The 288358-nt window shown below is 43.2% G+C and overlaps 4 protein-coding genes, 2 long non-coding RNA genes and 1 other non-coding gene across 9 annotated transcripts in view; 5 read left to right on the top strand and 2 right to left on the bottom strand.

The window, feature by feature from the left end:
- Window positions 1-5856: 5856 nt before the first annotated feature.
- On the top strand, window positions 5857-30453 carry SQLE (squalene epoxidase). Its single transcript, XM_077809803.1, has 11 exons — window positions 5857-7082; window positions 8258-8504; window positions 8805-8985; window positions 13608-13704; window positions 16289-16402; window positions 17746-17917; window positions 23143-23238; window positions 23789-23931; window positions 27179-27275; window positions 27717-27804; window positions 28679-30453. Exons 1-11 carry the CDS (start codon window positions 6789-6791, stop codon window positions 28869-28871), a joined length of 1722 nt encoding a protein of 573 aa, XP_077665929.1. The 5' UTR covers window positions 5857-6788; the 3' UTR covers window positions 28872-30453.
- Window positions 30454-37243: 6790 nt separating this feature from the next.
- Window positions 37244-37455, top strand: LOC144261700 (small nucleolar RNA U3). Its single transcript, XR_013345396.1, has one exon. It is a non-coding gene; the product is annotated as a small nucleolar RNA U3 (small nucleolar RNA).
- An 11674-nt stretch (window positions 37456-49129) lies between these two features.
- Window positions 49130-83865, bottom strand: WASHC5 (WASH complex subunit 5). Of its 2 annotated transcripts, XM_077809800.1 has the most exons (29): window positions 83720-83865; window positions 80991-81293; window positions 78344-78489; window positions 77019-77103; window positions 76257-76357; window positions 75096-75285; window positions 74415-74567; window positions 72282-72395; window positions 70914-71085; window positions 69918-70045; window positions 67592-67721; window positions 66946-67058; window positions 66141-66307; window positions 65384-65459; window positions 64269-64379; window positions 64036-64176; window positions 61788-61868; window positions 60763-60864; window positions 59880-60059; window positions 59013-59137; window positions 57317-57479; window positions 56357-56459; window positions 56194-56273; window positions 53670-53773; window positions 52950-53079; window positions 52714-52810; window positions 51586-51739; window positions 51183-51270; window positions 49130-49540 (listed from the first exon to the last, which is right to left on the bottom strand). In XM_077809800.1, the coding sequence occupies exons 2-29, from the start codon at window positions 81174-81176 to the stop codon at window positions 49484-49486; spliced, it is 3477 nt and encodes a 1158-aa protein (XP_077665926.1). In that variant the 5' UTR covers window positions 81177-81293; window positions 83720-83865; the 3' UTR covers window positions 49130-49483. The 2 variants fall into 2 exon arrangements, with proteins under 2 accessions (XP_077665926.1, XP_077665928.1); XM_077809802.1 differs by lacking the exons at window positions 77019-77103; window positions 78344-78489; window positions 80991-81293; window positions 83720-83865 and adding an exon at window positions 76046-76167.
- Window positions 83684-269546, top strand: NSMCE2 (NSE2 SUMO ligase component of SMC5/6 complex). The gene is made up of 7 exons (XM_077809804.1): window positions 83684-84038; window positions 87090-87236; window positions 134464-134570; window positions 181470-181623; window positions 263522-263625; window positions 264500-264606; window positions 269186-269546. The coding sequence occupies exons 1-7, from the start codon at window positions 83684-83686 to the stop codon at window positions 269298-269300; spliced, it is 1089 nt and encodes a 362-aa protein (XP_077665930.1). The 3' UTR covers window positions 269301-269546.
- Window positions 111873-125383, top strand: LOC144260896 (uncharacterized). Of its 2 annotated transcripts, none has more exons than XR_013345071.1 (3): window positions 111873-112076; window positions 121035-121085; window positions 122610-125383. It is a non-coding gene; the product is annotated as an uncharacterized LOC144260896 (long non-coding RNA). The 2 variants fall into 2 exon arrangements; XR_013345070.1 differs by having other exon boundaries at window positions 121035-121113.
- Window positions 135220-137147, bottom strand: LOC144260810 (uncharacterized). The gene is made up of 3 exons (XR_013345051.1): window positions 137096-137147; window positions 136832-136994; window positions 135220-135297 (listed from the first exon to the last, which is right to left on the bottom strand). It is a non-coding gene; the product is annotated as an uncharacterized LOC144260810 (long non-coding RNA).
- A 14827-nt stretch (window positions 269547-284373) lies between the features above and the next one.
- Window positions 284374-288358, top strand: part of TRIB1 (tribbles pseudokinase 1) — a 7230-nt gene continuing 3245 nt past the window's right edge. Inside the window, exons 1-2 of the mRNA XM_077809799.1 lie at window positions 284374-285171; window positions 286629-286921. Coding sequence (XP_077665925.1) covers window positions 284836-285171; window positions 286629-286921 — 629 coding nt within the window. The 5' untranslated portion in view covers window positions 284374-284835. The remainder of the gene's footprint in view (window positions 285172-286628; window positions 286922-288358) is intronic.

The raw sequence follows: 288358 nt of genomic DNA, 5'->3' as shown, positions 1-288358 counted from the left end.
GTGCCCCACCTCACCTCGTTCCTGCCCCGTCTCTCTTCCCATCTTGCTCCTGCCCCATCTCTCTTCCCACCTTGCTCGTGCCCCGTGCCCCACCTCACCTCGCTCCTGCCCCATCTCTCTTCCCACCTTGCTCCTGCCCCTGTAACCAACCTCACCTCGCTCCTGCCCCGTCTCTCTTCCCACCTGGCTCCTGCCCCGTCTCTCTTCCCACCTTGCTCCTGCCCCGTGCCCCACCTCAGTTCGTTTCTGCCCCGTCTCTCTTCCCCCCTTGCTCCTGCCCCATGCCCCACCTCACCTCGCTCCTACCCCATTTCTCTTCCCACCTTGCTCCTGCCCCTGTGCCTCACCTCACCCGCCGTCTCTCTTCCCACCTTGCACCCGCCCCGTGCCCCACCTCACCTCGCTCCTGCCCCATCTCTCTTCCCACCTTGCTCCTGCCCCATGCCCCAGCTCACCTCGTTCCTGCCCCGTCTCTCTTTCCACTTTGCTCCTGTCCCGTGCCCCACCTCACCTCGTTCCTGCCCCGTCTCTCTTCCCACCTTGTTCCTGCCCCTGTGCTCCACCTCACCTCGTTCCTGCCCCGTCTCTCTTTCCACCTTGCTCCTGCCCCTGTGCCCCACCTCACCTCGTTCCTGCCGCGTCTCTCTTCCCACCTTGCTCCTGCCCCGTACCCCACCTCACCTCGCTCCTGACCCGTCTCTCTTCCCATCTTGCTCCTGCCCCATCTCTCTTGCCACCTTGCTCCTACCCCGCGCCCCACCTCACCTCGCTCCTGCCCCGTCTCTCTTCCCACCTTGCTCCTGCCCCTGTGCCCCACCTCACCCGCCGTCTCTCTTCCCACCTTGCACCCGCCCCGTGCCCCACCTCACCTCGCTCCTGCCCCGTCTCTCTTCCCACCTTGCTCCTGCCCCGTGCCCCACCTCACCTCGCTCCTGCCCCATCTCTCTTCCCACCTTGCTCCTGCCCCATTCCCCAGCTCACCTCGTTCCTGCCCCATCTCTCTTCCCACCTTGCTGCTGCCCCTGTGCCCCACCTCACCCGCCGTCTCTCTTCCCACCTTGCACCCACCCCGTGCCCCACCTCACCTCGCTCCTGCCCCTTCTCTCTTCCCACCTTGCTCCTGCCCCATTCCCCAGCTCACCTCGTTCCTGCCCCATCTCTCTTCCCACCTTGCTCCTGCCCCGTGCCCCACCTCACCTCGTTCCTGCCCCGTCTCTCTTCCCACCTTGTTCCTGCCCCTGTGCTCCACCTCACCTCGTTCCTGCCGCGTCTCTCTTCCCACCTTGCTCCTGCCCCGTGCCCCACCTCACCTCGCTCCTGCCCCATTTCTCTTCCCACCTTTCTCCTGCCCCTGTGCCCCACCTCACCCGCCGTCTCTCTTCCCACCTTGCACCCGCCCCGTGCCCCACCTCACCTCGCTCCTGCCCCGTCTCTCTTCCCACCTTGCTCCTGCCCCTTGCCCCACCTCACCTCGCTCCTGCTCCGTCTGTCTTCCCATCTTGCTCCTGCCCCATCTCTCTTGCCACCTTGCTCCTACTCCGTGCCCCACCTCACCTCGCTCCTGCCCCATCTCTCTTCCCACCTTACTCCTGCCCCTGTAACCAACCTAACCTCGCTCCTGCCCCGTCTCTCTTCCCACCTTGCTCCTGCCCCTGTGCCCCACCTCACCTCGCTCCTGCCCCATTTCTCTTTCCACCTTGCTCCTGCCCCTGTGCCCCACCTCACCCTCCGTCTCTCTTCCCACCTTGCACCCGCCCCGTGCCCCACCTCACCTCTCTCCTGCCCCGTCTCTCTTCCCACCTTGCTCCTGCCCCTGTAACCAACCTCACCTCGCTCCTACCCCGTCTCTCTTCCCACCTTGCTCCTGCCCCGTGCCCCACCTCACCTCGCTCCTGCCCCATTTCTCTTCCCACCTTGCTCCTGCCCCTGTGGCCCACCTCACCCGCCGTCTCTCTTCCCACCTTGCACCCGCCCCGTGCCCCACCTCACCTCGCTCCTGCCCCGTCTCTCTTCCCACCTTGCTCCTGCCCCATTCCCCAGCTCACCTCGTTCCTGCCCCGTCTCTCTTCCCACCTTGCTCCTGCCCCGTGCCCCACCTCACCTTGTTCCTGCCCCGTCTCTCTTCCCAACTTGTTCCTGCCCCTGTGCTCCACCTCACCTCGTTCCTGCCCAGTCTCTCTTCCCACCTTGCTCCTGCCCCACCTCACCTCGTTCCTGCCGCGTCTCTCTTCCCACCTTGCTCCTGCCCCGTGCCCCACCTCACCTCGCTCCTGCCCCATTTCTCTTCCCACCTTTCTCCTGCCCCTGTGCCCCACCTCACCCGCCGTCTCTCTTCCCACCTTGCACCCACCCCGTGCCCCACCTCACCTCGCTCCTGCCCCGTCTCTCTTCCCACCTTGCTCCTGCCCCATGCCCCACCTCACCTCGTTCCTGCCCCGTCTCTCTTCCCACCTTGCTCCTGCCCCTTGCCCCACCTCACCTCGCTCCTGCTCCGTCTCTCTTCCCATCTTGCTCCTGCCCCATCTCTCTTCCCACCTTGCTCCTACCCCGTGCCCCACCTCACCTCGCTCCTGCCCCATCTCTCTTCCCACCTTACTCCTGCCCCTGTAACCAACCTCACCTCGCTCCTGCCCCGTCTCTCTTCCCACCTTGCTCCTGCCCCTGTGCCCCACCTCACCTCGCTCCTGCCCCATTTCTCTTTCCACCTTGCTCCTGCCCCTGTGCCCCACCTCACCCTCCGTCTCTCTTCCCACCTTGCACCCGCCCTGTGCCGCACCTCACCTCGCTCCTGCCCCGTCTCTCTTCCCACCTTGCTCCTGCCCCATTCCCCAGCTCACCTCGTTCCTGCCCCATCTCTCTTCCCACCTTGCTCCTGCCCCGTGCCCCACCTCACCTCGTTCCTGCCCCGTCTCTCTTCCCACCTTGTTCCTGCCCCTGTGCTCCACCTCACCTCGTTCCTGCCGCGTCTCTCTTCCCACCTTGCTCCTGCCCCGTGCCCCACCTCACCTCGCTCCTGCCCCATTTCTCTTCCCACCTTTCTCCTGCCCCTGTGCCCCACCTCACCCGCCGTCTCTCTTCCCACCTTGCACCCGCCCCGTGCCCCACCTCACCTCGCTCCTGCCCCGTCTCTCTTCCCACCTTGCTCCTGCCCCATGCCCCACCTCACCTCGTTCCTGCCCCGTCTCTCTTCCCACCTTGCTCCTGCCCCTTGCCCCACCTCACCTCGCTCCTGCTCCGTCTCTCTTCCCATCTTGCTCCTGCCCCATCTCTCTTCCCACCTTGCTCGTACTCCGTGCCCCACCTCACCTCGCTCCTGCCCCATCTCTCTTCCCACCTTACTCCTGCCCCTGTAACCAACCTCACCTCGCTCCTGCCCCGTCTCTCTTCCCACCTTGCTCCTGCCCCTGTGCCCCACCTCACCTCGCTCCTGCCCCATTTCTCTTTCCACCTTGCTCCTGCCCCTGTGCCCCACCTCACCCTCCGTCTCTCTTCCCACCTTGCACCCGCCCCGTGCCCCACCTCACCTCTCTCCTGCCCCGTCTCTCTTCCCACCTTGCTCCTGCCCCTGTAACCAACCTCACCTCGCTCCTACCCCGTCTCTCTTCCCACCTTGCTCCTGCCCCGTGCCCCACCTCACCTCGCTCCTGCCCCATTTCTCTTCCCACCTTGCTCCTGCCCCTGTGGCCCACCTCACCCGCCGTCTCTCTTCCCACCTTGCACCCGCCCCGTGCCCCACCTCACCTCGCTCCTGCCCCGTCTCTCTTCCCACCTTGCTCCTGCCCCATTCCCCAGCTCACCTCGTTCCTGCCCCGTCTCTCTTCCCACCTTGCTCCTGCCCCGTGCCCCACCTCACCTTGTTCCTGCCCCGTCTCTCTTCCCACCTTGTTCCTGCCCCTGTGCTCCACCTCACCTCGTTCCTGCCCCGTCTCTCTTCCCACCTTGCTCCTGCCCCACCTCACCTCGTTCCTGCCGCGTCTCTCTTCCCACCTTGCTCCTGCCCCGTGCCCCACCTCACCTCGCTCCTGCCCCATTTCTCTTCCCACCTTTCTCCTGCCCCTGTGCCCCACCTCACCCGCCGTCTCTCTTCCCACCTTGCACCCGCCCCGTGCCCCACCTCACCTCGCTCCTGCCCCGTCTCTCTTCCCACCTTGCTCCTGCCCCATGCCCCACCTCACCTCGTTCCTGCCCCGTCTCTCTTCCCACCTTGCTCCTGCCCCTTGCCCTACCTCACCTCGCTCCTGCTCCGTCTCTCTTCCCATCTTGCTCCTGCCCCATCTCTCTTCCCACCTTGCTCCTACCCCGTGCCCCACCTCACCTCGCTCCTGCCCCATCTCTCTTCCCACCTTACTCCTGCCCCTGTAACCAACCTCACCTCGCTCCTGCCCCGTCTCTCTTCCCACCTTGCTCCTGCCCCTGTGCCCCACCTCACCTCGCTCCTGCCCCATTTCTCTTTCCACCTTGCTCCTGCCCCTGTGCCCCACTTCACCCTCCGTCTCTCTTCCCACCTTGCACCCGCCCTGTGCCGCACCTCACCTCTCTCCTGCCCCGTCTCTCTTCCCACCTTGCTCCTGCCCCTGTAACCAACCTCACCTCGCTCCTACCCCGTCTCTCTTCCCACCTTGCTCCTGCCCCGTGCCCCACCTCACCTCGCTCCTGCCCCATTTCTCTTCCCACCTTGCTCCTGCCCCTGTGCCCCACCTCACCCGCCGTCTCTCTTTCCACCTTGCACCCGCCCCGTGCCCCACCTCACCTTGCTCCTGCCCCGTGCCCCACCTCACCTTGTTCCTGCCCCGTCTCTTTTCCCAGCTTGTTCCTGCCCCTGTGCTCCACCTCACCTCGTTCCTGCCGCGTCTCTCTTCCCACCTTGCTCCTGCCCCGTGCCCCACCTCACCTCGCTCCTTCTCCGTCTCTCTTCCCATCTTGCTCCTGCCCCATCTCTCTTCCCACCTTGCTCCTGCCCCGTGCCCCACCTCACCTCGCTCCTGCCCCGTCTCTCTTCCCACCTTGCTCCTGCCCCTGTGCTCCACCTCACCTCACTCCTGCCCCATTTCTCTTCCCACCTTGCTCCTGCCCCTGTGCCCCACCTCACCTCGCTCCTGCCCCATTTCTCTTCCCACCTTGCTCCTGCCCCTGTGCCCCACCTCACCTCGCTCCTGCCCCGTCTCTCTTCCCACCTTGCTCCTGCCCCTGTAACCAACCTCACCTCGCTCCTATCCCGTCTCTCTCCCCATCTTGCTCCTGTCCCGTCTTTGTTCCCACTTTGCTCCTGCCCTGTGCCCCACCTCCCCTCCTTTTGCCCCGTGCCCCATCTCTCTCTCCGCTTCGGTCGGCCTGCCCAGGTGCGCCATCTCGCCCCATGGGGGAACAGATCCTGCGCCCAGAGGCAGGGTCGGGGACCGGCTGCTGGCAGGGGGTCTCGGCTGTGCAGATGGAGAGCAGGACACAGCACCGAGAGCTCGAGCCAGCGCAGATTCTCCCGGCCGCGGCGGGGCGGCCAGAGGCGGGGAGCGGCGCCCCAGCGCCCCCGCCCGCCCGCGCAGCATCCCCCCTCTCCGTGCGCATGGCAACCGCCGGGCGCAGCCCCTTCTGCTTGCTCGCAGCCCCGCCCGCTCGTTTCGTCACATCGCACTAGGGGACCGGAAGGCGTCAAGCCCCGCCCTCCGCTCGCTGCCATTGGTCGCTCCTCAATAGCGCCATCTCGGCCTAGCACCGGCGGTTGGCCCGAAGCTGCTGGGGCACCGGGCGCGCGGCGCTTGCAAGAGGATGGAGGGCGCCGCTCATTAGCATAAACCCCGCCCCTCCTGCTGGTACTGCGGCTGCTTGGCTGTTCGCCGTGAAGGCTGTAGCCTTGGCAGCGGCAGCGGTCTCCGCTGGAGAGGGCGCGCCGGGGGGCCTGGCTCCATCCCCGTCAGCCTGGGCGAGGACCGGCTCCGCCGAGGGGAGCCCGGGAGAGGGGCTTGGCCGGGCCGAGCGGGAGCCGCCACCCAGCGAGGGGGCTGGGGAGCCACAGCCCGGCCAGGGTCCATTGCCGGGCGCCCCATTGCCGGGGAGCCGCTTACCGGGATCGTTCCTGTCAGAGCCTGCGGGGCGCTTGTGGTGAGGGCGAAGAGAGGATTTCTGAAGGGCTGCGCCGGCATATTTAATTCGTCGCTGGATTTCGGGGAGGAGCCCGTGTTCAGCATGCGATTTAATCAGATTTGATAGTTAACAAGAAGGGTCCCCCCCGCTTCTTATAAATCCCCTCTTGTGGCTACCGCTACTAGCTTCATTTCAGGCCACATGGGATAATATGTCTGTCTAATTATTTGTGTGGGCGAGAGCACCTGCTGCTGGAGAAGAGAGACTGTGAACCCCAAAGAAGATATAGTAACAAAAAAAACAACAACAACAACAACAAAAAACCCCAACCCAGCAATGAATTTGACCCCCAAGAACATCAGGCGGCAGTAGCTGAGGCTAATGTTGTAGTCCGTTTTGTAGAATTTAAATCATTTGAGTTGCTGTAACTCTCTCTCTGGTTATTTGAGAGGAGATCTGTATTGAATTCATACCACTTTTTGGAGCATCCTTGTCTCTGGGATGCCATGCCCCAGTAAAGCTGCGGTTGCTGCCTTTTGCGGGGCTTTGTGAGGGAGTCTTCCTTCTCTGTAACCACGTACATATTTTTAAGAGGATATTTGTATTTTTATCATTTTTATAGCTTGTGCAAAATCCCTTTTTCAGAGAACTTCAGTCACAGTACAAGTGTTAAAGGGAACCACCGGCGACAGTTACTTGCCCTTGTCACAATGTGGACTTTTCTGGGCATTGCCTCCTTCGTCTATGTGTATAAGAAATGTGGAGACTTGATGACTTATGTCAACAAAGAGGTGCTGCTGACTATGTTGATGTTTTTCTCTCTTGGTTTGCTGCTGTCTTATCGGTATCGTTCTGGGTGGCTAAAACAACAACAGTGGGGGCAGCAGAAACAGTCCCACTTTGGGATGCTCTGTAGTGTTCTCTCAGCTTTGCCACTCATCGGTTTTTTCTGGGCCAAGTCCACCCGTGGATCGCCAGAGGCAGAGCAAACCAAATCCAGAAAGGTAAGTTCAGTTCAAACCTGGGAAATAGGATGGATTCCTTTCACTTTTTGTTTTTACGTTAGGGCTCCTTTGTCAGTTTGAGGGAAAAGCAGCTAATGAAAGGTTGGAGAGGATTTATCTTTGTGGTCCCCACCTAGGAATTTGTTAGATTTTATTTCAGTTTTGGGTGACAAACTCATAGATGGAGCCTGCTTAATCAAGACACTTGGGTTTCAAATTAAGTTTAAAGGTAAACCTTAGGAGAAATCTCCGTTTTTAAGTTGATTTACAGTTTCTGTGTTTGTGTAATTTCCAGTAAATTATTTTTCCCACATTGGAAACAAATTAAATTGTCAGTGCTGTGACATACATCAGCTTTCAGCATCTCTACATTTGAAAGAAAAACATTTATCAAGACCACTGGCAGACCTAGAAAAAAGATCTGCAGATACATATGATGAAATCCAAAGAATTCTGTAGATAATAATAACGAAATATCACATGTATAGGGCTTTACATCTTCAAAGGCTTTTAGAATATTGGGCAGAATCTCTGAGGCAGACTGCCAGCTTGTCTGCCAGTGGTATCATAGCAGGTATTTGTTTGGTTTTTTTGAGGGGAGGTTTCAGCTAAAATGGTTCAGCCATTCTCAGAACAAGTTTGTGCAGAAATGCATTTTGACCATGTTAAAAGAAATTCTTTCAACTTTTGAGAAGTTCTAGTGCCTCTGCTTTGCAGCAGGGACTTGAAATTTGGCAGGAATGTGCGTTTTGCCATCCCTGTGAAAATTCTCCCAAATCTGACCACGTTTATAATCGGCCTCAGAAAAATCTCTGTCTCCAGACCAATGCTGTCCTGTCATCCATGGCCCTAATATGGCTTAGCACCCACTGCTACAAAACCTTTATATTGAGCTTAATGGCTACTACCAGGAATATGACACTTACTACTGTTGAGTACCCTCATTGAATTCCAGTGGGACTACTCATGTCACTAGGCTCAATAGTAATGGTTTGCAGGATTAGGGGAGTTGATATTCAGACCTAGACCTAGGAAAAAACTAACTAATTTTTAAAGCGACAATCATTCACAATCATTCAATTTTTATATTATATTGTCTATTATTATTTGTAAAATAAAGAGTATAAATGCTAGATATGTTACTTGCGTTTTTGTTGGTCTTAATTTCTACATAGGGTAAAAGAGGGGTAGACTCAAACACTGTGACAGAGTCTGCTACAAATACAATATTAGCTCCGCAGTCTGATCCAGAGGTTATCATCGTGGGTTCAGGTGTACTTGGTTCTGCTTTGGCTGCAGTGCTGTCAAGGGACGGAAGAAATGTGACAGTAGTAGAGAGGGATCTGAAGGAACCTGACAGGATAGTTGGAGAATTGTTACAACCTGGAGGATATAATGCTCTTAAAGAACTGGGTCTTGAAGGTAAGTAAATCTTAAAACTCAGATATTTTGTTGCAAAGGTATTTACTTGACAAGGACAAAAACCCCGTGTACCAAAGAAAAGCATGCTTACAAAGAAAATTTAAAAATACAACATATTCTGGACATATTTGAATTAAAGCTGCTTGTTCTGATGTTTCCTGTCCACCATTTTGAAAATGTCCCCTTCTGTGTTGTTAAAGAAATAGAATATTCTCGGTGTAGAGGTCAATTTTTACAGACTAATGCATATTTCTTGTTGTTCTTTATTCTTTCACTAATATATTAGGATTTGTTTTCCAGATTCAGTGGAAGGTCTTGATGCTCACATAGTAAATGGTTACATAATTCATGATCTAGAGAGCAAGTCAGAGGTTGAAATTCCTTACCCAAACTCTGCAGATGGTCTGGTGCAGAGTGGAAGAGCATTTCATCATGGGCGCTTCATCATGGGTCTCCGAAGGGCAGCCATGGCAGAACCCAAGTAAGACAGCTGGCTTAAAATTTTAATCAACATAGTATAACAATTTTAGGTCTTGTTCCTGCATCAGGATCCAATAGCACAGTTCCCTGCACCTCTGAGATGCTCCATTTACTTCAGTGGAACTCTGCAAGGGTGCAAAGGTCTGCACTAGACAATCCTGATGCAGGAACTGAAGCATTAATAATTTTTTTTGTTTCAGTATGCACATAACATATTTTTGTAGATGTTTATAAGAGGTACATTAATTATACCATAATCAACTAAAAGAGCTCATAAGTAAGCAACTGTGCATTGGTCTTTGGGACATAATTTGGTCTTGGATTTATGGGAATACAGATTTTAAACATTGGGCGGAGACAAAATATTGGACCACATGAAGGAGTATCCCAAGTCTCAGAGGTTAATTCTTCACTTGCATCTGTTGTAGTCATTTATATCTCTGCAAAGTGGTCGTAAAACACTACCATGTATCAGTAGTGTGCTGTCTATGTATGCAGCACTTGCACTGCATGCCACAGAAGTCAGAAATGCGGTCCAAATGGTAATCTGTGGGGCGGATCTTGATTCTGATTCAGTGGGGAAACAGGCCTGTAATGCATAATGTATACTTTAATAAATTGGGTCAAAATGAGCCCTGCTGCAAATGTTAGTAACTTGAATGAAGTTGTACTGGTGTACACCAGTGCTGATCTGGGCTATCTGCGAAAAAGAGCCATGCTCTATCAGTGAATAATGCACAGAACTACCTGGGTTGATCAGAGAAGCAAGTGGTAGAGCTGACTCATTTCATGCTCAGGAATTGTAAATACATGGAGTTATTTAGGAATAGTCACTGTGCTTTAAATTCACACCCCGCCTTAATCTTCATTAACTTTCAAGTATAGACAGACCCTAAGCATGTTGATCTTCCTGGTGATATGATTCATGATGCTGGAAAAGAAGCTTGCCTTAGCAAGAATGAGGATAATCATGATCCTCTTTTCTCTACTCCTCCACCTTTTCCAATACTACATATACAAGTACAATTGTTGGAAAAGAGTGATGAACATCTCCAATAGTTTTGATATTCTAGAGTCTTGAAGGCAACCCCTTCTTCCCTAAAAACATTTGTAACAAACTTCTTTATATGATCACTGCCTTTATATAAGACGGGTGTCAAGAAACCTAATGTTAATTGAAAGTAAGGTCTTAAGGTCTTATTGCTTTACCATGCAACATACCACAGTAAGCTATATATTTTTAAAAATAAGCACACAGGTATGGTATGAATCATTGTTTTTTATTGAAAACCTGTTTGTTTCCATTAAATCTATTAGATTGGATGAATTAATTATTTTGAAATCATTTTTAAAATATCAACCCTGCAATACTGCTAAAGGTTGGTGCAAGCTGAGGTGATCTGCTGCATTTGTGATAATTATGAAAGTTTAAGATGCCTGGGCATATTTTTAATTTCAATGGGATTTGGGCACCTAACTCTTCTTAAAATCATTGAAAATTCTGTTATATCTGCTTTACACATTTTTCTAGCAGAAATTTAAAAAACATTTGTAACAAGATCATTTCTTCCTTTCTTGGTTCATTTTGAATATGTTCCACCTCTCCATGTACCAGGGAAGGGGAAGTTGAATATTTAATTATAGTTGGGAGATTTCAAACATATGTAATTTTGACTGCCATGGAGTCTTACTTTTTCTCTCAGAAGTCTTAAAAAATGTGTCATGGGGAGTGAAAGATTAGTGTCACTACAAGTGAATATATTCTTTTAACATGTACTAAACAATAAGTATTTATTTTCAGATGAATAAAAGTAAAATTATACACAGGGTAAAGAGGTGGTCCTTTATCAATATTATTACTGTTTATTTGTTTAGTTCTAACAATGTGCTTAGTGCTTCACTAGACTCAAAGATAGACACTCCCTGCCCTGAAGAGTTTAACTTAAAAGACAGAGCCTGTAATTGAATCTGTGTAGGTGGATCCTTGCACCCATGTGAAATCCCTCTGACAAGCCAGTTGTTGGCAATTCACTTGAGGAACTCCTTTTACTGTCATAGGACTTATTTTAGTAGGTTTATGAACAACGGATGAAACCAAGTCATGCAAATATGTATTAATTTTGGTAATGTACACACCTTTATTTTGAAGATAAAACTAAAAGTATATTTTCAGTGTAATATTGTTAAAGAAAATGGTTTTGAAAATCTTTTCCTAGGAAATAAAATTTATTTTAGTAATTTTATTAAAAGATGAAAGAATTAAGAAGATAAAAAAGTCTGGCTTTTTTTTTTTTTAATCTGAAACTCTAGCCCCATGAAAATGTGGTGGTTTTTTCCCCTTCTTCCCCCATACTTATAAGGAGCATACACTTATGTGTGAGATAACGGAGCAGGAAAGCCGTGTGGTAACATAGCGACCTGGTCTACACTATGAAGTTTTACTGAAAAAACTATGTCCGTTAGGAGTGTTGTATGAATTTCAATGGAATAAATGGGCCCAAAGAGTCAAAGGTGTTAACATGACTCTCATCGAACAACATGATCAGCTATAAACATAGTTTGGGGTTCAGAGTACAGAGACCTGCTTAGTACCATGGCAAACACATTTAAAAATTCATGCCAAAGATTAGAAGTTTATTGATTGAAACACTCAAAAGGCAAAATATCAAAACAAGCCAAAAAGCATTCAAATTGCAATTAAGTGATTATGTAAAATGAACATAATCAAAACCCATTAAAATCTCTCTTTAAAGAGAGGAAATATTGATTAAGTCCAGGCTGTTGCAGTTGCACTTTCTGGCTGAGTGTACTTGATCAGCAGTCTGTCGCTGTCATGCATCCACTGAGGGGGAACTGGATCACATTTGGCTTTACAAAGATTATGAAGAGCACAGTAAGTTGGGAGAGAAGAGATAGCATAATTAAAAATGGGGAATATTTGGCTTTTGTTGGTGTTCTCAGGATGCATGGTAGCTAATCAGTCATGGGCAGCCACGACAGCTATTGCTCTAGACCCAAGCTCACCTCTGCAGTCAGGACATCATCTGCATGGTCTGGTTAGGTCCCTTTCCTTCACTGGTCTTTCTCAGGCTGAGAAGAACTGGATGGGCCATCTCATCTCTTGCAGGGTGCCATGCAGTTTAGCTGGTTTCAGGATATGGAGGAATCAAGAGGAGGAAGATAGTGGGGATCAGAAAGAGACACACGAGGGAGGGGAGGACAGAGCAGGATCTCACAGGTATCAGGCTGGGGTCCTTCCTGGTGCAGCAGTGAAGATCAGGTGTTCCCACTGATGTGTCAAGGTCTGGGTGTCACGATAAAAATCCTTCTGTTGCAGCCATAGTAGTGGTGATAGTCATCCTTCCTCCCCCATCTCTTTTTGTAGGGCCCCCAAAACAGATGATGGATGGAATAGCTAATCCCCCTCATTATTTTGTCCACCAGGTAGGCCTAATTTCTGGTCCCACACACCTCTTTTTCGCCACACATGATCTTAACACAGTCCTTGGGTGGTATCAGGATCTCTTGTTTAAATTAATTCAGTCTTTCTGTCTCCTCCTTATGTCTTTTCTTAAACAATTTTGTATAATGGGTCATTGTAGCAATTCATGACCCTTTACTCATTTTTCACTAGTTAGGCTAACCACTAAAGTAGGCCTGTTAGTTCCCAATTATTCCAACAGTGAAAAAATCACACCCCCTACCTTACTTAGCTATGCCTGAAAACCCTCTAATGTAGATGCAACTATACCAACAGAACAGTGCTCCTGTTGGCTTAGCTAAAGTCATTCATGGAGGTGGTGTGGCTATGCTGTCAATAGAACTCCTTATGGCAGCTTACACCATGGGGGTTCTGCCTGCATAGCTATACAGGCCAAGGCTCTGTAGTGTAGTGTAGACCAGGGGTTCTCAACCTTTTGCTTTCTGAGCCTCCTCACCCCCCCATAAAAAACTCCACGGCCCACCTGTGTCACAATAACTGGTTTTCGGGATATAAAAAACAGGACTGGCATTAGGGGGTAGCAAGCAGGACAATTGGCTGGGGCCTCATGCCACTGGGACCCCCGCAAAGCTACATTGCTCAGGTTTCAGCTTCAGCCTCAGGTGGTGGGACTCAGGGCCTGGGCTTAAACTCCACACTGTGGGGCTTTCTGCCCTGGGCCCCAGCAAATCTAATGCTAGCCCTGCTTGGTGACCCCCCTGAAACCTGCTCGTGGCCCCCCAGGGGGCCTTGGACTCCTGATTGAGAACCACTGGTGTAGACAAGCCCACAGACCCCAGTCTTGTAAAGGCTTCCATGTGTATTTTACGTGATAAACTATGAAGTCAATGGGACTAATCACCATGTATAAAGTTGAGCCTATGTGGATGTCTTCGCAGGATCAGGGCCATAGTGTTCAGTGACACTTGGTCTTGCCCATAGATTTCAAGAAAATACGAACCGTTTAATACTGTGTCTCAAACTGGGCAGAACAATTTTATATGTTTAAATGAATGTTTTTATATGCAGTAATGAGATCATGAACAACTTGCATTCTCTATGTCATAAGTCAGTTTGAAACTTTGGCCCTAAATATTCTTTTATTTTTTTCCTGTACTTTTAAAAGTTCTGGTTTATTTCAGCTCAAAATTCATTGAAGGGACTGTGTTACAACTTCTCGAGGAAGATGACTGTGTGGTGGGTGTTCAGTATAAGGATAAAGAAACTGGAGATATTAAGGTGAGACAACAGATTTCACTGTTCTTTGTGTTTAACTATTGTATTGTATGGTCACAGATACAGCATTTAAGAAGATTTGGATATTTCAGAACATTAAAAAAAAGTGCATCAAGCATTAGAAATAAAGGGAGGTTTTGTGGCCATGTGGATAGAGGGCTTGACTGGGTCACGGTTTCAATTTCTGGCTCTGCCACTGGCCTGCTGGGTGATCTTGGGCAAGTCACTTCACTCCCTGTGCCTCTATTTCCCCATCTGTAAAGTGGGAATATATGGTGATTTGTAAAGCATTTTGATCTATCAATGAAAAGTGCTATATACAAGCTAGGTATTTTTATTTTTTTAAACAAGGAAGCAGTGACTTCCACGTATGGCAGTACAGGATAATACATTACATTAAGAAATTTGTACAGTCTCTTTATTTGGGGGGAAAAAACCCAGTTTCGGTCACCTTCTAGTGCTGAAGATTTTTTTTTCTTCAAATACAATCCATTTAACATTTCTGCAGTTTCAATTTCAGAAAATCATTGATGTATTTTCAGACTGTATTGTGTATTTTATTATGGGATTTTTGTGCTTTACAACTTTTTAAGCTTTGTTGCTCTTTTGCCATAGAGGATTTTAAATGTGGCCCACTGGACTGGGAGTCACTCCACCTCTCTAAGCCTACAGGGGGATAAGAATATTTAACTTTTAAGGACACACACACACACCCTCACCCTCACCCATGTTCTGTTAGGAGGCATGTTCCCCATTGAGAAAAGACTACAGGAGTCATCCCTAAATCTGGTGGATATCAGGAGACTACAGCTGTCTGTGTGGAAGTCCTGTCAGTCTCTGCATAGGCTCTGGCTTCCCATATAAAACCTTTCTGTTCCTTGGGAGCATGGCTTTTGTCTGCGGTTGCCCCCAGTAATTTTCAGAGCTCACAAAAAAGATAATGCAGCTCCAATCCATATCTCCTTTTTGGACTAATGTCCAGAGGTCCAGATAGTGGGTGATGTGCATCTTTCTGGCCCACCCATTTCTCTCTCTGGCCTGCCCACTCTGTACTCTCTCCAGCATGAACCTTCTCTGGATGGGGAGATGATGCTACAAAGGTAGCGGAGTCCTACTTCTCTGTGGGAAGGGGGAGACTGGAACCTAAAGGGGATCCTCCGTGCACAGATCTAGGGGGTATGAGCTGGTTCATTATTCATAATAAAAGAAGACATTCTTATCCAATAATAAAATATCCAATAGCATTAGCCTGGTTATCGGTCTACTTTATAGACCAATAAACGTTTGAAATGGATTCGTCTGAGGGTTAGCCCTCAAGGTAAATCTTATTCAAGCTGTGAAGTAGGTGACCTGAAGTCTGGTGGTGAAGGAAGCTCCATGTTCTTTCTTCCCCCACTTGTTAGTTTAACAGCTTTGTAATATGTAAAAATGGACCTTCATTGTCTTTGCCTGAATATCAGAGATTCAGGCTGGTCAGAGATTCAAAAACACATTCCTTTATACTTTATTTACAAACTCCCCCTGATGTGCCTAGCTTGAACACATTTTAATTATCATTCCAGCAGATGTCCATAAGTCTTAATACACATTGTGTACATAGAAAGAAAAGGAGTACTTGTGGCACCTTAGAGACTAACCAATTTATTTGAGCATGAGCTTTCGTGAGCCACAGCTCACTTCATCAGATGCATCTGATGAAGTGAGCTGTGGCTCACGAAAGCTCATGCTCAAATAAATTGGTTAGTCTCTAAGGTGCCACAAGTACTCCTTTTCTTTTTGCAAATACAGACTAACACGGCTGTTACTCTGAAACCTGTCATTGTGTACATACAACACCCAAGCATATTAATATCAGTGAGTTTTTAAATGATACCTCTCAGGGCATATTTTGTACAAAGATTATTACAGTAGTGTGTAGGGTCTGAATATAGGGGTGCTTAGTGTCACAGTCACTCTTCCATGATTATTTTAACCTCAAAACCAGTAAGTGATTGAAAAATATAGGGTTTGGAGTGGTTTGTTGATATTAAATAATGTGGTATCCTAAAGCAAGTAGGAGATTCTACGTAACTCATTTTGATAAATTGCCAGTGATTTGGTCAATAATTCTGGAATTAAATAAAAGTGGTGGTGGGGTATTGTCTGGAAATTACATTCTCATCTTATTTTTTGTTTGTTCCTTTACAAGAAAAATGAACTGAGGAATCTCAGCAGAAATCTTGTATTAATTTATCGGTGTGTTACTGTTGTAAAAGATGTTCCATTTTTGTTTTGCTTATTTACATATAGACTTTCAGATTCTTCAGTAAAAATAAGTTAAATGTCAAGAAGCGTTTTCCACTATAAGCTTCTCATCTTTTTAAATTGCTCATAATGTCTCAAAGTTCTTATGGGGTTGAACTCTTCCATACTTTCTCTCATTCCAAAAGTGATTTATTGTGTTTTTTCCCTTTAAAATTGAGATAAATTAATTCAGCTATTTATATCTTAATATCAGATCTAAAATAATATAGGATCAACATATGATTAAAGAGATACTTTATCATTTCTATCTTTTTGAGATAAATATCACATTTTCATGTTTCAGGAACTGCATGCGCCTCTGACTGTTGTTGCTGATGGACTTTTCTCCAAGTTTAGGAAAAATTTGGTCTCCAACAAAGTTACTGTTTCATCCCATTTTGTTGGCTGCATTTTGAAAGTAAGGACCTTGTATGTATAGTACAGGAAGACTTACGACTAAAAACTCTAATGTATGTTTTTTCTCTCCAAATTCAACCATATCTCCCAGTAGCTGTTATGAGAGTTATATGTATGAAATGAGAATTTATCCTTATGGAAGACATTTAAAAAAATCTATGCTTTATTATTTTCTGTTACTCAGCAAGTACTGACAGCAAAGTCTCTTGAATTATATTATTAAATGGCCTCCAAAGCATCCATTAGAAGAACATGCTTTTAAATATTTTAACAGGAGTTCCATTAACTTCTTTTTCATTTCGGCTTTGGGAATTATTGGACCGTGGTAAGAGTAGCGACATTAAAAATTGGATTGTGTGTTTTTACTCTTAAATTACTGGACTTGTCTACATGAAAAGTGCATGGCAACCCAAGTGTGAATCTCTAGCTCACTAGCTTGCTGTGCATTAACTGGCCATGTGGACTGTGATACTGTGCACTAAAAGTTCTGCAGTGTGCTTTGGTGCACTCTCATTTTAAATGTACTGCAGAACTTTTAGTGCACAGTAGCAGGGTCCACATGGCCAGTTAAGTGTGTGGCAAGCTAATGTGCTGTAGATTCACACCTTGGTGTTACCATGCATTAACTTTCTGTGTAGACAATCCCACTGATGTGTACCCAGACTTAACATCAATTTTTATCTGGGAACATTATAGTTGTAATGTCAAATATAATATACTAGGTACAAATTCATACCAACTCAAATTTTCAAAGTTCTCAAAACATTACCCCTATTGAAGTCAATGATAAATTTCTCATTGAGTTCAGTGAAAGAAAGATTGGGCCCATAGTCCATACTGAGGACTGGTGCCCTTACTTGGTTTGAAAAAACCCTGGTTTTTATTTAACAATATTAAAACCACTTAAAAATATTTACTACTGATTATAACCCTGATTCAGCAAGGTACATAAGAACATACTTAATTTTAAACATGCTTAAACTACTCACATGCTCAAAGTTAAATACGTACCTATGGGCATTTCGTCTCCTCATCTCTTTTGTTCATTTAAACAAAATCCTAAATTGGCCACTTTACACATAAGTAATAAAGGATTTAATGAAATCTGTAGCTTAATATACAAATTAAAATGTATTGTCATAAAATATTCAGAATGTGCAAAGAAGTCAAATTATCATCGTTTTTGGAACCTTAGCACTTTCATTGCCCAACCTGCAATCTTAATGTTAAATTAATGTGACTTGTTTTGCATTTAATACACTTTAAAGGATGTTAGGAAATGATTCAGCAAGAGAGCAACTTTTGGCCTTTTTACTAATCAGTTTTTTCCTTCTTTTTTTAAAGAATTCACCACAGTTTAAAGCCAATCATGCTGAACTTGTTTTAGCTAATCCTAGTCCAGTCCTTATCTACCAGATTTCTTCAAATGAGACTCGAGTACTTGTTGATATTCGAGGGGAAATGCCAAAAAACATCAAAGAATACATGACTGAGAAAATTTATCCACAATTACCTGGTAAGAATATAAAGATTTGTGTATGTACTCTTTAGAATTATAATGTATTATCCTCCAGGGTGTGTGTGTTGGGCGGGGGTGGGAGGGAGGGGAGGTTGGTTTGGTTTGGTTTTGGCTTTGTTTTCAATTTGTTGCTGAATTGTCCATTTGGAAAGTCAGACATCTGATAAGTCGCAATGTGTATTGTCAGGGAGCTTTCTGTGGCATCCAGAATCCTTGGATGGATGGGGAAGGTGGTGATCTTACTGTTGAGGGTCCTACTGCAGCCACTTTGTAATTTGCTCCCTGTTGGCTGAATGTCATTTGACTCTGGAAGTACCCAACTCTTTTTACTGGGACATTAGTGCATCTTTAGATGTAAGTCCTATAAGGTCAGGTCAACAACAGAAGCCTTTGCCATATAGTAATGTCTATTGGTGTGTGAGTGGATGTGTTTGGGTTTTTTTTTCCTACCCCAGTATATCTATACCAGCAAATGCCTTAGCATAGATGCAGTTATACTGGCATAAAAGTGCTTTTGCCTGTATAGTTTAATTCTCTCAGGGAACTGGTATGAACTATACTGATTTAAAGCACCCTTTTGGGGATATAAATTGCATCTACACTAGAAGGATTTGCCATTACAGCTATACAACGTTTTGTAGTGGAGAACTTTTCTAAACTTGACTGTCATATGGGCTGGATTGAGATTCTGACTCTACTCTTAGAAAGGGGTCTGTTGTGGCACAGGAAAACCATGCTGAGATCAGGGTAGGGAGTTGAGACCTGGTAGACTTAGCGTATGGAAGACCTTACTTTAACTGTGAATTCTTTGGTTTTCAGAGGTTTAATTAAGCTTTGCCTTTCCTTTCTAAAGGGGGCAGAGTGAAAGGTATGTGGTCTGGTGGGCATTACCTTAACTCTGCATTTCCTGTTTTTTCTAATGTTTTGGCTTCGTTTGGTTGAGCGTATTTCCTAGACTTCACATGTTTCTCTTTCAGCTGCCAACATCCACATTCTTGATGGGTACTAGGCATCGTTGAGCAGCTATAACACCCCTTTAACGATGTTTTTGATAGTGAATAAACCAGCGGTTCCTAAATTATGGGTTGCAACCCCAAGTGGAGTAATGCCACCAGTGGAAAGGGTCATGAATGCACCTGGATCTGATCTACAAAATGGTGTCCTCTGTGCAGTGTGGAGGATGTCATTTTATAGAACAAAATGGTGTCTTCTGCACAGCATGACCTTGCACACATTGTACTGGTGAGGTCATGCTGCAAGCCCATGTTGTTTTGTTGCTGTCTGGGGTGTGGAATAAGTAAGTCTTAAAATGGGGTCATACAGGCAAAAAAGTTGGGAATTGCTGTAATAAACCATAATACAGTGTCTACATGTAAACATAATATTCAATTATATCATGTAATGGCAGACAGCTAAAAAGTGACAAGTTTTTAAAGTGCTTATAGACCAATGCTAGAAGTCTAAATAATAAGATGGGTGAACTAGAGTGCGTCATATTAAATGAGGATATTGATATAATAGGCATCACAGAAACTTGGTGGAATGAGGATAATCAATTGGACACAGTAATACCAGGGTACAAAATATATCGGAAGGACAGAACAGGTCGTGCTGGTGGCAGAGTGGCACTATATGTGAAAGAAAGTATAGAATCAAATGAAGTTAAAAATCTTAAATGAACCAAACTGTACTATAGTATGTCTATGGATAGTAATTCTGTGCTTGAATAATAAGAATATAGCAGTAGGGATATATTACAGACCACCTGACCAGGATGGTGACGGTGACTGTGAAATGCTCAGGGAGATCAGAGAGGCTATTAAAATAAAAACTCAGTAATAATGGGGGATTTCAGCTATCCCCATACTGACTGGGTACATATCATCTCAGGAAGGGGTGCAGAGATAAAGTTTCTGACACCTTAAATGACTGCTCATTGGATCAGCTAGTCCTTGACCCCACAAGAGAAGAGGCAGTTCTTGATTTAGTCCTAAGTGGAGTACAGGATCAGGTCCAAGAGGTGAATATAGCTGGACCGCTTGGTAATAGTGACCATAATATAATTAAATTTAACATTCCTGTGGTGGGGAAAACACCACAGCAGCCCAACACTGTAGCATTTAATTTCAGAAAGGTGAGCTACACAAAAATGAGGAGGATAGTTAAACAGAAATTAAAATGCACAGCACCAAAAGTAAAATCCCTGCAAGCTTCATGGAAACTTTTAATAGACACCATAATAGAGGCTCAACTTAAATGTATACCCCAAATTAAAGAACACAGTGAAAGAACCAAAAAAGAGCCACCATGGCTAAACAACAAAGTAAAAGAAGCAGTGAGAGGCAAAAAGGCATCCTTTAAAAAGTGGAAGTTAAATCCTAATGAAGAAAATAGAAAGGAGCATAAACTCTGGCAAGTGAAGTGTAATAATATAATTAGGAAGGCCAAAAAAGAATTTGAAGAACAGCTAGCCAGAGACTCAAAAAGTAATAGCAAAAATTTTTTTAAGTACATCAGAAGCAGGAAGCTTGCTAAACAACCAGTGGCTCCACTGGACAATCGAGATTCTAAAGGAGCACTCAAAGACAATAAGGCCATTGCGGAGAAACTAAATGAATTATTTGCCTCGGTCTTCACAGCTGAGGATGTGAGGGAGGATTCCAAAACCTGAGCCATTTTTTTAGGTAACAAATCTGAGGAACTGTCCCCGATTTAGGTGTCATTAGAGGAGGTTTTGGAACAAATTGATAAACTAAACAGTAATAAGTCACCGGGACCAGATGCTATTCACCCAAGAGTTCTGAAGGAACTCAAATGTGAAATTGCAGGACTACTAACTGTCGTCTGTAAATTATCATTTAAATCAGCTTCTGTACCAAATGACTGGAGGATAGCTAATATGACACCAATTTTTAAAAAAGGTTCCAGAGGTGATCCTGGCAATTACAGGCTGGTAAGCCTGACTTCAGTACCAGGAAAACTGGTGAAAGTATAGTAAAGAACAAAATTGTCAGACACATAGATGAACAAAATTTGTTGGGGAAGAGTCAACTTGGTTTTTGTAAAGGGAAATAATGCCTCACCAATCTATTAGAATTCTTTGAGGGGGTCAACACGCATGTGAACAAGGGGGATCCAGTGAATATAATGTATTTAGATTTTCAGAAAGCCTTTGACAAAGTCCCTCACCAAAGGCTCTTAAGCAAAGTAAGAAGTCATGGGATAAGAGGGAAGGTTCTCTCATGGATTGGTAACTCGTTAAAAGATAGGAAACAAAGGGTAGGAATAAATGGTCAGTTTTCAGAATGGAGAGAGGTAAATATTGGTGTCCCCCAGAGGTCTGTACTGGGACCAGTTCTATTCAACATATTCATAAATGATCTGGAAAAAGGGGTAAACAGTGAGGTGGCAAAATTTGCAGATGGTACAAAACTACTCAAGATAGTTAAGTCCCAGGCAGACTGCGAAGAGCTACAAAATGATGTCTCAGAACTAGGTGACTGGGCAACAAAATGGCTGATGAAATTCAATGTTTATAAATGCAAAGTAATGCACATTGGAAAACATAATCCCAACTATACGTTTAAAATGATGGGGGCTAAATTAGCTGTTACCACTCAAGAAAAAGATCTTAGTGTCATTGTGGATAGTTCTCTGAAAACATCCACTCAATGTGCACTGGCAGTCAAAAAAGCTAACAATGTTGGGAATCATTAAGAAAGGGATAGATAATAAGACAGAAAATATCACATTTCCTTTATATTAATCAATGGTATGTCCATATCTTGAATACTGTGAGCAGATGTGGTCGCCCCATCTCAAAAAAGAGATATTGAACTTGAAAAAGGTTCAGAAAAGGGCAACAAAAATGATTAGGGGTATGGAATGGTATGAGGAGAGATTATTAAGACTGGGACTTTTCAGCTTGGAAAAGAGACGACTAAGGGGGGATATGATAGAGGTCTATAAAATCATGATCGGTGTGGAGAAAGTAGATAAGGAAGTGTTATTTACTCCTTCTCATAACATGAGAACTAAGGGCCACCAAATGAAATTAATAGGCAACAGGTTTAAAACAAACAAAAGGAAGTATTTTTTTACACAACGCACAGTCAACCTGTGGAACTCCTTGCCAGAGGATGTTATGAAGGCCAAGATTATAACAGGATTCAAAAAAGAACTAGATAAGTTCATGGAGGATAGATCCATCAATGGCTATTAGCCAAGATGGGCAGGGATGGTGTCCCTAGCCTCTGTTTCCTAGAAGCTGGGAATGGGCGACAGTGGATGGGTCACTTGATGATTACCTGTTCTGTATGTTCTCTCTGGGGCACCTGGCATTGACCACTGTCAGAAGACAGGATACTGGGCTAGATGGACCTTTGGTCTGACCCAGTATGGCTGTTCTTACGTTCAACGTGGAATTGAATTTATTAAGGGTGCAGATTTAAGTGTTTTTCTCAATTAAATACTTGGGGAAATCCTAAAATATACAGAAATGGACAGCATATATCTAGAGACAGATTAGGCTGCTGCTGGGGAAGGTAGAGCAGGAATGATTTTATCAGTCGCCCTGAAAGGGGTCTTTTTTTGGCTGATTTGAAAAGTATTTTGAGTGACCATTTTGAAGGAGGCAATTCATCGTGCTCTTTCGTTGCCTGTCTTAGTTTCACTGATGTTTTGCCGTGGTAACTGTTCTATGTCCTGATCCTGCATTACCAAAGTTATTGTGAGTTTTGTCACTGATTTTTAATGGGACTGTGGTAGGGTCATTTGAAAACAATAGCTAAATTTTAGTGTGCTCATTCTGATTAAAATGCCAATTATTGTTTGTTCTTTTCAATTTTCCTCCCCTCTGCAAACTAAATGCCTGATGCTGCAAACCTTATATGTGATGAACTCCAATTTACTTTCACACTTGGGTACGGATCCTATGAGGTGCCGAGCATCCTGTACTCCCAATAAAAGTCAGCTGCAGTTGAGGGCACTCAGCATATCACAGGATTGAGCCATTGTAGAGTTTGCAGCATTGAACCCTAATTTTATATTACTTATAGATACCATAACATCAAACAGTAGTTTGTTCAGTTTACATATGTAACACTGGCGATTCAGAGGGGTTTCATCTCTGAGAACTATTTATGAGTAGTTCTGTGCAAATTATTTGACTTGATTTTCATATACGTAATACAGTATAACTAAATAGAGTTTCATTACTGCAGAGCACCTAAAGGAACCATTCCTAATAGCAGTTCAAAATGATCGTTTGAGGACCATGCCAGCAAGCTTCCTACCTCCGTCACCTGTTAACAAACAAGGTAGAGTAAGAACAAAAAATATTTAAAAGTGTAGGGTTAATGACCATTAAACAGATTTAGAAATATTTTTGTTTGTTGTCAGTGCTACTTTCCCAGTCAAGTTCGTTTTATCTTTTGTGAAAATGGTACTTTAAAAAACATTCCTGAGTGTGTCTGACACCTATAAACAGCATATTGATAGTGACACTAGAATTAAGGTTGTTGGTTGGTCCATTTTAAACCCCTATTTTAAAACATGCAATTTTTTGTAAAGTCTGTTTCAGGCTGGTGGTTTTTCATGCTTATCTGTCAAAAGTGGCTTATTTTTTAAAGGAAAGTATAAAGAAATTCTTGAGCTGTGTGTTTAAAAAAAACATTTCCAAGCTTTAAGTTGTTCCCAGATGCATTTTACACTGTGATTTTAAGCTTGTGTATGGAACGGTGTACTTTTCAAGCAGCAATGCTTTCTTTCCTAAAGCTTAGCAAATTTGATAGAGAAAGAAAAGTTTTGATTTCTAAAATAGAGTACTTGGCATGTGTTCTATGCCATTATTTTTTTTCTCCCATCTAGGCGTTCTTCTTTTGGGAGATGCATATAATATGAGGCACCCTCTGACAGGTGGAGGAATGAGTGTTGTTTTGAATGATATTAAAATATGGAGAAGCTTGCTCCAGGATATTCCAGATCTTTATGAGGATTCTGCTATTCTTCAGGTGAGACATTATTTTGAAGTTAGAATAATAATTGTGCTTTTTGGGTAGGGTTGCCGACATTGTATTTCAAAAATAAGGGACTGTTTTCTTAGCACATCTACCCCACCCCTTCTCCTAATGATGATGTTGTGAATAATAATAATTAATAACTAAACACATTCTCCTGGGGTATTTCTTGCTGCTTTTTGCAGCGCTCAGCAACTCCCGATCTTGTTGTATAGAGATGAAGAAATAAAGGACGTCCCTTCTAATAAGGGACTGTTGGCAACCCTATTTCTGGGATATGCCTAGGCTTGTGTTTATGCAATTTCTTTCAGTTACTTAAATTGTCTCCTAACTTGAGGGTAAGGCAGTTTAATAGTTCTTTGCCCACCTAGTCAAAGCTGTTTTTAGATGTTACTGTGAACCATTAAACTGCTGTGGATGGTGGGAAGGGTAAAATGGGGCCCAACAGGGGCCATCCCTCCCTCCCTGTCTAGATTCAGAACCATGCAGGGCAGGCACTCCCTCCCCATCCACTCTGAGGAAATTAAGACCCCCACTCTTGCTTCTTGCTATGTGGCATTTGGGTGGGAGTGGGACAGAAATTGCAGAGAGGAACCAGCCAGAGACTCTAGCTGGTAGGAGCAGTTGCAGAAGAAGCCAAATCAAGGACCTTTTGGACACTTAAGAGAAGTTTCTAAAATTTTGACTGTACTTTTTCTTCCCTGTGGTAATTGGCTGTTTGCTCCATCCCTTCCCCTCTCTCAGTCTCTTCACCTCAGCATTGCTCTGTACCTGCACCTCTTACCCTCTTTTCCTTTGCCCTTCATCCTTCTTCCTTCAGCATCTCCTCTCCCTTCATTTTTTCCATTTTTAGCTTCTCCCCTCCTAACCAAACCCATCACAAAATAATTGTGGCACTAACTTGAAGTATGCCACCATCACATTGTTCACTCTGCTTGTGTGTTATATCCTATTTCCCCATCCTGTTCCTGTCTTGTCTATTTAGATTGCAAGCTCCTTGGGACAGGGATTGTCTGTGTTCGTACAGTGCCTCGCACAATGGGATTGGTCTTTAGGCACTGCTGTAATAAACATGATTAATAATTCGTTTTGCCAGCATCTTTTATTTGTCACTTCATGCTGTAATCTAATCAGATCTCGCGTATATGGTGGGGTAATGAGCTCTGCAGGAGTGAGATTTCTAAAGCACACTAAGGTGTTGCACATTAATTGGTCTCTGTAGACCCTACTGGTGCACTCTAAAGGTTCCCTAGTGTGCTTTAACATAGTACTGTTTCAGGCAGCACTATGGTTAACCACACCAGAAAAATCTACACAGACCCATCTGTGTGCTTTAACAATCACACTCCTGTAGAAGGCCTTCCACCACTATGTAAGGGCTATATTTTTCAAAGTGTTCATGGGTATATTTTTCAAAAGTAACAGGTACTTCAGAGCTTAAATCTCATTGATTTTCAAAGTCGCTAGTCACCAAGGTGCTTTTGAAACTTTTACCTTACATCTCTAAATACAGTACACTCTTCAGTTTCAGTTGAATGTGATATTCTTCTTCACTTGTTCCTAAACTGTTGTTATGCACAATAAATATTGTTTTCAGTTAGAATCATAGAATCATAGAATATCAGAGTTGGAAGGGACCCCTGAAGGTCATCTAGTCCAACCCCCTGCTCGAAGCAGGACCAATTCCCAGTTAAATCATCCCAGCCAGGGCTTTGTCAAGCCTGACCTTAAAAACTTCCAAGGAAGGAGATTCCACCACCTCCCTAGGCAACGCATTCCAGTGTTTCACCACCCTCTTAGTGAAAAAGTTTTTCCTAATATCCAATCTAAACCTCCCCCACTGCAACTTGAAGCCATTACTCCTCGTTCTGTCATCTGCTACCATTGAGAACAGTCTAGAGCCATCCTCTTTGGAACCCCCTTTCAGGTAGTTGAAAGCAGCTATCAAATCCCCCCTCATTCTTCTCTTCTGCAGGCTAAACAATCCCAGCTCCCTCAGCCTCTCCTCATAAGTCATGTGTTCTAGACCCCTAATCATTTTTGTTGCCCTTCGCTGGACTCTCTCCAATTTATCCACATCCTTCTTGTAGTGTGGGGCCCAAAACTGGACACAGTACTCCAGATGAGGCCTCACCAATGTCGAATAGAGGGGGACGATCACGTCCCTCGATCTGCTCGCTATGCCCCTACGTATACATCCCAAAATGCCATTGGCCTTCTTGGCAACAAGGGCACACTGCTGACTCATATCCAGCTTCTCGTCCACTGTCACCCCTAGGTCCTTTTCCGCAGAACTGCTGCCTAGCCATTCGGTCCCTAGTCTGTAGCGGTGCATTGGATTCTTCCGTCCTAAGTGCAGGACCCTGCACTTATCCTTATTGAACCTCATCAGATTTCTTTTGGCCAGAAAAATGTACACAAATTGGGTCCAGAAAGAGTACCTTTAGAGGAAAGAATCAAAAAGTGATGGTGGGCATAGTTCTGCTGTTTTGAAAGAGTCTACCATTTTAAGCTATACATTCCCTACCTATATAAAAACTAATCCAAAGCCTATTGAAGTTGATTGAACGACTCCATTGATTTCAGTGGGCTTTGGAATAGGATTATAAGAGGGAAATTATATTAAAAATAGTAGATTCATCCAAAACAGTACAAAATTTTTAGAGTGGCCAGTTAAACAATGTTTAGTTTGGCAAATCAATGTGTAAAAGAGGGAAGAGTAAATGTTTACAAATATTTGGAGGGTGTAAATACCCAGGATGGAGAGCAATTATTTAGATGGAAAAGGGGGATATAACTGGGAGGAATGGATGAATATCTGAAACAAATGTGTGTATACTATATGATATAGTCTTCCAAGGAAATAATGAAAGCCCCGTTAGTTAGAACATTCTTCCTGTTTCTTCTCTATTTTTAAGAGATACCATAAGTGTTGGCAGGGGGATGGACTTTATGATGTAACAGGTCTCTTCTATATCAAAGTTCCATGATTTTATTATCCTACTGGCTATAGCAGAATGGGGGAAGAGGAGATCTAATTGGCTTTTAAAGAGGCTGATGTCAATATTACAGTTGAGACAGATCTTTATCTTTAAATACAAAACGTGTACAAAATCTGTTGGAAGATAATGCAGCAGCACCAGTATAACTTTGAAAAGGAAGTCATTCCTATACCTATTTTAGAAGAAAAAGGGTATTTTCCTGTGCCCTGATATAAAGATTTTTTTTTTAACTTTTACAGGCAAAAAAGACATTTTACTGGTCAAGAAAAAAGTCTCATTCTTTTGTAGTGAATGTTCTTGCTCAGGCCCTTTATGAACTGTTTGCTGCCAGAGATGGTAAGTACATTTAAGAGAACTTCTGTAATTAATTGCAACTTATTAAATAAGTACACTCTCTGTGTGTTTTCATGCATGAGCATGTATTGCATTTATAATTTTCAAAATATTTTAGAAATACTTGTCAGTGTTAGACTATGCCTCCAAAACTGTGAGTAGTGCTGGTGCCTGGTGTGAGCTGACATTTTGCTGATAATGTCTCAGCAAACAGCCCAGGGACAATTGGTATAAAGAATTCTATTTAAAAAAACTGAATGTAGTACTCACAGACTAGTAGGTGTTTTGTAAGATTATTCTTTACTTAAATAGTAAGGCCCGATCCAAAGCCCCTTGAAATCAATGGAATGACTCCCACTAACTTCAGTGGACTTTTGATCACAGCTTTATTTGGTTTTAAGTGGTTTTAGTAGTAACTGAAGATAATTTTAATTCCTTTTCTAGATTCCTTGCATCAACTAAGGCAAGCGTGTTTCCATTACTTCAAACTTGGGGGAGAGTGTGTCTCGGGTCCAGTTGGATTGCTATCTGTGTAAGTTATATAAAATATCAAAACACCTACTATACTGTATCAGGAACTAGCATATACCATAGTTAATGGATTGCGATCTACTAATGCAGACCCTCGCTCACCCTGAGTCGGCAACTGATTGGGCAGAAGGGTCCACACTAGCAAACCTCTTTAGGATTTTCATATAAAATATGTCCCAAAATGCTGAACAGTTAGAAGATTCAACTAAAACAGTTTGGAGAGGGAGTAAGATACATGGGCACAAGAGTTTCAGTGAGACAAAGAGGTTTAGGATGACTGAAGACTTGATGATAGCAGGCACAATTCATTCACCAAGACCTGAGTTTATGTAAATCTACAGAAGAGGCCAGTTCCAGATGAGTGAAGGGAGCACGGATGGGAGCAGAGAGAGGAAAGTTCTTTGAAGAAGATTGGTGTGAGTCTCTGGATGTTTTTTTTTTTTTTTTTAAATGCGACAGTTTTGAACTGCACCCTGAACTGGATAAACAAACAATAGATCGTCCTTCTTTGAGCATGGAGAAGGAGGGCTGCTGTATTCCTCACTCAGTGGAGTCATGAGAGCTGGACCTATCAAGAAGGGAGTTGAAATAATCCAGATGGGAAATGATAAAGGCAGGGATGAGGACTGCAGCAGAAATGGAGCTGAGGCAATGGTGTATCAGGGTAATGATTTAGGAGGAATTACTTAGCACACAGCAGCTCCAAGTTATGCCAGATTCTTCCACTGTTGTAGACAGCAGGGCTGGGATTGTTTAGATCAAACAGATGTGAGTAGTATGCTAACAAAAATCTATTGAATTAATATGTAAGACTGAAAATTCTATAGCGCTTCAAATTTCTCTTTATTAATGTGTTTTCTCTTCTGTCCATACAGCTTATCTCCTAAACCAATGGTACTGATTGGCCACTTCTTTGCTGTTGCGCTATATGCTGTTTATTTTTGCTTTAAATCAGAGTCCTGGGTCATGAAGCCACGAGCGTTTTTCAGTAGCGGTGCTGTACTTTACCGGGCTTGCTCTGTAATATTTCCACTTATTTGCTCTGAAATGAAGTATATAGTCTATTAAATATTAGAGGAAAGCGAATGGAGGAAGAATATGTGAAACTCACCAAGCCTTTACAATCTTTTGGACATATACTGTTCAATACTGTATGATGTTCACCTCTGTTTAAAGTGCAACCCCCTGTTCAGGATTTGACTTAATTTTATTCTTGTGGGTATATATACATATGTAAATATATGTTCCTTTACCATGTAAGTTTAAAAATGACTTAACTGTTTACAAGGACCATAATTAACTATTGACATGTGGTAGAAAAGGCAGAGGATAATTTCCTCACTTTATCTATTGCATAGAATGCACCGTTAAGGTTGATGATGTTAATAAAATGAAGAGTGAACAGTTTAAGTCATTTGCTGCTGCATCCTTCAATATTTCCATGGAATGTTTGTTTTCTTTATTACTGTGAAATATTGTAAGACAATTTTCATTTATTTCATTAAAAGTCTTTGCCTCTATTTTATTTCAGTTACAATTAAATAGCAATCTACTGACACTTAAAAGGACACTGTCAAGGGGTTTCAGGTTAAAAAAATACCATATATTTAAACTTCATTACTGAGGCAAATGTCATCCTATATTAAGTAGCTAATTTAAAAAATCATTCTCTTCACCAGAATTACTTTATACGAGAGGTTACCAGGTCAAAATTTGTTTAACAACTCTGTATTTCATTCAAGCTACCTTCTTCCAGTTCCACAGTCTCACTTCATTTAAAAGACTTACTTTTCATTTTGCTTGTGCAACAGAAGTTAACAGATATTGACCATTTAACAGAAGTATAGCCACAAGTTGTACACACCAAAAAAAATTCAGTCGGGAGCTATTCCAAGTGGATATTAAAAATAGTAGTAAAGATTATTTAAAAACTCATGAAAAATACTTCGAAAGTGTCCTTTTTAATACTTGGTTTTTGTTTTTCTTCTACAAGTTATTGCATGTGACCAAAAACATTTAATGCCTTTTACTGACAATATTCCTCTCAATGTTACCTTTAATAATGTCCTTTCCTTTGCTGTGTATTTTTGTTTTGTCCCTACCTTTCTTTTGACTGTATTATGTAGCACTGGATGGCTCTTTCATTTTGGCTCACCCAAAAACCCATATATCAGCACAGCCAACAGGTTGGAAAGTAATGACATATCACTCTTTTTTTCCTCTACAATTTACAAAAAATTTGAGTATGTATCTTTAAAAAAATGTCAGATTTACATAGCTGTATATAAACATAATCAACTTTTCTGTTGGACTCTGAAAAATATTTATGGAGAGACTTTTAATACTTTATTTGATAAATATTTCAAATTACCTTTTTTCCAGTGAAAATAGAAATATGTATATTTTTCTAACCAATATCATTCTTCATACCCTATTGAAATTAAACATTGCTACATTAATAACTGATAACTTTACACAAAGGGAAAACAGTAATATTTTCAAATACGTTTATATATAAAAATTAAACAATGCCACTCTAAGGGTTTTCAAAGTTTTCAGCATTTAAAGTATTTTCATAATTTGTGGAGTCTAATTTTTGAAATATTATGGATTAGTTTAATGTATTCTTAATGTATGTTTTATATTTAAATATTCTTTGCAATCAGTCTCCTGTAAATCAGGGGTTGAAGATCCTGAGCCAAATATGCACCCCCAGCTAACTAACTTAAATAAAGTTATGATGCTTATTGTTCATTTGTAGATTTGTCACTTTCTCTGGGTAATGAATGTTGTAAGGCCCTGATTTAGCAGGGACCACTAACATGCTTAAAGTTACACACGTGTTTAAGAACCTTTCTGAGTCTGGGCCTAAGGACGGATACTGAAGGAAAATACTACTTATTAGAGTTTGTAATAGGGAAACAGGAAATCCTGTGTGTGCTTGTGTTGAAGAGTAACTTGCAAATGTAACTTAATTAAATGGATGTATAATTTGTCTACAGAACAAGATACAAAACATTTCTTAACAAACATAATGAGGTGTTAAATGAACTGGGATCTATTTAAAATAGGTAACAGTGACATAGACCCCCGTGTGTTACTAAAAATACAAGCACCACATAACATCCCATTACCACCTGAAAGTAAAAGCTGAACTTACTCCCATGGTTATATTAGATGCTCAGCAAATTCAGGCTAAACAATGTAGTTGCTATAATAAAGGTTCGTATAAATCCAAAAGGTTTGAGTTAGATCATCAAATACTAGAACTATCCTATGAGAAAAGCTGAAGAGGTCTTATCTAGATTTTAAAATGAAGAATAATTTCAGTTTTGCGTGCAGTTTTGACTTGATAAAGGGCATAACTCTGCATTTTCAACTCCCCTTTTTGAAGCTGTGTGTTGGATTTAAGCACTCACCCGTGGCCTAACTTTCCTCCCATTGACGTAAATTGAAGTTTTACTACAAGGATGAGCTCCACGCACACTCAAACAGGAAATTCCCCTTTAAGAGTGGCATCCCCCATCAAGGGGCACCAGGGACCCATACTGCCCTATCCCTCCTCCTCCTGAGCACTTTTGAAAATCCCACTTGACAGGTGAAATCCTGGCCCCGTTGAAGCCAATATGAGTTTTGCCATTGCTTTCAATAGGATCAGGATTTTTCACCCTGTAGGTTTAACCAACATCCTTTCAGAATTGCCAAAGCACCTGAGGGGTATCAGGCTGAAACTCATACCAGAGTCTTTCTCTCGGGCCTGAGGATTTTAAGTCACATCAGGATCTTCTGAGGCGAATGGCTTCAATCTTGGGTATTCAGGCTGAGTTTGTGCAGGAAAATACACAGAAGTTGGTGGACATTCTGCAGTCCTTGGCCCCAGAAATGGTAGCTCTCCCTATAAATGAAGTACTATTGGAATCCGCAAAGATCGTGGCATACCCCTGCTTCCTTACCTGCAACAGGGACAAATGTACTGCCAAATGACACTATGTTCCTGTGCAAAGTTCTGAGTGGTCCTATTCTCATCCAACCTCTAACTCCCTTGTTGTAATGACAACTAAAGAGAGATTGTTTCATGGGAGATATAAATCCATGCCTAAGGACACGCATGTAAGAGGTTGGATTTGATGGGGAGGAAAATTTATTTGATCTCATCCTTACAACTGAGCACTGCAAATCAGCAGGTGCTGTTCTCCCCATTCACAAAATCATACTTTGATATTAATCAGTCACAGACAAGTTGCCTGAATCCTCCAGAGAAGAGTTCAGGATATTCATTGCAGAAGGATGACTGGTTGCCAAGTCGTCTTTGCAATCGGAATGGGGATGCAGCTTCCAGAATTAATGTCTTTCCTCCTCTACTAAAGTCCCTGTGTGACCCTGAAATATGCTTCTTCTTCCTGTTGACAGTGCATTCTGACATGCCGCCATAATCAAAACTGCCAAAGATAGAGTTCAACACCATCACTGGCAGCTATGGTGTGCTGGTGAGATTCTGCCCCTGAACCTCCCCTTCTTACTTTGAGCCTGTATGGCTGGAGCATGGGAAGGGCAGCATGGTGCCCTGCGTAGGGGCTTTTCCATCCACAGTTCTGAGCCTGTGTAGAGCTGTTCCTTATACTTTCCACACCAACAAAGGGCCACATCATCCACATACCCAGTGCCCATATGACAACAGTAAATATATGCAAAGGCTGCTGAGGTTGGCATTAAGGCTATGGGTTACAGAAAACTTTAATATCAAACTCAGCAATGACAAATATTTGCTGTTGATATCTGTGCCCTGGATAAGTGCAGGATGAGCTCTTTGTGTGGGCAGTATGAGTTGCTTGAATTTGGGGTGTGTGGTGAGTTGCTGTGTCTACTGGAGCCAGAAGTGAAAGGGAGGTCCCTGCAGAGGAGGGAATCTGTGGTGTGTTTCTCTTATTGTGTCATTATTTCCCTTTTTGGGTTTGTGAGGGTGTTCTTTGTCCTTAAGTTTTTTTTAAGAAACCTTTTGTTTATTGCAATGGTATCATTTAATTATAGGTTCAAATGCATTTTATTACTATTAGTGCATAGGGATAATAACTCATTATTCTTTGGGTGCTTGCTTATTCCATTTCAATGTAGGGGTGTGCTTGCCCCGAGCACTGCCGGCAGAAGGTTTTCCCTCTGTGGTATCCATCGAGTCAGTCCTGCTGCCCCCTGGAGTTGCACCCTCAGATGTTGCTATAAAGGGGCAAACACTTTTCACAATGCAACATTCCATAGGTCATCTTTCAATACTTATCCTCAAAGAAAACCTGCACAACACCTCAAAAGGCGAGCCTGGGAACTAAAATTAATAACACTTTTAGACACCAAAAATCATGGACTTAACAGGAACTCTCTTTTAATGGCTTTTTGCAAGAATTTGTAACACACCAGACTGACTGGTATCCTGAAATGCCCACTTCAAGCCCTTTATGCTTAAACAATTAACCCTCAATCAACCAATTCATTACAAGTGACTGCCTCCAAGAAGCCGTACCACTCTTGGTTAAAAAACTGTCTAAATGTATATTTTGCTCAAAATCTCTCCTGCCCTCTCTGGAACTGAAGAAGAGCTCTGTGCACCTAAAAAATTAACTAATTTCATCCAGCAAAGGCTGGTACAAGAAACAATATTATCTCCTTGCTCCCTCATATTCTAGGAACAGTAGGATAAAAAAACAAACACTAAAATTATTGTTGCCCTTTTTGTTATTAAAAATGTTGACTGGGTTTATCCAGACTCTGGTCTGTTTAAAGGAAAGCCTATGGCTATGTATACTTGCTTTTAAGTCAAACCTTCTGGGGTGGTTTCCAGAAAAACTGGGAGCTCCTGCTCCTTGGAGAATGGTAAGACTGGCCCTCAGGTTCAGAAAACACCCCTCCTTGGAGAGCCTGGCTCCCCATGGCTGACTTTCTCCAGTTTGGTCTCTGGTGCCAAAGAAATGTGCTCTGAGTGTCCCAAACTGCATAGGCTGTTGTTCGAGAGAACTCTTGGGTTGGCCAGCTAGAGGACTGTTGTCTTAGGCATTGCAGAGAAGGGAGCAGGGAGAAGATTGGTGGAGTGGCCTGCCTGTGTCTTCAGTTTATGCAAATGAAAGGGGATGGCTACTTTGAGCCGCTTTGCTTTGAGAGGCAGCCTACTGAAGAGGGCCGTGGAGGGTAGAGTTGCGAGCCAGGTTCTGCTCACATGAGGCTTCTTGTAGTGCTCTCTTGCGAAGGCCAAATTGCAGCAACCAGCACTTAGAGGACAATGCACTGGAATGCCCTGTGACTGGCGGGGGTGGAGGGTGCTGGTTAAGGCTGTGCTTTATTGGATTATTTCCTCTAGGTGATAATTAGAGAAGGGTGATTGTGAAAAACTGGTCTTGCTAACTGTAATGGAGGGCTATCGTGTTTCTTTCTGACTATGAGAATAGTAGTGAGTGCTGTCCAATAACAGCTACTTTTATGGTGGGGAAGGCTATTCTTTTCTGTAGGGAAAGGGAGTCCGGTTTGAGTGGTTAGCTTTGAACTTTTGACAGGGTTTATCTGGATTCTGGTCCAGTTCAAAGGAAAGCCTATAGCTCTATATACTTGCTTTTAAGTACTATTCCTTATTTTCAGTTTTTATTAGTAAAAAAAAAACCAGGATTTTTTCCAGACATTAAAACTGGGATGAAATTAGGTTAAAAATAAAAAAAACAAACAGGAAAAATAGAAAAAAATATGTTGTAATATACACATTTTACTACAGTATAATGAAACTTTTTATATTTTGTATCTCTCAGAGCTAGTGGTTTTTTCCAGAAATCCTGGTTTGCGTATGCTCGCATAATTTTCTTCAAAGTATCCTTACTCATGTGGAACCTCTTGCTGGCTTAGAGGTAGTCCAAGTTTCAAAATATGCACTCTGCATCAATAGATACAGGGGGTACACTCAAAGCTCACCATGCCACTTTGCTAAAGTTGGGCAGTGTGTCTTGATGACTGTTCCAAAAAGCCAGCACATCCAGTTTCTCATTGTCAGGATTAGGCAAGTTCATGTAAATAGTAAATTCCCCTTTCAGATTTGAAAGTTCATCTTTAGCGGAAAATGTTGAAATACTGGCATAATGGTCTGCTTCTCCTTCAGGAAAGCGGTAAAACACCTGGATAACATCCCAAAAATAATATTCAGTACCAAATACGTCTGGGTTTAGGTTACGCGTCACGGTCGTCTCCCATTTCTTGCTGAGCATTGCTTTGACTGTTTTGAACACTTTTTTGGTTTTCTTGTGTTCTGGGGTCAGAAGTATTTCCAGAAACAGCTGGGTTTTCTCACCATATGTGTCTCCTGCAGCTAGATGATTGAGCATCCCCAGCACAGACACCCCCCCCCCCCGCCCCGCCAGCTCTTGCTGCTGGTGGGACAGAGACTTGACCGGTTCTGGCAAAGGAATGGGGTCTATTGGTTATAGCGGGGCAGGGGGGACTGGGAGTCAGGCCTGCTGGATTCTCTCCCAGCTGTCAGGCATGGGGGAACTAATGGTTAGAGCAGGTTGGGGCTGGGAGTCATTCTGAGATCAAAGCAAGAGGGGCATTTCAAAGCTTACCTTACTACACACACAGCAGTCACAAGGAAGTTCAGAGCAGGATGCCAAAAATACATTAGCAGGCACCACACAGAAATCAACACACATTACCGTAGGTCATTATTAAAATGTTTTTTCAAAGGCTCCCTGAATTGCATAGCTCACCACTGAGCTCTTCTAATAGCCCTGGTATCTGGTTGCTCAAAATGAGCAGATATCCTATCCGCATCTATGCCCCATCCCTGGGGAAACTTATCCCTCTTTGCTTCACAGATATTATGAAGCACACAGCAGGCAGTTATCACCATGGGGATATCTTTTTCGCTGAGGTCTAAACTCGTGAATAAATTGCACCAGCACCCCTTCAAGTGGCCAAAGTCATATTCAACCGTCGTTCTGCACCTGCTGAGCCGATTGTTGAAGTGCTCCTTTCTACCATCCAGATGTCCGGTGTATGTCTTCGTGAGCCACAGAAGTGAGTGGCAGGCTGTGCCTCCCAGAAGCACTATTGGCATTTCAACATCTCCAATGGTGATTTGGCCATCTGGAAAAAAAGTCCCTGCTTGCAACTTTCTGAACAGGCCTGTTTTCTTAAAGAAGCACACATCATACACCTTCCTGGACCATCCCACGCTGATATCAGTAAAACATCCACAAGTGATTGCAACACCATAGAAACATAGCCCTTTTTGTGTATGTACTCTGTGGTAAGGTGGTCTGGTGCCAAGATAGGGATATGCATACCTTCTATTGCCCCACCACTGTTTGGGTGCCCCATTACAGCAAAACTGTTTAGTACCTCCTGCATGTTGCCCAAAATCACAACCGTTTTTAGCAGAAGGCAATTAATGGCCATGCATTCTTGGATCACAGCAACCCCAACGGTAGATTTCCTGACTCCAAATTGATTCCCCACTGACGGGAAGCAGTCTGATGTTGCAAGCTTCCATGCAGTAATCGCCACTCACTTCTCCACTATGAGCACACAGTGTCATTTTGGTGTCACTGTGGTGCAGGGCTGGGACAAGCTCCATACCAGATCCAGGAAAGTGGCCTTGTGCACACAAAAGTTTTGCAGTCACTCCTTCTCATCCAAAACTTGCAAAATGATGCAATCTTCCCAGTCACTCCTTGTTTCTCGGGAGGAAAACCAGTGCTCTACCGCGTTCACCTGATGTACAACTGTTAGTGTTAGAGTTTAACAAAAATAAGTACCTGAAAACAACATTGAGTAGTTTGATAAACAGGTGTAAATCAGTAAAACCTGAACTCCTTTAAAAAATAAGCCTGCTAATTTATCAGTGCAAATTGGTAAAAAAAAACAAAACACCACCCCAAAAATGCAGAATACTCCTTTTAAGTCTGTGCTTCCGGAGTGGTTCCCAAACATTTTTCGATGTCAACGCTCCTGCTCCCTGAAGAATGGTAAGGTTGGCCCTCAGGTTCAGAAAACACCCCTCGTTGGAGAGCTTGGTTCCCCACTGCTGACCGTCTCCAGTTTGGTCTCTGGTGCCAAAGAAACATGCTCTGGGTGTCCCAAACTGCATAGGCTGTTGTTTCTAGAGAGCTCTTGGCTCGGCCAACTAGAGGATTGCTGTCTTAGGCATTGCAGAGAAGGGAGCAGGGAGAAGATTGGTGGAGTGGCCTGCCTGTGTCTTCAGTTTATGCAAATGAAAGGGGATGGCTACTTTGAGCCGCTTTGCTTTGAGAGGCAGCCTATGGAAGGGAGCCACGGAGGGCAGAATTAAGAGCCAGGATCTGCTCACGTGGGGCTTCTCATAGTGCTCTCTGTCTCGTGAAGGCCAAATTGTAGCAACCAGCAGGTAGAGGAGAATGTGCCGGAATGGTCTGTGACTGGCAGGGTGGGTGTTGGTTAAGGCTATGCTTTCAGGGGTCATTTCTCTAGTTGGTGACTGGAGAAGGGTGGCTGTAAAAGCCTGGTCTTGCTAACCACGATGAGGAGCTGTAGTGTTTCTTTCTGAGCATGACAATGGCAGATAGTGCTGTTCTGAGGCAGCTGCTTTCTGCTGTGGAAGAGTGTCTTGCCCTCCCTGAGCAGAGCAAGGGAAGGAAATAGTCTGAGTGGTGAGCTTTGAACTTGTCCTGTTGTTGGGTATGAAGAAAAGCTTGGCTGGGGCTGCTGGGAGCTGTGGCCCTGGTGGGTTTTGTGTACTGAGCTCTCAGCAGTGAAATGCTCCATGAGCTTTCAGGTGTTGTGTGACTGGACTGTATCTCTCAGAAGGCTTTAGAGAAGGGCTTTCTTTGTGTGCATGCTGTGTCTCCATTATGTCCTTGCTCCTAGTCTCTGCAGTCAGCGGGTTTACCATCAAAAGCTTGTCTTTTTACTTTTGCTTCATAGAATCATAGAATATCAGGGTTGGAAGGGACCCCTGAAGGTCATCTAGTCCAACCCCCTGCTCGAAGCAGGACCAATTCCCAGTTAAATCATCCCAGCCAGGGCTTTGTCAAGCCTGACCTTAAAAACTTCCAAGGAAGGAGATTCCACCACCTCCCTAGGCAACGCATTCCAGTGTTTCACCACCCTCTTAGTGAAAAAGTTTTTCCTAATATCCAATCTAAACCTCCCCCACTGCAACTTGAGACCATTACTCCTCGTTCTGTCATCTGCTACCATTGAGAACAGTCTAGAGCCATCCTCTTTGGAACCCCCTTTCAGGTAGTTGAAAGCAGCTATCAAATCCCCCCTCATTCTTCTCTTCTGCAGGCTAAACAATCCCAGCTCCCTCAGCCTCTCCTCATAAGTCATGTGTTCTAGACCCCTAATCATTTTTGTTGCCCTTCGCTGGACTCTCTCCATTGTTCTACTTCATCTGAATAGCTATTTCTCACTCCTTCATGAAGTCTGACCATTCTTCCCACCATGGCACCTGCCTATTGTCCTTCACGCTGGAACAAATAGATGACGCTTCCCTGCTAACGCCACCGGAGCCACTGGTGTTTGGGAAGATTTTGTCTTTTCCCGCATGGCAAAGCTGAGATCAGCAGGATAGTAGCCAGTATTCCCACCATTCTTGCTCTCTGAGAAACCTAGAACCCGTCACCTACTGTCCTCTAGGTCACACACTGCCGAGCCACTTTCATCCACGTGAATAGCGATTAGAAGTTTTGACAGGGATTATCCGGACTCTGGTCCGGTTGAATGGAAAGCCTATGGCTCTATAGCCTTGCTTTTAAGTAGTGTTCTGTATTTTCCCTTTTTATTTGTAAAAAGAAAATCTGGGAATTTTTCAGTGTTTATTTTCCAAAGTTTAAAACTGGCATGGAATCTGGTTAAATATAAAAAAAGGAAAAGATTGTGAAAAATTGGCCGTGGGGTGGGCGGGGAGGGGGGGAGAAGGATGTGATGTCAGCACAAAAGAATGAGGTTTCATTCAGTTTGAAATCAAAAGAGGAAAAGAAAAGGCCAGGAGTCGGAAGGTCCAAAGCATCAGGAGGTTCATGAAAAATCAGACTAAACACTACATCTCTATCAACTCGTCCCATTATTTATCTACGAAAGAATTGTTATTCTCTTTCAGATATTTACTTTTATCCCCAGTGGTTTTGCCAGTATTCCTGACTATTTCTGGGGCTTGCTAATTGCTACCCCAAACAGTTTTCATGAAGGTGGTTAGGGACTATTTAGAAAAGCTGGACGTGCACAAGTCCATGGGGCCGGACGAGTTGCATCCGAGAGTGCTAGAGGAATTGGCGGCTGTGATTGCAGAGCCATTGGCCATTATCTTTGAAAACTTGTGGCGAACGGGGGAAGTCCCAGATGACTGGAAAAAGGCTAATGTAGTGCCAATCTTTAAAAAAGGGAAGAAGGAGGATCCTGGGAACTACAGGCCAGTCAGCCTCACCTCAGTCCCCGGAAAAATCATGGAGCAGGTCCTCAAAGAATCAATCCTGAAGCACTTACATGAGAGGAAAGTGATCAGGAACAATCAGCATGGATTCACCAAGGGAAGGTCATGCCTGACTAATCTAATCGCCTTCTATGATGAGATTACTGGTTCTGTGGATGAAGGGAAAGCAGTGGATGTATTGTTTCTTGACTTTAGCAAAGCTTTTGACACGGTCTCCCACAGTATTCTTGACAGCAAGTTAAAGAAGTATGGGCTGGATGAAGGCACTATAAGGTGGGTAGAAAGTTGGCTAGATTGTCCGGCTCAATGGGTAGTGATCAATGGCTCCATGTCTAGTTGGCAGCCGGTGTCAAGTGGAGTGCCCCAGGGGTCGGTCATGGGACCGGTTTTGTTCAATATCTTCATAAATGATCTGGAGGATGGTGTGGATTGCACTCTCAGCAAATTTGCAGATGATACTAAACTCGGAGGAGTGGTAGATACGCTGGAGGGCAGGGATAGGATACAGAGGGACCTAGACAAATTGGAGGATTGGGCCAAAAGAAATCTGATGAGGTTCAATAAGGATAAGTGCAGGGTCCTGCACTTAGGACGGAAGAACCCAATGCACAGCTACAGACTAGGGACCGAATGGCTAGGCAGCAGTTCTGCGGAAAAGGACCTAGAGGTGACAGTGGACGAGAAGCTGGATATGAGTCAGCAGTGTGCCCTTGTTGCCAAGAAGGCCAATGGCATTTTGGGATGTATAAGTAGGGGCATAGCGAGCAGATCGAGGGATGTGATCGTTCCCCTCTATTCGAGATTGGTGAGGCCTCATCTGGAGTACTGTGTCCAGTTTTGGGTCCCACACTACAAGAAGGATGTGGATAAATTGGAGAGAGTCCAGCGAAGGGCAACAAAAATGATTAGGGGTCTGGAACACATGACTTATGAGGAGAGGCTGAGGGAACTGGGATTGTTTAGTCTGCAGAAGAGAAGAATGAGGGGGGATTTGATAGCTGCTTTCAACTACCTGAGAGGTGGTTCCAGAGAGGATGGTTCTAGACTATTCTCAGTGGTAGAAGAGGACAGGACAAGGAGTAGGTCTCAAGTTGCAGTGGGGGAGGTTTAGGTTGGATATTAGGAAAAACTTTTTCACTAGGAGGGTGGTGAAACACTGGAATGCGTTACCTAGGGAGGTGGTAGAATCTCCTTCCTTAGAAGTTTTTAAGGTCAGGCTTGACAAAGCCCTGGCTGGGATGATTTAATTGGGGATTGGTCCTGCTTTGAGCAGGGGGTTGGACTAGATGACCTCCTGAGGTCCCTTCCAACCCTGATATTCTATGATTCTAAGCTCTTCTTTGGCATTAGTGTGTAGAAAACAGAGAGCGTCATTTTTTTGGTAATGATTAAGGCTCTGTGACTTCTGCAATGGCCAGTGCGGCTAGCTCCGGGACTGCCTGAGCAGATCTGGCAGCTCTGGAGTCAGCTAAATCAGCCGCTGCTCGGACATTTGGGTGTGTGTGGGGGCGCTAAGGCTGGGGTTTGGGGCGACGTTTACGTCGAGGGGCTCCCCGGATGCGGCCGGTATGTCCCTTCTGTTCCTCGGCAGAGGGGCCAAGGGGCTCCATGCACTGCCCACACCTGCAGCCAATGGGAGCTGCGGAGCCGGAGGTCATGATGGGGATAGTGTGGGGAGCCCCCCTTTGCCTTCCCTCCCCCCTAGGAGCTGCAGGGACATGCCGGTTGGAGCCAGGGAGGAAGCCTGCGAGCCTCCCTCAACCCTTCCCCCCCAGCACCCGCTGCACCTCCAGACTGCCCTCCCCAGAGCACCCGAGGCCTCTTGGCCCAGGTTTTAGTTTGGAGTATATAGTACAAGTCATGGATGGGTTATGGGCCATGAATTTTTGTTTACTGCCAGTGACCTGTTCCTGACTTTTACTAAAAATACCTGTGACTAAAACATAGCCTTACTAATGATCTATTGTTAGTGGATCTATACTCACCATGTTCTCTATCTCATTAAGAAGTCGCTAGACAAGAGGATTCAGTCTCTTTGATGATACAGACATCAATAAGGACAAGTAACCCTACTCACTCAGATATGTAAACAGGGTCTGCATGAGCGCTCCTGCATGAAGGGCCTAGACACCATTTGACCCTTCTTTTCTCCACTGTGCAATAACAGAGCTGATTAAGCATCAATTTAGAATCTTGTTATATGTCACATCGCTGAAATCACGGATAATCAGTAACCTGCTTTGGGACAGTGTCTCTGACACAAGAAACTGTGCATTCGGAGTGAGATGCTAACAGCTGAACTCAGCAAGAGCTGTGTTAAGCGTTGGGCCCTCAAGACATCCCAGAGTGGCGGGCAGAGCAGGGCAGCGAGTGGAGTGGTGAGTTAAGGGCTCTGACAGCAGGGCAAGCCAGGTGCTACTCACCCCCAGCCAGGGTGGGAGGTGAACTCTGCAGCTGCATCTCTGTACTCTGGGTCTGCATTGGCAGAGGACAACAACTGTGAGTGGGGTGCAAGGAAGGGAGGGGCATGTTAAAGAAACTTTTGGTTGCTGGACTTAAGAACCTGAGGCAAAAGGACACTGGGGTGAGCCTTTTGTTCATGATTTTATGCTGAAGAAGCCTGCTTGTGGCGTTTTCCCAAATTCCCTCCTTCTATTAAAAGTTTATTTTCTACACTCAGGCTCTGTGCTTGTGAGAGTGGAAGAATTGCCTCTAGAGGCGCCAACGGGGTGGTGTATAATTGTCCCAGGTTAATGGGTGGGGGCTCAAGCAATTTTCTATGTTGTACTGTTGAAAAGGAAACCTTAGACATTGAACCCAGCCCTGGTTGCTTCCAGCTCCACCTGGCAGAAGGGTTACAGATAGAATAAGGAATCCCTTCCTTTTCCTACGTGTTCTTCCATGTATAGACTGGAGTGGTCCCTTAGAATATGTGTTAACTACTTATGCGAAACAATCTGTTCCAGCTGTGTGTGGCTCGAAAGCTTGTCTCTCTGACCAACATAAGTTGGACAAATAAAAGAGATCACCTCACTCACCTTGTTGCACTAATATCCTGGAACCAACATGGCTACAACTGCACTGCCTATTAACCAAACATTGATCCTGCTTAGATAAAGTAGTAATTGTTAACAAATCAAAAGACTTTAAGGACAGAGAGATACTGGGCTGCAGGCATTTGGCTTAGAGGAAGTGTAAATGAGAAGATGGTGCGATTGTGTCTTCAAAAAATATCCTCCCTGTCTCCCATACACACTGTCAGACTAGAGACCTTCAGAGGGGGTGCTCTCTGTCGTCAATACCAGAAAGTCCATGCAGGACACTTTCAAAGAGAGTAGGAATGGTTGAATATTTTTTGACCAAAACTGTTCCTGTTTCTCCCTTGCTGGAAATAATATTCTTGTTTCCTATTTTTTCCTCACTGTCACAACTTTTCCCAGTTAGAGACCAATAGTGTGAAGACGGGGCTTCTCGTCACAGTCATCCTTTTTAGCCTTTTCCAGGGGGGTGAGGGAAAAAGAGGGAAAGAAAAAAATGGGAAAGAAAGAGGGGGCCGGGGGGAACCCTGAAAATAGAAAACTATTTTTTTGGTTTTCAAAACGGAAAGAAATCATTTGACGTCAAAACAAAATGAAAATATTTGTTTCATTTGATTTAGAAAAATTTTGGGGGGAAATTTTCCATCTGATAAATTTCAAAGAGGAATTTTTCTCACAAATGTTGCACAGGAAATGGAACCAATTCTATTACTGAGTGATTGGCACGGACAGACCAAGCACTCAGTTTGCTACCGGCGAGTGCTCCTTCCCGAGGGCCTGGTATCCCTGTTTGTATTCAAAGCATCCTCCTAAATGCAAAATCAAAAAATGTTTTAAAAAATTAGCTAAAGGAGGGCAGACATAGGCTGTAGGGAGCAAGAGAAGGGCTAATTTGTGGTGCTGGGATCCTGGTTGGGCATAGGGGAGCATGTAAACAATGCTAGGGACTCCAGGAGACACAGTCGTTGCTCAGCTGAGTGAAACTCAACAGGTAGGAGTTTCCCTAAATTCTCCCAACTCCAAGGACCTGTTCCCAGCCTTATTAACTCTAGTGGTGTCTTAGGCAAGATGGCTGCCATTGGAAGTGTTGGGTATGGGAAGAGGGGAAGAAAGCCTGAAGGAGCCAGCACTGGATGTAGGGCTGGGTGCAGACTCTGGGGAAGGCACTGGATGCTGGAGGAGTCTGTGGTGCATGTCAGGAAGGCCAAAGATGAAAACAGGAAAAGGGAAGTTAGGAGGTTTTCTCCAAAAAATAGCAAAGGTGGTTTCCATGGCAGCATTGACTAAACTCCTAGAGACAGCCACTCACTACTATTTATGTCCTTTCCAGATGTTGCCATGAAAACAGAATTTCACGGTGTGCTAGCAAATGCAGATTCATATCAGGGAGGAATGAATCAGAGCAGATTAACCTGAAAGCCCTCCCCAATCCAGTGCTGTTCTGGAAATGACCCCAGAGTGACTCTTCGGAAGGTTCTGAAATGTTCCTTTTTCTCTTCAACATCATATATTTTGCCTCTCTCAACATTTGTGGGTGAAGTTGAGTCTGTGCCCTCGAACTGCCATAATCTTGTAAGAGTGCTTGAGGAGACCTCCTCCCCAATCACCCATTCCCGAGTGAGAGACTTGGATAGAAAAGTATTCACCTGATGGTGTAGCTGATACTAATCTCCTCCTCACAATAATATCCAGCTTGCCAGCTACCAGAAGCCAAGCTTCTTGCAGTGTCTTAAACATAAACCTTTGCTTAACAGTTGGAGTGCATTTTCATGAGTCTCTGTTATATTGTCTTCAACCTTAGGAGTCTGTAAGACTAGTGAGCAGGGCCAGCCTGGGGGAGAGGGGAAATAGATGTGTACAGATGATAGGAAGCATATTTTAACAATCAGCCAGATCCACTGGACAAATACCTGTCAGGGATGTTCTGGATAATACTTAGTCCTGCCTTGAGTGCAGGGGACTGGACTAGATGACCTCTCAAGGTCCCTTCCAGTTCTATGATTCCCCAGTGAGATCAGTGGAAATTCTGCTATTGACTTCACTGAACTGCGGATCAGTCTCAGACTCAGGACAAACTGACAGCCTCTGCCAATTAAAATGTCCAAGCTTACTAGGGGGAGTTTCTCCCAACTCATAGAAAAGGCTATAGCTGTCAGAGTGGTGAAGAGCAGTCAGGGTCTCAGACCCAACCATAACAATCACAACATGGAAAGGGTCAGAGGTGAGATCTGGGACGGGGAACACTGCTGAGTTGAGCTTAGGGACTCACTTTGGTCAGCTAATTAAATTACATTTATACATTTCAATGAGGAAAAACTGGACATATCTAAATTCTTCGATTTGAGCATTATAGAGATAATTAACATACCATACTGATCATTGATTTTAACCAATGAGATGATAAATGCTCTTTAAAGGAATACTGAATACAAGAAGAGAAAAATCAATTTTGCGTTTGAGTTGAACTTCTGAATCTCTCATGTTTTTTTTGTTTTTTGTTTTTTTTTGGGGTGGGAGGGTGACTTGAAATTAGGCACAAACCTAGAGATGATACTATGAATATAAATAGGAGAATTCTGAGTATGAGAGACTATAGATCTCACCTGAACAAAAATTCTGTCATGGTCTCACTCTCTTGCAATAGGAAGTGCTTATGCCACACTGTGCAGGAAATGAGAATTTTCATGAGTTAACTATGATGTCATAGATTATATCATAAAGCTGGTTCAGTATTCAGAGTGTGTAATCAGCACAAAAACTGATGGTGCATATGGCAACCATGCACTAATTTATGAAAGGTGCAAACACCAAGAAGGGAAAGAAATTTGATAGGGTGTTAAAAGGGCATTTAAGTAGGAATAATGGGATGAACCTGAACAAAAATAAATTGTAAGTTAAATATTATGAAATTCTTCCTAGCAATGTAATCTGAATGAAGAATAATCTTTCAATTGGAAATCCCTTCAATCCTATCTCATCAATCTACCTATCTCTTAGATAATCAACTCTGACTTCTATGCCTGCTACTTATAATCACTTAAAATCTATCTTTCTGTAGTTAATAAATCTGTTTTATAGCTTACCTAAAACAGTGTTTTTTGGCTGAAGTGCTTGGGAAAACTCAGCTCAGTTTACAAAGCCTACTGTGCGTTCTCTCCACATTCAGGGAGGGGCGGACTGGGTAATGAGCGTACACTGGTCAGGCTTCTAACCAGTGTTAGATGATACAGTTCTGGGGTGTAAGGCTGAGGAGCTGCGGGGAATTGGCTGGAGCTTCCCTATTGATGGTTCATGAGTGGTTGAAGAATCATTCATGTAACTCAGTTATTCTTCCTGGATTGGGCCCCACAGGCAAAGGAATATTTACCTCCCCCCAGGTTGTGAATCATTCTGGAGCACAGACAGCTGGATGCCAGCCACGGGGCTGTAGTGTGCATGCCTAGAGGTAGAACATAGATGCCTTGGGAACTTTCACTGTAAAAATTTAAACTCACTTGGCACTTCGGCACCTACAGTGTTTGGCAGTAGCTGAGTGGAGGATTGTGAATTCCAGTGGGGTTTGATTGTGGCATTTAGGCACCTAAAGGGCCTGCTCTCAGGCCCCCACCCACCCTGGGCAGGTGGAGGGTTCACAACTCCCCACAGCTGTCCAAGCTCCCAGGCCGGGCTCTACTTCCAGCCTGGCTGGGGGGCAAGGTCTCGGGGGAAAGAGGAGGGGCTGGAGGGCTGAGCCTGTGGTGAAAAGTGGAGGGGCAGGCCCATCCACTTTCAAAAAGTGGGCGGGCCATGGACCCTTGGCCCCCCCTGTTCTGGTGCCCCTGTTTAGGTGGGTATGACTGGGTCTCCAGGGTGCAACCTAAACTGTGGGACCACTGAGCCCTCTATCCCACCAGCCTGGGGTATCCCTCTCACACTCTGATGCTGTTAAGCCACAAACCTCTGGCAGGTACTGCACTTACACAGACATCACAAGAAGCGTGGCCTCGAGCAGCTGGATATTATTTTGAGGAGGACATTAATATCAGCTACACCAGAGGGTGAGTACTAATGACTGGAAAATGTAAGCAGTTTTGTTCCTACCTGCTAGGGCTATCCTGCCCCTATTAATTAATGTACAAAACATTTAAATATTACAAATACCAGCTACAGTACTCTCTTTATGGAACTGGTAGTTTAATTCTGACTACAATGACAATACTGAGGGATGGTCACTGAATTAATCCCATCTCTGGAGTGCATGCAAGTGCTTTGTATTCAATTCATAAGTCACAATGAGCTCGATTCACAAAAGGACTTAAGTGCCTAACTGCCACAATCAAACCCCACTGGAATTCACAATCCTCCACTCAACATGTGTTAGCAGAGGCCACAGAAAGGTGTCTGGGATAGCACAGTTTCCCCCTTATATTTAGGAAATTACTGCAATAGCTGAGGTAACCCTGAGTGAGAACTATTAACTTTCTTTTTATGAACAATTTTATTGAAAAAGTGCATGGAGACTATAAACTTAGAACATTTCTCAGCTTTTAATATGGCATTTAAAATAGTATTTTGTTAAACCAGTTCTAATGAATGTAAACCCTAATTCCTCAAGTTTACTGAAACAAGGACAAAAAACCTTATCATTCACAGAAGTGACACTTGTTCCAAAGACCGTATATCTATACACCCGCTGATGTGTTTCTATAACTGCATAACTGCAACTGCTTCTTTACACATTTAAAAATAATTGTTTAAAGTGGAAAATACTTTAAAAATACCTTGGGACTGATTCTGATCTCACTTGTAGCAGTTTTGCACCATTTTAACTGCACTGATTTCAATCCTATTGTATTAGGATAAACCAGGAATAAATGAAAGTAGAATGAGGCCACCTAGAAACAAACCAAATTTTTTAAACATATTATTTTCACAAGCAATGTTGATATCGAAGTCTTATGTTTTTTGTTAAAATTATTTCGGACATTATCATCAACGGCGGTCTTTCTATTACTTAACAGCTACAGTAAAAGCTCTTTTATCCAGCATTTCACCAACTGGCAAGTTCTATAAAATGGCATTTCTGATCTGCACTGAAAGTCCGGTTTATAGTGCGGTTGGTGCGGTGCTGGCAGGGGGCTGGGGAGGGGCTGTGGGTTGTGCTCTGGGAGGGGGCTTGAAGAAGGAGGTTGGGACATAGGCGCTCACCTCTGGCGGCTTCCCGCAAGCAGTTCCCTGTCCCTGCTGTTGCTGGCAGAGGCACGGCCAGGCAGTTCTGCAGGCATGCTGCCTCCTTCCCCCCTCCCCAAGTGCTCCCCTTGGGAGCTGCAGGGCGCGGTGCCTGCAGATGGAGGCAGCGTGCCTGCTTGCAGAGCCACCTGGCTGTGCCTCGGCCAGGAGCAGCAGGGACAAGGAGCTGCTAGCGGGGAGCTGCTGGAGTTGAGCGCTGCCCCCCATCTGGCACCCCGAGCCCCTCCTGGACTCAAATTCCCTCCCAGAGCCCGTGCCCCACAGCCCAGCCCTGCACCCCTACCCTGCACTTCAAACCCCTCCCTCTGAGTTAACCAGCATTTTTAATTTACCAGCACCCCTTGTTCTCCTGACATGCCCGTTAAAAAAGCTTTTTCTGTATTATCAATTAAAACAAGTAGAGGTCATCATTACAACGAAACAAATATTTGAGACTTAAAATATCTGCTGGGGAATTGTGATGTGTCATTCCATACTCTTTACGAAAATATGCTTACTATATGAATGACATAACTGAGATATACTTTATGCAAGATGGTTTATGTGATATATCTTTGGAAAGGATATGATTTACTTAATGTGATTATCCAATTTCTATGCCTGTATCATTTCTGTATCCAAAGTTAGGAATATTGACTATGTATCTGTATTTCAACTATGCTACTTTGGGTGACACCCACTGCTAACCCTTCAGGTACAAAAATGGAAAAGCCAGACAGGGCGGATGGCCCATCAGCAATGACAATGAACTGTGCAAAGCTTGGCCTTCCTGCGGACTCTCCATACTGCCACTGACTCATGGACTCTGTGATCCTACAGTCAGGTGGTCTTGTTACCTGATACTAAAACATTACCTGGTACTTCTTGTAACTTTCCAAGACAACGGGGGGGAGGGTCAAGTTTGGGAGACAAAGGATTCCCACCTTATGTAAACCCTATTTAAGGGGGGTGGGGAAGAAGACAAACAGGACTCCTCCTCTCCATGGCCTGTCTGCCCTAGAGACTGCAAAAAGGAAGGCAAGGGGGGAGTCCAGACTGAGACAGGGGTCCAGTCTGAAAAGGAATATAACTGGAATTCTAACCCCCTGAAACGTTGCAAATTGCCTGCAACAATATCTAGGGTGAGAAATACTATTTGTAACCAATTTCTTTAGTGAAACTAGCTTAGTGTGTGTGTTTGATTTCATTTGCTTAGTAATCTGCTTTGTTCTGTTTGTTACCCCTTTTACCACTCAAAATCTGCATTTTATAGTTAGTAAAATTTGTTTTATTATTGAACCCAGTTTCTGTAATTTCTAACTGGGGAGAGGGAGCGAGAGGGAAAATAAGAAGTGTATACACCTCTCTCCACCTTGAGGGAGGGGGCGAATTTCATAATCTATCTTTGGATCTGCACTCCCAGGGAGGCGGACATCTGGAGTGCTGGAGCAAGTCAGGAACCTTCACTAATAGACTGTATTTCTTTGAGGACCTGATCCTTTGCTCATTGAGGTCAAGGACAAAGCTACCACTGACTTTAGCAGTGCAAGGCCTAAATCAGGGCCTAAATCCTCTTCCAATGTGTGTTCAGCTTCAAGATGGTACTGAGTAGGGAACTCATCATACGTGAAAAAATCCAAATCCACTGCTTTCCATATTATTTTACTTGTGATACAAAAGTCAAACTTCCACAAATAGTTCTTTAGAACATATAACTAAATGATTTTGTACATAAACAATTACATACAGCATTTATAATGTGCAGTACAAAATGTGTGCTGCTTGGATGTGATAGAAATTGCATATGATATCATGATTTAAACAAGATTAGTTACATGGACTAGTGCTGACAGTTACATTTTATTCAGACCTTTGTGGTTATTCCCCTAGACACAGAAAACACATAGCTCTGAAGTGCTATTTTTTTCCTTCCTCTGCCCTCTCCAAGTTCACTTGTTTTGTAATTGCTAATTGTAAGAGGCTCATTCTTATTTCCGCATTTACAGAACTGTTCTGAATTCATCAAAAATGAAATTAGGCACATGTGCTTCAACAACCTAAAGAAACAGAGAACAGTAACTCTTAAGTATTCCATAGCAACATCCAGTCATGAACACAGCAAACAACGCTGCCCATGGATATTACATGTAGGTCCCCCACTAAGTAAATGCCCAATGTTATCAATGTGGACAAGCTGGGTTTCTACTATATATACACACTTGGAGACCCAGATTCTTTCCTACAGACATCTGCTTGGCAAAGGAGTTTGGGTACAGTTTCAGCTGTAAGCAAGCTCCAGCTTAAGTTAGAACATCCCCCGAGATGCTCTAACTTATACCAATTGTCTGTTGTCCCTATGGGACATATACAGTAGTTGAGAATTGGCAGAGCATTGGAGCACTCTGCTCTGCAACCTCATGCCCCAACATCAGGGAGATCTAGGTCAGGCTATGCCAGCCAGGCAGTGCAAAGTGGCTGGAACAACAGGAGATAATCTGGAGAGGAATATTCTATATCTTTGACTCAGGAGCACTGCTTAGCAATGCCCTTTTCCAGAAACAGCAACTTCCCCGCACTTTTCAACTTGTTACTGGTGTTACAGTTTATAGCAAATGGTATTAGACACAACTTGTAGTGAGATGCAGAACTGCATCATGCGATGAATAAATTATTGGAGTCATAGTAAACTGCGAAGTTAACTTTATAAATCCAAATTGTCATGGCTGCCTTTCATGTGAAACTTTAGTTTATTGGTATCAAGAGGCTGAGAAGGAGGCTTCATTGCCTTAGGTAAAATTTGTTATTGAAGAATTTGTTTTGCCAAATTTAGAAACCACCCAAACCCATGGCTCTCGATTTAGAACCCAAACATCACCCAATTTATCTCATAATCCTCATTTCAGAGTGCAAAATATCCCATGACCACCACTGTCTCTCTTTTTTTAATGTAACATGTCCCTCACAAACGCAATCACTAGAAGATGGGATGAGCAGAAAGTGAATTCTTGTCCTGAAGTTCACAGAAAGCTGAAATAGTAGCTAAATGACCCTTCAAAGTGGGGATGATGTGACAGAGATGGGAGCAATGGTATAAAGCAATCGGACTGACACACAGAGTTGCTAATCAATCAATTTCTAGATGGTATGGACAAAGGCTTCACAGTGACCTATTCGCAGACAGAAGATTTTTTTCACTTTTATATGTCCTTTAAGGTTCCTTATGCTGAGCACTGATGAGGACTTGATACACTTGTTTGACATGCCTAACTGGTCAGCCTTGACAAAGAGATACCCTGATCCTGGGTTAAACTGCTAGGCATGACCACCACTATTCCTAACATCAGCATAAACCAAAATTAGCTCTTTTAATAAAGGACTCTGAGGATTAAGTAAACTTTTAAAAAGGACAGATGAAAACGCACATGAAGGCTAGTCCCCAATAACAGGAAAAGCATCTATTGTATGACCACCCAATTCCAGTCTCCCATTACAACTAATGATTGGAAAATGTAAGCAGTAAAAATCTACAGCCAGGGCTTTTGACTAACAGTAGAATACTTTCAAGATAATAGGCCAGATCCCCAGCTGGTGTAAACCCATGTACTTCCTTCGGTTTTGATGCCAGTTTACACTAGTTGAGGATATGGTGTATTTTAATGCTCTCCCAACACCATGCTGAATCCAAGTTTTCTTACTTACCCTTCTTGGTAACTTTGTATAACGAACATAATCTTCTAGGAACATAAGGGCACCCACTACATCAGCAGGCATTTCTGGTATCTTCTGGCTATAATACACAAATGCGCGCACACAAACACACACACACACATGAAACTCAAGCAGCTGGACACTGTCTTTTTGACTAGCTAAGATAAGTTTTGTTAAAAAAATACCAACCTCCCACATAATATTTATTCATGTAGGTCAGTGTACTGTGGGATATCACCACACACACAAAAAAGAGACTAGGACATGACACCTAAATATATGATTAAACATATTCTAATCAAATTACAGACTTAAAAAAAAAAAAAAAGAATGTTCAAATAAACTGAAAGTCCTACACAAAAGGGGACATTAAAATAAATGTGAAAAGAGATACCTTGTGCACTGCTCCATTGTTGAGCGAATAAACTGACCAATCAGAGCCAGAAATTGTTCAGTGTATCGTGAATGAAACTGTTTCAACAGAGTGAGGAGTCCAAGCACTAAAGGGGGCCAGTCAATTGGATCTGCTGGCTTTCTGCACACCATTCCTGAAAGGAAACCACCACATTTTCCCCTTTATTTTCACAAAAACATCCTTTATATCACAGCCAAACAAGAGTTATTCTCAAGAGGCTTCATGCTATTCCTGTTTTTACTTTTCATATGTTGGTCTCCGGGTTTGGGGGCATCAGATCAACCTTGTCAAATCCAACCCCAGCCACCCCAAATCCTGAAGGGCCCTCTCCACCTTGTAATTCATATGGGGCTGAAGACATGGCTTTTCACTCTAGTTAACAGTCATACAACTCCAAGGAACTAGATCCCAAGTTAGGTAGTTTTAAACTAACCAATAGGAAGAGCCTGAAAGAGGTAAGTTTCTAATTGGGGTGTAGCTTTTTAGAGAAAAGGGGTTAGGAGGAGGGGAAATACAGGGCTTACGGCACCTAAATCTAAAGAATGAGGAGCCATATTCTTATTTTTTCCTGCACTCTTCCCCCTCATCCTGTAGGGCCCAATCCAAAACCCAATTAAGTCAACTGAAGCCTTTCCATTGACTAAAATGGGGTTTGGATCAGGCTCACAGTTCCAAAGGTGAAGATGAAATCTCAAAACTTACCTCCCCATCTATTTAAGATGTACTTCTAGTATCTAAGTTCTCTGCCACATTAGCAGAACCCTGTAGCTAATGGACAGTAATACATTTTCTGCATTACTTTACTCATGTTAGGTGAAGCAGATGGTTGTGCATATTACCTATATTGTGTTTGGCCTTGTACATTCAATTATCACTGTTAAATATTTACAAAGAGGTCCTTTGTCACATCACGACTTACATATTGCAGTTAAACAGTAAGTTATAAATGGAGTTGTACATAGAGAGGCCAGAGAGGGTCTGGTTTGTGCTATATATAAAAACAAAAAATCTAGCCCATACATTTTAAGTCAAGAGCCGAATATCTTGAATACATCTACATTTACATAGAGTCCAACTGTATTTATGTAATAACAATTTATACAATACCTAGATTTTTGTTGTACTGAAGTTTTGGCAGCTGGGCAATCAGAAATAGGAAGTTGACTGTGGGGAAATATGGTAGTCGTTTCGTAGTTATATATATCTGGGAAGAAAAAGGAACACACAGTGTTTACATGCTTATCAACAGAAGCTACATGAGGAAACCAAAATAACATAGACCTTATTTGTATCAGAACTTAATGTATGTATTGGCTAATATCACACAGTAGCATGCATCAGACCTTATTCAATGGGTTATGAATGCCAGCTGCTTCCAGATAGGCTGTGATTTCATACAAAAGTGTGTTGTCTTCTTTAGGGTAAGGCAATGACGGATTCTGATAATGGGCTTCAATGTCAGCCAAGATTGCTCTAAAATGGCAAAAAGATAGAGATCAACTTTATCTATTTCATTATAAATGCACAGTTCAGTTAAAATAATAAATAAATAAATAAATAAATAATAATAATAGGCAAGCCTGAAGTCATACTGCAATTGAGAAACAGGTCATATTAATAAAGTAAAAAGTTGCAGATATAGACTCTTGGAAATTGTTACAAGCAATAATCAAAGAAAAATAAACTGCTCTCAGTTTTTCAGATGCTCCTTTTACTAAGGGCATGTATTTTAGTGTTAGCACCAGCCAGGATCTGCACAATTAGAAGAAGTGAGAGAGCACAGAATATGGTGACATTTTTACATCACTGTTTATATCTCTTATCTAAGTTTGACTTGCATTTCAGATATATCCAAATATTGAATATATTCAAAAACTGTATCTTTTTATTGGCATTTAAATTAACAGCAAGTCGTGGCAACTATTGTTTCTGACTTTGCCAGTGGTTATCTGAATCCGAAACTGCCAAAAATTTGCCCACTTTTTTTTTTTTTTTAAATTTGGCTCAAGTCACAACAGCGATCACCACCACCTATAATGCTATCAAAGCATGCTGCTTCTTACTTATTGAGATTTTCCAGAGCGGCTGCCAAATGCTTGGAGTCGAACCTGCAGGAGTAATTTAATTCATTGGTAATTTGCCTTCTTAAAATTTGCATCTGACCAACCTGTAAAGGGAAAATAAATAAGTAAGTAAGTAAGTAAATAAATAAATAAATAATAAGGAAGTAGCGAAAACAATGTTTAATTTTTCAAAAAACAGAGAGAAAACACGTTTAACAGTAACCACTTACATTTATACAAAGCCTTATATCCAGAGAGACTTAATCCTTTACAAACTGATAAACTATTTTATATATCAAGCATCTGCCCACCAACGAAGTTGCACCCTGCATCTAGGTGAAATGTAGTGGCCTTTCTATAGACCAGAGCAGCTGCATTAGAGAGTAGTTTAAGAAAGAAATTTGAACTAGTGATTCTCAAGTGTTTTCATATTAGGGGCTATTTCTCAATATAGCAAGAGTTTCAAAGCACATCTACCCTCCTGTACTCTTCATCCTGATCCCTCCTTGACCTGTGCCACGTATACTGCTTGGATATATGACAAAAGAAAGTATTAAGGGGACAAGGTGAAAAGACCCGTGACGTGAGGGATGTAACCAGTTGATTATGTCATCTGATTTTGTATCTGTGCTATTTATTCCCTCGCCCAAATACTTAATCTCTTCTAGTTTCCTGCAGTCTTCATTGATCTTTAAGTCACTTTGCAGTTTGAGTCTCATATGTGTTTAATAATAGAGTCATGGGGTCATTGATTATGGTAAAATGTACACTAGCAAAACACCCACCAGACATATAAAAGTCAGCAAGACAGGGAAAAGAGGTGTTTGTTAGAGTTTAGCGGGTCAAACATAAAAGCTTTTGGATACCATCAAGAGATCCCTGGACAGAGCTACAACAAACTGCAAGTATAAGCACTTGAAAACTGTTGAATGCTTCACCATTGTGATGAAAGCAGCTCTGAGAGATCCTGCTTTATGCCTGAAGCTGAAGAAGTTATTTTAAGCCAGAAAGTGTTATTGCTCAAGTTGGTATTTGGCCCAGACACCAGGGCTGAGTACCCCTCCCCTTGCAGAAAATGCCATGGGATCACTAATGACCGCAAGCGGCCAAAGTATAGGTTTTGCCTTTCAGAAACACAGCACCTCTAGCAATGCAGCTATGTGATTTGGAAATACTAACAAAGAAAAGATTCACCAGCACCACTTTAGGCAGCACCTTGGGATTTCCTTAGAGAACTCCCATCCCATTACTGACTTGGCTCAGTCCTGCTTAACGTGTAATACACTACAGGATCACTGGAAGAGGCAGAACAATTACTGATTCTACTTTTCTAAAATAATTACATTAAAATATGTAACTGACAGTCTGTACCCCTATGTTCACCCCTTTTACAAGACTATGATAAATATTGCACAAAGTATGTCTTATTTGAAAACTCATAATTTGCTGATCATTATTGTCCTGGTATAATATGTGCGGCAACATCGCATGTAAAGTTATAAGATTCCTCTGTATGGTATTACCAAGACTTGTTCCAAGTCTGGAGGGAGCAGCCACAAACCAGTTCCCCAAAGACAAAGGTTAGCCAATGCATCAGCCAGGTGTCAACAAAATCAAATTGACCATTGCCTGGTTAAGTGGCCATTTTTTGGCAGGAAAGAGGATGTGGGTGAAAATCTACATCTTGACAAAAAGTCAGCTGAGGGTTCCCGTCCACACAGACTTTCTGTCTCCTGAACCTCAGCTGGAGATGATTCTCAAAGAAGAGAGAAAGCTGTAAGAAAGAGGAGCAGATGCCCCAAATGATTCCTCCCTTTCTCTCTACTCATGGCATCAACAACACTTGAAGAACAAAGGAAGCAGCACTGGACTGGGGGAGGGATTCTGACTGAAAGGAATTCAGCCAGTAAGAATACTGAAATGTGGTGAATTTTGCTTTGAATTCACTTACCTTGTTAAGTTAGGGATTAGTCATGTTTTACTTTTATTTTCATGTAACCAATTCTGATTTTTATGCCTCCTTACTTGTAATCACTTAAAATCTACCTTTTGTACTTATTAAGCTTGTTTTATTGTTTTATCTAAACCAGCATGCTTGGGATTGAAGAGTTTGAGAAACTCCATTTGGGATAAGAGGATTTGTGCATATAATTTTCTATTAATAAAATGATGGACTTTATATGAACTTGTATCAAGAAGAGAGCTAGGCAATACAAAATTATGGGGAACGTCTGGGACTGGGGAATTTGCTGGTGTTGCTCTGCTATGTAATGCATGAGTGGCTGGTTATAGCACTCAAAGTATAACTGGGAGTAACTTACATACCGGAGGCTGTGTGTGAGTAGACCAGAATTAGTAGCTCTCATAGTGAAACAGTGTAAAAAGCACCCCAGGTTGGAGAACTGAGGGGGACAGCTGTTCATCAGTCCAGATTGTACCCTGGGTAATGTCCCAATAACAAATACCACAGTTCCTGAAGTGCACTGTGCTCAGCAGTGGAAAAAAAAAGTTATAACAAATGTACCTTCATTATGGCATCAAGATATACAGCCCAGATCTTCTGAGTTTTGGCAACTGCTGCAGAATAAATTTTGCTAGAATTTGCTGCAACAAAGAAACGTCGAGTAAGTACATTCAGAAATCCTTTAACAACTAGCTTTCCAGAAGCCTGCATCTGAGGCACTTACCTACAATTCCTTTGAGAGGGCTGACCACATTCATAAGAGATCTTAATGCTTCCTGTACAGTTCTGTCTCTTTGTATATTTTTCTGAAACATACCGAGGAAATTCTAAAAACAAATGAGCAGATATTACATACACACAAAATATGCTTTATCTTAGTAGCACAATATAGGGATTATAGCAATGAGATCAACGTTTTTTTAACAGCAATTGTGTTGTTATAGGGAGAGCTGGGTAGGAAAATTCTCCCGGACACAAGGCTAAAGAATATCATGGTTAATCTTTCTACTTCACTGGTATTAGGACACCAACCTGCTGCTCCCATTAGTGAATAATTCTTGAGGAACCAACCTTTTGCTTACCTTATTTAGCTTTTAAAGAAGTTCCCATTTCACTTATGCATTAAAATGTTTCATTCATTTTTTGCCAGACCATAGTATTAATTTAAGCTGCTTTGGAGTTATTTGAATAAAGGACTTGATTTCAAGTATGGATGTCGTCAGAAAAAGATTATGTAGAATTGACACCTTACTTATTTAGTAAAAACAATATACCATTCAGCTAAGCACAAAGAATCCAATTTTTTGAAGAAAAAAAAAAAGAAAAAGAAAAAGAAAAACAGAGGCTGACCCAAGGTCAACATTAAATTATACCAGGACACGAAAACAATACCCCTCTAGTACTTACTCCCCACACGTCACCCATTTAACCTGTAAACTACTGTAACAGCACTTAAACCAAAGCAACAGCTCTGACATTTTGTCCATCTGATATCTAGGATTTTATCTTTGTGAAGAATACTTGTTTGGATTCAAATGTGTTTGACACAAAAACTCTTCTTATAAAAGGCTGGCAAGAGTGATCAAACATTACAGTATTGGTTTTTAAGTGGCGAATGCCCACTAAAACAAATTCCCGAGCACTAAGACAGAATGTTCCTTAAAAATGGAAGCTCAAACGTTACCTGCAGCTCCTTCACAATCATGAAGCAGAGCAGTCTGTCTAGACCATTCAGACCAAAAGTGCCTAAAGTGTCTTGAATCTCTGAGAAGAGGCGACTGTTAGTTACTTCCTGATGAGTTTTCATATCATACCATGTGTTCATTTGGTCAATGTAACAGGTGACTCTAAAGGAAAATTCAGAAACAAAACAACTTTTTTAGAAGTGCTAGGTGCAGTTTCTAAGAGGCCCTTGTGCCCCGGAATCTCTTGGTGCCAATTAGCACAGGGCACAGAAGTGCATAAGGGTTACATGGATCCCCTGGGTCTGGTATCTATATACTAGTTCACTAAACTATGTCATGTAAGGTTTCTAATGAAAGCCTGCATCACACTGATCCTCGATTGTTGTGAAATGTATGTATGGATGATAGATAAGGAGTTGTGTGTGTGTATAGGCACACACAGAAAATTATGTTCTTAAGGTCTGTGGCTTGGGGCTAATCACCAAAAGGTGAGAAACAGGTTTCTTTCATGTAGACGATGTTTCTCCATTGTCTGTCTACATGTAATTGAGTATCATATACTTTACAATGAATTTCTATTTACAGTCTGAGCAAAATGCTAAGCACATGATTGCAGAATTTCCAGGGGAGATCCTAAAGAGGAAAACAGAAGAAGCTGGGGTTATCAGTTTGTAAGTGCTGACACTGGATTTTTCGACTATAACTGCAGAAACAGAGATAAACTCTGCAGCTTTGCACTGAGGAGGTAAGAGGACAGAGTGCTTGTCTCATGAATGGAAGATCACAGCGAAGTCTGGTTGTCAATATGCTGGAAGGATTTAGGGTGAGCTTTTGCTCTATATGACATGACAGTGTCTTGTTAGTTAAGTTTAGTCTCTAGTATGCGTGTTATGATTTTATTTTACATGCAATCCTTTGTTTCCAATATTTCTGCTCACTAACATTTGAATCTCTGTTCTTGGTTAAATAAACATACACTTAATTTCTCTACAAACAAATCTAAGGGCTGTGTGTCAAGCAGAGCTGTGTTCTACAGTGGAACTGGTAAACTAAGCTGTACTCTTCCTTTGGAAACAGGATCTGGTAATTCTGTGAGTGTCCAGTGGAACAGCAGCTGGGCACTCCAGGGAGATGCTCAGAAGAATCAGGGGTTGTAGTGTGCCTACCGTTAACCTGTACAGAGACAGCAGGGCCTGCGGAGGCCTGGGAGGCAGTGCTCGTGTTCCCAGAGACTGATGGAGCCGGGGAACTGACCCAAAGCAGGCATAAACAAAGCTTCCTCGTGCTAAGAACAGGTGGTAGTGAGGTGACTCACAACCCTGGGTACCCCCAGGAAGTGCTACAGACCTAGGTAGCAAGTTAAGTTACTCAGACAGACATTAGACATGAACTGGCCATAGGTGCCAGACGATCTCTGGGCACTCTCTCCGATGCCAAATCCTGCCACTCTTACTGGGTCCGTGTCATCTGTTTTTTTTTTTTTGGTAACGCTTTAAAGCATTGTTCCTGGGCTAATCTTAAAAGTACAGGATAGATTTGGGAAAGTTCTTTCTTCTGAATATTTAAACAGCAGAGACCACCACCAAGGAAAATGTATACTGATTACAAGGGAGCAAATACGTCAGCATTACGAAAAGGGGATTCAAATAATGCAGTGCATGAACTATAATGCAGTTTGAGACATATGGTACTCACTTCGGGTCTGTGATCCTCAGTATTTCTCTGCAAAGCCGACCAATAAATGTTATAGATTCATCCACAGGTGTGAATTTGGGTATTGGAATATGGGTGGACTGGTATATACTTTGCCAGTCTTGAATCTGAAAAACACATTTTAGAATAATTTTTCAACTCTATCCTTGGTCCCTTTCAATTTGGCTTCAGAGAATTATTTTGCTTTTCTTGAAGAACAACAGTGAACAGGAATCTGTACAAGCGAGATCGAAGAGAAGTGGTAAGGAAGAATGGGGCTAACATGAATAAGGACAAGTAACACTAGAAGATTATATCTTCTGCTTTTATACAGAGTATGCATTTGCCCTCTTGCTAGCTATGTTCACAACTGCGGGTCTCAGCAGCTGTCCAGATTTTGTCATGATGATCAGGTAGCAGCCGTATCCAGTGCAGCCTAACTATTCTTCTAGGATATGGGGGTTAAGTAAGGGCTAGGCTCATTTGGTTTATTTTCTGTTACATTTCAATTAGTATTTCTTGGTTTTTTGGGCAGGGTGTAGGGAGGAGAGGAAGGGTTATTCTTGATTTTATTGTTTTATGACTGTATTTTAAAATCGTCTCAAACTATAAGATCTTTGGGGAAGTGACCATTATTTTGCTTCGTGTGTGTACAGTGCTTTGCATAGTGGTGTCCGGATCTCTGAACAAGCCAAAAAAAGCACAAATTTTTTCCTTTTATGTATCCAGCATATGAAGTTGATAATCAATCTCAATTTTGTCTGGATGGAGCGTGCATAATTAATTACACATTCACTCATGTGGCATGAATGTCCAAATTTAAAGACATTTATGAACTGTAACAATCTTGATCAACCAGCATCACTGTACCTTTGTTCTTAGGAAGTTATTGCACTCCTGTTCCACGTTATAGTTGATAATGCGGGACACTTCTTCTTGCCAAATCTTTAAACCATAAATGTTGACATAATCCTGGATGTACTCAAAAGATCGATGGAATCCGTCCATGGTAGCTGCCATGTCTTTCAGTTTTGGCATCAGTTCACTTGGCTGTAGAAAAGGAGATCAGTTAAAGAATCCTGAAGATGCAGTATACAAAAGGAATGGATAATGACTTGTTTTTAAGTGTTACAGTGGAAAACAACCTAACAAAAGTTCAAAATGTGGTCTATTTAGGCTTTCATACCATGCCAATCTAAAGGGCATATGGGCACCAGAAGTGAACTGTTTTAAGAAACTTATAAAGGTTAGTTGAAAATTCAATTTATTAACACAATCATAATATGAACTGAAATGTTCACAACTTCCAAGAGTCATGTCCAGATTACTAAACCTCCCTTTCCAGGAACAATTGAGTGCTTCACCACCACCTAAAGCAGCGTAGGGAACTGTTTTTCTTAGACAGACCCTTTATGTGGGCTGAGTTATATTATCAGCTGTTGCAGGAAAACAAAGAACTCTGAACTCTGGGTTGGTAGGTAAGTGAAGAAAGGAATTTAAAACAAATTTGTTGCACAAGTTATATCTACTCTTACAGATTCCCTTAATGATGTGTGATTTCAGTTAACTGTATTTCAATTTCACATTAAACTTCTTAAAGATAATATGAAATGCTTTAAGATGTTCATTACGTACAATACACAAACCTATGTGTACAAAGCTAGAAGCTATTTGAAAAGGTCCAGTACAGCAAGTTCCACTCAAGTTCACATACAGAAAGAAAGTAACAAAACCAACTCTACTTGTAGAGCACCTTGGCTCTAGGGTTAAAGGTGAGTCCTCTGTGAAGAGCCAGAGCTACTCGTTTGACTAGCTCCTTCCTTATTCCATCCTCTAACAACTGCTTTGGATCCACCTGGGTAAAAAGAAACACAAGATTCCTCATAAAGTCAGAAAAAAGGATTTACTAAACATACAAGTATTCAATCTAAGAAACAAATTACTTCTAAATGATCATGGCTTGAAGCGTGGCAGCAAGCGAGCTTATCAAACACTGGTGAACTGTGTATTATGTGCCTCCTCTAAAGGGAGAGAATAACTTCTAATACTTTGAGCTAATAGAGTTACTTCTTTAAATCAAGGGGTTTGTGCTCAACATCCTAACTTTAAACACTGTTGATGACCTTTGGGAAGGGAATGTTATACATGCGGCACAGCAGAGCACACGTAAGAAGTTTCTATTGTCTCAACGCTGCTGGCAGTAGACTTGTTCTTTATGTAGGAAGAATGGATCCCACTCAGATGAAGAAACTACTCTTTAAAAAGGCTTTATAGCAAGGGTTCTCAAACTAGGGGTCGGGTCTCCTCAGGGGGTCACAAGGTTATTACACAGGAGGTCGCGAGCTGTCAACCTCCATCCCAAACCCCGTTTTGCCTCCAGCATTTATAATGGTGTTAAATATATAAAAAAAAGTGTTCTTAATTTATAAGTGGGGGGGGGGGTCGCACTCAGAGGCTTGCTATGTGAAAGGGGTCACCAGTAAAAAAAAGTTTGAGAGCCACTGCTTTACAATAACATTAAATGTAGAATAAATGCACCAAATACTAAAGCCCTTGGCAAGTCTGTGCTCAGTTGGAGTTGTGGGCATTCAGCACCTCTAAAACTTAGGCCATTTATTTAGGTGTCCAACTTTAGGCACTCAGGTTTGAAAACTTTGGTCAAACTATTTCCTGTTTCTCTTTGTTTTTGCCTTGTAAGCTTGTTTGAGTGCTGATTTTTGAGAATGTTATGATTAAGTGCTAAATGCTTTCAAAGAGTTACATCCACTGTGACATTACCTTGATGATACCAACCAAAGTAGTTTTCATCATAAGGATACCTTCGGTGAAAATTGAAATGGCATGGGTTAGCTTGGCAACCTTTAATGAGACGAAAGGAAACTAATAATTAAAATGTAACAATAGTTCAGGTACAATCACTGCAAAATGAAATAACTAATCAAATCAATTCTTGTTAAGTGCGAACTTCCTATTTTACAGCAAAGTCATTGTCGCACCTTTTAATAGATGTGATTTACATCAAAATGGATTAGTTTTTCCTTTCATGTAAATTCAAGTGGGTCTTTTAAGAGCAAACCAAGAAACAAAGGTGTTTCTTAGAGGCTTAATAACTATCAGGGAGATTTTCAAAAGGCACGAATGACAGGTAGATGCCTTGCTCTGTCTAGGTACACAATTCAAAGTTATGTAAAATGGAAGCAATTGTTTGGGAATCAAAATGGTGACACTGCTTTAAATAAACTGTTTTTAAATGTCATTTCACAGTAGTGACTGTTGCCAGCAACAGGCCCAATCCAGCAGTCCTTATTCAGACAACACTCCTGTTGACTTAATAGAATTTAGTGATTTTGGTCAATGGTACAATTTTTACGTTTCTAGTGCACTACTATTAATAATCAGATAGAGAGTACGCATGTGCTTAGCACTGCATGATCAAGTAAGGCAGACTTTTTCCTGAAAGAGCTTAGAAGCTAGTTGAGACAACAGGGTTGTGAAGAAATCATTACTGAAGGCTTTGCGGAAGAAGAGTATTTTGAGGAGGGATGGGAAGGAAGAGGAATTACTACTTGAAAAACCAAAACCAAAACAAAACCTCCTCTATCTTAAGGTTTAAAGATGGTGACTAAACCCAGTATGCCAATCTGAATTTCAGCTTAATGTGAATGCACCAGACGTTTGTATAAGTTACATGAAAATAATGCAGATTTCAGATGTCAGGGTAGACCTTGACTGAAAGCATCAATCAGATGCAATGACTATGTGAGAGATTTATACTTTAGGCCACATGCTGTCATGTTGCACATGGAACTCCCGCTGAGGTCAGTGACAGTTTTGGTAAAAATGGCAGGAAGGACACAGTAAAAAGAACAGGAGTACTTGTGGCACCTTAGAGACTAAACAAATTTATTTGAGCGTAAGCTTTCGTGGGCTACAGCCCACTTCATCGGATGCATAGAATGGAACATATATTAAGATAGATAGATAGATATATACACACACACACAGGAGAACATGAAAAGGTGGAGTAAGAGGCTAATTAATTAAGATGAGCTATTATCAGCAGGAGAAATATTTTTTTCTCCTGCTGCTAATAGCTCATCTTAATTAATTAGCCTCTTACTCCACCTTTTCATGTTGTGTGTGTGTGTGTATATATCTGCCTACCTACCTATCTTCTTACTATATGTTCCATTCTATGCATCCGATGAAGTGGGCTGTAGCCCACAAAAGCTTATGCTCAAATAAATTTGTTAGTCTCTAAGGTGCCACAAGTACTCCTGTTCTTTTTGCGGATACAAACTAACGTGGCTGCTACTCTGAAGGACACAGTGTATATTACAGTGCTTATCTATAGTTATATTTTAAAGAAAGTGATTTTAGTGTTTGTGAAAGTTGCCAAACTGTCGACAGTGGAGAATTAAGTCCTCTATCCACAGAACAGCTTCGATCCAAATAGCAACACAAGTTTCTCTATGTCACATCGTCCACATGCCTCGATCTTGACTTCACATCTGAGGGCCAGAGGGTAGCTTAGTCCTGATGGCCCATTCAGTCCTTAACCTCTCTGTTGTGACCAGTGGTGATGGGTTTTTTCATGCTGGTGACTCCTATTAACTGAAAACTGAGAGACAAAGTGCGTGAGGTAATATCTTTTCCTAGACCAACTTCTGTTTGTGGAAGGGACAAGCTTTTGAGCTCCACAGAGCTCTTCGTCAGGTCTGCAAAAATTAACCTGAGTGTCTGAGGTGTTTTAAACCACCACAGTTTAATTTATTCCCCTCTTCTACAGAGATCCATACTTTTAACCTTTCTATTATGAGTTTTCAATAGAACAAAAATGACTAGTTAGTTGCCAGGAAATCTGGGATTCACTCATTCCAACACTAGTCAACTTAAATTCTTACTCAGTGGACAAGTCCAGCTCTAGTGGGAACAGGTGACTTCAATAGAGTTGCATTTACTTACACCAGGGCTAAGTTTAGCTGCTATAAATTGTACTTTTCAGTATTCTGAAGTTTAACTGCACCTCATATCGTGGTCCAAGCTGAGCATAATCTCGCAGTTTGTCTTTGTCGAGCCGAGTAGGTACTTCGATAATATCGTGAGTCTGAAGTTTTATAATTTTGAGAAGGGAAGTAAACATGCTTTCTGGAATGATCTGCAGAACCTTCACAGAAGAAAGTGACACAGACTCAATGGATAATTCTTAAGTATTAGCAAAAGCAATTCAGGAATGAAACAATTACAACAAATGCATACCTTTCTTACATAGGAAACCAATTCGCCAGAGTAATACTGTGATACACTGAGAAGGTCAGGGCTGTTTGCTTGATTAATACGAAGCAGTGGCAAGTCAAGAGCAGATGCAAGCTAGAAATAAAATTTATAAAACTTTAACTGCCTCATTTTGAGATTCTGTTACCAAATATACAATTTAAAAATCTCTAATTCCTCATGAGCCTCTAAAATCCAGAATTCAAGCTGTCATTCTCCTGCTAAAAAGCAATGATACACCAACATCATTTTCTCCTGCTAAAATATCTTTTAAGAAAAAACACTTTTGAAGCTGATGACCCTACATTTATTTTGTTCTTGTTTTGGTGGTTTGCAGATCACGGGCAGAATAAAGCATTTTATTTTCTTATGGTCTCGTCCTCCTGCCCCATGTATTCATTTTTCTCAATCAAGAACATTTCCCATTCTTAATACTGTGGTGAAAATGTATCCTTCTAAACTGATATCAGATCTGCCTTATGGCAGGTTAAGTGCATCGGCAACATTGCTGCCATCATACATTCAGCCTCCTCTAGTTCCTGCACAGAGAGCCACACCTGTGTTCACTAAAAACACCAATGTCTCCAGCTAATGTTACTAGATAATTGGACTGATTGTTAGGGATGCAGTGTGGCTTAGAAGGTAGAGCACTGGACTTCACCTCAGAAGACCAGGGTTCTATTCCTGGGTGTGCCACTGGCCTGTTGGGTGACAGAGGGCAAGTCATTTAATTTCTGTGGGGCAAGTCATTTCATTTTTTCCCCACCTGCAAAATGGGAATATGAGACTGACCCCATTTTGAAATCTATTGATGAAAGTACTAGGTATTATTAATATGAATAATTATTACGATGCCTGGGTGATTCCATATATAAAATTATGTCCAACCTGTATTTAAAAAAAATTTGAGTCATTTTATTAATCTATGAAAAGTAATGGTAATCGGAACTATTCACATCTAAACACGTATGGTCACATATGAGTGGTCATGTATACAGATAAACGCTAAGGTCTAATTAACAGATGAGTTAAACATGGAATCATATTGTTGGTATATCTTCAATGATAAAGTAGGAGTCATTCATTTCATTCACGCTTACCTTTAGGAAAGTAGCTCTGAGTTTAGTTACCATTGATGGGCTGGCTCTTATGCTTTCCTGCATGATAGATGTAAAGCTGAAAAAAAAGTTAAAATATCAGGTTCATCATCTCAAACTATTTCTCTCTTGTACCACAGCCTGATGCAGAAACTGCACATGGAGTCAGTGGAGTTACACCACGAATGAACTTGGCCAACAGAGATGCCTTTTGGGGCAACAGTTCAGTCAATGTAAGGTAAGTGGTGCAACAAGATAAGAGAGTGTCAGACACTCAGTAACACCCAGTGCAGCGATGCGCCACTTATACTCTTGTGACCATGATTTGTCCATTTGTTTTTCGTCAAAACAAAACAACCTGGGGAAAAATCTGTATCCCTGTTATCTGGAAACCACTTAACAGGCTAAACCTTGGTCCATTTTAATCTTCAAGGCTGTTATAATGGGTTAAGAATAGATAGCAAAATTGTAGCATCATGTAACCCTCTCCTAGAAACAAGCCCAACAAGGGCCCATAATTCTCATTCAAGGCAACGGGAGTTGACTGCTCAACACCTCATAAAATGGGCCCTAGGCATTGCTACTTAGAACAAGTTGCAAGAGTTAACAGCATTCACAAGTTTTGTGTGAAGTTAGGAACTTACATGCATACAATTTCTCTTGAATGGAGGAGGACATACTTCAAGAATGATAAATGGGATGAAATTAAATAAAAGGAACACAAGATTGAATTAAAAACAAACAAACCCTGGTAACATACCTGTCAATTAACTGCCAAGCATAAGAAAGATCACCAACTATCTGCATGGTGATCAAGACCTCTTCTTTAATGTTGATTGTTCGGATCATCTGATGGAGAAACTTGCGGGTATCAGCAAGAAACTGACAAACTTGCAGATTAGATTCCAGCTGGTGAAATTCTTGGACCTGTGTTAAAACAAAGTCTCCATTTGTCTTTTTTTTCTTTCCTCCTCAGACGATTTGACAAAAAAGATTCACTAAGTTTACAATATTTTTCTTGCTAAAACACACACAACATTGATCAAAACCCTCTCTTACTTTGGAATGTCACCAAGGAAGCAGTTTCATTTAACAAGTGCCTAAATACCTTGGAAGTACTCTGAAACACCATGCTGAAGTGTCTTTTACTTCCTGAAAAAATGGGTAAAGGTGTTTGCTCTTGTGTCCTGGCCAAATTCTAATATGGATATTTCTCTTTTGCCTCCTAAATTTCCCCATGCAGTTTCAAGTGGATTTTCACATCCTTTCCTAAACTGATATGTAGCACTACCAAGTACTGTGTAACGTTAGTTTTATTTTGTCTCAAAGGCTACTGAACTTAATGGGAAGAAAATTGATTCCTTTATAGCCCTTATCCTGCAATCAGATCTTTAAAGGTGAACTCTTATGATCATATGGAGCGGATTCAGCGTGACCTGTATTTGTATAAGGGGTTTAAGTTACAAAGCATGTTGTGATCCATCTGGTTGAAAGACCAACATAAGCTTATCAAATGTGTTTTCCAAAGATGCTACACAATATGGCTCCAAAGTCCCTGTCTTTACCTCTTCCAATGCCTGTATCAGTTGTACAGTTTTTCTGCCTGCTGCAGTGGAGTCATCATAGTTTAAAGACATTATTTGCTTGGAGATCTCTCTAAACCAAGCCTGCAGGTTTTCTGTTTAACCAGGAAAAAGGAAAATTTTAAGTTAATGATGCTTAATCCCCACAAACACAACTGAAGATCTGATTAATAAAACACATGACTTGCCTTTAACACTAAAAATATTAATCTTTTCTAAAACATATAGTAAATAAACTAAGATTCTACATTTTACTTTTAAAATCTCAACATGTGATTTTAAAGGGATATTGTCAACATAAAAGTCTCACATAATATTTTAAACTAATTTGTAAGCTGCAGCACCAATACTAATGTAGATTGTCTTTGTTTTAATTATTTCAGGCTTTACAAACGCATTTACCATCAATGATGCTGCTTGTTTAGGTTTTGCTTTATGCTATGTTTTTATAGTGAAAGTAGCCAGGACTGTTTCAGTTTCTGGTTATATGGTGTTGGGTTCACAACAACGAAGGAGAAAGTTTTTCCTGTGATTAATATCTCAAACATTTATTTTCAGTATTACCTCTCCCTTCACCCCCAGAATACAAAAACATGCTCATTCCATTTATTCATTTAATTTAAATTACCATTTTTCTCCACTCTTGTAAGAGGTTTAACTCCTGAAAAGACATCAGCAAGTTCAGTTATCCTTTCAGACCCTTCCTTTTTATAGCTCTCCCATTTAGCCTGCTTTTCTGACAGCATCTGCTTGAACATCTATTGAAAAATGAAACCTTCAGTTTATGAATTTGGCACTAATGCAAATTGCAGTATCATTCAATTTTAAATAGGGCTGGCAAGTGATTAAAAAATTAACCATGATTAATAGCACTATTAAACAATAATAAAATACCATTTATTTAAATATTTTGGATGTTTTCTACATTTTCAAATATATTGATTTCAATTACAAAGTGTACAGTGCTCACTTTATATTTATTTTTGATTACAGGTATTTGCACTGTAAAAGAAAACTAAATAGTATTTTTCAATTCACCTAATACCAGTATGGTAGTGCAATCTCTTTATCATGGAAGTTGAACTTACAAATGTAGAATTATGTACAAAAAAACCCTGCATTCAAAAATAAAAAACAATGTAAAATTTTAGAGCCTGCAAGTCCACTCAGTCCTACTTCTCGTTCAGCCAATTGCTCTGACAAACAAGTTTGTTTACATTTGCAGGAGATAATGCTGCCCACTTCTTATTTAAAACATTACCTGAAAGTGAGAACAGGCATTCTCATGGCACTGTTGTAGCCGGCGTCGCAAGATATTTAGGTGCCAGATGCGTTGAAGATTCATATGTCCCTTCATGCTTCAACCACCATTCCAGGGGACACACATCCATGCTGATGATGGGTTCTGCTTGATAACGATCCATAGCAGTGTGGATTGACGCATATTCATTTTCATTATCTGAGCCAGATGCCACCAGCAGAAGGTTGATTTCCTTTTTTGGTGGTTCGGGTTCTGTCATTTCCACATAGGAGTGTTACTCTTTTAGAACTTCTGAAAGCATGCTCCACACCTCATCCCTCTCAGATTTTGGAAGGCACCTCAGATTCTTAAACCTTGGGTTAAGTGCTGTAGCTACCTTTAGAAATCTCACCTGGAACAGTGGTTGAAGCATGAAGCGACATATGAATCTTGAGTGCATCTGGCACGTAAATATCTTATGACGCCAGCTACAGCAGTACCACGAGAATGCCTGTTCTCATTTTCAGATGATATTGTAAACAATTCTATTGTTCTTTGTGTTTTGTGAAATCTGCAGTGAAAGTGTTCTTAAAATGAACAACATGTATTGGGTCACCATCTGAGACTGCTAGAACATGACAGAATCCAGGTAAAACAGAGCAGAGGACATAATTCTCCCACAAGGAGTTCAGTCACAAATGTCATTAATGCATTATTTTTTTAACAAGTGTCATCAGCATGGAAGCATGTCCTTTGGAATGGAGGCTAAAGCATGAAGGGGCATACGAATGTTTAGCATATCTGGTAAATAAACACCTTGCCAGGCTGGCTACAAAAGTGCCATGCAAATGCTTGTTCTCACTTTCTGGTGACTTTGTAAATAAGAAGAGGGCAGCATTATCTTCTGCAAATGTGAACGGACTTGTTTGTCTTAGCGATTGTCTGAACAAGAAGTAGGACTGAGTGGATTTGTAGGCGCTGATGTTTTACATTGTTTTGTTTTTGAGTGCAGCTATGTAACAAAAAAAATGCTGGATACATTGTATGGTAAAGTGTGCTTACGTCAGATGTACTGTTGACTTTTTGGTCACTAACAGAAAGATCTACTAATTTTTTATTTGCAGAAATACTATGAGAGCCTGATTCCCCATTGCTTTACATCTTGTGTAAAGATTCATACCTATGTAAAGGGAAACTGGGGTTCAGGAAAGCATGCACTTAAATGCTTTCCTGAATCAGTGCTGGGAGTGTAAAATACTACCAAATCAAAATAGTTGTATTTTATACCCACTTTATATAGGTGTAAGTGACTTCCTACTAGAGTGCTCTTTGCATAATCAGCCCCAACTGTCCTTTGGTTAAAATAAAGCCTAAAAGAAGAAAATACACTAAGATAAGAATTATGCAGCTTCTCCTAGTCAGCTTCTAGTTCACCAGTTATCAGTCAGATAAACCAATATGCTTAGCAAATGTGTGTTGGCTGAGAATGAAATTTGGCAACCACTGAGAGAGACATGCACAAGGCAATTCCAAGTTGCAGAATCTGTCTTTCTTGGATTGAAAACCCAGGTCAACAAGCAGGAGACTCATTTGCTGATATTAGTGGATCATACAGTTGTAATTGTTCTATCAGCATTCAATGCCCGTTCCTCAGCACTATGTCACAGTTGAGGGGAAATAATTTTTAAAAAAATAGCTGTCACTGACATGTTACCTCTTTCAAGATGAACTCAAACTGTGCTGTATCCAAGAGAAGCTGGAAAAGGATCTTGGCGTTGTACTTGGAATCCGTTAGAATTTGATCCTTTATTTGACGGAGACGCTTGTTATTTGGGTCACAAGCTGCAAATGGAAGGACAAAAATTCTGTACCACTGGAGAATGCATCATGCTGTTAGAAATGAGCCTAATTTACATAATAATTTACAAATATTAGCTTCTGAAAAGATTGAAAGAGACAGGGTAGGTGAGATAACATCTTATTGGAGCAACTTCTGTTCATGGAAGGGACGGATATCCTCCAACTTGCCACCGAACAAGAATGATGTGAGTAGTGGCAGTGGAAGCTTCCCTTGGTGCTCCACCAATGTACCTCACCCCCGGACTTGGAGGGGCTATCTGTAGTTGAGAATATAGCTGAGTCTCAAGGTACAATCAGTTTTTGTTTGCTCTGCTGAGATTACAAAAGGCACATTTGTTGGCAGAGATGGTTCTTTTGATGCAGACGCATTATTATTATTAGGTGTTTTTTAAAAAAAAATACCTAGAGCCTTAAACCCTCTGGTGCGAGACACTGTACAAACATAACAAAACTTTTGGTTTCTAATGATGTGCGATACCATAACATTAAAAAGTTTGATACAACACCCTGAAAGTGGTACTTTGTTAAATGATAAAGCAGAAGAAATAAGCCAGTCTCCCTGCTCATCTGGTTCAACCTGCATGGACTAGTTCCACAGAATCATGATTTCACATTAAAGCTTTTAGGTCTGTGTCTGGTTGTAAGAATAAACATGTGACATGGATGCTATTCTCAGGTGAAATTTCAAGAAAGCGGTTAGTAAAGGACCACTTCTGCAAATGACTGAAAGCAATGGTTGAAACTCCACTGTCTTCCATGATGCAAAAGAAGAAAAATTAAATTAAAAAAAAGTTCCAGTCATCATCTAACATACAGAATTCTGTACTAAAAGCCCAGTACATAGCCTTACCCGAGTCAGCAGTGTGAAGCATCAGCCAACGGATTGCAACATTGCAGTCTCTTAAGCAGTTGAGCAGCTTGGGAATATTATCCAGCACTAGCTCCTCCCTCAGACAGCCCTCTTTGAGGAACTGATGAACTTGAGTGTGCACACGCTCTGTGACAGCAGCATAGCGGCTTGCCTTTGAACATACAATTCTTTCATCAATATGGAACAAGGAAAACATCATTTATCTACTATGTGCAGCATTGCATGAGCACAAAGTGAGTATGAGTCAAGTAACAGATACTGTAAATTCACTATCCACATAGTTTTTCTGGGGATGGCCAGGGAACACAGTTCATGGCAGACTTTGTAATTGAGTGGTGAGAGAATGCAATCCAACATCTAGAGCCGAGGACCTATACATGAAGGACAATGTTTTCAAAAATGCCTAAGTGGTTGAGGAACCTGGATCTTTAGCTCCTAAGTTAATTACACACTTTCAAAAGTTTTACCTAAAAAATGGTAGAACCACCCAGCTGACAATGAAAAGTTTACTGTCCATCCACTAGAAAGAACAAAGCAGTAATAAAATACACTCTAGAATTGGAAATATTTGCTATAAATCAGTTGTTGGCTGTATTAACAGATTAAGGAAAAAATATGTTTCAAATATTAATTTAGTCAGTTTTTTAAAGTGACCTTATAGCAGTTTCATTTAATATCAAGGCGATTATTTCTTACACATGATAGTTGGGGGCTCCATCTTGGGACAGATGTTTATATGTAGGTATCTAAACATACAGACAGGTGCATAGGTGCTTTTGAACAGCCCACTAGGAACTTCACTGCCATTGATTCAATCTGGCATGTGATTCATTTTAAGCCTATGGATAATCCCATTGAAGTCAGAGTTCCAAGCGCATGAAAGTAATTTAACACAAAAGAGCAGCCAACTTTGAGCTATAGTATACTTTTATTTTTTTTTAACCATTCTGCAGACTAATGGTTACAAACATTTCATTAAAGATAATTCCTTTCTAGCAGAGGGACACATTCTCTGCTCAGCATAGTTGCTCAGCTCCCAACAAGAGACTAAATCCCTTGGTGAGAAAAGCATCCCGAGCACTGCATAACATGATCTTGGCTGTCAGCAGCTATGAACTCAACTCAGAACACTGGAACTATGAAGAAGAGACACTTAAATATTGCAAAAGTGAAAACACTACTACAGAGGGTTCAGACTTTGTGACTTGAAGCCACTCTCAATGTTGACTCACCCGAGTTATGCATTAGAGAAAAAGAGAATCCATGTGCCAATAAACACATGGAATACATGTGAAAGACCCACACAGCTTGAATCTTACCATGAATATAAAACTTGTATTTAGTTACCTGCTCTCTGATGTTTGAAAGATCTAATGTGTAGTTGAGGGCAGTTTTTGCAGCCTTGTAAGGTTCCCATGCATCAGTTAGATTTACAGTGATTCCCATATAAATACTAATAACCTAAGGATGGAAGCAGAAACAACATTTAAGTTGTGGTCATATTCTTATTATGAAAGAGAAACGTTCTTCACCTAGAAGCATAAACAGAACAAGGTAGTTCATGGATTAGAATGTTAGAAATAATTAATCTGTACCCAACCTCATGTACAGATGAGCTACAGACAAAACAAATTTCAAGGCTACATCCTTCTTCTCCTCTTCACCTTCATTTGAAATCCATGATTCTTAGACTCTTCCTTTCATTTGAAAGGACAGCGTCAACTTGAAATCTAGTCAGTTTTTTAAAAAGTGAATTTATAGCAGTTTTCATTTAATATCAAAGACAAAGTGTTTTTACCATTTTCTATGACTTTGCTATCACCTTTTCCTGTTTCTCCTCCCTCTCCCCACCCTCATTCCCCTTGTTGCTGTGTGAAAGCCCCACACAAGTGACAGGGGAACAAACCATACACAACGGGCTGTCAAATGCATAAAGCAGACAAACTGAGAACACCTCTCTTTTGCTCATGCTCTTTAAGTTTATTGTGAGCTGTTACTTGTAACAGCGGTAGGCACAATCGTTTCAGACAGAGGATGGGATTTTAAAAGGAGCCAAAGGGAGCTGGGTGCCTAACTCATTTAGGCTCCTTTGAAAATCTGAGAAGCTGAAGTGTGATTAAGTTCACTGGGAGCGTTTCAATTTTAGGCTCATGTAAGGTGCTTGAGTGGAGGTGGAAATCCCATGTTATTGACAGAACAGGGCAGTAGCAGCAAAACTCCACTCCACCATTCCTCCAAAACACCTCCACTCTGACCTGGTGGGATCACCTGCAGGAATGAGTGGACAGCTCTATATATTTTCCCCATCAATCCTTGGGCCTGTCCCAAGAATACAAACCAAAAAAGAGTTCATTAGGGCCCATTGTGACTGTGTTTTGCATGAAGTGGGGACATGCCTAAAACCATGAGAACCAGGATGACTAATTTCACAAATTACTGAATGTCCCTTAAAGATTAAGATTTTCAGTCACTGACAACTGAGTGCTGATTTGAATCCAGCCTAGAAGTGAAAGGCTCTATCATAACTGACCGTTCCAACACAGAGCCAGCCATTTAAATATTTGTATCATTGTAGAGCCATGGTTCCCAAATTTGGTTTGCGTCTCGTTCAGGGTAAGCCCCTAGCAGACCGCAGGACGGTTTGTTTACCTGAGCATCCGCAGGTACGGCCACTCGCAGCTCCTAGTGGCCACAGTTCACCATTCCCGGCCAATGGGAGCTGCAGGGAGCAGCGCAGGCTGGGCCACTGCTTCCCGCAGCTCCCATTGGCCAGGAACGGTGAACCGCGGCCACTGGGAGCTGCAAGTGGCCGTACCTGCGGATGTTCCAGGTAAACAAAGCGTCTCGCGGCCCGCCAAGGGCTTACCCTGAACAAGCGGCAAACCAAGTTTGGGAACTCCTATTGTAGAGTGAAAGATTGTAGCGTCCTTGAAAACGTATAATGCCAAATTCTCCCTTCAGATATTCGTGTGCAGTTTCCATAAAGACAATGGAAGTAGTATGCTTGTGTCCAGAAACTACAGTTCCTATTCTTTCTTACAGTGCCTGCTGTTATTAGTTTCTCCATTTCCCCTTGCTTTTTCTATCCTGTTCACGCAAAATACAATTGGAAGCGACTGGACATTTGTAACACCATTTGTTTCCACTTTCCTTTGTTCAGTAAGACTCTTCTTAGTTGTAAGTACAACTATAAGGACAGAAACCTCCAGAAAAGGTAACAGGTGGAGGCTTCTATTCCATCTGCATTTGATCATAAATGAAATAAACTATATGTTCATAGCGACTAATATTCACAAGGGATATCCTTTACTCAATCAACATGCTCCAAAAAAAGTATAATCTAATCTCCCTAACGGAATTACTATTCTATTCTCTAAGACAGTATTTTCTGCAAGGCACACTTCAAAAAGATACTTCAAATAAAAGTTGCACTGCAGGCTTAAATCCAGTATGCACTGTAAGAACAACAATAGAATTTACCCAGTTATCTGGAAAATATTTATCCACTATCTCTCTCATTTTTGCTTGTTGGGTGTGAAGAATAGAAGGGTCAAAATAGAGAATCACATACAGCATGGCAGCTTGAGTAGCCAGAGCAGTGCTGCGATGCTCTGGTAATGGATATGCAGAAACCTAAAACGTGGAAAAAACAAGACATATGCAAATATTAGCATGGTGCACTTAAGAGAACAGTACATTTATACCATAAGGCTATCATCTCTGTCAGCTGGGTATCTTGGGCACGTAAGTCTCAAATCCATCCATCTGTTATACTGAGCCCTTTACATCCTGCATCTCACTAGAATATGCAAGCTAATTTACAGACGCTAGCCAGATTTTATAAAAATATTACCTTGATGTAAATGATTCGAAGGCAGGAAGGACCATGCCTGAAACAAAGTGCTAAAGATGGACTAGAAGGAGTGGGCCAGGAAGGAGGCATTTTGGAGGAACTGGGAGTTGGTGGGGCGGGTGAGTTTAGTATCAAAGTGAGGGAGAGACTGCAATAATCCAAGTGCAAGATAACTAGAGTATGGAGAAGTGTATTCCTTCACCTTTACATTGATAAATTGAACAAATTCTGCATATACCAATAGGGTCAAGAAAGTGCCTTTTTATTAACAAACTCTTAAGAGCACCAAAACTCACTGATTAACTCACTTGGTTATAGATGTCATCAGATCTCAAGCGGCCAATAACCATGCTGATGAATGTTTCACTTATGGGTACCCTACTGAAGTAACTTTCAGGATAGTTTAGAGGCCTTTTAGCTCCTGGTTGGCTTGAGTACCCAGTGCTTCGAAGCAGCTTACATATATCATCCATATTGGAATCAGCAGATCGAGCAGCACTAGGTTATAAAAGGAAAAAGAATATGTATCTACATGAACTGACCCATTAAACACCCACCCCAAAAAAAACCCCCCAACACATTATTTTCCCCTTACCAAGGAAGGGCAGCTATAGATGCCTATACTGGAATCCTAACTAAGGGTACAAAGCATGAATGAAACAGAGAACCTTATGCATAGTTCACAGAGGATAGAAACAGAAAGCATTCAATTCAGGAGATGAATCTGACATTTTCTTTTACTTCTGAATTCCCTTCCTTGCCCCACCCTCATATTCTGGAAGTGAGGAATTTCCACTCTACTTTCTTATGTCTGAAAGTTAGAAGAGGCATCTGTTGAGGTGTGAGGATTCATTTAAGGATTAAACAAGCATATCTTTTTTCCTTTTAGCGAGCGTATTACTGGTGAAAGGGGTTAGATTGATATTCTTGGAGGATTCTGTGTGATTTAACAAAGATTCCTGAGTTCAGCTAGCAGCTCTATTTATTGATTGGACCTTTCAGAAGTGTGCTGTAACTGTAGGAAGTACATTCGGGAATAAATGTACTATCTGGAACTCGGCATATTTCACAAAATTGTTCTTGTGCCTTTGGAAACTTGTTATATTCTGATAGATGAGGGTTACAGTACTGAAGCTGTAGGCAGAAATATTTTAGCCAAGGTGACCAAGTCCTCATAAGGTCAGAATCAGAACAAGTCTATAGCACTGCTCATACAATTGGATCTACGCAGGAAGCAGCTGGATTTGTGCAGGCAGACCTTGGTGCATGAAAGAAGTAACCCTGATGTCCATGAGGCTCTGCAGGGGCACCAGCAACCACCATGTGGATCTGATTGCAGGAAAGGAGCCAATACCTCCACATCCCATATTAAATTAATGCCTATAGAAAGAAAAATCTTAGCTAAATATACTGCATGCTACATTTTTACTACACAAACCACATTCAAATACTTCCAAGCACAAGGATACCTGTATCTATAGTAGGAAACCAAGATTCTCTCTCTGACCTCCCCTTCAATTTTCTGGTCAATGACCAGCAACATGACTCCATACAAATAGAGAGCTTCACACTGTTGAGAAATAATATGAATTAACAAATTAATGCTATTTAAACACTAACATATTTACCATTTAATTAATATTTTAAAGTGAATTAAGTGTTTTTACATCTTCTGAAAAGTGCCAGATGACAGTGATTCCATGTTTTGTCTCATCAATCAAACAGATGTAGCTCAGACATTACTTCCACACCTGGGCTTGCCAAAAAGTTTGTTAGAAGTGGCTGCTCGAGAACAAGGCTAAGCATGAGAAAATAATCTCCCTGCCAATCTATTTTTAGCTTTGCAGAAATACCCACTTGTCTTACTAGTGGAGCGATCTATGTATGGGACGAGGGCAACTATCTGCTAAAATGGTCTGAGATGACCAAATTATTTCACAGTGGCCATTAAACGGTCCTCAGGTGGCAGTGAGTTTTGGATCACTAATGACCTGGATCAGATTTGAACCATAATGAAGTGAAAATGAAAATGTTTCCTTATCCTCTTACCATTTCCTACATGGATTCCTGACAAAAAGTGAGCCACAGAGCTTGAATGCATTTTGTGAAGTTAAAATATAGACAGACAATATGTTTAAGTTCAATTTATAAAGGGTGGATGCCAAATTGTATCTGACGCTAATATAGTTGATGTAGTTTATATTACTGGTTACAAACTGGTAAATACTTACTAGAAGTTGCTTGCCATCTTCATTAAGGAGCACAGTTTCTATTGTTTGTTGAATGTAAATTCCTTCATTGAGATCATCCAAATATCTACAAACAGTAACCAAGAGTAGGTCACTCACCACCAGGAGTCCGTTTTCTGTTCTCAACTGATGTGCCCTTACGAGCAAGTGGGGCAGTTTCCCCTGAAGCTCAACAGAAGAATGTAGAAGCCCTGCTTATAAGGTTATGACAACATCTCCCAGAGTATAAAGTTCACTTAGCAAAGATTCAACAAGCACAAGTTTCTCAAGCACAGAAAAAAAACAGAAAGGTCCTAATAATCTGAGGAAGGCATTGGAGGTCTGAGCCCACTAGATGTAGAGTGTCTCCTGCAACATACTGATCATGCTCTGGTTCAGTTAATGTCAATGAATTGGAGAGTATTCAGTATCTTGCAGATTTGAGGCCTTTATTCAAGTGAGAACAACTCCTTTGCAAACCATCCCCTCACCTCTGTATGGATGGAGGTAACCTAAAGAGCAGAGCACGGGAAGGAAAAACTAGGAACTAGTCAGACTAGGAGAAAAGGCTGGAATATTATGCAGAAGGTTAATCAGAGCTTCATCACTGGAGTCTAGAGGGCATTGACAGTTTGACAGGAGGCCCAGAAGTCACCTCACAAATATCAGTTACTGTACATTTCCCTAATATAGCTCCATTCCATTTTGCAAGGGGAAAGTTGGAAGTGGAATGGTTTCATCTTAATTGTTAAGAGGGATATATCTATCTAAAAAAGGTTTTCTAGTACTCGTCCATCACCACAGTAGCTGAGCACCTTCCACATAAAATCAATAGCTAGAGCAAAGTCCCTACTGGATTTTATGGAGTCTCTGGCAATTCTACATGATTTCAGGAGCCTTTTAAAACAGTAACCCTGGGGTAAGGTAGTTACTCTGAAACAAATAATTTAGGAAAGCAGTGCCATTGGAGGTCAGAGATAGAGAGGTACAAGCTAAAAATTTTTATCTTAATTCTCACACTCTTTTGCAACACCAAAAAGTTGATTTTATAATAATAGATCTCCCTTCATACACAGATGTCAAAAACATTTTACAAAGATGGGCAAGTATCATCATTTCCAGTTTACTCATAAGGAAAGGAAGACACAGGTGAAGTAACTTGCCCAAGGTCCATCAACATGTTGGAGACAGTGACAGAAGCATAACACAGTACTCATTACAGCAGGTCATGCTGCTAAGTAACACAGAAATATTTAGGCAGAGAAAAAAAAACAATTAAGATCATACAATTACTGGAGTCACTACACTAACAAATCTTACACACATACCTGTTTAAATCTACAATATATTTATGGACACTTTGAAATGCTAGATAAAATCTTGTCAAAATTTCTATGTTGTTTTCACGAAATTCTTCATCTAAATCCAGTAACTCAGGTTTGGCTTCCAACTTGCCTTCACAGATCTCAGGCCCCTAAGAAGAGGAAATTGATTTAAAAATTAGTAAAGAACATTGATCAGAATTATGACTGTTCGCTGTAGGAAAACAGTATGTGAATTAATTATGTATTGAGCAATTGCATCCACCTTAACTACCAAAAAATAGCATTGTCAAGGTGTGTTCAGCTAACTTTGATTTCACAATTAGCTCTTCCCCCAAAAGATATTTTGGACATTTGTACTTATAAATCAATTGTATAATAAAAGGTTGATGGATTTTACATGTTATTAGGAATTCTTATATGGAAGCTGCAAACATAGTAATTAACACTTTGGGTGAAATCATGGTCCTATTGAAGTCAGGAAGACTTTTGCCATTGGCTTCAGTGGAGCCATAATTCCACTCTTAATACTTTTGATCCTCCCATATTCAGGCTGGATTCTATGACCTTAAGTGCAAGATTCTGCAAACAGCAGCTCACATAATTAGTTTTTTCTAATGCATATTATGTCTTTGAAGGCAGCAGAACTATGGGTGTGTTGGCAGGCCCAGGCCTCATGTTATTCCTCAAAATAAACCTGTAGAGTAGGTACGCATTTTACAGATGGAAGGGAAGAGAGGAAACAGCTGCAAAGGGTGCTGCCACCTTGAACTTTATAAAATAAGTAACTTAAAAATATATTTGAAGTCTGACAGCTGCCTAGATCCTCATGGCAATTTTTGTGAGTTTTTAAAATATTTCTTTTTCTCTTGGTCCTGTGTGAAAGATCCACACATGCAGAACACAAGGACTGACTGACAATACAGGTAAAGCAGTGAAATTGACAGCATATATTACACAAAGTAAACAAACAATTTTTAATCTCAAATCTCTTTCAAATATAGTGATTTTAGATGTTACTTGTATACTATGGATTTTAGACAAAAAGCATGATTTCCAAATTGATGATGTGCCTTTAAATCTATTTGTGCCTCAGTCTCCCGTAGGCACTGAGGAAAATGAGGTCATAAATGGGATTAGAATTTGAGCTCCCGATTCCCCATCCAATGCTCAGAGCTCACCACTCTTTCTATAAAATACCATTACACGATCAGAGGTCTCTTACTGTACAATTCTCAGAAACAGAAAGGCAAATTAGTCACTGTGAGGATCCCTTCCCAAACTGTCCTGAAAAACAGCAAAGTGAAAGCACTTTCAGAAGTTAAACCCAGGAAGGGAAAAAAGGGATCCTCTCTGGCCACTGATCCTGCATATGCTTGTTAGTTCAGCACACATGAACAGATCTAATGGAGAACGAACCATCACAGAATTGTTATTAAAAGGAAGTTATATAAAGGTAGCTTTCAATGCAGCAGAAGATAGAGAACAGGGTTAAGGCAACCAGAAATGCATCAGGAATCTCATGATACTACTTGAAGGGAGACAGCCATTGTTGACATACTCAGAATTTGATCGTCCTGTTGAAAGTGAGATTTTAAGTATGAAACTGTCCTTCAGATAATTAAAAAGGCCTAATTCCACTTTTTCAGCTGGGACAACCCAACAACCTTTTCAAAAAGGGTGTATTTTGGGATTTCTTATTCAAGTGTGCATTTTATACCATCCCTTTTTTCTCCCCTTATATCCTCCTTTTAAATAATCCGATAGAGCCAATGGAATTAAAAATCAAATTCCTGTTGTCCAGACACAAGATCTAGACTATACTCTGTTTCTGACTCACAGGAATAAACAAGACAGGGGAAAAGGTGTGACATGAGGTTTTTGGATTTAGTTCACTCAAGCAATAAAGAGCTAAATGTGCAGGCATATCCAAATTGTAACCTCACTTTGGGTGAATTTATTGCCAATACCAAATTCAGCATAAAATATAATTTTATTAATTACTATCAAATGTAAGAGTTTAACACAATTAATTACTCAAGAATGGCAGGTTTTAACACATGCATACGAACAGGTTAAAACACCCTAGAGCAGCGGTTCTCAAACTTCAGCAACCTGAGGACCCCCCTTTGATTTAAAATTTTTCGCAGACCCCCAAACCCCGACTCAGCTCCAGGTCCTGCCCACACTTCACTCCTTCCCCCAAGGCTCCAGCTCTTCCCACAACTACTCCACCCCTGCCCCTCCTCTTCCCCACTTCTTTCCCCAAGCATGCCCCATCCCTGCTCCTCCCCACGCCTCCTGCATGCCGGGGAACAGCTGTTTCCTGGCATGCAGGAGGCACTGTGAAGGAGGGGAAGGAGTTGATCAGTGGGGCCAGTGGCCCCAGACATGATTCCACCCCCTCCCCCAAGTGCGTCCCATCCCCGCTCCTCCTGCTCCCTCCTAGAGCCTCCTGCATGCCACTGAACAGCTGGTCCCTGGCATGCAAGAGGCGCTGGGAGAGAGGGGCAGAGTTGAGGTAGGAAGGGGTAGGAGTTGATCAGTGTGGGTCCACAGATGCCAGTTTGAGAAACGCTGCCTAGAGAAATAGTGCTCCAGTAAGAAAATGATGGTTCAAGAGAGAGATTTAACATTGCAGAGTAATATTTACCTTAAAGTAACTGAAATCAAATATGATATCCCCATACTTCTGTTGATCAGCCTTGTCTTTGAGCCTAAAAACACTAGGAATAAACTCAGACAGTCTCAAAAGTTCTGCAATGATGGCATTTCCACAAGAGACAATCCGAAGAATTGCCTGGCCACAGTGATTGTTTTCAGCTAGAAAATCAACCATCCTGAAGATGACTGTGACAGAGTAGTGATATTATTGCAGTCTGTTTTTGAGTTTCAATCTTCAAGTCATTTGGAGAAAGAAGTCTAACTGGAAAACTACATGCGCCATCTAAATTACCTGTAAAAACAAAAAATCCGCACATTCAGCACATTTTAAATGGCTCAATCTATAGATATTAAAGTAACTCTGGAAAAACTATAGTTATAGAACTCTATATACCCCAGCAACGGAGAGTAGATGGCAGATGAAAAATAAACACTGTAGTGTATCTTCCGCATATATACAGCACTTAGCTAAGACAACTCCAAGGTCAGATGAGAAACTGTAGCACAATGACAGGTTTCAGAGTAACAGCCGTGTTAGTCTGTATTCGCAAAAAGAAAAGGAGTACTTGTGGCACCTTAGAGACTAACCAATTTATTTGAGCATAAGCTTTCGTGAGCTACAGCTCACTTCATCGGATGCATACTGTGGAAAGTACAGAAGATCTTTTTATACACACAAACCATGAAAAAATGGGTGTTTACCACTACAAAAGGTTTTCTCTCCCCCCATCCCACTCTCCTGCTCGTAATAGCTTATCTAAAGTGATCACTCTCCTTACAATGTGTATGATAATCAAGTTGGGCCATTTCCAGCACAAATCCAGGTTTTCTCCCCACCCACAAACCCACTCTCCTGAGGGTAATAGCTTATCTAAGCACAATCTTTACCAAAAGATTTCTGGACAGCTGCTAAAAGGCAAAATGATCAAAGCAGATGACAGGCCAAGCAGCAGAAGCAAGATACTGTCACAAGCTAGTACTTTATAAAATGAGTTAAGAATAGCACAGCCACCTTAGATCTATAAAACAACACAACCAAAAGTGCTACAGCAAAGTGGATAAACATTTAGATGAATGAGAGCTAACTGCAGCTCAGGGTCAATCATTTATTCATTCGTTTCAGAGTAACAGCCATGTTAGTCTGTATTCGCAAAAAGAAAAGGAGTACTTGTGGCACCTTAGAGACTAACCAATTTATTTGAGCATATTCATTGCTACACAGACACCTTTTCAACTGTGGTCGCACTTCTAGGTCATAGCGATCTCTCTCCAAGTCAGGAATCTTAATTGTATCCAGTTAAAAAGACCCCAAAAATTACAACTGTCCAATCACTTCCTTTTTCATATAGTTTCAGTCACTACAATCATATGTAAAGTATGAATAAGAAATCAAAATTAATTGACTGTTTGCAGCTTTGAGACAAACAATCTGTTTAATTTTTGCATGTCTCTCAGCTTGCACGAAGGAAATCAACAAAGTGAGTTTCGCTTTTATTTGTGGTCACTTTCCCTAGGAGATATTTAGTGCAGCAATGTTAAAGGCAACTATTTTCATTTTTTAAAACATCTGTGGAAATGTTTGTATTGATTTTAGGTTTCATAAAAGCTTGTTTTAAAAAAATGTTGAGCTAAATCTAAGTTGACAGCTTCCCCTTTAAACCCACTCTGCCACAGCATACCTAATAAGGGCCCAATCTTTCTCCTGTTTAAGTACACAGCCCTGGAATGAGTTTTACCTGGCTACAGAAGTTTGCCCATGCCATGCTTATTGCAGGATCAGGACCTAAATCAAGGACAGCAGGACTGGGCCTTAAAGGATGCCTCACCCTACCCTCCAAAAATGCAGTTCATCAGTCTAACATGGTTTTTTGATTTTAAATGAATGTCAAATTAAAATATTTCAAACTCAAGAAGACAGTTGGTGGTCCAAAATAAGTAACTTGCAGAGTGGTTAAGTCTTACTTACAGGGACAGAGATAGGCCCTCATTTTGGATTAATATTAAAGGCTCCTTTTAGCAGTCAATGACTTTTGTACAGTATGTTTCAAGGAGATACTGAAGAACTCACTGGCTTTCATCCCACTCGTTACCTCCGGCTTGTGCAATGAAACAAACATCTCCCACCCTCACTGGCATTTACCAATTTCCCTTCACACCAAACCCACATGTCCCAGGCAGGGTTGCCAATTTTGCTTGGACATATTCCTGGAGGTTTTCATCACATGACAAGCGTCAGGGGGTAACCGCGCTAGCCTGTATCCACAAAAACAACAAATAAAGTGCCACCAGAGTCCTTGCCATCACATGACATAATCTTTACTTCCTGCAGGCTCTGGACAATCCTGGACGGTTGGCAACCCTACGAGTCCCAGGTACTCGCGCTCCAGCCTCCCCACCAGAGAAATGCCCCGAGTGCCTCACAAACACAACCTACCCTCCTACCCAGGAAACAACACCCGCAAAATGACACCGTCACCCTCCCACCATCACAGCCGGCCCCCCCACCCAGGGCGTCCCCTGGAAGAAGACACAGCCCCAGCACCCCCTCGCCCCAGCATTACCCGGCGCCCCGGAATTAACCCTCAGCCATCCACCCTCCGAAATCACAACACCCCCCGCTCCCAGGGGGTGCGGCAGAGCTCCTGCTTCCCCACCCCCACCCTAAATAGGAGCTCCCCAAGAATGCCCTGGGCCTGCCAAGGCACCCCCCGCACTTACTGTGCCAGCCGGGCTCCCTCCTCGCCCAGAAAGGCGCTGGGCTTCCCCCGGGCCAGGCCACTCGCAGGCGATTTCTGGAGGCCCGGACGCCGCAGGCTGGAAGCCCTCGGTGCAGCGGCCCGCCCAGCCGACGCCAGCGGCCCTGGGTCATGTGCCCGGGCGCCGGCTGATGAGTCGGTTCCTGCTCGGTGCCCGCCTGCGCCGCGGAGCGTCAGCGCCTCCCGTGGCGGCGGCGGCGGCGGTTCCTATAGGGACGGAGGGGAGCGCGGCCTGCTACCGGCGGAGCCGCCTCAGGCAGGGCCTGAGCCCCCGGCACCAGGTAGGGGGGCTGATGCGTTGCGGGCGCCCCGCCCGGGCAGGGATTGGCGGGAGGCTCCCTGGTGGGGAGGGAGAAGCTGCCAGCAATGGGCGAGAGGCTGATGGGCCTCCCCTCAAGCACTCCGCTTTAGCTGGGTGGATGGAGTGTGTGTGTGTGCGTGTGCGTGATGTTACCCAGTGAGGTTAGTCTCAGTGTGGATGCTCCCAAACCTGGTGCATCTGTTGCCCCTGAGGCGTTTGCAGCTCCCTCTGGCCTGGGGCAGCCTAGTGGTGGCCCTACTGCCACCTCTGTGCCTGCCAGCGGGATGCTGTGGTGTGGCCCCAAGATGTGAAGTGAAGGCCGAGATAGCACAGCTCTTTGCTTGGCATGTTTCACCTGGAAACCCACCCCAGGGTGGTGGGGGGGATCAGCACTAGGACAATAACTGACAGGCAATCTCTGGCCCTGACAAAAGGGAGCACTGAGTGTCTGGGAGGGTGGCCTTGGGAGTATCAGGGATACTTGGCATTTTTCATCCGTAGATCTCAAAGTGTGTTGCAAAGGTCTTTTTTTTTTATCCCTGTTTTAAAGATGGGGAAACTGAGTCATGGGGCAGCTGGGTACTGACACATTCTGCAGAATCTCAATGTAAAATAAAAAAGAAGTTTCTAGCCATAAGGTGCTAAAATGGGTTTATGGAAAATAGATCCTCTCAAACTAACTTGATATCTTTTTTTTGATGGGTTTATAAATTTGGTTGATAAAGGTAATAGTGCTGATGTAATATACTTAGACTTTTGTATGGCATTGGACTTGGCACCATACAACATTTTTGTTAAAAAACTAGAAGCATATAAAATGAACATAGCAAATATTAAATGGATTAAAATCTGGCTAACTGATAGGTCTCAAAATGTAACTGTAGCTGCGGAATTGTCATCAAGCAGTTATGTTTCCAGTGTGGTCTCCCTGGGAGTGGTTCTTGGCTCTGTGCTATTTAACATTTTTATCTATGACATGGAAGAAAACCTAAAATCATCACTGATAAAGTTTACAGTCGATTTTGGTCAATTTCATGGTCATAGGATTTAAAAAATTGTAAATTTCATGATTTCAGCTATTTAAATCTGAAATTTCACAGTGTTGTAATTGTAGAGGGCCTGACCCAAAATGGAGTTGTGGGGGGAGGGGAAGGGTCACATGGTTATTGTAGGGGGGTTGCAGTACTGCTACCCTTACTTCTGCACTGCTGCTGGGCCCTTACTTCTGTGCTGCTGCTGGCAGGGTGCTGCCTTCAGAGCTGGGCGCCTGGTAATAGCCGCTGCTCCCTGGTTGTCCAGCTCTGAAGGCAGCACCGAAATAAGGGTGGTAATACCGTGACACCCCTAAAATAACCTTGTGACCCCCCCCCGCAACTCTCTTTTGGGTCAAGACCCCCAATTTGAGAAACGCTGGTCTCCCCTGTGAAATCTGTATGGTGTAGGGTAAAAGCACAAGAGCTGGGCCCTCAGTCAGTAGCCCCACCCTCTGGCCGCCCAGCTCTGAAGGCAACAGTGTGGAAGTAAAGGTGGCATGGTATGGTATTGCTACCCTTACTTCTTTGCCGCTGTTGGCAGGGCGCTGCCTTCAGAGCTGTGCGCCTGGTAATAGCTGTCGCTCTCTGGTTGTCCAGCTCTGAAGACAGCACCGAAATAAGGGTGGTAATACCGTGACACCCCTAAAATAACCTTGCAACCCCCCCGCAACTCTCTTTTGGGTCAAGATCCCCAATTTGAGAAACGCTGGTCTCCCCTGTGAAATCCTTATAGTGTAGGGTAAAAGCACAAAAAAAGACCTAATTTCACGGGGGGAGATCTCAGATTTCATGGTCTGTGATGTGTTTTTCATGGCCGTGAATTTGGTAGGGCCCTACAGATGACACACAAATTGGGGAACCATTAGAAAAGGGATAGATAATAAGTAAGGATATGATTCTGACATGGAGGTCACAGGTTCCGTAACTTTAGTGGACCTCCGAGACTTCTTTGGCATCAGCCCAGCTGCAGCCGGAGGGCTGGAGCAGCTCTCAGCCACTCCTGCCCTCCTGATGGGGCTTGGAATGTTCAGTTCCCCTCCCCTATGAACAGGTTATTGGCTTCCGTGAATTTTTGCTTATTGCCTGTGATCTGTCTGTGACTTTGATGAAAAATTTCTGTGACAAAATCTTAACCTTAATAATAAGACAAAAATATATTAATGCCTCTATATAAATCCATGATATACGCACATCTTGAATACTGCATGCAGGTCTAGTTGCCCCATCTCAAAAAAGATATATTAGAATTGGAAAAGGTACAAAAAAGGACAATAAAAATGATTAGGGGTATGGAACAGTTTCCGTACGAGGAGAGATTAAAAAGACTGGAACTTTTCAGGTTGGAAAACAGACAATTAACTTATAGACGAGCAATGGTGCATAACTGTAGGAGCAAGCAATCCCATTACAGGTGGGAAGAGTCCCTTAGGAGCTGGTGTGGCAGCCAATGTACCAACAGAGGGAAGGCAGTGAATCAGTGAGAGAGCTAGGCTGCTGGTGGTAGAGCTGCAGTGTTACTTTTGTGACCTTTTTGGTAATAGAGACACATCACTCTTTTCCAGTGTAGGAATTGGGTAATTTTACTAGTGAATGCATTCTTGGGACAGAGTCCTGTCCTTTGTTTGATGGTCTCTAAATAAGTGACAATTGTTAGTCTGTTTCTTCTGAGGGCTGCCTGTTTGTCAGAACAGCCCTTATAATCAGTGGGCATTTTACCTTTAGTGAAACAGTGTGCACGAGAATATGAAAGCCACAAGCCACTTTCTGCAGTATAATGCTGTTCTGCATTGCACCATAGATGTTTGGTGTATCTGGGGTGACATCTTGGCTCCAGTGGAGTCAATGACAAAGCTTCCATTGACTTCAGTGGGGCCAGGATTTCACCCCTGCTCTTCAACATGTGATTAGAGCTGTTGGGACTTTAAGTTGGATATTTGTACTTCTGTTTCTTTTTCCAAACGCTTTATCTCTAAAACCCCTTTTCTGTTATTTCCAAGGGAATTATTTCAAGATGCCTGGGGGTTCAGTGATTTCGTTCAACTGTGTGGATTCTTCTCTATCGTCTCTGAAAAACTGCCAGTCATACATAAACACTGGGATGGATATTGCTACGAATGTTGCTCTTGACCTTGTGGAAAATTGCAGTAAGTAATTGTTTAGAGTACATTATCTTGTTTATTATCACCTTTGAACATTATAGACAGTCCTAAGCATGCATATGTGGGCCTGGAAGCAATAAAAATCCAGCTTCTTTACAGAGAGTAGCAGCTTCTACTGTCCTGTCTACTTTAGGGAGTTATCATTTAAATCACTTCCCTGTCTTGAAAGATAAACCGAATGGAAATATAAATAGCAAGAAAATAATGCTCTAGTTCTTGTACCACAGAAGGCCAATTATATGTCAGTGTTCGCTATTCTGCAGCTTTGCAGAAGATTTAGCAGTGCAGAAAGTGGGGGGAGGGAGACCAATCCAAAAAATCCTAAACTGATTAAAAAATGACTCTGAGTTCGAATGTAGCTCCTTTGTATTTGTTCTGATATTTTCATAAGTGACTAGTGATTTTGGGTGCTCAACTTATAGCACATTTAAGAGGCCTCATCTTCACAAAATGCTGAGCTCCCACTTCTTGAAGGTGCCTCATTCTGGGCATCCAAAAATGGAGGTACCCGAAATCCCTAGTCACTTCTGAAAATCTTGGCCTTCGTGTTTTCTAATGTCAGATGCATGCAATTCTGCTTTTCAAGGGAAAAGTAAAATGTGAGATTCCCTATTCCTACCACCAGTCAGTCAACTTTTCCTGTGCTGTTACTGACCACAGCCAGGATCTGGGTAGTACTCATTACGGGGCTGCCTAAAATGAGTGTTCTCAATTGGAGAAACAATAGCTTGACAAGAGGTCAGAAGGTTGCTTTTCCTTCCAGGATGTACCAGGGTGGCTTTATCTCCAAACAGTCAAACATTCAGATTAATTATAATGAATGAATCTATCTTTTAATAAGAATGGAGACTGAAAATCCTGTGACAACACAACAAAAAGCATATTCATGGCATATCTAATCTGACATTCAACAACAACTAGACTAGATAGGCATCAGTTGGGTTCAGTTACAATGAAGAACAACTTTCTATTTCTAGAATGTTACCTTTCTCCCCTCTTGACCCTTTCAACCAGCCACCATGTCAGAGACAGTGGACAGGATTCTTAGCTGTGTGTCATTCCCATTACGTTGGCAGTGCAAAGGGAGCAAAAAGCTGGCTTAAACAGGCAGCTAGAGATTCCCCTTGCATACAGGAATCTATGGCTGGAGTAAAACTGGTATAACCTGTCCTATATTCCTCTGCTTCTGGTGTCACCCCATCTCTACCCAACTTAGGGGGCATGCTGGGGTATGAGGGAAAGTGCTAGAGAACACGGTATTTCAGCAATCCCAGACACTCAGAATGACCCCTAGTAGTCAGTGTTAGGGGGCTTATTCCTTCACCCACTTACTTCCCTGGTCCTTCTCACATGAACAGAGAGCAACAATACCTGAAGTCCAAAGGTGCAAACAATTTGATGGTGATTGGGGTGAACTTCCAGCAAGCATGATTCCAGTTTCCTTCCTTAGTGTCCCCCTTCCCAGCTCTGACACCACAGAGCCTTACCTGTGTCCCAGTTCCTATTCCTGCCCTTAGCTAAACATGATTCCAATTTCCCCACCCCCATTCCCTGTTCCCATTTCCCCCACCCACACGCTTCCTGATTGACTGCAGACTATATAGTAAAACTTGAGTTCTGCTTCGCTGTATCTTTACCAATCATTTTACTGAAATTTAACTAACCAATCCTGACATATTGTAACATGATTATTTAACCAATTATATCCCACCACCTTAATTAGTTTACACCCAGCAAAATTAATTATACAGCAGACAGAAACAATCACAGAACCAGACAGAGATTATACAGACAAACAGTAGGGAAATGGGGACTACAGTGATAGAACAACAAAGAAATGAGAATTTCACATCCCAGCTATTGATAAGTGAGTTCTTGCCAGACTGGATGCTATCAAACTAAGTTTCCTTTTCCATCTTCTAGGCACTTCCCTTTCTCTGGAGGCGATAGGCATTATCAGGACAGGATTGTATTCCTAACAGCCCAATAGCACCTTATTTGAATGTGACTAGGTTGGAATGTGAGGATGTGACCATTCGCTTCCCAGCTTATGGCTGCCTCTGCTGCTTAGCCAAAGGCCTTAGCCTAAGAACAGGGCCTCAGACTGTCACAGTAAGAGAAGGCCCTTACACCGGCAGACAGTGATTTTGATTCTTTCTTTTATACCTCTATAACTAGCTAAGTGATAAGAATACACCTAAACTCTTAGAGTATAGGCCTTTACAGACAGGCCTGAATATCTATATCCTAACAGTCAGTTATTGCCAGCACAAGTTAAAACAGCCCTGAGGTTGCACAATGTGAAATATGAATGGGAAAATGGGAAATGACTGCCTAAGAAGGAGTACTGCAGAAAGGGATCTGGAGATCACAGTGGCCCACAAGTTAAATATGAGTCAACAGTGTAACACTTGCAAAAAAAGCGAACATCATTCTGGGATGTATTAGCAGGAGTGTTGTAAGCAAGACACAAGAAGTAATTCTTCTGCTCTACTCTGTGCTGATTAGGCCTCAGCTGGAGTATTGTGTCCAGTTCTGGGTGCCACATTTCAGGAAAGATGTGGACAAATCGGAAAAAGTCCAGAGAAGAGCAACAAAAATGATTAAAGGCCTAGAAAACATGACCTATGAGGGAAGATTAAAAAACTTGGGTTTGTTTAGTCTGAAAAAGAGAAGACTGAGAAGGGACATAACAGTTTTCAAGTACATAAAAGGAAAAGGGAGAAGAATTGTTCTTCTTAACCTCTGAGGATAGGTTAAGAATCAGTGGGCTTAAATTGCAGCAAGGGAGGTTTAGGTTGGACATTAGGAAAAACTTCCTAACTGTCAGGGTGGTTAAGCACTGGAATAAATTGCCTAGGAAGGTTGTGGAATCTCCATCGTTGGACATTTTTAAGAGCAGGTTAGACAAAAACTTGTCAGGAATGGCCTAGATCAGGGATCGACAACCTTTGGTGCATGGCCCATCCGGGAAGCGGCATGGGCTGAGGGATGTGCTGGCTGCCGCTTCCCACAGCTCCCATTGGCCTGGAACGGTGAATCGTGGCCAGTGGGAGCTGTGATCGACCGAAACCTGCGGACGCTGCAGGTAAACAAAGCGTCCCGGCCCGCCAACGGATTTCCTTGACAGGCCACATGCCAAAAGTTACCAATTCCTGGTCTAGATAATACTTGGTCCTGCCATGAGTGCAGAGGACTGGACTAGATGACCTCTCGAGGTCCCTTCCAGTCCTACGATTCTGTGATTATGAATTATATGTAACACTCTGGACTAGGACTCAGGAGTTCTATTCCTGGCTCTGCCACTGGCCTGGTGGGTGATCTTGGGCAAGTCATGTAAATTCTGTATGCTGCAGCTTCCTCACCTGTGACATGGGGCTAATGACACTGACCTCCTTTGTAAAATGCTTTGACATCTACAGATGAAAAGTCCTGTATAAGAACAAGGTATTATTATTATTAACACTAATCTATCACACAGGGCCATTTACATGATGAAAATATAACATGGTTACTGTTAATTTAGCTTATGGTACACCTGTGCAAGTATTTTCTGTGCATTTCATTCCTGACTTGGGGTCATTTTCTGCAGACTTGAATGTAATGGTAAGATGTTCAGTTGCATTAATATTTCACTTAAAGATTGTGGAATGGTTTGCTGGGCTGAAGATCACTCTGAAAGGTTCAGAGAAAGATGTGGGACGTGGTGAAGGGCAGAGTTAAATTTCCAAGTATATTGTTAAGGGAAGTGTGCTTCCCCTATGTTGGATCAGAATAGGGCACGTTCCAATTAACAAAGGATCTTGAAAGACAGCTTTTTTTCCTTTTTCGATTGACATCTACAAAAATATAAAATGAACAAGTGTGTAGTCGAGCTCCCCTTGGCTACAGTATCAAAAAGTCAAATTGAGGAAGAAAAAAAGAAAATTAATTTCCAATGGAACAGTACTACTGGGAAGTGCTATTTCTAGGAGAGTAATATATGCCCTTAGAGCTCCTACTTTCTGCTCTCAGAACTCGGTGTGATTATGGAAGTCAACCTGTTCAGTAGTGCGTCGATTCTTTGCTGAAATTGCAGCTTGGGTAGGCTTTAAATTTTATGCACCTGTCATAAATATAAAGGGAAGGGTGAACACCTTTAAATCCCTCCTGGCCAGAGGAAAAACCCCTTCACCTGTAAAGGGTTAAGAAGCTAGGATAACCTTGCTGGCACCTGATCAAAATGACCAATGAGGAGACAAGATAATTTAAAAGCTGGAGGGGGGGGGGGGAAACAAAAGGTTCTCTCTGTCTGTGTGTTGTTTTTGCTGGGACCAGAGCAGGTATGCAGGTCAGAACTCCTGTAAAGGGCTAATAAGCAATCTAGTTAGATATGCGTTAGATTCTGTTTTGTTTAAATGGCTGATAAAATAAGTTGTGCTGAAAGGAATGTATATTCCTGTTTTTGTGTCTTTTTGTAACTTAAGATTTTGCCTAGAGGGATTTTCTATGTTTTGAATCTGATTACCCTGTAAGGTATTTACCATTCTGATTTTATAGAGGTGATTCTTTTACTTTTTTTTCCAGTTAAAATTCTTCTTTTAAGAGCCTGATTGCTTTTTCATTGTTCTTAAGATCCAAGGGTTTGGGTCTGTGTTCATTTATGCAAATTGGTGAGGATTTTTATCAAGCCTTCCCCAGGAAAGGGGGTGTAGAGTTTGGGAGGATTTTGAGCGGGGGAAGACGTTTCCAAGCGGGCTCTTTCCCTGTTATATATTTGTTAGATGCTTGGTGGTGGCAGCAATAAAGTCCAGGGGCAAAAGGTAAAATAGTTTGTACCTTGGGAAGTTTTAACCTAAGCTAGTAAAAATAAGCTTAGGAGGTTTTTCATGCAGGTCCCCACATCTGTACCCTAGAGTTCAGAGTGGGGAAAGAACCTTGACAGCACCTCAGAGAAGTAACAATTGTAATAAACTATTCTGGATCTTGTTTGGACAAGGAATTGGGCTATTCTTTTTAGCCAGCATTGTTTCATGCATAAAAGGGATGTGTTATTCAAACAGTCTTTTTGTCAGAGCTGAGTTGGTTTAATAAGTTTTATTTCCTATATTGAAAAAATAGTTTCAGTCCCCTCTGATTCTTCCCAACCAAGCAGAAGTGTGTGTGTGTGTGGTTTTATTAGAACATCTTGTTTTGATGTTGACATCAGTTTAGGTTTTTTTGCACATATGTACCAAAGGCCAAGTACTATCCTGAAATACATGAGAGTAAGCTGTGTCAGTTTTTTTCAACAGGGCATTGCATTGCGTATTGTGCTTGAGTGCAGAATTTGTTATATAAAGGGTGTTTGGTGCTGAAGGCTGCTGACAACTTTCAGGAATAAAATGCTTTTAAGGGCCTGACTCTGCAAATACTTACCATCAGGCACACTGTTTATACTATATGCAGTACTGTTCTTCGAACCTGGAACTAAAACAATAACATACTAACTTCTAATTTTACAGCAATAAGTGTATTATAACTAGTTTAAGACATTAATGCTAGGGATGTACCGGGCATATTTTCTACAGAAATATGACTATTGTTACTTTGATGAGTTCATGCTGTGTGGTTTTTTTTTTTCGTTTTTTTAAAGATGATAAAGCAGTGATTTGCAAAAGAACATGAGAACAAGCATATGTTTCCAAGTCCAGAGTGCATTAGTAATCTTTAAAGTGTAAATTGTCTTTGATGAATCTAAAATGCTTTTATCCTATGCCGGTCTTGAGCATTTCTTCCTTCCCCCAACCAAGTAGTGTCAATTACTGCAGATTAACATTCTGAACTATTTCTTTTTTACATTTGTTAGTTGCATTTGCAGTGTTCTCCCTCCTTTCCCCGCGGAATGTGTTGGAAACCAGACAGCTTTGTTCCTTTTTCTATTTTCCTTTTTTTTTTCTTTTTTCTTTTCTCATGAGTGGAAGTTGTGAAACAGATGTCAATGTTCAAATGGAGTAAAAAACTACCACCATAACTTGCGAGGGGGAAGGCGTGGGCAAGGTGTAAGCAATATTATTACAAAACAAAATGGAAAGAAACCAGCTCCTCCCCATGCCTCTGTGATGGCCCTCACCTCTGACCTGCCATAGCTTTTTGGGAAAAATCCATACCCAACCTGGGAAAAGATCTTTATTCTTCGTATGGGAGCTGTGGTATCCACACTGCATGAAGTGGAGTTAGCAGCTATATAAATAGATAGTAGTGACCTTATGTTGAATGAAATGGGAGTGTAGCTATTTGTTGAATCGAGAAAGCTGCTGATGGGAAAAGGTGCCAGACTAGGGAGTATGAACTGACAGGATATTCAACAGATTGTACTAATCTTAATAGTCCTTTGTTTTTGACTGTCTTCAGAGGACGTCAAGCACTTCACAAGTATTAGTTAGCCTCACAACTCCCTGTGAGGTAGATAAGAGACGTAGGAATTACTTATTCCACCACTGAAATGAAGCCACTCTTTGGGTGCATCATGACAGTTGCTTAACAACACACAATAACTACACAACAATTTAAGACAGAAAAAGTAAAGTACCATGTCCGATTGGAACAATAAAAGACATCCTATATAGGAAGAGTGCAGTTACCTGAGTTTGGAATTTCAGACAGGACAGTAGGGTTAATGTGCTTACTTTTATAATAGGAGCCCCTGTTTCTTTCATGACCATGAGCAGTCAGAGCTTTGGTTTGATGTCTCATCTGAAGGATGGCACAAGAGCAATACAGAGCTGTCTAATCCCATATTGTGGTTGCCACCAGCTGAATTGAAATTGCTACTTCCCTATAGCACCTACATTTCCTTCAGGGTATCTCTCATCCAAATACGGACCGAGCCCACCTCTGCTTAGCTTGTGAGGTATAACAGGTTCATGAGACAAGATAACATGGCTGCTGGTCGGCACAAATATCGGGTTAAGCTGCAATAGTTCACTTTATTCCCTCTGAGGCCCTTTGTAAAATCTGTCTTTAAGATTCTTCAGTACAGTCTCTGTAATAACAAACACTTAGCTCTGTTCAGAATTAACTGGGGTGGGGCTGTAACTTTACAAGGACACATGCTTGAGGGTTTTAGGCTAGACATTTCAAGTTCTTGTAACCTCTTTGCACATGTAAGTTCCATACCAAAGTTTTATCCATCTTTTACTCTCCGCTAAGTCTTTCACAAGTTGAAGTAGCCTGATTGGTCACAGGATTCCAGTGGGGGTGTTTTCCATTATTAGATAGACTTTTTTTATATCTCTTACAATATATAACTTTATTGAAATTTAAGCACAGTTCACACTGTACTATACATTGGAATGCGCAATCTGGGAAAGAGATAGGAGCAGTTCCTTTGAAGCTGTGGTGATATATACCTGCTGATAATCTGGCCCCATATGTAGGGAAGGATGATCTTGTGTACAGGAAAAGTGTGATTTAGAAGATCTGTTTCTGTATAACCTTTGGAAAGTTCACTTTACTTTTCTGTGATTCAGTTACCCTATCTGCAGAATAGAATAATATTTCAACTTCTTCAAATGTGTATTGTGAGCAGAGTCTTCCCCAGGAACTGAAATTAGAGGGGGTGTTCAAATTTGACAGAGGAAGGTTGAAAAATGACTGAACTGGCAACACTGCAATGATGTAACTAGTTGACACTGCATGTAACTGGGGCAGGGCTGGTGGGGGAGTTCAGGAGGGTGTACATGGGAAATCCCTGATTGTGAGGAGTAAGACCTTAATCCTGCAAAGACAACTGCTTCACATGACCGGTTCTGTTGAGCTAAGTGGAACTAGGAACTACGCACAGTTTAAAGTTAAGCAGGTGCATAGGTCTTCGTAGGTTTGAGCCTAATTTTTTAACGTTTGTGAATTACTTTGGGAATCCCAGTGGAAGATACTACAGAAGTACAAAGTATTATTATTTATTGTGTTGTAGTAAAGAGATCTGCTTACACCCAGTAATCGGAAGCAAAAGAACAACAGTATCTAAACAACATATAAAATCTTCATGAGTCATTCAAGAATTTAAACATTCAGGATTACACATTTTGTATCTTTTTTTCTCCTTGGTGCATCTGAGCATTACTTTGCTTTCCTAACTACTGCTGCACTCTGGGAGCTCCTCATCAAGCTATGTGAATGAGGACTCCTAAGGCTGTTTCCTCTGAGAAGCCCACAGTTTGAGTCCATCTGATACATTAGATGCTTAGACTGTTTTGGCAATGAGCATTACATCAGTCATGTAAAATTTCATTAGCCATTCTGCTGCTCAGTCCCCCAGTGCATTTAAATCCATCTGAACTTTCTTTCAATCCTACATAAATGTTTACTGAAAGAAACAAATCACTATTATTAATTATTCAGGACATTTATTGCAATTTATGAATTTGTGTGGCATCTAGCATGCAGCACTAAGCCTGGTTAGAGCTACTCTAATACGAGTAAAGAATAATATTAAAGCACTAATTTTGCAAACCTTCTGCTTATGTGAATAGTACCATTGACTTCAGTGAAGCTGCTGTTGTGATTAAAGACTACTCGCGTGTGTGAGCGTTGGCAGGTTTGGTCTCATAGCACTGGCAATGTCCTTGATGTTGTTAAAGAGACAAAATAGACAGTCCCTGTCAGCTAGTTCAGACAACATATTTAGACTTGTAAAAACAAGTTTCTATCAAACGAATATTAAAGGGACACATCATTTTGAAATCTAGTGTGTGTGTGAGAGAGAGTTAAAAGTAGTGTCAAGCTCTACACCCACCCCTGATCCTCCTGGCAATTTTTATTGTTCAAAAGTCACATTTTCCTTTCTTTTGTTTTTTAATGTTCTTTTTGCTCTTCTGTTGCTGTATAAAAGACCCACACAAACACAATGGAAAACTATGTATAGTCAATTCCACTGTTTCTTCTGTACAGTCATAGTGCTGTCATATGGACTCTTTCTCTGGACTGAGGCTACATTTAAGCATGTGCTAAATCTTAAGCATCCATTGAAGATAGTGGACCACTCAAGCATTTAAAGTTGAGCACATGTTCAAGTGCTTGGCTCGATGGGGGCTGTAGCAGGCAAAGTATCTGGAAGTGAAATTTGCTAGAAACTAATTATGAATAAGCATGAAGCCAACTTGTCTATGGTTTCAGAGTAACAGCCATGTTAGTCTGTATTCGCAAAAAGAAAAGGAGTACTTGTGGCACCTTAGAGACTAACCAATTTATTTGAGCATAAGCTTTCGTGAGTACAGCTCACTTCATCGGATGCATACTGTGGAAACTGCAGAAGACATTATATACACAGAGACCATGAAACAATAAACTTCCTCCCACCCCACTCTCCTGCTGGTAATAGCTTATCTAAAGTGATCACTCTCTTTACAATGTGTATGATAATCAAGTTGGGCCATTTCCAGCACAAATCCAGGTTTGTTCTGGAAGTGGCCCACCTTGATTATCATACACATTGTAAAGAGAATGGTCACTTTGGATGGGCTATTACCAGCAGGAGAGTGAGTTTGTGGGGGGGGGGGGGAGGGGGGCGGAGGGTGAGAAAATAAATTGGTTAGTCTCTAAGGTGCCACAAGTACTCCTTTTCTAGTCTATGGTATTTTCATTGCTTTAGCTCAGTGCTATGCAAATGTAAACTACATAAAACTTACAAAAACCTATTTCCATTTTAATAAACTAATATGTTCTGAGTATGCAGTGTTGTTGTAGCTATGTCAATCCCAGGATGTTAGAGAGACAAAGTGGTTAAGATAATACCTTTTATTGGACCAACTTCTATTGGTGAAAGAGACAAGCTACACAGGAAGAGCTCTGTGTAGCTCAAAAGCTAGTCTTTCACCAACGGAAGTTGGTTCAATAAAATATATTACCTTACCCACCTTGTCTCTCTAATATGTTTGAGTATCAGATGAAAAAGCTTACTTTTTTCAATAATGGGTCTAGATTCTTCTGTCATTTATGTCAGCATAAATCTAGAGTAATTCTGTTCGTGTAAACTGATTTACTTTGTGTTTACACCAGTGTAATTGAAAGCAGAATTTGCTTCATTTTTTTTTACTTGACACTGTCTTAACACTGGTCTCAATTATATGAACTGCTTATGACAGGGTCAGGCCAGATGGCTACTGGAGAGTGATAGAGGGCAGATATATTAGCCCCAGGTTAAGTAGGTCCCTTTTCTCTGGGTAAGGTAACAGGGAAGGTGGTGTTTTTTGTTTTTTTTTTTGTTTTTTTTTTTGTTTTTTTTTTTTTGTTTTTTTGGTTTTTTTTTTGGAAACAGAAAAGAAGTTTATTTGTAACACTTACAAGAATTACCAAAGGAAACAAAACAAACTATGCAACAAAACAACGCAAACAGAAGGTATAACACAGCAGCTTTCAGGAGGGAGAAGTGTTCAGGCTAGCCTGGGCCCAGAGCGGTGGGGCTTCCTCGACACTCGTGGTCTTCCACCCCCTTGAATTACCTAGGGCCGCGCCCAGTGTCACCGATTATCCCTCTCCTGAGAGTGCCTGGCAAGATGGGCACGGCTGCGGGGTGGGTGGATTAGGGGTGGGGGGGTAGACACCCATGTATTATAGGACCCCTCCTAGATGACAGTAATGATGGTATCCACAGCGGCAACGGCTGGGGCTGGCGTCTCTCGCTCTTCCCCTCAATTAAAGGGTCAGACGGAGGGAACCGGACGGGGTCACCGAGCAGAGAACCCCGGACAGTGCCCACCGCTCCTCGAAGGCATCAAGGGAGTCGGTGGATGCCGCCCAGAGGAACTCCGCCCGGATACGTAAATGTACTGAGGATCGGAAAAAGGCCCTACAATCGCAGGACGTTTCATGGGCCAACCTCCCCTCTCTGATTTTATAAATGGCTGTTTTAGCCAAGGCTAGGAGGAGGTTAACCAGGAGGTCTCGCGACTTTGTGGGGCCACGGATGGGGAGTGTATAGATAAAAAGGTGAGGGGAGAAATGAAGCCAAAAGCTCAATAGAATATTTGTGAGGAGCCGGAAAAGGGGCTGCAATCTGGCACACTCTAAATATACGTGCACCAGGGTTTCCCTCATATTACAAAAAGGGCAAGTATCCGGGATGGGGGTAAACCATGACAAAAACACGCCCGTGCTCACAGCTCCGTGAAGGAGCTGCCAACTGATGTCCCCGACGGGCCTCGGGACCAAGGTGGAATACAGGCTGGCCCACCGAGGTTGCTCACCCTCCAAGGGTGGCAGGAGGTCCCACCACTTTGTATCGGGGCGGAACACCAGGGTGTGGGCGTGAAGGGTATGAAGCGTGAGTGTGTATAAATAATTCCGTGGTGCGATCTGAAAACTGACCGGCTGCAGTTCATGCAGTCGGCTTGCAGTGAAAGGGTGAGGGGTTTGTTGGGATCGGCACGGTAGGGGCCCAATGGAAAGGTCCAGCGGGCCTGGGGTAGAGGATGGGCAGGGTGCACCCTTGCGCAAGGCTTGGTTGACATAAGCCCGAGCAGTGGGGGTCAAGGCGGCCTTCACCTCCTGAAGTACGTGCCGGGGGGTACGAGGGCTGGAGAGCCCCATGCGCCGAGCGAGCGTCAGGGGATCCAGCCAGTCTCTCCGGTCATAGTCCAGGAGGTCTCCGACTCTCGTGACTTCCGCCAGGACCAACCTCTGGCACACCGAGCGGGACTCCGCCACCTGCACACGGAGTTGGGGATTGTGTAGCAGGGGCTCCGTGAGGAGATCTGCTCCCACGGTGGCCACCATGGACCTGGTCGTTAGAAACAGTTTCCAGGTCCGGAGGAGGTCCTGGTAGAAGACCGGCAGCCCGGAGAGGTCTCGCGGAAAACCTCTCGGACAAAGATAAAAGAGCTGCCAGTCGTATCGGAGCCCTTGGAAGCGGCGCAGGAAGGCGTGCGCCAGTGTGCTCCACGCCGAACTACTTGCACTATAAAGGAGCCTCTGCAGGGCCTGGAGGCGGAAAACGCGGACCTGAGCGTACAGACACTTCAGGCCCTGCCCTCCTTCCTTCAGGGGTAAATGAAGAACTCCAACAGGGGCCCAGTGCATTCCTGACCAAAAGAACTCTATAATCAATCTCCGGAGGTGGGTCAGGAAACCTGGGGCTGGGGCCAGGGTGTTGAGCCGGTACCAGAGCGTGGACAGGACTAGTTGGTTAAGCACCAGTGCTCTCCCTCGGAGGGAGAGACATCGGAGTAGCCTCGTCCATTTCTGGATCCGCTCTATCACCCCGCCCTCTAAATTTTGCCAGTGCTCCGGCGGGGAAGGGTGCGTGGCGAAAAGGTAAACGCCGAGATAGAGCAGTGGACCCACACTCCACCGGATGGTCTGAAGCTTACCTGCCGCCAGTCCCCCACCACCAAGCCAGAGCTCTTGACCCAGTTGACTCGGGCGGAGGAGGCTGCCGAATAGATGGCCTGGCATGCCTCCACTCGCGCCAAGTCGCCCGGGTCCTGGACCACGAGGAGTACGTCATCGGCGTACGCCGACAGGACCAGCCGCAGCTCCGGCTCCCGCAGCACCAACCCTGTCATCCTCCTGCGGAGGAGACAGAGGAAAGGCTCGATCGCCAGAGTGTACAACTGGCCCGAGAGGGGGCACCCCTGCCGCACTCCTCGCCCGAAGCTGACCGGTTCAGTCAGGGTCCATTGAGCCTAACCAAACACTCTGCGGAGGCATACAGCACCCGGAGAAAACTCACAAACTGAGGTCCGAATCCAAACGCCTGCAGAGTGCTCAGGAGGTACCCATGGTCTACTCTATCGAACGCCTTCTCCTGATCAAGAGACAGGAGGGCGAACGACAGACCATCTCTGTGCCCGAGTTCCAAAAGGTCTCTGACTAGAATTAGTTTGTCAAAAATGCTGCGACCCGGGACAGTATAGGTCTGGTCTGGGTGGATCACGTCCGCCATCACGGACCCTAGCCACAGTGAGATTGCTTTCGCTACGATTTTGTAATCCGTGCTAAGGAGTGAGACGGGACGCCAGTTTCGTAAATCACAGAGGTCCCCCTTCTTCGGCAGCAAGGCGAGCACCGCTCGCCTGCACGACAGAGGGAGGACCCTGCTCTGCAAGGACTCAGCCCAGACAGTGACTAGGTCTGGGCCGAGGATGTCCCAGAACGCGTGGTAAAACTCCGCGGTCAGCCCATCCATGCCCGGAGATTTATTGGTGGGCATGCGACGGAGGGCTTCTGAGAACTCGGCCAGGGTGAGGGGCAGCTCTAGCCAGTCTCGGTCGCCCACGCTGACTGTGGAGAGTTCCTCCCAGAGCACCCCGCAAACTCCAGGATCGGTCGGATCCAGGGAGAAAAGGCTTGTGTGGGAGGGCCCATGACTTCTACACATCTCCTCCGGATCCGTGAGGGGGGTGCCGTCTTCCGCAAGAAGGCAGGTGACGTGTTTCTTGGCCCCCCTCGTTTTCTCCAGGGCATAGAAGAAGCGGGAGCCGCGGTCCATCTCCTGAAGGAGGCGGATGCGGGACCGAACGAAGGCACCTCGGGCCCGGTGGCCCTCAAGGGCCCAGAGCTCCTCCCGCTTCTCCCGGCACGCTCCGCAGAGGGACGGGTCCTCGGGGTTGGCGGCCAGGCGCCTCTCCATCTCTAAGACCTCCCGTTCCAACTGCTCTTTCGCCGCATTTCTCCGTCGGCTGGTGCCCTGAGTGTAGTCACGGCAGAAGAGCTTGGCGCTCACCTTCCCTAGGTCCCACCATCGCCACGCCGAGGGAAAGGCACACCGCTGCTCTCGCCAGGCCAGCCAAAACTCCCGGAAGGACGTCACGAAGCCCTCATCCTCCAACAGGCTGTTGTTAAAGTGCCAATAGGCCGGCCCCGGCCCCAACCTCTCTGCACGGAGGGAGGCCATTATGGTGGCTAGATGATGGTCGGAAAATGGGGCCGGCCGAATGTTGGAGGAGTGGGCCTGTGAAAGATGGAAACAGGATAAATAAATATGGTCCAACTGAGAGTGGTGTGACTGATGGGCCTCCACCTGGACAAAGGTGAATGTGGAAGTGTCATCTGGGTGGTGGTCACGCCAGACATCCACTAGGGAGTGATGTTCAACTATTTCTCGGAGAATGTTCGCAGCGGCCGGGCTCAGCTCGGCCCCTGAGCGGTCCTGTTCCTCAAGGGTGGTGTTAAAGTCCCCTCCCAGGACTAAGCACTCGTGAGAATCTAGGGTGCCGAGGAAGTCAGACACCCGCTGATAGAATTGCGGCCTCTTCGGGCTCGTTGTCGGGGCATAGATGTTAACAAGGTTGACCACGAGCCCCTCCATACGGACTCGGAGCTGCAGCAGGTGGCCCGGCACGGCCTCAGTGACCCCTAGCACCTCGGGCCATAGGTTGGGGGAGAACAGGGTCGCCACTCCAGCTTGTCGAATCGTGAAGTGGCTGAAGTAGACCCTGTCCTTCCACTCCAGCCGCCAGCTGTCCTTGGCAGTCGGATCCGTATGGGTCTCCTGCAGGAAAACCACAGAGTATCCCCCTTCCCGAAGGTAAGCGAGCACCTGGGACCTGCGGAGAGCCATCCTACAGCCCCTGATGCTCAAAGTTGCAATAATGAGGGGCGTCATGCGGGGGGGTGGGGGTTCCTTGTTGGCGGGGGTGTTTGCAGCCCCCGGCGGGTCGCGCAACAATCCGTGACCCATCCCATAAGTGAGTAAATTGTCACGGAAGCTGCGGGCCCGCCCGTAGGCCGCGGCACCATGCCTTCCTTTCCCTTTACCCTCCTTTATAAGGGCCCTTGTGGCCTGGAGGATGTGATCAAAGTCCCCCCATAGCTGGAGAGCTAGCTGTACCCTGTTGCGAGAGCCACGGATGTCTTCTAAAAACTGTCGCAATGCTTTTCGCAGCTCATTGGGGGGTGGGATTGCGATTTCCGGGTTATTCCCTGGTGGGGCTCTTGGTGCAGCCTCGTGGTCCGCTGAGGCGGGTAGGCAGGGTGCAGACCACCAACGGGGCGTCTGACAGGCTAAAGTTATTAGGTCCGTCTCAAGCCTTGGGGTAGAAGAGGATGGCGGAGGGAAAATTGCAGCTCCTAATGGGTCGCGGCAGGAAAATGCAAAAACTGCTCCTTGGGGGGGATCCGCAAAAAACGGGAAAGAAATAACCCCAGGGGCGGCAATAGCATTGCAGGAAGAGGTGGATGGCAGAGACAGGGGTGGAGGCGGGGGCAGAGGCGAGGCTCTGGGCTTCGGGAGGCAAACAGCTGAGAGGGTGCTTCCCGAACAGATTCGAGGGTTAAGGGGGTGGGGAGGGGGCTCCCAGTGATGCTAGGCGCAGGCTCTGTGGTAGATTTGGCAACCATGACTTCAGGTGGTGGACCACCTTCTGCAGGGTGCTCGCCCGGGAAGGCGGTTAGGGGGAGGGAGCATGGGGAAAGGGGGACTGGGGTAAGGTTGCCGAGATCGAGGCCAGCCGGCAGTAGATCATTCTCTCTCTGGGTGACCGGGGTCAAACCTAGGGCCTCGATCTCCTCATACATGGAGGAAAGGTCATCTTCTGCCACCCCGGGGGTCTCCCCTCTGGCGCCCGCTACGACGGTTGCTTCGGGGTTTGCGGGTGGTTTGGGTTATATTCGGGCAGAAGGGGCTTCCTCAGGGGTCTCGGAGGGGAGGGTCTCCCATGGAGCCTTCCAGTGCTATTTTGTCTTCCCTTCCTGACACCGGCGGATGGATCTCTCTCGTGGGCATAGCGGAAGGCTCAGTGTCAGTGCCTCCCTTCCTGGTCTTCCGGGGGGCCTCCGCATCGGATGGGTGCAGCGGAGCTCGAGCCTTCCGCTTGCCTTGCTTTCCCTGGACTAGGGTCCAGCCCTCCATAGCATCGTTTGGGGGCTGGTTAGCAGGGGTCGTGTCGGGGGGCAGAGGCGATGGTTCAGAGGCTCGGGGGGGTAACGGTGAGGCAACATGAGAGGGAGGGGCGGTTCTGCTTGGGGCGGGCCCTCTCCTATGCCCGGTAATATCTTTGCTGCACTCTCCTCTATAGGCTCTGCTGGATTGTTAACAGCAAGGGCAGGGCTCCCTCGCTCGTCTGGGCATTGTAGGGGAGGTGTCTCTTGGGCCCGGGCAGGAGCAGCAGTGGATCGAGCAGGAGGAGAGATGGTTTCAGATGTTGGGCGGCCAGGGGCGCCGGCAACGACGGAGCCGATGTCCTGCCGGGTCTCGGGAGTCTCTGGTGCCCCTCCCCGCCGGGCCAAGGGGCAGTCTCTTCGGACATGCCCCGCTGATTGGCAGAGGTAGCACCGGGGCTCTCCTGTGGAATAGTAGACCCGATAGCGGGCTCCCTGGTAGGGGACTAGGAAGGACCCCTCGAGCGCCTCTCCGTCACGCGCCGGCGGCGGCGGTAGAAGCTGCACTTGCCGGCGGAACGAAAAGACGTGACGGAGGGTGGGGTCCTTGCAGCCCAACGGGAGAGGGCGAGACGGGCACCAGGAGGCAACGGACGCCATGCTTCCTGGTCATGGTGGGAAAGGGGCCTCGGCCGCTATTGATGGTAGCAGAGGCGGTGGGTGGGCGAGATGACGAGGCGGCAGGCGGGGGGGGAGGGTGCCTCCGCCTGGGCATATGCCCTGGGGGCCGGGGGAGGGACGCTCGCAGAGCTGGTGGAGGGAACAGCGGGGAGGGATGCCATGGTCGATGATGAGGCCACAGCGGTGGGGGCAGCCTCTGCCATGGAGGGCTTGGTGGTTGTGGCGGGGCCCTTCCCCTTCTTTGCACCCTGGCCTTTCCAGCTAACCGGGGGGGCTTTCCTAGAATCTGGGGGGGCGGTGGGCGTAGCAGCGGTAATAGTCGCCCTGGTGCCTCCGGCTGCCGATGCCCCAGTGGGGGCGGTGGCAGGTGTTTTGGCAGCAGTGGTGGGGAAGGGGGCTTGGGGGTTGGGCAGGGGGGTAGGTGGGGGAGGGGCAACTGAGGTTGTTAGGGGGTCCTCACCCCTCTCATTCCCCGCCATCGTGAGCAGGGAGAGATGGGGAGACACCAGAAGGAGGAGGGGGAAGCAGATTAACCGCTTCTCCCTGTTGGGCTGCAGGTGAGGGGGGCCAAATGGGTCGGACTGGACAGGGGAAGGAAACAGGAGTTGGGGTCAGGTAGTAGGGGCAAACTGTGGGGTGGGCAGTCCGGGGGTGGGGAACGCGGACCCACGCGCGTTTATCCAAAGAGTCTCGTTTGGTCAGCTGTTGTGTCTGGTCCGGATGATGGAATTCAAAGCAAGCAGTTGAGGCTAGAGGCAGATGGCAGGTTGCCAGCGGGGGGGCCTTGACGGTTGTAGTAGTGTTGGGGGGGGCACCGATGGATCAGGGGGCAGCTCCGTGCCACACCCCCTGTGCCCCGCACAAACACAGTTAAGATGCAGTCAAACTCCCCCCACACGAGAGTACAGTTCAAAAGTTACTCAGTCTTACGGCCCCCTCCACGATGATTTGTAGCTTCCCCGGGCGATGTCTCTGTCAGCTGTCTTCTCTCCCGGTCTTTGTGGAGCATTGCAAAAATGCCAAGCAGAGATAAGAAGACTATTAATTCCGGGTCCACAAACAAACAGCAAAACGGTTGGGTCTGGGGGCGTCCACTCCCCTCCTCTGGGGAGCGGGTCAGCAGTCCTTCCCCCTCCTCCGGGGGTTGCAGCTGAAGCAATAGCAGCGTCCGAGGGCAGGCGTGGGGGGGCTGGCAGGCAAGCTGCCAGCCGACCAGCACTCGAACGGCAGCAAAGAAAAACAGCAAAAAAATCCCACCAAAAAAACGAAGAAAAAGTGTCTGGCCCGGTTGTGGGGGGGGGTGCTAAAGCAGGGGCAAAAAGCAAGGAAAGCCCAGGCCAGAGGGCAGCAGGAGAGGGTTCGAACGGAGCCTTTTTCCCTGTAGAGGGAAGAAAGTTTGCTATAAATTATGTGGAGCACCTGAAGCCAATTAGAGCACCTGAAGCCAGTCACCTGATAACCCCCCCCCCCCCCCCCCCGCTTCAATCAGACAAGGGAAGGAGTTGAAGCAGAGTGGATTGGTGTTGGAGCAGAGAGCAGTTTGGAGGGAAGCAGAGGAGAGACCCATCAAAGTAGTGCCGGCAATTTGCCACAGTAGGTAGAAAGCACTGCAGGACATCTACATGAAATATTTGCAGACTAGATCAGGTTCTCTGATATGCTAAAATCAATTTAGGTCACTCCACTGGTGCAAACCTGCCTTAAACCTTGATCAAGCACTTTGATAATGGTGTACCGTAATCAGCTGACTTGGGTCAGCATATTGTGAGACAGGGGTCTATACCCAGCTGTGCCAGAAGTGACCTTGTGGCAACTCTCTTACCTCACTGAGGGAAATATGCTTGTCGGATTCCCAAGGTGAGGGTAGGAGGCCTTGCTCAATAATAAGGGCTGTGAAGTACACAGAATTACTAACAGCCATCAGAATAGCTGAGACTAGAATTCTTGAGCTATTCTTGGCTTCCAACCCAGCACTTCATCTCTTAGACCAATGGTTCTCAACGCGCGGGCAGCTTGCGGCCGAATCAGCACACATCTGCAGCCCATGTGACATTCTCAGAGCCATACACGTAGTGTAGATTTTGTGTACATGCGGCCCACATAACACAGAGAGAGCTGCATATGTGGCCCACAATGGTAAATAGGTTGAGAATCAGTGTCTTTGACTAAAGGGGCAGCTGTTACTGCAGTATTACATCTGGAGCTGAAGATGTGTGGTGCTGGGGAACATGCTCAGTGCAGATAGGAGGTCAGTGCAGATAAAATGTTTGGAGATTTTAGCAGCAAGTCTCTAAACAGTTCTACTGAGCATTTGTAAATGGAGATTTCATCACCTGACCAAATCTAGGTGGAATTTCATGGGGACAGCAAAAGGCACCTCCGGGAGCTCTAGGACTCTCCTCCTGCCAAATGTCATATTCCTGCCCTAAAATGTGGAAGAACTAGAAGTCTTCAAAAAACGGTGGGGTAAAATACTAAACAAAAAACTATTATCAAAAATTCTGTTTTTCCCTAAATGTGTTCTTGGAAATGACTCAACCATTTGTGCTGAAACTTTCCAAAAAAATTCATCCTGAAGCACAAACCTGTGGCAAATTTCAGCCCAAATGATTAAAGTTTGGCAAAGTTATAAATAACTGAAAACAGGAGCTAACAATGGGAAGTGATAGGCATGCTTAACTGTAGGCATTGCTGCCAGCTCTGCCTATAATTAAAGTGGCAAGATTAATGGTTTTTACCGACACCCTGTTTCCTGGCAACTGATGGCCTGGCCCTTACCCCCTGCAAGGTGAGAGCTAAAGGGTTGGAGAACAAAGGAATCAGGTGACCTCCTGGCCTAGAAAAGGGATAAAGCCCAGAGGAGGAGGGACTGGAGGGAGTTTCAGTTTGGGGCTGGCTGGGACATGGAGTGAAGCGCAGACAGGGTTGTCTGGCTCACTGCCCCCCAAAATGGACCCAGCTGAGGGGTCCTGTTCTCTTCACCTGCAAACTCTGATTTAGACCATGTTCCTGTCGTCTAATAAACCTTCTGTTTTACTGGCTGGCTGAGAGTCACGTCTGACTGTGGAGTTGGGGTGCAGGACCCTCTGGCTTCCCCAAGACCCCACCTGGGCGGACTCGCTGGGGGAAGTGCATGGAGGGGCAGAGGATGCTGAATGCTCCGAGGTCAGACCCAGGAAGGTGGAAGCTGGGTGAGCTTTGTGTCCTGAAGACAGGCTGCTCACAGAAAGGAGACTTCCCCAGATTCCTGACTGGCTTCATGGGGAGCAGTTCCAGAGCATTGCCCAGGGACCCCGTGACAACTGGTGGCAGCTACTCCACCATGATCATGTATTGTCCACCATCATGTGAATAAACACCACACATGTAGATTTATAAATAAAGAAGGTAACTGTGTGTAGCTGAAAATCAGGAATGTCCTTTTTTTCAGTCCGTCTTGGATTTACAGAAATAATGTTTTTGTCAGCTTCAGCACTCTGGCCAATTGTAGGAGCTGCCAGCTGTAGGAGCTGCCAGCCCTTTGAGCTGGTGATATTGACAGCAAGCTTGCACTATCGCCTTCTGCAGTTGGCTACTGGTCAGCTGAATCAGGGCAATCCTCTCTGTCAATAGCTGGGCTTGTGAAAATATTTTTGTTGTTGCTTTCCAGGTCCCAAAGGACTTTCTGGCTCACTACTATGTACAAGCCTGTGGGTGTTCCAGAACGTTAGTGGTACGATTCTTTGGCATACACCCAAGACTTAACTGGCCTGGACAGCTCTGGCTCTCCCTGCTTTTCCGCTTTGCCAGTAATGTCTACCTCCCTCGTCGCTCCCCACCCCATTTGTCTTTCTCTCACAGTGTCCTTGTGATTTCCCTCATGTTTCACACTGCACCTTTCCCAAGGACATTTTAAATGTGAATTTAGATCTCTGCAAATCCCATTGGCTTTTTTTTTTTTTTTTTGTAACTAAGAACACTTGGCTTTCCTTCATTGCCATTTTAACGTGATGTTGGAAGGGGGCTATTTCAAATGTCACTGGCTCTTTTGGTGGCCTTTCTGGAACTCTGCAATGTCACCTGTTTTAAATTTCTTCTGCTCTGTAAAAAGCAGGGCCCAATGCATGTGAAATGGGAATGGTGACCACCTGTACCTCTGAACGCAGATGATTTTTCTTTTTCTAATTTGTTTTGTAATTAGAAATTCATATTTATTGTTCTTACAGCACCTATAACATGGCATGTAACTTAACACCATATACATTCAAGTAAACTTACTGCATGTGCATGAAATGGCCCATGATATGGTTACTCTGGGGACTATAACAGAATTTTCTAACTTGTGCTTTTAACATGTGCATTGCAATAGCGCAGAATGTTGGGAAGTATAAATCATCCTGCTCTATTATTCCTATTGCTAGTGTGTATCATTTTCTGCTAAGATATAAAAAAGGCAAGGTGGCTTCCCTGAAGGGAGGCTGCAGTATAAACGCTAGACTGGTACTTGGTTGTCTGCCCTTAGAAATGGGCAGTACATAGTTGTGCTGACCAAGGAGCACAGCACTGGGAATTGTGACTCTTTCCCTTATGTTCTTGCTCCAGGAGGGATGTAAACTGTGTCAGCTCATTTCCTGGCACATCTTAATTCACCCTGTATACAAGCTTATTTGTGCCTGGCTCTGCCCACTCCCAGCCTTTCTGTGACCCCTTGTGTTGAACAGACTTCAGTCCCAATGGCTTTTAGTCTGGTTCCTTTAATAACTGGTGCATTTAAAAAACAATTTATGATTTTTTTTTAACAAAATCAAGAAAAATCAACCCCGGCTGATACTCAATCTGCTGTTCATCTAGTTGGGCCGAGATAGTACACTGCACGTGGTATTAATGATGACAAACTGTGGGATCCTTGCATTGCACAGGTAGAGTGGGCTATGCAGGGGTAGTTCTCCTCAAGACTTATCAGTGGTATTATAATGCTGTTTCCTAATTACAGTAAAACCTCAGAGTTACGAACACCAGAGTTATGAACTGACTGGTCAACCACACACCTCATTTGGAACTGGAAGTACACAGTCAGGCAGCGGAAGAGAGAGAGAGACACACACACACGCACACACATAAATACAGTACTGTGTTAAATGTAAATTACTAAACAAAATAAAGGGAAAGTTTTAAAAAAAAGATTTGACAAGGTAAGGAAACAGTTTCTGTGCTTGTTTCATTTAAATTAAAAGCAGCATTTTTCTTCTGCATAGTAAAGTTTCAAAGCTGTATTATGTCAATGTTTTGTTCAGCGTTATGAACAACCTCCATTCCTGAGGTGTTTGTAACTATGAGGTTATATTGTATTTAGAAATGGGAAAGAAACTACATTTACTGGAACACAAGGGGGAGCTCTTGTCCAAATTAAAATCCTCAAGAGCAGTGGTTCTCAAACTTTTGTACTGGGGACCCCTTTCACATAGCAAGCCTCTGAGTGCGACCCTCCGCTTATAAATTAAAAACACCTTTAAATATATTTAACACCATTATAAATGCTGGAGGCAAAGCGGGGTTTGGGATAGAGGCTGACAGCTCATGACCCTCCATGTAATAACCTCGCGACCCCCTAAGGGGTCCCAGCCCCCAGTTTGAGAATCCCTGCTCAAGAGTCATTGGGCTTGTCTTCACTACTGGGGTAAGTCAACCTAAGTTCTGCTACTCCAGCTACGTAGCTTAGGTCAGTTTACCCTGGTGTCTTCACTTTGCTGCATCGACGGGAGACGGGTCGACTTACTTTATTCTTCTGGGGAAGCTGGAGTACCAGAGCTGACTGGAGAGCACTCTGCCAACAATATAGTGGGTCTTCACTAGACCCGCTAAATCGACTCCCGCTGCATTGATTGCAGCAGCGTGGATCTCCTCGGTAGTGAAGACAAGCTCATTGTCTCTGGGGAGTAAACTCTAAGTGAGATTTTTTTTTTTTTCTCATCCCACTATTCCTGGTGGAGAATACAACTGCAGCATGTCTCACTCCAGCTTTTAGAGACATGAATTTTTACTAAAACTTGACACATCTCTTTTCATGAACAGTGTTTACCCCAGTAGTTTACACCCTAATCCTAGCTCAGCGGAGTCAAATCATTGATGCCTGCTGACCAGAAATTAGGAATTGCTTTACGCATTTGGATCAGTTCAGTGGTCCATGTAGTCCAGTATCCCCTCTCCAATATTGGCCACTAGCAGATGCTTCAGGAGAAGCTGCAAGAGTCCTCGCAGTGGACTAACATGTCCACAGGGGAAGTTTCTTCCTAACCCCAGGCAGTTAGTGGTTAGCTTCTAGGAACTGTTTGCTAACAGACTCTCTGTTGCCAAACCAATGTGTGCCCCTAATCAGTGGCATGCACAAGCTTAGTAGAGCCACCAAATCTAGAATTCCTCTCCTGTTATCAAAGGAAACTTCTATTGTCAGGGTAACCGAGATAAGGTTCTCCCTATTGCTTTTGACAAGCGCCCTGGCCTCCTCCCCCCCTCCCCCTTTAAAATCCTTAATTTAATATCAGGAAATCTCTTCTCCCTTATTCTCATCATTAGTAACACAAAGACCCATGTTGTTTTCCTGTATCATGTCTTCTTTGTTTGCCTGTTTCTCAGTGGTTTGAGCATTGGCCTGCTAAACCCAGGGTTGTGAGTTCAATCCTTGAGGGGGGCATTTAGGGATCTGGGGCAAAAATTGGGGATTGGTCCTGCTTTCAGCAGGGGGTTGGACTAGATGATCTCCTGAGGTCCCTTCCAACCCTGATATTCTATGATTCTATGCTTTTGGGGGAAGGGAATGTGTATTATGTGTGTTCTGTAAAACATGTCGTTTTATGCTGCTATGTAAATATTTTATAATTATTGCATGGAAAATCATTGCAGGGGTTTACGTAATGCAAGTATGAATTGCCTGCTTTGTTTGGTATCTGAAAAGTTCAATATCTGTTTTTCCTAGGAATGGATAGTGAAGTATTTAAAAACACGTTAATTTTTTAAAAACATTTTATTCTTTTCAAACAAAAAGACTAGGCTGATCTTCATGAAATGCCTTTCTGGCAACAAGCCATTGCCATTTGTACTGGATACATAGGTAAAACCAGCATCATGTGGAAGTTTTCCAGTTTAATTATACATTTTACTGCCTTGCTGTAGTCAAGCTCGTGCTCCTAAAGTACTGTTTTTATATGTATTAAATAAAAATGACCCCAACACTCCCTTCCCCATCATGGATGTTGATTGCAGGGAGTTGACTTGATTACAGTCTATATAAGAGATTTATGATCGTAGACTTCTCTTCAGCTAACAGAAAAAGGTATAACAAGATCCAATGGCTGGAAGCTGAAGCTAGGCAAATTCAAGATTAGAAATAAGGTGCAAGTTTTTAACAGGGAGGATAATTAACCATTGGAACAATTTACCCGGGGTTGCAGTAGTTTATTCATCACTTGAAGTCTTTTTTGTCTTTCTAAAAATATACTATCACTAACTCAGAAGTTATGAGCTTGTTGAATCTATGCTGTTGAATTTTCTAGTGGTAAGTTTTCCTCCAAGCGCCTGAAGAATCAAGTGAAAGTAGAATAAAGTATAGTGAAGGAAAAATAGAGATAACTAGCAAGACAAAAAAATATAAGTAAGACAAAACTATCCTTTGGTTTTTGTGTTAAGTGGGTTTTTTTCTCTGTAAAATAACAGTATTTTAGTTGAAAATAACTAAATACTGAGAGAAAAACAAAATCCAGTAGATGGCAGCAAAGACTTTTTGTTCCAGTTATCCCATTGTTATTCACCTGTTACAGTAATCTATGGAATGAAAATTCACTATTAGAATGGATTTAGAAATTTCACTGATCTATTACCAGACCCTTGGAATTTTAGTAGTATTAAAATGTAAATAGGGATTAAGATTCATAGCTGAGTCAGAGAGAATTAATAGTGGGGGTCACAGATTCATAGATATTTTTAAGGCTAGAAGGGAACAGTGTCAACTAGTTTGCCCTCCTGCATAACACAAGCCATAGAATTTCACCCAGTTATTTCTGCATAAAGCCTGATAACTTGTGGTTGAACTAGAGAGCAACTTTTAGAAAGAAAGCCAGCCTTGATTTAAAGCTAATGTGATGAAGACCAATTTCTCTCTCATTCTTTCTAGAACTGTTTTCCACTCACTCGTTGTTCCTGAAGAAAGTTTCATGATACAAACATCATAGTGACCTTTTGACTCAGTGTGTACTGAAAAGAACTTTTGTAATCGTTCAAATGAGCCATGTGATTTTTATTTTTCATGGTTAACCTTGAGGCTCATGAAATGCTTGGTTGATTTCAAATATGTGTTTTTTCTCTTCTTGTCAGCTTCCTCAGCATGAAATACAGGTAACTTGCCTCTTAAGAGCTATTGAGAGTTAGAGAGGTTTGTAGCGGGCTTATGGGTGACCTAGTGTAGATTCCCTTGTGTTCTACACCTCACAGATTCCTAGAAAACCTCAAAGTAACTTTTAAATGGGGCTTAAGTGTTACATAGGCCTTTGCAGACTCTCTGCACGGGGGTGAAATTAATCCAGCTAGAACTAGGAACTGGAGATATTTGACTGTTGGAAGTTTTGGGCTTGAAATTATTGGGTGACGTTCTTTGGCCTGTGTTGTGCACAAGATCAGACTAGATGATGGTAATGGTCCCTTCTGATCTTAAAATCTATGAAAGATCTTCATGGTCTTGTGTGGGCCCTTTAGCACAAGGGTAAATTTCAACCTCTTTGAACAAAAACTGAAGTGAAATATTTTCTTTGCACAATCCATTAGATATAAAAAACTTGCACTACAGGTCAGAGAGTGTTAATCTATTGCATTTCCATAGAAATGTGGCTGTAAGAAAGTACAACCGACTCCTATTTAAATGTACAGGTATCTCCTGCACATGAAAAACATCTGGGCTTTAGAAGGTGGTTTTTTTTTTTTAACATTTTGAGTAAATCAAGGTTTAGCTTTTAGAGATCTAATTGTGTGTGAAGATCAGAGCCAGATTACCTCTCCTGTGAGCCGGCAGCTATTAGATTTTGTGGTGCCCCTGTATACAAGTCTTTTTCCTAATTTAAAACAAAATGATCACAATTATGGCATTGAGGCAATTAATGCTATACTGTACTAAACTTGCCTTTTAATTAACATAAAGCCATTCTGTGGTTACATTTCAGTCTTAAAACATGTAGGATACAGTTAAGTTAATCCAAAATAGCCTACTTCTTACCTTAAAGCAGCTGTTATATTGGTTTCTTTCTGGGCGGGAATTTGGGTGCAGGAGGGGGCTCCAGGCTGGGGCAGAGTGTTGGGGTGCAGGAGAGAGTGAGGGGTGTGGGCTCTGGGAGGGAGTTTGGTGCAGGATGGGATTCTGACCTGGAGCAGGGGGTTGAGGTGCAGGAGGGGGTGCTGGGTCTGGGAGCTTGGGTGCAGGAGGGGGATTCTGATCTGGAGCAGGGGGTTGGGATGGAGGAGGGGGTGCAAGGTGCAGGCTCCAGCCGGGAGATGCTTACCACAAGTGGCTCCCGGCCAGCAGTGCAGCAGGGCTCAGACAGGCTGCCTGTCTGCATGCGATAGGCCTAGACCGCTCCTGGAAGTGGCCGGCTGCTGGCACGTCTCTGCATGCCCCTGTGGGGATAGGGACAGCGTGTCTCCGTGCGTTGCCTGCGCCCACAAGAGCCTCCCCCGCAGCTCCCATTGGCTGGTTCCCCAATGGGAACTGCGGGGATGGTGCTGGGGGCCGGGGCAGCGCGTGGAGCCGCCTCCCACCTCACCCCCTGCCAGGGACCACAGTGACATGCCAGCAGCTGGCCACTTCCGGGAGCGGCGTGGGGCCACAGCATGCAGGCAGGCAGCCTGAGCCCAGATGCGCCGGGCCCTCTTAGCCCAGGGCCCTGGGCTGCAGCCCCTAAAGCCCCTGCATTAATCCGGCCCTGGTGAAGATGACTAATGAGAAAACAAATGACTTGGAGATGTTCAGCAGGATTAAGAAACTAGAGCGGCTGTGCTATTTTTCTTAAAGCTTTCCGTTATGGAAAGAATTAACTGGTTTAAAAGTAAGCACAGCTGGCGTTTTGTCATTGTTGGGTAAAAGTAGAGAAGACTCCTTTACATAAACATTAGCACTCTGGGGCCTTTTTTAAAATTTACCATCCTGCTCCTTATAGACTTGTAGAAAGGGAGCACTGTACACTGATATTAATAGACACAAAATGACCATCACTACCTCTGTGTGTGTGTGTGTGTGTGTGTGTGTGTGTGTCTGAGAAGTCAAATGACGTATTCATAACTGTTCTGTCCCGTCCCAATTTTTACATTCACCACTGAATTTTCAAACCACTGCATGTTCAGCTCTGTCACTCCTTGCCTTTTTTCCTTTTTCTTCTCTCAGTGATAAATGTTGTTGCTAAATTGAGGCTTTGTGCCAGGTTTCAGTTCACGCCAAAAGGGTGTATCTGAACTGTACTCTGCTGAAAAAGTATATACTGCTTTTCAAGTATACAACCGCAAGTTGAAGAGCAGTGTTCATTTTATCAGTTAGGATTACACATTGGGGTGAAATTCACCCCATGCAGAGGACTGGCATGGATGTCTATGCAACACGTAAGTCCCTTTTAAGCCCCATTTTTAGGACATAAGCGGTGTATAGGCTTATGCTGGCGTGGGGTGAATTTCACTCTAATTGAACAGTATAACTTGGGTGAGACAGACTCCCCCTCCTCCACTTTTCTCTGCAAGGATCTCTTGTATGTGAGAGGCATGACAAGTGAGATGTTACGCTGATGGATTGAGCTCATGGCTGGAAGCCAGGAACTGTTGTGTTCTCATTCTAGCTCTGCTGCTTGGGTGGCTTTAGGAAAGGCACTTAAGTTCTCGGTGCCTCAGTTTCCCTTGTGCAAATGGAGATGCCTGCTTCACAGCAGTGCTTTGTGAGGATTTATTAATTAACATTTCATAGAATCGTAGAATATCAGGGTTGGAAGGGACCTCAGGAGGTCATCTAGTCCAACCCCCTGCTCAAAGCAGGACCAATCCCCAAATAAATCATCCCAGCCAGGGCTTTGTCAAGCCTGACCTTAAAAACTTCTAAGGAAGGAGACCACCTCCCTAGGTAAAGCATTCCAGTGTTTCACCACCCTCTTAGTGAAAAAGTTTTTCCTAATATCCAACCTAAACCTCCCCCACTGCAACTTGAGACCATTACTCCTCGTTCTGTCATCTGCTACCACTGAGAACAGTCTATATCCATCCTCTTTGGAACCCCCTTTTAGGTAGTTGAAAGCAGCTGTCAAATTCCCCCTCATTCTTCTCTTCTGCAGACTATAACAATCCCAGTTCCCTCAGCCTCTCCACTTAAGTCATGTGTTCCAGTCCCCTAATAATTTTTGTTGCCCTCCGTTGGACATTTTCCAATTTTTCCACATCCTTCTTGTAGTGTGGGGCCCAAAACTGGACACAGTACTCCAGATGAGGCCTCACCAATGTCGAAGAGAGGGAAACGATCACGTCCCTTGATCTGCTGGCAATGCCCCTACTTATACATCCCAAAATGCCATTGGCCTTCTTGGCAACAAGGTTACACTGTTGACTCATATCCAGCTTCTCGTCCACTGTCACCCCTAGGTCCTTTTCTGCAGAACTGCTGCCTAGCCATTCGGTCCCTATTCTGTAGCAGTGTATGGGATTCTTCCGTCCTAAGTGCAGGACTCTGCACTTGTCCTTGTTGAACCTCATCAGATTTCTTTTGGCCCAATCCTCTAATTTGTCTACGTCCCTCTGTATCCTATCCCTACCCTCCAACGTATCTATCTCTCCTCCCAGTTTAGTGTCAACTGCAAACTTGCTGAGGGTGCAATCCACACCATCCTCCAGATCGTTAATGAAGATATTGAACAAAACTGACCCGAGGACCAACCCTTGGGGCACTCCACTTGATACCGGCTGCCAACTAGACATGGAACCATTGATCACTACCCGTTGAGCCCGACAATCTAGCCAACTTTCTATCCACCTTATAGTCCATTCATCCAGCCCATACTTCTTTAACTTGCTGGCAAGAATACTGTGGGAGACCGTATCAAAAGCTTTGCTAAAGTCAAGGAACAACATGTCCACCGCTTTCCCCTTATCCACAGAGCCAGTTATCTCGTCATAGAACGCAATTAGATTAGTCAGGAATGACTTGCCCTTGGTGAATCCATGCTATCTGTTCCTGATCACTTTCCTCTAAGTGCTTCAGAATTGATTCCTTGAGGACCTGCTTCATGATTTTTCCAGGGTTTGAGGTGAGGCTGACTGGTCTGTAGTTCCCAGGATCCTCCTTCTTCCCTTCTTTAAAGATGGGCACTACATTAGCCTTTTTCCAGTCGTCCGGGACCTCCCCTGATCACCATGAGATTTCAAAGATAACGGCCAATGGCTCTGCAATCACATCCGCCAACTCCTTTAGCACTCTCAGATGCAGCGGATCTGGCCCCATGGACTTGTGCTCATCCAGCTTTTCTAAATAGTCCCGAACTACTACTTTCTCCACAGAGGGCTGGTCACCTCCTCCCCATGCTGTGCTGCCCAGTGCAGTAGTCTGGGAGCTGACCTTGTTCATGAAGACAGAGGCAAAAAAAGCATTGAGTACATTAGCTTTTTCTACATCCTCTGTCACTAGAGTTGCCTCCCTCATTCAGTAAGGGGCCCACACTTTCCTTGACTTTCTTCTTGTTGCTAACATACCTGAAGAAACCCTTCTTGTTACTCTTAACATCTCTTGCTATCCAGGTGTGGTTTGGCCTTCCTGATTTCACTCCTGCATGCCCGAGCAATAATTTTATACTCTTCCCTGGTCATTTTGTCCAATCTTCCACTTCTTGTAAGCTGCTTTTTTGTGTTTAAGATCAGCAAGGATTTCACTGTTAAGCCAAGCTGGTCGTCTGCCATATTTACTATTCTTTCTACACATCGGGATGGTTTGTTCCTGCAACCTCAATAAGGATTGTTTAAAGTACAGCCAGTTCTCCTGGACTCCTTTCCCCTCATGTTCTTCTCCCAGGGGATCCTGCCCATCAGTTCCCTGAGGTTGTCAAAGTCTGCTTTTCTGAAGTCCAGGGTCTGTATTCTGCTGCTCTCCTTTCTTCCTTGTGTCAGGATCCTGAACTCGACCATCTCATTTGTACAGCAGTTTGAAAGTGAAAAACTCCTATGTAGATATTAAATCTTATGGTTGCTAATGACTGATGTGTCTTGCTGGTAGAATTCACAGCTGCATGCTAGAAGTGTTTCTAGCAGTTCATATCTGATGCACTGTGGTTGGAAGGGAAGGACAGGAGAAAGAAGAGGCGAGAGATGGCAGAAGAAGAAAAGAAGAAATAAAATAGCGTTCCTTATAGGAGACGGTCACTCTTTTTAGTCACATACAAGAAATGTGGTGCTCCCTGGAGAGTAAAGCTGGGTATTGAGGAAATGGTAGGAGCAATAGAGGAAGGGCTGAACTCCCTGATGCAAGGTAAGAAAAAGATATGGGACAGGTTTCCTGTTTGAGAATCTTTTAAACTGGGCAGCCATGCCAGTGTGCTTTGATTTTAATACAGTATTTGGTTAATAATACACTCTGGAAATTGGATGGCGTGTTGCATCAATGGAACAGGAGTGGGGGGGTGTAACAGATACAATACTGAGACTGCTTATAGCATTAAAATTGAATTGCTAGTGTAAACCATGTAGGAACTAATGGTCCAGGAAAAAGTAAAGTCATAGACCTTTAAGGACAGAAGGGATCATCATGTTCATCTATTCTGACTTCCAGCATAACACAGGCCAGAGAACCTCACCCAGTAATTGTGGCATCAAGCCATAAATTCTGGTTTAGCAAGAGTATCTGTTTTAGAAAGACATCTGATCTTTATCTAATGACACTCCATATATCAGAGAATCCAGCAAATCCCTAGGTAAGTTTTTCAATCATTAATTACTGTCACTGATAAAAATGTGCACCTAATTTCTTAATTTGTCTAGCTTCATTTTCTAGCCATTAGATCTAGTTATGCCTTTGTCTGGTAAATTAAAGAGCTCAGTAATATCAGAAATCTTCTCTCCAGTAGGTACTCATAGGCCATGGTCATGTCACCTTTCTCTTGGATAAGTGGGTTGAGCTCCTTTACTTTCTCTCACTCTAGGGCATACTTTGAAGCATTCTTATAGCACTCTTTTGAACCCTTTAAAAAGATTGAGGAAAAAGTCAGATGATTAGGAATGAGTTACCTTGTTCTTGTTGGCCTGGAAAAGCTTTAGGCCCCTTGTCCTGCACTGAGAACCATGTAGAGCTAGCGGTGCACCTGCACAGTCCTTCGTGCAGGAGTGGGGCCTTAGAAAAAGCTGCCTCTGTCCTTTAGACATTGAACAAGGGTCTGAGATGTATGTTCTTGAAAGTGGGCTTCATCCTCTGGCAAAGCTGGACAGCTACCATGGAAAATAATGGCTCAGACAAATGAGGTGAACTTCATGGGTTTTTTATGTATATTACTAACATTTTATTAGCTCTCTTGTTCCCAAACTGCAGTCTGCGGTGTACTTGTTACTGATCCCTGGAGAGCTGGTAGGTCATATGATGAGGCTGACTCTTCCTCTTTGTTCCAGCTGTTTCTACAGATGTTCAGGAAACAAAAAGGAACCATGATCCTACTATCTCCATTAGGGGCTACTTCTATATAGGAGGAAGGGAGGAAACAGGAGTTGCCACCAGAAGGACTGGAGTTGCCAGTGGGAGAAGGGAACCAAGCAGCTGGACAGCATATGCAGGAGATAGGAGGCAAAAGACTGATGGCAGAGAGGCATGTGCAAGGGAGCAGGGAGAGAGGAAAGAACAGAATGGATGGGAGGAAATGGAAAACAAAGAACAACAAGATAAAGTGTGATTGACCTTTTCACTTAGTGCATTCAAGACATTTGAAAATAACTAAACACTTTCCTAATGCTACTTTTCCATATAGGCAAGTGCTGTAGTTATCATGGGGATATTATACTGCTGCAAATGGAAGGGAAGGTGTTACAGGCATTCATAAATAGGAGGAGGGCTGGTCCACCTATCTGCATATGATGATTATTTACTATTTGTAGTAGCATAGCGCCTAGGAGCCCCAGCTATAGACTAGGACTCCCATTGTGCGAGGTGCTGTGCAAACACTGAACAAAAAGACTGTCTCTGCCCCACAAAGCTTACAATCCAAGTATAAGACAAGAGATAACAGATAGACTAACAGGCGAGTATAAGGAAACAATCAGACAATTTTAGCCAGAGTGATAGACTGTGGGGTCAGCACACCAGCAGCCACCATTGTTAAGTTTTAAGGAGGTATTTGAAGGAGGATAATGGATTAGTTTTGTGGATGTTTACAAGGAGCTTGCCCTAAGCGTGATGGGAAGGATGGAAGAAAATATAATGGGCCAATTTGAGGCACAAGTCGACATCTTGATAGCAAATGAGAGACAATAGGTAGGGTGGGGATAGGCCATGAAGGTCTTTGACAGTAAAGACAATTAACATATGTTTGGTGTGGCGGGGAGGAGGAGTCGTGGAGGGATGCAAAGAGAGGGGCAACATGGTCAAAGTAATAGGCTCGGAAAATGGTCTTTGCAGCAGCATTCTGAGTGGATATGAGCAGGGACAGGAGTGTATTTGTCAAGGTCAGAGAGAAGGATATTGCAGTAATTCAGAGGCATGATGATGAGAACTTGGACAAGAGTTCTAGCTGTGTGGATGGGTGGGAAAGGCCATAACTTAGAGATGTTCTGCAGAAAGATCAGCAAGATTTAGGCAGCTTGGATGTGAGGACCTTGAGATGAAGCCCAGGTTATAGGGCTGAGTGACAGGCAGGATGGTTGTGGTATCCAGATGCAGAAAAGAGATAGTGGGAGGGGTTGGGTGGAGAGATTAAGAGCTCTGTTTTAGTGGTGTTGAGCTTGAACTGATGACTAAATATCCATACGATGATGTCAGAGAGGAAGTTTCCTCATGACATTTGGTGCAGAATATCAAAAATATATGATCCCTTTGAATTCTTTATTTTACAGTAGCAGTGATATTTTGAAATATATGTATATTTTAGTCCTCAATAGTGTCAACCTGAACAAACCAGTCATGAGTCAAAATGCATTACTCAGAAAAGACTTACAGAGAAAGCCAGCGGAGGTGGGAAAGAGGTGTGGGGATGAAAAGAACACAACTCAGAAAGTGTTCACACATTAAGGAAGTATTTTAACATGCTTTTCCCAGACTGTAAGTGGGCTCAAAATCATCTATTACACATAAATGTCAAGTGTCTAGAATTCCTTGTAGTTAAAGCAGCATTGCAAAACTCTAGTTGCTTCTGCCATTGGTAAGCCTTCTTTATAAATTTACTCAGCTGATTTTTTTTTTAATTTGTGATTTCCATAGAAGTCATTATGATAAATTGTAGGTGAGTAGATTTAGTGCCTGCGTGGATGGATTATCATGACAGTTTTGCAACGTTGAGTTAAATTTTTAGTTTATAAATTGTTGTCAGCATGGCTCTAATTTATAAATGGTCTCCAAATGAAATCAGATATACCATCTGTTACTTGAAGTCTGCTAGTTACTTTCTCATAGACTGATTGATTTTTTTGGGTCCAAATTTCCATTCAGCTTTCATTGGAGGTGGATTATCCTTCTGATGTCTTAAGATAACTCCTCTTTCTGCCATTAAACTAATTGTTACTGAAGACTTTTCTTCAGTGGAACATTTCCAAGTTCAGGAATATCCCTTTATACTGTACATGCAAAATTGGCATAGGCACTTCTATATAATACCAAAATAAAACTAAATAAAAAATTCACAACAACATGAGGACAAATGTTCTAGAGGACATATTGTTCTCTGGACACCACATATATCCTTGACAAATACATCAGCCACACTATCAGAGGCTCATTCATCTGCACATCTACCAATGTGATATATGCCATCATGTGCCAGCAATGTTCCTCTGCCATGTACATTGGTCAAACTGGACAGTTTCTACATAAAAGAATAAATAGACACAAATCAGACGTCAAGAATTATAACATTCAAAAACCAGTTGGAGAACACTTTAATCTCTCTGGTCACTCGATTACAGACCTAAAAGTGGCAATACTTCAACAAAAAATTCAAAAACAGACTCCAACGAGAGACTGCTGAATTGGAATTAATTTGCAAACTGGATACAATTAACTTAGGCTTGAATAGAGACTGGGAGTGGATGGGTCATTACACAAAGTAAAACTATTTCCTCATGTTTATCTCCCTCCCCCGCCCCACTGTTCCTCAGACGTTCTTGTCAGCTGCTGGAAATGGCCCACCTTGATTATCACTACAAAAGGTCCGTCCCCCCACCTGCTCTCCTGCTGGTAATAGCTCACCTTGAGTGATCACTCTCGTTACAGTGTGTATGGTAACACCCATTGTTTCATGTTCTCTATGTATATAAATCTCCCCACTGTATTTTCCACTGAATGCATCCGATGAAGTGAGCTTGTAGCTCATGAAAGCTTATGCTCAAATAAATTTGTTAATCTCTAAGGTGCCACAAGTACTCCTTTTCTTTTTGCAAGTACAGCAGTGTGGTTCTGGACTGAATTAATTACTAATAATACAGTTCCTGAAACTCATATTATGTGATGATAATCCAGTTTGTCCTGATGTACCATCCAGAGAGAAACTTGCCCAGTGTCCGATTAAAATCTCGTGTTGTCAAACTTGGGCTCAATTTAGGTTTCCAGCTCCTCCAGATTACCCTTTTGAAAGCCAGGGAGCCCCTTAAGAGCCATCTCTTTTCCCACTCGCTCAAAGAACATAGACAAACAGTGTTATCCAAAAGGAATGCTGAGAAATCAGCACCTGTAGCAATCTCCAGTGTACTTAAAGACTTTAAACAGAAGTTAGTGTCCTCTCAAAACCTAAGTATTTGCACACAAATAAGGGACCTGTGCAAAGCAGTGAACTATGGTCCATTCTAGAACTAAGGGATGTAGAGAGTGCATTTTCCACAAGATAACCAGGTGGTAACGCCTCATAGTTGGAGAAGTTTTTGTATTAGGTCTGGGGTAAATGAAATTCCTGCTATGGATTTAGCCTCATCACTTACCAATATACAAGCAAGAGAATGAATACTGTATACCAGCAATTTATGTTTTAAAAAAAAAAAAAAGAGAGAGAGAGATTTGCCAATCCACAGAAGAGGATTTAGCTAAATGAAGGCCTCCTAGAAGCAGAATGGGGTGATGTTCTTCATTATGATTGCAATTTATGTCCAGTCTTTGCCTTTTCTGTGTAAGAGGATTGGTATGATCTAATTTTACATCTTGGGAAATTATGGGCTCTGAAAGTTTCAGCTTTTATATCGCCACATAAGTAACATTTGAGGAGTGCCACATCAATACATGATTCACACTGAATAGGATGTTTCATACATGGGGCTAGGTAATTAATTTGTCCTTTGATCAAGGCAGGGACTGGTGTTCTAGCTCAGTGTTTCTCAACCTTTTTGATACCAGGGAACGGCTTGCTGCCTTCCTGAACTGTGTCAGGGAGATCTTGGGGACTGACTGGTTGTTGAGAAACACTGTTCTAGCTTCCTTTAGGCTAAGTTAAGTACTATCGGGAAATCCACAATCAGTCGGTAAGTTCCTTTGAACGTACACTCAGAAATATCCAAGGGTCACATGCTCACCAAATAGTTCAGTTTGGATCTGATATTAATTTTTACTGTAGCAACTTTCTCATGATGAAGCAATTTCCATCTGTCTAAAAGACTGTAAACTTCACTACTAGGAAGTTACTTTCCATTATTTCCTGTAACTTGTCATTCCTATTCCTGAATATTTCATATTTTCTCTCTTTGCAGAGGGAAGGAAGACTGGTGGACAAGGCTGCAATACTGACATTGTTTCTGATTTCCTCCAGATGATTTGGAAGCAGTAGTTCTAGAAATCCTAAAAGCAGGAACAGAAGAATTAGAATGCATGAGCAGGATGTCATCAGCCTGAATCTTTGATGAATCCTATTTACATGCATCCCATTTGTTATCTACTTGTATCTCAAGTGCCAAAGGCTTCATTGATATAATGAATGATAATTTGGAGAAGGCAGTCCCACCTATTTACCAATATTAAATGCGTTGAGAATAGCACACTTAGTTACCACAGAAGTCATTGTTATGTTATCATTTACTACTTTTATGTGTTTACAATATGCTTTGTGCTATACTAGACACAAAACAAAGAAACTACCTCCCTAATTTAAAAAGAAATAGAGAAAATAGGACGCAATGGGAAGCCCAGAGGAAGGAATAACTTGAACTGGGGTGGGTGTGTGTGTGTGTGTGTGTGTGTGTGTATAGTGAGCAGATCTAATTGAAAAATGGAATTTTCACCCCAAGGGAATTTCTGATACTTAGACCTTTTATTTTCATTCCAAATTGGGTTGAAAAGTCAAAATTATTGAAACTTTGCTGCCTGAAAGTTCAGAATTTTTTTTTTGGGTGAGATGTTTTCAATCAAAATAAAATGTTTCAACATTCTCAGAATGAAATGATTCATTCAGTCTGTGAAAACGAAACAGTCTTATTGGGTCAGTCAATGTTAATCTGTATCTGAATGAGTTGCCATGCTGGTTTATGGGAGTAGTAGTTTGGGTTCCTCATGTCCCCATTATCTCCTGTGGGTTGAGCTGTCCAGCTGAACTACATCTCCCATGATGTACTATGGTTTCTTCCTCTGGATGAGCCACTGCATTGCATCAAGAGAGAATGGAGGGCATGAGGATCCAAACTACAATTCCTATGAGACGCTGTGGTGGCTCAGGCAGATGCAGAGATTATTGTCCAATTGACCAGAAACAAAACATTTTGTTTTGATATTCTTCCTCTGGAATATTGAAACATTTCTACATAATCAACATTTTTGCACAAAAAAATCTTGATTTTTTTTTTAATTGAAAATACCCACCAAACTCTAATGGGATTTACACATGCGTATAAAAATACCTTTTGTTTGGCTCACTTTCTGTGGCAGTTATCGAAATGGTGGGTCTTCAGAAGAGACAAAATTTACATACATTTCCCTGCAAGAGAAATTTCTTGCCACAAACCAATGCTTGTAGCATGTGAAATACACAGGTGACTCCAACATTATCACATGCTTTTACTGCATGTAGATAAAGTACAGTACTGGGGGGTATGATATTTTTAAGCAGTAAACTGATTTTTAAACCATCTTCTGAGAGTCAGTCTTTGAGGAATCCGATCTGTTCCAGATGTGTCAAATACTTTAAATCAAGTTAGGTGGTAGGGGTGAAAAAGGAAAAAGATATCTGTACTGAAATGTGTTTAGAAATACAAATAGTATGACAGAATAAACCAAGTGGAGGAATATGACCGAATTGTGTTAGTTAAAATGTAGTGGAATGATTGAACAAGGAACGTGGACTGGTAGACATCTGTGGAGGTGTAAGTGGGTTAAAAGGAGTAACGTTATTTATCAGAAAGACAGAAATGGTAAGACTTTGATAAGGACTATGATATAGATATCACATGGTTGCAAAAGAACAGGCAGAAATATATAGAGAGGAAATCTTGAGAGGAGTTGGAGATTTAACTATTATGTCACCTCAGTCAGGAAACATGGAAGGAGATCAATGTGGTTTTAGCTAAAGCTTCTCTCAACTGATAAAGGAAACATTTTTATTTAAAAAAGTTATAAAGGAATAACAGTTTACAAATAATGAAGAAACTGCAGGGCAGTTAGAAGACAAAATATAGGAAATAAATGCAGTGTCTTAGATAGTGGTTGGTATATATTCACTACTAAGCAGGAAGCTCCCATTACAATCAATGGGAAATGCACCCTATTGTAAATGTTGAAACTAAGCTGAAAAGCAGCATACATTGTAACAATTCATAGGGGAAGGATACATATTGTTAGGATGAGATTTAGGAGACTGGTCTTGGATTTATATGCGAAGATACTGTATGCCGCCTAGTTTTTTAGAGAATAAGTGCTTGCTTGTTGTCCTCCCCCCATCCCTGGCCTGCTTTCCCTGTTCTGCTTGGGCTGGGGACTGGGATGGAAGTGAACAAGGATTTCCTCACCTGTCTGCTCCTTGCTCGGTTTATGCCCACTCTGAAGGCCCTCTGATGTGCAGATCAGATATGTGATGGTGATAGATGCAAAGTAAGATTCCCAAAAGACTTGGAATATAACATTGAAACTAGCAAAGGAATCACATTCAAGCACTTAACTTGTTTACAGTACTTCTCCTTACTAGTTAAAGTGCTCTTGTTAATTCTTAAATTGGTCTTTCTGCAACAGTACATAGCTGTTAAGTAATATAATGAAGAGGCTACTTTACCTGCTCTTATTAGAATGTGACTTGGAAGTTTTAATAAAGAAAGAGGAGCTACCTGGAAGGAAAACTCTCTCCCACCCTTGGCCTGGAGGGAGCGAGGTGGCATTTGTGTAGGATGGGCATCAACATCAGATCAGGCAAGCTTCAATTCCCAGGGAGGTAAAGGATGCACAAAAGTTATCTTTGTGTGTTTCTCTCTAGTTATTGTTTATATTGTTTATATTGCACCCAACACAAAGATGCATCACAGTAATAAAAATGATGTGGACCTCATTCATTAAGAAGGACACGTGTTTCCCATCTCTCCTGTTGATTACATCATTTGGGTGTATGAAAGACAAACTTCTTATTTATTTAATTAATTATTTTTGGCAATATTATGCCACCCTCATTTGTGTTGAATAGTATTTTACTCTGTTCCTGATTCAGCCCAGCACTGCAGTACATACTTAACTTTAAATCAACATGCTTAAACATATGATTAAGTGCTTTGCTCAATCATGGCCTCTGTAAGCACTCTTGTATATTTCAGTGGGGCTACTTACAGAGTAAGTATTATTCACTGTGAGTAATGGTGGCAGAATCTGGCACTTTATCTCCAGTGGCGCCTGATCTGGCCACTCAGATGCTGTGGGCAGGAACATCCAACAAGATGGTTTTTAGTTTCTGCTCTGAAGGTGGAGAAGATCTGAGCTCATTGTGACTTTCCAGACCCCACCTTTCCATAAAGTAAAAACAAGGTAGTTTAAAACAAGTACCATTAGGCTGTGACATTCACCAAAAGTGCATTGGTTTAACTCTGCTCCCATTGAAGTCACAGGGAGTTTTATTATTGACTCCTATGGGAGAACAGTTAGGCCAATGCTGATTACTTTTGAAAATCTCTCCCTTAACCTCTCCTCACACACAAATACCTTCCACAAATACAGACATTTAGATACACATTGACTCTTACCACAAAAATCATTCCAAATAGAGTATTCTTCCAACTGTAATCCATCTTGGTTAAGAGGGCTTGCTGCTCACTCAGAGATGATGGTAGTTTCTGTGGAAAGACTAGACTTTCATCATTTATTTAGGTAGTTAATACTTTTGGGTGAAATACAATTTTAATTAGAAAAAAATCGAATTCTGGGCATGGACAGGAGCAGTGAGGGTTAGAGACAGGCTGAGGGCACAGGAGAAGAACCACTAGAGAACACTCTCCTCCAGAATGTTAAACTGGACCCAAGAGCCCTGGGTTTTTACATACCTCTGCCAGTGGGTTTCAAGCTATTTGCTGACAGCAAAGTGTGTTTCATTTCATTTAGTGCAGAGGTCCCCAAACTCGGGGGGCATGCTCCCAGCTCTGCTTCGGCCCCACCTCAGCCATGGGCCTGGCACCCGGCCCTGGTCCCGGGCTTGCCTTGACTGCTGCTTTGTTCCTGGCCCCAGACCTGCCCCCAGCTGTGGCCCCAAACTTGGCCCCCTTACCTCTGTCTGTGTCCCCCCTAGCCCTGGCTCCGGGGGACAGCATGGACAGGGGTAAGGGGGTGTGTGTTCCTGAAATGTTTGGGGACCACTGATTTAGTGGCTTAACCGAACAGAGGGTAACAAACTACTACTAGTTATTCCATCAGGTGATATGGTAGAGATCTGTGCTGTGCATTTAAGGTCTGCTGATGACCCAAGTTAGGGGTCAAATGTCCATCCTCAGTGAGGCATGGTCTCTGTGGAAAAAATAGTATGTGATCATTGGACTATTTAGAAAAGCTGGACGTGCACAAGTCCATGTGGCCGGACGAGTTGCATCCGAGAGTGCTAAAGGAATTGGGGGCTGTGATTGCAGAGCCATTGGCCATTATCTTTGAAAACTCGTGGCGAAAGGGGGAAGTCCCGGATGACTGCAAAAAGGCTAATGTAGTGCCAATCTTTAAAAAAGGGAAGAAGGAGGATCCTGGGAACTACAAGCCAGTCAGCCTCACCTCAGTCCCCGGAAAAATCATGGAGCAGGTCCTCAAAGAATCAATCCTGAAGCACTTACATGAGAGGAAAGTGATCAGGAAGAGTCAGCATGGATTCACCAAGGGAAGGTCATGCCTGACTAATCTAATCTCCTTCTATGATGAGATTACTGGTTCTGTGGATGAAGGGAAAGCAGTGGATGTATTGTTTCTTGACTTTAGCAAAGCTTTTGACACGGTCTCCCACAGTATTCTTGTCAGCAAGTTAAAGAAGTATGGGCTGGATGAATGCATTATAAGGCGGGTAGAAAGTTGGCTAGATTGTTGGGCTCAACGGGTAGTGATCAATGGCTCCATGTCTAGTTGGCAGCCGGTGTCAAGTGGAGTGCCCCAGGGGTCGGTCCTGGGGCCGGTTTTGTTCAATATCTTCATAAATGATCTGGAGGATGGTGTGGATTGCACTCTCAGCAAATTTGCGGATGATACTAAACTGGGAGGAGTGGTAGATACGCTGGAGGGCAGGGATAGGATACAGAGGGACGTAGACAAATTAGAGGATTGGGCCAAAAGAAATCTGATGAGGTTCAATAAGGATAAGTGCAGGGTCCTGCACTTAGGACGGAAGAACCCAATGCACAGCTACAGACTAGGGACCGAATGGCTAGGCAGCAGTTCTGTGGAAAAGGACCTAGGGGTGACAGTGGACGAGAAGCTGGATATGAGTCAGCAGTGTGCCCTTGTTGCCAAGAAGGCCAATGGCATTTTGGGATGTATAAGTAGGGGCATAGCGAGCAGATCGAGGGACGTGATCGTCCCCCTCTATTCGACATTGGTGAGGCCTCATCTGGAGTACTGTGTCCAGTTTTGGGCCCCACACTACAAGAAGGATGTGGATAAATTGGAGAGAGTCCAGCGAAGGGCAACAAAAATGATTAGGGGTCTGGAACACATGTCTTATGAGGAGAGGCTGAGGGAACTGGGATTGTTTAGTCTGTGGAAGAGAAGAATGAGGGGGGATTTGATAGCTGCTTTCAACTACCTGAGAGGTGGTTCCAGAGAGGATGGTTCTAGACTATTCTCAGTGGTAGAAGAGGACAGGACAAGGAGTAATGGTCTCAAGTTGCAGTGGGGGAGGTTTAGGTTGGATATTAGGAAAAACTTTTTCACTAGGAGGGTGGTGAAACACTGGAATGCTTTACCTAGGGAGGTGGTAGAATCTCCTTCCTTAGAAGTTTTTAAGGTCAGGCTTGACAAAGCCCTGGCTGGGATGATTTATTTGGGGAGTGGTCCTGCTTTGAGCAGGGGGTTGGACTAGATGACCTCCTGAGGTCCCTTCCAACCCTGATATTCTATGATCATGCAATTAAAGACTGTATTATAATGCATGGGCACAAGGGGGCAAATTAAGATTGCACAGGCATCTTCAATCTGGTATTTTCTAACTTTGAGGATCTTGACTTTGCAATGGTGGTAATCTTTTAACATTTTTGGATATAATATATGTAGAGAGAAAGGTTTTGCAAAATTATCCCCTACTACTGATATAAAAAGTCATCAGAGGGTCACATAAGCTGAAGGTCATGAATATGGAGAAGGATGGGCATTCAGGTGGCTAATTCCAATGCCATGTAGCCAGGGCTTTGAAAAGGAATCATGGAATCATAGAATATCAGGATTGGAAGGGACCTCAGGAGGTCATCTAGTCCAACCCCCTGCTCAAAGCAGGACCAATCCACAATTAAATCATCCCAGCCAGGACTTTGTCAAGCTTGACCTTAAAAACTTCTAAGGAAGGAGATTCTACCACCTCCCTAGGTAACGCATTCCAGTGTTTCACCATCCTCCTAGTGAAAAAGTTTTTCCTAATATCCAACCTAAACCTCCCCCACTGCAACTTGAGACCATTACTCCTTGTCCTGTCCTCTTCTACCACTGAGAATAGTCTGGAACCATCCTCTCTGAGTCTAGAACCATCCTCTCTGAGGACCGTGACCTTCAAGTGGACTATGTGTGTGGAAAAAAGCATGTAAAATATTGCAAAGAATAAAATATTTAGGCAATGTGGTTAAGGTTTTGTGGGGGAATACTTAGTGAACTTAACATATTCAGTTTAGATACAAGGAGACTCAATCAACATATGCTAGTGTATTTTACAGTATTTTTATTATTACTGTAATAGCTAGGAGCATGGTGTTACTCATAGAGGCTGGAATGAACTCTGTGGTTATGAATTAAAAGTCAGGTTAGGAGACATTTGGGTAAGATACCAGAAAGGCACTGATCCTCCAGTTACAGAACTGGGCCCCAAGCTTGGCCATTTACTTCTAGAGTGAAAGGTTTGAATGCTGTGGAGGTAGCTGACCTAGCAGTTGGGGTTTGGGTAGAGGGGACCTAGCAGGAATGGCAGCAGTGGTCCTTCGCTCCCAGCTGAACTAGTAGTAGTAGAGAGTGAGTTTCCTTTAGTCCTTTTCATGGGAGGGAAGATCACTTTCTGCAGTACAAGATCTGGGAATAAGAGGCGTTTGTTTTTTTTTAAAAACTGAAAGTCAAACCATGGAAAGATGGTGAAATGGGAGTGACCTCCTGAAACCTCCTTGACCATTCCCTTTCCCTTGAGGGAACAGAAAGACCAAAGGATTTTTCCTCTTAGTTGTCAGCTTGTGGAAACAGGCTATCCAAAGACATACTGGGGACTCCACTGCAGGTGTGGTTGCCATAAAACAGATGGGCTTCATGGATCTGTAGTTAACTCCATCTTGAGTATCTTTGTGCCTGCAATAAATTCTTCAAGGGCAGGCTGTAATCTCTGATGTGTGATACATATTGGCATTTATCTTGAAACATCTGCCGCCACACGTGCATGAAAGAACAGCAGCAGAAAGACAGCTGCTAGCATCATTTGAGACTAGAAACAAGCCGATGCGTGGGTGGAACCCTTGGGATGAGAGGACTGTAGGCAAGAGGTAGTTAAAGTTAATATCCTTCTTCCCTCAGCTGGGTTCCACCTCTTTGTTTGTGCTCAGTGTTTTGTTTTTAGGGCAACTTTCAAGTATTATAATATAAAATCAGCCAAAGCCTCATTATTTATTAGGTACAGTTATTTTGAGTTTTCAGTTCAGGGAATGTTCTGTGCAAAATTGACATGGCTCTGATGCTATGTTTAACAATGTCCTCATCTTCCCTTTCAAAGTTTCAGAATATTTAGGCCAGTGAAGTTTCTGTATGTTGTGGATATGATTCATTTGGGCCATGGGAGGAGGGTGACAGTTACTTGCTACACAAATCTTTCCTGTGATTCATGAAACACCATTTGTGTCAGCCTTGTAGGAGGCAGTTCATCTGCCTCCTAGGAGGAGGGGGGAAACACTGGCATCGCTGCTGTCAGATGGGCATGGCAAAAATGGTGGTTAGACAGAAGAAAGTAGCAGGAATGCTGGGGCTCTGTCTGCAATAGTTAGTTATGTACTTAATGAAAGACTGATCTGTATCAAGTGTAGATGGCTTTAAGGAGAACAGCACTGCTACAATAGCCAAAAATACAAAAGAATGTTGCTTTTTGTCATGTTTTAATTTTTTTCCTGACTTTGTGTAAAAATGTTTTTGTACTTTTCCTTCTGGTTGGCTAAAACAACTGTTGTTTCATATGGGAGAAGGCCCCTATTGATGAACTTTGTCTCAGCAAAACTTTCAGTTTCTGCTGGTGGGAGCAGGGAGGCCAAATACAGTGCTGTATGCTTGTTCTCGGCAGAGAGATTTTTTCACTTTACTGGACCAGTAAACAGCAGAGACGGTTTACCAAATTCTGTTAGCCTCCTCATAGGAAGGCATTTTCTTTGGCCCACCAAAAAGTTGAATAAAAACATTAAGTGTAACTTCCTTGCCAAAGTCAATGACCCAGATCATCCTAGCTAGATTTGCTCATGAAAGGAATACACCCTACAAAGGACCTCAATTTGGTATGGAAGATGGCTCAGCTGTTTCTGTGGCACTGTTCCAGACTCCATGGATGTCACCCTCTCGGTCCAGGATCCACATATAGTAGATGAAGACTGGGAGAGCTGGGGACCTGTATTATTATTTAACTGGGGGGTATTATCTTTAATACAGAGCCTCACTATCCCAGCCATCCCACAGTCAGCCTTGTCCCCACTTCACCCAAGGACCCAGAAGCATCCATGAGGAATCCGTAGTAGTACTGCTCTAATGGACCTCCTAGTACGCCCCTGGAGACCTGCCTCAGGGTCTGTTGTGTGGGTCTGAACAAAACCTGCCTCCCCACTGATGGGACTGATAGGTGAGGGACTCCATAAGTGTATTCCTTATGGAGGTTTCCAGCCTTCCCACCATCAACCAGGGGTAAGGAGGGATTGAGTTGGGATAATGGTTTCAGTTGCTGCAGACCTAACAAAATTATCATTGAAAGTCAATATGACGATTCAGTATCTCAAAAGCCAGGATTTAGTCTCAGCTTCATGTATTACATGGAGGCATTTCTACCAGCCTCAAGGCTGCATGATGTGCTGGAGTGGAAATAAGGAGGATTTTCTCATACAAGGGAATTATCTAGAGAAAAATGGCTACACAGTACGATTTGCAATGGTACTCCATAGCTAAACTCAGTCTTTCACATAGATGGCTGGGGGGGCTCAGCAGCTTTAAGGCAAACTACTACATGTTATACATATAGTTTCACCCAACCTTACCAATCAAAACTCATAAAACTATAGATATAACCAAAAAGAGGGATGTATAAGGGAAGGGAAAGGTGTTTACATATGGGGGTATGGGCGTGGTCTGCTTACACCACCGTGTCTCCCTGTTAAATGCATGTAGACTCACATGGTTCAAGAAACATTCTCTTCTTGGGGTTTTGCTTATTGACAAAACATAAGAGTTAAACATCAACTCCAGCACTAATCTGCCAGCCCTTCCCCTCAGGTTTCAAGTATCGGGGTAGCCGTGTTAGTCTGTATCCACAAAAACAACAAGGAGTCTGGTGGCACCTTAAAGACTAACAGATTTATTTGGGCATAAGCTTTCATGGGCATCTGAAGAAGTGGGTTTTTTACCCATGAAAGCTTATGCCCAAATAAATCTGTTAGTCTTTAAGGTGCCACCGGACTCCCCTTAAGTTTGACAGTTCCTGCCTAAACCCATCTCCTTCCTAAAACCTTTCTCAGGGGAGGCTTCTACTATTGCAGGTATATTCCTCCACCTCCCAGGTCCTTCTCCTGACTCGGAGCCTCCCCGCTTTGTCTGCTCAGGCTCCTTTTATTAGGAAGTGCCATCTGTGGGCTGCTGGCACATGATTGTTGGTCACCTGACTCAGATGCTGGTCAGAGCCTAGAAGCAGGATGTTAGGACAAGGGCATGTGCCCAAGAACTACCATGCCATTACGTGAGGTTGTGTGTAGTTTTAAGAAAACAACACTCTGGAAAATATTAATTCAGCATTGTTTTGAAAGGGAGAGAGGGATGGATGACAGGGAAGGAAGATGAATCTCTCGCAGCCACCAGTACAAAGGGAGGATGACCTGCAACAGAAGACGTGATGGTTGAATTACTAGAAAATGGGTGGTGTCAGAATGCAAATAGCTGCCAGAACAAGAGAGGCCTCTAATATAAAGAGGGCTTTTGGAAGTCCTACAGGCCAGTGAGACCAACAAAGGATCAGACCCGCACCTAACGTGAATTGATGTAGCACCATTGAAGTCAGTGGGGCTATGGTGACTTACACCAGGTGAGGGTCTGACTCTTGTGGCCAATCCTCTACTTCACAGGCTGCCAATTCAGGGAGCCACAATATGATCTGATTGCTCAAACCAGTTAGGCAACGTTTTTCTGCATTCTGCACAAGCTGCTAGTGATGTAAAAGCACAGCAAGGAAGAAGTTACAATAATTGAACCCCACGGTCACAGGGGCTGTGTTCCTGTTGCAGTGTTGTCATGGGATAAGTAAGGGCACAGCTGAAAAAAAATTGCACAACTAGAGGAAACTATACACACTTTGTACTGTATATGACAAGTGTCTCTCCCTGAAAGGTAATGGCTGAATAAGTGAGTTTAGAATGGAAAAGCAGAGACATAACTGAAGGTGGAAGAAGGTGTTAGGAGTGATGCAGAGGGGAGTAAAAATAGCTATGTCTAACTCAACACCTGTTCTGTATTCACTACATTTGAGTAGGCAATGACTACTAACTATATTAAAGCACTGTTTGATGCACCCATATGGCTAAGTCTTCCATTATTTCCTGTGTTATAAAATGCTGACTGCATTTGGATTTTACAATACTAATGTTTATTTTGGGGGTGGGGGGAAAGAAAGGGGACTAATTATAGCTTTGAACTCCACTACAATGAGACAGGGTTTCTATTAAATATTTCTCAGGCAGTGTGATGAGTCATGAAATGCAACTTCTGCAGAAAATATCCTGATTGCCTAATGACTAGATGTTGGTAACTGAAATTACACTCTCTCTCTCTCTCTCTCTCTCACGAAACCCAGGAAGTGTCTGTCTCTGAGTAAGTTGTTTATTGAAGTTACCCAAGAAATGTAAAAGGGCTTATGATTGCAAAATAGGTAAAAAAAAATAACTGAAATTTGAGGAACATAACAAACACCTGCTGTACGATACAGTGAAATAGTGTTACTGTATTTTCATTCACAACATAGGAAGTACTTTCCATATTTTAAAGATAATAATGTATCTTCCTTGTTAGGTAACAAAGGTCAAGCACTGATGAACTGTAAAGAAAGAAAAAGCATTGAATCACCAGATGAAAGTAACAAAATAGAATACTTTTAGCACAAAACCTTTATAATAAGGATTGCCACAGCATAGTATGGTGAAGAGTTCATTAAACACTTGCTCCACTAACTTACAGTTCAAACACAATGTAATATCGGAGGGACATGAAATTCACTTTCTGTTATAGATTTTTAAGTTCATAAAGAACCATTGTAATATCATCTGGTCTGATATTGTGATGCCACATGCCCTAGGTTTCATTTGGGTTCTGTCCTTGGCCCTACTTCATTAGTGCTCCAACAACTTATGGTTACCTAGAGCATGTTTTAGAAAGACGTCCAATAATTGAGAGTTTAGATAAATTGATCTCCATATGTTGGAAGACTATCGACTTCTTAAATTCTGCAGTAGAAATGTTTTCTCCTGGAGTTTATAAACTATGAAGGTTTCACCCTGTAAGCTTGTAATTCAACTTTGGGAGGCTATATCTACCTTTCAGATAACATAATTTAAATTAATTGGGATTTGAGTAATGAAATGTTCAATGTATTTTAATAATTTATGTTTTAAAATGATTGCAGATGAATTTAGCTAACTCCTATCCAGTCATGTTCCCATTTGCATGGAGGAATGATGGATACCTATGTACTTTGTTTTGCAGATGATGTAGAGGAGGTTAACAGTATGGAAAGTGTGATGTTAGAATATGCTGCAATGGACAGAGAGCTAAACCATTATATGCAAGCAGTCGAAGCTACGGTACATCAGGTAAATGATCATTGCCATGCCAAATATTGATGAGGTTTTCTAAAACACTTTTAATTCTTACAAAATTACATTAAAAGAACATTTAGTCTTCAGAGTCAAAGGCTGCAAAGTTAGGAAATGCCAGAATCAAGGTTGCCCATGCAACCTTAATTCAGCTCCCTTTGCACATGCATTGTGATACAGTGTTTAATTACATGATCACATACTACTTTTTCCACAGGACTCCTATCTCCTTCAGTGCAGAGGATGGAAGGCACTCTGGGAATGAACCAGGGTTGTGTAGTTAATAAATAGTTTTATAGGAAATGTACCTCATTTGCTGCAGAAGGTAGATGATGATTAGTGAACAAAGCAGGTGACTGTGGGAATAAAAAAGATGATCCCCTGGTTCAGGCAGTTGAGTGCCACCTTTAGGAACTGGATTCTATCCCTGCCCCATCACAAAGTTCCTATGTGATGCTGAGCAAATTGCTTTTTTAAAAACAAAAAAGCTAACTGGTAATCAGAAATTCCATGATCTTGAACTATGTTGACTCTGATGTGGATTCATCATCAAGGTTAGAACCTTCAAATCTGTAGCCCAGACCTCTGCCACTTGACCTAACAGAGTAAGTAATAGCAGTAGAAAGTTGTCATCTTCTGTGGAGCCAACCACTAGTGGGAGACGAGGCACACATTTTGCAGGGCTTTCGCAGCTATTTGCTGACAGCAGAGGAATGTTGAGACTCTGTAATGTTAAATTCTATTTCAGGTTCTGGAGACAAGTATGCTGTAGTGGTTACAGCTCCTTTTGCACATGTCCCCTTCTTTTCCTGCCCCTTCCACTCTGTTCATGTCTGTGTCCTAGTCTCCCCTCCTCATTTTGCCCCCCTCAGCTTCCCATCCTGGTCCTCAAGTCCTCACCATCAGCACTTTGTTCCAGGCCCAGGCCCTGTCCTCTATCCCTGTTCAGTTCCTCATCTCAGACTCCCCCATCAGCTCTCTCCCAGCTCAGCTCTTCAACCTTCCTGGCAAGCTGATTGTTTTCATCAACTGCCTTGCCACCAGCAGGGGGAGCATTGAAAGCACAGAAGAGAGAATGTCCCTGCTTTCACTGTCTGTGACTGTCCCCAGAGCAGCCCCCCAGCTGCCAGGAGAAGCAATTGCAGGGAAAGCCCTGCTCTCCGCCCCTGTCCCATGCTCAGGAGAGAGTGGGAGTCTTCTGTGAATTTAGCTGCTAAGTCTCTACTGAGCATATGCAAACTGAGATTTTCAGGGGCTCATAACCTGGCCAGTTATGGGCAGATTTTCACAGAGAGCAAAAGACACATCCCTGCAACCATAGCGTTCTTCCTGCCAAATATCGCATCTCTTCTCTAAAGCACAGAAGCCCTAGAGCTTTGACAGGTGTTTTTTAAAAAAAGTCACATGGGGAAAAAAGTCATCCTGAGCAGACGTCTTCAATCTAGGAGAAGAAGTATAATATAGGTTACAGCCTCGCAGCAGAACAAAGTGATCAGGGGAGGACAGCAGGTGTTTTTTCTGTAGCTGTTCATGGGAAGTGGGAGTTTCTACAGCTCTACTCTTCCATCTATTACTTACTCTGCACCCATCAAGTGGGCTAATTTCAAAGCATGCAGGCGGCCTCCAAACTATACAGCATCTCTCCTGCCGACGTCTATGGCCAGCTGTCAATCTACCTTAGAAAGTGGGGCAGTTTCCCCTAAAATCTATGTAATAGTTAAGGTGAATGAGACACTGCTGCTATTTCTCCTTCATCCTTGCCAATGTTAGGGTGGCTGTTATTGGAAGCAGAACAGACAGAACCACATGTTGAATCAGCCTCTGCTGGCCAGGCTCCCTGCTGACTTGGGAAAGGCCCAACAGAGGGTCCAACACTTTCCCAGGGACAAAGCACCAGGCTATTAATTTGTGCAGACAGAGGTTACCATTTTTCATTTATTAACAAAACTCAACTTGAAGGTTAAAAAAAAACACCTTTAATCAATCTGATTTTACCAAGTGTGTGCGTGTGAGTGTGTGTGAGTGTGAGAAATGGAAGAGCACAGTGATTCCAAACACATGATGCATTCTGTATGCCCTGCTTTCTTGTTATAAACCACACTTAAAAATGAGTGTCCATCAAGCAGTGTGAAAGCTTCAAGCTGATAGGATAGGGAGAGCTTGCCTGCTGCCTGCAGGCAGGATCTATTCTGCTGCAGTTATCTGGAGTTCAAACTCCTGATATTTCACCTTGCGTAACCCTTGCCAGTTGCACTTACCTGCCAGTATAAGACGACAGAAGCTCACAATGAAAATAACAAGGAAGTAGTATGAAGTATAGTTATAGGTTTCCAAAAGCCAAGTCTTTGTTGACTTAATCTGCAGTTGGAACAACACACAAGGTGAAACTTAGCCGCATCCTCTTCTGGTTGAATCAGCAGCCTGTTGAGTAAGAAATGAGCAAATGCAGTGCTGTTTCCAACAATAGACTGTGGGAAATCCTTTGTCCGTGGAAATTCCCTCTGACACTGAATTTAGCTCACCTGTGTAATGACTTGCCTTGTGCCACTTCTCCTTTTTTAACAAGAGTCTGTTTCCTGTAGAGTAAACACCGCCCAGGTTACTCTCCATGCAAAAGAAACCTAAACAGTAATGTCGTTTGTTTTGTTTGTTTGTTTGTTTGTTTTCACTTAAAATAAAGTTAAAGGCCGGATTGTTCTGTTCTGGCCCCTTTATGCTCCCTAAGTGGAACAAAGGCTGGAAACAAAGCTGGACTGGCCAGCTGAGAATTTCTTGGAGAGCTTTTATTTGATAGAGAGAGAGAGTGTACCCAGCTCCTGTGATACCCCTTTGCCCCCTCTCAGCCCTGTCATAGAGTAGTGCTATGGGCAGGACAGGAGAGTGGCTGAAGTACTCGTCTCTTCATCTATGCCCTTCTGGTATATGGTTCATGAGGGGCTGTGTCCAGTTGGTGTAATTTAGAGCAGTCCCCAGACAATTCCAACCAAGGCATTTCTCAGGGTAGTGCAGATCTGCCCTGAGACTCAGGAAACCATAACCAGCTCCCTGATGGCTCTGCCCCTCAGACAATCTGGGCATTTATTGTGCCAGTGGAAGGAAGATATTACGGTCGGGCCAGTAGTGCTGCCTATACTTAAGGTTGCCCAACATTTCCCATTATAAGACTCTGTTTTCAGTTGCTTATAACTTCGCCAAACTTTAACCATTTGTCTCTCTTGTGATCTCACTGCAACTGTTGCTGAGCACAGGCAGCATGCAGGTGAAGGAAGAATCAGCTTGGCTGATGCAGAGTGGTGAAGAAGAGTGGAGGTGGGAATCTCCATCCCTTAGAGATTTTTAAAGCCTGGCTTGACAAAGCCCTGGCTGAGATGATTTAGTTGGGATTGGTCCTGCTTTGAGCAGGGGATTGGACTAGATGACCTCCTGAGGGCTCTTCCAACCCTAATATTTTATGGGGTGCCGTCAGTAAGGTGGTTGTAGGAGCCAGAGACTGGGGAGGATTTGTGGGGGGGATGGCATTGTGAGGAGGAAAGGGGATGGGGAAGGATTGGGGAGATATATATGTGTAGAGGAAGAGGCAGTTGGATGGGGTGGTGGGCAGGACCCAGGAGGGTTGGGTAGGAGCTGAAGAGAGGTGGAGTGGCTGAGGAGCCATATAGGCACAGAGAAGGAAGAGGTTGGACAGGTGAAGATGGGGTAGAGGGCAAAGAAGCTGGATCAAGGTGATCAGAGCAGAAGGGGGGGGCATGATCTGGAGAGGGGGTTGGGAGGTTGGATCAGTTGCAGAAGTGGGAATATATGTAGTGAATGAGGCATGGGACTGTAGGAAGAGAGAGGATGGTGTTATGGTTAAGGCAGATGAATGCCCTGCTGGATAATTGGATTCTAGTCCTGCCTCTGCCATAGGGATGCCGAACAAGGCACTTAAAGCATATTGTTCACAGGTGATCACTAATTGTGTGTTCCTCTTTTTCTGAGTGCCCAAACTAAAGCCAGATTGGCCCAAATTCTGTAATTGAAGTCAATGGGAGCTATGTGTTCTTTCGTTTTTTGTCTTTTTTGAAGGGCAGTAAAAATATGGAGTTCTCTGAAAAGACAGGCCCCAAGTGTCTCAATTTGGACACTCAAAATTAGTGGACAGTTTAGCTCTTAATCTCTCTGTGCCTGAGTTACCCAACTGTAAATGAGGGATAATCTGACATGGGTGTTATGAGAATCAATTAATTAATGTTTGTGAAGCACTCATATACTTTGGTGAAAACACTAGAGAAAAGCCCAGAGGAAATTCATAATTTTTTATTCACTGCAAGGTTTGGATAGTGTAAATTAAGCCACACAGTGAATAAGAAAAATAAAGAAATGTTGAATAGCTACACAATCACTGAATGAGCCTCCTTCACTACACATCCTGATTCATTCCCAGAGCAGGTCCATTTAGTGTACTGAAGGAAGGCCCCTTGGAAAAAGAGCATGTGACCACATAATTAAGAGACTGTATCATAATACATGTGTACAAAGGGGGCAAATTAAGGTTGCACAGGCAACCTTAATTATGCATTTGCTAACTTTGGCGTGCTTGACTCTGCAGCCTTAATGTTCTTTTAACATAGCTTTTTGGATGTAATTTAGAATGAATGATGTTCTGTGCTGACTGCTATCTCCAAACTATACTTTAAACAGTATTACAGTGTTACGGTTGTGTGCTCACTTCCCTACAAAAGCTGGGTTGAGGAGGCATTTCAACACATTTTTAATATTTACTTCCCTTTTGTGTGTGTGTGTGTGTGTCTGTGTGTGTGTTTTGTGGCAAACAGCATGTAGAGGCTGCCATTATGTTTGTAACGTAGCCAGGCATATTTTATGTGAATTAGTTAGCTCCTACCCAAATGGTTCACTTTTGTAATATGTTGGAGGCCATGTTTCATGCAATGCAATAGAAGCTGCATTTATCAAATAGTGTGTGTGAAGAAATACAAGAGCATTGTTCTTGCTGGATTTATGTAGGTTCATATAACACATTCTCAACATGATCTCTGAGTGCCTTACCAAGAGCAAAAGAATCTCTCTCTTTTATAGAGTCTAAGGGTATGTCTATACGGACCGCAGTGCAGCTGTGCCGATACAGCTGTGCCTCTGAAGCACATCCGGTGAAGACGCTCTATGCCAACGGGAGCGAGCTTTCCCACTGGCATAAAAATCCACCTCCACGAGTGGCGAAACCTATGTCGGTGGGAGAAGCTCTCCCACTGACATGGCGCTGTGCACACGAGTGCTTATGTTGGTATCACTTATGTCGCTCAGGGTGTGGAATACGTAGACGTAGCCAGTGCTGTAGGTCCTGCAAATTCTTATTCCTGCACTTGTCTTTATGTACTTTGACTTCAGTAGGGCTATTTGCATTTGTAAAATTAAGCATATGCCTAAGTGTTTGCAGGATCAGCACCGTAGGTAACAGGGAATTTATCGGAGCAAGAGGCATAGTATCTCTGCTTTCCCAGTGCCTGGTCATGTCAGGGCTTTGGGTCCGGGCAAGATGGCGGTGATGCTGATACATTGGGAGAACCTCCAGAAAAAAAGGTGAAGGTAATATCTACTCCCTCTATTTCTGAAATCTGCTTGTTGTTTGTTACTTTGTGGAATAATGAGTCCTAATGAGCTGGACTGGGACTCAGGAGACCTGGATTTCATTTGCAGCTTTGCCATTGTTCTGCTTGGGTAACTGTGGGAGAGTCACTTTACTGCTGTATGCCTCAATTTCCCTATCTATAAAATGGGGATAATGATGCTTACCTCCTTTGTAAAATGCTTTGAGCCCTGCCAATACAAAGTGCTATATGAGTAGGTATTATTTTATTTTATTACTGAGGATTGTAATTGGGAGTCTTTTGGGTTCTGCAGCTACTTGTGGATTCCTAGATAACCCCAAAGGAAGGCTCTTAGTGACTTAGTGGCTTTTCTCATATGGATTTAAGCTTTGGGGGTGGGAAGCCAGGGCATTCTCAGCAGTTGGGCTCTTGATTCTGGAATTCACTCCCCCCATTTATTGAACACACCCTGAGTTAAGGCATATCTGTTCACTGGCTTTTTTCCTGCATAATTTGCCTTAGTGAGTTCTGTTTTTGTCTTGTTTTTTCCTGTTAGGAGCAGTTTTGGGGTTGGGTGGTTAATATGATTATCTCCAAATATGCATATGTTGTTTTAATTAGTGTAAATATTTCCAAAGATCATGATGGGTATGTTTTTATAAATGTGTCTTTAATCCAGTCATTCTTAGGAGTTATTTGTTTTTTCTTCTAGTATTAAGAATTTTTAAAATCTGCCCTTATTTATTGCTGGCAAAAATCAGTAATTTTACCTGTAGACACTCTTTTATGGCTCAGAACAATGGCTGAACAAGGAGAACATTATTTTGAATTCTTTAATTATAGTCCCCCAAACCACATAGGCCAGGGGTGGGTAAACTGTTTTGCCTGAGGGCCAGATCGGGGTTGCAAAACTGTATGGAGGACCGGGTAGAGAAGGCTGTGCCTCCCCATACAGCCTGGCCATGCCCCCCTCAGAATCCCCAACCCATCCAACCCCCCCTGCTCCTTGTCCCCTGACCGCCCCCTCCCAGGACCCCCACGCCTAACCGCCCCAGGGACCCCACCCCCTATCCGACCCCACCCCCTATCCAACCCCCCTGCTCCCTGTCCCCTGACTGCCCCAACCCCTGTCCACACCCCCGCCCCTTCACAAGCCCCCCCGGGACTCCCACACCTATCCAACCCCTCCCAGTCCCCTGACCTCCCCCCCTCCCTGAACCTCCACCCCATCCAACCACTCCCTGTCCCCTGACTGCCCCCCGGGACTCCCTGCCCCTTATCCAACCCCGCTGCTCCCCGCCCCCTTACCATGCCGCTCAGAGCAGCAGGAGCTTGCAGCTCCACTGCCTGGCTGGAGCCAGCCATGCCACCGTGCTGCCCAGCAGGAGCAGTGGGCCAGAGTGCTGGCGGCGCGGTGAGCTGAGGTTGCGGGGGCAGGGGGACAGCAGGGGAGGGGCGGGGGCTAGCCTTCCCAGCCGGGAGTTCAGGGGCTGTGCAGGACGGTCCAGCAGGCCGTAGTTTGCCCACCTCTGACATAGTCATACTCCATCATTATTATTATGTATTACTTGTATTAAGGTTCGAATAGAGGCCTCATTGTTCTAGGCACATAGTAAGAGACAGTCCCTGTGCTGAAGATCTTACAATCTTTATAGATTAGACAGGCAAAGGGTGAGAGGAAGGGAGGAATATTATCTCCATTTTACAGATGGAGAACTGAGATACAAAATTCCAGATTCTCGAAGGTATTTAAGTGCCTAACTCCCATTGAGCTAAATTCCTTTGAGAATATGAGCCAAAATAATTAAGGTCTCCATTCTGCATAGTGTCAAGCATTCTGTCCCAATCCCCCATAGCATTTAAGCATGTGCTTAACTTTAAGCATGTAAGTCACTTCATTGATTTGACTGTGATTACTTTGACTCTGATTTGGGCCAGAGGAATCGGAGATCTACGTGGCTTGCCCGTGATCACACAGGGAGTCTGTGGCAGAGCCAGGAATGGAACCGAGATCTCCTGAGTCCCACTCCAGGGCTTTAATAACAAGACTGTCCTCCTTCTCGTCATTTTCTTTATTCTGTCAGTCATGCTCAGATTAAAATAGCAAAACATTATTGATAACTGATTTAATTTGTGCTGTAATGAAACCTCTTTTACTAACATGGCAGAATGAAACACTAAGCACTTGGTGTAAGCAACTACTTGGTGGTATCTTTTAAGTACAATGAGAAGTTTTAATTTATAGTAGATGGCCATGATCTATCAAATGGCTCCACATTGATAGGCTCTTACATTAACTCAGAGCCCAGCTCAGTCAGTGTGACTCCACCGAAGTGCAATGAATGACCCAGTTTGATAGACATGTTCTGTTCTTCAGTTAATTTACTTATTTTTTTAAAATAGGATTGGTAATATTTTGTGGTAGGCCCAGTTAAACAACTTTCTATTGCAAAATTAACTAAGTTCCACTTTTTTTGTTTTGGTGATGTGATACAGCATGGCCAGAGGGGCAGCAGAAGAGTGTGAGAAGGGAGCCTTATTCCCTGTAGAGGGAAGAAAGTTTCCTATAAATTAATTAGAGCACCTGAAGGCAATTAGAGCACCTGAAGCCAGGCACATGATAAAAACCCCCTGCTTCAATCAGACAAGGGAAGGAGTTGAAGCAGAGTGGATTGGTGTTGGAGCAGAGAGCAGTTTGGAAGGAAGCAGAGGAGAGTTTGGAGAAGTGCTGCGGTGGGCTAAGAAGACCCTAGGTAAAGGGACACCTGGTTTGTGCAGAGGGAGGGCAGGAAGCCCCACAAGCTGAAGGGCAGGAGAGGGAAGTAGCCTGGGGAAGGAACCGCTAGTTCTAGTGGTTTACCGCTATCCCTAGGGCCCCTGGGCTGGGACCTGGAGTAGAGGGCAGGCCCAGGTCCCTTCCTCTCAACTCCCCTCCTCTAGGACACTAGTGGGGCAGTTAATACCCTAATTCAGGGGCAAGAAACGGTGCCCTGAACCCGCCCCAAGAAGAGAAAGTGCGAGACCCATCATAGTAGTGCCGGAAATTTGCCACAGTGACTATTGCTATGAAGTTGTTATATTAAATTAATGATGGCAAAAAGAGTGTATTACAGTAGAGCTGAGATTAGCGTTATTGTTCACAGATGCTTCTTAAATACACTTCCCAGTTACTTTGGTGAACAACCTAGTCCTGGAGCCAAACAGTCATGAGGATGTAACATTTGTTATATGTTATACTTAAGGTGTATTTATTTTTTGTTAGACTTAATAATGTAATGTATCTTTAATCACCTTTAAATCTGTATGCTACCATCACTTAGCACCTGGGTTTTGTCAGTATAGTATGTGCAGAGTTGTTTTTTGGAGCACATTAATTTGCTCTGAAAGCCTCAACACTAAAGTACCTTCCTCCATTTTACTCGTACTCTTCCCTTTGTTTAATTAATTACTTTGAAGACTCACAATGATCCTCTCCACATAGATTTACTGTGTTTCTTCCTGTTTAAATCATTCTATTTATAACATGTTCTGCTTGTTAAGGATGACTTAATAGTTTTTTTTGGTTGTTGTTTTTTATTTTGATCCTGATTCAGCAAGGTACTTAAACATGTGCCTAACTTAATGGATAGTCCCAGTGAAGTCAGCAGGATTGTGTGTACTTAAAGTTAGGCGTGTATGTAATTATTTTGCTGAATTGGGGCCCAAGATTTATAAAACGGACCTGATCCTGCCAAGATTCAATAACAGGTGTCATGCTTAGTATCGTTTGTAGTCCAGTTGATTGTACTCTACTCTTAGTAATAAACCTTACACCAGGTATTAAGTGTTGGTAGACTGGCCTCATTTTGAGGCCCTTACCTTATGTACTTGATATAAATGGCATTGTCTTAGGGAATGTCTACATTAGGGGTTCTCAAACTGGGGGTCGGGACCTCTCAGGGCGTCGCAAGGTGATTACATGGGGGGTCGTGAGCTTAGCCTACAGCATTTATTATGGTGTTAAATATATAAAAAAGTGTTTAATGTATAAGGGGGGTCGCACTTGGAGTCTTCCTATGTGGAAAGGGTTCACCAGTACAAAGGTTTGAGAGCTACTGGTCAACACTATAACCGCACAACTACAGCATTGCATTTGTGCTGCTGTAGCGCTATAGTGTAAATGCTTCCTACATCAATGGAATGTTTTTTCTGTCATTGGTTTTTACCAGCTTGTTTTCTCCCCAGCACTACTAATTGTGGATGTTTGGCATAGGAGCTGGTTGCACTGGGAGAGGGCAGTTTATAGATTCATAAATTCCAAGGCCATTATGATCATCTAGTCCAGGGGTCTCAAATACAAGCCTGCGGGCCACATTTGCTGCGGCCCACCAAGCTCCCCACAACCCCCTCCGTCAGTTATTTCCTGTGGCCACCAAGATCCCCTCCCCCGCCACTCCTCCAGCACACCTTGTCCCTGCTCCTCTACCTACCTCCAGGCGCTTCCTGCCGCCAAACAGCTGTTTGGCGGCACTTAGCAGTTTCCAGGAGGGAGGGGGAGGAGCAGGGAGCCGTGTGCTCAGGGGAGGAGGCGGAGAAGAGGCGGGGCAGGGATTTGGGGAAGGGGTTGGATTAGGGGCAGGGAGGGGGCGGAGTTGGGGTAAGGACTTTGGGGAAGGGGTGGGAAGAGGCGGGGCAGAGTTGGAGCCTCATGGAAAGGGTGGAGTGGGGGCGGGGCCAGGGGGCAGCATGGGGGAGCAGTGTCAGTGATGTGGCCCTCGGGCCAATGTATTAGTCTTCATGCGGCCCTCCTGGTAATTTGAGTTTGAGATCCCTGATCTAGTCTGACCTCCTACATAACAGAGGGCAAAGAACTTTCACGAAATAATTCTTAGAGCGAATCTTTTAGAAACACGTCCAATCTTGATTTAAAAATTGCCACTGATGGAGAATCCATCATAACCCTGGATAAGTCATTCCAATGCTTTGATAAAGGGTTGTATGCGGAAGGGTGGTTAAAGGGAGTGATGGAAGGTTGGTATCTCTAGGGGTCAAAGTTAAGGTGGATCGTCCGTGTTCTGTGGTAGTTGTGATAATAGTAAGGTGTATGGGTGTGAGTGAAGGAGTACTATTGAGTGGCTTATATTTCTGTTCTTGTTTTTGTGGATTTGAATCAGGAAGGGTATGTGTGTGGCAGCCCTAATTGCTTCACAACAAAGCTTTTTGTGTATTATTTCCCTAAGATTTTTAATGCTTATTTAGAAGTGGTCACTGGATGGGGATTTTTTCCCCCCCATCAACAGTGAGGCACAAATCCTGTTGTAAGATCATTTACAAAATCTGACAGTAAATTGTAGGTCCTTATGGAGAGGGTATTATATGAGCCTACCCCATGAATCAGATTTCCATGGACCTGACCCAGTCAGTCATATTTGTGTGCACCTACCCCCAAATCTCCGCATCAATCAGTCAGGCTTGCACGTACCTGGTTCTCTTGAACAGTCAGGCTTACAGTCTTATGGGTGGCCAGCTCCCATCAATCAAGTTTGTAAGTATAGTGAATACAATTACAGTAAAAATGTTCCAAAATCTAACAACAACAACTCCTTGTTGTACCAGTTTTCCTTCAGGCGCACCTCTCTATCAAGTTTTGTGTAAATGGACGATGTTTTTGAGAGAGATCAGTCAACAGTGACCAATAGGATGGCCAAGGAGAAATTTCAGCCGAAGTCAAAGGCTTCCTGTTAAAAAGAATCATAACAGTTTCATATCAAAACATAAAAGATTGTTGGATTATTTTTTTTCATGTTTTTTTTTTTTTAATTATTTTTTAAAGAAACATTTTGTGGAAGGTTATAAAACATAGGAAGAACTTAGTAAGTATATTTTAAAAACACATTAAATAATTTTCAAAAGTATTCATGGAGCAGTGAAATGCTTATAGCGCTTGGTGAACAGGCACATTTCAAAAAGAAGATGCTATCGTGAAAAATTATGATTATTTACTTTTTTTTATATGTATTGCAGCAGCATCTCGCACTCTGAGACATGGATAATGCATTTCATTTTTGAAATCCGGTTTACTTGAGCATTTTAGGAAAGCCAAATCTCTAAAAGGGTAAACTTCCACTTTTGCACTTCGATAATTTATACATAACTGAAGTATTTTTTAAAAATCTGAACAAAGTCTTTGCATGCCATGTTTCAGCGTAGAGAAAATTTCTGTGATGAAGTTGTATATCGTGTTTGGACTCATTGACTATAGGAGTCTCAGTTTGACAGAATATGTTGCCCTGATTTTGGAATCCTAATGTACTTACAGCTATGAGTTGTGCCTCTTTTTTATTCCATTTATTTAGTTTTACAAAATGCACTTGTCACATAATCTCCAGGGGAATGTATAATATTTAAAAATAATGCACACAACTTGTTGACCAATGTTAACACTAAGACACCCTCCTCAGGAAATAAGCAAAATACCTACCCTACAGTCACCTTCCCCTCAGCTGCTTTCTATTTAGGGTTGCCAGGCGTCCAGTTTTCAACTGAAACGCCTGGTCAAAAAGGGAACCTGGCGGCTCTGGTCAGCACTGCGGACTGGGCTGTTAAAAGTCTGGTGGGTGGTGCAACTGGACTAAGGCAGGCTCCGTGCCTGCCCTGGCTCTGTGAAGCATATGGCATGTCCAGCTCCTAGGTGAAGGGGCGGCTAGGGGGCTCAGTGCACTGCCCCCGCCCCAAGCACTGGCTCCACAGCTCCCATTGGCCGGGCACCGCGGCCAATGGGAGCTGCAGGGGCAGTGCCTGCAGATGGGGGCAGTGTGCACCGCTCAGAGCTGCCTGGCTCCACCTCTGCTTAGGAGTCAAAGAGACATGCTAGCCACTTCCGGGAGCCGCCTGAGGTAAGCACAACCTGCACCCTGAACCCCCTTCTGCACTCCAAGCTCCTTGGTCCCAGTCCGAAGCCCGCTCCTACACACCAAGCCCCACACCAGAGCCCTCACCCCCCCACACACCCCAACCTCCTGCCTCAACCTGGGGACCCCCCTGCACCCTGAATCCCCCATTTGTGGCCCTACCCCAGAGCCTGCACCCCCAGCCAAAGCCCTCACCTCCTCCCATACCCCAACCCCATGCCCAGCCCAGTGAAAATGAGCAAGTGAGTGAGAGTGGGGGAGAGCGAGCGACAGAACGAGAGGGGATGGAGTGAGTGGGTGGCGGGGCCTCGGAGAAGGGGCAGGATAGGACAAGAGTGTTTGGTTTTCTGCAATTGGAAAGTTGGTAACCCTATTTCTACTGCCACTGAAACCATGGCCAGTGCTGCCATTTTAGGCCCCAGTCCTATAACTGGATCTACTAATGTGGACTCTGTGCCCATGTGGAGCAGCAATAACGTATATGGGTTCTCTAATCTATGAGATTAGGGGGTCTGTCCTAGTGGTAGGACAGGATTACAGGCAGGATTACAGCCTTAATATACTAGTTTTAAGAGCTGCTGACAAAAGAAATAATGTTTATGGAAATCCTTGGGGCATGTTAAATAATAAATGTTGGTAATCCTGGTTTATGGCTGGAAAAATGAAGATGAACTATGAAGTAAGGTACCGTATGTGCTTTCCACCCCAACCCTTCAGTTAAATAAATTTATTTTTATTTTCCTTGTGTAAGGTATTTTCTGTAATCCTCAGTGCATTGTTTTTATTGAATGACTAATGCATCTGGTAGCTCTGTATTATATATACTGAATAACTTCTTTGTTTTATGATATATTTAAATGTTTTAAATCTCTATGGAAATGAAATATTGCAAAGGACTTTAACCTTTTGTTCTGGGGTATGTTTGTGCGTGTCATTTGTGTCAGCACAGCCTGTGCTACGGAGAAAATATTCTGACTGATGAAGATTACCAAGGTACTGTTTCACAAAATGTATCTAGAAAATAGAGATGAGATGAGCCACAGGTGTGTTTTTATGGGGGGGTTTTTAGAACCTAAGTTTTGTATTCAGAGTTTGCATACAGTCATTGTAAACTGAAAATAATGCACATCTGTTGCCTCTGCTGTACCACCCCCCTTATTTGTCATTTTTCACCGGCGTCAGAAACGTTGCTCCGAACACCTGAACTGATCTTTTCATTTTTCTAAGCCATTGTTTATCAACACCCATAGAGTTAACTTTTGGTTTTCCCCTCTTCTGTTCTCTGGCTGCAGTTAATTCACACTTTGAAGCTAAGGCAGGCCTTGTCTACCAGTTATATTGGTGTACTTATACCAGTATACTCTACCCCTGACCCGTGTGGATACTTTTATTCTTCTTCAAGTAGTACCCTCAGGGTCCTACTTAGGACGGAAGAACCCAATGCACAGCTACAGACTAGGGACCGAATGGCTAGGCAGCAGTTCTGCGGAAAAGGACCTAAGGGTGACAGTGGACGAGAAGCTGGATATGAGTCAGCAGTGTGCCCTTGTTGCCAAGAAGGCCAATGGCATTTTGGGATGTATAAGTAGGGGCATAGCGAGCAGATCGAGGGACGTGATCGTCCCCCTCTATTCGACATTGGTGAGGCCTCATCTGGAGTACTGTGTCCAGTTTTGGGCCCCACACTACAAGAAGGATGTGGATAAATTGGAGAGAGTCCAGCGAAGGGCAACAAAAATGATTAGGGGTCTGGAACACATGTCTTATGAGGAGAGGCTGAGGGAACTGGGATTGTTTAGTCTGTGGAAGAGAAGAATGAGGGGGGATTTGATAGCTGCTTTCAACTACCTGAGAGGTGGTTCCAGAGAGGATGGTTCTAGACTATTCTCAGTGGTAGAAGAGGACAGAACAAGAAGTAAGGGTCTCAAGTTGCAGTGGGGGAGGTTTAGGTTGGATATTAGGAAAAACTTTTTCACTAGGAGGATGGTGAAACACTGGAATGTGTTGCCTAGGGAGGTGGTAGAATCTCCTTCCTTAGAAGTTTTTAAGGTCAGGCTTGACAAAGCCCTGGCTGGGATGATTTATTTGGGGATTGGTCCTACTTTTGAGCAGGGGGTTGGACTAGATGACCTCCTGAGGTCCCTTCCAACCCTGATATTCTATGATTCTGTAATTCTATACCCCTACGTGTGCTCCACTTCAGATGTGCATGAGCCCCTGTATCACTGATCAGAGATTTTTGTTAGCAGTGCCTGTTAGGCCTGCACATACACTCTACACATTCTTGTGGCTGGTATCAAGGAGATAGAGGTCCGCACAGGAGAACTGCCCTCAGTTCCTCTCAACCCACTTTGGCCTGAGACTGAGTATAGAGTGTGCCTGTTCTCTTCACATATTCGTTTCCAGTATAGTTAATATTTTTAGTGTTAGTTAATTTAGCTTCTTAGTATTTATTGGGAACTGTTGGTTCCTTTTTGTTTTTTGACGGTAAGGGATTGTTCTGAATGTGGTTTTGGTATATGCCAGGATCCCTGAGTTCTAAGAGTTGTCTTTTCTGCTGGGAGGTTATCCCAGTCAATGCTGGGCCTCTGCTATTTGGATATTACAGTGACTGAAATCTGCAGAGCTGCAACCTGATCCTCTGTACATACTTTCCCCAACCTGTATGCTGTGGTTCCTGCCTGTAGATCACATACTGCAGTTGGCAACGCAGTTCTGTTTTCAGTAATGGAATCTGTTCTGAAGCTCCCCCCCTCCTTAGGGGATACTGCTTGGGAGTCACCAGAAGTTGGGCAACCATCAGGACACCACTTGAGGAAAGAGGAGAGTTTACTCACTTTGTGGAATAATTGGAGTTCTTTGAGATGTGTGTCCCTACAGATGCTCCACTATCTGCCTTCCTTCCCCTCTGCATTGAAGTTTTCCTTGTGGGACTTTGCGGTAGAGACAAAACTGACGGTGGTTCACCCATGGAGCCCTATATATCCTCGGTGTGGGGTATGAGGATGTATTGAGTGCATGCTTGGGCTAAATGGGCACTGCTACCAAATATCTGTGATCAAAGGCACACCTGAAGTAGAGCACCCATTGGGGGACACACCTCAAAAAACTCCAGTTACTGTACAAAGTGAGTGACCTCTCTTTCTGGTGTACCCTCCCCCATGCCCTTGTGTGGACATGCTTATTCCAGTATAAGAGAGGCTTTTTAAAATTTAGCTTAAGCCCTTTCACAAGTGACACAAGCTAAACTGAAAAAAGGCACACTTATACCAGAATAAAAGTGTTTACATTGGGGGTTATACCAGTATAATGATATCAGTTTAAATTCACACCTTATTTTATACTGGTGTAACATTCCTATGTAGACAAGCCTTTATATCTTCCTTGAATTACATTTTTATATCTACTGCTTCTTGAATTTATTCTCTGACCTATTCTTTTGCTTCACCCTCGCCGTCGCTATTTTGGACACCAATTCCTGCATCGTCCTTGCACAAATATCTCTTCTTTCATGTTGCTCCTTATGTTTGAAATGTCCTACAAGCTTTTGCTTGTGCTTCGCTATCCTAGATCTGTAACCTATCTTCTTTCTGCTGTCTGGTGTGCGTGGCATCCCATTTGTCTGCCTGATCCATCATTTTCATCGTGAGCTCTTCAGGGCAGGGAGCTCTTGTGCAGCATATGACTCTGAAGAACCTTCCACACTTGTGGGCTCCATGAAATGATCGTACACCATCTTGGAAGGCCAATGTTTGCGCATTCTAGTATCTGCTGTGAAGGGTTTGGGGCCTTTCACTGCATCCTAAAGCCACAAATCAAAAACAAAAAGCATAAGTGGTTTTGGTTTTTTACTTTCAAAATTGAAATACAACGACAAAGGTTTTGCAAAAGCAAAATGAAAGCCCTGCCCTGTTCATTCTAGAAAATAAAACTGATGCTGTATAACAGAAGCACTGGCATTTGATTCAGTGCTTCTCAAATAAATGCAACTTATGCTTTAGGAATATTTGTACATAAAATATGAAGTGCATTTTTTCAAAAGTGCCTACATAATTTAGGAGTGCAAGTCCCATTGACTTTTCACTGGCACTTGGGCTTCTAAGTCAGTTAGGTGCTTTTGAAAATCCCACCCTGAGTTTATGTTGGTCCCATATTACATTATTTGGATAATCACAGACTGAATAATATAGACTGTCACAAAACTGGGTAAATCTACATACAGTAAATGAGAAGAAAAGCATTCATCCTCAACCACAGGTGGACATGGGTAAGTGCCTGGATGGGTATGGGGGAGGGGAGAAGGAACACAATAGATTGATGGGAGTAGTTAGAAAAGAGAAGAATAAAGGAGACGGGGAGAAGCCAGAAAAGAAGAGACAGAACATGTACGGGACAAAGTAGAGAACACAACGTGGTTTGGAGGGAAAGAGGAAATGGAGCCTGAAGACTTTTCAGGAAAAGATATTCAATGATCTGCTTTAGGTAATACAAGAGAGAACAAATGAAACGAGGAACGGCAAAGAAGGTAATGCAAAATTGAGAGAGGTTGTAGATCTGCCCAGAAATAATTACTCCTCAAATCATTCAAATGCTACCACATGGATTGCAAGGAACAATTTCCTAAGACAAAACTTTGCAATCACAATGTAATATAGGATAGATAAGAGTTCGGCAAAGCTTGTGCTTTAGGGTATGTCTGCTGAGCATTTTGGAGCCTGTGGGAGCAAGCCTCCAGCCTGGGTCGACAGACTCAGGCTAACAGTAGTGCTCTAAACGTAACTCCATAGACACCACTTTGAAGTTGCAGCTCAGGCTGGAGCTTGGGCTCTGAAGCATAGGGAGGGTTTGGGTGCAGAGCCAGAGCTCCAACCTAAGCTGCAACTTCAAAGTGGTGTCTAGAGAGCTATTTTTAGAACACTAGCATGAGCCCCGTTAGCCTGAGTCTGTCGACCCAGGCTGGGAGGCTCATTCCCACAGGCTCCAAAATGCTGTGTAGATGTACCCTGAGGTCCTCTCATGAAATACACACCTCGAGTGGCAATGACACCCTGGGTGGGCAGGTCAGGTGAAAAGGCAGAAAAGACTCAAGCAGGGCCAGCATTTTACACAGCACACTCAAAAGCGCACACATTTTAAACTACGTTTAGTGCTAAAGGAGTAAACCACGCCTATACAATAATTGCATTTACTTCATAGACTGCTAATTATCTCAACAGGATTTAGTGAGCCTGTGTCCACTTGATTCATCCTAATTGGGAGCCATGTCATCCTAATCCGTAATTTCCTCTGCAGTTTGGGTTTGGAAATCTATACAGTCTCTTCTAAGGTGCCTGTCCCGATGGTAGTTACAATACTATTTCAGAGCAGCAGCTTCTGAAGTGGGAGTTGTAATTATTCCATATGAGTTAGTGAATCTGCTAAAGTCTTTTTTTTTCCCTTTGCTTGTGAGTTGGGTGTTTTTTAAACACACTGATTCTGGTCTCCCAGCTCTGTAGGCAGCACCTCTCATGTTGGCTGTAGCATGAGTAGTGGAGTGACTGGATACAGCCATGGGCGGCCTGTAACTTGTTGTTTAATGATCATGATCCATAACTTCCTCAGGGAGGGGACATCCGGCACATTCTTAGGTCCTTCTGCATACTCTGGTGTTTTACAACTGGAGAGTCATGCCCAGTCCTGCAAATCTGCCATGGATTCAGAGACCAATGGCTAGATATCAAAGCTCTGTGGACAGGGCTGTTTTTGCTGGTAGAACTGAGAGCATCTGGAGAAGAGGATGCAGGAAGAGAGTGGGCTGTGGGGAAGAGGCTGAAGGTAATGCCAGGAAAAAGTGGTTGTGTAATAATAATGTGTGGCTGGACTTTACTCCACGGTGGAAGAGAGAAACAAGAGCATGTGACACCAAATGTACACAGGTAATGGTGTGAAATATGAAGCTGACATTGGTGAGCTCACTGCGTGGAAGAAGGCAAGGACACGTGGTGTGGGTTTTAACCAGGTTGCAAAGTTAATAGTCAAACTATATCCCAGGTTCCTGTCAGTGGACAGCCCAGCACAGTCTCTTCCACCCTATTGATCCTTTGCCAATTCTTGGGGATTTCCACCACACGGGGAGCCAATCATCATGCTAGGAGGTCTCTGGATGCCTCTATTCACCCGCTAGCATCTCTCCCCCTTGTGGGGTTGAGGCAAGAGGGGACCTCTATCCCCAGCCAGCACTGCATTCAAGCACATTGGCAGGGCAGTCTCCTCGAGGTAGTGCCCTGGCCCCTGGTTCCAATTTGCCCCCACGTGTTTAGACATGATTGACCCCTCTCAGTGTGCATCCCAAGGGCATCTCCTTATGTTACCTTGCTGGACTGGGAGCTTATTTCAGCGAGTTCCTGCATTAAGCACTTGCCACATGGATGCACCAGCATCAGCTTCCTCCCCACCCATCACAGGCTACCTAAAAGTTCAATAAAAGTTCAACCCAATACTGAGATCATACAGGAACAAATCAGCACCTTTATCGTAGCACTGCACTCTGTCTTTTCACACTCTGGGCTGATAACCGAACCACCTTGGGACTCCAGTCATGTCAGTATTTCCCAGCTGGCCTATCCACCTTTTTCATTGTGGGGCTGCAGTCTGCCAAACTCTGCAGGCTAGTATCTCCAACTGTGCTGTCTCTACGCCAGAAAACGTCCATCAGTCCTCCAGGATCCTGCTTAACCTTCCATATCAGTTGTAGCCTGGAGCACCTTCCAGGTCGTTCTCCCGTAGGTGGATAAAAGTGATGTCTGGTGTAGCCTCACGGGGCACCAGCCCATGCAAAAGAGGCAGGAGCTGGTCCCAGCGCGTGCCCCATCTGCTGCACCAAGACAAAATTTTCATCGAGCCTGAGGCTTGGCTGCGAGGCCCTTGTTGATTTATATGCCCCCTTGTGAGCCCAGTGCACAATGCTGTGCCCATCAATCCATACCCCCAGCCATAGACATGCTCTGATATATTCTATATGATAGACATGGGGAAGGAAGCCAATCTGATTAAAACCCATGGTGCTTACAGCCCACCACCTGCATCAGCCTGCTCTCAGGCATCTGCACATAGGACTTATAGACCCTGGATCACCTGCACCCTATAGCCTGGACCTCTGGTGCCCAGACCCAGCTTGACAGGCGCTGTTGCAGCCTCTTATATGGAATGAGTGGAAGCCATATTCTCCTGGTGGCAGCCCCCTCCTAAACACTACCACAAATTGTAATTGGTTAGGAAGGCACGGTTCCCCATGCAGGATCAGGGGACCCTCACTGGGTGGCCGTTGAGCCACATATGCCTGCAGTGCCCTTACAGAACACAGGTCCCTCCCACCAGCGTGGTGCAACCTCGCCCATCCCAATTCTATCAGTTTTTGATGTGTGGACCTTGAGCTATAAATAGACTGTGAATTTGATATGGCCCTATTTTGGTCAATTTCACAGTCATAGGATTTTAAAAATCGTTAATTTCATGATTTCAGTTATTTAAATCTGAAATTTCACCGTGTTATAATTGTAGGGGCCCTGACCCCAAAAAGGAGTTGTGGGAGGTTTGCAAGGTTATTGTAGGGGGGTTGCAGTACTGCTACCTTTACTTATGCACTTCTGCTGGCGGTGGTGCTACCTTCAGAGCTGGGCAGCTGGAGAGTACTGGCTGCTGGCTGGGATCCCAGCTCTGAAGGCAGAGCCGCCATCAGCAGCAGCAGTGCAGAAGTAAGGTTGGCAAGATATGATATTGCCACCGTTACTTCAGCCCTGCTGCCCGCAGAGCTGGGCCCTCAGTCAGCAGTTGCCACTTTGGCTTCCCAACTCTGAAGGTAGCAGCGCAGAAGCAAGGGTGGTATGATATTGTATTGCCACCCTTACTTCTGCACTGCTGCTGGCAGGGCACTGCCTTCAGAGCTGGGTGCCCGGTTGACAGCTGCCGCTCTCCAGCTGCCCAGCTCTGAAGGCAGCGCAGAAGTAAGGGTGACAATACCGTGACCTTGTGACACGCCCCCCCCCCCCCCCCGCAACTCCCTTTTGGGTCAGGATCCCCAATTTGAGAAATGCTGGTCTTCCCCCATGAAATCTGTATAGTTTAGGGTAAAAGCACACAGAAGACCAGATTTCACAGTCTGGGACATGTTTTTCATGGCTGTGAATTTGGTAGGGCCCTAGCTATAGAAAGTCACCGTCTCACTGCACATGCTATAGTTTGAAAACCCACCCTGAAGAGTCTCCCTTGGCTAAAGGGAACAACTCACTGACTTGCAAGGCCCCAAAGAAAGCCAACAGAAAGGCTGCCTTGAAGACAACAGCCTCACTGCCTGAACAGTAGACCGAAGGAAGAACCTCAACTAATTGCCTAAGGATCTGCAAGATTGCTGGCTTCTTGATGTTGCTCCACGTCCTGGCAACCTGGGCCCAACTCTCCTGCAGATCATGAATCCCTGATAGGGGTCCGGGTAACCCGCAGACCTTCAGTAAAGGCCACTCCGGACAACCGGTTATCTCTAGCAAGACCATGAACTGCCAAATGCCCAAGGCCCTGGGTAGACCCTCGGCCTCCCCTGAAACGCCTCAAACACAGCTGCATAAGCCAAAAAGGTGTGTGATGCAACTGCTCCCTTGGCTGTGGATACTGCTTTTAGCAACCAAGATTCCAGAGGCTGCCGGCATTTGTACTGGCACTTTCTTGGCCTCCGCTGCTAGTGCTCTGAATCTGTAGATCTGGAATCGAGACAGCATCGGCTATGCTGTTGTTAAGCCCAGGCACATGCTTGGCAGTGTGAAATGAATATTGCATGCACGTTGTTAAACATCTCTAGGTAGAAGAGAATGTTATGTGAGCCTTAGTCGCATTAAGGAATCCATGCAGCTGGAGTCGCTCCTTCCCCTCCCTGTGAAGAGCTGCTGTGCTCCATGCTAAGAAGGGAAATCTCTCTTCCACAGGGCCAGGGTGGTAGTGAGACATGATAGAATAAGCCCTGGTGTCCTGCCCTTAAATCATTCCAGCAAGAGTGGAGTTAAATGCACTCCAGTTCCTGTCAGGGAGGACAAAGGAGACAGGCAAGCCTCAGTTCAGAGTGTAATATGCACATTTCAGGAAGCATGGACCATTTGGGGCAAGTAGGATTCCATCCCAGAGCTGGCTCTGCTCATCTCAGCATCTGAGCTGCACTCCCCAGGCCCACTTGAGAGCACATGGAAAGAGAGGGAGAAGTTGAACCGTTTCCCCCATTCAGGAATCTGGTAATGAGTGTTCCATTCCTCCAGTGAGTGACTGGTGCACTCACATTGTAGCCAGTCTGTGGGTCCATGAAACACCCATCTGACTGGAAGAATTCTGCACTGACGCTGACTGATGTGCTTGAGCAGGACTGGTATGCAAGGACAGAGATGAACACACTGAAAGCCATTTAAGGCGTAGTCTAGTAAATCAGACATGGGCTGAAGTGGGGGGTTAAGCTCCCTCCTACACCAATGCCTTGTCTTGAGATCCCAGTTAGGACATGGAGCTCAGTGGAGCTGCCTTCAGATTCTCCCATTTAATAGACCAGATTGCAGCCCTGCAACACTGAAGGCCGCATCACGATTTGGGGACATGTCTCAGTCTCATGATTGCTGAGGGACAAAGGTGTGTCAGTGGCTACCAGGGTCATCCATACCCACAGCATGACAGAGATTCTAGCATAGAGGTGGCTCCTTACTCGACAAGAAGAGTTGGTGTAGCTCTATAAGTGAGGGTTCATTGGAGGGAAATGTCTCTATTGCAGCATTACACCATCCAAAATAAGCTAACAACTCAATCCATTCTGCACAGCCTTGCGTACAAGCCCCGTCCTGCACCTCATACCAGTGTTTACTCAGTGCATAGTTATCACAGGGCTTTTCAAGCATCTTTCACGAGATGAGCCTCCTCATACCCCCATTTTCTTGGGTTCCCTTGGGAGGGGAGGAGCTCAGCAAGATGTGGGAGTAGTAATTTGCCTTCCAATCACAAATGATTGTCCTCCCCCAGCTTGTACTGTGCATTAGAATTTAAAAGGCTGCGTTCTCATGGACAAAGACTTCTGCACTCCAGGGGGAGGAGCACAGGAGCTCTGTTCTCCTTGCCCTTCAGTGCTTTGGAGCTCTGTAGACTCCCAAAGTCTGGAGCTCCTCATACCTTGCACTTTCTTCAAGAGTTTGAGTAATTTGCAGGATTCCCATTTCTCTTCCACTCTTCTTGCCTTTCATAGACTTTAAGTTCTGTGGACATTACAAAGCTTGCATTCCTATAATAAACAACCTCAGTTTTTACAAATTCCTCTTCTAAAATTGTCATTAACTGTTCCCTAGATTTTAATGTCCTCTAACAGTATATAAAAATTAAACTGTTGTTTAGATTAGAGGGAGCCAAAAATGGTTAGGTTTTGAATAACATTTCAAAAAGTGTCATTTTTATTTATCCATAACCTAACAAGTTATTTGACCAATTGCCTTAATAAAATATGTGTAGTGCCTTGAAAATAACAATAAAAATACTTATAGGAAACACATTTTTACTTAAAAGTTTTGACCAGTTCTACTTATGTGCTTTTTAAGCTGCAATAAGCTATCAGAATGCAAACTGCTCAAGCACACATTATCTGCATTATAATTAAGTACTACTATTGTTAGTAAATCTTGCTTAATTACAATCCCTTACGTACATTTTGGAGGAGATCTGACTGTAGAGAGTTTGAAGGGATAATAACCAGTCATTTTTGGTCACAAAGAAAGCTAAGAAATATTAGACACTAGTCAATTTCAGGATAATTTTTAATGACGTGTAAGTGAAAAACTTTCTTCTAACTTTTCAGAAAAAAAACTTCAATCAAACTCATTTTCCCCCGATAACAATCTAACAATTTTAATTCAAGACTGCACGATTGTAACTCACTGTTCTATGTAAGGCTGTCAATAGAGGTCAGTCAGAAACTGGGGGGTGTGGATCAGCGTTCACATTGCACTTCCTGTCAATACCCAGCCCAGGCCGGGGAAGCTAATGATCCAACCAGCAGACCAAATTTGGTGATGAATCCTGGTCACATTTGCTCATATGCTAAGAAGAGTCAGAAACTCCAGCATGCACAATGTGCAGCAGCTGGCTTTTTTGAGTGGGTCTAGCCATTAAAAGCACATCACACCAGTGCTCTGCCTTCTCCTTTAGTTTGCTTCTGGGTAGAGTTCACTTTCCTGGTCCTTGTCTTTAAGGCTCTAAATGGTCTGGAACCAGGTTACTTCAGAGACAACTGTTACAAGTTGGGTCACAGAAACCCCCTTGGGACTGCCACCTGATGTGCTGAGACTACCTCTGAGCCCGTTTTCCCTGTCAGCTTGGGACTTCAGAACCCAAGCTTGTTGAGCCAGACGCACTAGCCTGCTGCAAAAACAGACCCAAGTCTGAACCACGTCCCCCAAAGCTGCAGGCTTTAACTGAAAACAACTTAGCAGGTTCTCCTGGTGCCAGCACCCAGATACCCAGTTCCGAATGGGATCCAAACCCCAAATAAATCCATTTTATTCAGTATAAAGCTTATACAGGGTAAACTCATAAAGTGTCCACCCTCTATAACACTGATAGAGAGATGCACAGCTGTTTGCTCCCCCACGTATTAATTATTTACTCTGGGTTAATTGATAAGCAAAAAGTGATTTTATTAAGTATAAAAAGTAGGATTTAAGTGGTTCCAAGTAATAACAGACAGAACAAAGTAAGTCATCAAGCAAAACACGCAAGTCTAAGCCTAATCCATTTAGAAACTGATTACAGATGAAATCTCACCCCCAGAGATGTTCCAGTAAGCCTCTTTCACAGACTGGACTCCTTCCTAGTCTGGGTCCAGCAATCACTCACAGCCCCGTAGTTACTTTGTTCCAGTTTCTTTCAGGCATCGCTTTGGGGTGGAGAGGCCATCCATTAAGCCATCTGAAGAGAAAATGGAGAGGCTTCCAGGGCTTTTTATATCCTCTCTCTTGTGGGCAGAAACCCCTTTGTTCTTCTGTGCAAAGTCACAGTAACAAGATGGGGTTTGTAGCCAACCAAGCAAGTCACATGTCTATGAATGATTCAGCTTTTTGAAGGCCAACACCATTGTTTACATGTTAGTTTGAACATTCCCAGGAAAGCTCAGATGCGGATAAGCAACCCCCAAAGTCCATTGTCAGTTAAGTGTTTCTTGATTGGGCACTTACTGAGAATAGTCCTTTCTCAAGAAGCTGACCAAATGCTTCGCTGTTGCTACTTAGAATCAAACATATTGAGATACAAGTACATAGCCAATATTCATAACTTCAGATACAAAAATGATACACCCATACAGACAGCATAATTATAACCAGCAAACTACAACCTTTCCATGGACACCCCACTTGGCCTCCTCTGTACAAGAACTGGTGCAACCACAGGACTCTGATTACAATAATGATCTATACGGTCATAGTTCATGTCAATAACATCACAACAACCTCTCCAGTCACAAGCTGCTGAGACAACCGCACTCATGAGGGACACTGAAGCTGTCAATGACCAGCACAAAACTTTCAAGAGCTGCAGTCAAAGCATTTTCAGTGAAGGGGCTCAGATGTAGAAGATATAATGCAGGAGTTAAGAGTGAGCCTTAGTTTGACTGTTTTCAGAGCCCATTACATAACATGTAGTCTTATCCAAAATAATCTGAAGACTAGAGGGGAGGGGAGTAAAGACAAAGTATAAGCAGCCTTTGAAAAGCGGTGGAAAAGAAAGCGTTACAGATGGCAAACAGGAAACAGTGGCCGAAGGCATTCGATGAAGCAAAGCTGAAGAAAGCGATTTCTGGGTTTGACTGGAGCCAGACAGAAAAGTGGGATGAGGACTATAATATCTTTGCTGACAAGCTGAGACGTTGCATAAAAGCAGCTGAAATTGAAAAGCTGAAGAAGGTGAAGGGAAGAATCTTGAATGAAACAAAAAGTTTGTTGGAGAAGCGGAGAAATATGAAAAGGAGCTCGGATAACAATCTCGAGTACTCCATTCTGTGCAAGCTTATACGGCGAAAACTGAAGGACGATTTTGAGAACTTCCGGAAAGAAAAGCTCCTCAAAACAGCTGAATCATGGAAGAGCATCAGGACATGCAAGCGGGAATTGATGCAATATAGATTGAGCGTAACAGCATTGAAGAACAAGGACGGAGAGACAGTAATCGACAGAGCAGGGATGGAGGAGGTCTGCAAGGACTTCTATACAGAACTGTTCAAATCAAGAATTAGCGTCCCTCTCCCAATGCTCCAAGAGTCAGAAGAACACGTCCCCCCGATAATTATCAGTGAAGTCCGAAGCGCATTACACCAGATGAAAAAGGGAAAAGCTCCATGCAAAGACAGAATAACATCAGAAATGATTTCTGCAGGAGGTGAAAACATTTGGAAGGTCCTTGCTTTAAGATTCAGTCAATATCTTGAAGAAGGAAAAATACCATCAAGCTGGAAAGAGTTGAATACCATCTTGCTGCACAAGAAGGGCAGTTGAGAAAATCTTAAGAACTACTGCCCTATATGCCTGCTTTCTCACATTTACAAGCTCTTTACAAAGGTGATAATTAACCAACACTCGCAGAGTCTGGATGAACAACAGCCGAGAGAGCAGGTAGGGTTTCGAAGAAATTTCAGCACGATTGACCATATATTTACTCTTAGCCAGCTCCTAGAAAGAGCGAGGGAATACAAACTCCCACTGTGCCTTGCTTTCGTCGACTATGAAAAGGCCTTTGATAGCGTCGAGTTTAACGCAATATTAAAGGCACTCGCAGAGCAGGGCATTAACACGCAGTACATCCGTTTGTTGAAGGAAGCGAATACTAGATGTACAACAGACATTACTCTCCTCGAAACTCCCCTCCGCATCCCAATCAAGAAAGGCATGAAGCAAGGAGATATGATTTCACCTATTCATAGCCTGCCTCAAAATGGTTACAAACAAGATCAACTGGAGGAGTGGTGTCAACATAAATGGAGAATGATTCTCATCTCAGATTTGCGAATGACATCGTACTAATTGCCAAAAGCACCAACCAACTGCAGAGCATGCTACGAAGACTCGACAAGAAAAGCAGTCAGGTCGGCCTGAAAATGAACTGCTGCAAAACGAAATACATGTGATCAGACGTCTTACGAAAAGCCCGAATAATGGTAACAGGAGAAGAAATCAAAGAAGTGGAACAGTACGTATATTTGGCCAAGAAGTTAATATGCACCAAGACCTGAAAAGTGAAGGATTCTGGCAGGATGGTGTGCATTTAATTCCATCAAGGACGTCCTCAAAGGAAAAATCAACAAGACCACATGTACAAATATCTTCAATTCAACAGTGCTGCCAGCCATGGTGTATGGCAGTGAAACATAGGCACTGACGAAGAGAGAAGAGCAGCGGCTGTCGGTAGCTGAAAGGGCAATGGAACAAGCTATGTTGGGAATTTCCCTTCTGGATTGCATCCCAAATTAAACTATCAGAGAATGCAGTGGTGTAAAAGATATTGTCATGGAACTCAGACATAACAAGATGCATGGGCGGGCCACACAGCATGGCTCATGGACAATAGGTGGACTGCAATCATTGCTGAGTGGTACCCACGAGAATAGAAAAGACCACCTGGTCGGCCTCCAAGAAGATGGGAAGATGACATTGTTAAACGTTTCGGATGAACGTGGAGAAGAAAGGCAAGAGTGCAAGAAGAATGGTGAACTTGTTGTGATCGACGCAGTCTTAATGACAGCTGAAGACCAACTGATCCAGTGATAAGCAGCTGAACCTAGTATCGCAAGAGCAAGGCCACTTCTAATTTAAATGTTTTGCTAATCTTAATTCTGTTTTTGGCACCTAGATACTACTGTGACTGGCACCTTATAAATAACTTAGATGGGAGATATATATCAAAGGGGAAGGAGAGAAGGTATGCAACTGAGTCATCTGTGTACAAATGGTATTGTCCTCCCATGAGCCAATATTATGCGTATAGGGAGATTGCAAACAATAGGGGATTGACATAAGGACCCCAGGGGACCCCTGTGAAGCAAAAAAGATGATAATATCTGTGAGTATCCTATAGGATCTGTTAGAAGAAAGTCACTGGCATACAGACTGGGAAAACTACCCAGTGCACACCACACCAAGGTGAGAAGAGAAAGATCCACAGTGACAGGAAGAGCTGATAAATTGTAGAGGGTGAAAATAGAAGTGAGACCTTTGGAGCATAGTCGCTAATAATTCTAGTGATGGATGTTGTGGTAGAAAATGGGATTGGAAAAGTAGGAACAATAGGTAAGGAAGAATGTGTAACATTGTATGAGACACCTAGTACAGACATATATATGTGTGGGGAATGCTCAAAGAGACAATTATTCCCTAAGACATACCCAGTGCTCCCAAGGAGGCACGAAGGAAATGAATCCTTAGTCCTGCCTATACCCCGCACCAGTATACAGAGTGGGACTGGCAAGCAATGGGGAGTATGCACCCAATAAAGGTGTGTAGTCAGTCATAGGCTTGCTCCCTGTGCTTGTAGGGGAGCTTGTGGAAGTGTTTTGTCCTAAAATGCCTTGTGGTGTTCCCCCTGGGCAGGGCTGGTTGGCACCACCCCCAGTGCAGGGTTGTGCTTTAAAAGCACAGCTGAGCCTGAGTGGAGCATTGTCATCCTGATATGCATATATGTATTACCTCCGTTAGTTTGGGCTGCAAGTGTCAGTTGAGGGTGTACACATTTTAACTAATGTCAATTCAAATAAAGCATGAGTCTGTTCTTAGCAATCCTGGTGTGGCTTCCAAAGAAAACTTTAAAGGTTATGTTTGGTTTTAATGAAGAATGACAACATGAGTCACACTGCCTGTTTGGAAAGTGCAGAGAAGAAATGCTGCCAGTAATGAAGAATTGCCTGGGAACAAGAACCGCATCGGATGAAACAAAAAAGTTCAACCAGAGTGGCAAATGAAAGGGTCCTGTTGACTTTTAGTTGAGGTATAACAAGGAAAGATGGAAGAGCGATCTTTTGAATATTTAAAGCATTTTTATACTTTGTTAAAATCAATAAAGCATTAGCATAACATTATGGACTATATTTTGCAGCTGGTATAAATCAGCATACCTTCATTGATTTCAATAGAGTTAAGTCGACATACACCAGCTTAGGATCTGGACTTCTATCCCTACATTGTGCAAAACATTTGGTTTCATTTAGTCAGCTCAACAAATGAAAGAAAATCATACAAGAGCAAACAGGTTGCTGAATTTGAAAGGTCTGATATTACTACCTTACTAAAGGTCTGATATTGCTACCTTAAGGCCTGCTTCTGTTCCCTTTGAAATCAATGCCAAAACTCTCATTAACTTCAGTAAAAAGAAAAGGAGTACTTGTGGCACCTTAGAGACTAACAAATGTATTTGAGCATAAGCTTTCGTGAGCTACAGCTCACTTTCGATGAAGTGAGCTGTAGCTCACGAAAGCTTATGCTCAAATACATTTGTTAGTCTCTAAGGTGCCACAAGAACTCCTTTTCTTTTTGCGGATACAGACGAACACAGCTGCTACTCTGAAACCTGTCATTAACTTCAGTGGGACCTTAAAGACACTAACTCCAATATATCTGTGTTAATTCATAGGGTTCTGAAAATACATTAATCAGCAGCTTGATAAACTGGTTGAACAGCCCGATACCTTTGCTGAATCATCCTTGCTAGGAGATGCTCCTTTGCGTTACCATTTCTAGCATGTTGTTAAAGCAAACAGCATTTCTGATAAGTAATAGTTATTTTTCTGTGATAGGGCATCACTTACGTTTAAACAAAACTACTTTGAACAAAACACGATATACCCCAATCTGCTGAAATTAAGCTGGATATTAAATGTGTTTGGGGTAGATTGTTATGGGCCTTGTACAGAGGATATAAAGGAGGAATAGTATCAATGAGCATTTCATTCACCAACCCCTCCTACCTGTCATGAAGCACAATTAAATTCAAGAGCAATTTTTAAGACCATTGTTTTGTAGGATTTTTTGTTTTGGCTTGTTAATATATCCAAGAGTCTTAAAGAAGCAAGCTCAAAAGAAACAATCATTTGGATGGTGCCAGAAGAGAAACCCAGTCCGACACTTTTTGTAAACAGGTAGGGATGGGGTTTTCAAAGGGAGTTAGGTGCTTGATTCTCATTGACTTTCCTCCTTTCTGCACTTTAGGAAACCCCACCTGTAATGCCTGTGTTTATTGCAGTTTCTTGTAATCAGGCACTGTCCCATTAGTGACAACTATGTCTAATGCAAGTATTTAACTTTGATCCCACTTCCTTTCCTCCTTGTCAGCCTTCCATCCTTCCCAAAACAGTGCCCAAAGAGACAAGGAAGATGAAGAATGTTCACAGGAATAGACTGTATAGTTTGCCCAGATGCCCTCTGTACTAAAGACCACTTGACATGTTAAAATATGTGCAATAGGGAAGTACAATCTACACCATAAGCTTTTTGTCTGAGTGCTATTCCTATCTCATAAGAGCACCAAGAAAAAAGCACATTTAATCCAGTATAGTTCAAAACATGACTTTTGCATTTGCACCCAAAAAATGGGCCCGAGCTGAAGGGGCACAATCTGCCTTGCTCAAAATCAGTATACACGATCCCGTTTTACATCAGACAAAGGCAGGAAAGACAATGGACGAGAATTGGCTTGTACTTACACCAGTGTGAATCCAGAGTAACTCTATTGACTTCAGTGGAATTTCTCTGGATTTACACTGATGTCAATAAGAGCAGAATTTGGCTTAGCATCCTTAACTTAGCCCTGGTCTACCCTGGGGGAAGGAGGAGCTCGACCTAAGATATGCAACTTCAGCTACGTGAATAGCGTTGCTGAAGTTGGTGTATCTTAGGTCAACTTACCTGGCCATGAGGACAGCAACAAGTCGACCGCTGCCGCTCCCCCGTCGACTCTGCTTCTGCCTCTCGCAAGCTGGAGTTCCGGAGTCAATGGGGAGCACTTTTGGGGATCGATATATTGCGTCTAGACGAGACGTGATAAATCGATCCCCGATAGATCGGTAGTGAAGACCTGTTCTTAGTTTTGAGGTTAAACATCTCCAACTGTGTGTGGAGTAGGGAAAAGTAACAACGTGGGCAGGTACTGAACCATTTAATTATGGGTTTAGTGGCAACCGTCAAGAACCAGACCTTTGAAATTCTACATCTGGACTTTTCTCCCCTAAGCTGTCTCTCCATCAAGGCTGCTGGGATATTGTTAACATGTGAACATTAATTTTCTGTTGTGCAGGCTCAGTATATTAAGTTGTGTGTCATAAATGTGGGTCAGCTTCTATAAATGTGCCTGTCTTGGTATTTCACAATCATTGCGGAAGGGTTTGCTCAATATGAGTCCCAACCCTGGAGCCGTGATGTAGAGTGTGTTCAGTCTCCTGAGTCAGATGTGGGCCCTGGGGCGGTTTTGACTGTGACAGAGCAATGTTCAAACTAGTGCAAATCCAGTTGCTGAGTGACAATATTCTTTGAGGTTGCCCTTGTGAAAGTTTCCAAGCACTGTGTTTTATTTGCATAACAACAAACGATATAACATTAACTAAGGATTTAAAGCCAGCCATTGAAGAATACTGTTTAAGTTGATCTGAAACTTAGCAGCCTGATTCAGTTACAGTGGTGACTCACTTAGAGTTGGTTCTCACATGATTCAGAAAGTATACAGATGACTCAACCAACAAAGTTACTTAGCTCCCATGCTATTTCCTCGCAATGAAAAAATGCTTATCAAAAAAATAAATAAAATTTGCAGCAGGAGCATTTGACTTTGCCCTGGGGTAAAATCAATGCATATGCTGAGTGAGTGCACATTTGTAAAATATTGTTTAGCAACTTAAGGCTGACATGAGACCATGTAGTATGAAAAAAATGGGCTGTAAATTTTATAACTTGTTTGACTCTGTAGCATTGCTAAGTAATAGAAGAACAGTCACCTAGACCTGGTGGAAGGACTGAGCAAGGCTGCCCCAACTCTGACCATTGTTAATTTATTCTGTCCTAACAGTCTCTTGGCCAAGATTTTCAGAAGTGAAAAAGTGATTTTGGATGCCTCAGTTTTTGGGTGCTTAACTTGAGACACTTTAAAAGGGCTGCATTGCATAAAATGCTGAATACCCACCCTCTGAAAATCAGGCCCCTTTAAGGTGTCTCAGTTTGGGCACCCCAAAAACTGAAGAATGCAGTATCAGTTGGCACTTTTGAAACTCTTGGTTGAGCCACATAACAATACCAAACCCACTGAGGTCAGAGGTCCTGCCCAGTTGGTAGATCTGCATGATGGTGGGCATTCATCAAGTATGCTGTCAGTCACAGAGTCAGTCTTAGAACTGCTTCCAACTTTCCCTAAACCACCTGTGGTGGCTGGCTGTAATGTAAATATAGCATGAATCTTCTCTGATAGTTCAGACTTAGCAGGAGGCACACAGGAAGTCCTTTTTCACATTGCCCCAGAAGAATATGAATACCTGGGTATCTGCATATCTCTTAGCTTTGTATCACTCTGTGGTCATCCTCACTTTTTTTCAATAAAGTAACAAAGGATTTGGAAAATGGAGAAGTTCTGCCCATCAGCAGGCTTGGCCTAATACATGTCATTAAAATGACTGTCGCTCTGCTTTGTACATCCCAGGCACCAATGATTTCCATTAAATTTCTAAACAGTGTCTTTAAAAAAATAAAAATCCAACTTTTATTGGGAAAAGCTCCCCAGACTAATGGGAACAAATAATAATTAATTATCTGCTTTCTCCTTTAGGTAATTGAGGGAAAGTTAAAGTTAACATTTGCAGATTGTTCACTCTCTGAAACAGGCCTAAAATAGCGTGTGATAAAAGAACTGCATTCTACCTACCGCAAAAATTCCACATTGCTCTCTGCTTTGCAGTGGTTTAGCATATCACATCTCCAGGACTACTTTCCTGCCTATTTTTCTCTCTGTGTTTTTCTCTCTTTAAATTGTGGAAGTCCCATAGGTCCATGTCTTAATCTGCTCACTGTTTATGGCTACCTTTCCGTCAGTTAACCTAAAAGAGAAAGCAGAAAGTTGGCTTTGGGCTTAAAGCACAGGACTGGCCTGTTTATTCCTGGCTCTTACAATCTCCCTTTGCAGCCTTAGACCAGAGCCTTCATCTCTTCATGCTTCAGTCTCCTTATCTGTAAAATAGGGTTTACTGTGGTTATGTGACGCTAGTTTGGAGCTAAATTCGTTAATATTTGTAAAGTGCTTTGAGATGCTCAAGGGGAAGAGGCAAGGTCCGAAAAACTGAACTGGTCTACATGGGATTTCACTAGTTAGTGCCTTTTTAGATACTGATCCCATACACTGTGCGGGCAGTTCTTAAAGCTGGCTCCATTTAAGTCAATGGCAAACTTGCATTGACTTCACTGGCACCAGGATTTGGTCTTAATCAGTTGACTTCCTTGTCCTTTGATTATGCTATTCAGGGAAGTAAAAACTGTCTACTTACTATCCAATACAATGTCTGGCTTAAACATGGTACATAAATGCATATGCGCTAGGTCGGTGGGATATGCTGGTTTCTGGGGGCAGAACTCAACTGCCTTTCATGTGATACTCACAATAGCAAGGAGAGGGTCCATAGCAGAATACACTGCTGAGCCAAGACACTTTGTTAAAATGCAGCCAGAGAAACCAGACATGTAACATGCAGCATTGGTATATCTTGGAAACCTCACAGTAAACAAGCACTGCCCATTATTATTCATAGCAGCCGTTTTGTCACACCACAATTTAATCTACCAACAACAGAGTCAGGAGGTATGGTCTGTCACCAAGGGGGAGTGGGTCTGCTGGCATGTGAGTTGTACCTAGGTAGCATGCATAATCACAATTTTTTGTTGCAACAGTCGTAATAAAACTGCATTGTGTTTCTAAATATACATACCCAATAGGAATGCTGGTACAACATGCATGAGGGTACAGTGACGAAATCATTGGCCTGTGCGGCTGTTAATGTATGATTTGTGTCTTCTTCACCCAAAGCCAATGATACATACAAATGTGGCTTTTCTCTTTTGGGGGACTATCACTGTTGCCTTTGGTACTGCTGTAAACAAGCTGTTGTAACCAACACCTCTGCTCAAATGTGTCCTGACCGCTCCCAGTCCATCATTATATGTCATTTCCAGGTTGTTTTGGAGGGTGTACTTGCCTCCACCCCCCATTTCAAAATCATATGCATCTCTCAATGTATTGACTCATGGCTCTGCAAAGTGTTGCTTAGCATGCTCTTATGTAAGAACATAAGAATGGCCATACTGGGTCAGACCATCTAGCCCAGTATCCTGTCTTCCGACAGTGGCCAATGCCAGGTGCCCAAGAGGGAATGAACAGAACATGCAATCATCCCATGCCATCCCATGTCACCCATTCCCAGCTTCTGGCAAACAGATGCTAGGGACACCATCCCTGCCCATCCTGGCAAATAGCCCTTGATGGACCTATCCTCCATGAATTTATCTAGTTCTTTTTTGATCCCTGTTATAGTCTTAGCCTTCACAACATCGTCTGGCAAAGAGTTCCACAGGTTGACTGTATGTTGTGTGAAGAAATATTTCCTTTTGTTTGTTTTAAACCTGCTGCCTATTATTTTAATTTGGTGACCCCTAGTTCTTGTGTTATGAGAAGGAGTAAATAATACTTTCTTATTTACTTTCTCCACACCAGTAATGATTTTATAGACCTCTATCATATCCCCCCTTATTAGTCTCTTTTCTAATCTGAAAAGTCCCAATCTTATTAATCTCTCCTTATGCTCATCTTGGCTGACAGCACTACTCTAAGGTCATTCATCTAACATACTTTGCGTGGTTCCTGTGCAAAGTAACTTGTACCAACATTTACAAGGTGTGAATGGCTCTAGGTTTGTCTGGGGGAATTTATCTGACATGCTGCACAGACTGAGAATCAAATACGTCACAGAATGGGTGTCACTTTGCCACCCCCAGTGTTCATGTAGTCCCCATTCTTCTTTTTGTCGTGTTGATAGTTCTTGACACCTTACATCCCTATGAATAAGGAGTGGGTTAGGAGTACTACCGTGAGCCAGAATGTACCTACTGTGGTGTACTGCTGACACAATATATGTTGTATTGCAATCCTGTCCTCCCAAGACGAGTTGGGACTGATGTCAAGGTTCATGTGCATTTGTAGTTTTGTGTATCTCTGTATTACACCGCTTTCCACCTGTTTCATGGGACAGCATAAGCATCACAAGAGAGAAACTGCTTGTGCACAACAAGCTTGTTTACGCTGTTATTATCAGGGCTCAGAAATCAGTTTGTCACAGAAAAACACGGAATTTGTATTTTTACAGAGAGTCTTTTATTTTTACATTTTGTGAACAAATGAAAACCTATACAGTAGAACCTGGTTTATCCGAGCCTCCATTATCCAGCCCTCTGTATTAACTGAACCACCAACTGCCTGGGGCTGACCACCCGAGCGTCAGCTGCTGTCAGCCCTGGGGCGGCTGGTAGTTCAGTTAATATGGGGAGCTGGATAATGGAGGCTTGGATAAATGGGATTCAATTGTATATCGATAAAACATTGTGTTCAACTGATACTCAAGTGATGAGAGGGATCTCCCTCCCTTTGAACATGAACCGGACTCGAATTTCACCTTTCAGATGTGTGAACTAAGTGATTGTTGATCTACACATAAAGGAATGTCCTTTTGATGTCTGTCTAATCTGGCCCTCGAGGTGTCAGCCACTAATCACGGGCAGTCTGACCTAGTGTTTTGAGCAAGAGTCCCTCCTACCAGTTAGAGCTGAATCCACATGAGGGAATCCTAGAATATCAGGGTTGGAAGGGACCTCAGGAGGTCATCTAGTCCAACCCCCTGCTCAAAGCAGGACCAATCCCCAACTAAATCATCCCAGCCAGGGCTTTGTCAAGCCTGATCTTAAAAATATCTAAGGAAGGAGATTCCACCACCTCCCTAGGTAACGCATTCCAGTGTTTCACCACCCTCCTAGTGAAAAAGTTTTTCCTAAAATCCAGCCTAAACCTCCCCCACTGCAACTTGAGACCATTACTCCTTGTTCTATCATCAGCTACCACTGAGAACAGTCTAGATCCATCCTCTTTGGAACCCCCTTTCAGGTAGGTGAAAGCAGCTATCAAATCCCCCCTCACTCTTCTCTTCTGCAGACTAAACAATCCCAGTTCCCTCAGCCTCTCCTCATAAGTCATGTGTTCCAGTCCCCTAATCATTTTTGTTGCCCTTCGCTGGACTCTTTCCAATTTTTCCACATCCTTCTTGTAGTGCGGGGCCCAAAACTGGACACAGTACTCCAGATGAGGCCTCACCAACGTCGAAGAGAGAGAAACGATCACGTCCCTCGATCTGCTGGCAATGCCCCTACATATACATCCCAAAATGCCATTGGCCTTCTTGGCAACAAGGGCACACTGTTGACTCATATCCAGCTTTTCGTCCACTGTAACCCCTAGGTCCTTTTCTGTTGAACTGCTGCTGAGCCATTCGGTCCCTAGTCTGTAGCGGTGCATGGGATTCTTCCGTCCTAAGTGCAGGACTCTGCACTTGTCCTTGTTGAACCTCATCAGATTTCTTTTGGCCCAATCCTCTAATTTGTCTAGCCCTCCTTATCCTATCCCTACCTCTCCTCCCAGTTTAGTGTCATCTGCAAACTTGCTGAGGGTGCAATCCACACCATCCTCCAGATCATTTATGAAGATATTGAACAAAACCAGCCCCAGGACCGACCCTTGGTGCACTCCACTTGATACCGGCTGCCAACTAGACATGGAGCCATTGATCACTACCCTTTGAACCCAACAATCTAGCCAGCTTTCTATCCACCTTATAGTCCATTCATCCAGCCCATACTACTTTAACTTGCCGGCAAGAATACTGTGGGAGACTGTGTCAAAAGCTTTGCTAAAGTCAAGGAACAACACGTCCACCACTTTCCCCTCATCCACAGAGCCAGTTATCTTGTCATAGAAGGCAATTAGATTAGTCAGGCATGACTTGCCCTTGGTGAATCCATGCTGACTGTTCCTGATCACTTTCCTCTCCTCTAAGTGCTTCAGAATTGATTCCTTGAGGACCTGCTCCATGATTTTTCCAGGGACTGAGGTGAGGCTGACTGGCCTGTAGGTCCCAGGATCCTCCTTCTTCCCTTTTTTAAAGATGAGTACTACATTAGCCTTTTTCCAGTCATCCGGGACTTCCCCCAATCGCCATGATAACTACATGAGTTTTCAAAGATAATGGCCAATGGCTCTGCAATCACATCCGCCAACTCCTTTAGCACTCACGGATGCAGCGGATCTGGCCCCATGGACTTTTGCTCATCCAGCTTTTCTAAATAGTCCTGAATCACTTCTTTCTCCACAGAGAAGGAAGTCCAGGAGCAAAGTCAGGGTTGCAGAATCAAAGCCTAAGCTGAAGGTGTGACTGGTGTCACAGCCAGAAGGTGTAGCAGAGGGCCAGAGCTGGGTGTCAGAAACCAAAGCCTAAGCCAAAGGGTTAACTGGAGTTACAGACAGAAAGTGGATCCGAGGGTCTGAGCCACGAGTCAGAAATCAAGAAGAAGCTGGGAGCTAGACCCAGGCGTGGGACCAAGCACAGCTGCAGGCTAGAAATGCATTGAGCAGACACTGGACTGCTGCTGCTACTGAGCTGAGGTATCAGCCTGCAGACTCCTTCAGTCAGGCGATGCAGTCAATCAGACAGCTTCTGTCAAGGCCTGCCACGCTCATTAAGTTGCCAGGAGAGGGATTCTGCTGCAGGCAAAGCCCCTGATACTAGGTTTATATATTATGCGTGGTATCTGAGCACCTGTCGTTTCCCAACCGTATATGTCCTGCTAGTAAGGTGATTTCAGGCCATAGCATGAATTAATGTATCTCAGTCATGAAATGACTCTTGGGAGTGGAATTATATTGTTGCTTTTGAAGATCTCTAGAATTGCTCACCTTCTCTTTAGAAAGTAGTTGCTTAGTTCTTGCTGATTTGCTAGATTTACCAGAGTGTGGTTTTGCTGTCACCGGGTGAGGGAATTGAGCTATTGGCCTTTGGTTGATACAGATGATAAAGGTGTTGTATCAGGGGCGCTGGAACAGGGGGGCCAGGAAGCTATGGCCTCCCACTTTTTACCAGCTATAAGGGTGAATGGTGGTGGGGCAAAGAGGAGTGAGCAGGGGGTGGGATGTTGGGGGGAAGAGGTGCTGGGGGTGGTGTGAGGGTGGGAGCATGGGGAGAAGGGGTGGTGTGGGGGTGGGGCCTTGGGGGAAGGGGCGGGGTGAGGGTGGGGGCTCAGGAAGAAGGGGTAGCAGGGGGCGGGGCCCCAGTTCGAGTGCCTGTGGCCCCACCCACTTTTAGGGACCTTCTGCGGCTCCTGTGTTGTCCTGTGTGTAGAATCCATGTTAATTCTGCAGTCATTTACCTTGGTCAGCTGTAAGGTCCATGCTTGCTGCAAGTTATCCAAATGCAATCTCTCAGATAACAAACACCAATCCTTGGTAATGTAATGATGCAAGTTCTGGCCCTTGGTTTATGTGGTTTTCTTGCTCACATGAATGTCATGCCCTTGTTCAATGCCACATCTGAAGTGCTTCCACTGCTGGAGGTTGGGAGTGGGAGAGGCTATCGTCCCGTACGGTGAGATAGGTCCTGTTATACCATCACGACTGCATTTGACCATGCCACGCATCTCAGTTATGGTTCTGGTGTATTGTTTAAGGACAATAGGCTGACAGTGCCTTGAGCACAGAGCTGTGCTCTCGACTCACGTGAGTCACAAACAGAGCAGAAAGCGAATCGCATGGTCCTCAGTGCCTTACCTCTGACTCTTTTTTTTCCTGTGATAACTACATCAGTGTGCGTGGTGAGCTCCTGTTTGCTTGTGGGATGATAATCTGTAGAGAGGGACAAGTGCTTGTGTAGCGTGACTGGCATTGTCTCTGTGGCACATAGCTGTCGGAAGCTTTATTCTTTGCTTCTTGCGTGAGCCTCAGCAACTTTGGGATCACAAATGTGGGCACGGCTTGTGGTCTGCCTGACTGTATCTAGCAGAAGCTGCTGCTGTTACATAAGTTATTTAGTCACTGTGCTATCGTTATTGCTAGGGTGTGGGTCCTAGCGATTGACTGCTCTTAGGATATGACTCAGGGGTGCAGGCATACATCCATTAGTTACATATCAAGCAATGAGAGTGATAGCAGTCTGGTGAAGTTGCTGTAGAGAGGCGTATATGTGAAGCATACACTGTCTGAATAGTGTGTCCTATTGTACTGGTTTTTACATGTGTTTCAGCTTGGTAACTGTTTTCTTGTGCTTACAGGTTTCAGAGTAACAGCCGTGTTAGTCTGTATTCGCAAAAAGAAAAGGAGTACTTGTGGCACCTTAGAGACTAACCAGTTTATTTGAGCATGAGCTTCATTGTGCTTACAGTTTCTGAAGGCCTTGAGTTTTGCAACTGAGTGCAGAACAATGATGCTTTCTGTTGTGACTGAGCCTCTCCTGGAGCAATTTGCCGGGCTGAGTCCTAAATTTGTCTGTTAATGCAGCACTTGCATACTGCCGATTAGCACTGCTTGCCCTGGGCATGGGATGGCTATTTCTAGTTGGCTCCTTTGCCTCAAAGAGCAGGTGCTAGGAGTACAGTCACCTGCTGCTTGGCTGTTCTGTAGCTATCTGTGCCCTGGTATAAACTAGGACTTTAGGTCGAATTTAGCAGCGTTAAATCGATGTAAACCTGCACCCGTCCACACGATGAAGCCCTTTATTTCGACTTAAAGGGCTCTTAAAATCGATTTCCTTACTCCACCCCTGACAAGTGGATTAGCGCTTAAATCGACCTTGCCGGGTCGAATTTGGGGTACTGTGGACACAATTCGACGGTATTGGCCTCCGGGAGCTTTCCCAGAGTGCTCCATTGTGACCGCTCTGGACAGCACTCTCAACTCAGATACACCGGCCAGGTAGACAGGAAAAGAACCGCAAACTTTTGAATCTCATTTCCTGTTTGGCCAGCGTGGCAAGCTGCAGGTGACCATGCAGAGCTCATCAGCAGAGGTAACCATGATGGAGTCCCAGAATCACAAAAGAGCTCCAGCATGGACTGAATGGGAGGTACGGGATCTGATAGCTGTATGGGGAGAGGAATCCGTGCTATCAGAACTCCGTTCCAGTTTTCAAAATGCCAAAACATTTGTCAAAATCTCCCAGGGCATGAAGGACAGAGGCCATAACAGGGACCCGAAGCAGTGCCGCGTGAAACTGAAGGAGCTGAGGCAAGCCTACCAGAAAACCAGAGGGACGAACGGCCCCTCCGGGTCAGAGCCCCAAACATGCCGCTTCTATGATGAGCTGTATGCCATTTTAGGGGGTTCAGCCACCACTACCCCAGCCGTGTTGTTTGACTGCTTCAATGGAGATGGAGGCAACACAGAAGCAGGTTTTGGGGACGAAGAAGATGATGATGATGATGATGAGGTTGTAGATAGCTCACAGCAAGCAAGCGGAGAAACCGGTTTTTCCAACAGCCAGGAACTGTTTCTCACCCTGGACCTGGAGCCAGTACCCCCCGAACCCTCCCAAGGCTGCTTCCTGGACCCGGCAGGCGGAGAAGGGACCTCCGGTGAGTGTACCTTTTTAAAATACTATACATGGTTTAAAAGCAAGCATGTGAAAGGATTACTTTGCCCTGGCATTCGCTCTCCTGGATGTACTCCCAAAGCCTTTGCAAAAGATTTCTGGAGAGGGCAGCCTTATTGCATCCTTCATGGTAGGACACTTTACCACTCCAGGCCAGTAACACGTACTCAGGAATCATTGTACAACAAAGCATTGCAGTGAATGTTTGCTGGCATTCAAACAATATCCGTTCTTTATCTCTCTGTGTTATCCTCAGGAGAGTGAGATATCATTCATGGTCACCTGGTTGAAATAGGGTGCTTTTCTTCAGGGGACACTCAGAGGAGCCCGTTCCTGCTGGGCTGTTTGCCTGCAGCTGAACAGAAATGTTCCCCGCTGTTAGCCACAGGGAGGGGGGAGGGTTGAGGGGGTAGCCACGCGGTGGGGGGAGGCAAAATGCGACCTTGTAACGAAAGCACATGTGCTATGTATGTAATGTTAACAGCAAGGTTTAGCCTGAAAGAGTGTAGCCACTGTTTTATAAAATGTATCTTTTTAAATACTGCTGTCGCTTTTTTTTTCTCCACCAGCTGCATGTGTTTCAATGATCACAGGATCTTCTCCTTCCCAGAGGCTAGTGAAGATTAGAAAGGAAAAAAAAACACACTTGTGATGAAATGTTCTCTGAGCTCATGCTGTCCTCCCCCACTGACAGAGCACAGACAAATGCGTGGAGGCAAATAATGTCAGAGTGCAGGAAAGCACAAAATGACCAGGAGGAGAGGTGGCGGGCTGAAGACAGGGCTGAAGCTCAAATGTGGCGGCAGCGTGATTAGAGGAGGCAGGATTCAATGCTGAGGCTGCTGGAGGACCAAACCAGTATGCTCCAGTGTATGGTTGAGCTGCAGCAAAGGCAGCTGGAGCACAGACTGCCACTACAGCCCCTGTGTAACCAACCGCCCTCCTTCCCAAGTTCCATAGCCTCCACACCCAGACGCCCAAGAACGCGGTGGGGGGGCCACCGGCCAACCAGCCACTTCGCCACAGAGGATTGCCCAAAAAAAAGAAGGCTGGCATTCAATAAGTTTTAAAGTTGTAAACTTTTAAAGTGCTGTGTGGCATTTTCCTTCCTTCCTCCACCACCCCTCCTGGGCTACCTTGGTAGTCATCCCCCTATTTGTGTGATGAATGAATAAAGAATGCATGAATGTGAAGCAACAATGACTTTATTGCCTCTGCAAGCAATGATTGAAGGGAGGAGGGGAGGGTGGTTAGCTTACAGGCAAGTAGAGTGAACCAAGGGGCGGGGGGTTTCATCAAGGAGAAACAAAGAGAACTTTCACACCGTAGCCTGGCCAGTCATGAAACTGGTTTTCAAAGCTTCTCTGATGCGTACCGCGCCTCCTGTGCTCTTCTAACCGCCCTGGTGTCTGGCTGCGCGTAACCAGCAGCCAGGCGATTTGCCTCAACCTCCTACCCCGCCATAAACGTCTCCCCCTTACTCTCACAGATATTGTGGAGCACACAGCAAGCAGTAATAACAGTGGGAATATTGGTTTCGCTGAGGTCTAAGCGAGTCAGTAAACTGCGCCAGCGCGCCTTTAAACATCCAAATGCACATTCTACTACCATTCTGCACTTGCTCAGCCTGTAGTTGAACAGCTCCTGACTACTGTCCAGGCTGCCTGTGTACGGCTTCATGAGCCATGGCATTAAGGGGTAGGCTGGGTCCCCAAGGATACATATAGGCATTTCAACATCCCCAACAGTTATTTTCTGGTCTGGGAATAAAGTCCCTTCCTGCAGCTTTTGAAACAGACCATAGTTCCTGAAGATGCGAGCATCATGTACCTTTCCTGGCCATCCCACGTTGATGTTGGTGAAACGTCCCTTGTGATCCACCAGAGCTTGCAGCAATATTGAAAAGTACCCCTTGCGGTTTATGTACTCGCCGGCTTGGTGCTCCGGTGCCAAGATAGGGATATGGGTTCCATCTATGGCCCCACCACAGTTAGGGAATCCCATTGCAGCAAAGCCATCCACTATGACCTGCACATTTCCCAGGGTCACTACCCTTGATATCAGCAGATCTTTGATTGCGTGGGCTACTTGCATCACAGCAGCCCCAACAGTAGATTTGCCCACTCCAAATTGATTCCCAACTGACTGGTAGCTGTCTGGCGTTGCAAGCTTCCACAGGGCTATCGCCACTCGCTTCTCAACTGTGAGGGCTGCTCTCATCTTGGTATTCATGCGCTTCAGGGCAGGGGAAAGCAAGTCACAAAGTTCCATGAAAGTGTCCTTATGCATGCGAAAGTTTCGCAGCCACTGGGAATCGTCCCAGACCTGCAACACTATGCGGTCCCACCAGTCTGTGCTTGTTTCCCGAGCCCAGAATCGGCGTTCCACAGCATGAACCTGCCCCATTAGCACCATGATGCATGCATTGGCAGGGCCCATGCTTTCAGAGAAATCTGTGTCTGTGTCCATGTCCTGATCACTCACGTGACCACGCTGACGTCGCCTCCTCGCCCAGTATTGCTCTGCCAGGTTCCGGTGCTGCATATACTGCTGGATAATGCATGTGGTGTTTAATATGCTCCTAATTGCCAAAGTGAGCTGAGCGGCCTCCATGCTTGCCTTGGTATGGTGTCTGCACAGAAAAAAGGCGTGGAACGATTGTCTGCCGTTGCTCTGACGGAGGGAGGGGCGACTGACGACACGGCTTACAGGGTTGGCTTCAGGGAGCTAAAATCAACAAAGGGGGTGGCTTTACATCAAGGAGTATTTCAGGCAAGACTTCACGAAGGGTTCCAATAAGAAATGGTGCACCTAAGTTATTATTCTTATTGGAACAAGGAGGTTAGTCTGGCCTCTGATTGATACATGGCTAGATTTACCTTGCTGCACCTTCTCTGTGAGTGTCTGCAGTGTGACCTAGAGGAATGAGTCCCCTAGACAGGGGACGGGGGGGAAGCAAATGAGTACAAAACAAATCTGGTCTGTTTCTTGTTTTGATCCACTCCATCTATCTTTTACATCTTTGGCTGGCAGCAGACGGTGCAGAAGGACTGCATGCCATCCACATCTCATGGCTGCTCGGCAGAAGATGGTACAGTACGACTGCTAGCCATCCTCATCTCTTGCCTGCCTGGCAGAAGATGGTACAATACGACTGCTAGCCATCCTCACCTATTGCCTGCCCGGCAGAAGATGGTACAGTAGGACTGCTAGCAATCCGTATCGCCTGCCTGCTCACCATAAGACGGTTCAATAGGACTGACTGCAGGACTAAAGAGAATGACCTGGTCAAGTCACTCCAAATTTAGTCCCTGCACCCATGTCTGCCCAGGCGCTTCCGGCCGACGTGGCCAGGAGCACCTCGGACATGACAATGACTGCTACCAGTCGTATTGCATCGTCTGCTGCCAGAAGGCAATGGGTTGCTGCTACTGTGTAGCAATGCAGTATCGCGTCTGCCAGTACCCAGGAGACATACGGTGACAGTGAGCTGAGCGGGCTCCATGCTTGCCGTGATATGGCGTCTGCACAGGTAACTCAGGAAAAAAGGCGCGAAACGATTGTCTGCCCTTGCTTTCACAGAGGGAGGGAGGGAACGGGGGCCTGACGATATGTACCCAGAACCACCCGCAACAATGTTTTAGCCCCATCAGGCATTGGGATCTCAACCCAGAATTCCAATGGGCAGCGGAGACTGCGGGAACTGTGGGATAGCTACCCACAGTGCAACGCTCCGGAAGTCGACTCTAGCCTTGGTACTGTGGAAGCGCTCCGCCGAGTTAATGCACTTAATGCACTTAGAGCATTTTCTGTGAGGACACACACACTCGAATATATAAAACCGATTTCTAAAAAAACAACTTCTATAAATTTGACCTAATTCCGTAGTGTAGACATACCCTGTGAGCCTTGCTGCTGACGGTTGGTCTACTGTTGGTTTTTCCAGCCTTCTTCATATCCCAGAGCCTGTTTCCTGCCTGTGGGTGTGGTCACTGTGCTCTCTTGGGGTATGTCTACAGAGGAATAAAAGGCCTGCGGCATGGCCCGGATCTGCTGACTTAGGCTTGCGGGGCTAGGGTTGCGGGGCTAAAAGTTGCAGTGTAGACGTTCAGGCTTGGGCTGGAGCCTGAGCTTTGAGACCCTCCACCCTTGCAGGGACCCAGAGCTCATGTCCCAGCCCAAGCCCGAATGTCTGCAAAAGCAGTTTTTCAGAGCCCAAGCCTTGCAAACCTGAGTCACCTGACCTGGGACAGACGTGGTTTTTTAGCCCTGTGTAGACATACTTTGGGTAGTTATTGTGGCTGGCCACCAAGTAGAACTGTTGTCATGTCTTTCTTGCAGCAAGTATTTTCTGGCTTTAAGACTACATGGTTTTCTATTATTTCTCTGGTCCATTGTCACGAGAGGCAACCTGCATCTCCCTTGCGGTCTCTGCCAAACGGGCTTTGCCCTTGACAGGCCTGCTATTTCGATGGATAAATTTGCCCTGCCTTCATGGACGGCCGAGTTTCCCTGGGGCTCTGTAGCCTTTTGAGTATTCTCGCACAACCTGCTTCCCCACAAGAGTCTGCTGCACAGACATGGCTTCTTCAGCTCTTGAAATTGAGTATTACATCTGGGGCTGCCAGGTGTCCAGTTTTTGACTGGAACACCTGGTCGAAAAAGAACTCTGGCATCTCAAGTCAGCACCACTGACTGGGCTATTAAAAGTCTAGTCGGCAGTGCAGTGGGGTGAAGGCAGGTTCTCTGCCTGCCCTGGCTCCGCGCAGCTCCCAGAAGCGACCGGGAACCGTAGCCAGTTGGAGATGTGGAACTGTGGGGGTGTCACCTGCGGGTGCGGGCAGTGCACACCACGCAGAGCCGTCTGGCCATGCCTCCACCTAGGGGCCGGACATGGTGACCGCTTCCAGGAGCTGCGTGGAGCCAGGGAAGGCAGGAAGCCTGCCTTAGCCCTGCTGCGCCGCCACCTGAGAGCCGCCTGAAATAAGCATTGCCTGGTTGGAGCCCGCACCCCTGCCCCAGCCCACAACCTGAACCCTTCATTTTTGGCCCCTCCCCAGAGCCCGCACCCCCTTCTGCATCCTAACCCCCTGCCCCAGCCCAGTGAAAGTGAGTGGGGGGGAGCAAGCAATGGAGGGAGAGGGACTGGAGTAAGTGGAGGCCAGGGCCTTGGAGAAGGGGTGGGGCAGGGCCTCGGGGAAGGGATGGGGCAGGGGGCGGAGCAAGGGTGTTCGATTCTGTGCCGTTAGAAAGATAGCAACCCTCATTACACCAGGGGTCTCTAGCCTCTTTGTACCTCTTGGAACCAGTAGGGGATATGGTATAACGGCTTGACCTGGCTGATGCACCAAGTAACCTTCCTTGACAGGCCTCTGTTTTCTCTTTTGCAGCCCTATTGCATGCCTGGGGGTATGGTTAGGTCTAGCATGGGAGGTAGAGTAAGGTTGGCTCAAGTGAAATGTTGTGTCTCTCCCTTCCTCTTTCAGATATGCAACCTGTTGGTCTGTCTATCCCCATTTACAATTGGCTGGGGCAATAATCACATGGCACAGTGTTACAAAATGAAAGAAAAAAAAATCTAAGTCTCTTTTTTGGATTATCAAAATGCTTTTCCTATGGTTGGGACAGGGTGTCTCTCACTCATCATACAGTGAGTGCCCTCACTTTCAGCCTCCAACATTCTCTTCTTCCATCATGCCCACATGTAAATACTCTGAAGGGTAAGGATCACAACTCTTCACCAGCCTGTAAAGCACATTGCTCACTGTTGGTGATATGCAAATAAATAAGCTGTGTTTCCTTATATATTAGCTTTTTGTATTATTTTGTTTGGTACTGTGCTCATTCATGGATATAGATTGTAATCTCCTCATCAGAGCTGGTTTGAAAATGAGAGGAAAACATATGCAAAAATGTTCATGAAATTTCAGCTCCATTTTTTGTAGAAATTTCATTGTTCGTGAAATTTTCCAGCCAGCTCTTTAGGGCAGGAACTTATTGTTTGGAAAACTTCACATATCTTAAGTCTGGCCTAGTGGATAGAACACTGGATTGGAGCTCAGGAGACCTGGGTTCCATTCCTGCTTCTGGCTTACTCAGAGACCTTGGGGAAATCCCTTCACCTCTGTTTCTCAGATTCTCAATCTGTAAAATGATGATAATGTTATTTACCATTTTTGTAAAGTTCTATATAAGAGCTAGATGATAATAGTATAAGGTGCCTATGTAATAGGGTGACCAGATGTCCTGATTTTATAGGGACAGTCTCAATTTTGGGGTCTTTTTCTTTTATATGTTCCTATTACCCCACACCCCTGTCCCAGTTTTTCATACCTGCTGTCTGGTCACCCTCGTATGCATGCAACATTACCCTGGATGCCATTAAAATCTTTATACTCAGGGTTGTTAACTGCATACCTCATACTACAATTTTTCTCTATTCTGAGTAGAGGGAAGACTGCCTGTACAGCAGCACAGGTAAATGTCTCTGTGAATTAACTGTCTAGATTTTAAGGATGACCACTGGATATATAAATAATTGCCATGGGGTTATGGTTCCAGATTGTTACAGCCTTTGGTTTAGTGGGAGACTGGAGAAAATCTCGTTAGATTCATATTATTGCACTCTCTGCTTTGGGTTGGGGGATTATATTATAGAGAGTAACAAAGTTGCATTTATTTTTCTTTTCAGATAAAACAAGACAAACCAGAAAATATACCAGATCTAAAAGATTTAGTAAAAAAAAAATTCACTGCATTGGAAAGCAAAAACGATGACTCAGATTTGCAAAGAAATGAAAAATATATACATTTTATGGAACAGCTTAAAAGAATGAGAAAACAGTGTAAGTCTTCATTTTTTAAAATAATGGTTTCCTGGAAATACAGTGTGGTTCTATATACTTATAATATGTTGGTTTATTAATAGAATGTTTTAAAATACAAACCAGCCAAACAGAACTCAGATATTTATATGCATTCCTCATACAGGACTTATTTAAATTTATCATTCACATAGTTAAGTGAACAGCCCAGTAAGTAACAACCTTATTATTTTATTTAATCTGTCATAGTGCTTGTCTTATTTGCATACATATGCAATGCAAAGCTTCTTTCACATCCCTTTTTTCTGTTTGAAGGTGGGTTTTTCTTTTAAAAATACTCTTTTCTCTGAATTGGTAAGATCTCCAAAAAGGAGATCCTAGGTAAGCTGTTTTCATTTGTTGTTTTAACAAATTGCCCCTATTTCACAACTTAGGATATGTTGCAACCCTAAAGAGACCTTTGCTTTAATCGTAGAACTATATTGCTGGAAAATGCTTACTGTGTGTGTTCTCAGGTTTACTGCTTCTACACACGCACTGTGTAGCTTATTAAAATCTGTCTGGCTTAATTCATGTTGATTGACCAAGTGGTAAAATTGTAAATTATTGCGCTCGAGCTGTCAGAGAAGTGAGGAAGTTAGCAGTTCTAATGTTTATACAAGACAACAAAATTGTGTTTGGTTTTTTTTATTGCACAGTGACTGTAATAGCTATTAAAAAATCATTCTGAGCAGCCATGCTGGGAAAATTCATGGGTCCTAAAATCATATGTATCATTCTCACCCTGTCCCATCATTACACTTTAGAATCATATTGTTTCGCTTTCCATCCCTTGACCCCTGTCCCTGTGTCGTTCTCCCACAACACACACATACTTGGATTTCAACATAAACTGATAGCTCAAGTATTGCGGGAATCATAGATTAATGATTTACACAATTGAAAGCTGAGACGCTGGGGGCTTTCATAAAGCAGTGTTTTTCAACTTGCAATCCTGGTCGCTGATCCAAAGCCCATTGAACTCAGTGGAAGGACTCTCCTATTGACTTCTATGGGCTTTGGATCGGTCCCCTAGAAAGACTTATGGAGTGAGAGGATGATGATATTGAATTGTAGGTCTGATCGCTCAAGACTTGTCTGGAGTAGAGATGAATGCTGTGCATTATTTGAAAATTGAGACCCCAAGTTCTCCAGTGGTGTGTGACGTTTGTTTCCCATCCTTATGATTTACAAGATATTGGGCTTCAGAACCATCATTGGTCTATCAGCCTATCTGTGCTCTTGGGACTGAATATAGCAAGACGCAGACCACAACCAGTGTAACCTTCAGTTCCTGCATAATCATCAAATTATTTCTGCCCCGCCATTACGTTGTAATTCCAGATTTCCAGGTGTTAGTTTCTGAATCACAAAGAGCTTGATAATAGAAACTGGATTTGTTTCCCACCCTGTAATTGGCTGTAGATTGCCTGCCTAAATATATTTTATCTATGGCCAAGTGACCAAGTATTAACCAGTAGAACTATTAAACATCACCCAAATTAATCAAGCATAATAGGAATGGCTGGTTTTTTTTTTTATAGGAGGGGAATATTTTATTGTTGCTGTTGCCTGAAACCCAGTTGATGTTTCTCTTAATAGCCATTAGGATTTTTGTTTTGGTTGTTCACTGAAGACAAATTAAGAGGGTGCCAGCAGATGTTGATGTTGGATGGACCAGTGTGCTCTGTACGTGGACTATTGATCAGTTGTGGCAGTTTGGGAGCAGTCGCACACATGTTGGTTTTGATCCGGTGTTCCATCACGTTTGAGCCTATCACAATGTTTAGAATAATCCGAAAGGTTGAACGGAAAAACATTAGATGAACTTTACAGGCAAACTTGAGTACACTCTAATGATCCTACATTAAAGTAAACACACTGGAACCTCTCTCTTGCTCGTTCGCTCTCTCTCTGTGTTATCAAAAGGAAAACTAAATGCCTCTTTATGGCTGAGAATATAAGTGTATCAGAGATGGGAAATGCAAGTTATACTCCACAAAGCAACCACAACTCTGCTGCCTTGTGCACCTGTCCATAGCATGCACATATCCATGCCATCTCTTGTTCATGAACACCCTCCCTGAAGTGGACTGTAAAGCTAATATTCCTTCTTGCTTCTGTGTTTCCTTAAGAACCACTTTTGCCATAGAGCCTACAGGACATTGCCAAATGATAATGGTTAGGTAGAGAGCCAGCAGGGATTGTTCATATTCAATTTATATATAGAATTTCTATAATTTAATGGAATAATGATTTGGAACCATCAAACTGTGCATTAGCTAATCGTGTAGCCATGCGATCTTATTGCTGATACTCTTGTCCTTCACCCTCTTTCTCTCCTATTGTTTGTTACCCTCACATGTCACTTGTCTTAACCCCCGCCCCCCCCCAAAAAAACCCCTGAATCTGCAAGCACATGAGTTGAACTCATTGAGACTACTCATGTGCTTAAAGTTAGGCACATGTCTAGATTTTTGTAGGCTCAGAGGCTAAGAATGTAAACTCTTTGGGGCAGAGACTGTGTTTGCCTATGTGTTTGTACAGTACCTAGCACAATCAGGTCTTGATCCTGATAGGAACCTCTGGGCACAACTGGACTATAATCAGTAAATATTAATAGTATTCTAAAATGTAAGATTGGACCTATAGAATAGTGTCAGAATCTACCTAAGTGCAGTACCTGTGCACTGGGACCTAAGCCAGTGTGTCTAGAGAAGGAATGAGCACAGGGATGGGAGTCAAGAAGTTCTGAGTTATAATCCCAGCTCTGTTGCTGATTTGGGGCCTAATTCAAAAATCACTGAGGTAAGGGGCAACACTCCCATTGGTTTCAATAGGGCGTTAGATGAGGCCTATTGAGCACCGTGGACATACTAAGTATTGTTGTTAGAATTATTTGAGGGGGTCAACAAGCATGTGAACATGGGGGATCCAGTGGATATAGTGTACTTAGATTTTCAGAAAGCCTTTGCCAAGGTCCCTCACCAAAGGCTCTTAAGCAAAGTAAGCTGTCATGGGATAAGAGGGAAGGTCCTCTAAGGTAGCTAAAAGATTGGAAACAAAGGGTAGGAATAAATAGTCAGTTTTCAGAATGGAGAGAGGTATTTCTTCACACAACGCACATTCAACCTGTGGAACTCTTTGCTGGATGGATGTTGTGAAGGCCAAGACTATAACAGGGATCAAAAAAGAACTAGATAAATTCATTGAGGATAGGTCCATCAATGGCTATTAGCCAGGATGGGCAGGGATGGTGTCCCTAGCCTCTGTTTGCCAGAAGCTGGGAATGAGCAACAGGGAATGGATCACTTGATGATTACCTGTCTGTTCATTCCCTCTTGGGTACCTGGGATTGGCCACTGTCGGAAGACAAGATACTGGGCTAGATGGACCTTTGGTCTGACCCAGTATGGCCATTCTTATGCTCTTATGTTCTTATGGTTAATTTAGCAACAAATTAGAAGATCTGGTGAATTCTCTCTCGTTCTAAGGTATGATCTGATATTGAATCTGTAGTACAATGTGTAAGTATTCTTTAACATGTACTTGTAATATAAATGACTACAAATGACTTTGCATTTGCAAAAGGGTAGTGTTAAGGTTGTACATGGATCCTGAACTGCAGCTTCACTGCTGATTGCTTAGCCATGCAACTTGATCAACACTTTCAATAAAGCTTTTGGTATGGAATTTCCTGGATTATAAAAAAGAAAGAAAGAAGAAAGCAAGAAAAGTATAAAAAGGAGATAATTTCTGTTGGGTTTTCAAAAACTCCAGAACTATTTGGCTAGGCACCACTGGACCATGAGGTACCATGCACTTCAGAAAATTCTGCAAGAAAGAGACCCTTTCCTGTGAATCTTTGGAGCTTGTCAGATGGGTAAAGTGCAATAAACCCTCCACAGCAGCAGAGGTGATAGGGTGCCTCAAAGCAGGATTCCTTACTGCATATCTTTCAGACTGCAGGTTCTCTCCCTCAACCCCTTGTTCAGCACTGTGCAGCTAAGTTAGGCATGCATGACCAGGTGCACAGTGATGCATTCCTTAGCTGCACGTTGCAAAAGCTTAGTGAAGAATGCTGCAAAATATACTGTGCATGCATGACAAGTGATTTTCAAAGATGCCTAAGTCCCTTTTTCAAAATTGACTTAGATTCTTAAGAGAGACAAAGGTAGATATGTACCACCTTCTGTTGGTTTAAGGAACAAACTTTTGAGCTACACAGAGCTCTTCCTCAGGTCCCTTAGATTCTTAAGTCACACAATCATGACTTAGTGTCCTAGGTCACTTAGGCACTTTTGAAAAATGCACCTGAAGTTAAATCCAAACCAATTATAACTGGAGCACTGCTAAGCACTTCCATCACTGAAGACTATTTCATCTTTCTACTCTTAGCTGCTTAGGTTGTCGAGCAGTTTAAAAAGAAAATACAATTATTTCTTTTATTATGGCAAAATTACATTTTTTACCATTTCCCCCTCTCAAAAATGGCTGAGTTGTCAGTGTTCAAATGTTTAAAAGAAATCACTTTTGGACACAGATGAATTGTGGAAAATGTAATAAAGTGTGGAAATTTCAGGAGGTTCTAAATGACTGCAAATGGGGTTAGTAAGAAAACTGCTCTACAGCCTTAACTATAGATATGACTCCCACTATAATGTATACCCGTCTCGATTCTTCAAAGTGCTGAGTGAGTGATCTGTCCCTGATTCAGTGAAATACTTAAGCACATGCTTAACTTTAAGCACATGAGTAGACACCTTGAAATAAATGGGATTACGCATGTGCTTGAATGTTTTGCTTGCTTGTGATGAGAGCTCAGCCCCTTGCAGGATTGACCCCAAGGGGACTAAGTCATGGTTACTTTGGAATCATAACTTTGCATTTTGTGTCTCTTGTATGTTGTTAAAATCTCAACTACTGTATAATATTGCACTAAAGTAGCCTTTTCATTTGATGCCAGTGTATATCAAAGGCACCCTCTGGAATGCCATATGAGATTTTACCTGCCTTTAAGGAAGATAACAATGAAGACCTTATTTAATTGAGAGTGTTAATTTAATGCTGATCGTTCCTAGAAGGGATAATCAGGAGGTACAATCTGTACCTCTGTGACCTATGTTACTCATGTTATTAACTTTTATCGTTCTAAGCTTATTTAGTATCCCATTTAATGTTCAAAAGATGCCAAGTTTCATAGGTGTTTATAGAAGCTGGTAGCATGCACTTTAGAATTCTAGCCGCTACATTTCACGCACGCACAGAACAAAAGCAAAACTTCCGTATTCATTTTGTAGAAAACATTAAGACTGAAGTGAATGACAAAATACTGCTGCCAGTGCTGGGGTCTGCCAGCCAATTTAAGGAGTGCATTTGGAAGGATGGGAGAGATAAAATGTTGCTGGTAGGGTAACACATCATTTTTAGATGCGCTATTGGTTTTGGCATTCTTTTCTCCGAGCAAAATAAGCAATGGGATATAGTTTGGAATGTAGCAACATAGCATTTGTAATGAACCTCCCTGCCCTCTCCACAGGCAGAAATCTGCTTCGGAAGCTTTGGAAGGAAAGAGTTGATAGCAGAGTTGACATTTTGCTAAGATAGATTCATGGCCAATATAAACAAGGAGGTATTTTCAAAAGATACAGTTTTAATTGTAGCCGTTCAAATAAGGATGCCAAGGAATCAAGTTGTCTGATGTTTTTATTTCCAAATCATGCATTTAGCAGGATTTGTAATTTAGAATTTTTTCTTTTAAATTCAATTTTGGATAGTAAAAAAAATGCTATGTAAGGAACTCCCTTTAGATTAATAAAACAGGAAGTAAATGGATTTGCCTCTGATATGATAAGGAAACAAGCACTAACACAATATACTGCAGATTGATAAGTATCATCTGAATAATCCTCACAACACTCTAGGGGGGTAGGTAGATAACTATTATTATCTCAATTTAGCCGATGAGAGACTTGAGGCACATGGGTGAAGCTAGTTGCCCAAAGCCATACAACTCACTGGCAGACCTGGGATTGCATTTTGGCAGTTCTTAACGTCCAGATCTGTGCTTATTTCTCTTCTCTTTAGTCTCAGCCATCTTGGCATTAAAGCAGTTCAAAAAGAAGGTTGCAGTCTTTTTAAAAAAATACTTTTATTCTTATAATTATAATGGGGAAAGTATAATTTTAATTAATTACATGGAGACCAATTATGGGAAGTTTCAGCTCAAAAGGTGAAAGTTATAAGTGATTAAAAAAGGGCTTAGAATGGATATTGCTATGACAGTCTGTGCTGAACATGACCTGAGGTTTTGGTCTCAGTAAAATTCCTAGTGGCAGGTCATCATAATATATCAAAGAGAAAAAGAATGGTCTAGTGGTTAGAGAGCTAGTCTGGGACCTGAGACACCCAAGTTCAATTGCTTGCTCTGCCACAGACCTCCTGTATGACTTTGGGTAAGTCATTTAGTCTTTCAGTGCCTCAGTTCCCCATCTGTAAAATGGGGATAATAGTACTTCTTACCTCACAGGGTTGTTGTTGTTAGGGTAAACACATTAAAGATTATGAGATGCTCAGATACTACACTAACGAGGGCCATGGAGGTATCTAAGATAGATGCCTGAATCACAAAATTACCATCATAGTTGGCAATCTCAGCTGAAAGGCCAAAGACAGAATGAACTATGGACTCTGAACTCTCCTGACACCCTCTGAGGTGGTCCTTCCAGGTCACAGCTGAAGTACATTGGCAGGATATCTCAGGAAAACAAGCAGCAGTGAGTTTACTCATACGCTACATACTTGGTGGATTAACAGAAAACTTCAGTCTCAAGGTTGTCAGACTGGCACTGAATACATATGAAGAGGAAAAAAAGCATTTGAGTGAGTAGGTGTTTTATACTGAGAATAAATGGTTCAGCCTTCAGTGTACAGTAAAAATGTCTTATTTATGAATTGCTTGGAAGCTTTTCTGTTCTCTGTTGGCCTTAGCTTTTCTTTAGAAGTTAGGTAACTGCTGGTGGCCATCACAGCATTAAATAATATTTTTGCTCATCGTTTCAGTCTGTTCCCATATTTCTTGATGACACAGTAATCCATGTAAACAATTCACAGAATTACAAAAAATCACATCATGTCTTATAAATTTCAGATAAGTAATATACATATCAATGATCACTGCAGTTTACATCTAAATTTCTGAAAACTTTAGGAGATTGCAAAGACTGACCATTTGGGTAATATCATGTTTCACATAAAGCACAAGGAACATGTGATTTCTGGTCCTCAAAAGCATGACAAACTACATCAAAAAGATTTTCTGTTCACTCTTGAGGTGTTTGGGTTTTTTTACTCTTTTTCTGGAAAATTAAACATTTTCTTTTTGATTAAATTCTAAGTGGTTGAAGAAAATATTTTGGCCCTTTCTGCCTAATCAGTATAATTTTGTATTCCATTCTCAAAGGCAGAGAGAAGGAGAAATGGGGGCCTTGATGACAGCAGAGGCAGAGAGAGGTTGAGATGCATGGAGGTAAAAAAAAGAGAAAATAGCAGAAGGGAGAGAAAATGAGAGAAGAAGAGAAGTGAGTGACTGATAGAAAGAAATAACCAGTTTAGTATTAATTATTTTGTAGCACTCAGAAGTGTGGTAGAGGCTTCACAGCAAATTTAGAACGATGCATTTCCTACCTAAAGAGCTTACTGTCTAAATTTTAGACACGATGAAATGTACACGGGTGACAAATTGTAAGGAGAGAATGGACCAGAGAAGAATAGGGACACAGTACCTCAGTGTTGTTTTATTCAGTTTAGATGTGCATTTCTTAGCAGTTCAAATAAAGGACTAAAGAAATTGATGATGATGGTGGAAAATCAAGAAAACATCCATGCAGCTGTAAGGTTAATGAACTGTATTTTATTTGGCTGCTTGGAAAGATGCCTCTCTTCCCAACGGGGTCTTGGCTTTCTTTTTATCCCTCTTACGGCTGTGTGATCACTTTGACACCTTTATGTTTTGGGCTCTATGCCCCCAATATGGCAAGGGAGTGTGAAGAAGATGCAGGAGCTCCATTGCAGCCAAGCATTTGTGCTGAGCGGGTTGGCGGGTAGTGATCGATTTATTGGGGATCGATTTATCGCGACTCGTCTAGATGCAATAAATCGATCCCCGAACTGCTGCCTGTACTCCACCTTGGCAGGAGGAGTAAGCGGAGTTGACGGGGGAGCCTCCGCGGTCGACTCATCGCCATGAGGACGGCCAGGTAAGTCAAAGTAAGATACCTCAGCTACGCAAATATCTTGGTTCGAACCCCCGCCCTAGTGTAGCCCAGGCCTAAGGCCAAGCAGACCAAACGATGATCTATTAGCATTAGTCAGCAGGACTCCCTGTGGCAATTTCACAGAAACTGAGTTTACTGAAAGGAAAATTTTTATATATTTACAGTACATTAAACATATTATCTTCCTTATAGACCACAGTGTATCTTTCAGAACAATTCCAAGCTGTTCAGCCAATGCACATTGGGCCCAATGCTCAGCTAGTGTAAATTGGTGTAGTTCCACTGAAGTCACCAGAATGTCACTGATTTACACCAGGTAAAGATCTGGCCCACTATATTTAGAACACACAGTAAGCTTAATAAACATCCTTTAATTCCTTATGAGAAATAGTTACCCTGCATTTGCATTGGCCATTTAACACAGATTTTAATATTTCAGTGGTTTCATTTCCCTCTTGAAAGTGTCAGAAATGAGTAAATTATAGTAAAGAATGCGTTCTTTCCAACTTAATATTTTATCAAGGGTGAAATGCATCTAAGATCAGTGAAGTTATTTTTCTTTGCTATAATTTGGTTACTTCTTTTCTCTTAATATATGATTAAATATGTTTCTCCTTCCCCAAACGCACAATCTGAAGCTTTATGGACCTAATCCAAAACACACTGAAGACAATGGGAGTCTTTCCATTGACTTCATTGGCTTGTGATCACACCCTATATGCCAAGTTCTGGTACAAAGTGAATTTTTTGACTGATTTAAATCAAACAAAAAACTAGGAAAAGAATTCCCCGTGTGCCAGCATACCATATGCGTGTCAGGCTTCAGGAACAGAAAGAGAGGCTTTTCACTGAGGGAAGACCAATGCCAGCCTGATTGTTTTATCAGACTCAACCCATCAAATAATAATTGCTATAGCTGAAGTCTAATGAATAAAGAACTGTATTAAAAGGCAAAACAAGAATGTTTTTCAAGACACAATCTAGGTAATTGTTCAGCAACTCCATTATTACGGTAGGCAAAGTAAACTATCCGCCTACCTTACGGTTTTCTGTAGCGCCCATCGCTACAGTTCTTGCTTATCCCTGCAACTCAGATAAAACCTTCCCCCGCCCGCAACAAGCTTTTAGCGTGATATGTTCTATGATGGGGATAGAACATATCATGTAGGATAGCTCAGTGGTTTGAGCATTGGCCTGCTAACCCCCGGATTGTGAGTTCAATCCTTGAGGGGGCCATTTAGGGATCTGGGGCAAAAATTGGGGATTGGTCCTGCTTTGAGCAGGGGGTTGGACTAGATGATCTCCTAAGGTCCCTTTGAACCCTGAGATTCTATGATTCTATATAAGTCCAATACAGCTGGGCTCAGATCCTGCAAACACTGACTGAGTAATGTCATGCATGTGAGTAGTCCTACTGAAGTTACTCACCTTCATAAGTGTAGTATCTGGGCCGTGGTTTATGAAGACATTTTCCAGACCCTGTGCACTCCCTTTACCACTTCCCTCATTTTACCCACCTGCTCCCCACTCTGAATCAGCATCCTTCCTGGTCCTTCTACAGCTGCTTTTCCTTTTCAGATGACCAGCCTGCCTCCTAATCTTCTCTTCAGCTTTCTCTCTGGTAGCTCCTCCTTAGGGAAACCTTATGCCATAGAAGATGGTATTATTGTAGGCAAATACATAATACAGTTGTCTGGGTCTGAATATTTTTTTATTGATTTCACTTGCTTTTTGGTGCAGAATCATTGATGTGACAGTAAGCTAGGCAGGTCTGATTATAACAGGTAGGAAAAGCAACAATCTAGAGGAAAGTAGTAGTTATACAATACTAACAGTATTTTCATGGTGCTGTAAAAAGTACTGTTAGTGGTATGCTGGCTTTACATTTTTGCTAGAGATGGAAAAACTAGTAGCTGAGGGAGTCATGACACCCAGTGTTTCAAACTTCAGTTGTAAATGAAAGAGGAGCTTTTCCATATCATTTATTTGGCTTAATTCTTGTGCCTAATGGCTGCATATATACCATAAACATTGTGAAGGAGCAACCATGGAAACACTTGTTTTGTTGCGTTGCTAAATTTACTCTGGGTTGAATATTAACACAGTGCCTGGCAGTACTTTAAAAGCAAAAATAGCTTAAGCGTGACTCACTATGAGTCATTTACTGCGAGCCCTGCTATATTGCCTAGAGCTTGACATTGAACAAGTTGGCAGCCTGTATTGCTACATTTTTTTTCTAGGAACTCTGAACACATTTCATTCTTTTGAATTCTCTTGTGCAACAATATTAAACACAGAAATGTGTTTGTTTTCCTTTCAAAGTCAAATGAATCAGAAGATGGGGAAACAAAAGAGTATTTTTCTTGGCGATTCTCGAAAAGTTGGATTCTGAGAATTATCCTTTAGCTACAAGAACAAAATGATTGCATGTATGTTAAAAGTTAATATCACTTTGCCCAGGTTATGTGTAACATATACTTTCAACATTTTAACCTCTGTTGAAGGTACTGTCCAAACTATGCTTTTTTTTTTTTTGAGAATATTTTGTTTTGAGACTGAGTAGCTGTGTCGCTTAAAAACCTCTTTTCTTTTGCTGGCAAAGGTTTTATAATGGGAAGTTTGTCAACTCTAAGAGGCTGACAAAACCGTCAACAGTATTCCTATTGGCCTCTGTATTTCATAGGCACACCCTAAGTGGGACAGTTGGTATCTGACAGCAGGAAAGTGAATAGCTTGCTCGCTAACTGTGGGAAAGCCTACAAACGATCAGCTGATGTCAGTCAGATGGATGGGGTGGTGATTGCTGGCTGAAAGCAAAAAAAAACTTTGCTGAGGCAACGATGACACGATATCCTGAAATATACTGGAAGGGCCAAATTCTGCTCTCAGTTACACCAGATTTAGGTGCTTTAAAGGGCATTTCTCATGGAAATGGATAATAAAATGTCGAACTAATGAATAATTTTCACTAAGCAAGTTTTTAAAATCATTACTTTTTTTTTTTTTTTTGGTGGGTGGGAATTCCCTCATGGAAAAATCACTTTTTGTCATTGACACATAATCCTTTGCAACTTTTTAAAGTAGACACCAGAAACCATGTTAAAATAGAAATAAAGTCCTATCAGGATACAAAAGTAAGGGCATGTCTACACTACAGACTTAATCCACCTATGTTAGGTGGACTTACAGCCACCACAGTGATTGATGTTCACATATCCTCCTCCTGTCAGTGGTGTGTGTCATCACCAGGAGCGCTTCCACCCACTGAAAGGGGCAATGTTGGGGGATGAGAGCCAGGGCTCTCAGCTCCATGCAGCTCCCTGCTGGGAGCCCAGCTCCCCTCTGGGCTTTCAGCTCCCTCCTCCCAGTTGGGAGCGAGGGCAGCTGCCCTGGCTTCTTGCCTCCTTATTTCCCTTGGGAATGGGGGCAGCTGCCCAGGCTTCTCGACTCCCTGAGTAGGGAGCAGGGAGGTGGGCAGACTCAGGACGCTTTGGAGCGTGGAGCCGGTGGCAACTTTGCTTTAGCTGCCCAGCTTTCAGCCAACAGCTGATGTAGGTATCCCAGTGTCTAAACAGATACTGCATCGCCCTAACTGCACTGACCATGATTTCTGTTGAAAGTATTTACCTTAGAAATCTCTCATAACGAATCAGAAGACGGAGATAGAAAAGGCCTTTAAAGCTTAACAGTGACATCATAACCAGTGTCTTGATAAAAATTTGTTGTTATGCAATAGATTTAGCATAAAAATACTACGTTATAAATACTGGCCTCACATAACAGTGCTGGAAAGTCTCAGTAAACTTGCTTAAAACTTATCAGAGAATCAGAGAAATATAGGGCGGGACCTCGAGACTTCATCCCTCTAAAATGAGGCAGGACCAAGTGTACCTAGATGACCTCTGACAGGTGTTTGTCCAAGTTGTTCTTAGTAATCTCCAATAATGATGATTCCACAACCTGCCTTGTTAACATATTCCAGGACTTCATTATCCTTACCTTGTAGTATAACTTTACAAATGGTGGTCCAGTGGATTTACTGAAATCCGTACAAAGCCTGTTGCCAAGGCCATGATTAGCTACAGCAGTCCACAGTATTTCCCTATCTCTAAAATAAGAAACAATTGTGCTGTCTCAAGTAGTGTGGAGTGGGCACTGTTTCTTCTGCAAATGTTAACTAATCAATGGCAAAATGGTGACCACTGAAGTTTTGGTAGTTACTCAAGTTGCATGCCCTTTAACAACCTTTTCAAAGTTAACGTATATATACTGTACCTCAGCTACAACTCCAGACTCATGCAGAATACAGAAATGTGCTAATTCATATTAAGAATGAGATTGTGGCTTTTAAGACACAACTATATGGAGGAGGCAGTGCAAAGCCTTGCAGCTCTGAGAGGATCCCCAGAAGGATTGAGCCTTCCTGAAAAATGGTCTCTCCATACACGTGATACATTCAGTTGGAGTGAATTGCTTCCACACACAGTAAGGAGTGGGAACAGGATCAGGGAGTCAGCACACCAGATCACAGGATGAGCAGGGACTCTGGTGTACGCCCCTTGTTCAGAGGCACAAAAAGCTTTGTGTTCACCTCTCTGTCCCTCGGCAGCTAAACACAAGCTACGCAGTCTGGCACTAAATGTGAACCAGTGACAAAGCTTTTCCATAAATACTTAAGGAATACGTTGTTGAACATAAACCAGCACTCACAGGTACATGTATATTTTAGCATTACAAATGGAAACCTTTCCCAATCAAAACATTGTAAAATCAGTCCCTTCGTTTACTTGACCAGTCTTGAATCCAGATGTGGTTGTCTTTTTTTATAGTATCAACTTGTGAAGGAAAGACAAACACATAAGGCAAAGCAGGAAAGCCACATATACAGTGTTCGAAGTAGTAGTATAAATCAGACCAATGTTTTGCAAAATAAGAACCAATAAAGTCAGGGTTGTGGCACATTGGTGGACTTGTGGTACCTCCTTGCTGATTAAAGACTTGAACCTGCAAGCCTTTAATCACACAAGTAGTCCATGTTCATTAGGGTTTGCTTGAAGTCAGTCGTACTGCTTACATGAGCAAAGATTTACAGCATCCAGTAGCTGTAAATTGTTGGAATGAATGTTGATCACTTTCCCTACCTTGAGACACTGAAAATAAGGAGAGAACATGTCTAAATTGCTGGTTCCTGGGTGGTTGCCAGTTTCCTTTTTCTGTTCAGGAGCTAAGCCACCCTCTTACTGTACCAGGTTGCCCTCCTTCTTGTATGCTGGTACCCTCTAACCCTTTTATATTTTTAGTTAGAGGCCTCTTTGTAAGGAAAGACTTGGCAGCGAAATCCATCTGGGACAGATATTTCTCAGAGACCAAAGACTGGTCATAAAAATTAGAGATGGAAAAGACCTTCCATATTGTGAAGTCCTTCCCCTTTGAGAGGAAGAGATTTGCAGCTTTCATATAACTTGATCACAAGAGTATTGGAAAAAATGTGCTATTGAGTACACATTTTAAGCTACTAGATAGAAAGCTTGGGTGTTTTTGGCAAATGAGCTGTGAGAATGCTGCTATTTTGAAAAATGTGTGCTCTCAAGTATAGGTAGCTGATTCTCTACCTGCTGATATTGAGGAAGTTAAAAAGGATGAAAAAAAGAGATTTCAAATGGAAGAGCTCTTTCAAGGGTGGAGATTTTCATCCTATAGTTTGGGCTTATCTACACTTAAAATGCTGCTGCGGCACAGCTGCGCTGCTGTAGGGCTTCAGTGTAGACACTGCCTACACTGACAGGAGGTATTCTCCCATCAGCGTAGTAATCCACCTCCCCAAGAGGCAGTAGCTAGGTCAATGGAAGAATTCATCTGTCGACCGAGCGCTATCTACACCTGGAGTTAGGTAGGTAAACTTTGTCTTTCGGGTGTGGATTTTTTCTACCTCTGAGAAATGTAGGTATACCGCTGTAAATTCATAGAGTAGGCCAGGCCTTAGGCACTAGTGCCATGGAGAGGTTCCTAAATACAAGGCCTGGCTTTTAAAGAATTGTTATTGATGACTATTGAGTGGACGCTTATTTTTAGTACCTAAATATGGACTTAGGACCCTAAATCTTGGTTCCCATTGTTGAAAATCTTGGCTATAGTGTTGTAATGTCACTCACAGAATAACAGGGTAAGTCCGTAGCTCATTTCTCAGGATTCCAGGGACTGAATGTTTGTTCTAATTACATTTTTCAGTGTTTGAGACAATGTGCTCTTTCCTGTGCTTATATACATTAATTTGTTTCTGTTGCTTCTTGCTGATTTCAAGTTAAGCCTCTGTGTGATACATGAATATAATTAACATTACATCTGATATTCAAAACAGCATCATTACTGTACTTTCAGGTGGAAAATAAGCAGAAAATAGACAACTCTTAAGAAACAAAGAACCTGTAAATATGTTAAGATTCTTTGTGATCATGAACAAAGGTCAAAAATAGAAAATGTGATTGATGTAGGATGTTTAAGGGTTATTATGAAATTGCTTAAAGAGAATATTTTAAGGAAAATTAATGATATGTCATCAGTTCAAGCATAGTTCTTTAGTTTAGAAATCTACTACAGTGATTTGAATGTGAATCAGTTGATTTTTATCAGTGGCTAGCAGGTAAACAAGAGATTTATTTCCCAATGGCTTTTTCATATGATGGTGACAAACTCCATTGCACAACAATGGTCACATTCCGAAGTTGCAACCAGGTTCTGAAAGGCTTCATTTCACAATTGCTTAATATGTCATATTGCAGTACAGTGACCTTTTAGTGAAGAAGGGAGAAGATTGCTTTTTAAACTTAAAATTGGATATGTCTCTAGTGTAATGCCTTAGTTTTAGATAACAAAATTCTTGTCTTTGGTTTGGTGTGTCTGGGAACCTTTAGATGATTAAAACTTTTGTTACAAGCATGTCAGGATACCTAAAAATATTAATATTGCTTCAGGAGTGTAAGCCGTAATGTTAACATATTGTCAGTTTATTTAAAAAAATCTGGCAACCTCTTGATTAGACTAGAACTCACCTTGGGAACAGTGTTAGCAATGTATGTTTAAAGGCTGTTATTTGTATCCATTTATTTTGTTTGTCTTTTTTAGCTAACTCCCTTCATGAAACATGAGAAATTTATCTTATGTAGAAATAGGTTTTCTATCTTTTATTTATCTTAGTAGATACTGATCTACTGATGATATGTGTTTACAGTGGCAATACAGGAAAGTAAACTTTGGTAACATCTTGGATGTAGACATTTTTAAAATGAAAACGATATTCTTTCTTAATTTTAAATTTTATATAGCATCTTTCTGGCACAATGTTAGAACAAATTTATACATTGCCCAGGTTATGTGTCAGGATTTCTAGTTTTAATTTAAGCAGAGAACAATTTATCATGTCACATCAATACTATTTTTTAAAAAATAATTAGTTTTAAGAAATAAATACAAATTAAAAAAGAAAATGGTAATATTCCTTCAAAGAGATATCTAATTGCTAGATACTTTCTGTCCGTTACAAATCATATCCTAGTCACACTGCCTACTGTACAGTAACTTATTTCCTGGTCAGGGATTTCAGTAATTTGGGAAGCACTGCATGAAGCATTCTGCTTACCTGTATGTGTGCAAAAACAGCTAGGTACTGCTCAGAACAGCCTGTCTGAAAAAATTAATTTAAAGCTACCATATTATAACAGTAGCAAACAATCCTGGGGAAAAAGATGGGGATCTGCAACTGAGAATATTCTGTCACTGACCCTGTAAAGATTAGTTCAAGGCACTAATAAAAGAGACGTCCCAGTGGAATATCAGAAGAGAGATGTTTTTTTGGTCCCAGCAACTTAGGGCTTTAAAGATGATTGTTATTGCATCCATAACTGATCAGTTATTACGTGGCTAAGACTAAGATTTATCCAATGTCTACTGAGGACCACAGGAGTCTTTCCTCTGAATTCAGTGGGTATTAGATTGGGTCCATTGTGTTCATAGTTAGAGCTGTGTGAATAACTGATTTTTCAGTACTGTGGCAATTCTGAAAAATTGGCAAAAAAATTCTGTTTGAGTCAAACTGAAACTGAATATTTTCAGAATCTTGAATGAATTGAAAAATTTGGAAAAATTTTGTTTGTCATTTTTAACTGTTTTTAATAAAAGTGAAAGTGATGAAGGGCGAAAGTAACAAAATGGTGGTGGTCCTGCCAGTACTGCTTTTATACCCAATGGCTTAGTGGTTAGGGCACTCCCCTAGGATTTGGGAGACCCAGGATTAAATCTGTGTTCTGAAGCACAGATTTGAACCTAGGTCTCCCCCATTTCAGGAGAGCACCTTAGCCACTGGGCTCTAAGTTATTCTGTGGTGAGTCTCTCTCCATCTCTGTTGTTAAAACTGGTCCACTTCGTATAAATAATTAAATATTCATGGAGACTTTGGACAGGGCTCGGCGTCAAAGTGTCCACAAAAAGCCAAATTTACAGAGCCATTGTGCTCCCTTGTCTTCTACACTCATTAGAGACTTCCCCCTTTATCGTCGCCATATCCAAAAACTTAATTGCCTGCAACAATGCCACCTAAGCAGCATAAGGGGAATCAAATGGTCTGACATAATCACAAACAATGAAGTCCTATGACAGACAGCCGTACTAAGCCTGGAAGCCATGCTGGAGCCGAGGCAAATGACCTGGGTCAGCCACCTCCTACGTATGGATAACAATCGACTGCCTAAGATAATTCTGTACAGTGAATTTTAAAAAGGCAATAGGAAGATTGGCTGTCCCAAACTCCGCTACAAGGATTGCATGAAGCAGCACATATGGTGTGCGGGCTGGTCTTAATGACCTGGGAGGATACGGCCTATGACAAGCGAGCTTGGCACTTTTCTACGAAGGAAGCAGAACGTGCAACAGAAAATTGTTGCACCACCTCGGCAAACAGTAGGAGGGAACATAGACACCAGCGTGCCCTGGCACGTTTCCTGAGCCCTACATGTGGAAACTGATTTCCAGTCGGAGTCCTACTTGAATTCAAGTGACAGTCGTTATTATTATTTTAAAATCATCAAAGCAGGGTCTGGAACCAGCATGCTGTGCCCCCACACACACTCCCCTCTAGGTGATGTCCTAACCACCTGGAAAAAAAATCTTTTTTCCATTCAACTGAAACAATTTGCTAAAGTCTACTTCTCCAAATGTTTCAGTTGACCTGAATTTGTATTTTGCAATAAAAAAAATGTTTTGGCCAAAATTTTTTACCCAACTCTGCTTATAGGAACACACTCCATTTGGAAAGGGGGTTGCTGCATTCTGTACAAGCTGACGTCTCCAGAGGCATGCAGAGCTGTAGTTTGGTCCCTAGTTGAGAGAAAAGCTTAGTTGCAGAGGGAAGTGGTGCTATGGGTCACCACTGCTATGCCCACATCAGAGGGAAGCATTCTGAATTCTTCTACGCTACCAGCTAGACTGTCCTCAGTATAACTGATTATCCCAAAAGAGCATGAAAATGCCAAAGCAAGAAACACAGTTATTTAAGACATTCTGGATTTTTCCGCCTGTTCATCGTCATTCTCTGCATCATCATTCTCAGACCATCTGTATGCCATATTGAGCTGTGTGGATGATGCATAGAGAAGGTGTGATTGTGAGCCAGTCTGTTGACGGTTGTGGATATGAGTGTGGGAACGTTCCTCATTAAACATTAGAAGAGTGATCCAGTGACTGAGTAATACAGCCCTCAGAGATGTCTGTCTGGGCCCAGAGAGTGGACCATCCAAACTTGTGATTTGATATTTGATATTTACTTTACAATGTAATGGAACCAGGGGTGACCTAAATATAAATGGAAAGAATATACAGGTGTTTGTAATGTAAAATATCGTCATTTTAGTTGATACTCTCTATTTTGGTATGTTTTCTCTCTCCTTTTCACTATAACAAAAATATTCATGACATTTGGCTTGTCACAGGCAGTGAGATGAATTCTGGATGTTTAATACTGTTGGGAAAATACACTGACGCCCAGTTTTTATTTAAATTAACTCTTCGTTGTAATAACTACAAAAATCTCTGTTAAAGCTAATGGAGCTTATTTTTTGTTCTGGGAATTATGGTAAAAGACTGCAGTTTTGATTATACACACTTTTCCAGACAGTTCCAGGAAAGTAGTGTCTTAGATTTAAAGTAATGATACATATCTTTGGGGGGGAACATCATTCAGGTTACACTGTTTTAAAAAAACAGGCACTTACCTAACAAAAAGGCACACTGAATTACTGTAGTTCCTTCTGCTTTGTTCTCAGTCATTTATATTTAAACCAGTAGTGTTTTGAGACCCTTGCACTAGTGATTAGTATTATAAATTAATACTATAATGTCCAGACTCATACAAAACATAGCACTAGAGTTCAAATTACAAAGAATTTAAATTCACATCGGGTGGAACAAGCCCCAGTGCAGGTACCTATTATAGAAATTAGGTGCCATATAAGGCATTTAACACCGGGATTAAGTGGTGCATAGTGTCACAGTTTTAGGGTAACTGCACCTGTATTCCCTCTCTGTGGTCAACCTAGGGCACCCACTTTAGGCTCCCAGCTGTTAGCTGTCACATCTCTTGGGCGACAACCTGTGTCTTTCTCCCCCCAGACCAGGGTTTTAAGGATACCCAGCTCCCCAGACCAGGGTTTAAGGGTACACAGCTCCCTGGATTACATTGCAATATCTCCAGCAAGCCAGACTGCCTAAACAGGCCAGTGCCTGTGCTGTGTTTTCTCTTTGCGGGCTATAACCAGTGTACTGCCTGCAGTGATAAGTTACCACACAGCTCCTTCTAAGCAATCATATTTATTCTTAAGCTAAAAGCAGTACAGAGAAAATATATACAAACAAATAAAAGTTGCTGCATGCCTGCTAAAAAGTTTACCAGCTGTCAGCCATCAGTCTTATGGAGTCCTAGTAGGTCAACCCTTCCAACCCTTCTGCAAGGATTGGGCCCCCCTTGAACAGAAGGTTCCGTCCATTTGCTGTATCAGAAAGCAAGCCCTGAGTCAGTTTAAGCTAAGGCTATTTATCCAAAAGTACTTTCTTTGTCCATTGATCTCTGGAGACTCTAGTTTGAGCCAGTATAAATGAGCCTCCGCAGGAGGTGATACCTCTTGCAGGGGAGGGGTCACAGCCTGGCTGATTTGCCGTAGGGCAGGTCTATAGTTAAAATGCTGCGCTGGTGCAGCTGTGCCTCTGTAGCTCTTCCGTGAAGATGCTACTACACCAACAGAGAACTTCTCCCGTCAGCATAGTCAATCCACCTGCGCGAGAGGCAGTAGCTATGTCAATGGGAGAAGCGCTGTTTTACACTTGCGATTAGGTCAGTATAACTGCATCATTCAAGGGTGTGGATGTTTCACAGCCCTGAGTGACATAGTTATAGCGATGTAAATTTATAGTGTAGATCTGGCCTTAATCACCACCCACCAGAGGACTATGGTAGCTCTCCTCTGTGGAGTAGAACACAATCATATATAAACCATTCATTTAAAACAATGAACCCTTAAAGATATTGTGTGGTTTGCAATATCTGTTACATCACCCTCCTAGAGAGGTTACATACAGGAATACATAAACTTAATAATACATTATGTTCTTTCAAGGATTTTGCAGAAAATTGCCAGATCTGTCACACGTAGATCCTTGTGCAGGCCCTCTGCACGGAGGTATATTTCACCCCTACTGAATAGTAGAATTATTCCAATTGCTATGTTCCATAAGCGGTTAGGCTTGTTTAGACATTGTTTTACCCAACTCTACTCATAGGAACACACTCCGTTTGGAAAGGATCAGCTGACGTCTCCAGAGGCACCCAGAGCTGTGTAGTGAGGTTCCTAGCTGAGAGGAACGCTCAGTTTCAGAGGGAAATGGTGCTATGCATCACCACTGTTATGTCCACAACAAAGGGAAGCAGTCTAAATCCTTCTATGATGCCAGCTAGACTGTCCTCAATGTAAATAATTATCCCAAAATAGCATGAAAACTTGGTTTCAAGTGAAAGTGAAGGCTTAAATCAACCCAGATGCCTGTAAAGCATGACAGCTGGGTTGGAGAAGCAAATGGCTCATTCTTTTTGAAGTGAACATCTTCCAACTCAGTGACTGAACATCCGAGGATAAAATCGTATTTCCCTTCCGGGCCAGTTGTGACCATCAATAGTTGTTCAGGATGTGTGGGCTTAGAATTGAGATTTACTTCAAAAAGGTTTACTGAGAGCTTCCTTGCCCTGTTACTAGAAACATTGCAGTGTTGTGGGTATAGGTTAGCGAGTAAACGCAAAATTTGTTGGTTCTTAGAATGCTTCATTGGAGGTTTGAATTTTTAAATTCAGAAAAAGTTATTTTAAACAAACATCAAAGAAAATTCACTGGAGCTGTACTGTCAGAAAAAGCACTCATGGTAGACACTGTATAAAGGAATCTTAACCTTCAGTGTTAGATTGGATTACAGTGACACTAAATCTGCATTTTTTTGCCCCCCCACCCCCGCAGAAAAAAGGAGAAGAAAAAAGGGTTTGAGTAGAAAAACTTTGCCCAGGTCTACCTGGAAAATCAATTGCAGGGATCAGTCCCGCACAGAGAGGGAATAGAAAATGGCCTAGAGCAACTTTAAGAGACAGCAGGGAGTGCACTAGTGTAGAATGCTTTTTGCCACCCAAGATGCCCATTGGTAGCCTATCTATGCACAACATAGCACAGGTAATGGCTGTCAGGGCATGACACATGCACATTGAATTTAATTTGATCGAAAAGCCATTAAAAATAAACAATGATGGGGAAAGGGATTTTATATTAGATATACTCCCAATAGGAAAATAGTTTATGGTATTAAATCAAGAACAAAAGTAGAGAAAACTTATAAAAAAATGTTCTACTGTTTTTATTACCTTTTCTAAGTGTTTATTTAATGAGTCCTTTGGAACCCTTCTCCCTTGTCCTACACACTATCAGCCAATGCATAAAGACACACTTTCAAAACAGTCTGAGATCCAGCGACCAGCTTTTTTAGTTCACCTCCCATTACACAAACTAAGCTGGAAGCATTAAATGGATCCCAGTGTAGGTATTAGAATAGAAAGAGAACAATAACAAGGGGCCACAGCGCACTTCTGGAAGGTCAGCTGGGCTCATGTAAGGCAGCTAGAAATTGTTATACCCCCACAGCCCGTCTATCGTCACCAGCCCAGCTGCGGAACTTGGCATGAAGCTGGGATCATATAAAGTTGTACTATTATATATAGATAGATAGAGGGGTGGACATATATACAGATATGCACATTGTAACCTGTACAGTGTATTTTAAAAGTATTAGATAGACATATTAATCAAATTAAAACCTTATAAACAACTACAAACATAACATTTTAAAAGGAAATTATACCATAGCTGAGCTCCCATATTTCCCATTCCTAAATGTCTCTGGGTGGACTCGGAATTAATAGGTATTATATTCCAGTGGAACACATGCCTTCATGCCCTTAATACAATCTAACACTGATAGTTAAGATTCCTTTATACAGTGTCTACCATGAGTGCTTTTTCTGACAGCACTGCTTCAGTGCATTTTCTTTGATGTCTGTTTAAAATAACTTTTTCTAAATTTAAAAATTCAAACCTCCAATGAAGCATTCTAAGAACCAGCAAATTTTGCATTTACTCGCTAACCAAGTCTAGTATCAGTCTCTGGCCGAGGCCACAACCAAATGTACCTGAGGAAGGTACAAGAACTTCAGCATGGACAATTACAGAATAACCTGCTCATAGGAAAAGTTTCTTCCTACCATCCTCATTTAGTGAGCGGCTTATGCTCCGGAGCATGGGGTTTTATTTTCCTATTTCCTATTCCTGTAAAAGGAATATGTTAGTTGTGTTAACATAATTCTACCATAAGTCTTCTAGTCCTTTTTAAGTCCCTCCTTTGGCTCCTCTTTTCATCTTCCTTCCTTCCAACAATGTTGCCATTCTCGATTGCCTGACAAGTGCCTTCCTGCTTTCTGCCATGGCACTTCTCAGGCATAGGAAAAGCTGCAAAACAAAGTCCATAAAACTACCACCTTATTGTCCTCCATGTCTCTCCTCAAAACTCTGCCGTAATGTCTACAGAGCACTACAATCTAATAATGTCTAGGCAGATAGCGAGTTGTGCTTACTGCTCCTGAGTGACTAAGAATTATATACATTGTATTATTTATGTTACCCTGTCTTTGCGAACACCCCAAAACCAGCCCACCCTAGTTGTTTGACTCATCTACTGCAGGCAAAAAGCGGATATCCACAGATTTGCAGGGCTCTACTCATTTTCTGTGCTTGTAAAACACCTATCACAATGGAGCCCCAGTCTGGTTTGCTTCTAGGTTCTACTGAAATATAACTATAATTGTAATAATACTTTTGGAGACATTTAACAAATATATTAAATATAAAAAGCCGCCTTCGTCTCCAAAACAAATCACATGCAAATATTTTGTGGTCTTAGCTATGGGCAAAAGCTTATATCACATACATCCAACTGAGTTACTTTGGCAGTCTCCTTGTGACAAGAGTTAGCATTTTATTAATGTAATTTAATCAATGAACTGTGTTTAAACCACTGAATTTTATTCAGTCTAAACAACTGAAGACTTTCTCATGACAAATGCTTAATCCTTCAAGATTGCATAACTGGAGGATTTAGGGATTAGTTAGCTTTGAAAATAGGTCAGGAAAAACATCTATATTTGGTTAAAAGCTAATCAGGTGAAGAAATAAGTAAAGTAGTATAAAAGCTTTTCAGAAAGGCTTTTGCAAATTAGTTTTATGTAATGGTATGAAGAATATTTTCTATTAATATAACAGACACAGGGCCTGATTCTTCTCTCGCTTACACTGGTATAAATTGATAGCAACTGCACTGAAGTCACACTCTTATAAAAATGGTGCAAGTGAGAGGAGAATCAAGAGCACTGTGTGTGTGTGTGTGTGTGTGTGTGTGTGTGTGTGTGTACACATATGTATTTGTTTCATACCTAGCCAGTGTGATGGGCACTTACATAAACGTTATGATTTTATAAAAACTTCAGAATAACAATTAGGACCGCTGTCCTAAAGCTAGAACTCTCCCAAGCCAACTAAAACTAAACTCAAGTTTCCAATCTCCTACTCATCCCTCCTCTCTACCCCTAAAACAGCCTGTCTGTCTGTTGTCCAAGGCTATCTGTCTCGCTGCTTATAATGACATATGTTTCCCACAGAATCTCAATGCCTGAGTTCACCCCTGCATCTAGACTGTCCCAATTAAATCAGGGTCTGTTCAGTTTATCAGCTATTCTCCACTACTGCAGTATCACAGAAAAAGAGAGTCTGTCTCTGTGGGTAACTCATTTAGGGCTTCATAAAGTTATTCCTTAAAGTGCACCTGGAAAAAAACCCCACACAACAATAACACTCAGTGCAGATCACAGGTAAAAATGTGTTTCCAGCTTCAAGCAGCCCTTAATAAATGGGCAGACACATTCGGCACCAGTTGAAATTTCTGTGAGATCCACTAAGCATGTTGCAATCTATCCTCAAGGGAGCTATGGATGGATTACAGTGGCTAGGTCCACATCTGATAAAAAAGGGCACAACCTTGTGTTTGAGAGCAGATGATAACAAGTGCTCTTGACCAGGGCAGTTGCCTGAGTATCTGAGCCCAGATTAAGAATCCAACAGGATTCACGACTGACTGAGAACATGAGTAAAGTCAGGCAGCCCCCTCAGCCTGCATGCCAATGTTATCTATTTATTTTCCTTTCCTTTTTTTCTTTTAATGAAAGCTTAGAGCTTGCAGAGGTAGGTGACATTTTCCCAGGAAATCCTCTTTTTTCCATAATATGCAGCATGGGGAGTGTGTGTCTATGAAGATGATGACAGTGTGAGTATGCTCTACCTTATTTATAGATTTGTATTAAATATTAAATGGTATAGCTCAGTGGTTTGAACATTGGCCTGCTAAACCCAAGGTTGTGAGTTCAATCCTTGAGGGGGCCATTTAGGGATCGGGGCAAAAATTGGGGATTGGTCCTGCTTTGAGCAGGGGGTTGGACTAGATGACCTCCTGAGGTCCCTTCCAACCCTGATATTCTATGATTCTATTCATGTAGATCCTAATCCGGCAGCCCTTACTGAGGCAAAACACTTATTTGTTCTGAGAGAGGACTGTAGAATTTGTCCTATAGATAGTTTTGGAAAATTGTAAAAGTTCCTGGATCCAGGGTTGGCTGAGTTCAACTAACCAATTCATCTCTCAACTTTAATGTTTACCCTTGGAATGCAGCTGGAGTTTTATCTTCTTTCTGAAGAAGAGTTTTCAATAGGTGACAATTTATACTGTAGGCATATCACTTCCAGACAGCTATTCTAATATGGGAACATGCTAACCACTTGTCTGACCTGTGCATTTTGGACTTACCTAACTTAAGAATGAAATGGTGCATTGGTTTGGGAAAATGAGAATGAGAGACACCATACCAATTAATCATTAACTTTGGTCCAGAAATCAACACCCAAGCCTGATTATAATGATACAAGAACCTTCTGTTCTGTAGCCTCTATTGTGTAGAGCAGACTTCCTCATCACTCTTCATTTGTTTTCCAATCTCATCTTAAAAGCTATTATTTCTCCAGTCTATGACGTTTCAGTTCTCTCCCTCTCTTATTAGGCATATGATTGAATGCTTTAGTTTAATAAATACTATCTGTTGCCATTCTTATTTAACTATAGAGAATATTGAAAATAGGTTCAGATTCTTCATTGTGGTGAATAAGCACTGGTAGCAGCTGAGAAGGGGTGTGTCAGGGTAGGAAAAGGAAGTTATTTGTAAATCTCCAATCCTAGGCTCAATTCTGCACAGCCCAGATCCTCTGAGTCTGCTCTAAACTATCCTTGTTGCTGACTATCCCCAGGGCCCATTCCAGCAACAACGAATCATTGGAGCGCAATGGTGATCCAACCTAACCCTCCCTGCTCCCACCCGAGCTTCTCATGCTGAGGTCTGGGAAGAGAATTTACCCATACCCAGTGAGATCTTCTGGATGGATCTTCTGTACAAAAGATGCACTGCTAAAAGGAGTGGCATTGAATTACCTCATGTTAGCTAAGTTAACAATAAAAAAGCGCACCAGAGAGTCTTCCTGAATTGAACTCCTTGAAAAAACCTACATAATCATTTGTTTATTTAACTCAGCGTAAGGTACAGTGTTGATAGTTAAACTTTCTTGGGTTCATAAAGCCCCCAATCTTGCTCACAATGCAGTTGATAGGTAATCTCCTTCTGAGCATATCCAGACCCATGGGGCAGTTTGTAGGACATTCTGCTGAGCCCTGTGAGAGTTGATAGGATTTATGTGAAATTACCGGATATTGCTGGAGCACAGAAAGGCTTGTACAGATTTTCATTTTCCTTTCTCCACACAGCTAGCATCCAACTGATTTGTCACAGAGGCAAAGTACCATTCCGGTTTTTAGGTTTTGCTCTGTAATAAAGCCAAACCCAAATATTGAAGTTTGAGGAACTCCAATGGGGAGCTCTAGTGTTCTGTGCTCCAATCTCCATCGCTATATCTTCATTTCCTGGAGTTCATCTGTAAACTGCAGTGCTCTCTAAGAACATTTCACCAGGTTAAGTCTGTGAAGGCCAAGAATGGCAAGGCAAAGAAGAGTCTGTTATAGTCATCCACCAAGCCACCACTGGCTTCATGCAGTTGCGTCGTAGGTTAGCTCATTACCAGAATGAGAATGGCTTGGAAGCAAAAACTCAAATCTTAGAGATTGTATTGAGAGAGAATTCATGGGTCAGCACAATCTCAAATTGGCCATGCTCCATGAAAAGAAAAGGAGTACTAGTGGCACCTTAGAGACTAATTTATTTGAGTATAAGCTTTCGTGAGCTACAGCTCACTTCATCGGATGCATCTGATGAGTGAGTTGTAACTCACGAAAGCTTTTGCTCAAATAAATTGGTTAGTCTCTAAGGTGCCACTAGTACTCCTTTTCTTTTTGCGAATACAGACTAACATAGCTGCTACTCTGAAACCATGCTACATGGGCGATCCTAAGCCCTTCCAAATTTAGATTCATTTAAAGACTAGATCCAACCTATAAAAAACCCTTATCTACATTCACTCTATCTAACTGTATAAATAAAAGTTATGTGCACCATATAGCATCAGGGAGATTGCGACATTTGGAACCTGCTCTTCAAAACAATTCTTGTAAAAGCTGCTTGTTGACACTATGACCTAGATATGTATCGGATTCCAATTTCAAGGAGTACTAAACCTACCAGCTTTGATGAGTAGGGAATGCTCTATTTTATATTATATGATAATATTCCATCCTTTTAATATTGACCTTTATTTTTAATTTAACAATTCAGAATCCAGATTTTTGTTTGTTTGTTTTCAATTGCTTAGTAGCTCACTGTATTCTTTGATGTGCTGCAGAACACAGAAGCATACCTGTAGTACAAATAGTGGCAGGGAGAATGGGGTGGGGGGAGGGAAGAAAAAATTGTGTTTGTTTTAAAAAAAAGCTTTTATTCTGAGGAGAAACAAAGCAACACAAATATGTCTGTCGCAGTTTACTGATACACACTGGAAAGAACCATGCTAACTTTAACTACTTGAGTTACTATACTATAGCAAAGAAGCTTTAAGCACAGTTATTCCTGTTACGCAAAGCAGATACCAGTTTTTTATTGTCCTTTGTCAAATATGGGAATGTAATCAGAATGACAGGTCAGTCATAACTAAATGCCATCCAAAACACTATAGTTGCGTTACAGTAAACTTTTTATATTTGTTGCGTCACAAAGATTTATTGAAGAGATAAAAATTGTTATGGAAAACACTGTGCAGTAACTATGGCAACAGTTATTTGATCTCACAATAATTAGCTAAGCATTTGGTTGCACAATACTTTCACAATACCTCCATGGTTAGTTCATTAAACAAAATTAGCTTTTGTTTGAAATTTCATCATTCGTTGTTCTAAGCTTGGTTTTAAGTTCAAAAGGATTGGAAAATGTTTTTTCAAAGTGCTGTTATACATGGAATATAACATACATTGTTAATGAATTTGTTAAATTTATTAGTCAGTAACACTGAATACATTGAGTAGTTTTGAAAAATTTATTTGTTTTAACTCTAAATTACTTCTCAGTGTGTGTATATATGCCTATACAGAAAATACTGTATGAGTGTGTACGTGTATACTATATACGCACACCCCAAAAGTACGTTAAAAGAACATTATTAAGGTTGCAAAGTCAAGCATTCACAAGTTAGGAAATGCCATTATTATGGTTGCTTTGCAAACTTGATTTGTCCCCCTTGTGTGTATGAATTATGACACAATCTTTATTTACATGATCACATACTATTTTTTCCAGAGGACTCCTGCCTCATTCAGAGCATAGAATAGACAGTGCTCATTTAATAAGAAGCTATTTAATACTTTGCCTTATCTTCATTGTTCAATGTGTGCCCCGTGCCTCATTTACCACATACCATTCAAACCTTTTTCTTAAGACAGTATTATTAATTTCCTCATGGCCTTTTTCATGGCACTTACCATGATAGTATCCAAGTGCTTCATAAACATGAATTAATTCGTTTTCATAACACCCCTGTGAGTTGAGTAGATTTTATCCCTATGACCTGATTATTTCCTTAGCATTATATAGCACTTTCTATATTCAAAGCACAGCTCCTGTTCACCTCAGTTGCACCTATGAGTGCTCAGCACATCTGCAAATAGGACCCCAGAGTCAAGTCCAGCACCCAGAAAATGAACACACCATTAGTGACCACCTGTGAAAAGTGTGGTTTAAGTTTTGTTCATTTGCCTAGCATCACATATTTGCTGATTTGTTCAACTCTGTAACTAGTTAGAAGAGCCATAATTTAAAACCCCTTTTTATTCATTAGATTTGGATGGTTATTTTTCTTTTGCTAACTCCCAACCCCTTGATAATTTTATTTTTTGGTTTAATTTTTTGCGGCGCAGGGGCTGTCAGGTAGGGAGCAGGAAAACAATTTGTTTTATGAACCAAAAGTTCATGCATGAAACTCTTTTTTGTTTTTTCTTTTGCGAAATGAACATCACAGACAATGCCAAAAAAAAAAAAAAATCACATAGGAATTCTGTGGCAGAAGCAGGGATAGAATCCAGTTTCCCTATTGGCATTCAACTGCTTTAACCATGAGAGCATCCTTTCTCATTTTGCAATCCCCAGTCCTATTTACTACATACCTTTCAAATGCATGGATCCTACAGACAACAGTCTCATTTGTTACACAGCCCTGATTCATCCTGTATGTATGTGTGTGTATTTCCTATGTTTTAAAAAAAGCAAACTGAAGACACAGAGCTTCTATCATGAGGCATCCTACTGACACCTACATGCTTCATCATCAGGGTTGGAACCTTGAGATCCACTGCACAGACCTCTGCCACTTGAGCTAACAGAGTAACTGATAGCAATAGTAGGTTGTCATCCTCTATGTGGACTGGCACTAGAGGGGGATAGGATACTTTGTCAGTTGGTTTCACAGATATTTGCTGACAGCAGAGGAATGACAAGACTTGGGAATCTTCGCTTTCATTTCAGGTTGTGGAGGCATGTCTTCTAGTGAACACAGATTCTTCTGCCCCTTTCCCCTCAAGCATGATCTTGTTTCCCCTTCCCCTCCATCCAACCTGTCCTTGTCCCAATCCTGACTCTTCCCTATACCTGATTCCTCATGCCAGTCACATTATCCTCACCTAACCAATCCCAGTCTCCACACCTCAGGCATCTCATCCTATTTCCAGTCTTCTTGCCCAAGAAGTCCTAGGCTCACCCCTCCAGTCTCCTTGCCTCAGTCTCTTACCCATTCCCAGTCTCCTTTCCCAGCCATTCCCAGCCCCCTACCCAATCCTCCAGCTCTTTGCTGAGCCATTCCCAGATCCACCCCCAGTTCCTTGTCCCAATCTCTTTGCCCAGCTAGTCTCAGTTCTCCCCTAGCATTTTGGCTCTCCTCATCACATCTCTCTCCCTTCACCTCCTTCTAGGGTGACCAGATGTCCCAATTTTATAGGGACAGTCCCGATTTTTTGGGTCTTTTTCTTATATAGGTTCCTATTACCCCCCCACCCCTGGTCCCAATTTTTCACATTTGCTGTCTGGTCACCCTACCTCCTTACCCACCACACTATGGGGTCTCAGTCTTCTTACCCAGCCAGTCCCAGTCTCCCCCAAACTGCTGGCTTCCATTACCCCCCTTTCTTATTTCCCTTTCCACACCCAGTCTCTTTGCTCAGCCAGTCCCAGTCTACCCTGCCCCTCCTGTAACTCCATGTCCCAATTTCCTCCACCATCACAATCACCACCACCAGCAGCCTCTAATCCCAGTTTCCTCCCCCAAGCTCCTTGTCCCAATCTACTTCCCCCGACAGGTTCAGCTCCTTCGCCTCTTCGCCTCTTCGCATTCTTATCAGGCAGTTTCCTCTCCATTCAGCCTGTGCCCAGCAGGAGATCAGTGAGAGCAAGCTTTCTGCTCTCAGTTCGGCACAACATGCAGCAGCACAGAAGCTGCAATTGCAGGGAAAATCCTGCTTAGTCCTGAGCCGGAGCATGCCCAGTGCAGACAGAATCTTTGGGGAATTTAGGTGCTGAAATCTAAAGTCTCTACTGAGCATGTGCAAACTGTAGTTTTTCAGAGGCTTATAACTTGGCCAAATTTTGGCAGATTTTCACAGAGACAGCAAAAAGTTCATCCCTGCCACAAAGACCAAATCAAGTCCCTGCTTCAAAGCATCTGAGTGCAGGAGTTGTTCAAAGAAAAGGTCATCAGCATTTAACGTAGGCAAACCAATATATTTTTTGCTAGCCTTTTCTCAAAAACAGTTGAACTGTTTTTTTCAAAGTATTCAGCCTTAGGCAGACACCCGGGATGGAAAATTTCAGGCCAAACAGTTACAATTTGGCTAAGTTACAAGCAACTGAAAACAGGATCTTATAATGGGAAGTGTCAAGGAACCTTAATAATAGGTGGTGCTACCAGCCTCACCTATAATAGAGTATATGGACTGGTTTTATATGTAGTAAATATAAGATTTTTATTAAGCTCAAAAAATTTGCTAAATTAATTGAGCAGAACATAACATAACTATACATTTTCAGTAGCTCCCCGTCTGGATATGTTAGACATATATCGTTTTCCTGAAGCACCGTTCCTAAACTTTCATGATTAAGAACTCTGGGAATAGAATAATGGGTGAGTTATATATGTTGTGCTTTTCATAATTCTAGGTACTAAAGTGCTTCACAATATTTAAGTTTTCTCACTGTCTTAATCTACTCTTAGGTATTTACATGGCCCACGTTACTGTAGTGTGTGAGCACTTCATAATCTTTAATGTATTTCTCCTCACAATGCTCCTGTGAGGTAGGAAAGTGCTTGTATCTCCATTTTGCAGATGAAGTACAGACTCAGTGACTTGCACATCACACAGGAATTCTGTGGTGGAGTAAGGAATTATTTTCTCTCAATTTCCAAGTTACCACCCTAATCACTAGATCATCCTTCTCCAAATTACTGTATATACTCATTCATAAGCCGAATATTTTTGGTAAAAAAGTGACGCATCAAAGAGCGGGGGTCGGCTTATAAACGGGTCTACACCAAAATTTGATGATTTTAAACTCTATGGAATCATTGAATTGAATATATAATACATTGTTGTTTTGTTTACCTGGAGCATCTGCAGGGTTGGAGCCCCTCAGCTCCCTGTGGCCCCCGTTTGCCGTTCCCAGCCAATGGGAGCTGCAGGAAGTGGCAAACCGCGGCCACAGAGAGCTGAGGGGCTCCATGCCTGCAGACAACTCCAGGTAAACAAGTATCGGGGGTAGCGGTGTTAGTCTGTATCCACAAAAACAACAAGGAGTCTGGTGGCACCTTAAAGACTAACAGATTTATTTGAGCATAAGCTTTCATGGGTAAAAACCTCACTTCTTCAGATGCATGGGGTGAAAGTTACAGATGCAGACATAAATATACTGACACATGAAGAGAAGGGAGTTACCTCACAAGTGGAGAACCAGTGTAGACAGGGCCTATTTGATCAGGGTGAATGTAGTCCACTCCCAACAATAGATGAGGAGGTGTCAATTCCAAGAGAAGCAAAGCTGTTTCTGTAATGAGCCAGCCACTCTCAGTCCCTATTCAAGCCCAAATTAATTGTGTAAATTTGCAAATGAATTTTAGTACTGCTGTTTCTCTTTGAAGTCTGTTTCTGAAGTTTTTTTGTTCAAGTATAGCTACTTTCAAATCTATTATAGAATGTCCATGAAGATTGAAGTGTTCTCACTCTGGCTTTTGTGTTACCGTTCCTGGTGTCCGATTTGTGTCCATTTTTTCTTTTACATAGGGACTGTCCAGTTTGGCCAATGTACATGGGAGAGGGGCATTGTTGGCACATGATGGCATATATAACATGAGTAGATGTGCAGGTAAATGAGCCCCTGATGGTGTGGCTGATGTGGTTGGGTCCTCTGATTGTGTCACTAGAGTAGATATGGGGACAGAGTAGGCAACGAGATTTGCTACAGGGATTGGTTCCTGCGTTAGTGTTTCTGTGGTGTGGTGTGTAGTTGCTGGTGAGTATTTGGTTCAGGTTGGGGGGCTGTCTGTAAGCGAGGACTGGCCTGTCTCCCAAGGTCTGTGAGAGTGAGGGATCATTTTCCAGGATAGGTTGTAGATCGTTGATAATGTGCTGGAGAGGTTTTAGCTGGGGGCTGTACATGATGGCCAGGGGTGTTCTGTTATTTTCCTTGTGGGGCCTGTCCTGTAGTAGGTGATTTCTGGGTACCCGTCTCGCTCTGTCAGTCTGTTTCCTCACTTCCCCAGGTGGGTATTGTAGTTTTAAGAATGCTTGATAAAGATCTTGTTGGTGTTTGTCTCTGTCTGAGGGATTGGAGCAAATTCGGTTGTATTTTAGCGCTTGGCTGTAGACAATGGATCATGTGATGTGTCCTGGATGGAAGCTGGAGGCATGTAGTTAAGTATAGCAGTCAGTAGGTTTCCGATATAGGGTGGTGTTTATGTGACCATCACTTATTTGCACTGTAGTGTCCAGGAAGTGGATCTCTTGTGTCGACTGATCCAGGCTGAGGTTGATGGTAGGGTGGAAATTGTTGAAATCCAGGAGGAATTCTTCAAGGGCCTCCTTCCCATGGGTCCATATGATGAAGATGTCATCAATGTAGCACAAGTAGAGGAGGGGCGCTAGGGGACGAGAGCTGAGGAAGCGTTGCTCTAAGTCAGCCATAAAGATGTTGGCATACTGTGGGGCCATGCAGATACCCATAGTAGTGCCACTGACTTGAAGGTATAAGTTGTCCCCAAATCTGAAATGGTTGTGGGTGAGGACAAAGTCACAAAGCGCAGCCACCAGGTTTGCCGTGGCCTCATCAGGGATACTGTTCTTGACAGCTTGTAGTTCATCCTCATGTGGAATAGTGGTATAAAGAGCTTCTATATCCATGGTGGCCAGGATGGTGTTTTCAGGAAAATCACCAATGCATTGTAGTTTCCTCAGAATTTAGTTGTGTCTCAAAGATAGCTAGGAGTGCTGGTAGCGCAGGGTCTAAGGAGAGAGTCCAAATAGCCAGATAATCCTGCTGTAAGAGTGCCGATGCCTGAGATGATGGGCATCCAGGGTTTCCAGGTTTATGGATCTCGGGTAGCAGATAGAATATCCCTGGTCGGGGTTCTGGGGGTGTGCCCTTGTAGATTTGATCCCATGCTGTAGCAGGGAATTTCTTGAGCAGATGGTGTATTTTCTTTTGGTACTCCTCAGTGGGGTCAGAGGATAGTGGCCTGTAGAATGTGGTGTTGGAGAGTTGCCTGGCAGCCTCCTGTTTATAATCCGACCTGTTCATTATGAATATAGCACCTCCTTTGTCAGCCCCTGTGATTATAATGTCAGAGTTGTTTCTGAGGCTGTGGATGGCATTGTGTTCTGTACAGCTGAGGTTATGAGGCAAGTGATGCTGTTTGTTCATAATTTCAGCCTGTGCACGTCTGTGGAAACACTCTGAGTAGAAGTCCAGTTTGTCATTTTGACCGTCAGGAGGACTCCACACAGAATTCTTCTTCTTGTAGTGTTGGTAGGAGGGTTCCTGTGGGTCAGTGCACTGTTCAGTGGTGTGTTGAAAATGTTCCTTAAGTTGGAAACGACGAAAGTAGGCTTCCAGATCACCGCAGAACTGTATCATGTTCGTGGGGGTGGTGGCATGTAGGAGTTTAAATAGTTTACTGTCCTTTTTCCTCTGTAGAGAAGTGAAGTGTGTGTTGTAAATGGCTTGTCTTGTTTTTTGTAAAGTCCAGCTACGTGGAAGTTTATGTGGAAGGTTGGTTTTGTATGAGAGTCTCCAGTTTTGAGAGCTCATTCTTGATCTACTCCTGTCTGCTGTACAGGATGCTGATCAGGTGATTCCTCAGTTTCTTTGAGAGTGTGTGGCCCAGTCTCTCACATAATCAGTGTAGTATGTCGATTGCAATGGATTTTTTACCTTCAGTCCATTTGGTATGATGTCCATCTGGCCAGGAGCCAGAGTTTGCCAACCCATTTATTAATGTCAGTACTGCAGCCTTTTAAAGTTGCAAAGTCTTTGTTTAGTGGACTAGATTGGCTTGAAAGGAATGCTAAGAGCAGTGCTGCAGATCTGCATGACATTTGACCCATGCATTGAAATAGCCTGTTATCCCCACTGACATGCCAATCTACAGGGCTGCTTTGAAATAAACAAAGAACAATAATAATTTGACAGTGATAAAGCAGGTGACATTCCTATATAAAGTCCTACAAAATCTATAATTACAATAATAATAATCTATTTTCATACTAGTATTTAAAATGAACAATGGTAAAATCAAAAGAAAAAGGTCTGCTTATCACGCAGCGTTCAAACTTAAAGTTGTTGAATGTGCAGAAGCAAACAATAATTGCGCTGCTGCTTGTGAATTCTGTATCAATGAGAAGCAAGTAAGACAATGGCGAAAAAATAAAACACTAAAAGACATGCCAAGAAGCAAGAAAAAATGTCCAGCGAGGTGCACTTCATTTCCTGAGCTGGAGAAAGATCTCAATAATTGGGTTGTTGAATGTCAACAAAATGGGTAGATTGTCACTAGAACTGGAATTTGTCTGCGTGCTCTGCAAATGTCAAAAGATGACAAATACAAGTCAGTTAAGCCATCAGTGTTTGTCACACCAGCGGGTTGGTGTACTCGCTTCATGAACCGTCATAGTCTCTGTCTTCGTCAGCAAACAAAGATAGCGCAAAAACTGCCGAGAGATCTGGAAGAAAAAAATCATCTTTCCAAAGGTTTATTATAAAATATTGAAAGGAATATGCTTATGAACTGTCACAAATAGGAAATATGGACGAAACACCTATGACATTTGATCTCCGAGCAACAGAACGGTAACCGGTGTTGGTGAAAAAACAGTTTTAATTAAAACCACTGGCCATGAAAAAATCAATTTTACGGTAGTTTTATCGTGTTTGGCAAATGGATCAAAGCTCCCCCCGTTGTTATTTTTAAAAGAAAAACCTTGCCTAAAAACATGAAATGTCCTGCTGGTGTCATCGTATGTGCACACGAAAAGGGATGGATGGATGAAAGTGGGACTATTGAAAGTGTGGAATAAGATATCAGGAGCACTTTTCAAGAAACCTGCTATGCTCATTTGGGACATGTTCAGGGCACACAAGACGGATGAGGTGAAAAATATGACCAAAAATATGAAAACTGCTTTTGCTGTAATACCTGGAGGCCTAACTTCAGTTCTACAACCGCTTGATGTCTGCCTGAATAAACCCTTTAAAGACAGGCTACGCAAAATGTGGTCTGAATGGATGTGCTCAGGCATGGCGAAGTTGACAAAAGGCGGGAATCTTATGAAGCCCGAAATCAATATGGTCGCCCACGTGGGTGTCCATTCCCTCAGAAATGATAGAAAAATAATTTAGGAAATGCTGTATCAGCAATGCACTCGACAAGTCAGAAAATTATGCCATATTTGATGATGACACAACAGAGGCTGATGATCTTTGCTCCATCTTATGAAGAGAGGGAAGAGCATCTTTGCCAGCAGGCTGGCTAACCTAGTGAGGAGGGCTTTAAACTAGGTTCACCAGGGGAAGGAGACCAAAGTCCTGAGGTAAGTGGGAAAGAGGGATACCGGGAGGAAGCACAGGCAGAAATGTCTGTGAGGGGAGGGCTCCTGCCTCATACTGGGAATGAGGGGCGATCAACAGGTTATCTCAAGTGCTTATATACAAATGCACAAAGCCTTGGAAACAAGCAGGGAGAACTGGAGGTCCTGGTAATGTCAAGGAACTATGATGTGATTGGAATCACAGAGACTTGGTGGGATAACTCACATGACTGGAGTACTGTCATGGATGGTTATAAACTGTTCAGGAAGGACAGGCAGGGCAGAAAAGGTGGGGGAGTAGCACTGTATGTAAGGGAGCAGTATGACTGCTCAGAGCTCCGGTACGAAACTGTAGAAAAACCTGAGTGTCTCTGGATTAAGTTTAGAAGTGTGTGCAACAAGAGTGATGTAGTGGTGGGAGTCTGCTATAGACCACCGGACCAGGGGGATGAGGTAGATGAGGCTTTCTTCTGGCAGCTCACGGAAGCTACTAGATCGCATGCCCTGATTCTCATGGGTGACTTTAATTTTCCTGATATCTGCTGGGAGAGCAATACTGCGGTGCATAGACAATCCAGGAAGTTTTTGGAAAGCGTAGGGGACAATTTCCTGGTGCAAGTGCTAGAGGAGCCAACTGGGGGGGGCGCTTTTCTTGACCTGCTGCTCACAAACCAGGTAGAATTAGTGGGGGAAGCAAAAGTGGATGGGAATCTGGGAGGCAGTGACCATGAGTTGGTTGAGTTCAGGATCCTGACGCAGGGAAGAAAGGTAAGCAGCAGGATACGGACCCTGGACTTCAGGAAAGCAGACTTCGACTCCCTCAGGGAACGGATGGCCAGGATCCCCTGGGGGACTAACTTGAAGGGGAAAGGAGTCCAGGAGAGCTGGCTGTATTTCAAGGAATCCCTGTTGAGGTTACAGGGACAAACCATCCCGATGAGTCGAAAGAATAGTAAATATGGCAGGCGACCGGCTTGGCTTAACGGTGAAATCCTAGCGGATCTTAAACATAAAAAAGAAGCTTACAAGAAGTGGAAGGTTGGACATATGACCAGGGAAGAGTATAAAAATATTGCTCGGGCATGTAGGAATGAAATCAGGAGGGCCAAATCGCACCTGGAGCTGCAGCTAGCGAGAGATGTCAAGAGTAACAAGAAGGGTTTCTTCAGGTATGTTGGCAACAAGAAGAAAGCCAAGGAAAGTGTGGGCCCCTTACTGAATGAGGGAGGCAACCTAGTGACAGAGGATGTGGAAAAAGCTAATGTACTCAATGCTTTTTTTGCCTCTGTTTTCACTAACAAGGTCAGCTCCCAGACTGCTACGCTGGGCATCACAAAATGGGGAAGAGATGGCCAGCCCTCTGTGGAGATAGAGGTGGTTAGGGACTATTTAGAAAAGCTGGACGTGCACAAGTCCATGGGGCCGGACGAGTTGCATCCGAGAGTGCTGAAGGAATTGGCGGCTGTGATTGCAGAGCCATTGGCCATTATCTTTGAAAACTCGTGGCGAACCGGGGAAGTCCCGGATGACTGGAAAAAGGCTAATGTAGTGCCAATCTTTAAAAAAGGGAAGAAGGAGGATCCTGGGAACTACAGGCCAGTCAGCCTCACCTCAGTCCCTGGAAAAATCATGGAGCAGGTCCTCAAAGAATCAATCTTGAAGTACTTGCATGAGAGGAAAGTGATCAGGAACAGCCAGCATGGATTCACCAAGGGAAGGTCATGCCTGACTAATCTAATCGCCTTTTATCATGAGATTACTGGTTCTGTGGATGAAGGGAAAGCAGTGGATGTATTGTTTCTTGACTTTAGCAAAGCTTTTGACACGGTCTCCCACAGTATTCTTGTCAGCAAGTTAAAGAAGTATGGGCTGGATGAATGCACTATAGGGTGGGTAGAAAGCTGGCTAGATTGTTGGGCTCAACGGGTAGTGATCAATGGCTCCATGTCTAGTTGGCAGCCGGTGTCAAGTGGAGTGCCCCAGGGGTCGGTCCTGGGGCCGGTTTTGTTCAATATCTTCATAAATGATCTGGAGGATGGTGTGGATTGCACTCTCAGCAAATTTGCGGACGATACTAAACTGGGAGGAGTGGTAGATACGCTGGAGGGGAGGGATAGGATACAGAAGGACCTAGACAAATTGGAGGATTGGGCCAAAAGAAATCTGATGAGGTTCAATAAGGATAAGTGCAGGGTCCTGCACTTAGGACGGAAGAATCCAATGCACCGCTACAGACTAGGGACCGAATGGCTAGGCAGCAGTTCTGCGGAAAAGGACCTAGGGGTGACAGTGGACAAGAAGCTGGATATGAGTCAGCAGTGTGCCCTTGTTGCCAAGAAGGCCAATGGCATTTTGGGATGTATACGTAGAGGCATAGCGAGCAGATCGAGGGACGTGATCGTCCCCCTCTATTCAACATTGGTGAGGCCTCATCTGGAGTACTGTGTCCAGTTTTGGGCCCCACACTACAAGAAGGATGTGGATAAATTGGAGAGAGTCCAGCGAAGGGCAACAAAAATGATTAGGGGTCTAGAACACATGACTTATGAGGAGAGGCTGAGGGAGCTGGGATTGTTTAGCCTGCAGAAGAGAAGAATGAGGGGGGATTTGATAGCTGCTTTCAACTACCTGAAAGGGGGTTCCAAAGAGGATGGCTCTAGACTGTTCTCAATGGTAGCAGATGACAGAACGAGGAGTAATGGCCTCAAGTTGCAGTGGGGGAGGTTTAGGTTGGATATTAGGAAAAACTTTTTCACTAAGAGGGTGGTGAAACACTGGAATGCGTTGCCTAGGGAGGTGGTGGAATCTCCTTCCTTGGAAGTTTTTAAGGTCAGGCTTGACAAAGCCCTGGCTGGGATGATTTAACTGGGAATTGGTCCTGCTTCGAGCAGGGGGTTGGACTAGATGACCTTCAGGGGTCCCTTCCAACCCTGATATTCTATGATTCTATGATAAGAAGGAATCTGAGTCTGAAGACGACGCTGCCGACATCTACGATGACAATGCAGGTGCGGCTATGACTGAAGCCGAGTTTAATGAACTGTTTGGTGAATCAGAGACTGATTCAGACTTTGAAGGATTTTAAGACTTTTTAAAGTCTCATATTGTTCTAAGTTACTTGTTTTAAATATCCATTTACTGATTTTAAATATTGACTGTAATTCTGAAGGTGAATACATATTTGTTCAGTTATTATTATAACAAACAGGTTTTTCTTTAGATTACGTTAAAATAATTCTAGCAAAACTTTTGAGTGTTTCTTGTGATGCCAGCTTTTAAAATGTAGCAGGGGTTGGAAAACTTTGGCTCCCGGCCCATCAGGGTAAAGCCGCTGGCGGGTTGGGACATTTTGTTTACTTGGAGCGTCTGCAGGCACAGAGCCCCTCAGCTCCCAGTGGCCGCGGTTTGCCATTGTGGCACCACTTCCCGCAGCTCCCATTGGCTGGGAACGGCAAACCACAGCCACTGGGAGCTGAGGGGCTCCGTGCCTGTGAAAGCTCCAGGTAAACAAAATGTCCAGGCCCGCTAGCGACTTACCCTAACAGGCCAGGAGTCAAAGTTTGCAAACCCCTGAAATATAGGGTCGGCTTATGAAAGGGCATACAGTTTTTATTCTTTTTACCTATCCATCTTGGGGGGTCGGCAGATAAACAAACAGGCTAATGAACGAGTATATACAGTACTGTGTGACTGCGACTGCTGAGTAAGTAGGAGAAGCTGGTTGAACCTCAGTAGAGGTAATGCAGGTGGTATAGGAGAAACACAAGAGGATTTCCCTTGCTCACTGGTGACCTTATTTGTTGATAGGATATGCCCAAAATGACTGACAGGTTTGCTTTTAAGGGTTCTCTTTTGATTACAAGGTGAACACAGAAAATCAGGTTTTAACAGTGATGACTGGCATTTTTATCCCTAAATATTCAGAAATCAGAGCCTTTTCTTCCAGACCCTTATAATACAGTGCTCCATGGCTTGTTGCCTCACAGGCTGACTTGTCCTGTGTTGAGTTTGTGCTGGGAGTGAGAGGTGACAAAATGAACAGAGTTTGGCAGAAAATGTGTTTGTCACTTGCCTAACTAATGCCAGATTAGATTGAAATTTAAGAATGATTTTAAGGAGGAATTTTAAAGAAGTAGGTATTAGCTTTAGGAATATTGATGGGGAGTTTGTCCCATACAAAGGGGCAGCATGGCAGAAAGCATGGAAGTGCTTTGGGGCTGATAGAGGGTGAGACTAAATGAGGAAGGGCATTAAAAGTGATGGGGAGAGTATTAGTAGAAATTGAGGGCACTCGGAACCTCTTGAGAGGCTCTCAGCTCGTTGAAAGATTGAGTCCCTAGGTCCCAATCCTTTGTCCATGCATTTTTCTATGAGTAACTTTCTATGTGTCCTCGGTCCACTACCTAAACTCACTCACATATGTAAGTGTTTGTAGTATTGGGGCTTACATTGGAAACCCTTGCAGGCAGCCATGTTGTCTTTTTCTTTATTATTTGTAGAGGAGTTTGTGTGTGCACCGCTATAAATCAAAACAACTGAAAAAAATGGTATTGGGAAAAATGTAGGTTCCAATAATAAATTTTCCTAAACAATAACTGAATATTTTTCAGAGCATAACAAAGTGTTTTATGTAAAAAGATTATTATAGTATTTATGGTAAATTGTTTGAAATGTTATTGTTTGTGTCGCGGGTGGGACAGGGAATTAAAGGAAAGTGGCGTATGGCAGTACATCTTGTACCTCCATCTGTGGTACCTATCTAGGCCTCAGGTAAGTCTGAATTCACCGTGTGCACAGATTCACATTGATTAAAGTATTTACCACCAAAATAGCTCTAGCCAGAGTGGAATGCACTTTCAGATTAGCTATTTTTTTAAATGCGTTTGCACATGACAGCACTGGCTCAAATCCTTTGAGGAAAGCTGTATAACTTGAGTGACATAACTACATATAATGGAGTTGAGAGCATTCATGACTTTCAGGGGGCACTCAGATTTGGGTCCAACTCTGATCAATGATACAACAATTCTGGCATAGAAACATCAGAGAGCAGATGAAATGCTATATTTCCTTGAGAAAGAAGGAGGAGAGGGAGTAATGCTTAGTGCTCCAGGAGTGGGAGGTCTGTCTTCCCATAAATTAGAATTGAATCTGATCTGCTGAGACTAAATCAGTATGGAGATTCTAACTTACATCAGGAGCTGATTTCACAAGAAGCAATAATGGGTTTACCTGTACATCAAAGAGCTATCTCTATCCATACACTTGATATATACTATTTTAGTTGCTTATCAACATCGGAAGAACATATCTGTGCCCAGGACACATTGTGATTTGAATTTTTAGTTGCTTTTGTGTTCTGGAAGTTGAGGTAACTAATGTATGAAGAGGGGCCAATGATTTATAGTTCAGAGGTCTTAAGCAGAATGCAGCATTTTCTTGCAAAAAGGGCCAAAATTTCAGACTTGTGTGTATGGAAGTTTTTTGGGTTCCTCTTTCTTTTTAAAATTACATTTCAAAAGTATTGAAATGAGGTACATGACACTTTCCTTTTGATTGGCCGCCTCTTTAGTTTCATCTTCGGAGAGTCAAGGTGATTGGTGAAATGGGGAAACAAGAAAGACAGAAAAGAGAGTAATTTTTTTTTATACACAATGGTGAATTTTTCAAATAAGCCAAGAGTTTGGGGATACTGGAAGGTTTTATTGGCATTTTGTTGAATTTGGGGGGTTTAGGTGCTTTTTTTCATTTTGCCCTGCTAAGAGGAAATTTAGACTAAAATTCAACAAAATGTATACATGATCCTCCATTGACTGGATGCTTAGAAACTCATAAACATACATCTTATTAGACAAATTATTGGGCTGACAAATATTTTCACATGTTGCTTATTGTAGAAGTATTTAACCATGATTTTAAAATTGTAGGGCAAGGGCAGTATAACTGAGAGCTATAGTAGGTGTTGTGCAGTTCATACAGTTGTAGTACAAGGGATATGGCATCAGTATCTCTTGTAGAGAACAGACATTGGGCTAATTGTGCTTTCACTTACACCAGTGTAAATCAGGAACAGACTTATAGAGAAAGTGGATTTGGTGTCAAGCCAAGTAAGTCAGTGTCATGAGACTGAAGATTTCTTACTTGTCCTTTTCACTGAAAACCTAGGAGAAATATAATTGAATCTGCTCTTTGCAAATAGTAAAATAAGGAAAAGGAATCCTTAGCTAGATAGTCCTCTTATATCTACGGCTCCATATGTGTACATAGTACTTTACGGACTGGTTAAAAATGACAGGTCCAAGCAGCTTACAGTTTTAATACTTGTTGGAATGTGGAGTGCAAGAGAACATTCACATTGCTTGCTAATGCGGGAATATTATCTTTGGTGCATTTATGTAGGATAGTTATGTCTTCAGTATCGACGCATCTTCTGACTGATGTATTAAGTTGTGCATAAGTCTGTTATTTGAAGCAATAGAACTTAATTTAATTTTCTGTAAGATGGATTTTTTTTTTTTACAGTTTTTTCTTTGATTTTGAGCTCTGCAGGCAGGGATTATGTGAAAATCTGTGGAAAGCACCTTGCACATAGTTGGTACTACCAGAATACAAATAAATTAGGATAACAACAACTAGTAAAACTACACACTCCTTTCCAGTTGCACCAAACAGGTGGAAAATATTTCAGCTCATAAACGTTCCAGTGTGAAATGTTATCTTTCTGTAACCAAAATGACCCCCGGTTTGAAGTCCAGCAGTTGACAAGATAATAGAATGTTCAACACATCATGCTGTCAGTGTGCTCCACACTTATTTATAAATCCTTTAAGTCTCATATTTATTAACTAAACAAAACTTATAGCATAAAGAGATTATTGATATAAGTAGCAAAGCTGAATGTCTATCCGTTGAGTAATAGAGGAAGTATTTTTATTGCACTGTAAAACCTGGAGTTTGGTAGGTGAATCAAGGTTATAAACACATGTAACTTACTGTGCCACTCTCTCTCAGTTGTTGATACTCTTATATAATATATATAATATATAATATAATATTTTATATTTATATTTATATTTTAGACTATCAAGCCTATTTTTTGCTATACAAAGTCTGTGGGTGTCCAGGGCTAAGCGGCTGTTGGGCGGGTGCACTCTATTCTAAGGGGGTAGTGTCCCCTTAAAGTGCTGTTAATGTTGATTTCAGCATTGCTTTACTGTTGCTTTCCAGGGTTGGAGTCACAGATTCTATTCATCCTGATTGCCATATGAAAATGGCATACACTGAGGATGCCAAGTGCATCCTTGAAGTAATATCCTGATTGTGGATTCTTCTTGTGCTAAAAGCATGTTTTTTGAGCAAAAAACTGTAAAACATTTGGATGGCCTGAAGCATGTTTCTCACTAAGAGCTGTCAAATGAGGAGCCCTGCAAAACTAAAAGGGTGGAAAAGTGGGACCAATGATATGGGGAATTTCTCCACCTAGAATAGGGGAGCTCCTTCATGTGTAGGTAGGTCATTCCTCCAGGGAGCTACTGTAGTCTTACATGTCCTGAATAGAGAAGATTACTGGAGATCTGAAGATTGCTTTGTCATGCTCAGCTGTTGTCACAGGTTTCAAGGGTCACCAGCATAATTGATACTAGGTTTCCTGACAGTTAACAACCTAAGGTGAAATCCTGGCCCCATTTAAGTCAATGGGAGTTTTGCCGTTGACTTCAGCGGAGCCAGGATTTCAACCATTGTCTCTAACCTTCCCTTCTTGGGGAAGGAGATAGGGAACATTTTGTTTTTTCAGTTCCTTGTGCGCTTGGACACCAATGCCGTTCTGAAAAGGTTACAGCCCAAATCCTGACAAATTCCTTTTGTTTTGATCCCACATGTATTATGGTCATTCATTAATTTCTTTTACTTTTAGATCTAGGTCTGCTAGCCACTGTGGATGTGCTGCATATGTAAAAAAAAAAAAAAATCTGACCATAAGTTCATTGGTTTGGTGAATAAGGGACATTGCTGCTGTGTCAAGAACTACTGCTTAGTGGTAGCAGTCATTCCTGAGAAATGGCTCATTTGGTGCTGACAGACAGTTTATGTGTCATCATCAAAGATTTTGAAATGCAGCAACCCTCGAGGCTATATTCTGTCTCCCATGTTGCTCAATATGATGCCTCTTGGAGATAGCGCTTCTGAACATGGAAGAGAGCCTCATCAGTGGGCTGGTGATACACATCAGTGTCTCGGTGCTCAGGAGAACCTGCAAGTTCAGCATCTATCATGAAGAAATGATGGGATGATATTGCAAGCTGGCTGTGTTGGAGCTTCCTTCTTCTTGATCCTTGGGAAATTGAGGTGTTACTGCTGGAGTAAAGGTTGTTGACATGGGAGGTTTGCTCCATATTTATCTCCTTGTTTATTAAGAGGATTTGTCCATAGGTAATGAAGCCACGTTAAGAGTTTTAGCATCTCTTTCAACCATGCCCATCTCACAGAAAACCCCATGTGTTGGATGTGTTCTGAAATATTTTTTATAGTTGCTCAGTTTGTATACCTATCCTTTGTTTAGCCTGCGATCACATCACAGTAACAGAATATCCCTCATGACCACAAGGCTTGATTATTGTAATTTCCTCTTATCAGTGCTCAGAGGAGGACTTTTCCATTGCTTGCAGTATGTTCAGAATCCAGCAACACAGCTGTTCACTGGTTTGAGCACACCTATGGGCATATTACTCCAATTCTTTACAGTAGGCGTGTATGAAGATTGACTGTAAGATTACACTGTTGATTTCTAAAAGGCTGTAATGAAGTTGACATTGGCTGTATTTTTACCTCTCTTTGGCTTTTGTACTTGGTGCTTATGATCAGTATCTGAGCACCTAAATACTTGAGACCTTTTTTAGCTTCATCCTAGAGGTATGCATTCATGTACCACCTGCTAATTAGGCAGCCTACTGTGATGGGTTGCCCCCCCTTCGGGGTGCCACCTGATGTATTGGGGTACCACTGCGCCTGCCTGACCCACCAGCCTGGGTTCCCTTAAGACTGTACAGCTGTGCAGTCTATCAAGCCCTTCCCCAGGCTTCAGACTGCACTTTACCAGCACACTTACAGGTAGGGACACACACAACTGCAGAAACACACAGACGCTGAGATCAGCTCTGCATGGGAAGGCTCAGCTAAGGAACTGCCCAGTTACTCAAGTGCACATACCTCTCTGGAGTGTAAAGCCAAAATTATACCATCTTGCACTGCACAGAGAACAGTACAGTATAAGCTCATAAAATTTGCCCTCTCCCTCAATGTGGAGAGAGATATGCACAGCTTTTTGCTCCCCAGTTATGAATTCCACACACTGGTTTTAAAGAAAACTAAAACAAGTTTATTAACTACAAAAGACAGATTTTAAGTGATTATAAGTGATAGCAAACAGATCAAAGCAGATTACCTTAGTAAATAAACAAAAACTGCAAACTGAGGTTAACACACTAGATAGGTAGGATACAAATTAGCAAATTCTCACCCTGAGTGATAAGCAGGCTGGCAGATTCTTCAGGCACAAGTTGCCTTGGCTTTCCCAGGTTTTCATACACAGGCTAACAATCCTTCTAGCATGGGACCATCACTTCCCACAGTTCAGCCTTTACCCCTCAGGTGTTTCCAGAGTTTTGTCTGCACTAGAAAGCTTTTAGTGACATGGCTTTGTCGCCACAGCCATGCTGCTAAAAGTCGTGCAGTGTAGCCGCTGTTTGTTGTCTCTCCTGCTGACAAAAAACTTCTACCCCCAATGAGTGGGTTTAGCTTTGTCGGTAGGAGAGCACTCCTGCTGACAACGCGCTATTCACACTGGCACTTGTCTTTTGTCTTTCAGGGAGGGGAGATTTAACACCTCTGAAAGACAAAAGTTTTGTCGTTCAATTGCCAGTGTAGATGGCAGATGTGTTGTTGCAGGGAGAGTGAGGTCCCCTCGTGATGTCATTGTCCCCCTTTTAGATCTTCTTCCCACTTGCTGGAAAGCCCTTTTGCTGTGATCTGGGTCAAACAGTTCCCATTGTGTAGTGCTAGCTCCGAGCGGTTTCTGTTGTACACAGTTCCTAGGGTAATCCTTGTGCTTGTGTGAATTTCCTTCACATTGTTTGGCCTTTTTACTGTTGTACCTGAAAAGCTCCTTGTGGGAGGTTTCAACCTCACAACATGTTTCAGTAGCACGTACGTAGCCAAACTTCCTAACTTCACATACGACGATAGCACACACCATCCAACAAGATATCAATGCCTAGCAGATCAAGACTTGTACAATGATACCTCACAAGACATACTTTGTACAAAACATATCCTAATTACACGACAGGGGTGAATATTAGGGTGTCAGGGTGTCACACCTACTATGACATCTTAAATTGTCAAATGATTGCAATTTTACTATTTTGGGACAATTAGCATGAAATACATTAAACTAACAATTTTAGAAGGGAAACAAGAGATGCAAGTTAGAATGCTAAAAGTCCATGATGAAAATGGGGGTTGCAGTACCACAAGCTGTTGCTCTTAATTTGCTGCTGTTGAAGATAGATTACATCCTAATTACTTTATAGTCTTGAAGCCTTCAAATTCCAACCATCCTGCAGGATATTTGACAGGATGCAGGGTAAATTCCATTGTATGTTGTTGAGCTCCCGAATAATATTTATATATATGTATTAGGGCTGTCAATTAATCACAATTAACTCACGCAATTAACTCAAAAAAATTAATCGTGATTTAAAAAATTAATCGTGATTAATCACAATTTTCATTGTACAGTTAAACAATAGAATACCAATTGAACTTTATTAAATATTTTTGGATGTTTTTCTACATTTTCAAATACATTTATTTCAATTACATCACAGAATACAAAGTGTACAGTGAAAAGAGCTGTAGCTCACAAAAGCTTATGCTCAGATAAATTGGTTAGTCTCTAAGGTGCCACAAGTACTCCTTTTCTTTTTGCAAATACAGACTAACACGGCTGTTACTTTGAAAGTGTACAGTGCTCACATTATATATTCTTTTTATTACAAATATTTGCACTGAAAAAATGATAAACAAACAAAATAGTATTTTTCAGTTCACCTCACGTAAGTACTGTTATGCAATCTCTTTATCATGAAAGTGTAACTTACAAATGTAGATTTTTTTAATTACATAACTGCACTCAAAAACAAAACAGTGTAAAACTTTAGAGCCTGCATGCCCACTCAATCCTACTTCTTGTTCAGCCAATTGCTAAGACAAACAAAAAGAAAAGGAGTACTTGTGGCACCTTAGAGACTAACCAATTTAGTCTCGAAGGTGCCACAAGTACTCCTTTTCTTTTTGCGAATACAGACTAACATGGCTGCTACTCTGAAATAAGACAAACAAGTTTGCCTACCTTACAGGAGATAATGCTGCCCCATTCTTATTTACAATGTCACCATAAAATGATGCTTGTTAAAAAAAAAAAAGTGTTAATTAAATTTGTGACTGATCTCCTTGGGGGAGAATTGTATATCTCCTGCTCTGTTTTACCCACATTCTGCCATATATTTCATGTTATAGCAGTCTTGGATGATGCCCCAGCACATGTTGTTTGTTTTAAGAACACTTTCACTGCAGATTTGACAAAACACAAAAAAGGTACCAATGTGAGATTTCTAAAGATAGCTACATCACTCGACTCAAGGTTTAAGAATCTGAAGTGCCTTCCAAAATCTGAGAAGGATGGGGTGTGGAGCATGCTTTCAGAAATCTTAAAAGAGCAACACTCCGATGCAGAAACTACAGAACCCGAACCACGCAAAAAAGAAAATCAACCTTCTGCTGGTGACATCTGACTCAGATAATGAAAATGAACATGCGTCCATCTGCACTGCTTTGGATTGTTTTCTGGCAGAACCCATCATCAGACTGGATGCATGTCCTCTGGAATGGGGGATGAAGCATGAAGAGATATATGAATCTTTAGTGCACCTGGCATGTAAATATCTTGTAACGCAGCTACAACAGTGCCCTGCGAATGCTTGTTCTCATTTTCAGGTGACATTGTAAACAAGAAGAGGGGAGCATTGTCTCCTACAAATGTATACAAACTTGTTTGTCTGAGCGACTGTCTGAACAAGAAGTAGGACTGAGTTGGCTGGTAGACTCTAAAGTTTTACATTGTTTTATGTTTGAATGCAGTGGTTTTTTGTACATAATTCTAAACTTTTAAGTTCAACTTTCATGATAAAGAGATTGCATTACAGTACTTGTATGAGGTAAATTGAAAAATGCTATTTCTTTTGTTTTTTACAGTGCAAATATTTGTAATAAAAATAAACTGAGCACTGTATACTTTGTATTCTGTGTTGTAATTGAAAACAATATATTTGAAAATGTAGAAAACATCCAAAAATATTTAAATAAATGGTATTTTATTTATTAATGTTTAACAGCGCAATTAATCGCGTGATTAATTGTGATTGATTTTTTAATTGCTCGATTAATCGTGATTAATGTTTTTAATCGCTTGACAGCCCTAATATATATACATATATTCCTTTTTAGCAGGGGGTGAGATTTTGAGACTTCAGGACTCTATCCAGCCTATGTATGCCTTTCTAATGATCTTGTCACCATGATATCTAAGCACCATTTAGATATGCGGTTTTCCAACAAACTGAAAATACGGTGATCAAACTGCAAAATCTGCTCACATAAATGGGGGAGTTCATAGAAAGAGAACTTTTTTAATAGCTAATGTGACAACTGACTTCAGCACTAGCAACTAAATAATTTATAAAACTCTCTCACTCAGCTTCACTTCTCTGTGAGATTCTAGGAAGTAAGAGCAGAATAAATTCACACATCTCAGTCAGTGATGAAGTGTGGAACAGATACTAAAAATAAAGGAAACGTGACTCATAAGTTAATTCTGCATTGTGCTGCAGCTACTGTACAAAAGTGTAGACCCAACTGCATTAGATCAATAGCTTCCAAATAATGTTCATGTATATAATTTTATTTTTCTGTTCAATATTTAAATATTTACTATAAATAGCCAGCACAGCAAGCTGTTGGAAAGACTTAATGTAATATTGACTGCATGCCTGCTGGAAAGGGGAGTTTCAACGGGAGCAGCAGGGAGTATAATAAATCAAATGTGTTTGGAATGTAATGACAGTAATATTCTGGCAGAAAATCTTTGATTCTGTTTCCAATGCAAAAATGCTTATCTCTGTTAATCTTTAAGAGGGATGCCATGCTGATATTCCCTTGTTGGTGTATTTATCCTCGTAACACGCCTGTGAAGTAGCACAGTGCTATTATACCTATTATACAGATGGTCAACTGAGGCACAAAGAGACTAAGCAACTTGCCTAGGATCTCTCGGGAAATCTGTGACAAAACAGGGAATTAAACCTCCGTCTCCTGAGTCCTAGGCTAGTACCCTAATCACTGAACCATCCTTCTTCTTTACGTACCTTATCCTTTTTTCCCTGGGCAGTCTATGATCTGATGTCCCTGAAGACATGAAAACGTATCTAGGCCCAGATTCTGCCATCCTCACTCATGCTGAGTAGCACATTAGTCCATGGGAACCCCTTTAAAATTCATCTTTCTCCTCGAATAAGGCCTTCAATGAATAGAGATTTCATCCCTGCTTTATTTGGATTTTTAAAAATTAGATTGTTGGCAACTTGTCAGACATTTCAGAGTGGAGCCTTTAAAATGTTTCTCTTCAGGAAGTGAATATCTTAGATGCTGCTGAATCTTATAAATAAGAGGGTGTTTTCAATAGACATACAGAGTAAATATGGAATTAATTTATTTTCTTGTCACACACCACAAAATCTGATGATATAAAGATCCAGTCAGAAAAAGTGCTTACTATCTTTGTTAATGATCTGGTGGGAATTGGAAAGGTAAACAGAACATAAGAAATTATTTAGGATAAGCAAGACTAGAAAATACAAGGAACAGCACTAAGCAGCTGGGTAGCATTGTGGCAGATTAAATCTAGCTACTTGAGGGGGTAAGATTGAAGGGGTGTGTCAGCATGCACAGTGCACGCAAAACTGAAATGAAAGCATATAAAGAGGCTTGCTGATTTTTTTTCAGCCAGCATAATATAAACTTCAAAACAAGGTCTTCATTTTATGCTGTTTAGTCAAATAGAATCTACAATCCAAAGGATTAAATCAAACTACACACACATTCCTGAAAAATCCCTTTTAGTAAGTGGAGCACTAGTTTTTCCAGCAGCTGCCTGCAGTCCCATACAGGCTGTCTTATATAAGACTCTGCTAACTGGATACAATCATTTTTCCCCTTGAGCACCTGAGAGGCTTTCCTGGGGTTTAAGTTTCCCCCCGCTAGCTAAATGTTGCCTCACTTTGCTAGGAAAACTGAGGCCGGGGATAACCAAGATGGTGAGATCCCCTTTATGGGTCCCAGCAGAGCAGTGGAAGAAAAAAAACAAACAAGATGTTAGACTGTATTGAGAAATGAATAAAGCAAGAATAATAAACAAATTGTACATCCCTATTGTGTCCTCATCTTCAGAAGAATATAGCCATAATGGAGAGGGTCTGGGGAAGGGCAACAAAAATTATTAGAGACATCTGAGGAGAAATTAAGATTAGGGTCATATAGTTTAGGAAGAAGGTGACATAAGAGAGAGCTGTGAAATAATGAACTGTGTAGAGAATGTAAATTGGGCATTCCTGCTTGTTCTTACTCATAATAATTCTAGGACAATTAAGTTAAAGAACATCACAATTAAAATTGATGCAAATAAATACCCATTTTTCCCTTCAAAAATTTGTTACCAGATGATACTGAGGCCAAAAGTAAACTTGAGAAATATACTTTAAATTCCTCCTATTCAAGGAAAAAATGCTAAACAGATAACAGAAACCAGTGCAATTAAATGGGGAAACAGAAAAAATGTTTAAAAAATTGAAACAAGTCCTTTTAAAAAAAAACAGAACCTGAAGAGGGAGAAGTTTGTGAGCAAGATTTTCAAAAGTGATTAGTGGTTTTGGATGTCTCATTTTGCATGTCCTACTTGAAACACCTTACATGCCCTGATTCTCAGAGCATGAATGCTCAGCACCACATCTGAAGATCAGGCCCCCTTAAAGTGTTTCAGGTTTGGCACCCTAGAATGGAGGCACTGGTGATGTTGGGTCATTTGTGAAAATCTTGACCTGTGAGAGTTATATAAAAAATTAAAAAGCAGAAATTAGTCAAAAAGGTGTTTGGAGGAGCTGCACATAATACAAGGCATATTGCAGCAAACATCAGAACTATTGATAATGATTTTTAAAATATGAGTAGGAGATAAAGGAGGAGAGAGCATAGTGTTTTAGAGTAGATAGGTGCCTTGTGTTTTGGGAGGGAGGCCGGAGATGAGTAACAGGATAATGATCACCTCCAATTCAGTGATGGCTTTTCCATGGGTGACAGAAAGCAAGCTAGATAGTGTACAGTTAAGACTTGGTTATGAAAGGGTTAGAGGCACTTAAAGTACACAGAGTAATTGGTTGAAATGACATGCTGAGTCACAAGTTTTAAAGGAAATTAGCATGGAAATAAGTGAACCTTTAACTGACATTTTTAAAACTTCACTACATTATGGGAGACTTTGGAGGATGGAAAGTGGGAAACGTTAACATTTAATATGTTGTTTTTTAAAGGCTTATGAGTGAAGCTTTTCAAACTGTACACTCAAGAAAATTATCTAGCATCCTAGGTTTTATTTTCAAAATTGGAAACAATATAAAAGCTTTGAGCTTTAGAAATAATCCTAGTTGTGCTGTCAGTATTCTATACTTCAGTACTCTGGCTAATAGCTATATTCTTAAAGCCCCCAACCCTATAGTTTTCTGACAAACCCTTAAGATTGTTTTCAGTATTTGTTGCTGTGTGATTATGTTGCTGTTCATAGAATCATAGAATATCAGGGTTGGAAGGGACCTCAGGAGGTCATCTAGTCCAACCCCCTGCTCAAAGCGGGACCAATCACCAATTTTTGCCCCAGATCCCAAATGGCCCCCTCAAGGATTGAACTCACAACCCTGGGTTTAGCAGGCCAGTGCGCAAACCACTGAACTATTCCTTCCTGCAAGGAATGTTCTTATTATGTCTTTTGTCGAGTCCTTCCCCCCCCCAGATATGCAGTCACAATTGCAGTATTCTTATTTACATATGTGTTCTGGCAGTACCTAGAGACTTCAACCCAGACTGGAGTCCAATCATTCTGGGCTATGCACATGCACATAGTAAGAGACAGTCCCTGCCCCAAGATACTTACAGTCTAAATCAGAGGTGGGCAAACTACGGCCACATCCAGCCCGCGGGACCATCCTGACCAGCCCCAGAGCTCCTGGCCTGGGAGGCTAGCCCCCGGTCCCTCCCCTCCTCTCCCCCTTCCCCCGCCGCCATGCGGGCAGCGCTCATGCACGGCAGTGCGGCAGTGTGTCTGGCTCCGGCCGGGCAGAGCGGCAGCCAGACATACTGCTCTGAGCGGCATGGTAAGGGGCCGGGGGGGGTTGGATAAGGGACAGGGAGTCCTGGGGGACAGTCAGGGGACAGGGAGCAGGGGATGGTTGGATGGGGCGGAGGTTCTGGGGGGGGTGGTCAAGGGACGGTGAACGGGGCGGTTGGATAGGGCAGAGTTTCTGGGGGACGGGGCAGTCGAGGCGGGGAGCGGGGGGGTTAGATAGGGGGTGGGGTCCCGGGGGGTGTTTAGGGGCGGAGGTCCTGGGAGGGGGCAGTCAGGGGACAAGAAGCAGGGGGGTTGGATGGGTGGGAGGTTCTGAGGGGTGCGGTCAGGGGATGGGAAGTGGGAGGGAGTGGATAGGAGGCTGGGGCCAGGCTGTTTCGGGAGGCACAGCCTTCCCTACCCAGCCCTCCGTACAGTTTTGCACCCCAATGTGGCCCTTGGGCCAAAAAGTTTGCCCACCCCTGGTCTAAATAGAGAGGTTAAAGGGTGTTATCCCAATTTTACAGCTAGGGAAATGAGACACAGAGAGCTTAAATGATTTCCCAAAGGTCACATGAAGTCTGTGGCAGAGACCAGATCTCCTAATCCAGAGCCTTAACCATAAAACAGTTTGCTTTAGTGGTTCTCCTGGTGAAATTGTTGACAGTGTGTATTTCTCCTCTTCCCATCCTTCTTTTGGTTGTTTAAAGGTTGGAAAAGAAAAAGAATGGAAAAAAATGAATAACCTTTTATTCATTTGCCTGTAGGAATCAACTTCGACTTGATATTACATACTTCATTAAAATGGGCCTTGATTCATAAAGTGAGTGTAGTTACATATGTGCTTAAAGTTCACATATGCTTAAGTATCTGCCTGAATCAGGACCATACAGATTAAGTGTTAGTTTGATGCAATGTTTTGGATTTAGTAAAAAAAATGGTGACTGGAAGATCCAGATCTAGAGCTTATCAAGCAAAAAGCAGATTGTATGTTCTATAGGTAAATACACTCAGCTGTGAATATAATTTCTCAATTTATTTTTTAGATTCACAAGATTTGATGAAAATAGAGAAGCCTAGTGCTATCATGTTCCATTTACTCATTTTCAACAGTTTCGTTAAACTCCCAGCACAGTGTCATTTCACAAATACTTGCAAGTGGAGTTTCACGTCCTTTCTGTGTTCTCAGTATGCGCTCAAAGTGGTTTGTGACTAATTGAATTTTAAGTGGGATCTAGAAAATCTTGACAACATTCTGGGACAATACTCGTATTTTTAGCTACTTAAAGTAAATTGAAAAGGAGTACTTGTGGCACCTTAGAGACTAACAAATTTATTAGAGCATAAGCTTTCATGAGCTACAGCTCACTTCATCGGATGCATACAGTGGAAAATATAGTGGGGAGATTTTATATAAACAGAGAACATGAAACAATGGGTGTTACCATACAGACTGTAACAAGAGTGATCAGGAAAGTTGAGCTACCAGGAGGAGAGCGGGGGGGGGGGGGGGAGAAAAGAGGGGGAACCTTTTGTAGTGACAATCAAGGTGGGCCATTTCCAGCACTTTACAAGAACAGTAGGAGGAGAAATAAACAAGGCAAAATAGTTTTACTTTGTGTAATGACACATCCACTCCCAGTCTTTATTCAAGCCTAAGTTAATTGTATCCAGTTTGCAAATTAATTCCAGTTCAGCAGTCTCTCCTTGGAGTCTGTTTTTGAAGTTTTTTTGTTGAAGAATTGCCACTTTTTGGTCTGTAATCGAGTGACCAAAGAGATTGAAGTGTTCTCCGACTGGTTTTTGAATGTTATAATTCTTGACGTCTGATTTGTGTCCATTTATTCTTTTATGTAGAGACTGTCCAGTTTGGCCAATGTACATGGCAGAGAGGCATTGCTGGCACATGATGGCATATATCACATTGGTAGATGTGCAGGTGAACGAGCCTCTGATAGTGTTGCTGATGTGTTTAGACCATCCACAATGCCATCCACAGCCTCAGAAACAACTCTGACATCATAAACAAAAAGGCTGACAAAGGAGGTGCTGTCATCATCATGAATAGGTCAGAATATGAACAAGAGGCTGCTAGGCAGCTCTCCAACACCACTTTCTACAAGCCATTCCCTCTGATCCCACTGAGGGTTACCAAAAGAAACAACACCATCTGCTCAAGAAACTCCCTGAAAAAGCACAAGAACAAATCCACACAGACACACCCCTAGAACCCCAACCAGGGGCATTCTATCTGCTACCCAAGATCCATAAACCTGGAAATCCTGGATGCCCCATCATCTCAGGTATTGGCACCCTGACAGCAGGACTGTCTGGCTATGTAGACTCCCTCCTGAGGCCCTACGCTACTAGCACTCCCAGCTATCTTCGAGACACCACTGACTTCCTGAGGAAACTACAATCCATCGGTGATCTTCCTGAAAATACCATCCTGGCCACTATGGATGTAGAAGCCCTCTACACCAACATTCCACACAAAGATGGACTACAAGCCATCAGGAACAGTATCCCCGATAATGTCATGGCAAACCTGATGGCTGAACTTTGTGACTTTGACCTCACCCATAACTATTTCACATTTGGGGACAATGTATATCTTCAAGTCAGTGGTACTGCTATGGGTACTCGCATGGCCCCACAGTATGCCAACATCTTTATGGCTGACTTAGAGCAACGCTTCCTCAGCTTTCATCCCCTAATGCCCCTACTCTACTTGCGCTACATTGATGATATCTTCATCATCTGGACCCATGGAAAAGAAGCCGTTGAGGAATTCCACCATGATTTCAACAATTTCCATCCCACCATCAACCTCAGCCTGCACCAGTCCACACAAGAGATCCACTTCCTGGACACTATGGTGCTAATAAGTGATGGTGACATAAACACCACCCTATACCGGAAACGTACTGACCGCTATACTTACCTGCATGACTCCCGCTTTCATCCAGACCACACCACATGATCCATTGTCTACAGCCAAGCTTTACGATACAACCACATTTGCTCCAACCCCTCAGACAGAGACAAACACCTACAAGATCTCTATCAAGCGTTCTTACAATTACAATACCCACCTGCTGAATTGAAGAAACAGATTGACAGAGCCAGAAGAGTACCAGAAGTTACCTACTACAGGACAGGCCCAACAAAGAAAATAACAGAACGCCACTAGCCATCACCTTCAGTCCCCAACTAAAACCTCTCCAACGCATCATCAAGGATCTACAACCTACCCTGAAGGATGACCCATCACTCTCCCAGATCTTGGGAGACAGGCCAGTCCTTGCTTACAGACAGCCCCCCAACCTGAAGCAAATACTCACCAGCAACCACGCACCACACAACAAAAACACTAACTCAGGAACCTATCCTTGCATCAAAGCCCGTTGCCAACTCTGTCCACATATCTATTCAGGAGACACCATCAAACTGGATACAATTAACTTAGGCTTGAATAAAGACTGGGAGTGGATGTGTCATTACACAAAGTAAAACTATTTCCCCTTGTTTATTTCTCCTCCTACTGTTCTTGTAAAGTGCTGGAAATTGCCCACCTTGATTGTCACTACAAAAGGTTCCCCCTCTTCCCCCCCCCCCCCGCCCGCTCTCCTCCTGGTAGCTCAACTTTCCTGATCACTCTTGTTACAGTCTGTATGGTAACACCCATTGTTTCATGTTCTCTGTTTATATAAAATCTCCCCACTATATTTTCCACTGTATGCATCCGATGAAGTGAGCTGTAGCTCATGAAAGCTTATGCTCTAATAAATTTGTTAGTCTCTAAGGTGCCATAAGTCCTCCTTTTCTTTTTACGGATAGAGACTAACATGGCTGCTACTGTTAAAGTAAATTGGTTTTCTTGAAAATCATTGTGATGTGTTTTTCCCCCCAAGGTGATGACACACACACCCTGTGGGGCAGAGATACATTTTTGAATAGAAAAGATTAACTCAGGCACTTGCTACAGACTTTTAAGGGAAATATCTATAAAGCCTTCAATGACTTTATTACCGGCCATGTTCTTTTGTGCACAATGAACTCCATCTGTAGTCCCACTGATATCAGTGAGACTCCTGGGACAGCATGGTAGTCTTCAACAGGCATAATGGTGGTAGAATCTGCTCCTTAATTTGCTGGTTGATGTGCTCTGTCTGTTTGACTTTTTCATATTATTAGTTTTGATATATCTTTTTGCTTTCTATTGATTGTATGTGTCAACTCCATTAATTATATTTAGTATATTTTGGAATTTCTGCTTATGTTTTTAAAATTATCTGCAATACATTATGTTTTTTGGGGAAAATGAAAGTAGTTCACCCCCATTTAGTGCACAGGTTGGATGGTGTTAAGGCAATAAATCAGGGTGTATAATGAAGGAGGCTGTTGTAGGGTCCCTTCCTCTTTTGTTGCAGAAATTGGAAGGTGTGCGGTGACTAAGACATGGGATTCAGGGTTAAGGCATTGCATGCCATCCTGGAGAATTGGATTCTCTCCCACCCCTGCTTCAGATCTCCTGTGTGATACTGGGTATGTCACTTAAATTAAACTTTTCACAAGTGGCCAGTGAGTGTGCTCCTCATTTGCTGGTTGCCCAGTTTGAGACAGCCAGGGCCAGATTTACAGAAGGGCTAAGCACACACAGCTGCAACTGTAGTCAGTGGGAGTTGTACTTTAAATGTATGGATCTGGTCATTTTCTTTTCTTTTCTTTTTGTATACACATCTCATTACATAATAGTAACACTAAGAAACTTCTGTAAATGCCAGATGCCTGTGTAATTGACTTCTGGCACTGGTGCTGTGTACAGTATAAGCTGCTAAAGTTTTGTCCTTGTGGTTAATATGGCCAGCAGAAACCCAAATAAAAATATATCCTTACATCATACTGCTATAGTTTATAATTGGTATGTATTGTGCAATCCTAACAAAGGGAATTTCCCTTTCTTTCCTGTAAACTGTAATGTTTCATGTAAGCAACATTTAGACACTCTTCTGTAAACCCGAGGCTTATCAGAATTATTCAGGGTTTCTCCCAAGTTTTCTACAAGAATTAAGGGGTGGCTGGCAGGAATGGTTCCATTGTTTTAACCAGAAAAGGGAGACATTTTGAAACATTAAAAAAAAAAGAGTCTTAGTTCTGATGTTTTAAAGACAAACAAAGGTAACTAAGTTTCACTGAAGGGAGCACATTTTGTAGCATAAATGTAGTTAGGCTACTTCCTTTTAGGGATGTGAGGAATCCCTGGTGAGTTTATTCATATTTGCTTTAGCAATTGTATAAATACTCACAGGTATTTTATCAGTTTTTATTCATGTCAAAAATGAATTATTGGCATGTCACAGAAATAACCTTATGAAACATTTAAAGAAATATATAAAGTATTATGGTTGCCCCCTCCCTCCTCTTCACCCCTGCTGTGCCATCGGTCCAGGAACTCTAACAGGGATCATCCGTTATATAAACAAACAATTTTAGAGGGTCAAAACACGAATATGATTAGTTTATTTGATTTGGAGAACCCTGTTCTTTACCAGTTACTACAGGGCATGGGGATGCACTGTTGGTCCCATGCTCAATACAATATTTAAAATAGCTGAGTAACAAACACTGAACCCATACAGAGCACACAATACTCTGATTTACAGTGTCATTATCAAGTCAAAAAGAACTACTCAGGGAGCTTGCAGAAGTTGACAAGCTTGTTTAAATAAAATCTTAACTCCCATTTGGCTTTCTCTGGCAGGCATCCACACTTGGCAACGAAAAATTATTTCATGGCCCTGCTGAGGTTAGTCAGAAAAATTTGGCTGAATGCAGAATGCAGATCCTTTCAGGAAGAATCAGTAAGAATAATTAATGTCTAATTTATATTACAAGCAAAAATATTTAAAGGCTAAGAAGAAGCTCAAATGCTTTTTAACTAAGTTTTTGAAAGTATAGCAAGAATACATTTTCCTTTGCAATTCTTCATGTAACTTTCGGCCTGATCCAAAACCCATTGAAAGCAGTGGCAGTCTTTCCAGTGACTTTAGTGGGCTTTGGATAAAAGCTTCTTTTCCTTAGCTAATGTCAAATTCCCTTCTCTCTTCAAAAACAGTCAGTCTTATTTTCTCTTAGAGCTTTTATTTGTTATATTCTCACTAATTCTGGAATCATAGACATCAGAGACAAAAAAGTCCTATGTGTATGTGTGTCCTTCCTAGGACTTTTTTGTCTCTGATGTCTATGATTTTATATATATAGACACCAGAGACAAAAAAGTCCTAGGAAGGACATATATATATATATCACACACACACATATAATCCAGTACATCTCCTTGTTAATGCAGAGCTACTTTTCTTACTACTACTATCATCAATGCTTCTCTCCAAGTGCTCACAACAACCTGTGAGGTTGGGAAGTATTATGATTCCCATTTTACAGATGTAAAATGGAGTCCAAGAGTGAGAAATTGACTTGTCCAAGGACACAAAGGAAGTATTTGGCACTGTTTAGAACAGAAGCCACTACATAAATTAGGGTCAGTGTGAAGAGTTGAATGTAAGTTATGGTACAATATGGTTTTTAGCCCAGAAAAGATATGAGATCCAGATTTAACTGGTCAACACCTGTAATCTTTTGTAATGAGAAAGGATAAACACTGAGGAATTGTATTTTAAAAACTACATATTTAATAGAAAACCACTTTCAAAGGAAGACAGAGAAGGATTGTTGGATTTTACTTCAGATTACATGGCAGAAAAGCTTTCTTGGTGTCAACAACTAGCTATGTGTGCTTGGTTTGAAACTCACAGTTATCTGCAGAATTTGGAGGTCAAGTTTACATTTTCCAGTGGAGACAAAGTCACATAACCAGCCAGAGAGCAGAATGTCTGTGTTAACCTCAAACATATTACCTCAGAGGATTCTGAAGCAGATTGACTAACTAAACTTTGATGATGTGTGACTTCATAATGTTTGAAGACAGTACTGCTATTTTGAGTGTTTATTTTTTGCCATGACTGCCTTTTAAAAACATTCAGCACAAAGGGATTTGTTTTGTCCCTGTGAAAATGCGATGATTTGTGAAAGCAGAAAGATGTTTGATAATATTCTTTCTGGGCATTAAATGATGCTGCTTCTGTTGGCAAGTTCCTTGGGATGTTGGGAAGATAGTATTCTGGTACAATATTTTTTAGAGTATGGTGAACTTGCTGCTGCCTCAGTTTCCTCTCACCCAGGATGGATCTCCAGGCCTTCCTAGGAAGGACTTACTGCTACACCCAAGACTCCTTCCAGGCAGTTTTATTCTTCAAGAGTAAAACTTAGGCAAAACATCAAACACACAAACAGTTCCACAGCCCCCCCTGAGCTGCAGCTCCAAGAGGCTTTTTGCCCTTTGCCTCCCGCAGTCCGTCCTATGTCAGGGCCTACTGTAGGAGCCCAGCTTCTTCCTGCAGCTCCTCCAACTGAGCTCTCTCAGACCTTTATAGAAAGCACCTGATCCCTTCCCAGCTGGGTCTGATGAATTGTTTCAGGTCCCTTGGTTCTTAAAAGGGCAGGCCATCCTGTTACAATCCCACTCAGTAGATTAGGTAATTGGTAAGGCCATTTCTTAGAAGAGATACAGATTCACTACAGTGACATTCACTGGCTCCTAAACCGTTGTTTAACCACTTGAATAAAAGAGCACCCTGATTTTTGGAAGTGCTGTGCACCCAGAGATCCCAAGCCAATAGAATTTGTGGGTGTTCTGCCCGCAGAGAATCAGACCATTTTTTTAAGGCTCCTAAACCGATATTTAGGCAGCTAACTTTAGGCAGACAGATTGTAAAATTATTGGTTTCAGAGTAACAGCCGTGTTAGTCTGTATTCGCAAAAAGAAAAGGAGTACTTGTGGCACCTTAGAGACTAACCAATTTATTTGAGCATGAGCTTTCATGAGCTACAGCTCACTTCATCGCATCCGATGAAGTGAGCTGTAGCTCACGAAAGCTCATGCTCAAATAAATTGGTTAGTCTCTAAGGTGCCACAAGTACTCCTTTTCTTTTTGTAAAATGATTGGTTTTAGTTGCATTGTTTTGCTTCTGCACTAGCACTTCTCACTTTGTTTTGCTTGCCTGCTGACTTTATCTTCCATATATGCTTGCTGGACAGTCTCTCTCACCCTTACTTCCCTCTCCCCATTAGTTTTGTCATTGGCTGAGCTCAAAGGTCAACTGAGAGGGAGGAGTCAAGGAGTACAGCCAGATTATCAGCCTGAATGACAGCACGTCGGCCTTGTCACCAGTGACAGAGAATGGAAGGAGTGAGAACATTTGAGAAGAAAGATAAGGGGCCAGATCCTTGCTACCACTCTAGTGGCACAAAGCAGCCATAAAAGCCAAAGGGTTCAGGGCCCTGAGGTTCTCCCTGCAGAGGGGATTCCTTCGGTAGTGTAACCGACCTCCCTCCCAGATACAGAGTGCACATGGCTGAGGAATCCCTTTGCTTTGTCCATACCCAGCTGCTTGGAATAATCTCTGGGAACACGGGCAGCCAGGTGTAAGACAGAGCAGCCTTTTGGCTTTTCTAACTTTTGTCTGTCACCTGACTAGCCCCAGGATAGGGAGAATATAAAGGTGGCTTAAAGCCTTCTTTGTCTCCTTACTCTTCCCTTCTGCTGTGCACAACTTGGCCAGACGAGAGAATCTGGCACAAAGAATCCAATTTTGGCTGTGTTAAGTTTATGTTAATGGTGACGTCTCTGGGACATAGAGGTATCAGCTAGAAAAATAGGCTGAGACAGAGATTAAATGAAGAGAACCAGGTCAAAAGTAAAAAGGAAGATTTGCGAGTCAAAGGCATACAGAAGCCACGTGAGTGATTGAGGTCACTGGAGAAAGAGAGCAAGAAGACAAAAGAGAAGATATGGATTGTACCTGTGATATAACTATGCTGAATTAATAGTGTTCTGTGGATAGCTTTGTAAAAGTTGTATGTCTCTCAAGCTATTTCCAAAGTGGCTATCTGTGTGCTAATGAAGCACTCTCAAAAGGATTGAAGGTTGAGCTTTTTGTGAACCACTTGACAATACACTCGCATATTTACATCCAAAAATGCCCTTACAGTAAGGCAAAACCTTTTATTATGTGCATACCAGTATCCATGTAATCATGAAACAGGAAAGGAGATAAGAATTTTCTACTGTAATCAATTCAAAGAAGGCAATCGCTGTAGCTAAATTTTGGGTGCTTTCCACAATGAGCTACTAAGCAAGCAGTTTTGATAATTAGCTTTTTTCATGCTTTTCCTGTTTCTGTAATCTGCCTGTAAAATTTGCTTTTTCTGTCAGACCTGCTAAAAATACATAAAATAAATCCAACTCTGTCCTAAGAAGAATTTTTACCCCCAAAGGGGAAGTGACAGAAATTCCATGAAATCCATTAAGGACCTAGTTATTGCTTTCAACTTTACATGGCAGCTACTCAGATTTGATGGTGATGGACAGCAGAATAAACCCTAAGACAGAAAGGCAGAACAAGTATATCTTCTTAACTGGATACAGTCACTAATGGGCACCTCGGAGAGAAACTAACTCTGACTACAGAGCAAAATCCAAGTATTTGGTTCAGTTTATAAAAATATACCATAGTGGCAATCAGGACACACCTCCAATTAACAATTATGACTTGGTGTCCACAGCAAAGAACATTCCAGATTCCCCTGTACCTAGACTTACTATCACTTCTGTACTAAACTCCCTTCCTCCCCACACAGAGACGCTCCAGGAAAGAGCCCCAGCTTGTGATCTGTGTTCCCAAAAAGAGCCAACATCACTGATGAATTAGCAGAACCTTGTAAATTGTACTGGATGGTAGACGTTGTATTGTATATTGATTGCAGCAAAAAGTGATTATAGGTCATGCTTGAAGCCAGACTTTCATAAAACTGAATGAAAAGTCTGATTCATCTCACGAGGATCCACCCACCCAGCCAGCCATTGAAATTGATTTATTTTTTTAGTTTCAAAGGGAAAATTAAAAGCCCTGAATGTAAGACCTGCCTGAACATATTCCTTTTTAGTATTTCAGTCTAACTTGTAAAGTAATGTTTTGATTATAAGGTTTCTAAATGCAATTTTCTGAATGCTAATAACTCTACATTTCCACACATCTCCTTGTGTCATAATTACCACCACAGGCTCAGCTCATTATGTCTGATATTGGCCACAGATAAAGTGGGTTTTTATCATTTCAAATAATATTTTGGTTTGTTTAAATTGCTAGTTGCACTTAGTTCAGCAGCATTACTTGGGATATTTTATATGCATAGTTAGAGTCCCGTGTCATTTCTCTGCAGTGGGACTGTGTGATATTTTCAGTGCTAACTAGGATTTTGTTTAGAAATTGGCTTTTGCAATGTTATAATGTTGTTAACTCAGTTTAAAGTTACGAACAGCAAAGGTCCTGATCCTGCAAGTTGTCCTGTGTGGGCTGTGGTCCACCCATGCTTAGAACCTTGCAGGACTAATGCCTGAATGTGGTGGTGTTTCTAGTGTTAGAGGTTCATACCTAACTTAATAAATTGTCACTATCTGATTCCTGTACACAACTGCCTTAAAGTCTGTCTGTCTCTGTCTGCCTTTCCTTCGGGTTCTGTATTGGTGCCTATCAGTACAGCCTGAGCACTATAGTATTTCCTCTGGGATTCCATGAACATACCCTCTATAAAAGTCACCCACCATTCTGAAGGTACTACCTTAGCCAACCGCACACCGATATTCGTTGATTCTTAGTTGAGGTGAGTTAATAATTGATTGTTTTGTTTTGGGTCAACTCAAAATGAAAATGTTTTAGTTTTTCTTGCTGAAACAACCCCCCCCCCCCCAAAAAAAAAAAAAGTCTTTTGGGTTTCATCTGACCCTCACTTTTTTCTTTTTTTTTTTTTCTTTTTTTTTTTCATTTCATTTTGGGTCTTCTTTTATCTCTTTTTTTCTTTAAAATAATCTAGCTAAACTTCATAATGAAACATTATTTTGAAATGAAAAGTTGAAATGTTTCATTTCAAAAACATCAGGACAAAACATTTCAACTTCAAAAAAGAAACGTATTAGGGGGGTTTGTTTGGCTGAAATGGCATTTTTTGGTGAATAAACTATTTGTCCAAAAAAATTCACTCAGCTCTGATTCTTAGTGCACAGATGGGCCTTATCTAGGTAGATATTCCTGAAATCCTGTTTGTCTGAATTTCTTTCAGGTCTACAGATGACAAAATTTCTGTCATGCAGTAGGAACCATGAAAGCAGCACATGCAAACTATAGGCTTCCATCCTGCTGTGAGCTCTTTGTCCATATGGAGACCCTTTAAATGCAACAATTCTCATGGTCACAGAGGTCAACCCGTGAGTAACTCTTTGCAGGATCAAGGCCGTACATTGCATTAAAATTCTCCAATGAAGTAAAAATGGGCATTCCTTTTCTGATTTTATTGGCAGCAGAAGCAACCATTTCATCAGAACCTTAGCAGAAATACAGGGGAAAAGCAAGCTTGTTTACACCCAATCATAGTTGTCAAAACATGAAATACTGAGATAAGGAATGTTGTAAGAAATACTGCTGTGTCAGTACATCAGCTACAGGGCATTTAACAATAAATATAATGCAACACAGATTTACCCAATGTTGCCTCAGTTTACCAACTCCTAATGAGCAAACCTCCCAGTTAGCCAAAGATGTCTCAAGGGTTGCACTTAACTAAAGCCCTACTCCTATGGAGCCCTTAGGACTGAAGCTCCTACGTGGCCCCTTTCTGGTGGGATCTAGTTAGGGATAGGCTGATTATCTAAATTCACAGGTTTACAAAAGTTTTAGATATTCCCTGAGGTGTTGGTTAAATTGGGGTTCCACTGAACAGTTCAGTCTGCACTAAAGGTCACCTCTGATAGGGAACTTTTAAGGAATCACTTTATATTAACCCCAAGATTTCCAGTAATTATTGTTCTTATAAAGAATCCCTCTCCCAAATAAACTCTATTTGGTGGTTGCCCAAGAGGTCTCACTTGATCTACTGCATAAATATTAGTGATAACTTATATATTTCCAAAAAATTACACAACTCTTTACAGATATAAAGACAGATGCATTCCCTGTCCCAAAGTGCTTACAATCTAAGATAGGCAAAATAACGGGACATATGTTCACACAAAGGAAGGTCTGGAGAGATTGTGTGTGAAAAAAACAAAATAGATAGGATTTCCAGAAGAGTTAGTTCCAGGGAGGAATTACCCTCAAGGCCCTTCAGAGTTTTGCCCCACCATCTCTATTCATTGCATCATCAGCTGCCCCCTGCACTCTGGCAATGCTTCATCCCTTGATTATCTGCTTGTCTGCTTCACCTATTAGCACTTTCTTCTGTGCTGCCCCTTATGTGAAAAATGCCCTTCTTAGGGGGAAAAAATAGTAAAATCATTCCCCCTCTCCTTCTGCAACTCCTTCCTTAATTCACTTCTGCCATAGCAGCTATAGAACATCCCAGCTGATAAAGATTGGGCTGGTAATGAACGGATCTGCTTATTAATGAAAAACAAAAATATTCTCTATACCTACAAATTATGCATATAGCTAGTCTATGAAAGAACATATTCCCTCTCCCCCCCTCCTGTTTTTGATTCACCTATCTTTACCTCTTGAATAAAGTTTGTAAGCTCTTTGGGACAGAGATGATCTATCTATCTATCACAACCTGGTTGGGGCTAGAGTAATAAAAATAATAACAATAAGGAATGAAGAAGAGATCTTTGACAGAGAAGTGAGATATTCTTCCAAATATGAGGATCTGCATAGTGGAAGGCAAGAAGCCAAACATAGAAGGTGGATTTGAAGGGAAGATTAAGGAGAGAGGACTGAGAGGAGCACAGGGATCAAAGATGTGGGAAGAAGATGAAATTATGTAGGGCCTTGAAGAAAAGAATTTTACACTGATGTTGTAAAACACAGAAAGCCACTGAATTCCAGAAGGATGAGAAATGATCAGAGAGGCAGAAGAGGAAGAATAAGGGTATTTTGGATTGCATGGAAGGGAAATATCATGAAAACTAAGGGCCTGTATCTGTTACCCTTACTTACACTGAGTAGTACCTTACTCCGTGAGCAGTTGCACTTGAAATCAATGACTCCTCAAGAGTAGGTACTACTCAACATGAGAAATGGTGACAGAATCGGACCCTAAAATAGGATGAGGAATATTAAATGTGTAAGGCCTTCGGGCTGTGAGAAAAGAATTAGGTAAAATAGAAAGAAGAGCAAGGAGGGTGCTAATATGTAAGTGGATTGCAAGGACCAGTAACATGAGTGTGAGAAATGGTGAGGTGGATCAGCAGCCTAAGTGCTAAAATCATGCCTGGTAATGAAGGTTGGGCATCCAGGAAATGATTCAAATAAAGCAGTTCTGAAAAGAGTGTAAAGTAATGATAAAAATAAAAATAAAATCAGATGTCATCTGAGGAGAATTTGTGATAGGATGATAAATGCACTCAGATCTGTGAAGCGAGTGGGATGTCAGGTGACTAGTACATTTGCTTTCATCTGCTCATTTGTGATATATTGAATTTTTTTTACAGAAAACATATTTTTGGGCAGTGAAGTAGAAGATCTCTTTTCTTCTCCCTTCATTCCCTACCTATTTTACAACTCAAGTGCCTCATTTTTTTTCCACACTGTAGTGTTAAGCATTTCTGGCTGAGAGGGCAGCAAACAACTGTCAAGGCCCAGTGTGCTCTGCAGGAAGCAGGGGTGAAATTCTGTGGCAAAGTATCCGTGACACTCAGGTGCAGCAAACTGAAAATACCTCAGCAGATTCACAGGAATTTAAAAGCCATGCAGAGCTCAGGGCCCTATTCTCAAGTGCTCAGCATCTACATCTGGGGCCAGATTTTCAAAAGTGCTTGGTATCCAGTGACTCCCATAGTGACACTTATGGCTAGGTTTTCAAAAGAGGTCAGCAATAAATGTGCTGAGCTCCTCACTCTCTCTGTGCCTCAGTTCCCCATCTGTAAAAATGGGATGGTAATACTTCCTTTGTCTGTCCTCTCTATTTAGACTAGCTCTTGAAGGTAGGGACTGTCTGTTCTGATTGCCTAGGACAATGGTGCCTGATCTCACGTAAGGCCTTTAGGCACTATCGTAATAGTAATAACAACCTGTGATATGTCTCAGGACAGAAGAAATTTATAAAGTGCAGTCTCTCAAATCTAGAAAGGAGGGATGATGTGGGGATCCTGCTCTGGAAATGAATATAACCTTGGCAGCATTGTAATGTCAGAAGACAGTTTCTTCTTCCGCTTTTGTCTTGGTATGTAAACTGTTTCCAGTATTTACTTCAGCTCTGGTAATTTGATTCTAGCCGGTCATTCGGACACTTCCCAGTGCGTCAGTTAGCTTGTGTTGGTGCAACATCACCTGCCTACGAATGACAGAGAGCCTGTTTCTGGTAGGATGGAACTGCTCTATCTTATTTATTGCTTCTGTCTCAGTCTTTTCTCTTCTTTTCCCATTTTTCTCTTTTTTGAGTACTCTTCACCTTTTTTTCTAGTTCTCTTTTTCTCTTTCCTTTATTCCCGTTTCAATATTCTCCCCTTGACCCTGTTATGTCTGCCCCCTTATCACCTTAGCTGTGTCCTGCACTCATTCTCACTCTGCCTCTCTCCTTGCATCCTTCCATGAAGGCCCTCCTCCGGCTACATCACATACACACACACAAATCTGCCCATGTGATCCTCTCTCTAGTTCCCAGCACCAGCTGAGATTGCTAGTGCTGCTTGCATTTCTCCCACACTGCTTGGCATGTTCTTACAACACCTCTGAGTGATGTAATACTCCCTGCTGGCAGAGGTCTGGAGTTCCTCTTAAAAAAAAATGTTTTCCTTCCCTAGTCCAGCTACAATTCATTCCTGACATTCCCAATCACTATTATCAGTGATAATCAGACTCTCAATTTCAAGCTGTATGCTACGCAACCCAGAAGCCAAGTGTAGTAACCCAGGAATGCATAACTGAAGATGGTGCAACTTCATAGGGAACTCTTATTTGTAAATGATTCTCCTTTGTGTTTCTTCACATCTTTAGGTGTGGGTAATGGCAGAGAGTGTGTGTCCCTGTCAGCCATTTGGTAGGACAGCACTTTGGCAGGAGGAAATCTTAAACTGAAATTTTTTCCATATATATAAAACTGACACATGACTAAGGGCTTGTCTATACTACCCGCCAGATCGGCAGGCAGCGATCAATCCAGCAGGGGTCGATTTCTAGATGCGATAAATCAACCCCTGAGCACTTTCCCATTGACTCCGGTACTCCACCAGAGCAAGAGGCGGAGTCAACGGGGGAGCGTCAGCAGTCGACTCACCGCAGTGAAGACACTGCGGTGAGTAGATCTAAGTACATCGACTTCAGCTATGTTATTCAAGTAGCTGAAGTTGCATAACTTAAATCAGTCCCCTCCCCCCCCCCCAGAGTAGACCAGGCCTTAGTCTCATTTTACAGACCCACTCATTCTCTCCCACTGGAATTTTTTATTCTTCTTCAAGTGATTGCACTTGTCTATTCCACTGTAGGTGTATGCCCGCCTTGTGCACAGTTGTAGGAGATTTTTCTTTAGGAGTAACTGTCAGGGCAGCATGAGCACCCACTGATGCCTCACACCATTGCACACAGGTATAAAGGGCTGCACTGCCCTCAACCTCTCTCAGTTCCTTCCTACCACCAGTGAAGGGTGTTGGAGCTCCAATTTTTGTATCTGTGAGTCTTCCCTCTTTTAGTGTATGTAATACCCTTAGAGTTAGTTTTTAGTCTAGTGTAGTGTGTTTGCACATATTTAGATACAGTAACTCCTCACTTAAAGTCGTCCGGGTTAACGTTGTTTCGTTGTTATGTTGCTGATCAATTAGGGAACATGCTTGTTTAAAGTTGTGCAATGCTCCCTTATAACGTCATTTGGCAGCCACCTGCTTTGTCCACTGCTTTCAGGAAGAGTAGCCCGTTGGAGCCAGCTGGTGGGGGTTTGGAACCAGGGTGGTCCGGCAGCCCCCCTAAGTTCCCTGTGCAGCAGCTGCCCAGCAGGCTATTGCCGGCAGTTCAGCTGTCCCTCCCCCCACTGCCATGTGCTGCCCCTGCTCTCTGCCTTGGAGCTGCTCTCCAGAGCCTCCTGCTTGCTGTGCTGGGTGGGGGAGGGGCGGGGGGAAAAGGGGGGCTAATGTCAGGGTGCTCCCCTCCCCCCTGCTCCTGCACCCGCTTACCCCTCCCCCATATAGAGCAGGGTGGGGACACAGACGGAGAGAGACAGAGAGAGCTTGGGGCAGCAGCTGCTGTCTCAACTTCCTGATCAACTTAAAAAGACAATGTACTTCAGAGTGGGGTCAGCGTACTTAAGGGGCAATGCGCCTCTCTCTCTCCCACAGACAGGGTGTGTGTCTCTGTCTGCCATGCTGTCTCCCCTCCCTCCATTCCTGCACCCTTGTAGAGTGTGAGGCTATATTAACAACAATGTGTTAACCCTTGAGGGCTCAGCCAAAAGCTAGTTCATCATTTAGCAGTAAGGCATTCCCTGGGAAATATCCCACCCTCAGACTTCACCACCTCAACCAAGCTTCACAATCATCATCGCTGTGTACTGTATTAAATTGTTTGTTTAAAACGTATACTGTGTGTGTGTGTGTGTGTGTATATATATATATATATATATATATATATAAAATATGTCGTTTTTTGTCTGGTGAAAAATTTTTCCCTGGAACCTAACCCCACCCCCCCATTTACATTAATTCTTATCGGGAAATTGGATTTGCTTAACACCGTTTCGCTTAAAGTCGCATTTTTCAGGAACATAACTACAACGTTAAGCGAGGAGTTACTGTATAAGGATAAATTTAGGATAGTGCATTTGTAGAGTGGGGTTCCTAGTTGGGTACTGGGCTCAGTACTGGATTAATGACTCGTTCTCCTGGCTTCAAGGCCTGTAACTTATGTAACAAGTCTATGCCAGTGAGCGACCCATATCCCAGCTGCCTTAAGTGTCTGGTACAGGTGCACATGAGTGACAAATGTTGCATTTGTACAGGGTTCAAACTCCAATTGAAAAAGGATAGGGCTGCCAGACTCAAGTACCTGCCTATGGAGTCTGTGCTTTACCCACCAATGGAAAGGTACCAAGCATGTCCGAGTCAGTTAGGAGCACTATACCTGTTCTCACTGAGTCCAGAAGCAGATCCTCATCGCCGGTACCTAGGAAGAGACAATGTAGGTCTCCAAAGGACTCAGTACCGGAGCCTTCAAAGTCTATGGTGAAGCCACTGAGCAGAGTCAAGAACTTGGAGGTGCTCTCAAGGAAGAGGCAGCCCCAGATGCAGTCCGTAAACCAGGAGAAACTGCTGACAGCAGAGCCCAAGAAGAGTCCACTGATACCAGTCCCTCAAGGACTCGTGAACCCTTTGGTACTGTAGTCTCAGGAGTCTTTCCAGTGCCATCTACATCCAAGGCTTTTGAGGCAGCCATAGAGTTGCTTAACCTGTTGGTGCCAGCTTCCCCCACTGTTCATGAATCTTGCCTGGTACCAGGATTGGAAATGCATGGTCCCAGCATCAGTCCCAGAGCACCATTTGGTACCAGTGGCTTCTACAGTTGTGGCTTCTCTCTGTAGGGTTCCCTCTAGAGGGAAGCCAGTGATGATCTCACCTGTACTGCCATCTCCAGACTCAGAGATGGTCTCCCTGGTACCGATGGGGTCTGCTCCACCATGGGTTTGAGGAAGTGGACTCCTCATCAGACTCCCAAGATCAGATCAAATGTGTCTTCACCCAAGCATATCCAGCAGCCCCAGTGGGGTGCCTTCCCACTATGATACCAGCCAGAGCCTCAGCACTCTAAGCACCAATTTCCTGTGCATAGCTTGGTCCCACGTTCATATCCCTTGGGGCTTCCCTCCACATTCTAGAGCCTCTCCACTCTCTCCCCACCCTCTCTATTGGAGTCTTTCCAGTAGGAAGGAACTTAGGGGAATCAGGGGAAGTGCAGCCCTTTATACCTGCGTGCAGCAGCGCCAGGCACCAGAGGGCGCTCACTCTGTCCCGACAGGTACTGCTGAAAGAAAAATCTCTGACAGCTGTGCATAAGGCATGCTCACACCTACAGTGTAGTGGACATGTGTAACACATCTTGAAGAACAACAAATATGGAAAGGTAAGTAACCATTTGTTATTTATTATACACACCTAAAAAACAGAGAATAACTGGCTGGGCAGCAGTATTGCAGAAAAGATCTGGGGGTTATACTGATCATAAACTGAACATGAGCCAAAAATGTGAGTCAGTTGCAAAAAAAAGGTTAATATCATTCTGAGGTGCATAAACGAAGTATTGTATGTAACCCAGGCACCGACTCTGTGGGTGCTCTGGGGCTGCAGCACCCATGGAAAAAAAAAATAGTGGGTGCTCAGCAGCCACTGGTAGCCTCGCTGATCAGCTCCTTCCTCTCCCACCCAGCATCTCCAGCTCGCTGATGCACCCTGCCGATCAGCTCCTCCCCCTCCCTCCCAGTGACTCCCACTCACCATGATCAGCTGTTCAGCAGTGTTCAGGAGGTACTGAGGGGGAGAGGGAGGAGTAGGAAGAGGAGGCGGAAGGGGGCAGAATGGGGCAGAGCAGGAGGCAGGAAGAGGCAGGGTGGGAGCTTGGAGAAAGGGGTGGAGTGGGAGGCAAGCACCCCTTGGGAACTGAGAAGTCGGTGCCTCTGGTATGTAAGACACGGAAAGTTTGACTCTATTCGACACTAGTGAGGCCTCAGCTGGAGTACTGTGTCCAGTTTTGCGCCCCACACTTTAAAAGAAGATGTGAACAAACTGGAGAATTTCCAGAGGAGAGCAACAAAAAATGATAAAAGGTTTATAGAAACTCACCTATGAAGAAAGGTTAAAAAACCTGGGTACATTTAATCTTGTACAAAGACTGAGGGGGGTGGGGAATCTGATAACAGTCTTCAAATATGTTAAGGGCTGTTATAAAGAGGACTGTGATCAATTGTTGTCCATGTCCACTGCAGGTAGCTTGAGAAGTAATCAGTTTAAATCTGCAGCAAGGGAGATTTAGGTTAGAAATTAGAAAAAACTTTCTAATTATACGGATAGTTAAGCACTGGAATTAGGTGTGTGGCTAGCTCAGCTTCATTCAGTATCACCCTTAGGGACACCCCCACCCCCAGATGTAGTGCGTCTTTAATTTGTAGCTCTATTCCCCCCACATTTTGCATGAGCTCTTCATTGATCACATACCAAATGGGTGAATCTCAGTTACCTGTACAAACCAGGGAGGCCCAGTGACACTGATGCCTTATTGACCTAGCCTCAATACTGGGTTGTAAGACTTTATTTTGGTGCCTTGGTTACTGATTTGGAAGGAGTGTTGACAAGCCAGTCATGCCTCACTTGATATCAGCACTGGGCCACCTGTTGTGAAATGCTGATACATTGGAGGGTGTGGCCTTTTCTTTCCTTTTTTTTAGTTCACTCTCAGTGTGTATAAGCACAAGCAAGAACTGACGACTCGGGCAGGGAGTGCAAGGGAATACAGTGGTGCATTAACAAAAAAGTAGCTGCAATTTTACTCCTGCACACTACAGAAGTTAGAGTAAAATGGGAGCACATCGCTAGCGGGCTCATTGGCATGATTGGGACTGCTCAAAATCCCATGGGATTTAGCAATGTGTTCCCCTTTTTGGTTTTAATTCTATTTCTACGCAGGAGTAACTACAGCTGATCTCTGATTAATGCAGCATTAGCTTCCCCTGCACCCCTTTCTTGCTCATCAGTTCTTGCCTGTGCTCGTATGCACACACAATGCTCTGCACCTTTTCTGTGAAGGATCAAGCTCTTTCTCCACTCATTATTCTCCCCTTTTTTAATCCTGCAGTCTGGAGAGTAGGAGAACTGGTATAGGAGGGCCTTGAGATTTTGCAAGACTAGGCCTAGTATTGAACCTTACTTGAGCCAAATCGTAGGCTCCACAGAAACACTCAAGCACAGTCAACTTGCCCTGCACCTGCAGAGACTGGTAGGGGAGGGATAGCTCAGTGGTTTGAGCATTGGCCTGCTAGACCCCAGGCTTGTGAGTTCAATCCTTAAGGGGGCCATTTAGGGATCTGGGGCAAAAATTGGGGATTGGTCTGCTTTGAGCATGGGGTTGGACTAGAAGACCTCCTGAGGTCCCTTCCAATTCTGTGATTCTGTGAAGACCAAAATGGCAGTGTTGCAATGCAGGTGGCAACTATAGAAATGTTAACTTTTTACCGAACCATTGGGGAGGGAGCATGTGCAGTTTAAGAAAAAGAGAGAGATCTTAAATAAGTTGTTTTAGGCAGATTTAAAGTTAACCATTAGGATCAGAATCGGCATCTTGCTGCAATAATAGTCTATGTGCATTTTTAACTCTGGGTTTTAGCTCTAGAGTTTTCTACCTACTGTTATTCAGGGTGCCTAATCTGTCTTGGGATGTAAAGAGAAGGTTAAAAAAACTGTACTGTACATTCAGCTGTTCCTGAGTGGTGCTGATATGTCTAGCTGCATACCCCCTGTGACATTGTTGTGAAGGTCACTATATAAACTGGTGAGAGTGTTGGTTTGTATTTCTTTCTGGAAACAGCCTAATAAAGATGACTATAGTGAAGGTTTTGTTCAATTTGCACAAGCTTAATATAACCACAATGCAGTATTACACAGATGGAGGCAGAATCACAGCTCTGGTCTTAACCTAAATGAAAAGTTTGCAGTTTTAAGATTGAGCAATGCCATGTCTTAAAACTGCTAAGTTCCTCTTTTTTTCTTTTTTATTTTTTTTTTTGAATGAGCCAGAAGGTTTATTTCCTAACTTGTTTCAATATGACATTAAGTGAACATTTCTTTCCATTTCCCATGCATTTTAGCACCATTTAAAAAAAAAAATGCCTCAAGAAGAAAAATTGCCCTGTTCTTCAAGATATTCCAATCCATGACATTTTCATGAAACAGGGAACTGGCTATTATGCAATTACCAAAACACACTAGTTTCCCTGTTGCATCAGTTTCTTTTGGCCTGGAATTGATGCACATTCTAAGAATTCATTTGGTGTCTATGTGGGGAGTCAGTGTGGCTAGTGGATAGGGCACATGAATGGATCTCCCATGCTCTAGGTTCTACTCTTGGCTCTCCTGCTGGTTTGCTTGGTGACCTTGGATAAGTCATTACCCCGCCCCCCCCCAGGGCCCCAGTTTCCCCATCCATAAAATGGGGGTTAATAAAACTGACACCACCATCCTTGCAAAGTGGTGAAAGGGCTAGGTATTATTATTATTATGATTATTTCTACAAATGGTTGATATTTTTACAAGCATTCAGGTATTACAGTGGTGTGGGCTATGTAAGTACCCAACTAGACAGAGAACTATAGTACTCCAGGCATGGAAAAATAATGCAGCCCCACACCAGACTAGTAGAGGAGGTGTCAGCGGTGGGTTGAGCTTGGACAGGTATTTCTCTTCCCCATCTCCTGTTTAGCCATATGAAACTTGTGAGGGCCCCTATTGGTTAAGTCATTTTCAAGCCTGTGATGGTTCCTATTGGCCAAGTCCACCTTTCTATCAAAGGAGGCGGGATTAAAAGGGTCTTCGTGGGCAAGGGCAATGCCCAGCTACAGGAGGGCTGTGAGGAGGAGCATGGTTAGGCCACAGGCTAGTGGCCAAAGACGAAAATGGAGTTGGAGTCATGGTCACAGCGTGGCTGCAGTGCCAGTCATGGCAGTGGCCATAGCCGCCGGGGCACAGGCAGCTCCTGGAGCATTGGCTGCATTGTCAGCAACAGTGGCAGCAGTAGCCGCAGCAAGGGCCCAGGTGGTGCCTGGAGCAGTGGGCATGGCAGTGGCAATGGCTGGGCCATCTGGTTACCCTGTTCTGGTCTCTGGTGGGCCCAGGGAGGCCTGGCTGGAGGCTCTGAGGGCAGTGGCATTTCAGGCTTTGCAGCTGATCACAGGGAGGATGTTGAGCCCTTGGTTTGAGGTTGCACCACTTCTGGGGCCTGCTTTGACCATGTTGCCCCCACCGTTGCCTGTGACAACTGGTGGAGAGGCCCAAGAACAGAGGAGCGAAACATCCTCTGATCTAGAGGTGAGAAGTGAACAAGAGGAGTGTCCTAAGAGCAAGGGAGTCATTATGGGGGTACCCCCACCGCAACTGGCTGGTGAGTTTTGCTGGGGCCCTTTCCCATTAAGTGACCCTTCTGTAGTGAATGGGGTCTCCCAGGATGGTGTGGGATACTGCCTCTTTCTGAAGGGGGGTTGTTTTTCCTGGGGTTGGGGGCCTCCTCAGCTTCCTTTGGCTGAAAGGGAAGAAGGGGTTGATTCCTCTGTTGCACTGGGTGGCCCAGTGTTTTGTCCCAGTGGGGCCCCTCCTCTTCCTACCACCCTTTTACCTATATCAGTATGCTGCATGTTGCTGCATCATTGACATTTAAACAATCACAGCACCAGCAAAGGACAACAGAAATGATGAGGAGTATGGAACAGCTTCCATATAAGGAGAGATCAAAACAACTGGGACTATTCAGTTTGGAAAAGAGACGACGAAGGGGGAATAGGATAGAGGTCTATAAAATCATGACTGCTGTGCAGCAAGTGAACAAAGAAGTGTTATTTACCCCCTTCACATAACATAAGAACCAGGGGTCACTTGATGAAATTAATAGGCAACAGGTTTAAAACAAACAAAAGGAAGTACTTCTTCGCACAAGGCACATTCAACCTGTGGAACTCATTGCCCAGGGACGTTGTGAAGGCCAAAAGTATACCTGAGTTAAAAAAAAAAATTAATCAAGATGGTCAGGAATGCAACCCCGTGCTCTGGGTGCCCCTAAGCCTTTGACTGCTGGATGCTGGGACTGGACAACAGGGGATGAATCACTGAATAATTGTCATTGAAGCATCTAGCACTGGCCACTGTTGGTAGACAGGATACTGGGCTAGATGGAACATTGGTCTGACCCTGTGTAGCCATTCTTGTGTTCAAGATCTTAACATTTAGAAAATAAAGAGTTACGGTCTCACACCTTCCGTCCTATCCTCCTCCATGCCAAACTTCCTCATTACATGTGAAATCATCTAGCCTACATCTGAAATCACAATTTACCTCCACAACTCAAAACACTCATATGCATTTAACCACTATCACAATGCTATGCCTGGCAGTATTATCTCAGACTACTTTTTTGGAATAGAGCTGCCCAGAAAAGAGAATTTCCATTTAGGGGGAAATTCTGGATTGTTACTGATTCATTTTATTCTACATCAGAATGAAATATCAACATCCCAGAATTTCTGGTGAAACAGAACAATTTGTTTCAGGGCCTGCCAGCCAGGGTGTGTCTTAGGCTGTCACGCGGCCAGTCTAATAGGCCTGCTTGCTGGGGAGCTAGGCTGGTCTCCTGTCAGCCCACCCATCAGTCAGCTTCCTGCCTGGTCTCAGTCTAAAGTTTTGATGGAATCCACGCATTCCCAGGGAACATTCTCGTTCTGTTGAAACAGGATTTTTCTGACATATACTCTGGTTGGAAAACTTTTGACCGGCTCTAGTTTTGAAACAAGTGTAGACTAAAAGGGTCCAATGATGGATGGTATGTTGAAGGTGGGGTGATTTTTGGTTATATTAGTTCCAAGATTTATAAAGTATTTGGGTTGAGGGATGTGTTGGGCAAGGTTTTATATTTGTAAGCTCCTTATTCAAAATGTGTATGTTTGGATTAGACTTTTTTGGGGTAGTTAGATTTACGGCTGTAGGGTGGCTTGAACAATAGGAGCAGAGCAAAGTACTAAAGATCCACTTCTCAGATTTATTCGTAGTGTAGTTTCTTGTGGCTGGTGTCATGTTTTTCCCTCAAATTAACTTTTTCATCTTTGTGTTCCTTTGTCCTTTCTGTGGCATATCTGAGACTTCTACTCTGTAGTCATGTAATTATTGCAGTTTCATGTAGACCTACTGTTTCCAGTTAAATGGTCTGGATTGTAATTATCAGGAAGGTTTATTTTCCACAGGCCTGTTTATTTGAATTTGTTTGGTAATTAAAATGGAGGAATCTGATCTCCTCAGATTTTCCAGGTTTCAGAGTAGCAACCTTGTTTAGTCTGTATCTGTAAAAAGAAAAGGAGTACTTGTGGCACCTTAGAGATTAACAAATTTATTAGAGCATAAGCTTTCGTGAAGTGAGCTGTAGCTCACGAAAGCTTATGCTCTAATAAATTTGTCAGTTAAAATGAGATAAAATGAGAAATTGAAATATAAAGTGTCAGCTTTGAATGAAAATTGAGTAAATCAAAAACAGACATGCGGTGGCAAAATTCATGATAGCATGTTACCAAAAACAGTTACCTTCGGGCATGATGGGAACACATTTTTAATACAATAGTGGGCACTAATTAGCTGATTAGCTTATTGCTGATAACAAGATATTATGTGTATTACAAATGAGAGACTCCTAACAGATTTTAGTAGTGATGAGAGCCAGGATGTGAAAAAGTTTAACCTCAGAAAGGTTCTTAAATGCAATAACTTAGAGCACTAAAAGTAAAATATATGTATATATTTTAGTTGCTTCTGTCAACCTTTGAAGTTCAGCAACAATAGGCAAAGATTAGATGAAATTATTACTTCCTGTAACAGTGGCTCTTTGAGATGTGATGCAGACAAGTATTCCACTTAAGTGTGTGCACGCCCAGCACACCGGAGCCAGAGAAATTTGCCTAGCAGTACCCATGGAGGGATGGCGCTCGGACTTCATGACAATAACCTCTTCCTCCCCCCGGCTACATATTGCAGCGCCGCCCTGCCCCTCTCTCAGTTCCTTCCCACTGAACGCCTGTACCTGAGTAGATGCAGCAGGGTCTTCCACTTAGGTGGCTCACAAGCAGTACCCCCCAAGAGGTGAGGCTTGGAGTCTACCTAAACAAGGACTGCAGGACCGTTCTACCAAAGCTTGCATCTGCCATGGAAATGGAGTTATGGCATAATGGTTCAGGAACGTATGTATTGGCGACCATATAGCAGCCCTGCAGATGTCCAATATGGAAGCGTCACTGAGGAATGCTATGGATGTAGCTTGCACCCTCGTAGAATGAGGTCAGGCCCCGCCAAGGGGGTGCAGCTGAGGCTATTTCATATGCTATCTTGATGTAGGATGTTCTCCATTTGGAGATCATCTGCAAAGAGACCGTTTGACCCTGCATGCGGTCTGCATATGACACAAACAAATGAGGCGAAGCATGAAACGGTTTAGTCCTGTCCAGATAAAAGGCCTGACATTGCCTGACATCTAAGGTATGGAGATGCTGCTGAAGGTCCAGAGCAGCAAACCAGTCATTCTGAGACAACACTGGGAGGATAGTTAATAAGTGAACATTTGGAACCTCATGTACCTGATATATTTGTTGACGCCGTGAAGGTCGAGGATGAGTCTTACTCCTCAGTTGGATTGGGTACCAGAAGTCATGACCCCGGTGTTCTGGTGGAACCTCCTCCTCCACTCCCAAAGCAGTATCTCATGAGAGGGATCCCTGAAGAGGGATGGGGAGGGAGGAACCAGATGGCATAATGTGATCTAACCATGCTTTGGACCCAGCTGTCTGTAGTGATTGAGACCCAAGCATTGTGAAAGCAGGCCAGCCTGTTCCCAAAGCAGGGGGATGAGGAGAGAGGAGCAACGACTGGAACAGTGCTGTGGACCAAAGAGTCAAAATGGGTACTTGAAAGGCGATGAGGAAGGCGCATGGATTGGCTGAACCCCAAGCCCACCTGCTTTCTCCTGTGGCATCTATCAGTCTTTCTGGGGCAGTTCCATTGCCTTGGAGGAAGGAAAGGCTGGCCAAACGTGCACTGCAGATGACAGTGCTGCTGCTGGATGCCGTAGTGGCACTTCTGCGTTGTCGGCATGTACACCCCCACCGACTGCAGGGTAGCCCTTGAGTCCTTGAAGGAGTGCAGTATTGAAGGGCAAATCCTCAATGGCTTGCTGGACATTGGTGCACTATCTGAATTCTGGAGCCAGGATGCTCTCCCCTTAGTGATCACAGAGGCCACCACACTGGTTGAGGTGTCAAAATCAAGCGCAGACTGCAAGGACATCTTAGCTATCAAGCAGCCTTCAGGGACAAATGCCCAAAATTCCTCCCACAAGGCCTCAGGCTAGCTGGTCTGCGAACTTTGACATAGCTGTCCAATTAACAAAATCTTACTTGGATAGCAAGACTTGTTGGTTAGCAGTTCACAACTGCACGGAAGAGGAGGTGTAAAACTTCCTGTCCATGATGTCCCTATCCTTGGGCCAGACTTAAACATTTCTGCTGGACTCTATTATTCACACTTACGTCTAGGGGATTCTGGGTCAGATGGGAGTAAAACCCCTCAAATCCCTGCATGGGAACACAGTAGTGCTTCTCCATGTGCTTAGCCGCACAATGTGAAGCCAGTGTGCTCCAGAGGCTTCAGATGGTTCAAGGAGCCCAGTGTTGATAGGGAGAGTGACTCTCCCAGGGGAAGATAGCTGTAAAATGTCCACCAATTTGTGGGTGTTCCCAAGGGAAGAAGCTACCTGCTGCAAAAGGTCTCGGTATGCCTTAAAATCTTCCAGTACTGAAGGGGAGGATGAGCCAGGCTGCACAGCATTGTCCAGAGATGAAGATGAGGCCCTTAATTGAGCCAGAGCTGTATCCTGCTCCAGGGTTGATGGATCTGGATGGGCGGACGCTGGAGGCTCTGCATGGAGAAGGACTATCAGTGCCTGGGCCTGTAGCAGATTGACAGTACCACCACAGACCTGGCCAGTTATCTTGCCTTTTTGAGTGAGATGAAGAGCGGGACCATTACAACTTAGGAGCATTCCACAGACTCCATGGAGGTCACCGTCATGGATAAGGCATTGGTGGCTAGAAGGTGCTGGGCTAGAGACCTCCGTCCCAACCATGAGATGCACGCCAATCCTGGTATCTGTAACAGTCCATTAGCAGCCCTCAATGCTGGTCGGATGATGGAGAACAGGATAATGGCAACCCAGACTCAGATGCAGAAGAGCCTCGGGATCCCAGAGATAAGGGCAGAGCAAGACCAGAGGGAGGGAGCAGGCAGTCTGACTTGTCCATCGCCCAGAACAAGGCAGGAAGTGGCACTGCTGAGGGAAGTGGTACCGCTGGTACCGAGCATGCCGGTGCCAGAATCTGTCATGGTCCTGAAGTGAACAGCAGTACCAGGGTGTCTGATGGTACTGACCTCAAGGATGGCAAAAGCCTCCACGGAAGCCTTTGTGGTTCTGACTGTAGTTGTGCCGAGTAAGTTCCCGGTACCAGCCCTACTTCCACAACCTGTGGAAGGGGAACACTGGGGTGCAGTGCCAACTGGCCTGAGCGTTCACCAGCTCATTCAATCAAAGGGGCTATAGTTGACACAGCCCTGGCAAAGTCCTGGTCCAAGGGAGAGGTTGGGACCAAAAGGTAGAGGAGGTCTGTAGCTGCCTGGTATGTCACCAATGTGGAAACGCTTGGTACTGGCATCTCCCTCATCGGTACAGAATTCAATGGATGCCTGGAGGCTGGAACCGGAGTCAACAGTGGAGGGTTTCTAACCTCCCTACTAGGTACCGGGCAAGGGTTAGAAGTACCCTTGCCATCCCGGGTACCGGCACCCCATCTCTACAAGCCCATGCTTTTCCTGGGAGAGGCAGAAGAGCCACCCTGAGCGGTCTCGATTGGTCTTATGCAACCTTTGTCCTTGGTGCAGTCGTCGGCAAACGGCTCCTCTATTTCTTCAGAGAGGCACCCGCGCTGGAATCTGAAGCAGCTGTGCTCTTGGAACCCAAGGACGATCTCCAACCCAATGAGGTTCTCAGCACCGAAGCAGGTCACCTGGCCTGTTTGAGTAGGTGCCGCTTCAGGCAAAGGTCTCAAGCCACTTGAGTCCATTTCTTAAACAATCTGCACATCGCACAATGCTCCTTGACATGGGCCTTGCTGAGACAGAGCAAGCACCATGTGTGGGGATTCTGGTTGGGGATCACTCCCCACCCGGATGATCACATTTAAACCGCAGTGAAAGCATCACTGAGAGAAACAAACTACTAAACTAACACTACTCTAGCTAACCCTACAGGTACTACTAACTATACACCAGAGAAAAAACTGAGAAAAATTCTTAGATGATGTTTACTTGTGAGGTTGAGACCACGCGGTGCTCCGACTCCGGCCATAGGCAGTAAGACAGAACTGAAGGAGGGTTGGGGCAGTGCTGCTTCATGTAGCCAAGGGAGGGTCTACGGCCATTAGGAACAAGTGCCGCCCCTCTACAGGTAGTACTAGGTAAATTTCTCTGGCTCCAGTGCACTGTGCACGCACACACCTATGTGGAACACACGGCTGCATCTACTAGAACAATCAGTATTTTATTCGTGCAGTCCTAATTCATGAGGAAAAAATTTAATATGGTTTACAGAAGTATGCATGGCCCAGCATTTCTATTCCTTCTTCACATAGCAAATTCAAATTTATTAGCATAGGCCTTGCAAACCTTTATTCACATTGCGCTTAGTAACATGAGGAATCCCTTGATGTGAAAGAAACTGTTCACGTTAGTAAGAATTTGCAGGATTCAGTCTGTAGTTTAAAACGTCTGCCTTAGGGCATGGTACTAATTCAAAGTCTGTGTGTGACTGAGACTGCAGAGACCTATGTGCATATTCTCCTACGTAATCTCTACAGGACGTACCTTAAGTGGAAAAACCTACTTTCCCTCTCCCCTTCCATAATCCAGAGCAACAGCAACAAATCTGTGGGTGGTTTATCCAAAGTATGCTAAAATTCTATTGGTTGTTTTTTTTCTTAGATGCTGTTTACTTACCCCCACTCTTACAATATCTTTTAATAATATTAATTGCATGTGGGGAGATACACCTCCAGAAACTATTATAAATAGTTCTTTATTATCATTATTTGTATTGCAATAGCACTTAGCACAATGGGGCACCGGCCTCTAGGTAGCATAAAAACTTAACAAAGGGACAGTCCAAGTCCAAAAGAACTTAGATGTGATTGACTGATTTTTTTTTATAGGTCTGCTCATCTCATATGTGGGTCAGGGACTTTTAATCATTATATACATGGCAAATAAAAGGGCCTGCCTAGACACAAGTCAGCTTATGTGCAATTACATATGGTAACTGTTCAAATTGAACTTTGAAAATCCATATCAATTTAAGAAAATGGGTTCTTCTTCACATAACTTAGTAGAGGTTCCCTGTCACTGATACAGGGTTAAATAAAATGGTTGGTGGGTTTTTTTTTTTATAGTTTTGTAAGGATTGTTTTGGCTCATGGAAAAAACCTAGACCTCATTCTACTTTCATTTACACCAGTGAAAACCTGCAAATCTCCACTAAAGTCAGCAGTGTTATTCTGGATTTACTTTGGGGCAAGAACAGAATTTGTGTCTCTGATTTGGTAACTGCAGAGATTTTTTAATAGAAGTAACAAATCCCACCACCATGTAGGATTTTGCTGAATCAGGCTTCCATTTCCCTCTTTTGATATTATCTAAAAATCATGTCTATAGTGGTCACCATTTAAAAATCAACATTTCCTAGCAGATACCACGCAGTTATTACAATTGTTTCCTTTTCCAGGGAAAAACTGTGGCATCTCAGTTACCACTGTACCTGACCTGTACCTGACACATGCTGATTTTTTTTTAATGACTAGATATTAAAAGCGAGATGAAAATCAATAATTTGTCTTTTCTCATTGTAGTTGGTCTCCAGTCAGATACTGATGCAAATGAGTCCATTGAACAAATAGATGAAGATATAGCAGTGACTCAAAGTCAGATGAACTTTACTTGTCCTATCACACAGGTATGCTATTACTAGGACTGTAGTAGATAAATATTTCCCATCTTTAATTACTTCCCTGCATCTTCATAGCCATTATAATCCTATTCACATTCCTACCTACATAACATACTTGTTAGCTATATATGTATATTGATTTTTTAGAGACCAGATAATGGCAGTTGCTAATATGATCATAATTGGGTCATGCTGCTGAAATAAAACCTCACAGGAATAATGCAGTTTACCATGTGGGGCCTGATCCTGTAATTTGAGTAGTACAGCATATGGACCACGGGACTTCCTGCTGCTTTAAGCAAGAGACTTTCATGTGTGGGGCTTGGAGTTTAATTATATTTTGTTGCCAGAGGACAGTATTGCTTCCACATGATAACACCTGTCTAACATATGGGGGCCTGGATAGTTGTGAAAGTTAAACTTGATTGTAATAATAGCTAGAGAGAAGGAAGGGCGGTACCTACAACCTGTGTTCTATACAGTGGGGTGCAAGATAGTTGGGAATTTTCTGTCAGAATGATTTTCTGTTTGAAAAATGATCTTTTTTGCAAAATCCAAAATTTTCCATTGGGAAAATCAAAATGACAGCTGCCCATCCAGAAGGTCCTTTCCAATTTCATTTTCAAACAGAATGCAGAATTTTTCTGTAAATCCGTTCCCACCAAAAACATTGCGTTTTTTGTCTTTTTGTCCTGTCTTGGGATGATTTTTTTTTTTCCAAAAATTAGGTTGTTTTTTCTTGGTTTTTTTTTTTTTCAAGTAGTTGATTTCCTTTTACCAGTCAGCTCTAACTGGGGCTGTTAGCAACATCCCACGACAGGTCTGAGAATGTATTCAAGTTGATCATTAGTTCTGTTAAATACAGTCATATTGATTGCAGGTGGAAATGCAGAAGCCAGTTCGAAATAAAGTCTGTGGCCATACCTACGAAGAAGAAGCCATTCTAAAAATTATCCAGCGTCGAGAACAGCAAAAGAAAAAGGCATGGTAAGATAGCAAGAATGTGGGGGAGAGAGAGGGGCGAATACTTGGCTTGCTGTGTAGGTGGAATCGTATTCTACTTGTTCTATGAAATTTATTTGTGTTGGCAAGGCTGAAGGAAGTAATTTTTAAATGTCTGCCCCAAATCAGACTCGTAATTAGTACTGTGCACATGGAGGATACTTTTTAAAAAAAAATAAATAAAAACAATATTTAAGGAAACCTTCAGGAAGTGTATGGGGAAGTAAGAGCCATTCACTGTCCCTGCATAACAAAATAACAGAGATCTAGTACAGTCATTAACAATACAGAGACATTTTAACATCTTAAAGTTGCTAGTTCATTTTTTTTCTTACCTTGTGTTTTTTAAAACTGTCAAAGTTGATGTAAAAAATAAAATAACTCCTTTGTAAATGGAAGGGAAAAGATACTGTTGCCCTCCCTTTTATAGCTTCTATATCATACTACAATAAGAAAAAGGAACTAATACAGACAATTATAAATCCCTAGATAAAGGGAAGAATGTTCAGCCAGAAAAATAAGCTGTACAGTCCCTTCCATAATTCAGGAAAACACGTTTTACTATAGATAACCATAGGCAATACTACCAGCATTAAGGTTGCCTGTCACTTTCCATAAAAAGACCCTATTTTCAGCTGCTTATAACTTTGTTAAATTTAGGGCATACATTTTTCCATGCCGGGTGTCTAGCTCAGGCAGTTGCTGCTGCTGTTATTATTGGTGTTTAATTTCAGCATAAAGGTGTCAGCCATTTGTGAATGAGATATGGGGAAATATGGATGAGTTTGCCTATGTTTAAAACCTATATTCTCTGTCATATGGTGAGAAGCAGGGACATGATATTTGGCAGTGGGGTCACCGTGATGTCGATGAGAGACTGATTTTCACCAAGCAGCATATGTTGGCCAAGTTGTAAGCCTCTGAAAATGTTGCAGTTTTGCACATGCTCAGGAGAGGTTTGTAAGAGGTTGATGGCATTATTCTCCAAAGAGTTTATCTGCACTGAACATATGTAAGCTGCATACAGCTCCCGCGTGATGACTGGCTGCTCGTGCACCATCCCCACAGTGACTGTGCATGCACCATCCCAGGACTGCAAAAGCTGAGCAGGACTTTGCCTGAAATTGTTCTTCCTGACTTCAGGAAAGTTGCTGTTGTGCTAGCCACTCAGATGGATAACAGGGAGAAAGCAATCTGACTCGAATGCAAATGGGTGAAGGGAGATGGGAGCGATAGAGATCAGAGGGGATGGGGAGGCTGAGGCACAGAAGCTGGGTTGGGGGATAGGAACAAAGCGGGACAGCAGTTGGGAGGTGGAAAGAAGAGCCAAAAGAGGCAGCAACAGGAGCCAAAGGGTGGGAGCAAAGGGGAACAGGAACAGGCTGTGGGGATGGGGCGGAACAGCCTATAACCACCAGACACACTCCCCTCCAGAACCTGGAGATGAACAAAATAGTATCAAGTCTCAACATTCCTCTGCTGTCAGTAATTAGCAGTGAAATCCACTAGAAAAATGAGTCTCTTCCTCCTCCAGAGGATGGTCCATATGGACAATAATATCCTGCTTCTCAGATAGCTCAAGTCACAGAGGTTGGTGCTGTGAATCTAAAGGTTCTAATCTTGCTGATGACCCACATGGGAGTCAGTATGCTTCCACATGATAGAATCTGTTTTTTCCGTTTGCTTTTTAAGAAACTAAGGAAATTACATGGAAACACACACTCCTATATTAAGGTTGCCAAGTCAAGCACTTAAAATTTAGAAAATGCCAGAATTCAAATTGCACTTCTGGCATTTCCTAACTTTTTTAACTTTTTGTTAAGGCAAAGTTAAAATAAAACTTTAACGTACTACATTGTACCTTACTTATTCAGTATCAGGTTACTATTCAAAGAACATGGGTAAAGATTCTGGCTTGCCAGCTTGGGAGCCCTCCTCCTCTGAGTACACTAGAAAGAGTGACCAAATTTCTAAATACCTATCCTCTTTTTGGCACTTCTTTTCTATGTACTTGGTATGGAAGCTTTTCCATTACAAGAACAGTCCATATTTTATTGTAGCCCGTTCCATAGGAGATGGAGTCACATTTTTCCAATAACGTGAAATACAGAGTCTACCTGTTAGACCGATACATTAATTTATTTTTTATTGCTTTTTAAAATGCAGATCCTTTGCTGGAGCACTAAGTAAGCAGGTCAGGGGATCTCTTGGAAGCCAGCATTTTGTCATAAGATGAATCTCTTTAATAATTTTCTCCAAAAAAACAACTAATTTCTGGACACCACTACCACATGATCAAGTATGTTCCCCTTTTCCAGCAACCCTCCAACAGAACACCGCCCTACTAACAAAAACATGATGGATCTTAACTAGAGTCAAATGCCATCTATACAGTAATTTATACATTTTTCTTTGAGCTACACAAATTGAAGATGTATATCCCCTTTCCCATAAAGAAACCTAATCAAGGTCAGTTTCTTTGTCCAAATCCCTCAACATCTTTTTCAATCAAAACTGTGTATATCTTATAAATTTAAACCTTTGTTTCCAGCTTTCTCCTGGGTCAACTCCCCACATGTGGTTAAAGGTCTTGAGAGTCTCCTCATGCCCAGATTTCACAATAAAATGTTTGACTTGTAAATATTGAAAACACAGGACCTTTGTATTTACATTATTACCTTGGTGTGACTTCAGATCAGGACCCAGAAACAACTGTCTGAATTGAGAAATCTCAGCGCTTACCCACAATGAATGGTCACTTTCATATTTTCTAGGTATGAATTCCTGATAGGAAATGGCACATTAACAAACTTTTGAGTGCTTGACCTGCAACCTTAACATTGTTTAATGTAGGGGGTATTTTTGATGTAATCCTATAGTATGTTAGAAATGCACATGACCGCAATAACAGGGTTTTGCTCTAATTAAATTTAGAAAGGTCAGTTAGGCATGCTACATGTAGCTCTAAGTTCTGCGTATATCTGTCTGTTAAAGTGAGCTGAGTTGCTGGGTAATTAACATTTATTCTGGAAATACAGAATGGGTTTTTGAAATGCCACAACCTGCTAGGTCTATAGAAACCATTCAGTCCTACCCTCTCAAGCTCCCAGCTGGAGTAAACCATTTTCTATTGTGCTGCTACATGATTGCATTCTTCACAGCAGTGTTCGAGTGGGAGCAAACATTCTTAACGTGGTTTAAAGGCAAAACCTGGTCTGTCGGGTAAAGCCCAATTTAATGCACTTTGTCAGGGAGATGAATATGTAGCTGAGGGAACAGGGTGAGGAACGGAGTCCTCTCCCCATCCTCATCCTAGAGCTACAGCCATTGCTATAGGCAAAGTGATGTAGTACTTGCTACAGCAAGCTGCATACTCTTCTTTCCTCAGGGCCTGTAGAGTTGATTGCTGGACTTCACAGACCATTGGCTGTCTCTCAGCCACTCACCTGGCCTGTCTGCAGCCTCCACCTTCTGTGCTCCCACAAAGAAACCTGCTAAGCAGCTGAGCTCCACTGCACCTTAGGGGACTGCTGCCTACTGCTGTGTGGCTTTCCCAACACCTTGCACTGAGCCTTCCACAACCTGGGAGAATTTCATGCACTGGTCACAGTGGTGCTAACACTTACAGGAAGTGTTTTATATGAGGCTTTCAAGGCACTTGATAAACATTAATTAAGCCTTGCAACACCTCTATCAGACAGATAATTATTATTCTAACCAGTTTATAGATTGAAAAACTGAGGCACAGAGCGATTAAGTGATTTGCCCAAGGCAGACGCTGCAAGCTAGGGACAAAATCTGGAATAGAAGCGATGAGAGCTGACTCTACATTCCAAGTCCTAGACAAAATTCCTTCTCAAAAAGAAACTAGGTTCCAAAATCCACAAATGTTTTAACTGGGGGCATTATCCATACACATCTGGCTCCATTAGCAAGGGAAAAAGATACCCCATCCCTGAATATCTTTCACTGTAGAAGGAATATGACTTTACCTGTCTACCTGCAGCCAAGTATCAAACTCTGTATTTGTCCTATTTTTAGAGATCACTAATATGACACACAATCCTCTCTCCCTCCGTTCTTGTGAGGACTCATGATTTTTCATAACCCTAGCTCTTCCACTGACTCACTTGGTGGCTCTGGGAAAGTCACTTAACCTCTTTAATCTGTTTCCCTGTCTATATAATGAGGATAATACTTATTCACCATAGATTGGTGGGGGGAGAATACAGTGCTTTGAAAATGTAAAGCAATATACAAGGATTACAGTAAGTAACTGTATTATTAGTAACACAAGCAACTCGCGTTGGATTTAAGACAGTGGTCAACAGGTAAAAGTCTCTATATCTCATTACACTCCTTCCCTTGAGACATCAGCTCCCACCTATTAAGATAATTAGACTTTTTTCCCCAACAGAGATTTATTATCCATCAAGGAAAAGCTGCAATAAGTCACTGACAAAGTTACTCTGTGGGGCGGGTGGGAATTAAATATAAAACAACAAATGCTACATTCAGATGACTACTATAATTCTTCTGATTTATTTATTTTTCTTTTTAACAGCTGCCCTAAAATTGGCTGTAGCCATTTAGATGTTAAGAGATCAGATCTTGTGCCAGATGAAGCACTTAAAAGAGCGATTGACAGTCAGAATAAACAAACCCGACCAATGCCGTAGAAGTCAGCTGGACACACTGTTACCACAAAGAAAATTTGTTATTGGAGGTCTTGTGAGATAAGCTGCTGATTGTAAGCAGGTTGTGTAACTGATTGTTATTTGAAGGCAAAGTTGAAGGTGTCAGCTATAACTGAAAGCATTTCTTAGACTGCCAAGTGTGAAGCATTCCAGGTTAACTTGTTTGTTTTTCTTCTGCAACCTCTAAAATGTTGCGTTTTGTAAATAAAATGTATGTGCAAAATGTAACCTTCTTTGTCGGTAGTGTGCTCATTTTCAAAGCATTCTAAAGATATCAGTTTAGGTCCCAACCTGCAAAATGCTTGCTACTGCGTGCACTGTTTCCTACTGCGAGCCATCCCAGTGAGAAGTCTGTCGTCGCTGGAGCTACTCGTGGTAGGAGGCACTGTGACCAAGATTTTCAAAGTGACATGATCTGGGGTGCCTCTATTTTTGGATGTCCAAAACAAGACCTTTTAAGGGAGCCTGATTTTCAGAAAGTGCTGAGCATCTGGATCTCATGTTTGGGAATGCAAAATCATTAGTTACTTTTGAAAGTATTGGTCTATGTCCAGTATTAACCACAGGTCCTGGCCCTTAATCACATTGTACTTATATTCAAAATCTTTTATTTCAGACTTTATGAATTTGGAATTCCCAAGGGGGTTCACATTGATATTTTAGGTGAGAAGAATTGTCTTATTTATAAACCTCTTTAGTTCATTAACCTTATGTATAATAACAATACAAATATTATAGGATACCTGCATACCTTGAGTTGCAAAGACTGAGTTGCAAGAGGTTGAGGAAACTGGGGTTATTTAGTCTGCAGAAGAGAAGAGTGAGGCGGGGATTTGATAGCAGCCTTCAACTACCTGAAGGGGGTTCCAGAGAGGATGCTGACTGTTTTCAGTGGTGGCAGATGACAGAACGAGGAGCAATGGTCTCAAGTTGCTGGGGGAGGTCTAGGTTGGATATTAGGAAACACTATTTCACTAGGAGGGTGGTGAAGCACTGGAATGGGTTACCTAGGGAGGTGGTGGAATCTCCCTCCTTAGAGGTTTTTAAGACCTGGCTTGACAAAGTCCTGGCTGGGATGATTTAGTTGGGGTTGGTCCTGCTTTGAGCAGGGGGTTGGACTAGATGACTTCTTGAGGTCGCTTCCAACCCTGATATTCTATGATTCTATAATAACAACAAGTTTCATGCATGCATTGTTACTGTTGCTATAAGCGCTACTTCATTAGACCTTTATTAACCCAATTTATACTTAGCGTATAGGCCACATTAAACTAACATGCAGTTTTGTAATTGTTAAACTATAGTTTTTAAAAACATGGGGAGGAGGATGTCCTGAATTGCCTTACGTTTTTCCTTTCATCTTCAAGTCTGCTTAGATTTACTCCAACACTTTTTTAAATAAAACCCCAAAATCTGTGAGAAACACTGTTGGAAAAATCTCTTGCAGCTTTTGATTCAATTGCACTAATACTGCACTTCCTGGGCCAAATTTTAACCTTGTGTTTAATCAGGCCTACCCAGCAATTAAATACCTGCAGCGAGCCTGTGTCAGCAGACTCGGGCTGTAGGGCTGTCAAATTGGTGTGTAGATGTTTGGGCTTAAGTAGGAGCCTGAGCTCTGGGACCCTGTGTGGCAGGGGAGGGTCCCTGAGCCCACACTTCAGCCCAAGCCCGAATGTCTACACAGCAATTTTCAGCCCCGTAGTCTGAGCTCTGCAAGCCAAAGTCAGCTGATCTGTGTCAGCCGCATCAGTATTGTGGGTCTTTCATTCCAGTGTAAGTGCACCCCGTCAGTATGTCTACACTGCGAAACAAATCCCGAGGCAGCAAATCTCAGAGCCCAGGTCAACTGACTCAGGCTCACACTACGGGGCTACAAGTAGCACTGTAGATGATCCCACTCGGGCTGGAGCCCAGGCTTTGAAACCCAGGGAGAGGGGGAGGGTCTCAGAGGCTGGAAGGTCTACACTACTCGTTTTAGCCCAGTAATGCAAGCCCTGCGAGTCCAAGCAGGCTGACCTGGGCTCTGAGACTCACCACTGTGGTTTTTTGCAGTGTAGATGTATCCTGTGTTTTCAGCTGCAAAATTGTGGCACCAGTAATTTTGATCACTAAGATGTCAGGGTGCTTGAATGTGTCTGCAAATAAGGAATTTGGACATATAAGGGAGATAAATACATGTGCACAATTGTATGCAGAGTGATGTGTACCTGCAAAATGGAAGACAGTTGCCGGACTGAACTAGCCCTATTGTTCTCGGCAGCCTGATCCAGTTTGCTATAGGTTGGGGTTCAGATTAATATATTCTCAGATAGCTACATGTGGATATTCCTGAAGTTCATTATCCTTGCATTCCTATGAGCGATGCTAGACAAGAGATTGCTTTCTTGGACATGTTTGTTTACCATATTTTAAGAGTTAGGGCTTGATCCTGAGATCAAGTTGGAGGGTTTTAATTGGAGCTGCAGGTGCTCAGCATATCTCTGAATCAGGCACTTTGCGTATATGTACCCAGGCTCTAGTAATTAAAAGTTCCTGGGTAAGTTAGTAAAGATATGAGAAATACCAAGCAACCCTGAAGTTCAATATTATAAGGAAAAGGAAAGCAAGTAGGTCAGCACCCAGATCACTTTTTGCAATAAGTGGAAAGTATTCTTTGAATGTTCACATTCCTGTCTCACAATAAATGATTTTTCCTTCCTTTCTTCCCTATCTTGTGTTAGGCAATGTCTATGAAGTCCTGAAACTTGAATAGCAAGTTCAGCCTGTAAACTCTAAAATCCTTTTACTCTTTGAAGGAAAGAAATTTAACAGTTTGGCAGAAGATACCTGCCTTACTTTAATAGCAATTACATATGATGTCTGAAGCATCATTTAAATTGCGGCTGGTTTCTTTTATAATCAGAGAGATCTTTTTTGAGAATGTCCAGGACTTGCCCTATAAAGCCAGGACTTAAATAATTATGGGATCCTTCCAGATACATTATAGTATTTCTGATAATACTCATTAAATAAATCCCATAGAAATCACTGATATATAGCATAGGATTTTCAATTGCCTAAAGCAGATTAACTGCATAGAGTGCAGTCCTTGAACAAACTCTATCATTACAAATGCATGGAACAGCTATTGGCCTCAGTGTTCCCACCGGTCAGCTTATTGGAGTTGAGATGAGCAGGGCCAAGAGTAGACCTTTGCCCTTTTTGCGAAGAATGGATGGCTCTTTATTGATAAGTTTTACTAAAAACGATTTACCAATTGATACTGAAGTATTGAGCGTCCAATCCTCAGCTGCCATTGACGTGCAGCAGCCGTGTTAGTCTGTATTCACAAAAAGAAAAGGAGTACTAGTGGCACCTTAGAGACTAACCAATTTATCTGAGCATGAGCTTTGGTGAGCTACAGCTCACTTCATCAGATGCATTCAGTGGAAAATACAGTGAGGAGATTTATATACACACAGAACATGAAAAAATGGGTTTATCATACACACTGTAAGGAGAGTGATCACTTACGATGAGCTATTACCAGCAGGAGAGCGGGGGGGTGGGGGAAGGAGAAAACCTTTTGTAGAGATAATCAAGGTGGGCCATTTCCAGCGGTTAACAGGAACGTCTGAGGAACAGTGGGAGGTGGGGGGCAGAAATAAACATGGGGGAAATAGTTTTACTTTGTGTAATGACCCATCCACTCCCAGTCTCTATTCAAGCCTAAATTAATTGTATCCAGTTTGAAAATTAATTCCAATTCAGCAGTCTCTCGTTGGAGTCTGTTTTTGAAGTCTTTTTGTTATAATATTGCGACCTTTAGGTCTGTAATTGAGTGACCAGAGAGATTGAAGTGTTCTCCGACTGGTTTATGAATGTTATAATTCTTGACATCTGATTTGTGTCCATTTATTCTTTTATGTAGAGACTGTCCAGTTTGGTCAATGTACATGGCAGAGGGGCATTGCTGGCACATGATGGCATATATCACATTGGTAGATGTGCAGGTGAACGAGCCTCTGATAGTGTGGCTGATGTGATTAGGCCCTATGATGGTGTCCCCGAATAGATATGTTGACAGAGTTGGCAACGGGCTTTGTTGCAAGGATAGGTTCCTGGGTTAGTGGTTCTGTTGTGTGGTGTGTGGTTGCTGGTGAGTGTTTGCTTCAGGTTGGGGGGCTGTCTGTAAGCAAGGACTGGCCTGTCTCCCAAGATCTGTGAGAGCGATGGGTCGTCCTTCAGGATAGGTTGTAGATCCTTGATGCGTTGGAGAGGTTTTAGTTGGGGGCTGAAGGTGATGGCTAGTGGCATTCTGATATTTTCTTTGTTGGGCCTGTCCTGTAGTAGGTGACTTCTGGGTACTCTTCTGGCTCTGTCAATTTGTTTCTCCACTTCAGCAGGTGGGTATTGTAGTTGTAAGAATGCTTGACAGAGATCTTGTAGGTGTTTGTCTTTGTCTGAGGGGTTGGAGCAAATGCGGTTCTATCGTAGAGCTTGGCTGTAGACAATGGATCGTATGGTGTGGTCTGGGGAAAGCTGGAGGCATGTAGGTAGGAATAGCGGTCGGTAGGTTTCCGATGTAGGGTGGTGTTTATGTGACCATCGCTTATTAGCACCGTAGTGTCCAGGAAGTGGATCTCTTGTGTGGACTGGTCCAGGCTGAGGTTGATGGTGGGATGGATGGGTGGGGTGTGCGGAGCGTCTTTTGCACTTTCCCAATCTGGGGGTTTTATGCAGTGGGCTGGTGCCCAACACAAATGTTAGAACAGCCTTCAGGGTGTAACATACACCAGCTGCTAACAGCTCCAAGGGCCTGTTACAGCTATGTGAGGAAGGGAAAGCCCTATTAGTCGTGCCCCCTCAGGCTGAGAGTCAAGGAAGCATAGAAGCCCCTACAGCAGCTCCTGTACTGTCTCAGAATCCCCCTACACAGGGAGTATCCTCTGGGAGGCCAGGCCCACAAGGTTTACAGGTGCTCAGCACTGGTGGAGGAATGCAAAGTGGCTGGAGCATGGGGTGGAATTGAGGCCTAGGAGTTCACAAGGAACCCAATGTTGTTTATTCTTGGTAGTGGGTGTTTATTGTTCATTTGCAAAAAGATTTCTTGAGCATTGGTTTTGTCTATGCAATAGTGAATAGGGGAGAAGAGACAACCACCCTATTTCAGAGTGGTCCATGTTATGAAGAAACCCAGCTCTAGAAGAAGAAGAAAACTTCAAGAAATTAAAGCACAGAAATGAAGTATTGGCAATGAATAAACTAATCATTATGATTCATGGAAGTGGACTCTTAAGCACAGTTCAAGTTTCAACTCATCATGTGTTTTTGCTATAAGCTATCATATATAAGCATGCATACATTAAAGGATCAAAGAGTATATTTTATCTCACTATTTGATGTCAAGTAATTTTGCAACAAGATTATAGGAAGGAGAATCAAGGGCATTTTTCTGTAAAGAGATGCCCTAAAAAAAGTAAGAAAAGTCACACATACCTAAACCTGTTTCAGGAAGGAGGCAGGAGGCATACAAATCAATGGCCTGTTCCTAAGAGATACTGAGAGCACCTGTCACGCCCTCTAAAATAAAGGATCCTCTTGGGGTCAGGCCATAAGTGATTAAAGATATAGCTGGTTGAAAGAACAGGCAAAAGAATCCATGCAGCCCTACCCTAGAGATTTCAATAGTGCCCTAAAGTGGGTGCCATTTAAAAAGTTCTCTTACTTGGAAAGGTTCTTCTGAATTAATAGAATTCCCTATTTCAAAGTTAGGGGATATCTGACATTTCCAAATTGGTGTAATCAGTGAAGTGTGCCCACAGTGTGATTAGGAAAGTAATCATGCCAGGATTTCTTGGAAGAACAAAACTGCACCACAGATCTATGCTGATAAGAACATGCATCTGAATGAAAGATATGTTCATCATTACCACTCCTGAGCTGTGAGCTCAACCAGCCTGGAAGAATGCTTGCTACTTGTTATCTGGTCATCCTATTGTTGAGGAGATGTCAAACAGAGGTTCTGACTACCTGTGATCACTAATATTCCATGTCACTTTGTTCAAGAGTAGAGGGTTTAAAACTTGGTATCACGGCCTAAGCTCTAACTTGAGAATTTACTGAATCCCTGTCTAAAGTCCACTCAAGCTTTTACTTGATGTTCATCACCTCTTTGATTAAACATCTGTGCATACTGGTCTCGGGCTGTATGTTTTGCTGTACTGTGGTCTATACTGGTTAGCAGCATTTCAATAATAGGTAAAATGCAGTAATTTAGAGAGGGAAGTACCTTAGAGCTGAGGTCCTTCTGAATGAAAAGTGCTGTGTAATTGTACGTAACTTCCTACTTTCTTCTCCTTACAGTCAGTAGCTTTGAATAGAAGGCACCCCATTGCAAATACATATTTAGTCTGCAAAGGAATCAAATACCATGTCTGTTGATATAAATTCTGTGATTGCAAGTAAGATCATAGAATCTCAGGGTTGGAAGGGACCTCAGGAGGTCATCTAGTCCAACCCCCTGCTCAAAGCAGGACCAATCCCCAATTTTTGCCCCAGATTCCTAAATGGCCCCCTCAAGGATTGAGCTCACAACCCTGGGTTTAGCAGGCCAATGCTCAAACCACTGAGCCATCCCTCCCTCAAATGGTAAATGCTTGCATGGATAATGAGTTATTTTTCTGGCAATGAAATACTAATTGGGGGGGAGGGGAGAGAGCTTTTTAATGGTATAATCAATGGGGTAAATATTGCCAAATTAATTCTTATAGTAAAATCACATGCTTAGATGGGAAATTCTGCTACCAGACTCCGAGTCACTGATTAATAAATATCAGAAGTGAAAAGTAATTGATCATTAAGCAGCCAAAATACAATGCATGTGCTTAACTTTATACAGTCTGAGTAGTCTCAATGACTTCAATGGGATTACTCATGGGATGAAATCTTGGCCGCACTGAATTTTGCCACTGACTTGAGTGGGGCCAGGATTTCACCCACAGTGTACAAACTTAAGCTTGTGCCTAAATCTTCCCAGGATCACGGCCTAAATAGGCAGTTTGTTTTAAGAGATTATGTTAATTTTATTCCAATTCATGAAACAGAGGTTGAAAACATGCGTGTGAATTGAATTGCACAGGGAGTTTATCAAAGGAACGGTCTGCTTGTAAACTCAGTATGAATAATAATATCTTAACCAGAAGGGAAATGGAAAGACACTCTCTCACTGTTCTAACTTATGCAATCAACTTCTGGAGCAAAATTATGATGTGAGGTTTAAAATCTGAACCTCCAATGTAAGAATTTCAAAGAGACCTCAAATAACAGAAAAAGCTTTCATGCTCCCTAGACCGGAAAGGAGCAAAGTCAGAAGATGCTCTTCATGAGACTCTGCATCATTGTGATTTGATCCCTAAAGGGGACTGTTTATATTTCCTGCCAATGCCATCTCTAACAACCCTTCCAGATAGTGTGAGAACCACTGATTTACAGCCTTTTTGAATTGACGATCCCTTTCACACAGCAAGCCTCTGAGGGCAACCCCCCTTACAAATTAAAAACAGGGATTTTAAATTTAATTGAATTTTAATTTAATGTGGGCATGGGGCTGGCAGCCCAAGCCCCACCAGGCACGTAGCTGACAGCTTGTGACCCCCAGGTAATAACCTCATGACCCCCTGAGAGGTTGCGACCCCCATCTTGAGAATGCCTGCATATATCGAGGCAGTACATAAGAATGCCATTACATTTAAGTTTGTTGATTTTGCTTTGTTTTTCTGTTGTGTGTGTTAAATCTTGTTTTAGCATAAAATCTGTTAATAAATTCTAGTATGTATAATTCTAGTATGTTTGCCATGCATGTGATTTCCATGGCAGAAAACATGATTTATAGTCTTTATGTCCTCTTCTGTAAGAAGTCATGGTCTTTATCACTCTGAATAAACCAACTCCACGCATTGTTACAAATGTGGCTCTGTATATGGCCAGCTTAGTAGCGTATGGAGATTTTGCTATTACAGTAGTTTAAATATCATTACATGGCTTGGAACAATTTCTAGTGTTAAATAAGATATTTGACTTTTCATATTTTGAATGGCAATTTAATATTAGCTAGAATAATTGTGTGCCATGGCTTTTTTGGCTGATCACTGAAATTATTACTTCGTTTTTTGCCATGACAGTCACTTTAATTGTAAGTGACCTGCTCTAATTTAGATTTATTCTGTCCATCACGAGACACATCACTGAATGAAACATGTCTGTCCCAAGCATTTGAAAAGGGAGACATGGCTGGTCATGCAATAGTCATTTTGTTGTCTTAAGCAATACTACTTAAAGATAAGGGGGCTGGAAATTGGATTTGCTGAGATAATTTCTGAGTCTAGGGAAACATGACAAATCCATCATGGTGGATGGGAGAGGGCAGACCAAGAGTACCTGCTGCAAAGGACTGCCCACAGAAGTTACTGTAAATAAATAAAATAGCAAATCAAGGTAAGGGAATTGTAGACAGAGCACTACCCACCATAGAAATCTCTCTCTGCTTTTTAACAGTGTGAATCTAGCAGATGCAGGAAATGTAGCCAGAAAAGCCAAGCAAGAAAAGTGAAGAACCTCTATTTCAGTTAAAAATACATGTTGGTGTGTTCATGGGAGTAAAAGGCAGCATGGAGCCTTTCACCTGTGCTCTGAACTTTCTGTGCTCTACTAGATCTTTCCTTGCATTCGGAATGTATATGCCACGGTCAGCTGGAAGTACTAGCTGGCTGCTGGTTGAGGTGCAGCGTGCTTCTTCTCCAGAGAGCGTCAGCATGAGTTCAATAGCATATTACCCCAGCTGCAAGTGAAGAATCCTGTCCGAGCCGTCAGGATTCCCAACAGTCCTAGCAGAGGACCCAGCAGGCAGCATGCTTTATTGCCTGTTTCCAGGGCACGATTTTGTCTTTACAGCCAAGTTTTGTCATGTCCTCAGACTGTGAGCTCCTTGGAGCTGGTACCTTAGGTATTTTCCAAACATCTATTACACAGTGGGTGCTTCCACAAATAAATGATAACATTATTTGCATTTACAAAGGGCATGCATGCCAATTTAGGTGCACAAATGCCCCTATCTGGGTACATAAATCTGGGTATGTGCATGAATCCTTTTGAGGATTTGGCTTATAATGTTTAATTACTACGGTGTGTGAATAGTAAAACTAGTCTACAAATTCAATATTTCTTCCTGGCATCAGTGCATTCAGTTTGTATATTCTCTTTTGCACTGACGTATGTTTTATAGCATTACCCACCTTGATGCTCACAGGATTAAATAAATCCCCTGGGAATGTTCATAGATGCATTTGGAGTGAAACTCATCCCTGTGCAAGCACACAGGCCAGATGCATCCTTAGCCTAGCTGGACGTTGCCAGGGCCCGATTTGGCAGACTAGAGCACTCTCACTGACTATGCTCATTTTATGCCGCTATGACACTGAAGTGGCACAGAGGGGCACCAATCCCTACCTCAGCCACTTGCCTGTCTACACCTGACCCATCCTGTAATGCCCCAATGCCAGGGCTTTCTGTAGGGCCTCGTGTGCCAAATTGGGCTTGCAGCTACTTTGCTGCTGCATTAGCCTGCACAAAGGGTTCACAAAACAGGTAAATAGCCCAAAGGCCTGTGCACCTCCTAAGTCCTTAAATAGTTCTTAAGTGGAACATAAATGCCACCTGGGTGGAACGCTGGCCCTCTGAGCAAGAGTGAATTTCACCCTTGGTGTTTACTAAGCAGGTAAAAATCTATTTGCTGCAGTATTCTTGGAGCTGAGCTGACTAAGGAGAATGTAGGGAGAGGAAGTAGAACTCTTGTTAATAATGTCTTCTGATTTTTAAAGCAAGGGAACATGACCTAATGATTTTAAAACATGTCATACGATATCTAAAAATCAATCACAAAAGCTAAAGGAAAGGCCGTATTATGAAAAACCTGTGGGCCCCACATTCTGCAAATGTGTAATGCTCAAATGTTGTGTGTAGTTCTTCACGCATCTTTTCTTTGAATTTCTCTTATGCTTAGTCATCTTATCAGACCCCCCGCTGTCAGGCATGCATGCTACCATTCAAGTCCACTGCTAAGCACGGCAACCTGTCACCCATTGCACGCTCGCCTGCCATGGCTGAAAACCATGTTGCCTCGTGGGTTCAGTAAACAGCAAGGATTTGCATACATTTTTCAGGCATTTCTTGAACGGTCAAAACAGCACAAGTGTACAGAAATAATTTCTAGTTTTACAATGCAGCATGTGGAAGAAACATTGTGGGTCAAAATATAGACCTTTTCTGACAACTCTACGGCGGCACCCAACAAGTATGACTCATACTGCTACTGATGGTTTTTTAAATGGGTTTATTAATGTCTGGCCTCCTTTTACTGCTACTATATGCTTGTTAATAATATTATACTTTGAGTGCCCAAACCTATGCTAGGTATATCACAGAAATAAGGAAAGATACATTCCCTGCCCTGAACACTTTACAGATCTAAGGCCCTGAGTCTGAAAAGATCCTTCCATATGCATTAACTTTTACACAGCGTGAGTAATCTCATTGACTACTTGGGGACGCAGCGTGGTCTAGCAAATGGAGTGATGGACTGGGAGGCAGGGATTTGGGTTCTGTTTGCAGTTCTGTCATTTCCCTTCTGTGCTTCAGTTTCCCCTTACACCCTTTATCTGTCTGTCTAGACTGTACAGAGACAAGGGGTTAAGGTAATATCTTTCATTGGACCAACTTCTGTTGGGGAGAGAGACAAGCTTTCAAGCTTACACAGAGCTCTCTTCAGGTCTGGAAAGGTACTTTCAGCATCACAGCTAAATGCAAGCTGTAACAGATTGTTTAGTATAAGTAGCTAACACATATTCTAAGGGACCATTCAAGGTGACTGTAAACTCTTTGGGACAGGGACTGTCTCTTACTGTGTGTTTGCATAGTGATCAGCACAATGGGACCTCTTGGCACTACTGGAACACAAATCAACTATGATGATAATCACAGTGCATAAACTCAGGCACATACGTAAGTCTTTTCAGGATCAGGACCTAAGCCTCCGATCCTGCAAGCAAATCTGGGCAGGTGCCACATGGAGCTGTCTGCAGGACTCCAGCCTAACTTGAGACCTCATGCAGCAAGTGTGGGTCACAAGAAGCTACAAAAAGATACGGGAGAGGCAGCAGAAGAGATCTAATAATGAGATGAAATGGTTGCTCAATGAGGCACTTCTTCTTAAAAGAGATATTGAGCTCAGTGCTACTTTGTGCAGGCATAAAGGGGCCATATGGGTGGATCCCTTCGCAGGCTTGGGACTGAAGGCATGTACACATCTTGTACACATGGCTGCATAGTGAGGGTTTTGATTCAAAGCTTTATTCCACTTTTAGTAGGCGATACAGTAATTTCTTTCACTGTCTGAGTAATAAGGAGAATAAACAGTATACATAGGAAAGGAGCTATTCGTCTTTTGCAGAGTGTCCACACATATTAGAACCCCACCCAAAAAACTATTGTAAAACAACACTATTTCAGATGTAGAAAATAACCTCCTATTTGTTTAAGCTAAATCCTACAAGCCAAATGAAACTTGCAAAGTTCCCAGAATTAGAAAAGACAAAGGTCAGATTTTCACTTAGGAATATTTCATCTACAAGAGAGAGAATATAGAATAGTATGTTTTGAGGGATGACGAGAACTGCTTCAGAAACAATCTGCAGACCTTTAACAGAACCGTATTTCTGAAAAGAGAGAAAATGCAGCCCCTGGGAAATCCCTTTTTGACGTATGCTTCCTATGTTCAAACAAAGTAATGGGCCTGCTATGCTATGAGTCATCCAGCACAAGAGTTACATGTGTTTCTTTAAATACACTGAAAGTAGCTGAAGGCATATAGGAAGCTACAGAGTGGTTATCTATTAAGAATCGCAACAAATACCTGCATTCATTGAACTGTAGACTTTCCTGACGGAAAAGACCTAATCTAGTTTATTTGCATCATTTTGTTAAAATAGATTAGCAGAGTAGAATCTGGACTGTTACACTAATTGAACATATAGTTTAGTAGACGAGAGGCCCATTGTGTTGCTATCCAAATCTCAGTGCTGTATTACAGAGCATTTGTGCGTGTGCAAATAGCACATTTTGGTTTTTCTTCCTCCTGAAGAATTCTGTCAAAACTAGAGCTGGCTGAATTATCTGTAGGGAACATTTCTTGGCTATGTTGCTCTTTTTTCCATTTGCAAATAATCTGTGAGCTCCTCCTGCTTTCTGCCAATCGATTTGTTATTAATTTGGAGCCACCATTTTCAGCCACCACGTAGTTTGCAAGCTGCTTAGTTTGACTCTGCAATTCACAGGGTCTGATCAGTCACCTAAGTCACAAGGTGCTATTTCTTCTACCCGACAGGATCATTGAAATGTTTTTAAACATGACAAATAGTGAATATTTTTGGTCCTACTCAAAGACACATGTAAATACTGGTCAACAGATGAAACACCTATTCTACAATAAGTTCAAATGAATACTTGCAAACAGTAAATAACAAAGGCAGCGGATGCTAATATAGTTACGAGGAATAGAGAGGGACCTGTATTACACTACAGTATGTATAGCTGTGATCACAGATCCACATTGACTGGGTTAGCCTTTTTTTACTATCCCATCTATGCACTAAATCTCAGTGGTGCACAGCTGGGTTATCAAATGCAAAAAAATAAATAAATACATAAATAAAAATCCCTATCTCCAATATATTGAATGGGTGAAGAAAGCCATTAATGGGGAAAAAGAAAACAGAGGTAGCTGAGAGAGGCATGGGCTGCAGAAGGAAAAAGTGACGTTTTCTCTACTGCCTGCATGGGTCTCCACCCTTGGTGAAGCTCATCATGGGGTTATATGTGTCTTTTGCGGGGAGGGTGTTTGTGTGTGTCCTGTCCGTCTCTTGTGCATCCACTCTGAGCAGGAACTCAGCCGTGTCCACTGGTCCATTTTTAGGGAAATCTCTGTATCTCTTTTATTTTGTAAGAGCAGTTTTAGGAGAGTTGGCCTTTGGGGGGATGTCTTGATGTTTTGTGGCCCCACTAGGCCTTTCTTTCCTTTAAGTTCTGTGCAGCCTCATCCACTTTGTTGCAGGACCCCGTCTTTCATTGCGCTTCAGGATAGCACAAATTAAACCCACCAGCATCAAGTTATGTCCCTCCTGTCATGTTGTTACGTCTGCAGTAGGACAAACCCACTCTGCACCTGTTCTGCCTCAGGGAGACAGTCCCTGAGGGTTGGGCTTTCTCCAAATAAACATCTCAAGAAAGCTGTTTCAAACGCCACCTGTTGGAGGCAGACAGGCAGGTCTCATCTCCCAATAGCAAGGGGCCAACGACTGAGTACCACCAAGGTCTCAGTTCCAGTCCACCAAGTCCAGCACTACTAGCCAAGTGAGTTCCATGTCTGCTGAAGTTTGGATATGTAAGAACAAAATGATGATTGATGGCCCATATGGCAGCTAGCCACTGCATAAGCTTTTGAAATTTCTGGCAGTTTCCCAGAACTGCTGGTAGAAAAAATGTTAACACCACTTTTAGGGACACGTTTTCAAAAAGAGTGGTCTCCATGCAACTTTTTCACACATGATCCAGTTTTGTCTCCATATCTCTCTATTTGTGCCTCTAACTACTAGACTTGGACTCATAATCAGATAGTAAGGGGTATAAGTATTTAGACTTCCACTTACACGTTCATTGTGGGGGTACAATTTTTGTATGTAAAAATTGCACCTTTAAAAAATGGAAGATCGGGTCTCAGTTTGTATCAAAAGTTCTCTATGATCGACTTGTTGCTGCATTCTGAACTTTGGCATGAAAAATATCCGTGCTGCACGGAATGGCACAGTGATCTGAGAAAACAATGCTGTAATCCCTAGTTTAATGCATTGCCACAGATAGTACCACCACTTTAAATGCCTAGCTGCCCGCATTGTAGGAATGTGACAGCAGAGCCATGCCGAACTGCATGCCTTACTGCTAGATTATATCTGAACTGCATGCAAAGCCACATTGCATACACTGTTGCTAAGTAACACAGCAGAATCCTATGCAATGCAGCTGTGTGCAGTGATGGAGATTTACACATGCAACGTTAGTTTGCGCGGGGCAGGGTGGTCATGCAAGAGGTAATTCCAAGGTGTGAAGGGGGTGGTCTTATGGTAAGGGCAGTGTCCAAAGATTTAGGAGATCTGGATTCAGTTCACAGTTCCTTTCTGCATGTGTTTGGGCAAGTCACTTGATCTCTCTGTACCCCATTAAAATGGGATTAATAACGCTGCCCTGCCTCACCGGAGTTTTGTGAGGATAAATCCATGAACGTTTGAAAAGCTCTCCCATAGGTGGGGGGCTTGGACACACAATTATATGCGCTGCGGGAGTGTAACGGATCAGAGCCTCTGGCAATAAATACCAGGCACTGCTGGGGTCTGACGAGGAATGGTATTTACTGCTGGAGTGGGACACACCAGAGCTGCACACACGCACCCGCCCCGCACACACCCCCACCCCCTGCTGCATGCACCCCGCAACACACACTGCATGCACTGCTGGAAGGTCACACAAAGCTGCATGCACCCCCCCCCCCCCCAGACTGCAGGCACTGCCTGCTGGAGGGTGACACAGAGCGGCAGGGACACCTGACCCCCATGCATCGCGGGAGTCGGACACACCAGAGCTGCACGCGCCCCCGCGCGCGCACTCCATACTCTGCCGGAGGGTGACACCGAGCCGCACGCACCCCGCGCGCACACTGCTGGGGTGTGACACACCACAGCTGCATGCCCCCCACACACACACACACACACCTCCCGTTGCATGCACTGCTGTGCGATACGCGAGAGCCGCCTTGGCCCGTCCCAGTCTCCCTCAGTCATCCCCTGGGTCCTGAATGAGGCGGGAGCGCCAATGGGAGCGGGCCTCGCTCCTTTGGCCCCTGCCCACTTCCCCTTGCGTCAGGGGAACTTTTAAGCTCTCCAGCTCCGGTCTTTGGCAGCGGCCGTGGAAAAAGCTCCCGGCTGCTGCTCGGCGCGCTGTGCCTGGCTGCTGGAGGCAGGCGCGGGGGGAGATGCGCCCTCCTCGCCATTGCACAACCCTGCCCTGTTGACAGCTCGCCCGCGCGTGAGTGTGCGGGGTGAGTCACGCCGGGAGGGCACAGTCCGGGCTGGCCGCGCTCGCTGCACACACGCGCGCCGAGCAGGGAGGCGAGAGGCACCGACCTGCCCGCCGCTCCAGCCGCCTCTGCCCCCGCCCGGCTCTGGGGGGGACGCGCCGCGGAGCCCTTCCCTGCAGCCGCCGCCTGCCCTGCCCTGCCCTGCCCTGCCGCGGGGACCCGCCGTGGGAGCCACCCCTCCCCACCGTCTATGTGCCTGGGGCGCGCCCCAGGCCGGGGACAACCCGCTGGGAAGCCGCTCGCCCGGCCGCCTTCCGCCGTGTGCCGCCGCCCGCTGCCCGCCTCTCCGTCCCCATGAGCCGCAAGGCGCAGCCCCGCAGCCCGGGACTCCTGCTGCCGGCCGCCCGCTGCCGGAGCGCCCCTTCCAAGCGGCTGCTGCTGCCGGACGGCTCCAGCGAGGACGCCCCGGCGGCCAAGGGCCCCCGGCTCTCCGAGTGCCCCAGCAGCCCCCAGGACTGTCTCAGCGCGCCGGGCTCGCCGTGCGCCCCCGCCTCGCCGGGCAGCGGCCCCACGCCGGGCAGCGCCCAGAGCCCCAGCCTCATCGCCGGCTACCTGCTGCTGCCCCTGGCCGACAGGGAGCATGTGTCCCGGGCGCTCAACATCCACACGGGCCAGGAGCTGCGCTGCAAGGTAAGCGCCAGGCGCCCGCTGCCCCGGGGGGATCAGCCGGCTGCGGGGGGGCGGGGGTTGGAGGCCAGCTGCTGTTCCCTCGCCCAGCCCGGGAACTGCAGGCTTTGGGCTCCCCCATAGGTGCTGGAACTAGGGGTGCGGGGCTGCTGCTGCACCCCTGGCTTGAAGGGGTTTGCATCAGACACAGGGGCTCTCAGCACCCCCCCCCCCACACACACACTATATACATTGTTCTGCCGCCACCGCCCTCCCATTGATCTGTGCCAGCCACAGAGCCTGTGGATGGGCAGCCCGGTGGGATGGGGAGGCGGTGGCAGGCAGGGACTGGCCCGGCTGAGGTCTGGTAAAGCGGAGCCAGGCTGGGGGAGTTCTGGTGACTTTCGAGCCGGCTTCGCTAGTGAGAAAAGTTCGATCTGCTCTCTGAGTGGGGCTGCCTCCCCCGCCTAGATCCGCGCTGGGGCGGTATCGGGCTCCCCCTCTGATCTCATTGGATTACAGTGACTGTCGCTATAGTTAGTAGATGTGGAGAGGACTGTGGCTTGTAAGGTGAGAAATAAAAAGATGAGAAGCAGACAGATTCAGGAGAAACAGTCTTCCATGCAAATGCTTTAGATTAAAAAGAGAGGGCCAAATGGAGCCCCATCAGCACTGCTCCCTCCCTCTGTTCCCTGCTGACAATGACACACAGCAGAATTGTTCCTGACTAGCCCTGCTTGCAGAGTTTTCCATGAGATGTCAGCAGGGCTTTTAAAGAGCACACTATGCTTGTCTGTTCTCTTGGACCTATTTCTGAATGGGCTGGTTGCTGACTCTGAGTTTACTGCCGCCACCTGCTGCCTGGCTGGAATGATGATCAGGACTATTTTCTAACCCTTCCTTGACCGATGGGCCGAAAGGGGGAGGTTTTAATGACTGTAATATTGGGTAACGAAGGATGTGAAGTGGGAATTGTAAGTTGTGTACCCAAGTTTCTCCATGGAGATATCAAATGAATAGAAATTATGACATTCCATATGTGTCACTGATTCCAGTCAGGCCTAGGATGTGAGTAACTTTTAACGAAGCTTAGCAGGTCACCAAGAGAACTCTGTCAAATCCTTACAAAACATCCGCCTGCCTGCCATTCCCTGAATTAAACATCCATGGGTTTAATCCTTTCACCTATTTCAGTTTGCATACTAGGACTTTACAGTGTAACCATGATCACCCTGCGGTGAAACCTCGGAGTAACTGAAAGGCAAAATCATCAGTTGTTCTTAAAGTTTTCTTCTCTTTCAGATTAACAATATCTGAATATTTTTGGAAGTTATCTCAGTAGCGGCTTTTAACATAGTTGATATTGAGGGCTGGCTCCCATCTAGTTGTCTCAGCATTGTCTGTGGAAATTTGTTGTATGGTAGACCAGCTTTAGCACTCCTGGTAATGGAGACCTTTTTTTTTAAATTTTGTCTTTACAGGTGTTCCCTCTCAAACACTACCAGGACAAAATTCGACTTTATGTTCAGCTGCCATCTCATAAGAATATCACTGGGGTAGTGGAAGTGATTCTGGGCGACACCAAGGCCTATGTTTTCCTTGAGAAGGACTTTGGGGACATGCACTCCTATGTGAGGAGCTGTAAAAGGCTGAGAGAAGAGGAGGCTGCCAAGCTCTTCAAGCAGATCGTCTCAGCTGTAGCTCACTGCCACCAATCAGCCATTGTGCTGGGTGACCTCAAGCTCAGGAAATTTGTCTTTTCTACTGAAGAAAGGTAAGTAATGCTCACTGAGTGGCCTTTCTGAAGGTGGCGGGGAGGAATAGCCCTTCTAGAGGAGAACTCTATCCAAGTGAATCAAAGTTCTGCAAAACCTTCAGAGCGGACTAGAGGAAAGGCAGCTTCTTTTGGGGGGAAACACTGTAGAGAAGTGAAATAGGGTTCTAAACCAGCTGTCCTCTGCAAATTGTCCTGTGTACAACTTGGTGTGGGGTGGGGGCTGGGGGGGGATGCGTGCGCATGCCTAACATCATGGCTCTGATTTATAAATATTTATTTTTCCTCTGAGTTTGTGTACAACTTACCTTGCATAGGTTCCTGTCTGATTCAGCAGCTGTTCAGATTAAATTGTTTGGTGTACAAACAGATAATGAGTTGAGAACTTATTAGCTCCAGATGTCAAAACACATTGCATTTGAACATCAGATTCAAAGTGAAATGAGAAAAAGGCACAGACAGTAAATGAAACGAGGTTGGGGCATTATAAAACAAAGGGAAAACAACTCTGATTTAAAAACAAACGTGTAAGGAATCTAGGCTGCAGTACTGTAATTGGACCTTTGCGGATAGACTCTTGTCCCTTTACAAAGCCCCACTGAAATCAGTGCAGGGATCTACCAGCACAGATCTCATAGCAGGATGAGGGCTTCGGTTTTCAATTTCTTTTGCAGAAGGGATCTGTAAAATCACATTTCCGTCACTCTGTTAGTATAGTTTAGACTCAATTTACTCAAAGTTACACTTACAGTGAAAGTAGAAGCTTTTATCTCTCCTCCTCTACAGAGGACAGGGTCCCTATTTTAAGACCTAAATGCCGCATAATGTGATGCACTTTGCATGTGGTCATAGCCTCCTACCCCTCCACACACACACACACACACACACGCACACACAGAAAGAAATGAAGGGGTTAAAATGAGGTACATAATGTTGCATCTTGAAGGAGGTTTACATCTTATGTTGAGAACCCAAATGTTAAATGAGCTCCTTGTAGAACGTACGGCTTAAAGAGACACTGTCTAGTCAAATTTAGCCCAAAGTATAGGCTTTATAAAAATTAGATTTATAAAATCTAGGTTGGTAGAACTATTTCTTATTTTTTTAAAATTATTCAGACAGGGAAAAAATCTTTACGCAAACATTTCTGTGCAGTGTCTGCTGCCCTCGTGTTGCAGCATGGCACAATGCAAAACTGAAAGGAGCTACTTTATTATTCTCATTAAAACTGCAGTGAGTAAACAACATTAACCATGAGAAGAACATTTTTAAAATTCTTTCACTAGTAATAACTAAGGTCCCAGTAAAACATAAGAACATTTACTTTTTAAAATAATTTTAACTTGGCTAGTATCTCTTAAGTTTTAATTTATTGAAGCACAAAGCGAGATAGCTGTTCCAACAGTGCCTCTTATATTTTTCCTGCTTTTAAAAAAA

This window comes from Eretmochelys imbricata, chromosome 2 (assembly GCF_965152235.1).
Source record: "Eretmochelys imbricata isolate rEreImb1 chromosome 2, rEreImb1.hap1, whole genome shotgun sequence".
NCBI lineage: Eukaryota > Metazoa > Chordata > Testudines > Cheloniidae > Eretmochelys > Eretmochelys imbricata.
The sequence above is the reverse complement of the archived record's forward strand: the minus strand, read 5'-3'. Positions and strand labels throughout refer to the sequence as shown.

What these genes read in the sequence shown, in the direction of transcription:
- SQLE (XM_077809803.1), top strand. Translation starts at nt 6,789, where the DNA reads ATGTGGACTTTTCTGGGCATTGCCTCCTTCGTCTATGTGTATAAGAAA. An exon ending in AATTTATCCACAATTACCTG is followed by an intron (nt 17,918 to 23,142) that starts GTAAGAATATAA and finishes TCATTACTGCAG; the next exon opens with AGCACCTAAAGGAACCATTC. An exon ending in GTCACCTGTTAACAAACAAG is followed by an intron (nt 23,239 to 23,788) that starts GTAGAGTAAGAA and finishes TCTCCCATCTAG; the next exon opens with GCGTTCTTCTTTTGGGAGAT.
- WASHC5 (XM_077809800.1), bottom strand. Translation starts at nt 81,176, where the DNA reads ATGGTTGATTTTCTAGCTGAAAACAATCACTGTGGCCAGGCAATTCTT. An exon ending in TTTCAAACATCAGAGAGCAG is followed by an intron (nt 71,086 to 72,281) that starts GTAACTAAATAC and finishes GTATGTTCAAAG; the next exon opens with GCAAGCCGCTATGCTGCTGT. An exon ending in TTCATAACCCATTGAATAAG is followed by an intron (nt 52,811 to 52,949) that starts GTCTGATGCATG and finishes TTTTCTTCCCAG; the next exon opens with ATATATATAACTACGAAACG.
- NSMCE2 (XM_077809804.1), top strand. Translation starts at nt 83,684, where the DNA reads ATGCCCTGGGCCTGCCAAGGCACCCCCCGCACTTACTGTGCCAGCCGG. An exon ending in TGACCTTGTGGAAAATTGCA is followed by an intron (nt 87,237 to 134,463) that starts GTAAGTAATTGT and finishes TTTGTTTTGCAG; the next exon opens with ATGATGTAGAGGAGGTTAAC. An exon ending in CAGCAAAAGAAAAAGGCATG is followed by an intron (nt 264,607 to 269,185) that starts GTAAGATAGCAA and finishes TCTTTTTAACAG; the next exon opens with CTGCCCTAAAATTGGCTGTA.